This window comes from Parasteatoda tepidariorum, chromosome 9 (genome assembly GCF_982258835.1).
Source record: "Parasteatoda tepidariorum strain Cologne lab strain chromosome 9, Ptep-v5.0, whole genome shotgun sequence".
NCBI classification, from domain to species: domain Eukaryota; kingdom Metazoa; phylum Arthropoda; class Arachnida; order Araneae; family Theridiidae; genus Parasteatoda; species Parasteatoda tepidariorum.
The window spans coordinates 80,986,545-81,274,902 of record NC_141763.1 but is presented as its reverse complement, the minus strand read 5'-3'; the positions used below and the strand labels follow the sequence as shown (position 1 = coordinate 81,274,902).

Genomic DNA, 288,358 nt, shown 5'->3' with positions numbered 1-288,358 from the left:
TCTTACCCAAAAGCAACAGCCACGAAAAAGTTTAAAATTTTTATTTTTTGACATTTTTTTTCCTCAATCGAGACAGAAAAAGTAAAAGGAAAAAGTTGTACCATCATTAGTAATGCAGATGAAATTTGCGATATATTTCAGCTGGAAAGATTAAATGTTTCACGATCGTTATAAAAAAAACTCAACTCATTATTACCTTAAGCTTCGTGAAAGTTAAAGTATTTCTTATTTTAATCCTTAAAAGGAAATTACTTTTTAAAAGACGAAGAAATGAACATTTTTTGTTAGATTGCTAGCTTTAACGAATATGGAACATATGGAGTTTAATAAATATTTTATCTTCCAAAATAAGGCTGATAGCAGAAGGTAAGTTTAATCATTATCTTCAAAGTATTTCACAAACTATTCCTATAATTTAAAATATTTTTATTTAAAAATGCATTTGTAGCAGTTATTTTTACATTTTAATTGTGAAGATTAAAAAATACTACAAAAAAATATTATGTTAATATTGATATTTTCCAAGATTATGTATTTTACGCTTTGTACGTAATTGCATATTTAATAACAAACATTAGTTCAGAAAATAAATTATGCATGTAAGGTTAATTATCAAGCTAAATAATTACTTCTTTTAATTGTTTTATTATAGTGGAAAAGAAATTAGTTTAGAAAATGTATTTAAGATGTCGTGCGAAGAAATTGACAATTTTTAAAGCAAAACACTTTTTGTTTGTGCGAAAATTTTGAAATTGTATGTTTCCAAATGAGCAAAATATATAAATATCTTTAACTTGCGAAATTTCAATGCTAAAATAAAAAGCATACTAAATCATTGACAATGAGTAAAACTTTTCGATACTTTTGTTCTTTAGCTATTTTATTTTTAGATTTTTAGCACAAATTTATAAAGTTCGAAAGTAGATTAAAGACTAAAAATTAAAAATCCTGTTAATACAAAAGAGGAAATTATTCAACAGAAATAAAACTCAGACTTCTGGTACTGGCAGCGTTTTCTCCTTTTGGGATCTTATTAGCCCAAACTTTTAAATGTAGCTTACATTTCTTCCGTTTAGTTTTAAAATTCCTAAACTCCGATTTATAAGGATTATTTTTCTTCAAATATATTTATATATTATTATTGTTGTTCTTATTCATTATTAATCTTGTTGTTATTCATTAATTATCGTGCTGTTATTCATTATTAATCGTGTTGTTATTCATTATTAGTATTGTTAATTATTAATCTTGTTTTTATTCACTAGTAATAGCAACAAGAGCAAGTTATATGGTGATAACCAACAGCCGAAAGTTTCATCATAGGTACTTTCAACGTTCTCCAATTCATTTCGATCCCGCTGAGGATTGATCGTAAGGACACAGTTCCCAGTAGACCATCGAAGTCAAGCATTACTGGCTGCGGTCAGGAAGCGGGTGGGTGACCACTTTATTCAGCCAGCGTAGGGACCGAGGGTGAGCGGTATCCGTTCTCGTTAAACTGTTCTACCGTAAAGTATTGACTTCGCACTCAGGTAGTAGGCTTACCGAAGCAGGAAGACACCAGAGTATCAAAATTGCGATGGCATGTCTTCTGATCACCCTCAGGGATATTTCCCAGACCGTCGCCAATAGCCCATTTTGCAGCTCTAGATCGTGACGTAAGTAAGTAAAGTACCTACCCACCAAATCACTTCGTGCGATTAAAACAGTGAAGTCTTTCGCCTCTTTTTTAAACTGGTACTACATCAAACACTGTTAGAAATGTGAGATCGCATTGACCAATGATAAGGTTCAAATTAGCTATTTCCTTATTATTGTGAACCATATTCCGTACTATAGTGGAATTCCAGTTTTATGATGGAAATATTAAGTTTTTTTAGAAGGCTTTGGCTATAGTAGTAATGAATTGTGATACATTTGCGCTTCTTGCGGAAAAATTTAATCCGGAAAATAAGAACAAAAATATTTAAGAAAAGGAATTGTTGCCATTTTTTTAAGAAATAATTTCAGAAGATACTTATATGTTGCCAGATGTAGAAGATAAAAAAAAATTAATAATGATAAGTAGAAAAAAAATAAAATTTCCTTATAGAGAGGAACACATCCATTTTTTTTTTAAATAATATGTTTATAATTAATTAAGAATTGGTTTCAGGGACCCTCGGGCATCCAAAACGACCCAGTCCTATTGCCCAGAATTTTAAATTGAAATAGTCTGAATTGTTCTCAACGGACAGTTAGAAGCAGGGGAATAGCTCCATAGTTGGCGATTTATCAAAAGATGAAACAGCCAAAAATAAAGTCAACCCGGCGCGATAAATATCAAATAATAAATAATTTGACTATAACAAAGAGACAGTGAGAATTAATATAACCTTGTAGCTGAAACATTTCGGTGGTAAACAAAAATAAAGTAGCTTAAGGAATAAAAAGTTAAAAATTGATCTTGATATTCAATTTAGAATTAATTATACATTTGTCTTGAATTAAAAGTAATTCGTTGCATTAAATTTATGAACAGATTAAAATATTTATGTTTGCTTTTTATAAAATGAAATAAAAATTTTAAAAAAAATTATTCTAATTAAAATTGGATCAAGAATGATTAAAAAATCATTAAATTTATGAAATTAAAGAAATTTTAAAAGCTAGGAAATGTGTAATGTCTATAATGGCATCACGCGTACTTATACTTCTGTAATACTGTGCGTACTTCTTAAACTTAAATAAATGATATGTTTAAACCGAGACGGCAATTGAACATTTTTTTTAAGGTTGCAGCAAATTTGCACCATGTTATGGTTCAAGGTATGGGTGCTAAAGCTAAACTTTGAATTTTTTTTCTGAGAACATAGGGTTGCCTGTATAAGCGCCCTTTATCTATACAAACTTTGCACCTTAGACATTTTTAGAACAAACATTTTTGATTTGTTACAACGTTTCTTTTTTTTTAAATAAATATTTGGGTAAAAAGCAGTTTTATGTTTTATAATAAATTATAGTTACCGTAAACCGGGAAAAGTCTACCCATTTTTTCGGTTTGCCAACTTTCAAGTGGTCAAACTTTTGTAAATATTAAAGAAAAAAGGCTTTTAATAGGTGTTTCGGAATTGCTATTTATCGCTCTTTAAAGCTGTGAAATCGATTTTAAAAAAAATTACAGTTACGCTGTTACTGTACATTTTTATAGAACTGCTGACAAATCTCTCGTATGAGGCGAGTCTACCCATTCTACTGAAATGAATGCTAACATTGTAAATAATCAAATTTTACTATTAAATTGTAATTTTAGTTACTATATAGGATATTTATGAAGTAAAACATAACTCATACGAAATTCATAACTTTATTATATATTCCATTTTTTTATTCATAAAATAACACAAATTGAGTATTTGATCGATTATCACATTTTGATCACAGTTTTGTTTTTATAATCATTAACATTATAAAATAACATTTTTTTATGATTATTGTTGATAAAAATAAATTTAAATTAATATAAATTTACAATTAAAAAATTACTAAATAATAATAATTAAAGATTATTAACAAAATCGAAATTCAAACATTGGGAATCACGAAAAATCCTTTTTCCATTCTTTTGGGAGGTAATAATAATTTATAAATAATAATTTATTTAACTTGCATTAAATAAAAAAAGTTAATTTTGTAATATAAAAATTGAAAAAATAAGTGAAATAAACATATTTTATATTTACATTTATATTTAACCTATAAATTTTCATATTAATGATAAATTTATCAATGCAGAATTAAAATAATATACTCAAATTCATTTAAAATGACTTAATTTTAATATAAACAAAGTTCTAAATTATATTATTATGCTTTATTAAAACTAAATACGAATGGGTAGACTCGCCTCGCGAATTCTGGTTTTTTGTTTACAACAACAAAACTTTCATTCTTTTTGTCTTTTTTTCATATAAAATTAATGTAATCTTAGTCTTAGATAAGTTTATCACTTAACCAAAGTGAAAATAGTAATAATAATAATAATATACTTACGGAGCACCAACTAAAAGTTTACTGATTTTCAATACAAATCTCTCAAAAGACGTTTGAACAGGTCGGTTAAAAAGACACCAAATAAATAAAAACGGATCAAACTACTACAGCGCCATCTTCCTTAGAGTCTGAACTGAGTCTCCGTCGGTAAAAAATCGGTTATTTGCAATTTAAAATAGTGAAAATGAAATAAAACTAAAATGGGTAGACTCGCCCCTGGATGGGTAGACTCGTCCCGGTTTACGGTACTTTATAAGTGTCAATTTCTTTTATTTAATGATCCTAGAAGGGAATTATTTTATTTCTATTTGCATCTTTGACGTTTTAATTAATTAATGAACACTTTTCTAAAAATGAATTCTTTATCAATCATTTAACTTTTCTCTAAAAAAGATTTTAATTTCGAAAATTGAAACAAGAAAGTTTTCTGAAGGAAAAAAAGAGAGAATTCATGGAAGAAATGAAGATTTTAAAGCTAAAATTCTGAGAGATACAGAGATATTCTGGAAATTGAACATCCGTAATCAGGGAATTTCTTCACTTATTTATTGATTTTGTATTATATCAGTAACTGATAACTTTAAACTTATAGTTTGTAAAAAGGGAAATCAAAAATATGTAGCTGTCATAAAAAAACAGCTGCAAGTAGCTGTTATTTTTTTAATCAAAAAAACAGCTATTATTTTTTTTATATAGAGCGTCAATATTTCAAATTCAATTCTACATTTGATTGGAAAATTTATAAAATGTAATGCCAAAATGTTAATGTAATAAACAACGGCTATTTAATTTTAATACATCCATTGCTTTTCAGTTTTTCCTAGAAACGCATAAAATTTTAAACTCTCGAACTTGTTAAACTAAAGCAAAAAACATCGTGAATAAAGCACAGAAATTTAACCATTTCTGTACTTTATTTGTTCTTTATTCACGCTATTTTTCTTTCACTTTAACCTTATGTAGCTTTTTGATATCCACTTCTGGATACTGTGGTATCACACATTCTGAGAAATAAATCTCTCACTTTCAAAGATTCAGCAACCTTTTAGCTATACTTTGTTATTTTTGAGAATTATTTCGTCTTTAAATCATGTGACTTGTGACAAAACGAAAACTCTCAAATATATGATGAAAGATTTTCATCAATTCAGAAAATAATATTTTTTTGCGGGAGATTGTTAACTAAAATGAATACTAGACGATCACGAATAAAGTGACGAAACTAGTCAACCGTACTGGTTTCGAGGAGAACAAGTGGTTGGTTTCGAGCCGAAAAGAATTCCGCTGAGGGCATGTATGCAATTTATCTCACTCAGCAACCCTAATAAATAAAGATGATGATTCAGCAACCCTTGAGCTATAATTAGTTAATTATGAGAATAATTTCATTTTGAAATCATGTGATTTGTGACAAAACGAAAACTCTCAAATATATTACAAAACTGTTTCATCAACTCGAAACCTTATCACAGTACATTGCGGGAGATTGTCAACTAGAATGGCGAAACTAGAATGATGACTAGACGATCAAAAATAAAGTGACGAAACGAGTCAACCGGCTGTGTGGTGGTCACGGGGTTGGCATCGAGCCAAGAAGATTTGGGGTTCGAATTCCGCTTAAGGCATGCCTGCAATTTATCACGCTCTGTTTTGTATGTATTTTTTTGTGTTGTTTAGGCAACATTGATAATTCTATATGGTGTCCGTTATAAAGTGATTATTAGAAAAGTTGGTTACATTAGGGTGCTACGAGGTTTTATTTTTGGTTAAAAATAAAATGACAAAATATTTCTTTAATTTTGACGAAATTTGTTTGTTCGAAGAAGTAACAGTAGTTATTTCGTTACTTTAACGAAATTTTTGCACGGAGCACATACCAGGAAACGGTTTCATCAAAAACGGAGAAAGTATGGCAGAATTTGAGCATCCAATTTTTACCGTGAAAGTATAATCTTTTATTTATTATTTTTAAAAATGTAGCACTCCTGACTTGCCTGTTGGTACATGGAATAGGTGCATACTCTATAAAGGAGGAACACTTAATTTAATTGCGATGTGTTTGAGAATATGGATATATTGTGTCTTACATTAAATATCATTAAATGCCAATCGTTGGCAGATCATAGCCTCTGATATAATCCGTTAAATGAAGCTTGTTAAATGAATTTCCTTCGCTGCCGAGTGCATTTGAAGAAAATAAAAGGAGAAACAATGAATTTTACTTTTTCATATAATGGTTTGAAATCATTTCCATTATTGCCGACGCATTCTGATTGGATAGAAAAATCAGATGAAGAAATTCTTTTTAGCAAAGAACACACGAAAATCTTTGACTTACTTGCCATGGATATAAAGTAATCATCATCAAAAACATTACAACTCATATATACTATTATGAGTTGTAATGTTTGTTCTCTGTATCAATTATTCAGTACTTAAAATTGTATTTTTATGTCATTCTATTTTGATTACAGAGATATTTGATACATATTTGTTGGAATTATTCCATTATACGATTTATATTTAACTTATTTGTCCTCTCTGATAATCTTGTTACATTTTTGCTAAACTGAAAAGTAAAAATCTTGTCTATCTAATTTAAAGTAATAAAAACAAAAGCTTAAGACCAAACACGTCGTTACTTATTATATTATAAAGTATTTCTATGATTTTGCTTTTATAGAAACTAAATAAATTACATTTATTTCTTAATAAGTTTTAATTATTTTTTGAGAAGTCATATTCAATTTTATGATGTATTCTAGTAATTATGTATTTAAGCATAAATAGAAAAATTTTATCGAAAATCATCCTATCACCAGGGTAACTTATTTATTAATGCTTTCAGTCAGGTCATTTTATTGGTTAGTTTGTACGCATTTTTGTATTCAATGTTATTCTGATTTCATTGAATCCCCGTTCTTCAATCGAATCCCAGATTGTCAATGCCTACATCTTTGTTGTTCTTGCCCAACTTATTCAGCAAAAACCATGTTTATTTTGCATAATATTATGCAATTGAAAAACTTGCTCTACAATTTTATATTTTAACAAAACTATAGTTACGTCATCGAAAATTAATCCTTAAAAAATATATATCTATATTGCTTTATTTGACCAATGTTTGATTCAAACTATTAATATAGAATTGAATTAAAAGCAACAACACTGCAGAAGTTTCATTGAAATACCCTTAATTTGCATACTTTTGATGAAAAAATATAAGACTTAAGTGCAATGAAATAATTAAATGGTACTGTAGCTAATAATAAATGAATACTTAAATTTGTGTGACATAGAATTTAAAAACATTAAATATTCTTTGATAAACTACCTTTTTACGTCATTTTAAATGCAAATATTAGTACGAAATTCAATGATTCATTTTTTTTTCTTTTTATACTTCATATATAATTTCCACTTGAAAAACTAATTTTGAACTGGTGTGGAAATTAATTAAATCTATAAAATTTTATTGGATTACCTAGAGACCAAAAATAATATTTGTTTTAATTAATTTGGGTTTAGATAAAGTTTCTTGTCGAGAAAAATTCTTATGAAAATAGTTTAATTCTCTTTCATTATTCACTTTTAGTTAACTGCATAGTTTCTGTTAGTTGTATTACGCAAAATATTGTTAGCATTTGATAAGGTTAGATGGTTTTAATAAGCAGTTAACTATTACAATATTTGTTTTTTGTTTTCTTGTCGTTCTTAATGTACTTTTCTTAATATACAACGTTAACCCTTTGATGCAGATGGAAGACAGGTATCCCTTTTATATATTTCTTTCTAACGCCCTAATTATATGCAAAAAAATATTTTGGTTTTTAACAACGATAAAATATTTCCTAATAAAAATCTGTTAGATTATTGGAATTATATTTATTAAAAAATAAAAATATTAAAATATAAAATCCCAAAAGAGTAGTTTGAGATAAATATAATCAAAAAGTTATTGATAAGTGATTTTATAAATTAAGGAAATTTCATTGATGTATAACTTTTTCTCTTAGATCTAAATAACTGCAACTAAGTGCGAATTTGAAAAAGTATTGTTTGGAATTGAACCGTGCTTGGAAGATTTTACTTTCAACGCAGAAAAAAAACTGTATCTTGTAATGTTAAATATAATATTTTTCATTTATTTCGATCTAAGATAATACAAAATGCTGAATGATGAAAAAATTATAAAAAATAGATTTATTAAAATTCTACGCTAAAGAGTTAATATGAAGCTAAGTTGAAGTGTAAATTATCGTACTTCTTGAGCTTGATGCACTGCAATATGGTTCTGTTTAACACTTGTAAATGTGAATAAATTTAGCAAGATACTGAAAATATGCAGCAAATCTTAACCGCATAAGGAATTGAGGAAGAATTATGGTAGTTGAACAAAGTTGATTTTCGTGTGAGTTTAGGAAAACAGTATTTATTTTTACAACTTACTTATGCTCGAATTTGATTATTTTTTTCCACAAATGACGTCTTTTACCTCAGTGACTTTCTGTTTTTGTAAATATTAAGAATTATTCAAAACTGTTAGTTAATTTTGCTTACTTCTATCCGGAGAAAAAAAATCTGGCAAAATTATTTACCAAAATTATTAGGGGAGAGTGGGGTCAATTGTAACAGGGTACGATTGTAACAGAGCAAAAATTTCGAGTGTCGGGTTCAAGATTTGATTCCTAGGAGACGCACAAGGTGTATTTAATAAATCTACATGCACACCCCTGCTGGCAACCATTTTTATGTACTTTTGAAAGAGTTACATCACAAAAGATATTTTCACGCTACGTAAGTACTTTTTTTGGTATTAGAATATTATATTGTAACAAAGTAATTTTGTTTAAGCAAATAAAAATTATTAACCGAATATGTAAGTGGACACTTTAATTAGCATTTCAAAACAAAAGATTAGTTTCGTTAATTAACTAGCATTGTTTTTAACAAATGAAGCTGAAATGGCGGCTTGGGGACGATTGTAACAATAAATATTACGTTGCATGTGCATTATTTTATTTGTGACCTTTCACAGCATAAATTAAAATTTTTAACCCCTTAAAGTTACGAGTTTAACCCTTTAGTTCTCTGCTCATTATTATTTTTACTCCTAAAATATCACTATTATTTTGTTCAATAAAAAAATATATCACAACTATGATAATATGTATAATTAACTATACTTTAGTTGAATTTATGAACTGTTACAATTGTAACAAGTGCACGACTGTCAAAAATTGTTAATAACTAGTATAATAACATTTAAAATAAGGTATTTATTTTTTTTCTAGTAGAGGATAGTCTACTTTACTCGTCAGCCAATTAATACTTATAATATATTGGATTTTTTGTTAGTTAAGTAAAATATTTTACAATTGACCCCCCTCTCCCCTATTGTATGGTAATGACATATTTGGTAACACAACCTATAATTCTGGTTAATAAATCCAAAAATTATGGTATTTAAACCATTCATTCGGTAATTGTTGCTCTCATATGCTAACGGTTTATTGGAAATTCTGATTACTGTTCTTGTTACAAACATTTAGTAAAAAAAAGCACCTTTAACCGAATAAGTGATTTTTATGCCATAATCTTAGGTATTACAATAAAAATTACCAAATTTGACCACAGTCAACAAATTTTTACCGCACATTATGAGACCTTATTTACTGTTAATCTTACCATAATCATTACCAAAGAGCTTCGTTAAGAATTGCCGAGTTTTTTGGTTTTTCCATAAAACCAGATACATGGTAAATTTTACCGTATTCTGATAGTTTTTATCCTACTTTTCTTATCAATTCAGCAAATGCTCTCTATGATAATAATTAACAAACGGCACATAAAACTTTGAATGTGAAGAAAATTCCCACACTGTAAAAAAATTCCGGATCAAACTACGGTTAAAATGCTGAGTGCAGCATCAGTGAAATCAAATTTACCTTGAAATCCATTTTTATCGTTTAATTTTATCCTGCAAGTCTTGCGGTAATATTTACTTAATTACAGTGATTCAGTAAATATTTCTGTAAGAATTATGGTACATCAAATTTTTTGTTCCGTAAAATTTTACGGAAAAAATAGTCTTGACAATGAAACATACTGGCACGACCCTGAGTGCTGGTACTTTCTACCATAATTTTTTGCAGTGCAGTTTTTCATGTTTAAAAGGAGTTAGTTGTTTTTTACATTATGTTTATGAAGCACACAGTTTTTATGTATTTATCTAATTAAAGCCACAGTGATTTTTCTAGATATTAAGGTACAAAAGACTAGTATTACGGTACAAAGCTGAAAAAAGAAAATTTGTCGATAATTATGCTTTTCATCCACCTTTGAATGTAACGTAATTAACATTTTTAATTTTTTTCGTTTATTATTGTAATTTGTATAGATCAATTTAATCTACCAACATAATGAGTGACATTCTATTGGTAAATACGATTTCTGTGTAACTTTCATTTCCTTTCTTATGCTATAAATGCTTACTGTGATAAATATTCGCTTAAATCAAGCAAGTTTCAAAATATTGTTGTATGAAAATATTAGTAATGTTTTGTATATGTGTGTATGCGCTTGTATGTATATGCGTTTGTGTTTAGGATTTACATGAAAAATTTTCTTTTCAAATTCACTTTAATTTAAGCTTTGTTTAATTTTAATTTTTAAAGTTGGATGACAGCCTTTAACAATCTTTTCAACGCATCCAAACAACCCAAAAGATTTAAAATTCAGTTTGGATGTTGAGTAAAATATAAAAATTGTGCTTAGTAACGATATTTTTAAGGTAAAAATCAATAATACTTTAAGTATATATTTTTCTTTCCGTATGCATAAACACTGCACCATTAAAACTTACAGTACCAAATTGAATCATATTATCTGGTTTCTTTTACTTGTCTTTCTTATAACTTGACAACTAGATGCTAAAATTCACCTTGAACTAAAATATGGTTCATTTTACCTCTTTAATAAGATTGTCGCAACTTGTCATAATAATAAGAATCATGGTGCCAATATTATGATCCTCCAGGGAATTGATTTTCGAAGAGAACACATAAATTGATATTTCATTACCTTTTAATTAAGAAAAAGGTTCTAATGAAATACTAACCAAAAATATCGGTCTCTTCAACATTCTCAGAAAAATCAGTTTGATGATGGACCATAATATTGCTACCTTGAAGCATAATATGGTGTAAATTACCTGTAATCACAATAAAGTAATTATTGGGTTGTATTTCGGTTCAATTTGAACCATAGTATAGGGTAAATATGTTTAAAAGGTACAATAATGTCTTTCAAATGTACAATAGATTAAGGTTGCAATAAGTTTAAAAGGTATTATGGTTCATCATCTTTCGAAATTCCTAACAATATATTTGCAACATATTAAGGTTATAACAAATTTAAAAGATATTATGGTTCAAGACGCTTCGAAATTCTTAACAATATGTGTGCCACAAATTAAGGTTGAAACAAATTTAAGTATTATTAAAGCTCAACTCGCTTAAAAATTCCTAACAATATATTTGTTTTAAAAGGAAATCGTTAACTATCACTCTTTCTTTAAGAACAATTGAATTTCAATTTCTTTTCAGAGAAAGGAAAGATATCACGTCCATAATATCTGTTGGAAAACTTCTATAAAAAAATCACGTATTTTGTTGTTGAAAAGAGTATTTTGTATTCTTAAAAGGAAGATGTTGAAATAAAAATGGTTTTGAAATGGGAAAAAAATAGAAAGCTAAAGCTTTGAAAACCTTTCAAGACAAGCTTATTTCTTGAAATATGTAACGCTTACTGTAACATTCAGAATTCTTACTTTTCAGTACTTCCTTGGTTCAATTAGATCTTTTGGAAGCTTATTTTTGTTTTCTGACATTTGTTATCGGAAAAGTTATTAAATATTTTAAAAAAGAGAATTTCAAATAAGATTTTTGAAGCTCAAAAAGCATGTTTTCTTTCTATTTTCTTTAAGCATCATCTTTTGTTTCGTTACTAGAAACTTCATTTTTCAAAGCTTCTAAATAATGTTTCTAAGAATCCTATTGTGCAAAATAAATCCAGCTATATTTAACTATTCTGCAAACTTCGTTCATATTATTATATATTTTCTTTTGATTGTTATCTGCGCATTATTTTTCTAACTTACAACTTTATTTCAATGAACTGCGTGAAAAAAGGCATAAGTTCTTTGACTATTCCAAATTTATAATTTATTCATAAAATAATATAATATATATACATATATATATATATATATATATATATATATATATATATATATATATATATATATATATATATATATATATATATATATATATACATATATATATATACATATATATATATACATATATATATATACATATATATATATATATATATATATATATATATATATATATATATATATATATATATATATATATATATATATATATATATATATATATATATATATATATATATATATATATATATACCACTAAACAACAACTACTCATACTACTTATAACCGTAGTTGAACAGAGGACCCAATTTAGGGTTTACGATTACCAATAGTCAAGTCCGTAGCCTTGCAATTTTGCAACCAATCCAGAAGACAAAGGTACTCCTGGATCAAGTGTTAGGAGAAATTTGGCTTCGTCGTGGACTTTTTGATTTAACTAACCCGAATTCGCGCTGCATGGAGAAGAAAAATACGAAAATTCCCCACAGTTAGTCTGAAGGCGAGGAAACTCTAACCCATGATCTGTCTACCACTGAGGATATTTTACGTCAGCACTGCGGTCGGTGCGAGCAGGGTGCTGATTTCATATTGATTCAAAGCTAGTTGAACCTCAATGAAAGGCAAACTCTCTATCCCCAAAGACACCACGGGTCAGGGGCAATGTTTCTTTTTTTTTCTTTCTTTAAACTGTCGTTGAACAGCGGACCCAATTTTATGGGTTAACGACTGTTCAACTCCGTAGCCTTGTAATTTTGAACCCAATCCAGAAGACAAGGGAACTCCTGTATCGAGTATTGGGAGAAATTTTCCTTCGTGGAGGACTTTTTGATGGAGCTAACCCGCATTTGCGTTGTATGATGGGGAAGACCACGAGAACCTCCCACGGTTACCCTGACGGCAAGGGGGCTCTAACGCATATTCCGTCGACCACTGAGGATATTTCCCGTCAGCACTGTGGTCGGTGCAAGCCGGATGCGGAATTCGTATTGACTGGGATTCGAACCCGGTTCGCCTCATTGGAAGGCGAACACTTTATCTCCTGAACCATCGAGGCTCAGGGGTAATTTTTTTTTGTTATTAAACATCAAGGACAGTGCTTTGAATCACAATACTACAGGAATGTGTCCTTACACTACTTTTGGAGGAAAGTAATTTCCCCCATTTCGTTGTTCATTAAGACTTAAGTTTAAAATAACAATAACATAACAAGTGGTAAATGAATAAAAATGGTTGAATAACAATTTATTTAATTGATATTTTTCCATATTCAAGCAAAACAGTCAAATAAACCCTTAATAAGATGGTATTCAAATTGTTAACCGTGAAAAAATCTGTTTATTATTACGGTTAAGCAACCAGACTTTTATTACACCAACTAGGCTCACCTAATGAAGCCACTTATTTTCTAGAAACAGGGTAAATATTACAGCAGAAAAGGCTAATCTCTCAATTTCATGACACACCGAGTGGGTGTTCAAATCCCAACGTAGACACCACAATATTTTCTTCATTCTGTTCAGCACATAAAAATTTCCTTTCTTTCCCCAATTTGTGACCCGGAATTGTTTGAATATGAAGCTCTAAATTACGCATAGATCGCAACATCAAATTTTGTGTTTTGCATGAAAGTTGACAGGCCTTAAAGTAATGTACAAAATTACATACCGTACAACTCAACTTGTTCTCGAATATTATTAAATAAAATAAAAAAATATTTACTAAAATTTATTTTTTGCATGGAATTTTCTGTTGATAAACAAATTTTATAGTTGTGTCCAAAAATTTTACATTTTGGATAAAAAAAATTCTTGAAATAGGACGAAATTCACGAAAATTAAAATTAACATTAAGGGGTGTGTGGATCGCTCTTCTGACCAAACTATGGTAACCATATATCTTGCGACTAACCCCTATGTTTGGGGGGGGGGGACAGAAATCCGAATCTGTCAAAAAAAGAAAAAAAAAAGATATGCTCCTATTTAAAGAAAATATGTTTTTGTGTCTGATTTCTTAACATAAATTATCGTCTGCACTAATTAATTAGCATATTTGAGGTCAGCTCCTCAAACAATTCAGATTGAGTCCTAAAATGTGAAGATCCAATCATTAGATCAAGAGTTATTCAGATGTTCTATAGTTCTTTTTTTAGCGCACTGTTCATAGGATAAATCTATGTTCCATTAGACGGAAATTAAATCAAAAATAAATTTAAATTACGCAAGTAATGTAAATTTAAATTTCGATGCATATGCCACATTACAAATCTTATTTGTTTTTTAGGAACTTAACATAGAAGAGTAACTTCAAATGTTTTCATCTGCATGCTAAGAATTCAAACTGTGTAACAAAAATATTAAATTATTTTGAAAGAAACAGGATTTATATTGAGAAAAAAGGACATATGTTATATCTTCAAGAACGATATATGATACAACACTGCTTTTTTTATTGACAAAAAAAGAAAAGAAATTTTTCTGCCTTGTAGAACTCAAGATTTCTCTGAAAAAGCCCACATAATCGCAATAAAAGAAAAGATTTTAAGACTGTAGCATTCCAGTCGCTGAATAAATAAAATTTTTCAGGACGTTTTCAGCATTTTAAACAGAGTTTTTGACTCTTCTACTTTGTTATTTATAGAAAATGTTGGATTATAGAAAAATGAATGTTATATTTTTATACATTTATAAAATATCTTACATTTTTGAATGTATAAGTATGGTGGATGAAAATAAAACTTCAAAATATTGGATCATAAAATTACGTTTTCGCTGTTGCATGATCCGTGGAAATTATAATGATGTAATTGTTAGTAATGAAAATGAAAAGTCATATTTTATTTTTAAGACTCTAAATCAATTAGGAAAAGAATTAATTTTGTCACTTTTCATGAGTATGTTAAGGACAAGTGAATTAGCAAAAAAAAAAGTAATCAAAAGCACGAAAACCAAGGAATACGCCACCCAATAAAAGTTAGATCAACCAGAATGTGGTTATTAGGAATTTAAAATCCTCTAGAACCATAATATTATTCACATTTGTAGCAACTAAAAATAGCGATAAGGTCAATCTTGCCCGGAGAAAATAATTGTGAAGAAATTATCGTTCTTTATAATAATGACTTTTCCAATTTTTTAAAAAAAGGAGAAAAAAGAACATTATTCGCGCTAATAAAACCAAGGTATACCATTCGTTTTTATGTCATTTATTTACCCGGTATTTTTTCCGTTCATTTATTAAAAGTTTACCGGAAATTCTGGTTTTATAATTATAGATTTTATTATCTAACATTTAGTAAAAAATGCAAATTAATATATAAATTTATCCGAATAAATAGTTTTTATGCCATGCTCTAAGTTATCCTGATAAAATTATCAAATATTACCCCGTTAACCAAATTTGATCATGTATTGTATAAAACGTATTTTACTTGCTAATTTTACCTAAATAATTGTCAAAGCTCATCGGTAAAAATTAATAAGCTTTTTGGTCTTTCCATACAGTCGGAAACATGGTAAATTTTTGCCATATTCTGATATTTTTCATCATACTCTCTCCTCAGAGCAAATTAGTCTTTCTTAAACTTTATTTCACTGAACTATTTTCATTTACTGATAAAATAATGTCTAATTTACTAATATATTAATTTTAGTTGATAGTATAAAAAGCATAATACATAGCAAAAAATTTTATGTTTTTTTTTGTTCATTTGTTACGACATGGTAACTATAACTCTGGGATATTACGTGGAGAAAAAGATTTTAGTAAAATTACTTTACTGCATGGTAATGACATTTCTAGTAAAAAACAACATAAACCAGGTAATGAAACAAAAATGCATGGTATTTATAAACTATTCATTTAATATTTTTTTTCTATTCATATAATAACGGTTTGCTGGAAATTCAGATTTTAAAAATTATAATTCTTTTTACCAAACATTTAGCCAAAAATATAAAACTGAGCATTAAATTTTACCGAATAAATGGCTTTCATAACATACTTTCATACAAAAGTATCGAATTTTGCAACATTTGTCAAATTTTATCACAAATTATAACACTATGTTTTATGGTAAATTAAACCAAAAGTGCTTCGGTGAAAATTACTGAGCTCTTAGGTGCTCCCATTGAGTCAGAAACACGGTAAGTTTAACCATAATCTGGATATTCTGTCCATGCTTTTGTTCTCAGTGTGAATGGAAACTCTACCATCATTTGGCTAGGTATTCATCATGATGAAGTAATCAGGACTGTAAAGGTAAAACTGTTGTGAATAATGTTTTTTCTGACACCAAAATAGATATAGATAAATGCAAAAACTAGAGCCTATCGTGGCACAAAAGGACTTTAAAACGTGTGCTTTGTTGTTCTTCAATAATGTACTCTTGAATTTTGTTTGTAGACTTAATGAAAATGGATGGGACAGAATTTTCTGCTGTGGACGAAGTAACGCATGGTTGGAACACCTTATATTTTCTAATACAATACACATTTTTTCCTAAAACTATTTTGATTTTAATTTTTTATTGAAGTTTAATAAAAGTACGCAGTATCTGTTAAAGATAAATTATTTAAATAATTTAGTATTATGTTTCTTTAAATAATTTAGTATTATGTTTCTTTTAATAAACCCATTTAAAACTAAGTTTGATTAATAGAATAAAACCAATGAAATAAATTAAAACAATTTTTTTCGCTCTTTAAAATAAATCGGTATCGTTCTAGAATGCCACTAAAAGTCGGAAAGAGATAATTTATAAAAAATAAAGTAAATTGAATTTCAAATTTAGAGCCTCAATTTACCAAGATTAAAAACAGACTCATAAATTTTATGAATTTCATTTCAGGTTTAACTAAAAAAGTATTTTATTAATATTTCGTTATTTTTTGCTAAAATTAAAGAAAGATGCACTAAATATTTTTGTGAAAATTACAGTGAACTGAACGGTGTAAAAACTGTAACAAATTTTTTTCTCTTGTCATTTAATTGTCTTTTAAAACAATAAAGAAATAGTTTTTATATAATTTTGACTGTATAAGGACTTATTAAAAGAGATAAGAATTAAGTTTAAAAATTTGCTTTTACAAACACTAGCCTAAAAACTTAGAAGACTAGAGGACGTCTTACTTAATAATTTTTTAAATGTTTAAATGTCCACGCTTTTTAAATGTCCACATTATTTGAAAAGTTAATATCTGTGATAGAATGATGATAAAAATATATCTATTTCTATGTCATCGATCTCGCACACATTTTTAAAATTTTGAATAAAAAACTTTTTGTTTGTTTTAATATTGTTTTTAATTAATAGTCTTACAATCATAAAAGAAAATTTAAAATAGTTTACAACTTATACTTTAATACACTGAAAATAATTCACTTAAATCGTAAGTTAACTTAATAACAATTTAATACGTTTAAAAAAGATATGAAAGCCTTTATTGAAATTTTAATTTTATTACCTATAATATCTCATTTTATTATATCCTAAAGTTCCTTCCTTTAATGCCGTCAAATTTTTGAATAAATTAAAAGTTAATAAGGAAATAAAATTAATTCATATTAATTTAGGCTATTTACATTTATATTTTAAAAGGATTTGTAAAGAAAACACTTTTAATACTTAAATAAATAAAAGAAAACTGAAAAAATAATTTACTTTCCCTAATTTTTCGATATTATTTCATAAAGTATTATTAAAAGAAAAGTATTACAAATCAGTTAAATGATAATTTTGAAAATAATATTAATAAGTTGCAACAGTTAAATTCAACGAATTGTTTTTTTCATGAAAGAAAATATTCTTATTCTTAATTAATTTCTTAAATAAAATATGAAAATTATATTGCAAGACGAAAATAAATTTTGTTTACTGTTCAATATTCTTTATTTACTGATTTATTCAGTTTTTGTTTAAAAAATAACTAATGTAATTAAGAAAAATTAATTGAAAAATAACGTGGATAATTATGCTCATAAAAACTATTATTCAGTGTAATATCAGTTATACATTTCAAGAATAATTTATATATTCATTCATAAGCATTTTTAACAAATTATTACTTATAATACTGGAAAATAGCAAAACTTACTTATTGTTCTGCAATTAAAAAAAGTGCTTGAAAAAGTAATTATCGAAAAACTTGGTTAAATAAAAATTTCTTTCATTGTTATTTTACCATATTCAAACAAAACAGTCAAATAACCGTAAATAAGAGAGTAACCGCACTGTTAACTGTGAGAAAATCGTTCATTAATTGCTTTCACCTGTTGTGGTTAAACAGCCAGAATTTTAAAGCACCAACTAAAGCAACCTAATAAAGCTAATTAGTTCCTTGCTGATGTATATGTTACGGCGAATGACCGAAATCGGTGGTTGTTGACTTTCACCGGTGAATGTCGACGAACACCAAATACGTCGATCGAATATTTCATTACATTCTTGTACATTCGGACCCTCACCGGTGCATGTCAACAATCACATAGTCGCTTTGGTGAATGTCCGAAATATTTGTTATATCCAATTTTATATTAATTTATTCGTTGATATTATTATATTTATTTGATATATTTATATTTATTCTATAATTTAATACTTATTGACGATAGATTAGAAGAAACATCAGTGCTTGGAGTATCGGGAAAATATATACCGGGCAATGGTACTTGACCTTAAAAAAACATCAGTGTAAGATATACCGGGCAAATGTATACCGGGCAGTGGCACTTAACCTTAAAAAAAACATCAGTGTAGGGTATACCGGGCAAATGTATACCGGGCAGTGGCACTTAACCTTAAAAAAAACATCAGTGTAGGGTATACCGGACAAATGTATACCGGGCAGTGGCACTTAACCTTAAAAAAACCATCAGTGTAGAGTATACCGAGCAAATGTATTCCGGGCAAATGTAAATGTATGACCCGACACTCCAAACACTGATGTTTCTTCTGATCTATCGTCAGTTAAGTATTAAAATATCGAATAAATGTAATTATATCTACGAATAAATTCATATCAAATCGAATGTAATAAATATTTCGGACATTCACCAAAGCGACTACGTGAATGTTGACATTCACCGGTGAATGTCGACATTCTTCAGATTTCGGTGTTTCACAGTAACATATACATGTCATAGACGAGAGGGCTATTCTGTCAATCTCATAACCAACGGAACGGGGGTTCGAGTCTCAGCGCTGACACCACAATATTTCATCCATTCACTTCAACGTATGAAGAGTTTCCAGCCTTGCGCTTTGCAAACATAATAAAGCAATATTACATTTTTAATCAGTCAAAAATACGCATTTACTTTCGAAAAAATGTTTAGATTATATACACTAATACACTGGATAAGTTTTCATAAATGATCTAATGCAAAATTTGACTTAAGAAATTTAAATTTTTAATGATAAATATTTTTCTATACTTCAACATATTTTACTTATCAATATTTAAAATTAAAAAAACAGGGTATTTAAATTTTCATCAGAAGATTTAAAATTATTTTTTCCTATAATTATTACTTGAAGATCCTTTGCTTAATTGTAAATTTAAAGTAAAAGACCATTCAAAAATAAATATTTTCGTTAATAAAAAGGGGTCTTTATACAAATTAATACAATGTACACTTTGTAATCCGATTAAAACAATTGCTGTATGGAAATTTTAATTTTTTTACTTGAATATTTTTTTCAATTACTCTTTAGTATTTTTCCTTAGTGAAAAGAAAATTCAATGAAATTCTATGATGGCAAAGCAGTTTGAAAGTTTTTCAATGGAAGATTTGAACTTTTCTACACAGATATCAATCCGTGTCATTAAAATAATAACTTGATGTCTCCTTTAGTTTGAAAATTTAAATAAATGAGGCCATCAAAACTAAGTTTCCTTTAGTGAAAATGTGACTTAATATACGAAATGAGGGGAAGGGTATTTAGTTAACATATTAAAAAAGTATTAAAATCTGAACTTTTAATTTTTTGACATAAATATTCTGTATTCATGCTAATAATTAAAAGAATAGTTTAAAATCTCTTTGTGGATTGTAAATTTTGAGTATAAGTTCAGGCAGAAATTAGTGCCGTAAAAATTAGTGCCAAGCGTGAAAACGTAGTTTCGTATAAATTTATACAAAGGACCCTTGATAAATTCTAGTATCACTGCTGAACTTATTCATTTTAGTAAATTTATTTTATCCACGTCACTTATTAGAATAATGACTTAAAATGTCTTTTTGAATTGTAAATTTTTTGTAAAACGTTAAATCTGAAATAAATATTTTCTTCAATACAAACGTTATGTGAAATAAATGGACGCTTCCTAAACCAATTTAAAAAATCCCACCACGCAAATTATAATTTTAAAAAAAATATATTCTATATTTATCTCTAAATTCAGCATCACGAACTTTTAATCTGTAGTAAAATCAATCATTAAAATAATATTTTAGACTCTCTTTCTTAGTTTCAAATTTTAATAAAAATTGCAGTCAAACATATTAAGTTACTTTAGTAAAAACATGGCTTAAAATATGCCGTTAGAAGCAAACTTTCACTTAATTTAATATAAATCTATATAGATATTAGAAAAAGTTTTGACACGAGGATCTAATCATTTTGAGAGGTGCATAAAGACTACTCGTACCTTCCTTTAAAATTTAAACGTACACTTTGCTTCTTAGTCGTACATTTTAATTAAAAAAGGAAACCAAAATAAGTGTTTACTTATTTTAGAAGAAAAAAGCAGCCAATGGAAAGAGGTTTTTTAAGGTCTCTCGAAAGAGCTACATTGAAAAAATGGGCTCTCAAATATCATGAAACTTTAATCGCTTTTGACGAAACCGTTTCCTAGTATATACTGCGAACAGAAAAAATCGTCAAGTTGATGAAATAACTATCGTCACTTCTTTAAAGAAACGAATTTCGTCAAAATTGGAGAGTTATTTCGTCATTTTTTTCAAAAAATAAAAACTTTATTGATTTGAACCACACGCCTAGTCTTCATTCTAATTTCGTTGTTCTAGTTAACAATCTCTCACAGCGCACTACGATGAGGTTTCGAGTTGAGGAAACATTTTCATTTATTTGAGAGTTAGCATTTCATCATGGTTTCGCGACGAAATGATACTCAAAATAAGCGAAATACAGCTCAAGGATTGTTGAACGGTCAAAAGTGATAGTTTCATTTCTGAGAGCGTACGCAACTGAAAAAATTGCATGATTGTGATAAATTCATGAGTTGACCTCGAGTAACAGCTTCATGCCACAGGAAATCAGTTAATATTTATTTTGATGGGATTAACTTCTAAAAACATGTTTTGATTAATCTAATAACGTGACATCACTGAGAAGCTATAAACATCCCATTAAATAAAAAAATTGAATCGTTTTTGTTTTATTAATTCTATTGGTATATGACTTTCAATTTTGTGCATGATTTCTTAGTGCTGTTCAGTCATTGCTTATTGATTTTTTTTCACCCTTTTCTGAAAACGGGTATTCAGCTAGTGCTTTTTAAATATATTATAACAATTTCGATTTAATTAAACTTCTAAAATAAACATTTTTATTTCGGCTTTTGAATATTAAATATTCAGCTCTAAAAATATTTATCCACAAGATATTTCAAAGACACAGCCAGAATTATTATTCTTTTTTCCTTTGCGAAATATTATCATTTTGGATTTTTTACGGGTGACAGTTAAATCAGCAAAATTACTTAACCAGTTAACGCAAAACTCGTAGTCTAATACACACAAGTCTTAAAGTGAATCCAATTTTATATTTTCCAAGCAAACACGGGCATAATGATAACTTTACTGATGAGAGATTTTTAATAGAGATAAGATAATATGAGAGATTTTTAATAGAGATGATAATATAAGATAAATCTCTAATATGAACAGAAAAACAAACGTCTAATATAAGATAAATTTCTAATATGAACAGAAAAACAAACGGCTTGTCATTGGTTTGTAATATGCTCATCACATTTTTAATACTTGGTATTTTATCTAGAAATATTTAGTCCCAAAATATTTCTATATGTTAAAACTAATTTTTTGTTTCCTTCCTTAAAAGAATTTTCTAACTTTGACTTCATAAATGTGACAGTTAAGAAATCAGTTAAGTTACTTTATCGGGTAACATTAAATTCTTAGTTAATACATCAGCAGACAGGTTTTAACGTGAATCCGACTATATCTTCGGGGCAAACACGGATATAACGATAATTTACACTTAACTAACTTTCAGAAACTTCATCCAGTGTATCAGGTAAGCTGCGAAAATTTTTTCTTTATTTACCTTTACACGAATCTTCACTTCAAACATGAAGGTAAAAAATCAAAATAAATTACTTTTAGATTAACTTTGATGCAATTTGTTACGAGTGCAGTGATTAATGAGATATAAAAAAAGTTTCAAAACTCATTTCCGAGGGAGCAAACATTTTCAATCAATGTTCAAGAGATGAAAGTTGAGCGTTTCAGCTTTTATTTTTTATTGAACACATAAGAGCTGATATTTTTAGTTGCATTTAAATTTCTATTTTGAAATCATAGGTATTTTTACATTTGAGAAAAAGAAGTTCTATGTTCTCTTCACAAAAAGATATATTTCAGTAATTATAAATACAAAACGTTAATAAGAATAATCTAATTCTTATACATAATAAAATACCATTATGCGGATAGAATATTCAGCAAAATAAAAAATTCAATTATTCTGAATAACTTTCGATTTCATCATTTCATGCTAAATATAAATAAAAATCTCAATGTTTTTTTTATTTCTCTTTGTTATATGCGTTAATTTTTTGTTGTAAATAAAAATTTTAGTTATTAAATGCCCCAAAAAAGAGGAAAATAGTTTTTGATTTTAATGAATCAAAAAAATAACCAAGAAAGTGGGCAAATAAAAATACATATTATTCGAAAACAATTTAAGATCTTAATATATTCGGATATTAGGAAGTGGTTCCTTCAAGTTCTTTAATTGTCTTTTAATTTAAAATTTACTATCAAAGACAAAATTGAAACTACGTGATTAAAAACTTACATTTCATTAAAATCTAACTTTTAATACACTCTAACACACATTACTTACGATTGAGCTTGTGCAAAGCACGTAAGCAGTATTCCATACGTCATTGAAATTATAAACAAGTTGTATTGTAACGTCAAGACGAGAAGAAAAAAATAAAAAAGCTTGAAAACAAACTTATTGCAAGCTGATATATACATTTTCAAGTCAGTTCAGTTCATGAAAAATTTCGGAATCATCAAAGAGAATTGAATACTTGCAACTCGAGAAGAAGCAAAATGATTATTATGCCTTACCATGCAATTTAAATTAGATTTAATTGGATATCTGTAGGTGACGTCACACGTGTGTGTTGAATCTGATTAGCTTCTGCATCGACAAATGCCATTACTTAGAGAGGCCGACTCGTTTGCCATTTCGGAGCAAAAACTTTCGCAATGCGGAAGAGCTATAAGATTTGGCAACTTATCGCTACATACGGCGCTAACCTCAATTGGCATTATTCGTAAAGAAAAGCGTGTTTGCGTACATAAATTTATTATTGTTGTTATTTAAAATAAAAATATTATTAACTATTAGATAGAAACAGTTTATACATATATTTGGTTCTTTATAATTTGGTTCTTTCAATGAAATTATAAAAAAAAAAAAAAAAACAATGAGCAAATGGAGAAGAATCATTAAATTTATATTTGCATTAGATTTAAGCTCATCTAAAATTGATCCTGGTTTTGGAAAACTTATCTATTTCAGTTTTTTTGTAGGAAATTTGAAACGATTTGGAATAGCATCAAACCTTAATTTTTTGTTACGATCTTTCATATTTACATTAAGTTGAAATTCTTCAAAATGAACCTGCAAGAAAATATAAAATACTTTTTTATATTTTTATACTTAAATTAAATCAAATTAAAATGTTCAGAATTTAAATTTTGTAATCAGATTGGCTTCTGAATCGTCAAATGCTATGATTTACCGACGATAACGTTACTTGCAGGCATCTAATTGCAGGTTCGAGTCAATTTGTTCCGACTTTCACGAAACTTAAACTCCGTAAAAAGCACACTGAGAACTATTGAAGGTTCGAGGATATATTAGATTATTCATAACATAAATAACATGACTAATGGCTGTTACTTTTCCAACAAACACTTGGAGTATCATTTTGTTGATTAATTTTTCTAATTCTCCACAATGTGTGGTTTTTTTTTTAAACTATGTAACAAAGTAATAAATTACACTACATTAAATACAAAAAATATAATTAAACGTAGAATAAAAAATAAAATATAAAACTAATAAATCGATTAAAAACTCACAAAAATATAAAATTTGCTAAACAAAAAGAAACAAAAGGAAAAACAAAGCAGCAAAACTGACAGACCAATAGGTAATAACGTATCACACACAAGAAATATAATAAACTGAAGAACTAATAATACATAATTTAAAACTAATTGATAATGTAGTAATAAAATTACTAACAACTCAAGCATTTAAAATAATTAAAACAAAAAAGAAATTAAAGGGAGTGATGCAGAAAAAGTGCGTTATAAATTTAGAATACAAAATTTTATTTTTTATATAACATTGAAAAAAAAAAGTGTTATTACATTTTTAAACTGCTTTTAGTTTTTTTTTATATTTTAGGATTTTTTTAGAGTACTCCACATAAAATATTATAAAAATTCTTAAGCAATCATAACCGATATTAAATATTGTTTGGAACAAACAATGCGTTTAGGTAAAATTAAGGGCTATATATTACACATATGCCCTTAAGCAAAACAATTTCACTCTTTCTTTCGAAGAAATATTACACTTCGGTGAAAAAAGGTATTGTTATTTTGCCTTTACAAGAAGCAACCTGTAATTTAATTCTTTTCTTCCGAAATCTGAAGTTTTTTATTTGACAGAATAAGTCATGATTGAGCATTTATGATCACCATTAACGAAATCCCCAAAAGAAACTGCAGATTTTGTGAGTTAGAAAGGATTCAATTTTCTTTCTTGGAATCGTAAGTTTAAAAGATAAGATGCTTCTGGGGAAATAAAAGGTTAAATATTACTTACGCTTTCTTGTATGCTAGATTTTATTTTCTGTAGTAAAACATTTTAGATAATTAAATTTTTATTTTATAATGGTTTTAAAAGTTAACTACTTTTTTTCAATAAAATAATTTCTTATGAAATTACCTTTACAAAATTACAAAAAAAGGTGCCTATGAGTTTGTTTTGAGGTTGACAGATGTAAAAAATACACCTGTGGTAGACAATGAGGTTATGTTTTGTCCCAAAAATAACCTCATTAATAAACCTCAATTTCAACCTCATTTGCACATATGTACTTGAACTGTAGAAAAAATAATCTCTACACTTCAAAAACAACCTCCCTAAGCTGGTTGCTCTAAAGCAGATTTTTATCAACTTCTAAACAACCTCAAATGTGAATAAAAACAACTATGTACAACTTGATTATTTAATCTTGGGAGGTTAACTTTTTAAATTTGTTTTTGAATTGAATTTCAAATAGACCTCAAATCAACTTTGACAACTCAAAAAAAACCTCATATAAACCTAAAACTTTTGTAAGCGTATGCTAAACTAAATAAAAATGTGTTTCTATTAGCACAATTAATCTTATTTAATATTCTTACAGAAGCAAATACACAAAGCAGGCTCTTTTTGTTCGTTTTTTTAAAAAGACAATAATCCGCAACAGCAAAAAGAAATATGAATCTGAAGACAATTTTTCATAGACGCATATTTTTCACACACAAAAGTAAGTAACAGTAAAAAAGAAGAAGGAAAATGTAGATAGCAACTTTCTTTCTGCAATTTTATAGCCAATAGCATAGCATCTTGATGTAATGTTATAGTCAGCGATATCTTACTATTATGATGTAACTGATGCAATGCTTTATCATTACTATTATATAGTAATTCTAAAGTCATTATCATTGCAACTTGGTATAATGATGTAGTCAATATAATAGCATCTTGAGAGGCGTAATAAACAACAAATTGAAAACAACAAAATACACTATTCAGTTAAAATATTTGATCCTAAATAAAATAAACATTAAAATTTTAGCAAATTTCTGTTATCACAAAAACAACGCATGGTCCAAATTAATGAATAAGCGGTGAAATGCAATGAATGCGGTGAAATTCCATTTGCCACAATATAATACAATGTAAAAAATTCTAAATCAAATTGCTGCAAAGAGGCACTCAGGGTGTACTTTTTCTCCTGAAATTCATTTTTATCGGAACATGAAACCGAAAAAAAATCTTATATACCGTATTTTTTACAATAATATTTACATTAAAATTACTGAATCATTCTGATTAAATATTACTATAAAATTTGGGATATAATATTTTTACAGTAAAAATGCATTTTACGATTGATGTACCCAAAGTGCTAAAGTATACATTTTATTACTTTGTACAATAATAAAATGCGTAATTTTTAACAGTGTCACAAATATCGAAGACATTTAGATATATATTGGCCATCTATTACTCTATGGCTATCTAACCTAGACTACTTACCCAATATTAATAAAAAAATAAATAAAAATCATATATACACCAAAGAGCCATTACATTATGACCACGCTCCATCTATAACAGTGGGCTCGCCCTGGAACAATGTTTTCATGGGGCACATTAGGACCCATAATCCTCATAGAACAATCCCTGACGTCTGTAAGCTACGTGAACATAGTTGCAGACCAGGTTCTTCCATTCATGGCAACAGTTTCTCCTGCGGGGGATGGTGTTTACCAACAAGATAATGCACCATTCCATAAGGGTCGAATCGTCGAGGAACATTCCAGTGACTTTCAAGTCATGTCTTGGCCCCCAAATTAACCTGACCTGAATCAAATAGAGCAATTGTGGTCCTACTTGAAAAACCATATTCGTGCTGCCACGTTACCCCCTCACAATGTGAGGGAATTGCAGGACCAGTTGGTGAGCACTTTGTACCAGATACCTCAGACTACCTATCAGCACCCTGTGCAATCACTGCCATGGCGAGTGCTGGCAGTGTTGAGGGCTAAAGGTGATCCTACATGTTATTAGCAGGGTGGTCATAATGTAATGGCTTTTCGGTATATATATATATATATATGTATATAAGTTCAAAAAGAAGAATAAAACAAAGAAAAATTATAGACATATGAAAAAAAGGGGGTGGGAAATAATAAGTAAAAAAAACAACAAACAATATTTTATTTAAAAAAAAAAAAAAAAAAAAAAAGTGAAATGTTAATTAAAAAACCGGAAAAAAAGCCGGAAAAAAAAGATATAATCTTTTCTTCAGCCCACACGATTATATCCGCAAAACAGAGTGCTTTCTGATATTGTATCAATAAAGCCAAAGCAAAATATATTAATACAATAGTGTGAGGAGCACTCAAAAAAATTTTTTTTATAAAATAACAACATAAAAATAGATCATAAAAAGTAAATATAACATGTAAAAACAGATAATAAAATAAAATAAAAAGAAAAAACATTAAAAAGGGGGGACTATAAAGCGAGTAGCAAAATCATAACAACTTACATGGACTGATATTTTTCAAAAATGATTTAAAAATGTTTTCGCAGAAAGATTGCCAGATTACAAAATATGAAAACAAAAGATGAAAGCAAAAGCGCAAATTGAGTGTAACAAGAGGGTTTTAAAGTGTCGTTCTTACTGCACTGCTGAAGTGATTTGTTATTCTGAGTTTTGATTTGTTAGTTACCAAGGATGGTCCCGAAATGGATGTGCGCAAGGTAATAATATACTGGATAATTTTAAAAATTGATCATAAATAGTTTTAGAAGATAGATGTTTATTTAAGAAAAAATATAAAATAGAAAAGAGAAACATAAATTGCCTGCTTTGCAAATAATTTTAGCCGCGGATTTGCACGATATGGATTAGCACATAGAAAAATTATTTAAATAATCAAAGAAAGAATTTTAATAAATAATTTTAACACGGATTTGCTCGAAATGGATTTGCACATGGAAAAATTAACAAAGAAAAAATTTTAGCAGATAATTTTAACCACGGATTTGCCCGAAATGGATTTGCACATGGAATTGTATAAATTAATAAAGAAATTTTTAGCAAACAATTTATCCACGGATTTGCCCGAAATGGATTTGCACATGGAGAAACTGTATAGATTAACAAGGGAAATTATTCAGCAAAGGAATTTTTAGTAAATAATTCTAACCACGGATTTGCCCGAAATGGATTTGCACATGGAAAGATTAACAAAGAAAAAATTTTAGTACATAATTATAGCCACGGATTTGCCCGAAATGGATTTGCACATGGAAAAATTACTTAAATTAACAAAGAAATTATTTAGTAAATAATTTTGGCAATGAATTTTGGCCTGAAATGGATTTGCACATGGGAAAATCATAAAAATTAACAAAAAAAATGTTTAGAAAATATATCCACCAAAATATACGATTAATTCAATGATTTTATATAAAATTTTATTACATTAGTTGGGTATCCATTGTTTTTTATCAGATTTTGAAAGAGTTTATCGATTTGTATTTTGGATAAATAAATATTACTACATATTCTTTTAATTCTGTTCATTTCATTAAAAGTGGTATTTAAATAGATGCTCCTAGAAACATTAGAATTCCAAGTAACTAGTTTATTAATATTAAAATTAAAATCATTTCTTTTATCGTATAAATCAACAAAGCAGATATTTTCAACTTTCATAATACCCAAATCCAAAAAATTGAAATTAATATTATCATCATGATTACGAAGTAAGATTAATTCCTCAGGGTATATATCACTCAATAAAACAGTAAAATCTTGGAAATATATATATATATATATATATATATATATATATATATATATAAAATAAATAGTAAAATTTAATTTATTCATTGATTCTCGGGGTTCCGCTAAATTTAAGTCGATTTTTTAGGATTCCACAGTCGAAAAAAATGAGGAACTACTGCTCAAGTACACTATGTAGCTATCATTTATAAATCCCAAAGGCTTTGCTTCAAGAAAGAAGTTAAGCTGAGATAAGAATTCCATGATATTTTTCGAGAACCACCTACGAGTTTTATTGAAAAGAAAGGCATATATATTCATTCTAAAGTCGAAACTTCTCTGGAAAAACACATTTGTAAGAAATAGAAAAAGGGCTTCAGCAACAATAAGATTCCAATCATTGAATAAATAAAGATGAGAAAAGTTAGATTCTTTTGGAATAGAATTGCTTTTACTTACTAAATCATTGAGCTGTTGAGATTTTGAGGTATAAAAGTTTTTACTATTCTTATAATAAAAATAATTGAAGCTAGGAAACTTATAATAATTGATAAAATAATGAAAAATAACTGATACTACTTCTACTCGATCAGCTCACCAATCCCAGTGATTGTTTTGAAATCATTTTTGCTTTTTGACGATATACATATTTGTTTCATCAAACTTCAAAATCATTTAATTAAAAGTTTCTAACTTTTTTATCGTATTAACATAGATTTGGTTCCAGTTTCAATTTCTATGGGATTAAAATTTAAGCTAACAATTTTGCATTGATATAATTTTAATTTCTTGCAATAACCTGATTTTGTTTTTTTAATTCTGGTTTAAATTTTGATTTAACTCATAAATTAATTAACTATTTTTCTCCAGAAAGATAACTTTTGCTCAATGAAAAAGTTAATTACAAATATGGTTTAAGAGTTTGAAATAGGTAATTATTAAATGAATACATTTAATTGCATTAATTTAATTGCATACATTTATTTGCTTTACGTTGATATAACAAAAATTTTCCGAACTATCAGAAAAGTAAAGAGCGATTATTAAAGAGTAAAAATATTTTCTTTAGAGTTTAATTAATATAAAATAAAAAATAAATATCTATGTCATAAAATGTCGTAAAAAGGCAATACCATGTGATTAGTTAATAAGGTAATAAAAAAACATTTAATTAGAAGTCCTTAATTCTGATTAGTAATCAAAATTATATAAGTATTATTATAAAACAAGAAGAAAAGATGAATAAAAAAATGCTGCTGAAAAATGCCGCTAACTACTAAACAATAAAAAAATTGGGTAAATACCATTATAGCTTTAATTAGTTTTATAAATATTACAGCTAGAAACAACTTGATTTTCTTCATTTTCTTAATAAGCATATCACGTGTTTTTCTTTTCTTTGAAGACTACTAGTAGCGATGAGAGGGTAATTATTTTTGTGCACAGATAGAGATTTCACTGAAAAAATGGTTAAATAACAATTTGTTTAATTGGTTTTCGTATTTTTACTATATTCAAACAAAACAGCAAAATAACAATTTAAAAGATGGTGTTACAACTGCTAACTGTGAGAAATAACGTTTATTAACTGCTTTCACCCATAAAGGTTAAGCAACCAGAATTTTATCGCATCGAATAGGCCAACATAATGAAGCCACTTAGTTTCTTGCAGCTGGGTATACCTTATATCCGAGAAAGCTATTCTGCCAATGTCGTAACGGCAGAGTGGGAGTTTGAGTTCCAACGTTCACACTACATTACCTCTTGATAAACCACAATCTAACTCCAATACCCAAAACCAGTTAAGTTCCTTTTTCACGGTTTTGAAACTATGCTAGTTGTAAATGGTTAAATAATCGTACAGTTTCGTATTCATGGTTTTATAAACATACTTGTTAAAATCGTACACCTGATGAAATTAAACAATCAGAAATTTATCCCACCAACTAGGCACACGTAATGGAGCTTAGTGAGTTCCTTGATGATGTGTATAGATCTACGAGGTCTATTCTGTCAGTCGCATGACCGATAGAAGGGGAATTCGAATACCAGCGTAGATACCACAATATTTCTTCCATTCCCTTCACTTCCAGTGTCCTGCACTCCCCGATTTGTGATCCTGTGTTGCTAGAATAAGATACTCTCATTCACACATAGGTGGCAGCTCTATAAAGCTGCTATAAAGTTCCAATACCCAGTAAAATTTCTTTTTACTGTTTTGAAACCCTGCTAGTTGCAAATGGTTAAAAAAACGTAAACTTTTGTACTCATGGTTTTTTTAACCATGAATGCAAACTGTTTCAAAACCGTTTAGGTAAAAAATGTTGTTTACCGTAAGCTTAACGATTAATTGGATAGACAGACAGCTGCCAGTTATTTTACCATAATTTTGGAGAAAGTTCTAACAGTGTATAGTAATATTAAAAAATACTAAAAAAATATTGGTAGCAAAGTTCTATAATGGAAATAAACCATCGATAATTCTTAAAAAAATTTATTTAGGAAAAAACGTAGAAATATTAACAATATTTCAAATTTAAATATTTTCTTGAAAGAAAATATAGTTTCGTTTACGTAGTTTCATTATCAGTACAATATTAGAGATTAGCAGAAAAATCTCATTGTCTTCAAGTATTACAAACTCCATCAATTTTTTCATCAATAGATTCTGAATTACATCCGAAAATTCACTTCAACACTATGCAGCTATTATTTATAAATCCCTAAAGCTTCACATGACAAAAAAACGTCCAAGCACACTGAAGAAAAAAGTATGGTTAAAAATTTACCGACTCGATACCTGAAGGCTCGATTATTGTGATGATTGAAATGAATCTGTAATGATTTTGGAATGATAACAATAAAATATGGTTTTACTGTTTGGGTAAAAATTTGAATAAATGTTGTAATTTTATCATAATAAAGCAGTGGTACCCAAATGGTGTTCCGCGAATTCTTAGGGTTCCTTAAAAGAATCACAGAAGTTACGAGAGCGAAGAAATTTTTTCAACCGGTAACAATTATATATATACATCCAATCAAAAGCCCATAATTAATTAATTAATTCTGTTATTTGAATGAAATTATTTATATAAAAATAGCAAACGAAAAAATAGCTCATAATAGCTAAAAATAGCTAAAAGTTGCTAATGAAAATAATAGCAAAATTTAAAATAAATTACCTAATCACTTAGAAAAATAAGGAGTTAAGATGTATTTATTTGTAATATTATTAATACCAGCTCAGTTCTTAGTGTGAATTGCTTCTCAAAAGCTACTCACTAAGTAGTACTCTTACCTGATCACTTAAAAAAAACAGAGTTAAGATATATTTGTTTACAATATTATTAATAACTGTTCATTAATTATGGTGAATTGCTTCAAAAGATTTTCGCAAAATACCACTCCTACCTAATAACTTAAAAAAGCAGAGTTAATATTTGATTGTAGTATTATTAACTCCTGTTCAGTAGTCATTGTGAATTGCTTCTCGAAAGCTACTCACTAAGTAGTACTCTTACCTGATCACTTAAAAAAAACAGAGTTAAGATATATTTGTTTACAATATTATTAATAACTGTTCATTAATTATGGTGAATTGCTTCAAAAGCTTTTCACAAAATACCACTCCTACCTAATAACTTAAAAAAGCAGAGTTAATATTTGATTGTAGTATTATTAACTCCTGTTCAGTAGTCATTGTGAATTGCTTCTCGAAAGCTACTGACAAAGTACCAATCTTACCGAGTCACTTAAAAAATAGAGTTAAGATATATTTCCTTGTAATAATATAATTAGCTCCTGCTCGGTACTTAAATTGAAGTTAATACTAGTCTTGTAATGAAGCAAGGAAATACATACAGTTTTTATTAAAGAAAACATAATTTTTGCTTAAAAAAGTTTTACACACATGATGTAAAATTTTTTACACCCTCTTAAAAGGAGCTAAGAAAATATTTCTCGTGATAAAAATAAGAAATTTCTTATTCTTATAAATTTAATAAAAGTACCTCGTAGATTAGAAGAGATTACAAAATTTGTCGAACCATTTACTTTTGCTGAAGATAACCTTGATTAATGATTATATCATGCTCGAAATAGACTGTTCTGCGTTACACTAAATAAAAGGATTTTCCCCCCGTCTTTTTTTAGATAGAACAATTTTAAGAAGGCTTTAGATTTAGAAGCTAGTACTTTGGGAAGATTTTGAATAATTTTTGAATAAACATATTTCTTAAGCATTAAGTCACTAGACTTAGAGAATATTAGTTAGAGAATATTACGAATAATTGCGAGGCACAGTCAGTTTTCGGTTGAACCACTGGCTACATACAGACTCCAGCATGTTAACAGGGCTCTGCGTCCCCTGAAGAAGTACTATTTTTGCTGACATGCTTATTATTTTTAAAATTTCCTTTGGTTTTTATTTAAGTTCTCCCATATTAATTTAAATTGAATAATTACGACTCACACAAAACATATAATCGTGGTTTTATTATTAGTCAGCCTTCCACTTGCCCCAAGAAGAAAATGTATTTGTTACGTGTATCAGTGAGCTGTTGATAATGTCTTCTTAAAGCCATTCTTGACTAACAGCAACTCACTATATCAAAATTTAATTAAAAATTACTCTTACGAGCTGAAGAACACGTATTCAACCCTGATTTGCATGCTCACAGTGACGCAACTAACGCCAAACGTATGCGCCAAGCGCGAAATTTGAATGGACATCATTTTTCAGTTGTATAAATAAGGCTACCAAATTTAGTTTATCTAGCACAACTTCTTCTTCGTGTTAGGTTTTCTTTTAGTCAGTGTAATATAAAAGTTATTAAAAAAGTTTAAAAATCGCCAATTTGGCGACATTTTTCTTCCTAGATAAAAATTATAAAAATTAATGCTTTATTCTCGTTTTTTGCAATTTCTTATGAATCCAGATAATAGTACATTAGAGTTAGTTTTTAAAAATTAAAAAATGAAAACTCAAGCTGTTTTCCTTTTGAGGAAACTGGTTTTTCTCGATATTGGCGTCTTCCCACCATTTTCAGAATAAACAGAGGGCGCTGGCTTAAGAAAGGCTCAACTTGAGTCAGTGAGAAAGATAGGCTAAAATTGAACAGTCATGACTAACTGTTGCAATCTCACAGCAGTTATAAAAATAGCATTTTTTTCGCAAAAAAGCATCATTTCATGTGACTTTAGAGCCTTCGGCAAAAGCCTTAAAATTAATTCTTCCTTTGAAACTGTTAACTAGAAAAGCTGTTGGAAAACTGACTTTTTCTCCTGGATATTAGCCTTAAATTTAATGGAGAGAATTTTATTTAATCGTACAAAATTAAGAATATTATTTTATTATAAAATCAAAAATACTTTATATATTCTAACAAAACCAGATATTTAGTGACAGCCAATGCCCATTTCAAAACAAAAAAGTTCAAAAATTAAGAAAAAATGTATAATATTAAAAATTTATAGTCTATTCCAAAGATAATACGTAAAAAGTATTTAATATAATTTTTAAAAAAACTTAGTCAGTTCATATCAAAACTACTTTTAAAATTCTGATTCAAAATTTTTATTCCAATCTTTATTTTATTTTATAATTACAATTTTTTATTTTATAAACGACTAGAATATGTTTTCTAATTTTATATATTAATACATTTGAAAATAGAATTTTCGTTTGAATATTAAACAGTTTATAATGTCAAATTAAAAACTACATAATGAAATGCTTAATATTAGAAGAACTACACAGAAAAGTTATTAAAACTTCCCTTCAGTTTCAGAAAATACATTTTCTTCTTATATTTCAATAAAACCTGATCTCTTAAAGTAGTTTTTGAAGACTTTTTAGACAATTCCTTTAGATAAAATTTTCTAATCCAAACTTTCTTCAAGAAACATAAACCAAGAAGAAATATAGGATGAATGCTATCTGTTGGAAAAAGTTATAAACTAGCTTTGTCGAAACTAGCTTAGAAAAGTGGCTATCCACATTCTTTTTTAAATAAAGAATAAGATAGAGAAAAGTATTTAATGGAAAATAAAAGATCCATATAAAGAAATAATACTTTCAAAAACTAATTTAAAGTATTATAAAAATAAAAAAAAAATTACTGTCATTTTGATAGGTTTAATATATAAATTTTAATAAGAATAAACTTTTGTTACACTTGCCATTATCTGAAATAGTGTTTCTATAAAGTAAGTAAAATTTAATTATCTAATTAAAAATTAAAATTATTAAAAAATTATTAATAATTTTTCAATTATTTTTTTCAATTATTAAAAAATAAGTAAAGAGTAATAATTCATTGCTAAGAGATACTTTTCATTTATTTTTTTATTACCAAGGGATGATTTACGCCTAATTAAGGAAACTATTTTTGTGTTAATTAAATATTATATTCTAAATTCGGTGATAATTGTCTTAAATAAAACGAAATTTAAAAAAAATGCTAACTGAAGAAACATACATGAGGGAAAAATTATGAATATGACGAACTGTATATAAAATCTAGGCAAAAGAAATATTACAAAAAGTAGTTTACTAATTTTTGGAAAACAATCACTTGTCAATCTTTTAGATTAAACAATTTTAGAATAGTTTTACTCATAAGAATTATTTAATCTGATTCCTTATTTATTTATTAATTTTTTGTATATTTATTATTTTCCTGGAGCTTGAAATTTCTAACTTCACGTGCTGATATTTATCGTCTGCCACGCACGAGTCGAGACGCATATAGCACGCATCATGAATGGATCTAAATATCGATCCAGTTTACGAAACCTGGAAGACAATAGACCACCATATACTAATAATGTTTCTCTTCCTTATTTAGAAAACTTTTTAGTTGGATCTATACAATAAAATAACATTTAAATACGAAAATAATAAGAAGAAAATGCAGAAAAATGCTTATATTAAAACAAAGTAATAACGAAGTCCAATAATTGGTGCTGATGCACAGTTACAAATTTCTCAGAAAAAATGGTTTAATAATTATTTATTTCAATGTTATTTTACCATATTCGTACAAAAAAATGAAATAACCAGAAATAAGATGGTATTCAAACTGTAAACTGTTGCAAAAACCGTATACTAATTGCTTTTACCTAATACGGTTAAATAACCAGAATCTTATTGCACCAACCAGGCCCTGCTAATAAATCTAATTAATTCCTTGCAGATGTTTACATATCACAGCCGAGAGGGCAAATCTGTCAATATCATGGCTGATAGAACGGGAATTAGAGTACCAGGGTTGACACCACAATTTCTCCTCCATTCCCTTCTACACTTCCCAATTTGTAAACCTAGACTGTCAGAATAAGATACACTCATTTACACATAAGTGGTATCGCTAAAAAACTGCTAAATTATCTCCGATGACCATTTAAATTTCTTCTTTTTTTTACTGTTTTGAAACCATGTTTGTTGTAAATGGTTGCGTATATTTTTTGTATCGATGGTTTTTTTAACTGTATTAGCTGCAAATGGTTTCAAACCCGTAAAAGTGAAAAATATTCTTCACCGTTAATTTTACAGTTAAGTGGATGAACACGCGGTTATTTTACCATAATTTTAGAAGGAAAATTCTAACAGTGAGTAACTACTTAGGAGTTTGATACTTCTGAGAAAGTGAGACTTGTGCTCACTTTTGACGACATTCATTTTTTACAACAGAACCAATTACATTTTAAAAACAGATGCAAATCAGTCGATTAGGTCGTGACGTTTGAGCATGTGCTTAAATCATACGTTTTGAAATGAACCTTACCGTCGTCATCCAGTGTAAACCCACAGTTAATGGGAGGCTCGAAAATGAAACTTTTGTAAATTACAGTACATTTTTTTGCGGTAAGAATGGATTTCATGGTAAAATGGATTTTACTGGTGATCCACCCAAAGTGCTGGTACTTTATACTGTAATTTGACCAGAATTTTTTGCAGTGCTGTCTCTAGAGTAAATGAAGTCTCGCTAACTGTTTTTTGAGAAAGATGAGAACTAAAATATTTTCTGCCTTTCCTATAAATGCTAAAATGCTGAAAGCATATTATGTTTATAGTGCCTGGACCCTAAACATGACTTTTTTAAAGATTTTTCACACTGATAGAATATACCAAAAAGTTTTTTTTTCCTAGCTTTCTCTAAAGGTAATTAGACTGAAGACCTCTCTGCAAGCAGAGATTCAACTGTATTTGAAATGGCAGGTGTCTAAAATTTACGTGACATGAAATGACAGCATAAACTGAGATATTCCTTAATTAAGTCTAAATTCCATATCTATATTCTATACATATCTTCCAAGCAAATTGATTAAGCTAAAAAGTATAAAATAATGTAAGATATAGTTTCCTTAAATTGAACTGAATCATATTGAATGGTTTATTTAATAATAGAAATAAAACTAATAGTTTATTCATTAAAAATTTACATTTAATTTACGTAATTAAATTCAATACAATAAATGATACTTAATCTTATAGGAAAATAAATATGACATTAAAAAGTTAAAACCTTAATTTTTTTTCCTGAATATGTGATTTCACGATTAAAAGATTATATTGCATTATTCGCATTTATTGGAGTTTACCTTTTGTGAACAACTTTTTTTCTTACATTACAGAACAGAATAATAATTTAGATTAATTTCTTTTTCAAAAGGAAAGAAAACATCTTCAAAGCCTTTAAATCCGTAGTTTTGAAATGCGTTTCTATCTTCATGAATAATTGGTTGTCTATAAAAAAAAAGTTTGTTTTTTAAAGAAATATAATTGGCGTGTGGCTACCTTAGGCGCGTGATGTCGTAGAATGGCAGAACGACAGGATAAGTCTGGTCCGTGTAAAAATGTAACAATACTATGTTGTCTTCTGAATCACTTATATTTTTATTTCAGGAACTTCACAATTCAAAGGCACAGAGCACTGGAAAACTTCTATCTCATAAGGATGAAGCACAGGACACGTGTCTCCTTCTCTGCATGCTCAACTGTTTAAATTTCAAAAAATCAATGTGAAAAAAAAGGAAATCAATTCGAATTTCCAAATTTGCATAAATGCACAATTTCAGAAAAACCAGAATAATACTAATATGTAGAATAAACTTATCTCCTGAGCATGCAGAGAAGGAAGGCGAATGATAGCTCCCATCCGGGCAACCGGCTTAGCCAAACTCTCGATTGCAGTTAAAACAAACTAGGTGCTAGGCACCGTTACAAAAGTAGCATTTTAAATTTAAATGAAAGCTAAACTGTTGAAATTTGGGTGTGTTGTGATAGTATCATCACAATAATTAATCCGAAATGAATTATAGCTCATATTTTAAATTTGTACTTTTCAAAGTATGCAATATTTAAAATGTAATTATAGTTTTTTTTATATATATATATATATATATATATATATATATATATATATATATATATATATATATATATATATATATATATATATATATATATATATATATATATATATATATATATATATATATATATATATATATATATATATATATATATATATAGATAGATAGATAGATATATATATGGGTCATTCTCACAAAAACAGTCATTTTCATGTCCCCAGTATATTTTATGTTTTTATGTTTGTTTTACAGCTTACGAAAAAAAATAATTCAAGGAAAGTGTCCTTCAGAATGCAAGCTAACAAAAGAATAAAAATAAAATTATCAAATTTTATTTTTTATTTATTTTAGGTAATTAAAATATACCAATATGTCATTCCCTCACTTGTCCCCACTGCTGATTTAAAAAAAGAAAAAAATTGTTTCTGAAATAAATTTTTTTTTTTTACAAATTCGTGTTTTTTATTTCAGAATACTGAAATATAGAATTCAGAAAATCAATTTTAAATTTAATTTCTGATAAAAATATTAACACAGCACTATTTTAAACTTTGTCCCCAGTGTTTCGCGTCATTCCCTCACAACAATGTTCTTATCACCTGCAATCTTCTTAGAATAAAAATATTTTAATAAAAACTTCAGAAGTTAACAACTGGCATCATAGAACAAAATTGCAATATGTTTCCATCTTCAACTTAAAGAAGCTTTGCTGTGGAATAAATTTGAATGAATCAAACCAGGTAAAATTTTTTACATATGTCATTCCCTCATATCATTTTTTAGAGTAAAATAAAATACAACTTCATCGAGAAAGTGGATAATTATATGTTGCTTTCTTGTATGAATATAATTGTATGTGATTAACTTCAGAAATTAATTAGGCCTAACTGTTATTTTTAAATTTTATTGAATTCGTCATTCCCCCCTCACTAGTGTATAAAGTGAGGGAATGACGCTGAAATGAGGGAATGATTCAAGATGAGTATATTTAAAAAAATTTTTTGTTCAATCGTGCCAGCCAATTTTATCTCCCAAACCTGTAAAAACTATTAAATATATAAGACTAAATTATAATAAATATTAGATATACTTAGTATGTTATCATTTTCAAACTTTAGGTAGATGTAACTTGAATAAAAACATGTATTAAAATAAATTATCATTCCGTCACTATTAGTGTCATTCCCTCACTTTTTAAATAGTGAAAATAATTAATTTACTTATTAATTAATTTAAAAAATAAATTAAAAAATTAATAAATAAATTTATTAGATTAATTAATTTATTTATTAAACTAATTAATTAATTATTAATTATTATAAACTAATTAATTATTAATTATTATAAATTAATTAATTATAAATTAATTATTTAAAAAATTAATTAATTTAAATATTAAGTATAATTTATAGGATATATACTTTCTTTATAATGCCATTACATATTTCTATTAATATAAAAAGTTTCAGAGCTTTTTATTCACTTTACTTTTATGGGATTTTATGAACTGAAAAATAACAGTTTTCGTGAGAATGACCCATACAGAGAGAGAGAGAGATAGAAAATTATAGTTATATTGTTATTTAGTCATATTTTAATTCATAGAGATGCATGACAAATTATTGTTTATGTATTGTCCAAAAAATGTGCGTTTAAGCATTTTAGAAGCCATTTACGCTTTCTTGTCAGTGATTTTATTCAAATTAAAACTAATTCTTTACAGTTTAGTAATTAAAAAACAAAGAATAAACTTATGGGTACAACTGAAGTTTTTAGGATTATATTCATATGAAATAGTTTTATTTAACGACACTCTTTATTAATGCTGCGTAACATTTTAAAACCAACAGTTTCAGTGTTCAGAGCATAGATTTAATTCTCATTATTATGCGGCATATTACCCTCACAAGTGCAGCAGTATACTACACTCTGAAAATTTCCCCGCTACATTACAGTAAGTGACAAAAAGTGTTTTAGTCACTGACTGTAAAAATAGATTTATAACCATATAGCTATCATGACCATAAAAATACAGATCATCCCGTAAATTTTTCTTGTAAGATGCATGGTCACTGACCTTAATTTAAAGATATTCTCTTAAAAATTATCTCTTAAAAAGGACTGGACGTTGTTTGAAATTCAGGAGATTTGCTTGCCGAATTAAGGCAAATCATGAAACTAGGATAAATTTTGTAATGCTACCATCTGTTAGGAAGCAAGAGAGTTGCATGTTCACTAATGAAGAGAGAACTTGTGAGAAATGTTCATAGAAGCCGCCTGGGTTCGAGCCTGAAATTTTCTTGATCGTAGCCTTATCTGTAATCGTGTAATCAACCTGGAAATGGTGTATACAATCCCGAATTGAGTTAAGAAGCTTCATATAATTACCGCATAAATTAGTGGTAAACTCCACTAATTTTTCTGAAGTTCGTTACAGTTACGATCATTGAGCTTTCTCTCAAAGAAGGAAACTGGCTGTATAAATTAACGATGAACTTACCGATTGTGCAGTAGTTTTTAAATTTCGATCTTTTCCAAAACATTCAAACTTGCTAACCTAATTTATAGTGTGATCACTGTGCAATGCAACCAGTTAGGATCTTGCCAGTGTCATCTGTGTCATCTGTGTGTGTAGTTGCATTTGGAGTCGCCGAAAAACTCTCCCGTTCTTAATCTCATAAGAAATCTATGACTGTCTGCAAGCAAAGAGTCACAAAATTTGATTTCGTTTCGAAACAAAAACTAACTTTATTTGTTCATTGATTCAAATAAGAAATGGAAACGAGAAAATAGTCGAAAACTGTATAAGTTTGGTAGAATTTATGACAAACCCAATAAAATTGATTTCAAATGCCAAGTTAAAACATATTAAGTATTAATTTGTTTTAATATTTATGTTCCAAATAAATGATCGTTTTGGAGAATATGTGCTTAGAAAATAATGGATAATAGACTCGCTTCTGCAGTGAGAAAAATTCCGGATCAAATTACAGTAAAAATTACCTGCAGGACATGTTACGGAATAAAAAATCTGATATACCTTACTTTTTACAGTAATTATTGAAAAATCTCCAAATTTCTCTAATTAATTAAATACTTCTGTAAAATATACGGTATAATATTTTACGGTTAAAATGAATTCTACTGTAAAAGGGCTTTTACAGATGATGCACCTAAAGTTGCAGTACTTTATACCATAATTTGATCCTGAATTTTTTACTGTGTAATCTCCAGAATAAATGAATCAAAATATGTAAAAAGGATTTTAGTCTTGCTAACCTACTTTTTGAAAAAGCTAAAAACAAAAATATTTTCAGTTTTCCCTAAAAGTGCTAAAATGCTGAAAGAATGTTATATTATAATATTCATCCTGAATTTTTTACAGAGTATATAATTAATAAAATTTATGAAATTGCAAAATTATCATCCAAAAAACTTTGGATATATTTTATTACGTTGAAAATGTATATAAATAAACGAGTTATTTGAAAATAATGAAAAATGTTTGTGTAAAATGTCTTTTTTAAGCAACTTAAGAATAAAAAGATGTATTTATATTTTTAATTTTCAAAGTCATCAGACAAAGTTTTGTTCAAGTTCTACTTCTGATCAAATTTTATGCCTTTTTTCTCTTATAGTGTAAGTAAATCGCATTAAACCAACATGAAAGATACAACATAAAGTATATTTAATCCCATTATGTAACAAAGCAAAAAAAATATCAGAAAATTTGAAAATGTTACGAACGTAAATATTGTAAAAAAGGAAAGAAAGAAAATACCTAGAATAGCTTTTCTTTTTTCTTTTTTTTCTATTTATAAGGCCAGGAGAAAGGCTTTTAATTTTCGAGGATGCTTTAGTTCTAATATATCTTGACTTCATTCAAAATGAAGAGTAAGGAAAATACTTCATTTTTAGGTAATCCAATCAACTAAGCCATGTGTGGGCTTTTCAAAGAAAGAATAAAAAAAACTGCATTTGATTGTTTTCTTCAAACTTAGAAAAAATTTAAAGGCTTTGGAAATGACAAAAGAGAATTAATAAATATAAAATTTGCAAAACAAAATTTCTCTTTTTTCATTCAACTAAGTTTTATTTAATTATTATTAGATGCAACCTTTCAAGTTGTCAGAAAAGACAAAGAAAAAAGTTTCAGACTGTTTTCGAAAATAAGAAAAACATTAAAATTTGTTTTAAAAAAAAATGAACAGATGGTGGAGTGATAAATATACACGGAAAAAAAATCATTGCAAAATTACCGTATTTTATGGTGAAGATGCATGTAATAATAATAGCAATAATAATAACATAATTCTGATGATGAAAACCAAAATATACGAAATTTAAACCATTTATTATGTAGTGTATCTACCACTACAATTATTCAACTCAAATTCAATACTATATAAGACATGTTAACTCGAATCTAGGGTGAGGTACCTTTTTATAGATAAAGGTTGACATTGTCGATCACAGTCCCCACAAGTAATTTAACCCGTTCATAAGGAAACTGTTTACCAGATATACTGATTTTCAAAATTTTAGTTCTTATTACCATACATTTAATGAAAATGCAAAACTGGAAAGTATATTTAACCGAATAAAAGTTCTTTTATACCATGCTCTGAGTTATCAGGATTCAAATATCACATATTATAAAATTACTAGTGGACTGCGCCCCCTGCTCGCTAACGCTCGTCAACCCCCGAAAATTGCTACGCAATCTTATATGGTTTGATTCGCAAACTAAGCTCGCTTCGCTCGCTACTAACTTAGGTACATTGCATATGCACAAAATTCTAAGAATTCAAAACAGCCATATAACAACTTTTTCAAAAAAAAAATTACATCTTTTTAGTAAATACTAAGCTTATAAAATAAATTTGAATTCAAATAAATGACATGTAATTCGTTAAACCTATTAGAAATGTGCTATAGTATAAAATCTTAAGAAAAAATTTCTAAAACTGATATCTCTTTAAAAAGGTTAAAATTTTGGCTATAATTAAGCCTATTAAAAATTGAAATAAGTGAATTGCAATGGAAAAACCTGCATAAACAAATAAATTCTAGTAAAACAAATAAACTCGCGATATAAATCAAAAATCGTCAAATAAATTCGTAATATATAAATTCGTGAAAAAAAGCGCTTTCGACAAAATACTAAAATAGAGATCTATCGACAAAGACTACTCACTTCTGCCTAGCTTATGCTCTCTCTGGTTATTTCAGTTTCCGTTTTTAAAAGAGCTATATGTTGAGCCATCTCAGCTAGATTTGGCATGTGACATTTATAGCGGCAATCCTAGGTCGATTTTCTAGCGTTGCCATTCGGGGAGTTGTAATGAGGCTTTTTTTGTCGCCGTGTAAGAGAAATATATATATAGATATTATATCATAATTTTTACAGAAATCATTACAATAGCGTTTCGATAAAATTACCAAGCTTTTTTGGTGTTCCCATAGAGCTCGAAACACGGTAAATTTTACCATATTCCGGTAGTTTTGACAATATTTTTTTTTCTCAGTGCATGATTCATATCCTAAATATGGCTTAATGAAATAGAATAGTAATTAAACAATTATTTTAATAAAAATTGGTAAAAAAATTCTGGAAACTGTAAATATTTATAAATTGTATTTAGTAAAATTTTAAATAGTAACAATAGAAACAACACGATTCAAATATATAACATGGACTGCATATGAAATATTCAATATTCGAATTTAGAAAGGAAAGAGAGGAAAAGTTTGCAGTCTCCTATTTCATGAAGAAGTACCTTTCCAGACATAAAAAAAAGGATATATCTCAAATTCACAATGACACTAGCGGAAGGATACAATTCGTTCTTCTTCAAAAGAGCAGTCATAAAAACTCTCAAAAAAGGGAAAAGAGTTCCTATTTTTAGGATCTTCTTTCAATTTTCTCAGACACAACTTTCTTCCTGTAAGAGTTTTATCCTAAGTGCATCGAATAATAGAATCTGTCAAAGATAACAGCTATTCATCTTTTCCATTTCATGAATATGGTTTTCTTTTTTCTTCTTTTCAGAATGGAAATTTTTAAGTTGGGATTTTCATTTACAGTATTTAAGTTTTGAATTAAAAACTATTCATTAACCAGAAATTATTTCCGTGTCTTATATTTCAGAAAATAAGAGACTTTATACATGCTGTTGAAACAACGGCATGTAAAGTTTATGTGTTTAATGACAATAAAAATGCATGTGTTTCATACACTTTTATTTTTGACATAGAACATTTAAAAATAAAAAACCGAATATGTTTCATACATATTTATTTATTTTTTCATACATATTTATTTTTATACATATTTATAGTATATGTCTCAATAAATAAATAAATAATATCATAACATATGTTTGTTATGGTCAATGTAAATAGTCGATTATAATTAATACTAACCGGTAAATATTAATTTGACTGATCAATATATAGGCTGATATTAATAGGCTGATCAATAAGCCTGTTAAAGTGAATAATTTAAGCGAATTTATCGCATTAACCTGTTATTATTAAAAATAACGAATGAAGTTTGGTCAATGTCATTCTTTCGCATTTCTACTTCGTACTTTCACCGAAAGAAGCTATTATTATTAATTTTGACCGGTTCAACCGTTTAATCACATTGACCAATTGGTAATATTATAATAATGTAAAACCATTTTAACTAATAAAAACCTCAAAGTCAAAAAAATACAGTTTTGCAAAAGAACTATAATTACGCAGAATAATAAATAATCACTATCACAGGCATAACAGCTTAAGCAAAAGATTTGAACTAGCTATAACAGTATTGTTAAGTTAATATTCTAGTCAATTCATATCCATAGCATTCTATATAATCAGCTATAGAAATATACTTCAATTTAGCTTCCCCTACGTCTAACATTAGAATTTATAACAAGCATTTAATCGGGACAAATGTCTCGACATATCGGACAAATGTCTCAAAATACTGCGATTTGAGGCAAATTTTCATTAAATATATTTGACTAAAAAAGTAATACATGATTTCTTTTTCAGAAAGGAATGTTATTAATTTATACAACTTCAAAATTTAATTCTTAAGTTCTAATTAAAAACATTTAAGTTGCTGTAGTTAAGTTAAGTAGTTAAAAAAATAAAATATCCATTACAAGATTTAAATTTACTATGCTAAGTAATCAAAAATTTAAATTTAGAATTATGTGTTGAAAATCTAATATACTAAATTTTAATTATTAAATATTGAAATAGCGTAATCAATTTGCATTTTATGAGTGAAATAATTTTTGAAAGATGATTACATTGATACATTTAAATAATTATTGAATCACAAATTAATAATTTATTAAAGTGATCTTTAATTTTAGAACTTATTAAATTGAGAGGATTTAAAGATTTGTTAATTTATTTAAACCATATTAAAAATTCCATTAAGATTCATCCAGTCAAAGAGGAATCAAAACTATTTTATATCTCTGTAAAAATGGAGGCTTTGACTGTGTTTACATAATTTAAATTAATTTTTATAATACTTTTTGCGAAAACAGTACAGAGATAAACGCGACCCTAGTAGTGAATTTAATATCTAAAATTACCACTATAAGAATATTATTAAAATAGAGTACAATTTAGCTCATTTTATTATCACTCTAATTGTTTTTAGCTTATTTCAGTTAAAGTTCATCACTTAAGTATTTTTAGAACAGGTATAAACTTCTTTGTAGATACAAGTCAGAAATTCAGAGAATGCAATCACCGATTTCACGAAATTTGGCTATTCAATTATTTTAAACAAATATCCACAAAAATCTGGAATAAAAGTATTTAACATTTTATTGCAGAAATGATAGTTTTTAGAGTAATTTACATGAGTAGCTACCCAATCTTTTTCTTTTAAGTAAATAATTTTTAAACTAAAAATTTTGATGATTAAATAAATTACTTGAAAGTAGTCGAAATAACATTTCAACTTTATTTATTCATTTTATTAACATATGTCATATATTTTCCAATTTATCGTTCATTATGGCCAATTTCCTTGGGAACTAACATTTGGAATGGTAATCAGGCGTGATAACAATTCCAAATTTTGCTTTTAGGAATAAAACAATGTTTTACACGCCAGTGTTGTCCATGACGCGCTGATTTCTGCTGTCAAAATGTGGTTGCTAATTTTCATTACCACGTTAGCAATTGGCTACTCAAGTGCTGACGGTAATTATTCTTTTTTTTTTTCATTTCAAACACGGTATTGTTTTTTTTTTTAATTTCATATCAACCTGTGATTTTTTTTAAAAATCTTGAATTAATAAATTAATTAATTAAATTCTTTAAAAATGCCTGTTTATAATACTTAATGTAAAAGGTCATATATACAGTATCTATCATATATACAGTGTCCAAGGTATACAGTACATATGACATGGGTGCTATTTATGTAGACAGTATAATAAACAGTATCTGTCTAGATTCTATACACGGGTATATATCTGGAAAAATCTTGATAATATCCGTATACCGTAATTAAAGTCAGAAAAATTCCAGATCAAATTCTGGAGAAAAAAACGGGCATTTAGGGTGCCAGTACTTTTTAATGTAAACTCCATTTTAACTGGAATATGTTATGGAACAATCAATCTGTTATACCATTATTTTAGCAGTAACAATTACATAAAGTCACTGAATCACTCTAATTAAATAAATATTACTGCAAATTTTACTATATTTCACGATACAAATAAATTTTACAGTAAAATGGATTTTATGGATGATACACTCAAAGTGCAGATACTTTATGTCGTAATATGATCCGGAATTTTTTACAGTGTATGAGCCATTTATTATTAATGTATATGACTAGGAGTTAGGTTTTGGTATGCATAGATTAATGCAACATACAGAAAGGCAAAGCATACAGAACTAGGCAAAGTATCGCGAATTTGACAATAATTAGATTTCACGATACAAGAATAATTCATATTTATATCTCTCTGGAGGCGCTGATATGTATACATAACAAGGTGGACGTCAAAAAGGAGAAAATAAGACGCAGCTCTCCCCCTTTAAAAACGTATATAAAACTTAAAACGAGCTTACCTTCTCCTAGTGATGCTGCTATCTAGTGACAATGATAAAAAATAAAAGAGTTTCATTATTTGATTTCAATGAGTTAAAAACTTTATGGAATTGTTTACTATAGTAACTGGTGCCGCCATCTAGTGATGCTTGTAAAAAGTAAATGTTCGTCAGTTACTTTCATTACAAAAAAAATTTTGGTAATTTTAGAACTGCACGCTTTTGAGAATAGATATTTAAGAGTATTCAGCCCAAATATTGTTTACTAATATTTCAAATAAACGGTGCGAGTCTTTAATTGCTATGATAAGAATGAGAAAATGTCACAAAAACTATCGTGGGCATTAGTAGTAGGAAAAGGCGATAAGACCTAAGTGTATAGCAATGGCACATCGCTTCTTTTCAAGCTATTTTGGCTGGAGTAGTTTATCTCTTATAATTTGTCTCTGATTATGTGCTAGTTGCGGAAACGGAATGATCGGCATGATTGCTATTTAGTTATCCTTTTATCACTGTTTACATAAGTACTGCGAGGGTACCTAATGAGAGAAAAGAAAACTAACCCTTTTCTGTCCCATTATCAATTGTATTTCAAACTTCCTGAATTTTCCTAACTAATATAATCTCTGACTCATAATTAATTGATTGTGCATGATAAGAATCATTTTTAGGCACTGTTCTTAAAAGAGTCATAGATTGGGAATTATTTTAAGTTACTGTAACTTGTACTGAGTAAAATGTAATCTAACATAACTGATTTAAAATTAAAAAAATAATTGTTCTATTTTGAGTAGAAAAAAAAAATTTCTCCACATTTTATAGATTTGAGAGAAGCATGCATAAACAGGCTCACGGGTGGAGAAGAAAAAGTTAAAGTTATAGACGTTCGTCGACCAGGAATTTTATACAGTCCTGGATTTGAAAAGAATTCTAATTACCCAAATAATGTTCACTGTGCATACCAACTTACAGCACCAGAAGGAATGGTAAGATTCCCTTTTTAGGAATTATTTTAAAATTGTTGTTTCCCCTAATTACTACGATTAGATTCAGGTCACATTAGAGTTTTTTTTTTCAGTAACATAGGAATTTGAAGTAACATATGAATTTCAAAAAAATTAGTTACATTTATTGAAATTATTAAAAGTACAGTTTAATAATTTGCCAAAACATATTTAGATTTCATAACCACCTGAATACTATTAAGTATATAATAGGATTAGGTATGATGATTAAGGCTCTTTACTAACTGTTCCAACATATCTCGCCCATCTTCTATGCGGATCAGGTCAGGTGATTTCGCACACCAATTGAAATGTAATTGAGGGTGTGAGTATTGCTAAAATGAGTAGCATATTTTTCTAGCTCAATAAAGATTGCTGATGTAATCATTGAAAATGAGGGTATAGACAATATCATGAGACATTGACTGATATGAACCTCATGAAGATATTGACTAAGAGACAACCACATGAATTAGCAGATTTTTTCCGTGCATGGATAAGCATGCTGGTTCATATTAGTGGTCAGAGATCGCTTCTGTTTCTGACCTTCATAAGACCTCCTAAACACCTAAAACCTACTATCATGTTGTTAATCATATTTATTTTAAGAGTGAGTAATGTTCAACTTTGTGAGCTAATAAAATATTCTAATACTTATTCAGATCCAAATAAGTAAATTTTAGAAATTTGATTCAAAAATTCCTCATTTATGATGCGATTAGGAGAAAATTTTTGACTAAGCGGTATAGGCTGTTGAGTTGAGAAAGATCGCAAGCAGAAAAGTTAAACATATAAGGTTAATCATTAAGAAATATATTTCAAACGTAAGTTCTAGAAATTGTGGAATAATTTAACAGGCATTAAAGCTTTGCCACGAATACTCTAAATTAGACTGGCAGTTTGAAAAAAAAAATTTGAAAGCTAAAAAATTAAGAAAAAAAAGAGCTTGTGTTAGAATATATACATTTGTGTAAAAATATATAAATTTGTGTAAGAAGATATTAAATTTTAGCACCAAAAATGCTGGTTTTAGTTCAGCAAAACATAATTTTCATTCTTTAATAGAATTATGATAACAATTATATGATCCTTGATTTACTATTTCATTACTTGCAGCGCCATCTATTGAAATATTTTAAACTAAAACGAAGCATTTCAAAAGGAAAAATTTGTGCCTAATCACATGCTTTTGCTGCAATAATTATTTTATTTTAATGGTTAAGTAATTCTAATTATTTTTATTCATTTAGTTTAATATTAAATTTGGAGGTATTAAATTTTTAAGCAATTTAAACTGGAGATTTTTCTAGATAATTTGATGTTGCAGTAAATGTTATGCTTCATTATTTCAGCTTTGATTTCATAAATTTGATTTACAATGATTTTACCCACCGCTGTTTGTAAATAATATTTAAACAAACTATGAGGCTTTGCTACCTGCTAGCTTTGCTCACCAACTAAATTGCTACTCATCCAAAAAAAAAATTTCTTAGAAGCCAATATTTTACATAAAACAAAGAACATTTTGCTTTCAGGGTTTTGCCCTCGATTCATTAAGGTTTAGTCAAAGAACGTTAAAAAGTTAAACAAATGTTACTCTATTTTGCACACTTACCGACTAATGAAAACTTTATCTAAAAAAAATTAAACTACGGAAAGTTGCTTAGTCATTGTTGTTGTTACACATCCCCCTGGTGAAGTAAAGCCTAGACCAGGTCCAGAAGGCCCCGTTCTACAGTTCCCCATATATCTGCAGAAAGTTCCGATCAACCAGCAGCTGCTTAAAAGAAGCGCTAAGGCAAAAAAGAAGGTGATTAGGACTAGAAGGTTGTGAGCAGGAACAAGGAGGGAAAGTCTTCTCCCCATTTTGAAACCTTAAACACTTAAGATGGCCACTACCAAATCTGGTCATGGCCGATTGGAAAGGCCGAGGGCCGCAGCATGTTAATGATAGGCCAGCGCGGTTGCCAGCACACCACTGATGGGATGGAGTACGGCGCCACACTGGAAGCAAAAGATGTTTTCCCAGGGAGTGGATCTCAGTGGGAGTAAGACGGTTCAAACAGTCCATAGGGGAACTGATCACAGTCATTCTTATCGAGCACATCGGCTGTCTCATTGCCATGTACCCCGACATGCGTTTGGATCCATTGGAGGCTTATTGGTGTCTTCAGGCCTATCACAGATGGAAGTTTCATAATCTCCCGGACAGGAATATCAAATATTTCTGGCCAGTTCTTGAAATACTGAATAGCACTCCTACTATCGGTCAACATCCAAATTATTATCAGTTGTCTGGGCATAATTAAGGGCAGTTCCAATAGCTATGATCTCAGTTCTAAAGACTGAGCGTGACAGGGTTTCGGATACTGATCCTGACATTCCTGATACTGATCCTTAGTCATTAAAATTACTAACGTATTGTTTTAATTTTTTTAAAAATACAATGTTTTACTTAAATTAATAAGTTTCTCAAGGCATTTTTTAATTATCTGGCCAATGTAACATAATCAATTTAAATTACCATCAGATTTAGTTCTTATTCTCTTAAAAAATTATTAAAATTTTTTATTAACATTGATAAGTTTTTTAAAACGTTTTTTTTTTAAACTAGTAACCAGTCAGATTTACACATTGAGAATATTTCCCTTGCAGCACGTTCGAATTCATTTTAATACCCTTGATGTAGACATCACAGATGGTTGCGGGGGTGATTCCGTGAGTATCCATGATTTTGATTCAAATGACGCTAGTGTTTTAGTGAAGATGCATTGTGGAAACAATTTGCCAAACGACTACGTATCCAATTCATTCGCGTTCCTACTTATATTGAAAACTGATGACTTTGGCGCTAAAAGAGGATTCAATATCACCTATTCTGTTCAGACAAGCATCGGTAAGTTTAATTTATGCATTATAATTTTTTCTTAATTTCAAATCTGAAATGACCAAAGGTTTTATTATTGTATCCATTTGCTTTCCTTTTTCACTACAATCTGAAGAAACTGCAGTGAAAATTTTGTACAAACACCAGCTTAATACCCGTTCTGATTAATAGTGTACAGTGTTGTAGAGTACAGTGTTGATTAATTGCTAATTTATAGAAAAATTTAGCAATTAATCACCATTCCCACAGTCTTTAACAAAACTAAAAGACACCAACACAGTTAACTGAATTAAAATTATTTCATTTTCATTTTAATCCTTTCTCGGTGGTTCTACGTTATTAGTAAAAGCATAGCACGTTCATAGAACTTCATCTCATAATATTTATTTTAATTTATTTATTTTAATTTATTCATTTCATAATACTTATTTTAATAATAAATATTAGGGAAATTTCGCACTTTTCCGTTAATTTAGGGTTCCGTTTAATTTAATTCCGATAGGGAAATTTCGTTTCCGGCTGCTCCCGTACGCAAGAAACTGCGCATGCTCGCTAATATTTTAGATTTAGTATCTTTACGTTAAGTTGGCGTGATTTACGCTGCTGCTTATAGCTGTGAAATGTTGTTTTCTGTTTAAGCCTACCTTCGAACTAAAAACATGGACATAGAATGGGAATTTGGAGGAATGTATCAATGAAATTTAGAAATGAATCGTATGATCTCACAACAATTGATTAATTCAAAAAATAAATAATTATATTGGTTTTTGTTTAACATTATAGTTGTCTAATTGCACTATTTCCATACGAAACATGATATATTTTTCGCAATTTTGAAATTATGAATTATCTTTTGTTAACTACACAATTTATTTAATAGAAATTAAATAATCAATAGAAGTTCTATAATATTTTTTTAATATTCATAATAACAGCCACAGTTTTAAAGAGATAATCTACGTCCGTTATTAATGTTTGGTTTGATTCTGCGGTCCAAGTTAAAATGATATTCCACTAAGTTAGCGCTTTTTACTAACGGAATCTCTAATTTTCTCTTACCTCATATTTTCCCTTATGTAAATTTCATATTTTTTTACCAGAATTGATTCATGCGCACTTCCATTGCGCATGCGCAATTCTTGAAATCTTACGTACGGGAGCGTACAGAAGCTAACACAAATTTACAAAATCTCTCTATTAACTATACTAAAATAATCATATTTGAAAATGATGCTCAAGCAATATTCTTGATAAATCTCTTTTCAGAGTAAATAGCTTTTTTTTTATTTTAGTTATTATTCAGCCATGAAAAGCAGGTGGGTGGAGGGAAAATTTAGCAAAGAGTTCACTTTTCATAGGCGGGGAAAATTAAATCGCGCGAAATGTGAGTGCATTGCTTTAGGCGTGATTTCCAAACTGACATACAATTTTGATTCCTTGATTTATTATGAAAGAAAACTCTTTAAATAAGTTACATTTCATTTATTTCTTTTCTACAATACCCCAAATAAGGAATGTGTGCCTGGATAGCCTGGTTGGTAGGGCACTGAGCCCATGTCCAAGAGGTCGTGGGTTCGATCTCTGCCGGCCGAAGACTCTCCGTGTCGTAAATGGTGACTGATGCACGTTAAACCTGTAAAGCCTCCATGTTCCGTGTTCCCATAACAAATCAATACCTCTAGGGGTACTGATCCAGTAGTTTCCTTGTCTTCTGGATTGGTTCAAACTTGCAAGGCTACGAAGTTGAACATTAGTAGTCGTAAACCCAAAAATTGGGTCGGCTGTTCAACGACGTTTATTAAAAAAAAAAAAAAAAAAAAAAAAAAAAAAAAAAAAAATAGGAGTATATATTTACTTTCTTCCGATTCTCCGTTTCTCCTTCGCTTTCTTATTTTCTTAACCTGAATTAGAGTTCCTTATATCTAACTTTAAGTTAGAGAATAACGATAATGGCTTCAAAATTGTCCAAAACAGTGGGGTTGCAAAAGAAAAAGATAATGGAATAGTTACCACACTCGGCAACGTTTTTCCTTAATCTCACTTTCTTCGTCTGAATTGGGATTTTTAGTGGTATTTTAATTTTTAGTATCATGCTATGCTTGAGTAAAAAATTCATTAAAAATTAAACTGAAATGAATAGCATTTTAATGAAATTGGTAAATTATTAATAACTTCGTAAAAAATTAATCGTTTAATTATTGTTTTTGTCAAAAAAAATTTTATTACTTGAATAAATATTTTTATCTTAATATAAATAATCATTTATATATATATTTCTCTTACACGGCGACAAAAAAAAGCCTCATTACAACTACCCGAATGGCAACGCTAGAAAATCGACCAATGATTGCGCTAAAAATGTCATATGCCAAATCTAGATTGGGTGGCTCAATATATAGCGCTTCTAAAAACGGAAACTGAAATAACCAGAGTGTAAAATATTATGTGCTTATGCGCATCGTATTTTTTGTTAAATAATTTATTTATTATATATCAGTTTATAGATGGTAACGAGAAGAGTTTTGTGGTTGCTATGGTGACTAATTAGAAGGTAAATTGTTTTTGGTTCAAAATATAGCACAATGGCTCAAATGGCTCAAAATATAGCACTTTTAAAAACGAAAACTTAAATAACCAGAGAGAGCATAAGCTAGGCAGAAGTGAGTGAGTAGTCTTTGTCGATAGATCTCTATTTTTGTATTTTGTCGAAAGCGGTTTTTTTCACGAATTTATATATTACGAATTTATTTGACAATTTTTGATTTATATCACGAATTTATTTGTTTTACTAGAATTTATTAGTAACATTGCAAAAATATTAGTAACTTTGCAAAAAATTAGTCGGTAAAAGTTTTTTTTATTGTTTTTATCAACATATTTTTTATCAACATATTTTTATCAACATATTTTTTCAATATATACTTAAATAAATATTTTTATCTTAATACAAATAACTATTTTATTTTATTAATTTTTCGTTAACTTAATCAAATCTTTCCGATGGAATCTCGATGGATGAATGTCGATGGATTCTTGCTGTCAAAATTTAAATGACTTTCAAATTAGCTAGAGCACTCAAAACAGAATTAAAATTAGCGACCACGTACAAAACTGTGTTCCTAATACAGCTCTCACGACCAACACTCAAATGACGGTGATCTAAATACAGCCCACCGGACTTTTCTCAAAACAGCAATGAATCAGCAATGACAGCTAATGGAATTCATTCATCGAATTCTATTACAGGTAAAATTCTGGTGGGGGAGCAATTTAGCGTAGCTACCACGCTACCACTACAACTACAAAATTCATATTCACTAGTATATAAGACATGTTAACTCAATTTTATCTTGAGGTTCCTTTCGACAGATGACGGTTTACATTTTTGGTAACCTAGTCCCACATGGGTTTCCGAAATATTAAGAAACATTTTTGAAAATTAGACATATAGTTTATGACGTAGTAAAGATAAAAATAAGATAAATGATGAAAAATTGACGTTATTTGCTTGACAGAATATTTTTATTTCTGTTAATAATAATAATACTTTTGCAAAAATACTTTCTTATATAAAAAAATACGACATTCCTAAAAAACTAACTAAGCAGTTTACAGAACTAAAAAAAACGATTACAAAGAACTTCATTAATTCAATTAAAAATAATTAAAGAAAATTATAAACTCATTGATATATCAATCTAGTAGTTGAGCGTTTTGCCGTAGCATGGCGTTAAAAACATGCATCGATTGAAAAACGCGTCTTTTTATTTTTTCTAATATTAGTAGGAAAACTCTTGAAATATTTTTCTGTGTTGCATACACACCTACGTATAAACATTCCGCTCTTTAGATCAATTAGCTGCATAAATTTAATTAAATTAGTTAACTTGTTAGTTAAAAATGACAAGCTTTAACAGAAATGGAAACTATTTTAAGAGGTTAGAAGCATGCAGTTATAAGCTTAAATTTGCCGAGAAAATATTTGCACTTCAAATAATGGCATTTATTTTTCTCCAGAGAAAAAACCTTTAAAAGCAATTGATACACAAGAGGTTAAATATCTGTTAAGAATGTCAGAAACGTTCTCGTCCCTTATCATTATACATTTTCCAGGTACAGATCTATTATGTTGTCTGATTCATATATATATTTCGGACGTATTCTGGTAAAATAAAGTAACATATAATTGAGAACCTAGTGAAGAAAATTGGCTTTCAAAACAAATAATTTTTTTTAAAGATCAGACAACTATTTTTAGAATCATTTAAGAAAATCTAATTTAAATGTACAGAAAAGTAATATTGTGATTTACAGCTCATTTAATTCCTCCTTGAAATGTTAAGAGATAATTATCAAAAAAGAAGACAAAATTTAGGCGTTTAATAGTGTTAACAGTTTAACTAGTTTGTGAATTTAAGATTTAATTACATTAAAGAATTAAATAATACAAATTATTTAAGTTTAATAGTATTTATCTTTTAGTTTCATTAAAAAATCATTCATTTAGAAAATAATATCAAGCCCCTTACATTCATTGTAAATAAAAAGTCGATAGCAAAACTTATGGCAGTTTTATTATCACTAACAAAGACACAATAACTTTCACAAATGAGTGCATGAAAAAGGGAATTAAACCAGTGGAAACTTTGTGAATGAAAACACATTATTCACAAATAAGAAAACTTCAACTGCAAAAAAAGTGAAATGAAAACCATGAAATCACTATTATAGAAAGCACAAAATGTTTCACAAATAAAAAAGTGATATTGCGAAAAATGGAATGAAAACCATCAAACCCTTATAAGTGAAAATACAAGTATCTTTCACAAATAAAAAAGACGAAAATCACGAGAAATGGAATTAAACCAATGAAAACTTCATTTGTAAAAACGCAAGATCTTTCACCCAGGAAAAAAAAAGACGAAAATTGCGAAAAATGGAATAAAATTAATCGAATCGTCATTTGTAAAATTACAAGATTCACAGTTGACAAAAAAAATGATACTATGAAAAATTAAATAAAAACCAAGAAAACTTTATTATTGAAAATGCAAGATCTTCCCTACATGAAAAAAAAAGAAAATTCTGAAAAATGGAATAAAACCAATGAAACTTTCATTCGTAAAAAGACAAGATCTTTCAAAATTGAAAAAAAAAACATTGATACTACTAAAAAGGAAATAAAAAACTGAGAAACCTTTATTATTGAAAATACTAGATCTTTCACCAAAGAAAAGAAAAATGATACTACGAAAAATGGAATAAATTCTTTATGCAAGAAAACACAAGATCTCTCACAAAGAAAAAAATATGAAAGTTGAGTAAAATAGAACAAAAGCGAAAACTTCATTTGTAAAAACTCTAGTGAAAGATAAAATGAAATTGTGTTATATTTTTTCATAATCTCAATCAATCATTCCTGTACAAGCAAATAAGTACTTGTGAGCTGGTAGGGTAAAAACTAAGAGATTACAAGCTTTTTCTTTATTCGTAGCAACATAGACCATTAGGGGGGAAAAAGTTAACATGTTTGTCTTCTTAATATAGTTTTAAAGGAATTTCTGTCGATAAAAACATGCCAGAATAATTTATCCATTCTAAGTTATTAATAAACATCTTTCGTTTTCACAACTCATGATTAGGACTGGGCTATAAATCGATGTATCGAGACTATCGATTTGTCGCATATATCGGCAAGACGATACAGTGACTTTCATTCAAGGCGATACATCAGATATCTGATTTAAGCCGTCGAGTAAAGACAACGAGCACGAAACGATATAGCGATATAAGACACGCAAGGATATAAGAAAACGATATAGCGATATAAGACTCCTCTCAACATCGGAACGTAAGATCCTCTTACGTTCCGATGTCGACTCGCGCAGTGGAAGACGATGTTCGTTTCGTTATGTTGAAATGGCCTTGATTGGTGAGAGGTAGAATCAGACCTGGGTAGAATCAGACCTGGGTAGAATCAGAATCAGAGTTTTGAGAACATATATCGTAATCTCGCATGTTCGTTTTCGCACCTCTTGGTTTTTTTTTTTTTTTTTTTTTTTTTTTTTTTTTTTTTTGTAGCGACTTGATATTGTTTCTTGTAGATTATTTTCAGTGGGACTAACTTCGTGATCGCCGATGTTACCTTGTTCTGAAGACAATCTATTATTGAAAAGAATATATAAAGAGGAGTTTCTTCATTAATTAGATAAGTTTTTTTTTAACAAAACTTTTTTTTATTTTTAATTGTGAAAATTATCGGAAATCTAATTTAAGGCGCCCATAAAGAATTAAATTTGTTATGTTATTTTTTTACTTTCTTTTCATTTATTAAAAACTTTTTGGATAAAACTCCTAATAGTTTAATAGGTTTTTATTACTGATTTTAAATTTATAAATCTTGTTGTTTTTATTTTTAGAAATAAAGTTAAAACAAAACTTATTTTTTATCATTTGGATTTGGACATAAATCACTCAACTTTGTTTGTTCAAAAAAATTTTAAAGGTTTGCGCATTTTATTCTTTTTTTTAAATCATTTAGCACTTCGCTTTATTAAAGAGGACAAGATTTTTTTTTAAAAATATTCTTTTGATATTATTTGTTAATTAGCTAAATATATTATCGAATATCACAATTCTTTTGTTTTTATTTTTAAGAAATTAAACCTTACTTTGTTTTTCGTTCATAATTAGGTCATTGTTCAATTTAATTTAATTATTTATCTGAAATAATAACAATAAAAAATACTGTTCTAAAAGCGTTTTTTTTTCTAAAATTTATTTAGCACGTTGTTTTAAACATACAAATAATTTTTAACGAACTTATTTTTTAAATTTTCTTTCTATACTGTTAGGTAAATATATTGATAAATTTCAATTTTATTTATTTTTAAATTAAGAAATGTTTCATTTATTTGCGTGATCACTTTTAGAAAATGTAACAAAACTTGCATTTACTTTTTCATTTAGAAATTGAACATTAAGATCGAACTTAATAATTATGTAATTATTTATGCATAATAGTACAAGAAAATATTAATTTGTAAAAAACGCTTTAAAAAAAGCTTTTGACACTTTGTTTTAAGCGTATTATGAATTTCTAAACAAACATTTCAATAAATATTTTAAGTAAGATTTGTACATTGTAGTCAATTTATTTAATATCTTTCCTAAGCAAAACATACATATCTTCAAATTTATAAATTGATTTAAATCAATCTGAGTATGGAGTTTTGATAGAAATCTGACTTTCTGTGCCTTACAAATAAATGAAATTCAAAAATACTATATCGCGATACATCACTATATCGCGATGCAAAACTGACGATGCATCACGATACATAATTTCAAATATCGCCCAGTCCTACTCATGATATTATGAACATTTCAGAAAAACATTTCATCGCATCCTACTTGCTGAGAAAGAGAACATCTGTTTCCTATTTTATTCAATCGATTTATCTCAAGTTTTAAATTTGAGCATAAAATATAAGACTATAACATTTTACTTCTTATATCATCATTCGGGGTTACTTTAGGCCATCAGGATAACTTTTTTTTAGTTTTACTAGTAAATGTTAGACATTGATTTCGCTACGAGTTTGATTGTAAATTTTTATACTATGAATTCCTTCTTTTAGAGAAATTTTGATTAACCTATTTCAATACGGCGTGTGTTTTAAAGGTAAGATTATGAACTGTTACTTATGCACTGGTGTAGAAATTAAGAGAATTTGCAGTCTTGGTTGCTTATCTCTAGAACTACTGAGCCGATTTTAATGAAATTTGATATGTACATGCATTGATACAATACAAAACAAATAACCGTTCAACAATTTTAATACGCATGCATGATTGTGCATAACACTCGCTGGAGTTGGAAGGTATGAAACTGCCGTTACAGAATAAACGAAAAAGGGATTAAGCTAGCAACTGTTCTTTCTATTCTAATTCGAATAAGCCAAGCCCGTCAAGTATCAATTCTCTTAAAATGATACATTTTAAATTCTTACACAAAAAGAGTTTTTCACAAAGGTTTCAATTCCTTCATTATAAATTTATTACTTAACACAAAGATGATCTCTGCGCAGGCATGACGCCATGACATAAACTAATTATGCATCGAAGTTGCCAGGCACAAAAAGCAAAAATATATCACGGTTATAATAAAATGCATAAGCAAATAATAAGTCTAAGTTAACTAGACGTAGACTAGAAATAATTATATTTCAATAAATTCGATGAGAGACACGGTACTGTATTTAATTAACTTTACCTTAACTAACATTAAAATTTATGTACGGAACTTCGCTCAACTTTGACACGCAGTTTTGCTTATAAACATTCAACTGAAGCTGTCGTCATATTTCACATGTGTGGGTATCTGTGATCCTTTTCTACTTCAAGTACCCAACTCAAGGCTTTTAGATAAGATAAAAAGGTCTTTGTTTCTTACTGACAACGTATAATTGGCATAGCTAATTTACTTGAATTCACTAAAAAGTAACTTTGAAACTTTATAACGATTCAGGTTTTCAATTAATACGTAACTAATGGCACAAATTTAACCTTCCTGAAAGCAACTCTTTTAAGCAGTGAAAAGCTAACTCAGATTTTGCACAAGGAATTGGATTGATGCAAATATGTCTTTCTCCCACTAGCGATCATTTTATTTCACAATCGTCGTTGAACAGCCGACCCAAATTTGAGTTTACGACTACCAATGTTCAATTCCGAAGCCATGTAATTTTGAACATGATCCAGAAGACAAGGAAACTACGATATCAAGTATTGAGAGAAACTTTGCCTTCGTGGAGGACTTTTTTGATAAAACTACGATCTGAACTACGTTCACGAAGACCTACCACGCTTAGACTGGCGACAAGAGGACTCTAGCCCATGATCAGTCTACCACTGAGGATATTTAGCGTCAGCACTGCGGTCGGCGCGAGCAGGGTGCGGAATTCGAATCGACCAACCATCGCTGGGTTTCGAAGCAGGTTCCCCTCATTGAAAGGTGAACTCTCTATCTCCTGGGCCACAACTGCTTACGAGCAATCATTTCAAAATATTTCCGTTGTACTTAATTATATAGAAACTTCATTTACTTCCAAAAGTATGAAGATATCAATGAAAAACATGCTTCGAGTCCTCCAAAATAGATGCCCATTCGGAAATCTTGCAAAATGTGAATAAGAAAATAAAAATCTTCTGAAACCAAAAACTTGAAGTTAACTGTAGCTGCAGAATAGCGTTAGGTGTAAATGAAACGAACGAAAACAAGCGTAGAAAAAAAACTTAAGAAACCACAGTGGCGTGGAAGAGAAAATCAGAGCACAATGTATTTCCACGCACTATGGAGAGAAAATGCATTACGGAGGAAATGTGTGAAAAAGAATTTTGCTCTGACTCGCCTTTCGCGGTCACTACGGTTCTTCTACTTTTCTTTTTGCCCTACTTTTTGCACTACTTTTCTTTCTGTTTCAACACCGTTTTTCTGGTTTTGATTTTAATCTTTATTTTCAAGTTTTTTCTTTTTTTTCAAATTGTTTTTGTTTTCCTCGTGAACGTCTAGCGGACCTTGAGGATGGACGCCTATTTATGAGCGCTTGAAACTTGTCAATATTTATAACCATCTTCATATTTTTGAAAGCAAATCAACGAATGTGTCTTTCTACTTCTGTTTCTTGGGATTATACATTTACCATTGTCCCCAAATATTAAGTTGCTACACAATTCTTATGCTACGTTTCCAATAATATGCTTTTTTTATTGTTGTTAGACTTTGTTCTCAGCGATGTTTTGGGGGAATAAAAACTGCAGTAAGCTAACTTTCTATATTTGAATTTCAGAGATTTTTTTTTAATATTAGGATTTAATAAATTTATAGCTCCTATTTATATAAATCCGCAGTGAATTGATTGTAAAGACACAGTTCCTAGTAAACACAGTCGAGCATCACTGACTGCTGTCAATAAGAGGGTGGGTGACCACCTTGATCAGCCAGCGTAGGGACCGAGGGTGCAGGGTATCATTAAACTGTTCTACCGTAAAGTGCTCGACTTCGCACATAGGTCGTCGGGTTACGAAAGCAGTGGAGCCACTCTCTCTCTCTCTCTCTCTGCAGAGGATTAAAATTGCGATGGCTTGTCTTCGAATCATCCTCAAGGATGTTTCCAAGATAGTCGCCAATAGTCAAGATAGTCGCCAATTGTGCAGCGTTCCAAGCTATCCCGTCATAACTATAATGGATACAATAAATAATGATGAGCCGTGATGACTCAGGGTATAGAGAGTTCGCATTCCAATGAAGTAAACCGGGTTCGAATCCCAGAGATGGCTGGTAAGTACGAATTCCGCACCTGACTCGCACTGACCACAGTGCTGACCTAAAATATGTTCAGTGGTAGTCGGATTATGTGTTAGAGTCAAATTACCGTCAGACTAACCGTGGGAGGTTCTTATGGTCTTCCACTCCATGTACAGCAAATGCGAGTTAGTTCCAACCTAAAGTCCTCCATGAGGGCAAATTTCTAACAATACTTGATCCAGAAGTTTTCTTGTTTTCTGGATTGGGTTCAAAATTACTAGGCTATTGAGTTGAATATTAGTAGTCATACTCCCAAAATTGAGTCTGCTGTTCAACAACGGTTGTAAAATAAAATAGCCAATTTATAGTGAAGTAGTCACAATAGCATCTGTAGTATGAGTCGTAGATGAACGAGAAAATTCGGCTCTTTTCCCTTTGACCTACTTAGGAGGCTTTTTTAATGCGCCAAGCTAATTGCAAAAGTCTTCGTTTTTTTCCGTTCAGCCTGAAATTTCTTGGGCCTATTCCAATAATCCTAGGACCTTTAGAGTAATTAGAAAACCTGTCATTCACTGCTTAATTAGCCTAGATTTTTCAGTCCGCTTGTGATTAGCTTAAAATAGTGAATGCAGGATCCTAAAATAAATTCAGGCTGATTAAGTATTAGCAAAGCGTCTTAGGTGTTAACCGTTTTAGCTTATTGAGCAGCCTCTAAGCTGTTTTGAAAATTCTTCAGGAGTTTTCTAATCAGCTTGAAGACACCTAAAGACACCAGGGTAAGTTGTAATAAGTCTACAAAATCGGACTAACTCGAAAATGCTGAGATATTTCCGATTAACCTGGTACATTGCAAATCGCCAACAACAGGATTTCAAATGAATTTTTAAAACGCTTAGATTTTCCAGATTCAGCTTAATATTTAATTTTATAAATATCAAGCTGAATGAATTTAGAACCATAAAAGTACTAAGTTCATTAATTTTAATAGTTACTGTTAAGAGTGGAGGGTCATCAGTTCAACCTTAAGTTCAATAAGGAAATCAAAACGCGCAAATGCATACTAACAATGATCGATAAAACTATTTTTCGAATATTTAAAGAACACTTTTAGCGTTTCTTACAAAAGAAAAAGACAAACATTTTGTTATAGTATATAAATGTATTACACTTAGAAACTGATAATTTTAATCCTTTGTGTAACAGAGAATTGTTCCTTGCAGATATATGCGAAAAGGGACAGAAACAATGCAGAAACAGAAACTGTGTGAGTTCCAAATCTTTGTGCGACGGCAAGGATAACTGCGGAGATGGAACAGATGAAGAAAAATGTAACAGTAAGAAGTCCCGCGGTGGACTGATCGTTAAGACACGGTTCCCAGCAGATCACCGAAGTCAAGCATCACTGGCTGCGGTCAGTGTGCGGGTGGGTGACCACTTGGATCAGCCTGCGTAGGGACCGAGGGTGTGCGGTATTGGTCCTCGTTAAACTGTTCTACCGTAAAGTGCTCGACTTCGCGTGCAGGTCGTCGGGCTACCGAAGCGGGGGTGCCATCCCCTCCGCAGAGGATCAAAATTGTGATGGCATGTCTTCGGATCATCCTCAGGGATGTTTCCCAGACCGTCGCCAATAGCCCATTGTGCAGCTCTAGTGCGACGTAAATTAACTACAACTACAACAACTACAGTAACAGTAAGAAAATTAGTTTTAATCAACTTTTTTCCTCTTCCTTTCTTATTTCTTTAGGCTATAGCATATGAAAACACAACCCAGTTTTACGTTTTTACAAGAAATGCGACCAAATTAGTTTCCAAATTTCTAACAGGTTGACAATCCAATTATTATGCACACATTCAATAACACGCAGAATAAAAACAATTCACTGTTAAAGAGATTACCTAACTTTTTTATATTTAATCTTTTTTAAAAAATAAAGAAAAAAAACTAAAATTGGAGAATAATTCCTTAAATTTATTATTTATGGATTCGCATCTTAAAAACTATGTTCGTTCATTCAGTTTTGGTTACGGATTTTTTTTAATTAAGTAAACTAAAATAATTTAAGATAAAATAAAATAAAATAACTTAAGTAAAATGAGTTCACTAATAATTATGTTTTTAAAGTTAAAAATTATTTTCCAAGTACTTTAGGGGAACCAGACATCAATTTTGTTTTTGCGACTTTTGATTTCCGTCTGCCACAATTTATCTCATTGAGTACTTCAAAGTCATGACAACAAGCTTTTAAATTTAAAAAAATACGATGTGAGGTATTTCCTTATCCACCATACTCACCTGATTGCGTTACCAGATTTCCAGAGACCCTATCGTTACAATACTTTCTGAAAGACCGAAAATTTTGATGCTGTCCAAAATGCCATCTCCAAATAATTAACTTAAAATCCATTTATTTTCTATCAATTGAAAGTTTGACCACTAGATGGCACAAAGTTATTGATCGCGATAATAACAAAGCATCATTGATTAAAAATAAAAGTGTGTTGAAAATTTAACTTTTTAAATTTAATTAAAAGCACTTTTTTCCAGTCCTTCTAATACTTTATACAAAATTTAATTTCAAGTAACATTATTATAGTAACAGGTATTATTTCAAGTAACATTGCTCATTTGTCAACTGAGTTTCATAGCAATCTTCTACTTTACTGTATACATCAATCTAATTAACCATGAGAACTGACGATCATGCCTATAAAACCTTTAAACTCATATAGGCTTCTTAAATCTTTCAAATTAAGTTTTTTTTTCATTAATTGTTAACTAGAATTCTGAATTAAGAAAAATTGAAAGAAATCATCATCATATTTGGCTAGACAGTCCAAAGTGAGTCAATGCCTTCTTCTGAATTCTGCTACAATGCAGTCTATTTTTGACACTTGTGCGGCAGTTTCCTTTACGGATAGCAAGAAAGACAGTTTCCACCAATTCCATTAATTTCAATCTGCGTTTGCCCTTTCTTTCTGTTAACTGTCTATGAAAGAGCATTTTTTTAAAATGTAGATGTCGGGAGGTGTGGTTGCTGGAAGGGCCATGTGGTGAAGATCATTCGCCATCTGCTTGTGCTGGAAGTTGTATGTCTCCATTCAAATGAAAAACACAGATTTTTGTAGACGAAGGCATTTTATTCAAAATTTCTATTTCCTTTCGGTTTTGAGAAACATGTTCATTTCATTAAACGGCTCATCAATGCACAAGAGCCTAACTGCACCACGTGCATGCTGGATCCTCCCTGTGTGCTCCAGGGAGTAGATAGTAATTTAATTTAAGTCATTTGAATAATAATTGTTTTCTTGCTGAATTTACCTGATGCATCAAATAATAAGGAGATAAGGAAAAACTTATTATGGTAAAAATCAATGATTAAACTCTAGAGCACACAGGGGGTAAAAAACAAAAATTATCCTGCTGCTTAAGAAAGCAACCAACTATTCGAGATCCACGGGGAATACCGGTCTATCTCCAAAAGATAGCGTCCCCTCCCTAGCGGTTGCAAGAATCTCTAAAGACGAGCTATGAGTCGAGCCCTAGAGATCCTGCAAAGGCAATGAAGAGGGCGCTCCTGTTGGAGACAGCCCAGTAGGAAGAGTAAACATTGTGGTGATCCCATGATCACACCACAAATTCCCCCTTTGAATGGGAAAAAATTAATAGCCACCCCTTTAATGAAAAAAATTAAGTTTAAATTACCCCATTAAAATGTAAAAGTTAAAATCAAAAAACTTAAGTTACCGTTAACATAAAATGTGAATCATAAAGATAAAAAAATCATACATACATATCATGTTCAACATAAAAAAATCTTGAGTAAACATATGCATTAAATAAAATGTTGAGCTACATAAGTGTCCTCAGTAAAAGACAATTTGACTGGTGCCCTGAAAACAGAGTTCAATTGTCCTGATGGCCAATTATAAAATAATTGCTTTTTTTCTTGAAATTCAAACCATAGTTGTTGAGGTGGGATGACAAGGTGAGGTTAAACCTTTGACGAAAAGTAAAATGGCATTTACAAGTATGAGTAAATATCACATATAATAACAACCTTGACACATTAAATGCACTTTTCACTATAAAAGCATTCGCTGCACTTGGAATAACATCAAAAACTCTCACTATAAGTAATTCAATCATATTAAAGCAAATAGGAATTACCCTTAAAAACTCTCATTGGAAGTCATTCAAATATATTTTTGTCACATTATGGAATAACTTTAAAAAACTCTCATTGGAAGTCATTCAAATATATTTCTGTCACATTATGGAATAACTTTAAAAAAACTCTCGTTGGAAGTCATTCAAATATATTTTTGTCACATTACGGAATAACTTTAAAAAACCTAGGAAAATGTTAATTCCACAAAAGAAAATAATTTTTTTTTTTTTTTTTGAATGTTAATTTCGATAAAGAAATCCTAAGACGCATGACAATAAAGTCAACTATAAAATGCTTAAGCATTAGTAATTATGACCACCATTATTAAATGTTTATAATTATGTAGCAAAAATAAATGAGAAAAAACTTGGATAAATAAATATAACCAAAAAGATGAATACGTGTGAGTATTCAGTGTGATAATCAAAATTCAATCGTGATATTCAATTTTCTCTTAAAAGAACCTAAAATTTTAATTTGTTTGTAAAATACAAACATTTTTCTTCATAATTGTAAAAATTACCAATTCTAAGAGAAATATCACTCGTAAAAATAAGAATGACCGTATTAATTATGTACACGTACAGCATTTTCATTCCTTATAAAACAAGTATAATCATTTCAATAAATGATCAAAAAATCATATTTAATATGATTTTCATATATAATCATACATAAAAATCATATATAAAAATCATGGTACACATATCATTAACATATGACATGCAGTAAAAGTAAAATATGCAATTATATCAACATTTAATAGTTTTGATGCATTTGTCATTTGAAAAACCTTGTAAAAATATACTCAATTGTTAAATTGAGAAAAATCGACTCAGTGGAATAAATCAGTATCCAGTAATTGTAAACAAAATAATTTACATTTTTTTTTTTTGAAAGTTAGAGTTAAAGTTAAATTTAATCCCTTATTAAATACTGTTAAATGAAATAGTTATATAATGTTAATTGAGTTTGATTAAGTCCAGAGTTTGATAATGTCCACACAGCCGCGCCCAAGAAAGTATTGCTGTCACCCATAATAATTTTTTTTTTTTTTTGATTACATATAAACATATCATTTTCAAGATAAAATATTGTTATGTAAAGAACAGTTGCGCACCTGTTCACCATTGCCAGCAATAGAAACTAACAATATTTCACAAGAAAATAATCCTTAATTACTTATTTATTTACTTAGCTAATTAACCAAGATATGGAATCTCATGTATGACAGCAATATCTATTAAAATTATATTCATCTTATCGTGCTCGAAGGTTATATCCATGAAATGGATTATTAATTGGTGGGCTCGTAGAATAATTAAGATCTAAATGAGAGAGTCGGCGGGGTGCAAGTCTTAACCTGTCACTATGTATTACAAAACCTTTATGAGAAGGTGTGTCTAAAGGTCTAATTTTAAAATTAACATCACTTTGCTTGTTTACTATAATATAAGAACCCAAGAATTTTGGTTTAAAAGTATCATTTGATCTCATGTACACAATATCGTTTGCATTAAAGTTTCGAAGTTTAGCCTTTTGCAGTTGTTTTTGATTTTGTAAGATCTGCTGTTCTTTCAGTTTATTAAATGCTATATCATAAGTTATCCTTAAATCTGATATGAAATTTTGAATAAAGGAAGCCTTGTCAAGTTGTTGTGGCTCTATATTTGGATCAAAAGTATCAAACATAGTGGGAGGGCATCTACCAAAATGTAAATATACAGGTTCAAAACTAGTGCTGGGATGAACAGCATTATTGTACAAATTTTGATGCATAAGTAATGAATTCTTAAACGATACACCTGCTTCGTGCAAAGTCAAAATAGATGATTTAATGGCACGATTCAAAGATTCAGTGGCACCATTAGCTTGTGGGTGTTTAGAAGAAGTATGGGTCAAAAATATACCTAAAGTTTTATTGATGCAATGAAATACCTCTGAATTAAACTGAGTGCCTAAATCTGTCAAAATCATGGCTGGTCTACCATGTATCGAGATATATTCAATTAGATGTTGTGATACAGTTTCGGTAGTTAAATTTCTTAAAGGGTATAAAGTCAAAAATTTGGAAAAATGATCCAAAACGGTTAATGCATAACCACAATTTTTAATGGGGCCCACTATATCAATTGAAATAAATTCTCCTGGGACTTTAGGGATGGGAACATTCTGTAAAGGTGCTTTGGGAATGTTGTAGGATTTGTTGCGTATGCATGAGTCACAAGATAAAACAAAGTTTCTTGTATCATTATACATATTTTTCCAAAAGAAATTTTTTTGAACAATTTCATATGTTTTCTTTAACCCAAAATGTGAGATATGACTAATATTTAATACCTTACTCTGTAATGATTTTGGAACAACAATTAACTTAACTAATCTTTTTTTGTTTGTAATAAACATTAATAGTTTAGTATCAGGATCAACAATAAAATTTTTAACTTTATGTGCATTAATTAAAGAAGGTGACTCAAGCAGATCAATAATTTCATTTATATTCGGATCTTTCCTTTGCTCTTCATAAAAGGTGTTGTTAGATATTTCATTTTGAGGGTCTTGTTTTTGAATAATATTTACAGCTTCCAATTCTATATCTTGGTCAACAAAAGGAAGTATTAGCTCATTATCTTGGGACTGTAAAGCAGGAGCACAATTACTAGGATTTTCTCTTCGAGAAAAGTAATCAGATAGAAAATTAATTTTTCTAGGAATATATTTCATTTCAAAGGAATATTCGGACAGTTCTAGTAGCCAACGAGTAATTAAATTTGCAGGTGAAGTAATTTTCTTATAATGGAGTAGGGGCTTGGAGTCTGTTAAAATTGTAAATTTTCGGTTGTAAAGATAATCCTTAAAAGATGTTACAGATTTATAAATGGCATAGAGTTCTAATTTAATGGCCGGATAATTTTGTTCAGCCTTAGAAAGTGCTCTACTATAATATGAGATGGGATGAAGGACACCATCAAAGTCTTGTAAAAGAACACCTGAAATTGCCTGTTTACTGGCATCAGTGTTCAAGAGGAAAGGTTTATCCCATTGAGGGAAATTGACAAAAGGTTCGGAAAAAAATATTTGCTGAAGAGATTCAAAAGCATCTTTATGTTCTTTCGTCCATACAAATTTTGATTTACTAGCACTGAGTTTACATAAAATATCAGTTATCTCTGCATATTTGGGAATTAGGTGGCGGTAGAAGCCGCAGACTCCTAAAAATGATTTAACTTGGTCATGATTTTTAGGTGGTTCAAATTTCACTATTTTTGCAATGTTAGTGGAAATAGGTGTAACGATTTTATGGGAAATATTAAATCCTAAATAATTAGTATCAGTTTTAAAGAATTCAGATTTACTAGGGGATAAAGTTAAGTTATACTTAATAAAAATATCTAACACTGCTTGAATTTTTTCCAACATATCTTCAAATGAATTAGCTCCAATAATTATATCATCCTGATACGAAAATATGCCAGTGATTCCTGTATTCTTTAATTCATCTATGATAGTGTCTATCATAGCTTGAAATATACTGGCAGCTGTTTTTAAGCCATAAACCAGTCTTTTGCTACCAAAAGTTCCGAAAGGTGTGGTAAATGTGAGAATATCTTTAAGATCCTCTGAAATTTTTAATTGTTGATATGCATGGGGCATGTCCATGGTAGAGAAAAATTGAAATTGTGATACTTCATTAATTATAGTAGAAATGCGGGGTAAGGGGTAAGTTGCCGAATCTATTATAGTATTTATTAAACGCAGGTCAAGGGCTAGTCTAAATTTAGTAGGTGCATTAGGGTCTTTAGGATTAGGTCTTTTCTTAACTACAATTAAAGGGCAAGACCAAGAAGAAATATTTCGTTCTATTATGCCTGCTTCTACTAATTCCATTAAGTCTGTTCTTACTTGATCTTGTATGGCATAGGGAATTGTAAATGGTTGGCACTTCATAGGATTTTTTGATTTAAACTTAATTTGAGGTTTAATAATATCTGAGTGCCCTAAAGTTTTAAGGGATTTTGAAAAAGCAGCATATCTTGAAGTAAACAATTGCAATAATTTTTCTTGCCTATCAGATGGTAAATGGGCAAGGTCAAAATCTTCTTTAGTTAATTCAATTTTCCTCAAATCCAAAATCTCTTGTGTGGCAGATATCTAAAACTAACTAAACTCAGTGGCGCGACAGCCCATAGAGGGCCAAGGCCTACTGTGCCCATCTCAGTTTTCTTGACCTTGGGCTCTGGGGTGCAGGAGCAGATGTTCCGGTCAGGTGGTCTGCCGAACGCGGAACCCCCAGTGTTTAGTTCCCAAGCATGCTTGGTACTCATTTATCGACCCACTGAAGGGATGAAAGGCTGAGTCAACCCTGCCCGGCCCGAGGATCGAACCAGGGACCTGTGGCACGACAGCGCGAAGCGCTACCGCTCAGCCACCGGGCGTCGTGGCAGATATCAAATTACAAAATTCCATATCTTCTTCTAAATTATGAATAATTTCCTGAGAAGAATTCTCTTCAAATTCAGGATTAAAGAAAATATTGCCTAAGTTAGTGTCTTTGTTTATATGAATAGTTTGTTCGCCAATATTTTTAACAACAGTAATAAATTTAGATTTGTCACAATTATGTAAAGAGGGAAAAATTTCAATATTTGGATTTTTAAAGGTGGGTTCAAACAAGAAGGTTTTGTCTTTATCATTAAAATTTTTAATTTTTAAAGTTATTTGAGCTGATTGTTTTGGTTCAATTACTAATTTTCTATTTACAACTGCCTTAGAGTCAACAATTGAATTACAAAGTGTTTCACATTTTTCAGTTAATTTAACTTTAAAATTTTGAAAAACAGCAACATTATCATGGGGGAAAATTTTAATATCATGTTTGGAAATGAAGTCATAGCCCAGTATAGCATCAAAATTGCCATGTGCAAATTCAGAAATATAAAAAGGGTTTTTAAAATGTTGTTTATCAATTTTAAAAGAAATTTCAGAACAAAACAAAAATTTTAACTCTGAATTTACAGTTCTAATTTGAACATTGCTCGAAAGAAGTCTAGTTTTGTTATAGTTCTTTATTGCTGAGTATACATCCTTAGCCATGAGTGAAACACTTGAACCGGAATCCAATAAAAATTTAAAATATTGATTGCCAAACTTAATATCTATTATGGGTAAATTCTTACTGGTATAAACATTGTTGATATAAATTAATTTAGATTCTGCATTAAAACTATTAAAATAATCTCTAATCGTATCAAATTGTTCAGAATTCATCTTAGAATTTAAGTATTGATTAAGTTTTTGCTTGGGTGAACTTGTACGTGGGAGTGAGGACATTATGTCACCCTTTAATGGCCTCGTCTTAAGTTTAAATGACTCTTGTAGGTAGATTTTGGCATAGTTTGTTCAGAATTATATCTTGTTTGACTGTTAAATTGCCTTGCATTATACCTTTGTGAATTAGGATTTTGAAACCTATCATATCTATTGGGATAATTGTAATGAGGGAAACGAGGGGTCACATATCGTGGACCCTGAAACCTAGGATAATTAGTGGGACGAACAGTTGCCAAATATAGTCGACAGTGGGCCATAATGTGACCTCTTTTATTACAAAAATGACAAATTATTGGCTGCTGTGGTTTTTGATGGGTGTTATCTACATAGTTTAAACTTTCCTGTCTGGGCATATTTGAAGCCTCTCTTGATGGTGTTATAGATAATTTAAACTCTTCACAATTGGCCAATGTATGTGGCTTTGAGCAATATTGGCAAGAAATTTCCTGTACTTTTAATGTTAGGGTTTGTATTTGGCTTTCCAGCCTCTTTAAAGTATCATTATCTGATTTATTTGAAATAGAATGTGAATTTAGTACCTGAACGGTGGCTTTCGCCATAGCTAACTTATTGGCTTTAATCACTAGTGATTCAAAATCACACGAGTCCTCTAAAATTAATGACTCCTTCAACTCATTGGGCAGGCCATTGATCAGCTGGAGGGCTTTGATCTGGTTTAGGGCTTTGTTATCATTTACTGAAGTAAATGTTTTTGCAACCAGGGACTCGATTCTATGTGCGAAACTTCGAATCGATTCACCTGGCAGCAAAAACATACTATTGAGTGATATCAGATTACTGGTAGGGTTCACATCATTTTGGAAAAAATCTTTGAGCAACTTACACGTTGTCTCAAAATTAGCATTTACAAATTTGGGATTATTGGCTACGAAATCCTGAGCAACCCCTTGCAATTTCCCTTTCAAAAAAAGTAAGGCAACCTCCTCCGACCAGCCGAACAATGCTTTCATCTGGCAAATCTGCTCCAGAAACCAAGCAATGGATTCATCACCAGAAAAGGCTTGAATATTTAGGTTAAAATTTTTAACGTCGGCCATTGCTTGAGCTCTAGTGCGCATTAAAATGAAATACAATTAGAAAATACAGTTATATAATTAGGTTTTGCCAAATGAAAATGCCTTAAAACAAAATAGTTACTTATATAAAATTTATAATGAGGCACATTGAATAAGGAATAAATTTTAAAAATATAAAAATTGAATACAACATATTAATTTGTTTAAAATTAATGAACTGTTTACTATATTAATTTAATTCTTATGAGACAAATTAAATAACAATACTCATATATTATATTTAAACTTAAATGGTTGAAAAAATTTTTTGTAATCAATAAAATGCATTAAATATTAAATGCAAAAAATATATATAAATATATAAGATATAACGGTGAGCTTGACACATACAAACAAAACACCTCCGGATATCAACAAGTAAAAATTTTCAAAAACATTATATCGTTATCTTGACATTTTATACTCACAGGTGGAATTTTCCAAAAGCACAACGTCAATTAGCACACGCGAAGCACAACCCTCACAGGTGGAATTTTCCAAAAGCACAACGTCAACGTCAATTAGCACATGCGGAGCACAACACTACTAAAAATGCGGAACATCTTTCTACGATCTTCATCCTTGGTTCCTTTTTCATCATAAAATTTGGAACCCCTGCACTTCGAATGGAAGACGATCTCACTAGACGATTTCACTAGAAGGCGCGCACAGAAAAAAATTTTTCTTTCCGGTATTTCTCTAGATAAGCATCCATAACCATCAGCTGTACTAGGATCCTGGTCATGCGGCTCCATATATATATTGTCGGGAGGTGTGGTTGCTGGAAGGGCCATGTGGTGAAGATCATTCGCCATCTGCTTGTGCTGGAAGTTGTATGTCTCCATTCAAATGAAAAACACAGATTTTTGTAGACGAAGGCATTTTATTCAAAATTTCTATTTCCTTTCGGTTTTGAGAAACATGTTCATTTCATTAAACGGCTCATCAATGCACAAGAGCCTAACTGCACCACGTGCATGCTGGATCCTCCCTGTGTGCTCCAGGGAGTAGATAGTAATTTAATTTAAGTCATTTGAATAATAATTGTTTTCTTGCTGAATTTACCTGATGCATCAAATAATAAGGAGATAAGGAAAAACTTATTATGGTAAAAATCAATGATTAAACTCTAGAGCACACAGGGGGTAAAAAACAAAAATTATCCTGCTGCTTAAGAAAGCAACCAACTATTCGAGATCCACGGGGAATACCGGTCTATCTCCAAAAGATAGCGTCCCCTCCCTAGCGGTTGAAAGAATCTCTAAAGACGAGCTATGAGTCGAGCCCTAGAGATCCTGCAAAGGCAATGAAGAGGGCGCTCCTGTTGGAGACAGCCCAGTAGGAAGAGTAAACATTGTGGTGATCCCATGATCACACCACAGTAGAATCATCAGCTACCCAGTTCAGAATGAGCTACCCAATTCATCTGGTTCATTTTTATGAAATTTGCAATAAATATAAATTTAATAACTATAAACTTAATAAAGTGAAGTAAATACAAAGTGAAATAACTTATGTTCTTAAAATAAAAGTTATTTTATTCTTAGAATAAAAGTTATTCTTATTTATAATTTAAATTAACTTAGAATAAACTTGTATTCTTTTGATGCATCATAATTCCATATTTTTTAAATTACTCAAAGCTATTTTGTATAGAAAAAAAAACAAAATGTACATTTGATTTAAAATTACATATGCAGAGGATTTACCTTTATTTCTGTGTTGACAGTCCTTGGAATTCTTAATCAAGATCTGTGCATGATACACAATTACCAATTTTGCAATATTATTTGAGCCTTTATCTTAACTCACTTACATCGGCATACTAATTTAATGTATACATTTTAATGCGTTATTGTTAAGAGAATGTTAAGAACATGTGGGAACGGATCTTGCTTAAGCATTTAATCTCAACTCACTTCCAACTGTATGCTAATCCAAAGTATACATTTTAATGTGTTACTGATAACAGAACTAATAGTTCACGGAACGTGCAGAAACGGATAGTATTCAAGCATTTAATCTTTACTCACTTCCAACTGAATGCTAATCCAAAGTATACATTTTAATGCGTTACTGTTAACAGAACCAATAGTTTACGGAACGTGTAGAAACTGATAGTACTTAAGCATTTTATCACAACTCTCTTCCTACTGAATGCTAATCCAAAGTATACATTTTAAGTGTTACTGTTAACAGAACCAATAGTTTACGGAACGTGTAGAAATGGATAGTATTCAAGCATTTAATCTCAACTCACTTCCAACTGAATGCTAATCCAAAGTATACATTTTAATATGTTACTGTTAACATAACCAATAGTTTACGGAACGTGTAGAAACGGATGGTATTCAAGCATTTAATCTCTACTCACTTCCAACTGTATGCTATTACAAAGTATACATTTTAAAGCATTATTGTTAACAGAACCAATAGTTTGCGGAGCATGTGGAAACTGATAGTACTTAAGCATTTTATCACAACTTTCTTCCAACTGAATGCTAATTTAATGTATACATTTTATTGTGTTATTGTTAACAGAACCCATAGTTTACGGAACATGTGGCAAACCAGAAATACAACCAGAAGGCGCTCCAGATTTTGACAGAATTGTCGGTGGTCGCGAAGCTGTGCCTGGAAGTTGGCCCTACATGGCTGAGTTGCAGATGGATATAATTGAACCAAATGGTCACGTTTGTGGTGGTACTCTGATCAATAGCCAGTGGGTGCTTGCAGCCGCTCATTGTTTTAGTGATCCACCATTGTAAGTTCTCTTCTTGCATAAACAATCTTTCTTTTAAAACCAGAATCATAGGTTTAATTTATTAAATACGAGGAAATACTACATTAAAAAAGACTTCCATTAATGGGAAAAGTTAGGTTATTTAAATAATAGGTTTTGGAGGTTTGATAGTGTTATAACATCTTAATTCTCGAGTAACATCAAAAGCATTGAAGTGTGGAGGTAAACTGACACTCATGTGCAAAATATATTTTTAAATATAATTTTAGTTTTTAAAATTATTGTAGTAAAAGACATGCATAGATTTTTGCTCGGTATCAATCCGAAAGCTCTCACTTATAGATAATAGATATAGATAATAATGAAGAAGTAATGCAACTCTTATAGCTCCAAAACCGTTTATGAACAGTTAACATATTGAAACTTAGATAGTGGATGCCAGGGGGAATTATGACGCCCAATCCTGAAAATCGTTCAAAATTTTGAAATTTTAAAGTTTTGACAAATGAATTTTTTTGATTAACTGTAGACAATCTGGCAGACAAATAATCTGCACGCTATTCTGTTTTCTCAAATATTTAGAAGATTTACGTTTGCTAACCTACTGCTCTATTTAATGAGGAAAAAATAGTTTTTATCTATACTCCTTAATACTTAATTATCAGTGAATTAGTATTCCTTAAGCTATATGAAACCATGTGTTTATTTTGTTTAGAGTTCCGCTTTTAAAAGGCATTTCTGTAAAACTGAATAATTTAAAACAAGGGGAAAAAAATAAGCTAAAAAATGTGCTAAACAGAAAAGTAGCTAGTTATTCGTTATCTGGATCGGCAAATAAAAATTATTGCGCATACGCTGCAAGTAAATAGAACTCATAAAATAAGTTACAAATGTTGATTAAACAAAGGAAAATTACAGAACAATGAAAATCGAAAAATAATAATAAAAATTAAAATAACGAAAAACTGGAAGAAAAAAAATCTGATAAAAAGGAGAAAAATTTTTTTAAAAAGTCCGGAAAATAAAATATATAATCTTTTCATCAGCCCACACGATTATATCCGCAAAACAGAGTGCTTTCTAATATTGTATAAATATAACCAAAGCAAAATATATCAATACAATAGAGTGAGGAGCACTCAAAAAATTTTACAAAAAATTACAAGAAATAAAATAGAGCACAATAAGTAAAAATAACACGTAAAAACAGAAAATAAAATATAAAGAAAAAACAGAATAAAACATAACACATAATCTATAAAGCGAGTGGCGAATTCAAATGAACTTAAATGAACGGAAATTTTTCAAGAATGATTTAAAATGTTTTCATCATAAGATAAAAAATTTATGTTGCACCGTAATTTCTTAGTTCAACATAGAAAAAAAATTATGTGTTGAATTTTATAAGACAATAATAATATTTGTTTCTTCTCTTTCAGCATGAGAGGACCACACTTTTGGCGAATTCATTTGGGAAAACACAGAAAATATTTTAAAGATGAGTACGAACAAGTTCGACGTGCAGAGCGGATCGTCATTCACAACAATATACCTCCAAGCAAAGTAAGTAACTTCTAGCTTATGCAGGGTGTTCCCTAATCACCACTCGTAATATTTTTATTCATATTTTTAAAGTGCCTGAAATCGAAATAAAAAAAATCTACACAATTTGAAAAACATAAATCTATTTGAACAAGCGAAGTAAAAGCTCAATTAAAATCTTATGACTGACTATTGAGGAAAGCATAGAGATTAAAAAGATTATCAGTTTTATCACTCAGTAAAATTTAACGCTGTTTGTAGTATCTATCGCTTCTCAATTTCCTTGAGAAATCAAACAAGTTTTGATGTTATTAATAAGTCCTTCCTCGCTAATGATTCGGCAGGTTTCGATATTTTTTTTTTCGTGGTTGCGAGAACAGTTCAGAAACTGACCTTCGATCCACTGTAATAAAAAAAAATCCATCATAACTTCCCTTTTTATTTACAAATAAGAACTAAATCTAATATTAAATGAAATACTATTAAATAAAATAATATTAAATTGAAATCTACATAATACTTACATTATGAGAATGCATAAGCGATCTTGTACTCTGCGAACGCTGTGAGGGTGCGCGTTATCATGCAGCAACAAGAGCATTTACGAAACATAATTCATGTTAATGTCGGTGGCTTATTTTATTTATTTTGCACAATGGAATTCGATTATTCTTTATATCTCGCATTAAGCGAGATTTTTAATAGTAGCACACATTATATGACGTCATTACAAGCAAATTATTTACAATGCGCTACTATTACAACGAAATTTTGACTAGCATTAGAATGGTTAGAAACTTTGCAGTAACAGACCGTTTGTGACGTGGCTGTGCACCCCCCCCCTACTACTTCTGGCGTTAGGGCACAACAGAAGTTAGTTTCCGAATTGTTTTAATGCGTTTATTTGAAATCCCTAAATGAGCATTATGAATTTGACAAAATACTATTATTATAATTTATGTCATTAGTACTTGATATACGGACAGCTTGTATAAAGTTAAGTTCAATGGCAAAAAAAAGACAATTTACAATTTGGCAATAACAGTTAATATACAGTAAAAATTTTCCTTTTGATCATTTGGAAAGTTTTTATCTTTTATTTTTGGTTAAAACGGAAAAGAAACAGACTATTCGGTAGAAGCAGTTAATATTAGGTTGTCAAGAAAGTTCTTGAATACCCTTGCAGCATCCCTACCTGAAAGACCTCCTTTCAAGCAATAGCAAATCAAAACCTGAAATTCGGTTTTATCTAAAGTCATTTCGAGCTTATATATATACCAGCGGGTGACCGAGCTCCGCTCGGAGAAAACAGGTATCGAAGCTAACTCGAAGATTTAAATTTTCAATTGTGATTTATCAAAACAATACATGCCATAAGAAAATTTGTGAAACCATTGGTGAAAAGATAACCGGTTAAAGTGCACACCATTGTAAACTATCTAAACAAAGTTTGGAAAGGGAACTATTCTATACAAAGGTAAAGTTTGAAAAGTCATAGGAAATAAAATGTAATTGATAACAAAAAATTATACAATTAAAGAAATGGTACAAAGTGAGCAGTGTAAAGATTGAAGTGTGTTGAAGTTCAATATTTTTGACAAATTTATTAAGAAAAACCAAACATATATACATACATAAGAAACATATTATAAGCCTATAACAGCATAAACATAATAAACATTAATCATCGATTGCGAAGTCTTCCATCTTGTCGGAGAGGCAGGTGCGGCTGGTGAGTTTCTCTTGTTCAGGACTTCCTTCCATACGACGTTTCGGGTGTGGGTTGGATTCTCAGGAGGCAGCAGGACCTTCAACGCACTTTGACGCTTGACTCTTGAAAACGCGACGTAGAGCATTCCGTGCACGAAGACCGTCGTGAGGAGAAGCACGCCGACGAGTTCGAATGTTTGGCCTTGTGACTTGTGTATCGTAATGGTGAATGCTGGAGTAACTGGGAATTGGTGCCGTTGCATAGTTGCGCCAAGCTGTGATTTGCTGAAGTCGAGCGTGATCCTTGGAAGGTGTACTTGTCGGCCTGCGTGTTCACCGGTGATGATCTTAGCCTTGATGATGTTGTTGCAAAGTTCGGTGACAATCAATCGTGTTCCGTTGCACATTCCTTCAGAGACGTCCAAGTTTCGGAAAAGCATGATGATGGCGTTCTTCTTGAGCTTCAGATTGTGTGGAGGCAAGTCGGCGATGTTGATCGAGTTCAGGAATTCAGGCGCGAATTGAATTCCCCCTTCATGCTGATCCTTTACCGAGTCGAAACTTGTGTATGTCTTCTCTTCGCCTGGAAGCATAGCGATAATCTGCTCGTTGATCTTGTCCTTATCGTCGTTCAATGGTGCAAGAATAGCGCGATTCTTCATTGCTTCGTAGTTCCCACTTCTGAGGCATGGTTCGAAGATTTCATCGATGAGGTTACCACCAGAGCGAATTTCTTCTGGGACTTCCAATTCGCCGAGTTCATTCACTTCGAGTTCCCCATCGCCGAGCTTTAGCAGGTATTTCGCGAATTCTTCTTCTTCGGGATCAACGCGCATGTTCTTTTCGAGCCAATAAGTCTTGAAGTGTTGCCACAGATGGCTTCTCTTGATCAAAAGGTCGAGTATTTCGCTTTTGTTGGCACGTTGTTGAACTGAACAGCACTGTCGGAAGTCGCCACCAAGCTCCATGATTTTGCCTCCAAACGGAATGTTGTTGCAAATCGCGCGTAGGAGTTCGTCGATGTTGTGCAAGCCGTATTTTGACATCATCGGAGCTTCGTCCATCAGACACATGTGGGCTCCTTTGAGTGCGTTCGCCTTGGGTGATCCTGGTTTGATGGATGATCTTGAGTTGGATGTAAGCGGGACTTTCAAGCCAAAGGTTCGGTGCGTTGTTTGACCACTCGGTAGAAGAATCGCTGCTATCCCGGTGCAAGCCATGCATTTCACTTTTTTAAGCCTTCCGGTAACGATGCGATACAGCGTGCTGTAGACGAATGTCTTCCCGGTTCCTCCTGGTCCATCTATGAAGAAGCATTTCGTAGCAGGAGTCGGGTCTTCAAGTGCTTGGATTATGGTGTCGACGATTTCACGCTGCTTTTCGTTGAGTTGCTGGTAGATGCGGTCTCCGATTGCTGTTGATTCGTCGACGTCGATCATATCGTGTTTCAGATCTTGCTCATAGTTGTCGATGTCTTCCATGCCATGTGTCTGCACCCAGTATCGGAAGTTGCGGCCTTCGGTAGCTTCGGTGTTCAGCTTATGCCCGATGATTCGGTAGGCACGCTTAATCGCTTCTTATATGGAACCACCAGTGCGTCTTGCTTCTCGAATGAAATCTTCCGCGAGGTCCTCTTTGAACAGTTCCCATAATCGCTTCGGGTTTTCTGGCGCACCAAGTATCAGGATTTGAGCGAAGAGTATGCGCATAACACTTGGCATTTTCGATGAAGCAGATTCGCGGAGTCCTTCTACGTACTGTTGGTCGTCGTATGTGAGGCCTCTGGCTAGACAGGCTTGCTTGTAGGTTGCGTGCTGGACACCGTCGACAATGTAGAGGTCTCTGAAGTTCGTTGATTCTTTGACGTGGAACAAAAGCGTGCGCAGGAAGAAAAGTTCTGGCTGGGAAACGAAGTTGACTGGATGTACGCGACCAATTCTGCTGCAAGCATTCACGTTCTTCTGCCAAGTGCTCGTCTGGCCATTCCATCGGTAGTGCTCCGGCATTTCAGGGTAATAGTGGTAGGTGACTGCCTTTCCGTTCGCTTCGTCTTCTTTCAGCGCGGTGTTATGGCGAAAGTAAGCCCTTAAGGTCGATCCCTTCTGTCCAATATCGGAAAGGTCAACTGGCGTTTGGTCCAAGTTAACGCCATCTTGTCCGGGTAGGTGAATGTCAAGTCAAACGACGGTGTGGCTTTTCGCTTGGATCTCGAAATCCTTGAATAGGCGCCAACATGCTTCAACTGGTGAGATATAGCGAGCTTCCACGTACTTCTACGGCTCGTTGTAGATGATCGTCTGCTGGTTTTCAACGGCCTTTATCGTAGCACAATCATGGCCCTTGTAGATGTACTTGTAGAGGTATTTCACCGGTCCGATGCTGCCGACGAATTCGACATTGATGTGGCATTGATACTTCTTGAGCAGGTAGGCGTTGTACGGGACGACGTGGCGGTTGTCTGTGGTGACGCGCTGGCCGTTGCAGTCTTTCCTGTAGATGGCTTGCTCATGCGAGAATTCTGGGTTCATTGGATCCAACAACGGATTGTAGCGTCGGCGATACCTCGGCTTTTCATCGTCCACCAGCGATGTCATGTCTTGATGTTCCATAGGAAATCCCCATCTGCACTGGTCTCTTCCATGTTTGCTGACCATGCACGGAGCGCTTGGGTTCATATCACCACACGGATTATGAATCATCCATTTCGAGATCAGTTCCTTGAGTTCCGGATCATCTTCTGGAATTTCCGCCGAGATAAAATCGCAAAGTTGATCAGCGCTGAGAATCTTGTCCGCTGGCGACATAATCACTAATAGGTGCATGTGCGGTAAACCTCGCTTTTGGAACTCGATGGTGAAGACATACGCGGATGCTCTTCCAAAGATTTGATGCGTCATGATGTCTTCGACGATTTGGCGCAACTTGAGACGTGCGACTCTTGCAACGATGTCTGGACGGGTTAGAGCCAACAGGCTTTCCGGAATTGCGGCGTTGAATTCATTGCGTATCGCTGACAGGAGTTCTGGCCACTGCGGATTGCAGGTAACGGTGATAAAAAATTCGGGCGATCAAAATCTTCGCACTAATGCCATGGAGTCTTCGAAATTCTCGGTGTGCCAGCGCGTTGATCCGGGAAAAGATGACGGTAAGATGGTTGTTTCGCCAATTGCAGCATCTTTTTGCGCAGCTAATCTTCTGAGCATGTTGTGAACTCCGGCGTATTTCTCGGCTTGAATTTCACGCTGATGACTCTTTATCCACTTTATGCGATCTCTTTCGACGCGAATGTAGGTGTCGACCACGTATTGCTGGAGTAAGCATCCGCCAAAGTGAAGTGCATTAAACTCGACCAATCGCTGATCTATTCCTACATTCGTGCAATCGATCGGGAGTGACTTGGCATAATTCGGACGGTAGGCGAGTCAGTAACAGGCTAATTCTGCGCGTGTAACATGATTTCTTGATGGATAAGGCGTGTGCAGTCGCATTCCAGCATAGAATCCAAAAGTTCCTCTCGGGTAGAAAAACGGGTAGGTAAAAGGCTCGACGCGACCATCGATGTTGCTTAGCTGCGTGATTTTTTTTCCGCGTTCTCGCATGACCATTTCATTCTCTGGGATGCTTTGATCGGAGTTGAGAGTCAAGACTGCGGCTATTTCGTTTACAACTGGTGTGTTGAATCGTCGAGGATCGTCGCCTTCACGGTTTGTAAAGACGAGGTGGACATTGGGCGGTTGTACCCCGGCTGCGATTGCGCGTTGGTTAGTTTCTTCGATCACTTCTATCATCATCATAAACGATTGGGCGAACGGGTTGTTAAAGCGCATGATCTCCTCGAGTAGTTGCAATAGTTCTTGGCTTAACTCTCGGTTGAGCTCAGATCGTGCAGCTGTAGCCTCGTCCGGGTTCATGAAGTACATTTGGGCAAACTTCGGCTGTTCAAATCCACCTTGCGGGTCTTGAGTCGGGCGCGTTGCCAGGTTGATCTTGTGATGGACTTGACCGCCGGCGATAAACGCGTAGATTCCATGTTGATTGACGGTTCTGTCGTCGTCGACTTTGAATGAGGCAAGTGCAAAGCAGGCGTCGATGTTGCGGATCCTTCTGTAGAATTCTTCCGATAGGCGGTGTTGTCGTGCAAATAGAAGCGCTAATTCGTTTGGAAATTCGGGCATTGGTAGTTTGATTCTTCCATGTAAGCAGCAGTCTCCAAATGAATCTACGTGTATTTTGTTCTTCACTCTTTCTTCTGGGAAATGCAAAGTGCCATCATGGATGCAAACGACGTTAAATGGACCAAGACTTTGATATTCCACGTCGGAAGTTGCAGCATTTTTGTAGGTTGACGCAGGCCGAGATTTCGCAGCTCTACAGAGTCTTTCATTACGACGGCGTTGTTCCTCTAGGCGAATGTTGCGGCCCCTCATTGTTTCGTTTTTTCGTCTGCGTCTTTCATAATCGCGGTATTTTTCTCGTTGAGATGCATTAAGTTCCATCAATATATCCGAGATTCGTTCCTTGCTACGCTGCTTGACTGCTCTTGTCGGGCGCAACGGCGTTATCATCGAGTCTTGGATATTCAAAGCGTGCATATTGGTCGAAGATGTGAAAGATGCGGCTTCAGATGGTCCCGACATGTTCAATTGGTCACTGTTCACAACGAATTCGTAAATTTGCTTCCGTTCATTCGCTTCTTGAAAATTCTTGTCCAGGAAAAGGCGTCGATGAGAGAGGTATTGTCGAGCATAAAAGACGATGTAAACTCCGCAGGAAGACGCGTCATCTTGGTGGTTGTAAGCGTTGCGAGGTTTCACGATGCATCCTTTCAGCTTTTCATTCGTAACAACGGTATTCAAAACGTGTCGCAGTATTTTTCTCAAAACAGCATAGATGGGCAGCGGGTTGTCGACTGGATTGCAGACTAATAGTTGCCGTTCTCCATAGCTTGCTTCGTAAATTCCTAGCATCCAGTGCTCGCCTCTATCCATTTGAGCTCTCTTGTGAATGGGAATGAGTAGCACGTCGAAACCTTGTTGAACGCCGTATAGATAGTTGGAAGCCTTGTTCTGGTCGCTGATATCGTTGAGAAGAGCCATTCCTTCATAAGCGCCATCCGTTGTTGTAACGTAGAAGCGTGCGACAAATTCAGGGTGAAGTACGGCAACTTTGATGGTCGGGTAAGCTTGTTCGGCGTAATGAAGAAGCATTCTGACAATGACGGTATCTTCTAGTTGTCCATTTGCGGGTAAAATTGAGTTGATCGCTTGTTGTTCCAAAATTCCGGATCCTTGAAGAATTTCATGTAGAGGTGCGTTCTGCATGTTGAAAATGTAGCTTGAAATCTGATGAATGTTGAAATGTCGGACTTAGTTGACGGTGATTTGAAATCGAAATCAGTTCCTTAAATGCTTTTTTGGAAATTCGAATGTTTGGAAATTGGAATTTTGAACGAATCAAAAAGAACGAATCTTTTTAGTTAACGAACGAGCGCTAAATTCAAAATTTCATTAACAATTGGAATTTTGAACGAATCAAAAAGAACGAATCTTTTTAGTTAACGAACGAGCACTAAATTCAAAATTTCATTAACAAATTTCCCTTAATAAAAAGCAGTGGAATTAGAATCGCACTTTTTCAGAAGAAAATTTAGTAAAAATATCAAAGTTATCCTTATTTTTTTCTTTTATATTTGTTTTACCTTAATTTTGTGACTTAAAAATAATCGTGTGGTCATCAAACTTTATTAGTTTGCAATATTGGCTATAGATGGCAGCACGATACCGCCTTTCTGTAACTCCGAACTGCTCGACCGTAGCGCTTCAAAACCGGCGCCAATCGATTCCTCGTGCCCAAAAACCCCAGACCCCCAAGTTTACCGGAGTTTATTAATTCTGGGGCGATTTTCGACTTGGCAACCATTCCTCGAACTATAGTTTAAGACCAGCGGGTGACCGAGCTCCGCTCGGAGAAAACAGGTATCGAAGCTAACTCGAAGATTTAAATTTTCAATTATGATTTATCAAAACAATACATGCCATAAGAAAATTTGTGAAACCATTGGTGAAAAGATAACCGGTTAAAGTGCACCAATTGTAAACTATCTAAACAAAGTTTGGAAAGGGAACTATTCTATACAAAGGTAAAGTTTGAAAAGTCATAGGAAATAAAATGTAATTGATAACAAAAAATTATACAATTAAAGACACTGTTCACAACGAATTCGTAAATTTGCTTCCGTTCATCCGCTTCTTGAAAATTCTTGTCCAGGAAAAGGCGTCGATGAGAGAGGTATTGTCGAGCATAAAAGACGATGTAAACTCCGCAGGAAGACGCGTCATCTAGGTGGTTGTAAGCGTTGCGAGGTTTCACGATGCATCCTTTCAGCTTTTCATTCGTAACAACGGTATTCAAAACATGTCGCAGTATTTTTCTCAAAACAGCATCGATGGGCAGCGGGTTGTCGACTGGATCGCAGACTAATAATTTACGAAGCAAGCTATGGAGAACGTCAACTATAGTTGACGTTCTCCATAGCTTGCTTCGTAAATTCCTAGCATCCAGTGCTCGCCTCTATCCATTTGAGCTCTCTTGTGAATGGGAATGAGTAGCACGTCAAATCCTTGTTGAACGCCGTTTAGATAGTTGGAAGCCTTGTTCTGGTCGCTGATATCTTCGAGAAAAGCCATTCCTTCATAAGCGGCCATCCGCTGTTGTAACGTAGAAGCGTGCGACAAATTCAGGGTGAAGTACGGCAACTTTGACTGTCGGGTAAGCTTGTTCGGCGTAATGGAGAAGCATTCTGACAATGACGGTATCTTCTAGTTGTCCATTTGCGGGTAGAATTGAGTTGATCGCTTGTTGTTCCAAAATTCCGGCTCCTTGCAGAATTTCATGTAGAGGTGCGTTCTGCATGTTGAAAATGTAGCTTGAAATCTGACGAATGTTGAAATGTCGGACTTTGTTGACGGTGATTTTAACACAAAAGTTAAACTTTTCTCCACTTTGATAAATGTAAACTAATGCGAACCTTACAATTAAATTATTAATTCCTTCGTATATTATTGGTTTAAGTTGTCGAAAATTAATATTACAATTGTAAGGTTCGCATTAGCATACATTTATAAGAGTGGAGAAAAGTATCTATGGCGAACTAATAAAGTTTGAAAATATCCTATCTGTAACTCCGAACTGCTCGACCGTAGCGCTTCAAAACCGGCGCCAATCGATTCCTCGTGGCCAAAAACCCCAGACCCCCAAGTTTACCGGAGTTTATTAATTCCGGGGCGATTTTCGACTTGGCAACCATTCCTCGTATTATAGTATAAGACCAGCGGGTGACCGAGCTCCACTCGGAGAAAACAGGTATCGAAGCTAACTCGAAGATTTAAATTTTCAATTGTGATTTATCAAAACAATACATGCCATAAGAAAATTTGTGAAACCATTGGTGAAAAGATATCCGGTTAAAGTGCACCATTGTAAACTATCTAAACAAAGTTAGAGTTTGGAAAGGGAACTATTCTATACAAAGGTAAAGTTTGAAAAGTCATAGGAAATAAAATGTAATTGATAACAAAAAATTATACAATTAAAGAAATGGTACAAAGTGAGCAGTGTAAAGATTGAAGTTCAATATTTTTGACAAATTTATTTAGAAAAACCAAACATATATAACATAATAACATAAGAAACATATATAACATAAGAAACATATTATAAACCTATAACAACATAAACATTAATCATCGATTGCGAAGTCTTCCATGTTGTCCAGGTAGTTTCTTGTCGGAGAGGCAGGTGCGGCTGGTGAGTTTCTCTTGTTCAGGACTTCCTTCCATACGACGTTTCGGGTGTGGGTTGGATTCTCAGGAGGCAGCAGGACCTTCAACGCACTTTGACGCTTGACTCTTGAAAACGCGACGTAGAGCATTCCGTGCACGAAGACCGTCGTGAGGAGAAGCACGCCGACGAATTCGAATGTTTGGCCTTGTGACTTGTGTATCGTAATGGCGAATGCGGGAGTAACTGGGAATTGGTGCCGTTGCATAGTTGCGCCAAGCTGTGATTTGCTGGAGTCGAGCGTGGTCCTTGGAAGGTGTACTTGTCGGCCTGCGTGTTCACCGGTGATGATCTTAGCCTTGATGATGTTGTTGCAAAGTTCGGTGACAATCAATCGTGTTCCGTTGCACATTCCTTCAGAGACGTCCAAGTTTCGGAGAAGCATGATGATGGCGTTCTTCTTGAGCTTCATATTGTGTGGAGGCAAGTCGGCGATGTTGATCGAGTTCAGGAATTCAGGCGCGAATTGAATTCCCCCTTCATGTTGATCCTTTACCGAGTCGAAACTTGTGTATGTCTTCTCTTCGCCTGGAAGCATAGTGATAATCTGCTCGTTGATCTTGTCCTTATCGTCGTTCAATGGTGCAAGAATAGCGCGATTCTTCATTGCTTCGTAGTTCCTACTTCTTAGGCATGGTTCGAAGATTTCATCGATGAGGTTACCACCAGAGCGAATTTCTTCTGGGACTTCTATTTCGCCGAGTTCATTCACTTCGAGTTCCCCGTCGCCGACCTTTAGCAGGTATTTCGCGAATTCTTCTTCTTCGGGATCAACGCGCATGTTCAATGTTCCTCGTGTTATCAGCTCTACGGAGTCTTTCATTTCGGCGGCGTTGTTCCTCTAGGCGAATGTTGCGGCCCCTCATTCTTTCGTATTTTCGTCTGCGTTTTTCATGATCGCGGTATTTTTCTCGTTGAGATGCATTAAGTTCCATCAATATATCCGAGATTCGTTCCTTGCTACGCTGCTTGACTGATCTTGTCGGGCGCAACGGCGTTATCATCTGGTCTTGGATATTCAAAGCGTGCATATTGGTCGAAGATGTGAAAGATGCGGCTTCAGATGGTCCCGACATGTTCAATTGGTCACTGTTCACAACGAATTCGTAAATTTGCTTCCGTTCATCCGCTTCTTGAAAATTCTTGTCCAGGAAAAGGCGTCGATGAGAGAGGTATTGTCGAGCATAAAAGACGATGTAAACTCCGCAGGAAGACGCGTCATCTTGGTGGTTGTAAGCGCTGTGAGGTTTCACGATGCATCCTTTCAGCTTTTCATTCGTAACAACGGTATTCAAAACGTGTCGCAGTATTTTTCTTAAAACAGCATCGATGGGCAGCGGGTTGTCGACTTGATCGCACACTAATAGTTGACGTTCTCCATAGCTTGCTTCGTAAATTGCTAGCATCCAGTGCTCGCCTCTATCCATTTGAGCTCTCTTGTGAATGGGAATGAGTAGCACGTCGAATCCTTGTTGAACGCCGTATAGATAGTTGGAAGCCTTGTTCTGGTCGCTGATATCGTTGAGAAGAGCCATTCTTTCATAAGCGCCATCCGCTGTTGTAACGTAGAAGCGTGCGACAAATTCAGGGTGAAGTACGGCAACTTTGACGGTCGGGTAAGCTTGTTCGGCGTAATGGAGAAGCATTCTGACAATGACGGTATCTTCTAGTTGTCCATTTGCGGGTAGAATTGAGTTGATCGCTTGTTGTTCCAAAATTCCGGCTCCTTGAAGAATTTCATATAGAAGTGCGTTCTGCATGTTGAAAATGTAGCTTGAAATCTGATGAATGTTGAAATGTCGGACTTTGTTGACGATGATTTTAATACAAAAGTTAAACTTTTCTCCACTTTGATAAATGTAAACTAATGCGAACCTTACAATTAAATTATTAATTCCTTCGTATATTATTGGTTTAAGTTGTCGAAAATTAATATTTCAATTGTAAGGTTCGCATTAGCATACATTTATAAGACTGGAGAAAAGTATCTATGGCGAACTAATAAAGTTTGAAAATATCCTATCTGTAACTCCGAACTGCTCGACCGTAGCGCTTCAAAACCGGTGCCAATCGATTCCTCGTGGCCAAAAACCCCAGACCCCCAAGTTTACCGGAGTTTATTAATTCTGGGGCGATTTTCGACTTGGCAACCATTCCTCGTATTATAGTATAAGATATAGGGGAGAGTCGGGTAGCCCCGCCCAGCGGGTACCCCCGCCCACAGTCAATTTCATATGTATAGAATTTTTTTTCAAGTCAATGGGCCATCGGACATTAATTGTTGTATTAAAAAAAGATTATTTTCAAAGTTTCAAGTATTTATGCAGCTGTTAACATGGTAAACAATAGTTTTGAAAATATGTTGAATACAGTAGTCATGAAATTAAGAAAAATTGGTTGAATGTTTCGATTAAACTTCATTTTAATACTAAAAAAATAATTTTTTCTATGCATACAGCATTAAAGTATGTAGTCTTAAGTTTTATTTGCACAAAAAAAGAAGTTTGTATGTAAAAAATTGTTCGAGTAATTACAAATTTACAAAAAAATTGGATTTCGGGTAGCCCCGCTCACATGAATGTCGGGTATCACCGCCCAATTTTATTTTGTCGATAAATGTACGGTTGCAAAGATTATTATTTTATGGCTTCAAATTTGAATGTTATGTGCATTTTTAACAACAAATATATGTTTTAATATTATATGAAACATAAATTTATATATTTAAAAATGAAAAATTAAATATTTTTAAAATTTAATTGATATATCCAAATTAAATTTAATATCAAGAAATCATAAATATTATGCTAAGCTATTTGCTTACATATTTATTTTCACTTATTTGTGAACGAATCAATCTACAGAAGCATTTGAATGCAATCAAAATACAAAGTGAAATTTGTAATTTTATAAGAGTATTTTATATTAAGTTTATAAGAAGAGATCAACCAAATAACCAATATTGAAAAACAACTATTGTTATTAATTATTGTTACTTAAATGAAATTATTTTCGTTAAATATTTAATATAAATATATATTAATATTATAATATATTAATATACATTAATAATGATAAAAAGTATGTCATTTGTTGTTATTAAATAATAGAATTCACTAAAAGTATATAAATATGTAATAAATAAAATAATTTTGCGATAAAAATGATAAATGAGGTTTATCTATTGTCAATGCATTGGTCATTCTCATTTACACCTGAAAAAATAGCCTAAAAACACAATTTTTAAAACTGGGCGGGGCTACCCGACACATTTTGAACAGAGCTGAAAAACATGTTTTTTTAAGTTTCTATTTTTTTAAGTTTAACTATTCTTTTTTTGGTTTATTCCTTTTGCATTATTTAATTAGATGATAAAACAATAGAAACATACAAAAATGCTGATTATTACTCAGTATTATACAGAAATATAAGCAATAATCCTTAAGTGAGCGGGGCTACCCGACTCTCCCCTATAGCTTATATATCCTAATATGTATGTCAAAAATGTAAAGGTAGGTAAAGGGGACCTAAATAAGCATATTTCGTATAGGATAGTGTGTGCGGTAATGCCGCCTTGAGCCGGTAGGGAATCGAATTTATTTTCGTCTTTACTTGTCTTTTCAGTTTCCTTTGATTCATAGTGCTTTACAAGACAATACTTTAAATTGCCATTACCGTACACACATTCCTGTCCGAAATATGCTTATTTATATCTCCTCTACCTGCCTTTACATTTTCGACATATATTTTAGGACCACCGTGTATATATATATATATATATATATATATATATATATATATATATATATATATATATATATATATATATATATATATATATATATATATATATATATATATATATATATATATATATATATATATATATATATATATATATATATAATATGTGTGTGTGTGTGTGTGTGTGTGTGTGTGTGTGTGTGTGTGTGTGTGTGTGTGTGTCTGTGTGTCATAGTGCAAACTAAGTACACCAAAAAACAACAACACAAAATAAAAACTTGTAAAAGTAGAAATTTTTGCAAGTGTTGCACAACTCTTTGAATAACCTAATATACAATAAAAATATCCTTTGTTATTGATAAGAATACATAAAAATGTTTTTCTTTTCTATCTTTAGTTCGAAATAGTGGGAAAAAAATAGAAAATCTGCCAAAGGCAGTTAATATACAGCAAAAGTTTCTTTTTGAAGAAAGCATAAAATTATTTTTTTTCTATCTTTAGTTCGAAAGAGGAAAAAAAATAGAAAATCTGCCAAAGGCACTTAATATACAGCAAAAGTTTCTTTTTGAAGAAAGCATAAAATTATTTTTTTTCTATATTTAGTTCGAAGGAGGAAAAAATTAGACATTTCAGCAACGGCAGTTAATATACAGTATAAAGTTTCTTTGCGATCTTTAGGAAAAGAAATTTGTTTCTATTTTTAATTAAGAGAAAATAAATCGACAATTCGGCAAAGACAGTTGATATACAGTAAAAATTTTCCTTTTTATCAATAATAAAGTTTTTGTTTTTGTTTTTCTGGTCAAAAGAGGGAAAAAATCGACAATTCAGCAAAAACAGTAAAAATACAGTAAAAATGCCATTTTGAAGAGAGCATAAAAAAAAAGTTTCTATTTTTAATTCCTAAGAGGAAAAAAATAGACAATTCAGAAATGGAGGTTAATATACAGTTTTAAGTTTCTTTGTCATCAATAAAAAAGTTTTTTTCTGTTTTTATTTCGAAAGTGAAAAAATGATAGACAATGTGAAAAAAGCAGTTAATATACAGAAAAAAAAATTTTTGTGATCAATAAAAAAGCCTAAAATTATTCTCTTTCTATTTTTAGTTCCAAAAAGATGGTCGATTTGACCTTACCCATGATATAGCTTTAATAAAATTGAATGCTCCAGTTAAATTTACTAAGTACGTGCAGCCAGCTTGTCTTCCAAAACTGAATACAAAACTTAATATTAGGAGCAACTGTTTCGGAGTTGGTTGGGGTGCAACTAGAGGTAAGAAGCATATTAATTTATTCTGCTATGTTTATCTTTCATTCAATTATTAATTTCTCTGTCGAATACAAATTGCATTAAACTTTGCTTCTTTTCAATGAATCTATCTTAAAAACTCATATTAATCTAATAAACTAGTATTTAATGCGTTAATCTTTATTAATTTTTAATGGATTAATATTTTTTGTATTGATCTTAAGAACTTAAACAGTATTTTCTTTTAAATTTATAGTTTAAATGACAATTGGTTTCCATACATTAGTTAACAAAATGCTGTTTCAGTTTCAATGGTTTAATGAATGTTTAAGATAAATATGCTAACAAATCGCATGCTTAAATAGTCAAAACTTGATACACCCATTTATTTACTTAATACTAAAGGGATGGGATAGCTTGGATGGTAGTGCGTTGGACCATGTCCAAGAGGTCCTGAGTTCGATCCCCGCCTGCCGAATATGCCCCTCGTAGTAAATAGTGACTGAAAGTTAAATCTGTCAAGTCACAAAGTCCCTCATTCTCCCATAGCAAATTATACCTCTGGGGTACTAAATTGGAGATTGATCGTTCTCTGGTTCAGGTCAAAATTACGATCTGTAAATGAATGAATGGATATATAAATAGGATCCACCCTATAAGGCCTGTGACGTGTGTATGGTGGAAGTCGTATTCTTGGACAAAGACAGCACCTTAAATTCGCTTAGTTTCATTAAACAGGCTTGCTTATTGGCAAATGGCATTAGAAACAACAACAACAACTTAATACTGAAAACTTCATAGGAATCACTGGCGTGGATTCCAAAAGGTTGAAGTTCGCCTCAAGGAATATAATCCCCTCCAACAACTTGCAACGCTTTAACGATTTTCTTCAAAAAATATTGCTAGTGAAATTGTTGTACGTGGATTTTGAAACAAGTAAAAAGTAACTAAGATATTTCATAACCCACTAAAGGAACTCCGAAATCATGGCTTTAATAGGATTCCGAGCCTACAAGCATTTTGCGGGGTTTAAACTATCTACGGTAAGAAAATTCATGATATGTGTGTTTATGAGCGATGAAGTTTCGAAAATGACATCACTAAGGGAGGAAAGAGAGATTATGTGTATTGACTTGCGTTTACTTAAAACTTCGGCTACTAATTTCGTTTTCACGAAAGCTGTGGAACTTATTTCATTCTTGAAAATGTTTACACAGTATCACTATTAAGTTTGATTTCCATGACTTTTGACTCTTATAAAAACTATCACAAAATTGGGCAAATTGTAAATAGCATTTCTTCAGCACAATTTTAATGATTCAAACTTTATTTGGTCGAAAACATTTTGCATTCTGCACATATGTAACAGAAATAAAGCAAAATACTGTCTATACTCGGAGTATTTTTATTAGTTACCTATCAGGTCTTATAAGAGCTTAACCCTGGTAATATTGTTTTTTTTATCAGTGCCTTTATAAAATTCAGTAAATTGCATTATTGTTTTATATTAAAAAGCCATTTTTTTTTTGCTTAAATAAATTTTTTGAAAAATATTAAGCCAAGAAACGCACTTGAAAATTAACGACTTAAAAAAAATTCTATTTTTCGTTAGTCTTGATACAGCGAATGTAATCGAATCTAATCGTAAGTATGATTCTGAAAGAAAAAAAATTTTGTTTCAATGTTTATGATTTACCACGTAAATATATTATAACGATATCTTTATTTTTTCTTTTAGCAGTATAGAGTTATAATGCTTATGAATATAATCCTTCTCTACCCACCCCCACCCCAACTTTGAAACAAAGTCTGCGCCTATAATATGAATTAATAACTTGAAATGTTGCACAATGTTTAATGATTGCACAATGTTTCACATTGTCTAATGATTGTCTTATTTGACTACAGATGGAATTATTGATGGTCAACCTAAAATCAGTTGAAATACAGTATATTTTAAATTTCAATAATTTAATGAAGAATGCGTGAGTAAAAAATAAAAAATAATTGCTTGTATTCTTTTTGAAAAGTATTAAGAGTTAGTTTTAAATCGTATGGGAAAAAAAACTCTACAATGAAAAAAAGATAAATGGTGTTTTCGTCTGATAATTATAGTGAGAACTAGCAGACTTTTCACCTGTTTTCATTTTAATGAAATCGCATCTATCATCATTTATCAAATGAGAAATGTAAATCCGTTAAGAACAGAACAACAATGACACGCATTTTGGTAAATTAAGCTTAATAAATGATTCAATTACACATTGCAATTTGTGTGTTGATAAGTGATATCATTATCATCATTAAAGATATTCTGATTAAATATTGGACAGATAACAAACATTCTATAAAAAATTTAAAAAAAACTGAAGCTTTAAGAAAAAGAAAGAAAATCAGCTGACTTAAACGAAATGTGGCATTCCGTATCATCATAGATCTTTAAATTTTGTCAAAATACTATACTGGCGTGAAATTGAAAAATCAACGCAAGCGACAAGAAATTCAAAATTGAGATTTTTACATATTTGGCATCTTTGTCTGGTAAGCTACATATTTCAACAAAAAAGTTTAAAAATTAAATTTTGTTTTATCAGTTTTTTTTGAAATTCTATTTTAGCTTTCATTATACACACATTTATACACACATTATTAGCAATAGAAGGAAAAAAGTTGTCGAACCACTTTTCTCGGAATCAATCGTGAAGTACTTGCGTTGTTTTTGCAATTGCATGGCAATATAGTACAGGGGTAATCAACTAAAGCAATGCCAAACAGATTGAGTGACTGAATTTACTTTTTTGTGAACTTTTTTTGAGTAGTGAGGACTTTTATTCGATACAATTAGATAATAAATACTTAAATTTTGTGTGATAATCACAATAAGAGAATGATATCGAAAAATGATGACAAATTAATATATATCATTAAATAAGAGGAAATAAATAAGTAAATATCATCAAATAAGAGGAAATAAATATTTACAGGTAAATACTAATAAATCATTAACCGATTTTAGGCAATTTTATGTAATTTTTCCGTTAAATGAGAATAAGGGAAATGGTAAAACAATTAAAGTTTTTATTATATATTAAAATAAATATACTTAAAATAAAGCATAAAATAATTACTAAATAATAAACAGAGAATAATCAATCTCTTGATCTTATTATTTCCATAGGTACTGGTGGGAGTGATGTACTGAAACAAGCTTATCATCCAGTACAGAATGACATTGTGTGCAGGAGACTCGTAGGTAGAAATTTCATTCCGCAAACAATGATATGCGCAGGAAGCGTGGCAGCAGGAAACGGTGTTTGTCATGTAAGTATGGGTGGATATAAACTCGTTAAAATATTTTAATTCAATAATACCAAAGCAGAAATAGGTTCTAAAAAGTTATTAAAATAATTATTAGCAGCTGAGGATTAATCCCAGTAGTACATTCGTTTCATTGCAACTAAGAAGGTCTGTTTTGAAAGTTGTGACACTTGAAAAATGAGCGAAAGCAAAAATAAGCATAGTCATGAGCTGATAATGATTCGGAGAAAACAAACATACGTCACAAACCATTTTACAGGAAGGACACATTCACACACCATCCATCCACAGATTGTAACATTTGACCAGAACCAGAGCACGATCAATCTCCATTCCAGTATCCAAAGAGGTATTGATTTGTTACGGGAAATTGGAGGACTTTGACACCCTAACAGATTTATAACAGCATCACTCACCAATTAGATTAGAACAGCATCGCTCACCATTTTGTACATGGGGACTCTTCAGCTGGCCGTGATCGAAATCACGACTTCTCGGACATGGGCCCAACGCCCTAAAAGCCGGGTATTCCAGCTTGAAATTTTTCAGATAAAGAAATTTAAATTTTTGGCAGACAAAGTTTTTATTAATAATTTATTAATTTATTTAGTCTTAGATTTCCACTCATTAAAACCATTTTAGGATTTCTGCATTTTAATCCACAACGAAACCATGGTCAGACATACAAATGGACAACGCGTGATCTTTTCATTTCACGATGTAGTGAAGTTAGCTGCTAACTGAGCTTAATGACAAACGTAAAAATTTGTTCCAGATCTAAACAAACTTTGGATCTGAAGTGTTACTTGTCGAGTTTTAGATCTTGCACTTTCACAAACAAGCAGTGTTTTTTTATTTAACAGAAACGTTTCAACATCTTCCCTCGTTTTGGAAATCAATAAAACTTAAAGCAAGGCATAGAAAACGAATAGCGTCGAAATTAATTTTACGAATGTGCACCGTTTAACCTGTGATTTCGGCTCATAAATGGTTCTCTATGACCATAAAAAGGAGGGCCTTATAGGTGTTAAAAGATTGCTTTATTGCAAATTTCTACGACACAGTTCCTTGCTGGTGCAGGTGCAACTCTGAAACGCTGGTGACAGACGTAACAAAGGCTCCTAAAATAGTCATTTGTTTTAAATGTTCTACTTTGAAAGTTTGACACGAAACCCATAACCATATGATTCGCCTACCATAGAGACAATTTAGATTTGAATCCCAGCAGTGGCTGTTTGATACGAATTCTGCTCCTGGCTCACATCACTGATCACATCAACCACAGTGCTAATATAAAATACCCTCAGTGTTAGACAGATCATGGATTAAAATCCCGCTGCCGTCGAGCTATCTGCGAGAGGTTTTCTTCTCCATGTAACGCAAATGCGTGTCAGTTTGATCAAAACCTTTTCCACAAAAGCTGTTCTAATGCTTGATTTGGGAGTTTAATTGTCTTTGGGGCTGGGTTCAAAATTACAAAGCTAAGGTGTTGAACATAGATAGTTGTAAATTCAGAATTAAGTCGGCTGCTCAACGCCGGTAAAGAAAAAAAATGTATAAAAGATATTAAATTATTAATTTTTTTTTTTGAAAATAAGGCAATCAATAGAATTATTACCGTTATTAAAGGGAATTTAGAAATCAATTTTACGAAATTGACCAAGAAATCGATTTTTAATGGATACATGGTTAGAAGGTTGTGTAAAATGACTCTTGATGGTTTGAAATGAGTTTTCAAATTTTGTGCTTTTTAAACAATTATCATTCAACGAATATTTCAGAGATCCTTGTGATTCTATTTTTGATTTATTAGGAAATATCGCTTAGCATGCTCTTTTACAACAGTAATTCTACATTCAATTACTTTTCTTTCACCAAATCTAAGTGACATAACTAAGCGAATTAGCTAACCTTATTCTAGAGGTTTTGGTGGATCCAGTTTAGATAATATTGCTTCGAGAGCAATCTTTTTTTTTATAGATTAACCTATTTCACTCTGATAATTAAATAAGATGAAAAAGAAGAAAAAAACATAGATACATAGACAAAATACTCATAAAATGTTTTATATTACAGGGAGACAGTGGCGGTCCATTAATGTGTGAAATAAACAAGGAATGGACTGTTATGGGGGTAACTAGCTTTCTGACAGACGGAAATATGGAACATGGATTATGTGGTCTGAAAAGTACACCCAGCATCTTCAATAAAGTTTCTGCAAAAGTAGCATACATAAACAGAATGATTAACCTCTATAGTTAATACTGAAATGTTAAAACAATTGAAAATTTCTGAGATGCTTAAGAAATTAAATAAGTTTTCACGGAAGTGTATTGTGTTATTTTAAAAAATAAAAATAATTTTGCACTGCTATTCTGTAAAAATAAATTACCCACCGTGAAATTTTAAAGGTCGTAATAAATTTTATTTTGTTAAATGAAATCAAACCTACCAGATTTACTGGCGCAATTACAGCAAAGAAGTGACAATCCGTGAGCGGACTTATATGAAGGAAATTGCCTTCAAATTGCAGATGTTGTATCAGATTGATGCAGACTTTTGATTACATTTAAAATTATTTCCTGTCCATGACACGACACCAACCAACAATAAAAATACATGTGTTTCATACACATTTATTTTTGACATAGAACATTTAAAAATAAAAACCCAAATATGCTTGACACATATTTAATTTTAACACATAGTATACGTTTCAATAAATAAAAAATATCATAACATATGCATGTTGGGATCAATATGAATAGTCGATTAGCATTAATACTAACCGGTCAATACTAATAATAATCAAAAAGCCGGTTAAAGTGAATAATTTAAGCGAATTTATCACATTAACCGGTTATTATTAATAATAACCAATGAAGTTTGGCCAAAGTGCTTTTGCATTTTTATTTCTCACTTTGACCAAAGGAACACAATTTTTATTATATTGGACCGGTTAAACTGTCTAATCACATTAACCAAACTTCATTAGTTAATATTAATAATAACCAGGTTTATAACTTTAACCGTAACATATACATATATATATGTAACATAAAAAGCTTCAATTAATCTTTTTATGTTATTCCTTTTCTGTAAATCCTTTCCTTAAATTATTATTCTAATCGAAACACTTTTTCACACTTTTAAATTCATATCCCGTCCTTTAATCTATTTCTGGCTCAAGTATGCATTAATTAAAAGCAAGACATTTTTCCCTTTGCTTCTGGTTGGAATCGCGCGACCTATTTAATAAACCAATTATAATTGCTAAGATTTCCCCTAACTTACATCGCGGAGCACAACTTTTCGTGATCACTTTTATAGTACTTTTCTGTGTATTAATTGATAAATAACTTCTGTAACCTCCTTCCCAGCCTAAGACCTGTTTTAATCCTTCCCCTCGGCAACGAAGTTATAATTAAAAGTTTCCCCTATTCCCTGGTCGGAGTCCAAAATTTCATTTCACCGTGAACGTAGCTGCGAGTTACCCTAACCCAGAGTTAAGTAACTTTAACCTGAAGATATTCCCGGTTAGAGTAACCGCGCATGCGCAGTAAACGAGTGTTTGTTTATTTACTTCGTTTTCTTCGTCGGTATTTTTTACATTTCTGCTCTCTTTCGTTTGATAATTTTAATTGTTTTGAATTTCGATTCTTTTTTTGTATTTTTAACCTGCAGATTTCCCCGGTTTGATTAAACGCGGATACGAAGAAGGAGATATTTTTATTTATTTATGTTTTCAAAAATAACACTTTTGATGTTCGGTTGCTTATGTTCAATGAGGTCAATTTTTTCACTTGATGCAACTACAATTCATTTATATCTTTGCCTTGCCTTCAAAAAAATATAGCATACCACAATATTAATAAAATGAAAATTAAATAACACTTAATTTTAATGTTCGGTTGCTTTTTTTATGTTTAATAAGATCATTTTTTCTTTACTAGATGTAACTGTAATTAATCTATTTCAAATAAGTCCTTATTAATAAAGTCAAAATTAAATAACACCTTTTATGGTCGGTTGCTTACTTTATGTTCAATGAGATCAATTATTTTACTACATGCTTGCTTTTTTTATGTTCAATGAGATCAATTTTTTTTCTAGATGTAACTGTAATTAATTTATATCAAATAAATGCTTTTTAATAAAATGAAAATTAAATTTTCTTGTGTTAATATCTTCTATAGAAGATACTATATATATTTCTCAAATTATTATTAGCAGTCGTTACAGCACTTAAATAACTTTTCAATCGAAAAAAAAAATCGTGGATAATAAAGATTGCGGGTACAATAATTCAAATGAATAGTGTAATAAGAAGATCGTAAATAATTTAACTAACTTTTATTTATTTTTTTAAAGAAAGAAAACAATCGATACTTGAAAGAAATATAAAATTAAAAAAAGAATATAATTCATTAAATGTTTTCAGATTTTGATGATATACACTGGTTATCATAAATTAAGGAAAATTCACAAAAATCGCGATAACTCAAGAAATTACACATGGAATTTTATGAAACTTACCCACAATATACAACACATAGTAAGGTATTAAACAACATAAAAAGAAATTATCAGACATTAATAGTAGTATAGAAATTAGCACATGTATAAAATAAACAAATTGGAAGTATCGGTTTGCAATAGAAAAAGTACCTTTAATATGGAATATGATTGCCTCTAGAAGCAATACAGCACAAACAGCGATGTGTGATGCTTTCAATTATGCGGTCTATCAGTTCAATAGGAAGTGAGAGCCATTGCTCTTGTAAAGCAGTTGCAAGCGTGGCAAGGGTCTGAGGGGGCGGATTGATGGCAGATACACGCCTCCCTAGAGCATCCCAAACGTGCTCGATAGGATTCAAGTCCGGGGATCGAGCTGGCCACTCCATGCGAGTAATTGTTTCCTGTTGAAGATAATCATCAACAATGCGAGCTCTGTGTGGTCTTGCATTATCGTCCTGTAACAGGAAGCAATCACCAATTGCCCCGGCATATGGGCGCACATAAGCATCAAGGATGTTGTCTCGATAAACCTGAGCATTCACGGTTCCCCTTGGAAAGACATGGAGGTATGTGCGCCCTCCTAAGGATATGCCTCCCCAAACACAGACACTGCCTCTTCCGTATGCATCTCTTTCACGGATGTTTGATGGATGATAACGGGTCCCAGGTTCTCTCCATATCAAATAACGTCTACTGTCACTTTCTAGACTAAACCTGGACTCATCCGTAAAGAGAACAGGCCTCCATTGATCTGACGTCCAGTGGACATGTTGTCGGGCCCACTGCAAACGGTCTCTCCTATGGCGTGATGTGAGCGGCACGCAAATGGCTGGTCGTCTCGCATACAGACCACCTTCGTGGAGCCTTCTGCGCACAGTTGACGTTGACACCAACCTTCCGGTGGCTGCAGCAAGAGAGGATCTAAGATGTGTCGGAGTAGCGGTTCTATTCCTGCGTGCACTTAATGTCAAATATCGGTCATCGGCACTGGTCGTAACAGTTGGCCGTCCTTGACTGAACCTCCTAGATGCCGAATCTGTGGTTTGAAATTGCCTCCAAAGTCTATGAACCACAGATGGACTCACATTTAGCCATCTGGCCACTTCTGATTGACTCTGCCCTGCCTCTAGTCTCCCGATGGCTCTCCATCGTAGTTCTTCAGGCAAATGATGCCTAGAGGTCATTATTACGAATTGGCTATCTCAGATTTTCAATGTCGCAATCACAGTAAAATTTGTGTGCTTTCTCTCAAACTTGGACTTTTATGCTCCAGGCAGATGACGTAAGCCGAGTGCAGCGCCACTAATTTGCATATTGCAATTTTACTCAGCTACTCTTAGTGGACAACATATGCAAATTTTGCACGGTTTGGCTTACTTTTGAAAGAGTTATCGCTATTTTTGTGATTTTTCCTTAATTTATGATAACCAGTGTATATCGAGATGATAGATCTTGAACAAAAATGAAAATAATTTAGAGATGAACTGGCAAAATAATGTGCAATATTTAGATATGAAGATTCCGAAAAGAATTTAAAAAAATTTTAATCCATAAAATAAAGCTATTAATTAAATTAAAAACATATACATAATTTTAAATATATATTAGAAATTATGCTGAAATAAATATTACGTTATCAATGCAAATTTTGATCCGAGGTGACATTTCAACTACACAATAATCTGCATAAAATAATTTCGCAAATCAGGAAATTTAGAATTTTATAAGCATAAAATAATCTGCTGAATATTTGGAAAAAATAGGATCATTTGGAAGAGATTTATTGCTTAAAACTATATGTAATTTAAATGCCCGTCTTTAGTTATAATTCTTAATATATAGCCTGATTACTTTATGACATATGGGGCATTTATACAACTGATATATTCCCACGTACAATTATCTAAATAATTAAATTTTTAAAGGCATGATTTCTTTTTAAATTTTAAAGTTTCGGAATATTTGTTCCGATTATGAAATTTTCCTTTAAAAAAATTGTTGTCTTATTCACCATATCACCGACATCGATTTTCTCTTATCATCGGCAGATGGCTGCACAATAGTAGTCATTCATAATTTCTGAATAATATGAATGTGTTGATTTATGCTTATCTGAACTAAGAAGTTTATTTTATACAATTTCATTCAAAATTTTTTTAAAAAAATTCTTCTCAATGGTTTAAGTTATCGATAATATGTTATGAAGGGGAAGGGGAAAAAAAGATTAAAAATACGCGAATAAGGATGATAATGATGTTAGCATAATCCCCTTGATCATAGTGAAAAATAAAAGTATTAAATAATTGTGTGAAATAAAAGTATTTTTAATTGAATTTCAGTTACATTTCTGTGGTTGCTTGCGGCTTTATGATATTCATAATAATAGAATATCTAAATTCATAATAATAAAGCTCGGATCATTTGCTCTTCAATACAAGTCAGTTAGGAGAACGAAACTAAACATATTTTTTATTTGACCAGTAAAAGAGAGATTCAAATTTAATAACTCGATGCAATAATTTTTCCATCTTCTTTTAATAGAAATTTTTTTAAAAAACAGCAACGAAAATTGAAAACAAACACTGTTAATTACAGCTATAAATCTACCACCGGGATGCAAGTTATTATCCAATAGGAAAATGCCTGTAACTGCCGGTCAAGTAACCCGCAGTTAAGAAACCGACGGTCAAAAAATAATGGTGGAATCGCTTTTGAACTCTCGGTCAAAGTTTCCAAACCGGGGGTTTCGGAACTTTGAGTTACGCGTTAGGTCGGAGACAACGGTGAATAAGGGGGTAGGTCAGAGTCCAAAATTTCATTTCACCGTGAACGTAACTGCGAGTTACTCTAACCCAGAGTTAAGTAACTTTAACCTGAAGATATTCCTGGTTAGAGTAACCGCGCATGCGCAGTAAACGAGTGTTTGCTCATTTACTTCGTTTTCTTCGTCGGTATTTTTTACATTTCTGCTCTCTTTCGTTTGATAATTTTAAGAGTTTTGAATTTCGATTCTTTTCTTGTATTTTTAACCTACAGATTTCCTTGGTTTGATTAAACGCGGATGCGAAGAAGGAGATTTTTTTATTTATTTATGTTTTCAAAAGTAACACTTTTGATGTTCGGTTGCTTATGTTCAATGAGGTCAATTTTTTCACTTGATGCAACTACAATTTATTTATATCTTTGCCTTGCCTTCAAAAAAATATAGCATACCATAATATTAATAAAATGAAAATATATTAATAAAATGAAAATTAAATAACACTTAATTTTAATGTTCGGTTGCTTTTTTTATGTTTAATAAGATCATTTTTTTTACTAGATGTAACTGTAATTAATTTATTTAAAATAAGTCCTTATTAATAAAGTCAAAATTAAATAACACCTTTTATGGTCGGTTGCTTATTTTATGTTCAATGAGATCAATTATTTTACTACATGCTTGCTTTTTTTATGTTCAATGAGATCAATTTTTTTTCTAGATGTAACTATAATTTATATCAAATAAAAGCTCATTAATAAAATGAAAATTAAATTTTCTTGTGTTAATATCTTCTATAGAAGATACTATATATATTTCTCAAATTATTATTAGCAGTCGTTACAGCACTTAAATAATTGTTCAATCGAAAAAAAAAAATCGCGGATAATAAAGATTGCGGGTACAATAATTCAAATGAATAGTGCAAGTAAGAAGATTGTAAAAAATTTAACTAACTTTTATTTATTTTTTTAAAGAAAGAAAACAATCGATACTTGAAAGAAATTTAAAACTAAAAAAATAATACAATTTATTAAATGTTTTCAGATTTTGATGATATATATCGAGAGGATAGATCTTGAACAAAAATGAAAATAATTTAGAGATGAACTGGCAAAATAATGTGCAATATTTAGATAAGAAGATTACGAAAGGAATTAAAAAAATTTTTAATCCATTAAATAAAGCTATTAATTAAATTAAAAACATATACATAATTTTAAAATATATATTAGAAATTATGCTGAAATAAATATTATGTTATCAATGCAAATTTTGATCCGAGGTGACATTTCAACTACACAATAATCTGCATAAAATAATTTCGCAAATCAGGAAATTTCGAATTTTATAAGCATAAAATAATCTGCTGAATATTTGGAAAAAATAGGATCATTTGGAAGAGATTTATTGCTTAAAACTATATGTAATTTAAATGCCCGTCTTTAGTTACAATTCTTAATATATAGCCAGATTACTTTATGACATATGGGGCATTTATACATCTGATATATTCCCATGTACAATTATCTAAATAATTAAATTTCTGAAGGCATGATTTTTTTTTAATTTTTAAGTTTCGGAATATTTGTTCCGATTATGAAATTTTCCTTTAAAAAAATTGTTGTCTTATTCACCATATCACCGACATCGATTTTCTCTTATCATCGGCAGATGGCTGCACAATAGTAGTCATTCATAATTTCTGAATAATATGAATGTGTTGATTTATGCTTATCTGAACTAAGAAGTTTATTTTATACAATTTCATTCAAAATTTTTTAAAAAAAATTCTTCCCAATGGTCTATGTTATCGATAATATGTTATGAAGGGGAAGGAAAAAATATAGATAAAAAATACGCGAATAAGGATGATAATGATGTTAGCATAATCCCCTTGATCATAGTGAAAAATAAAAGTATTAAATAATTGCGTGAAATAAAAGTATTTTTAATTGAATTTCAGTTACATTTCTGTGGTTGCTTGCGGCTTTGTGATATTCATAATAATAAAATATCTAAATTCATAATAATAAAGCTCGGATCCTTTTGCTCTTCAATGGATGGTGTTTTCAATAGAAATGTAAACAATAACAATCTCGAGCTCGGGACCTACTCTAGTTCCGGTTAAAAAGTTTGCAGCAGCTTACTACATGTTATTCTGATAGGCGATGTTTTCAAACGCATAATTTTGTTTTCAATAAAAGAAATAAACTAGATAATTTCTGAGCTCAAATCTGCCGTATTTCATAAGATATTAATGTTATTATGTAATTCTGGGGAGTTTGGAGTGAAAATTTGTTTTAGTTATTTTGTTATTTATTATTAAAAAAGGTGACATGGTTGCCAGATTTTGAATAACTCGCTTTTTGGCAGTCTTGATTTGGCCTCTTTCCATTTGTTTATTACTGTTTGTTCGTGTTGCAAGCTGTGCACCATCTTACGTTAGTGTTAACACTTTTAGTATTGTAAACAGTATTGTTAGCATTGTAAACATAAGTAATAAGTAATCAAATGCATTGTTTGCAAGAATCTCAAAACACAATGATGCCAAATGGCTTTAAAATACAACTGAAACAGTAACCCGGAAATTTAGGCAGTCCCGAGCTTGCAGCGCTCCCTAGTGTGGAAAACACCATCCATACAAGTCAGTTAGGAAAACGAAACTAAACATATTTTTTATCTGACCGGTAAAAGAGAGATTCGAATTTAATTACTCGATGCAATAATTTTTTCATCTTCTTTTAATAGAAATTTAAAAAAAAAAAAAATTTTTTTTTAAAAAAATAGCAACGAAAATTGAAAACAAACACTGTTAATTTCGGCTATAAATCTACCACCGGGATGCAAGTTATTATCCTATAAGAAAATGCCTGTAACTGCCGGTCAAGTAACCCGCTGTTAAGAAACCGACGGTCAAAAAATAATGGTGGAATCGCTTTTGAACTCTCGGTCAAAGTTTCCAAACCAGGGGCTTCGGAGCTGAGAGTTACGCGTTAGGCCAGAGTCAACGGTGAATACGGGGGAAGCATTTTACGGATTTACTTTGCAAGATTTTCCCTAACTTATATCGAGAAGCAAAACTTTTCGTAATCACTTTTATAGCACTTTTCTGTGTATTAATAATTAAATAAATTTTGTATTAATAAATAAATTTTGTTAATAAATAAATTTTGTAATAAATAAATTCAGATTCATAATTAATCCTTTCCTGCCTAAGACCTGTCAATTTAGATTCCCTTACATCTAACTTTAGAATTTATAACAAAAATTTAAATATCTGACAAATGTCTCGAAATACTGCGATTTGATGCAAATTTTTATTAAATATAATTGTCGAAAAAAGTAATGTATGATTTCTTATTCAGAATTAATTATTAATTTATGCAACTTCAAACCACAATTCTTAAGTTCTAATTAAAAACATTTAAGTTGAATAATTAAAGAAATAAAATATCCATTACAATATTTGAAACAACTATTCTAAGTAATCAAAAATTCAAATTTTGTATTATGTGCTAAAAATCTAATATGCTAAATTTTAATTACTAAATATTGTAATAGCGTACACAATTTGCATTTTATAAGTGAAGTAATTTTAGGAAGATGATTACATTGATACAGTTTAATAATAATTAAATCTCAGATTAATAATTAATTAAAAGGAATTTTTAATGTTAGAACTAATTAAATTGAGAGGATTTAACGATTTGTTAATTTATTTAATCGATATTAAAAATTCCATTAAGTTTCATCTAGTCAAAGACGAATGAAGACGATAAAACTTTTTAATATCTCTATATAAAGGAAGGCTTTGACTGCGTTTGTATTATTTAAATTAATTTTTATAATATTTTTCGTGAAAGCAGTACAGAGATAAACTTGACCTTAGTAGTGAATTTAAAATCTAAAATTACCCCGATAAGATTTTTATTAAAATAGAATACAATTTATCTCATTTTATTGTCACTCTAATACCATATTTCAGTTATTAAAGTTCATCACTTCAGTATTTTCTGAACAGGTATAAAATTCTTTGTAGATACAAGTCAGAAATTCAGAGAATGCAATCACCGATTTCACGAAAGTTGGTTATTCAATTATTTTAAACAAGTATCCACAAAAATTAGGAAAAAAAGTTTTAAACATTTCATTGCGAAAATGATAGTTTTTAGAGTAATTTACGCGAGTAACTACCCAATCTTTTTTTTGAGAAAATACTTTTTAAACTAACAATTTTGATGATTAAATAAATTCCGTGAAAGTAGTCGAAATAACATTTCAATTTTATTTATTCATTTTATTAACATATGTCATATATTTTCCAAATTATCATTCATTATGGCCAATTTCCTTGAGAACTAACATTTGGAATGGTAATCAGGCATGATAACAATTCCAAATTCTGCTTTCAGGAATAAAACAATGTTTCACACGCCAGTCTTGTCCATGACACGCTGATTTCTGCTGTCAAAATGTGGTTGCTAATTTTCATTACAACGTTGGTCATTGGCTACTCAAGCACTGACGGTAATTATTCTTTTTTTTTTTTCATTTCAAACACCGAATTATATCAACCTGTGATTTCCTTAAAAATCTTGAATTAATATTTTTATAAGGTTAATTAAATTCTTTTAAAATGCGTGTTTATAATACATAATGTAAAAGGTCATATATACAGTATCCAAGGAATACAGTACATATGACATGGGTGCGAGGTATAACAGTATCTGTCTGGATTCTTCACGGGAAAAATATCTGGAAAAATCTGGATAATATCCGTATACCGTAATTATAGTCAGAAAAATTCCAGATCCAATTCCAGTGAAAAATACGGCCATTCAAGATGCCAGTACTTCTTAATGTAAACTCAATTTTAACTGGAACATGTTATGGAACAAACAATCTGGTACACTATTATTTTTGTAGTAATAATTTCGTAAAGTCACTGAATCACTCTAATTAAATATATATTACTGTAATTTTTACTATATTTTACGATACAAATAAATTTTACTGTAAAATGGATTTTATGGATGGTACACCCAAAGTGCCGGTATTTTATACCGTAACTTGATCCGGAATTTTTTACAGTGCATGAGCCACTTATTATTAACGTATATGACTAAGATTTAGTTTTTGGTATGCATGGATTAATGCAACATACAGTAAGGCAAAGCATACAGAACTAGGCACGAATTTGACAATAATTTGACATAGTTATATCTCTCCGGTGGCGCTGATATGTATACATAACAAGGTGCACGTCAAAAAGGAGAAAATAAGAGGCAACACTCCCCTTAAAAAATGCATACAAAATTTAAAACGAGCTTGTCTTCTCGTAGTGATGCTGCTATCTAGTGACAATGATAAAAAAATAAAAGATTTTCATTATTTGATTTCAATGAGTTAAAAACTTTATGGAATTGTTAACTATAGTAACTGGTACCGCCATCTAGTGATGCTTATAAAAAGTAAATGTTCATCATTTACATTCGTCACAAAAAAAAATAGAACTTATTTTGGTAGTTTTAGAAAATGCACGCTTTTGAGAATAGATATTTAAGAGTATTCAGCCCAAATATTGTTTACTTATATTTCAAATAAACCGTGCGAGTCTTTAACAGCTATGATATGAATGAGAAAATGTCGCAAAAACTATCGTGGGCATTGGTAGTAGGAAAAGGCCCAAGTGTATAGCAATGGCATATCGCTTTTTTTTAAGCTATTTTGGCTGAAGTGGCTTTTCTCTTATAATCTGTCTCTGATTATGTGTTACTCCCAGAAATGAAATGATCGGGATGATTGCTATTTGGTTATCTTTTTATCACTGTTTACATAAGTACTGCAAGAGCACCGAACAAAAGAAAACTAACTCTTTTTGTCCCATTATCAACTGTATTTCAAACTTCCTGAATTTTCCTAATTGATATAATCTGACTCGTTATTAATTGATTGTGCATGATAAGAATTATTTTTAGGTACTGTTCGTAAAAGAATCACGGATTGAGAATTATTTTAAGTTACTGTAACTTAGCATGAAATGCAATCTAACTTAACTGATTTAAAATCAAAAAAATAATTTTTCCATTTTGAGAAGAATTTTTTCTTCTTCACATTTTATAGATTTGAACGAAGCATGTATAAGCACGCTCACAGGTGGAGAAGAAAAAGTTAAAGTTATAGACGTTCGTCGACCAGGAATTTTATACAGTCCAGGATTTGAAAAGAATTCTAATTATCCAAATAATGTTCACTGTGTATACCAACTTACAGCACCACAAGGAATGGTAAGATTCCCTTTTCACGAATTATTTTAAAATTGTTGTTTCCCCTAATTTCTACGATTAGAATCAGGTCACATTAGGGTTTTTTTTCCAGTAGAATAAGAATTTGAAGGTCACTGAAAAACAATTTTAAAAAAATTAGTTACATTTATTGAAATCATTAAAAGTATAGTTTAATATTTTGCCACAACATATTTGGATTTCATAACCACCTGAATATTATTAAGTATGAATGGATTAGTTATGATGATTAAGGCTCTTTAATAACTGTTCCAGCATATCTCACCCATCTTCCGTGCGGATCAGGTCAGGTGATTTTGCAAACCAATTGAAATGTAATTGAGTGTGTGAGTATAGTCGCTTATTTTTCCAACTCAATAAAGGTTGCTGATGTCATCATTAAAAAAGAGGGTATGGACAATATCATGAGACATTGACTGATATTTCCGTCATGGAGATATTGGCTGATATTTTTGTCATGAAGTTATTGACTGATATGAACCTGATGAAGATATTTACTGAGAGGCAACCACCTGATTATGCAGAATTTTGCCGTGCGTGGATAAACATGCTGGTTCATATTAGTGGTCAGTGATCGCTTCAGTTTTGGATCTTCATAAGAAAACCATGATCTCTCTGATTATAAGACCTCCAAGACACCCAAAACTGACTTCTATTATGTTGTTGGTTATATTTATTTTAAGAGTGAGTAATGTTTAATTCTGTGAGCTAATTAAGTATTCTAATACTTATTTAGACCTAAATAAACAAATTTTGGAAATTTGATTCAAAAATTCCTTATTTATGATGCGATTAGGAGAAAATTTCTTGCTAAGTAGACATGAGCTGAATAGTCTGCTGAGCTGAGAAAGATCACAAGCAAGGAAGTTAAACATATAAGGTTAATCATTGAAAAATATATTTGAAGCGTAAATTCTAGAAATTGTGGAATAATTTAACAAATATTAAAGCTTTGCCAAGAAAACTCAAAATTAGACTGGCAGTTAGAAAAAAAATTTAAAAGCTGAAAAATAAAAAATAAATAGAAAAAAGAGCTTGTCTAAGAATATATAAATTTGAGTAAGAAGATTTAAATTTTTAGATCCAAAAATCTTGGTTTTAGTTCAGCAAAAGGTAAAAAAATTCTCTACCACAGATTATTCCGTTGCATTTTATTGCCAGTTAACTACTTAGTGAAATGGGAAAGCCTGGTAATCTCACTGAGAGCTCAACTCCTACTTTCCTAACAGCTGAGTTGTTTTTAAGTATTTATGATAGTGTGTTTGAATATTGATGAAATGATTGAGTTTTCGGATTTTCTTATATCCCTGAAGATGAACATTTCCGAATCTGGTTAAAAAATGTCATTCTTTAAAAAAATTATGATAACAATTATATGATTTTTGCATTTTTACACTTGATTTACTAGTTCATTACTTGCAGCGAAATCTATTGAAACATTTTAAACTAAAACCAGACATTTCAGAAGGAAAAACATGTGCCCAATCACATGCTTTTGCTGCAATAATTATTTGATTTTAACGGTTAAGTAATCCTAATTATTTTTATTTTAATAATCCTAATTATTTTTATTAGTAATCCTAATTATTTTTATTCAGTTTAATATTAACCTTTAGAGGTATTAATTTTTTAAGCAATTTAAACTGGGGATTTTTCTTGATAATTTGATGTTGCAGTAAATGTTATGCTTCATTATTTTAGGTTTGATTTAATAAATTTGATTTATAATGATTTTACTTAACGCTGTTTGTAAATAATATTTAAACAAACTATGAGGCTCTGCTACTTGTCAGCTTTGCTCACCAACTAAATTGCTACTCATCCATAAGACATTTCTTTGAAGTCAATATTTTACACAAAACAAAGAACATTTTGCTTTAAGGTTTTGCACTCGAACCATTAAGGTTTAGTCAAAGAACGTAAAAAAGTTAAACAAATGTTATTCTATTTTGCACACTTACCGTCTAATGAAAACTTTATCTAATAAAAATCAAACTACGCAAAGTTGCTTAGTCATTAAAATTACTAACGTATTGTTTTTATTTTTCTTAAATACAATATTTTACTTAAATTAAAAAGTTTCTCAAGGCATTTTTTAATCATCTGGCCAATGGAATATAATCCTTTTAAATTACCAGCAAATTTAGTTTTTATTCTTAAAAAAAATTGTTAAAACTTTTTATTGACATTGATAAGCTTTATAGAAGTTTTTTTTAATTAATAATCAGCCAGATTTACATATTCAGAATATTTCACTTGCAGCACGTACGAATTCATTTTAATACCCTCGATGTAGACATCACAGATGCCTGCGGGGGTGATTCCGTGAGTATCCACGATTTTGATTCAAATGACGCCAGTGTTTTAGTGAAGATGCATTGTGGAAACAGTTTGCCAAGCGACTACGTATCCAATTCATACGCGTTTCTAGTTATATTGAAAACTGATGAGTTTGGGGCTAAAAGAGGATTCAATATCACTTATTCTATGCAGACAAACACCAGTAAGTTTAATTTATGCATTAGAATTTTTTTTTTTTTCAAATCTGAAATGACCAAAGGTTTTATTATTGTATCCATTTGCTTTCCTTTTTCACTGCTATCTGAAAAAAACTCCAGTGAAAATTTTGTACACACACCAGTTTAATACCCGTTCATCGTATGGGTAAAATTAAGTCAATAATTAATAAATCGTTTAATAAATAATTATTAAAATAGAGTATTGTTGACAATATAAAGTGTTTAGTTTCGATTAATAGTGTATAGTGTTGTAGAGTATAGTGTTGTAGAGTACAGTGTTGAATAATTGCTAATTTATAGATAAATTTAGTAATTAATCAATATTCCCACTGTCTTGAACAAAACTAAAAGTCACCAACACAGTTAACTCAATTAAAATTATTTCACTTTCATTTTAATCCCTTCTCGGGTGGTTCTACGTTATTAGTTAAAGCATGACACGTTCATAGAAGTTCATCTCATAATAAAAGTCACCAACACAGTTGACTCAATTAAAATTATTTCACTTTCATTTTAATCCCTTCTCGGTGGTTCTACGTTATTAGTTAAAGCATGACACGTTCATAGAAGTTCATCTCATAATAAAAGTCACCAACACAGTTAACTCAATTAAAATTATTTCACTTTCATTTTAATCCCTTCTCGGTGGTTCTACGTTATTAGTTAAAGCATGACACGTTCATAGAAGTTCATCTCATAATATTTATTTTAATTTATTCCTTTTATAATACTTATTTTAATAATAAATATTAGGGAAATTTCGCATTATTACGTTAGTTTCCGGACGCAAGATTGAAGCAACTGCGCATGCCCCCTTATATTTTAGATGCTAAGCATCTTTACATTATGCTGGCGAGATTTACTCCACAAAGACAAAACTACAAGCATACTGTTCATAGCTGTGAAATGTTGTTTTCTATTTAAGCCTACTTTCGAACTAAAAGCATGGACATGGAATGCGAATTTAGAGAAATGTATTAATGAAATTTAGAAATGAATCGTGTGATCTCACAACCATTGGTTCATTCAATAAATAAATAATTTTATTGTTTTTTGTTTAACATTATAGTTGTCTAATTGCACTGTTTCCTTACAAAACTAGATATATTTTCGCAATTTTGCGCTACAAATACAAAGCTACAAGCATGCTATTTATAGCTGTGAAATGTTTCTTTCTGTTTAAGCCTACCTTCAAACCATAGATATAATGGCAAAAAGATCAACAGACAGGGTTAGTACTACGTCATCAACGACGTCACTAGCTCTCCTCGTTCCAAACAAAGTTTTGAACGGAGCAAACAATATGGCGTTTCTCATGTAGTTAAAAGTGGGTCAACTAAATCTTTGAATATATTAATATAGAGTCGAATTTAACCACTGACATGGCAAAGAAAAGTGTTGCATATATTAATATTACGTTAATCTCTTTTTATGATATTAATTGGAATAGCTTATTAATTGCAAATGATTATGAAAACTTTTTGTATATATGATTGAGAGAATTTGCATTTAATATTTACCATATAAATTGTATTTATAATCTGGAAATCGGAAATTTGTGAATTTTATTATTTGGAAAAAGTTATTTCTAATTTATGTTTAATTTTTTTAAAATATTTATATTATATTAAATCAATTTTTTTTTTATAATATTGAGACAACTTATTAATTGTAAATAATTATGAGAATTTTAAAACAAATTAAAAAGTTATGTAAGAAGCATGAATAAAGTCAGATAAATTAGTGAAAATTATAAAGCATTTTAGATACACGTTTTTAAAATAGTTCAAATTAATTGGTAAATTTACTAAAATGATAGGAAGTAAAAAAAAAATTATATAAACAAAAGAGTTGACAGGTCTTAAAACATATTTACAACCAAATTATGAAATAAATATGGATGACTTGAATGTTACGTTCACTGCAACAAATAGAATATTACTATGAAGGTAATTTAAAAAATTTTGATTTGGATTGTCAAATGCAAATTTTATTCTATAAAAAGTGATAACAGTAACATTTGCCAAAATAAAAGCTGTATAACTAAATATGCATACATACATTAAAGAATTAAGTTTCTAAATTAAAAAATTTCTTAAAAATTTGAATTATATTTATTTGAAATGCATGCGAAATTAATATTATTAAATAAGTAAAATTTAAACATCTATGTGAATACATAGGTTAATAAATATGAATGTTAAATAAAAGTTTATGTATGGGATAAGTATGTTTTAAAGAATTCTAAAAAATTCATGTTGCACTTTCTTATCGAATAAAATAGGAATCTGAGATTTTAAGATAAATTCATATATAACACCTAAAAAAAATTGTTCCTCTCACATTTTAAAATGAAAATTAGAAATTTAAAATTCTAAAATAATTTAGCTATTCTATATATTAAAATTCTGGAAACTAAACATAATATTGACCCTTTTAACATACCACTACACTGTACTATGATAACACTACACATTAATATAGCACTACACTACTAACGTTAAGAAATAATCTAATATTATTGTTAGATAATAGATACCTTATTATCTAATAATAAGGTAACTTAATTTTTACAAATAATTAATGCATACAACTATAGTTAAAAACTAATTAATGATGATGTTGACAAATATAAACAAGATAAAATCTCAAGTCAAAATAAATCTGAGTTTAAACTAAAACTCTGTGCAGATTTAAAATTAAATAAGTTAGTTGCATAATTTATTCCTATTTAGTAGTTAAAAACTAAAGCTTATGAGAATTAGCATCATTAATCAGAAAAACTTAAGCAAACAAAGTTTACAATAACTACAAATTTTATCATCAGACATAATTAAATAAACAGACATATTAGTATTGATAAATACAATCTAATTATAGATTAAAAATTAATTACAAAACGTTTTAAAACAATGCATGCCTATCCATAACTAAAGAAAAAAATTAGATGTAGGTCAAGAATCTGTAACAAATTCTAAATAAAATAAGACATTATTTTAAACATGAAACAAGAGTTAAAAATATTGACGCTTAGATTTTTATGCATCAAAATTAAAGATAACTTGACCATTTTGAAACTTTTTTTATAGCATTTAATGCGCTTAACTCGTAAAATCTACTGATACTCCGTATAAAGAAAACTACTTAAATTAGGAATAAGTCCCTTAGAAGCGCTATATAATTTTATTTATTTCAATAATAAACTAAAAATCTTGCCGTCTTAAATTCACATAGGAAATGCCATTGAAATGGTTCGTTCGAAAAATTGTTTGGAACGCGTTTGAAAGGAGGCGGGGTTTGACGTCATAAAATACGTCATCACTGTCCCTGTCTATTACTCGACCAAACGGACGTCACGATGAACTTTTGCATCACCGGTCTAGTAACTAGTTCTACTCTATATCCACGCCCTCTAGTGAGCTGCTTCGAACTTAAAACATGGACGTGAAACGAGAATTTAGAGAAATGTATTGATGAAATTTAGAAATGAATCGTGTGATCTCACAACAAATGGTTCATTCAATAAATAAATAATTTTATTGTTTTTTGTTTAACATTATAATACAATTTTGATTCCTTGATTTATTATGAAAGAAAACTCTTTAAAAAAAGTTATATTTTTATTTTACTTACTACAATACGCCAAATAAGGAGTGTGGGCCGGGATAGCCTGGTTGGTGGGGCACTGGGCCCATGTCCAAGAGTTTGTGGGTTCGATCCCCGCCGGCCGAAGACTCCCCGTGTAATAAATGGTGACTGATGCACGTTAAATCTATCGAGTCACAAAGTCCTCCATGTTCCCATAACAAATCAGTACCTCTGGGGGTACTTATCCAGGAGTTTCCTTGTGTTCTGGATTGGTTCAAAATTGCAAGGCTACGGAGTTGAACATTAGTAGTCGTAAACCCAAATAATTGGGTCGGCTGTTCAACGACGTTTATAAAAAAAGAAAATAAATAAGGAGTGTATATTTACTTTCTTCCGATTCTCCGTTTCTCTTTCGCTTTCTTATTTTCTTAACCTGAATTAGAATTCCTTATATCTAACTATTAGAAAATAACGATAATGTCTTCAAAATTGTCCGAAATAGTGGGGTTGCATAAGAGAAAGATAATGAAATGGTTACCACGCTTGGCAACGTTTCATTCTCCATGTTGGGATTTTTAGTGGTATTTTAATTTTTAGTATCATGCAATGCTTGAGCAAAAAATGCATTAAAAACTAAAATGAATTTTCTAGCATTTTAATGAAATTGGTAAATTATTAATAACTTTGCAAAAAATTAATCGTTAAAAGTTTTTTATTGTTTTTATCAACATATTTTTATTACTTAAAAAAATATTTTTATCTTAATACAAATAACTATTTCATTTTATTAATTTTTCGTTAAATTAATCAAATCTTTATCTTTCCGATGGAATCTCGATAGATGAATGTCGATGGATTCTTGCTGTCAAAATTTAAATGACTTTCAATTTAGCTAGAGCACTCAAAACAGAATTAAAATTAGCGACCACGCCCAAAACTGTCTTTCAAACATAGCTCTCACGACCAACACTCAAAGCACGGTAATCTAAGTACAGCCCTCCGGACTTTTCTCTCAAAACAGCAATGAATCAGCAATGACAGCTAGTGGAATTCATTCATCGAATTCTATCACAGATAAAATTCTGGTGGGAGAGTAATTTAATGCAGTTACCACTACAACAATAAATTTCATATTCACTAGTATATAACACATGTTAACTCTATTCATTCTTGAGGTACCTGTTGATAGATGACGGTTTACATTTTTGGTAACCTAGTCCCACAGAGGGCTAAAGAGAATAGAAGTTCACTCCGCTCTTAGAGCTGAAGCTACGATTTCTCTCCTCATGACGTCACTGTGTCCACAGATCTCGGAGATCGCAAGCAAAGATATTATGATAACTTTGCTTCTTTCTCTTTGTAAAAATAAGTTAGACTTTTTCTGGTTATTAGCCTTCACACTTTACGTGATTAACACATTATTTCCGTTCATAAACATAGTTTAAAAAAAACTTTCTTGGTTATTATATTAAAAAAAATACCATTTTAAACTTATAAAAATGTTTTGCTAGTTGGTGAAAATGACACGATAAATACTTTATTTTAGAAAGTTCAGTTTTAACTTTAACTATTAAGAAAAATGAAGGCATATATCGACACTTTTTTTATCTACATATTCTTTTATAACGATAAGTTAAGTTAAATTTAGAATCCCTGATTTTAAAATATGTCGTTAATAGCAATTTGTTCATACTTAATCATTAGGAAACATCAACCTTAAACGCTAATTACTGAAACAAAATAATAATTTAGGTTCATAATGACATTAGAAATTTTACAATTGTTTATAGACATTTAAATTTACGATGATATAATTTATAGATATTTAAATTGAAGAGAATATAATTTTTAAAAAAAATGATAAATATTTAGAATAACTACATTAAAAAAATATGTTATGAAATTAGGAGAATTTCAACTATATACTATATATTTTATTTATACTTTTTATTTACGTTTTAATTTTCTTTGACTTTATCCATTTTTTAATTCTTTTCACCTGCCTTTCTTTATGAAGTAACGAGGCGGTTTCTAATTATTTAGATAATGAATTTTTATAAAAGATCTTTGCGACAGAATAAACGTATTGCAGTTTTATATTAACTGTGTCATTTCGGAATCCATTCTTTACATAGTTGTTCATTTACTTTAAGGCACACGCGAAAAATTATACTTTTTTCTTTTGTTTTTGTATCAGAATTTTTGCAAGTTGCAATCGCGCAAACTGGCATTTCGATAATAGTTTTAAATTCTTGTAAATTCACTGCAAAAACTGAGGAAAGTCATTATAGAAAATAACAAATGTCTTAGAATATCTCACAAAAAGAAATGATCCAATAATTGTTAGAGCTAGTAAGGCCAAACGCTCCGTTCTTGAAGTAAAAGTGCGAGCTTTGCGCCAAAGTGACGTCACTAGAGTGACGTCGGAGGATCGGCGCGGCGAGAGATACTTCAAAGGAGTGAACCAGCCCTTCTATTCTCTTTAGCCCTGAGTCCCACAAGGGATTTTCGATATATTAACAAACGTTTTTGATAATGAGACATATAGTTCATGACGTAGTAATGATAAGAATTAGAAAAATGATGAGAAATTGGCGTAATTTCCTTAACAGAATTTTTGCCATTTTGACACACATTGATTGAGGAACACGTCTTTTATTTTTTATAATATTAGAGGGGAAACTCTTGAAAGATTTCTCTGTGGTACATACACACATAGATATAAACATTCTGCTTTACGGATTAATTAGCTGTATAAATTTAATTTATTTAATTAACTTGTTAGTTAAAAATGAAAAACTTTTATAGAAATGGAAGCCATTTTAAGAGGTTAAAAACATTTGCAGTTTATAATTTAAACTTTTGCTACTTGTAAACTTAAGTTTGCTGTGAAAGCACTTGCGCTTAAAATAATGGCAGTTATTTTTCTCCAGAGAAGACCTTTAAAAGCAATTGATACACTAGAGGTTAAGTATATGTTAAGAATGTCAGACACGTTCTCGTCCTTATCATTATCCATTTTCCAAGCTTAGATTGCACAGATCTATTATCTTGTCTAATTCATATATATATTTCGAACGTATTCTGGTAAAATAAAGTGACATATAATTGAGAACCTAGTGAGAAAAATTGACTTTTAAAACAAAGGAAATATTTTTTAATGATCAGACAAGTATTTTTAGAATCATTTAAGAAAATATAATTTAAATGTACAGAAACATAACATTGCGATTTAGAGTTTATTTAATTCCTCTTTGAAATGTTAAGCGATAATTATCAAAAAAAGAAGACAAAATTTAGGCGTTTAATAGCGTTAACAGTTTAATTAGTTTGTGAAATTAAGGTTTACTTACATTAAGGAATTAAATAATACAAATTATTTCAGTTCAACAGTATCTTTATCTTTTAGTTTCATTAAAAAATCATTCATTTAGAAAATATTATTAAGCCCCTTACATTTACTGTAAATGAAAAGTCGATAGCCAAACTTATGGCAGTTTTATTATCACTAACAAAGACACAATAACTTTCACAAATGAGTGCATGAAAAAGTGAAAAAGGGAATTAAACCAGTGGAAACTTTGTGAATGAAAACACATTATTCACAAATGAAAAACTTCAACTGCAAAAAAAGTGAAATGAAAACTATGAAATCACTATTATAGAAAGCACAAAATGTTTCACAAATAAAGAAGTGATATTGCGAAAAATGGAATAAAGACTATGAAACCCTTATGAGTGAAAATACAAGTATCTTTCACAAATAAGAAAGACGAAAATCACGAAAAATGGAATCACACCAATGAAAACTTCATTTGTAAAGCCCAAGATCTTTCACACAGGAAAAAAGGACAAAAATAGCGAAAAATGGAATTAAACCAATGAAAATTTCATTCGTAATAACACAAGGTTTTTCAGACAGGAAAAAAAGATGAAAATCGCGAAAAATGGAATTGAACCAAAGAAAACTTCATTTGTAAAAACCCATGATCTTTCACACTGGAAAAAAAAGACAAAAATAGCGAAAAATGGAATTAAACCAATGAAAACTTTATTTGTAAAGACGCAAGATTTTTCAAACAGGAAAACAAAGCGGAAATCACGAAAAATGGAATTAAACCTATGAAAACTTCATTTGTAAAAACAAAAGATCTCACCATTGAATAATGATGCTGTGAAAAATGAAATAATAACCAAGAAACCATTATTATTGAAAATGCAAGATCTTCCCCACATGACTCAAAACGAAAAATTCCAAAAAAATGAAATAAAACAAATGAAAATTTCATTCGTAAAAACACAAGATCTTTCACGACTGAAAATAAAAAAGAATGATGCTACTAAAAAGGAAATAAAAACCAAGAAACGTTTATTATTTAAAAAAAAATCCTTTACCAAAGAAAAATGATACTACGAAAAATGAAATGAAATCTTTATGTAAGAAAACACAAGATCTCTCACAAAGAAAAAAATATGAAAGTTGTGAAAAATAGAATAAAACCGATGAAAACTTCATTTGTAAAAACACAAGATCTTTCACACTGGAAAAAAAAGACGAAAATTGAGAAAAATTGAATAAAATTTATAGAATCGCCATTTGTAAAAATACAAGATCTTTCACAGTTGACAAAAAAATTATACAATGAAAAATGAAATAAAAACCAGGAAAACTTTATTATTGAAAATGCAAGATCATCCCTACATGAAAAAAAAAGAAAATTACGAAAAATGGAATAAAACCAATGAAACTTTCCTTCGTAAAAAGACAAGATCTTTCAAAATTGAAAAAAAAAGAATGATACTAATAGAAAGGAAATTAAAACCGAGAAACCATTATTATTGAAAATACTAGATCCTTCCCAAAAGAAAAGAAAAATGATACTAAAATCTTTATGTAAGTAAACACAAAATCTTTCACAAAGAAAAAAAAATTAAAGTTGTGTAAAATAGAATAAAACTGATGAAAACTTCATTTGTAAAAACACTAGTGAAAGATAAAATGAATCTGTGTTATATTTTTTGATAATCTCAATCAATCATTCCTGTACAAGCAAATAAGTACTTGTGAGCTGGTAGGGTAAAAACTAAGGGATTACAAGCTTTTTCTTTATTAGTAGACTACAAGGGGAAAAAGTTAACATGTTTGTCTTCTTAATCTAGTTTTAAAGGAAATTCTTTCGATATAAAAACATGTCAGAATAACTTATGCATTCTAAGTTATTAATAAACATTTTTCGTTTTCACAACTCATGATATTATGAACATTTCAGAAAAACGTTTCATCGCATCCTACTTGCTGAGAAAGGGAACATCTGTTTCTTATTTTATTCAATCGATTTATCTCAAGTTTTAAATTTGAGCATGAAATATAAGACGATAACATTTTACTTCTTATATCATCATTCGGGGTTACTTGAGACCAACAGGAAAACTTTTTGACTTTTACTAGTAAATTTTGGACATTGATTTCGTTTCGAGTTTGATTGTAAATTTTCATACTATGAATTCCTTCTTTTAGAGAAGTTTTGAATCGCTTATTTCAATACGGCGTGTGTTTTAAAGGTAAGATTATGAACTGTTACTTATACACTGGTGTAGAAATTAAGAGAATTTGCAGTCTTGGTTGCTTATCTCTAGAGCTATGGAGCCGATTTTAATGAAATTTGATATGTACATGCATTGATACAATACAAAACAAATAACCATTCACCAATTTTAATACGCACGCATGATCGTGCGTAACACTCCCTGGAGTTGGAAGGTATGAAACTGCCGTTACAGAATAAACGAAAAAATGGATTAATAAAGGGTACTGTCCCTTCGTACAAGTATACATGCTTTGCAGCGTAATTTCATACTTGAAATAAAGCAGTTCATCATTTCCTGTGGCAATTGGTCCATCTCATTCAGCAATTCTGTTTTCATTCGCTGGATGGTTCGCGGTGGAGGAGAGCGAGTTACATTTTCCCGCCCCAGAGCATCCCAGACATGCTCTATAAGGTTGAGGTCTGGAGATCTGGATGGCCAATCCATCCGGCGAAAGTCCTCACTCTCTAGAAATTCGTCGTCCAGCACAGTTCTCGGGAGCCTCGCGTTATCGTCACTAAAATGAACTCAGGGCCAACCGCACCCCTGAAAAAGCAAGTATAGGGCTCCATGACCTCATCCCTATATCTCACACCAGTCACAGAGCCTCTTTCAAAGACATGGAGAGTTGTGCGGCCAGCCAATAAGATACCTGCCCAAACCATTAAACCTGCTGCGTCTTAATGGTCGATTTGGCCGACATTGGAGGGTAGGTAGTGAAGTTTTTTCAAGGTTATATTTTCTTTTGAGTTCATCGTATTTTTTTCACAATCTGAGTATTTTTAAAGTCGAAGCAAGTTCCAAGTGCACTCAAACAGTCCATAAGTAATCTTAGAAAGTCTCTATTGATAACAAAATTAACACCTCAAAGATTATGAATGCCATGACGCCTAAAGTTTAAATGAATTTTCGGGATTTTTAGATTTCAACATGGGATATCTGCAATTGGCGTAATGTGGGTATCTCGACCCTGATTGGTAGTAGAAACGGAGCATCTGTTTACGCTAGCAACTGTTCTTTCTATTCTATTTCGAATAAGCCAAGCCCGTCAAGTATCAATTCTCTTAAAATGATACATTTTATAGCCTTACACAAAGATTTTTTCACAAAGATTTTAATTCTATCATTATTTATTTCTTACTTAACACAAAGATGATCTCTACGTAGGCAAGAAGCCATGTTGGACATAAACAAACTAATTATGCATCGAAGTTGCCAGGTACGAAAATCAAAAATATATCATGGTTATAATAAAATGCATAAGAAAATAATAAGTCTAAGTTGAATAGGCGTAGACTAGAAAGAATTATATTTCAAGAAATTCGATGAGAGATGCGGTACTGTATTTTATTAACTTTACCTTAACTAACATTAAAATTTATGTACAGAACTTCGCTCAACTTTGACACGCAGTTTTGATATAAACAATCAACTGCGCAGCTGTCGTCATAGGTCACATGTGTGGGTATCAGTGATCTTTTTCTTCTTCTTTAAGTGGAAGTACCCAATTCAAAGCTTTTAGATTAGATAAAAAGGTCTTAATAATTTATTTGAGTTGCTAATTTTCTTGAGTTCACTAAAAAGTAACTTAGGAACATTATAGCGATTCAGATTTTCAAATAATACATAACTAATGGCACAAATTTAACCTTCCTGAAAGCAGCACTTTTAAACCGTGAAAAGCTAACTCAGATTTTGCACATTGAAATTTTGACAAGAAATTGGATAGATGCAATTATGCCTTTCTCACATTAGCGATCATTTTATTTCATAATCGTCGTTGAACAGCCGACCCAAATTTGAGTTTACGACAACCAATGTTCAATTCCGTAGACATGTAACTTTGAACATAATCGAGAAGACAAGGAAACTACGATATCAAGTATTGAGAGAAACTATGTCTTCGTGGAGGACTTTTTTGATAAAACTACGATCTGAACTACCTTCACGAAAACCTCCCACGTCTAGCCTAGCGGCAAGTGGACTCTAACCCATAATCAATCTACCACTGAGGATATTTAGCGTCAGCACTGCTGTCGGTGCTAGCAGGGTACGGAATTCGCATCGACAAACTTTCGCTGGGTTTCGAAGCTGGTTCACCTCATTGAAAGGTGAACTCTCTATCTCCTGGGCCACAACTGCTTACCAGCAATCATTTCAAAATATTTCCGTTGTACTTAATTCTATAGAAACTTCATTTACTTCCAAAAGTATGAAGATATCAATGAAAAACATGCTTCGAGCCCTCCAAAATAGATACCCATTCGGAAATCTTGCAAGATCTGACTAAGAAAAATAAAAATCTTTTGAAACCAAAAACTTAAAGTTAGCTGTAAATGAAGAATCGCGTTAGGTGTAAATGAAACACACGAAAACAAACGTGGAAAAAAAACTTAAGAAACCACAGTGGCCTGGAAGAGACAATCAAAGCACAATGTATTTCCACGCACTACGGAGAGAAAATGCATTACGGAGGAAATGTGTGAAAAAGAATTTTGCTCTGACTCGCCTCCCACGGTCACTACGGTTTTTCTACTTTTCTTTTTGCACTTTAATTTTTTTTTCTGTTTCAGCCTCGGCTAACACCATTTTTCTGGTTTTGATTTTCATCTTTATTTTCACGTTTTTTTTTCTTTTCAAATTGTTTTTGTTTTCCTCATGAACGTCTACGGACCTTGAGTATGGGCGCCTATTTATGAGCGCTTGAAACTTGTCGATATTTATAACCATCTTCATATTTTTGGAAGCAAATCATCGAATGTATCTTTCCGCTTCTGTTTCTTGGGATTATTCATTTACAATTGCCGTGGTGCTCAGACATTAAATTGCTACATACTTCTTTCTTTTGTCGTATGCCTGTTTAGGCAGTGGTGGTGCGATTGTTCCTGTTTTTCAGTGGCGCCATCTATGGCCAGGAATTCGACTTCTGCCACGCCATTCACACAACCACAACCCGTTTATAGGGCAGGTGACATTCACACCCAAAGAAAAAAGGACATAGAACACACACAGAGAGAAAGAAACATCCATGCCTTGTCCGGGATTCGAACCCAGGACCTTTCTGATGCAAGGACAGTTCCCTGCCCCCTACACAAGCTGGTCGGCTACATACTTCTTATGCTATGTTTTTACTAATGTGCCTTTTTATTGCTATTAGACTTTGTTTTAGGCGAATAAAAACTGAGATAAGCTAACTTTCCAAATTAGAACTTCAAAGATTTTTTTTAATATTCGAATTTAATAAATTTATAGTTCCTATTTATATAAGTCCAGCAGTGGACTGATCGTAAAGTCACAGTTCCTAATAAAACACAGTCGAGCATCGCTGATTGCTGTCAGTAAACGGGTGGGTGACCATTTTGATCAGTCAGGGATCGAGGGGCGGGGTATCGGTCCTCATTAAATTATTATACCGTAAAGTGTTTGACTTCGCGCGAGTCGTCGGGCTACCAAAGCCGGGGAGCCACCTCCTCTGCAGAGGATCAAAATTGCGATGGCTTGTCTTCGGATCATCCTCAGGGATGTTTCCCAGACCATCGCCAATAGCCCATTGAGCAGCTCTCTTGCGACGTAAATAAGGTACCAACAACTACTTACATAAAAAAATCCCCAAACTGTAACAAAAATTAATTGAATGTTTGCTTTTAATTTGCCTTCTAGTTCTAAACCTTTTTTTGCTCTTTTTATAACAGAAAGAAAAAATTATAATTCTTCGTCAGATATTTCTTTCAAATTTCTTACAAATGAAACTTAAAAAGAGAAACAATATATTTTTGTAACTCAAACATTTGATGTAGTTATTTAGTAAGAAAAAATTTTATTTTTTCGATGCAAGATTCTTGTTGAAAAAATAATCCCTTTTAGCAAATTGTTTTTGACATCTTGTTTGAGTTATATACAGTTCAACAAGTTCTTGGTAAACTGCAGCTCAACCGTGAAATAAAGTATGTCGGCTACTTGTTGATTTTTTGTTTCTTATATTAGCTTGGCATTTGAGCTTGGTGATAATACATCTGGAAAGACGATGGAGGTAATAACAAGGATAAATCAATTATAAAAGAATTCAGAGTGAAGAAAAAATATTTTTTATCGTTTAATAATTGGACATTTAATAGTATAACTGTGCAGAACATTCGTTTTAAAAAGTAAAGCTGCTTAAGAAAGTTATTTTTCCTCGTCGTAATTTTTAAAAGCTTTGCAAGAACTGAATTTCGAAACAAATTTTTTAAAAATGTAAGTATTAATATGGTATAAACTTAGGATATACACGTTAATTAATACGTAGTAGGTAAAATATATGTTTCAGAAATTTATTCTCTAATTGATGTTGTTATTGTCGTAAACCATTAAGGCATAGGGGGTACGATTATTTCTTGCTTCCAGTGGCGCCATCTGTAGCTAAGAATTCGACTTCTGCCACACCCATTTATAGGGCGGACTCAACTATAGATCAATTCATTTATCCACAGATCATAGTTTTGCCCTGAACCAGAGAACAATCAGTCTCCAATCCTGAGATATAATTTGTTATGGGAACATTAAAGATTTTGTGACCCGACAGATTTAGCGTGCACCAGTAACCATTTACGACACGGAGAGTCTTCGGGATTCGAACTCCCACACTCACGAACATCTGTCCAGAGCCCTACCAACCAAGCTATCCCAGCATTACTTTTATTGATACAATAACTAAGTGATAGGTCGAGATAGCCCTGTTGGTAGGGTTCTGGGCCCATGTCCAAGAGTTCATGGGTTTTAACCTCGCTGGCCGAAGACTCCTTTTGTAGTAAATGGTGACAGATGCACGTTAAATTTATCGAGGTGCGAAGTCCTCCGTGTTCCCATAACAAATCAATAACTCTGGGGGTACTGATCCAGGAGTTTCCTTGTCTTCTGGATCGGTTCAAAATTACAAGGGTACGAAGTTGAGCATTTGGAATCGTAAGCCCAAAATTGTGTCGGCTGTTCAATGACGGATATAAAAAAAGAAATAACTAAGTGATGAACTATGATGGCTCAAGTCCAATGAGGTGAACCAAATTCGAATACCAGCGATGGCTGTTCGATACGAATTCCGCAGTTGGCTAGCACCGACCACACTGCTGACATGAAATATCCGAAGAAGTAGTCGGATCATGGGTTAGAGTCCCATTGCCATCAAGCAAACCGTAAGAGGTTCTCATGGTCTTCATCTCTATGTAAAGCAAATGCGGGTTAGTTATCTCGAAAAGTCCTCCATAAGGTCAAATTTCTCCCAATATTTGATCCAGAAGTCCCCTTGTCTTCTGGATTGGGTTCAAAACTACTGAGCTATGGTGTTGAACATTAGTAGTCATAATCCCAAAATTGGGTCTGCTGTTCCACGCCGGTTATAAAGTAAAATAGCTAATTGGTAGTAAAGTAGTTGTTGTTTCTAATGTCACTTGCCACACGAACAAGCCTGCTTGGTGAAACCGTAAGGCAGAGTGTGCGCCATCTTTTTCAGTGGCACCATCTATGGCCGAGAATTCGACTTCTGCCACACCATACGTCTCACCCGTTTATAGGGCGGACCCATCCATACATCCATTCATCCACAGATCGTAATTTTGACCTGAATCAGAAAGCGATCGATCTCCTATCCAGTACCCCCAGAGGTTTTGATTTGTTATGGGAACATGGAGGACTTTTGCGACTCGACAGATTTAACGTGCATCAGTCACTTTACTACACGTGGAGTCTTCGGCCTTCGGGGTTCGAACCCACGAACTCTCGGACATGGGCCAGCGCCCTACCGACCAGGCTATCCAGGCATTAATGAAACAGTTACAATAACATGTGTAGTATGAGTCGTAGATGAACGGGAAATTCCGGCACTTTTTCCCATCCATGTACTTAGGAGACTTTTTCAATGCTCCAAGCTAATTGAAAAAATCTCCCGTATTTTCTTCCGTGTTCCTTATTTCAGCCAGAAATTGACTGGGCCTATTGCAATGAGTCTTTAGACTAATTTGAAAATATTGCATTCACTGCTTAATTTACCTAAATTTCTCAGTCCGTTTGTGATTAGCTTGAAATAGTGAGTGCATTATCCTAGAATAAATTCATGCTGATTAAGTATTAGCAATGCGTTTTAGCTGTTAACCGTTTTGGCTTATTGAGCAGCCTCTAAGCTGTTTAAAAAATTCTTCATGAAATTTCTAATCAGCTTAAAGACACCTAAAGATAGCAGGGGAGTAGCGATATGTCTAAAAAATTGGACTAACTATAAAATGCTGAGATATTTCCAATTAACATGGTACATTGCAAAACGCCAGCGACAGGATTTCAAATGGATTTTCAAAACGCCTAATGGTTCTAGATTCTGCTTAATATTTAGTTTTATCAAGCTGAATTTAGAACCATAAAAGTATTAAGTTCATTAATTATAGTTACTGTTATGAGCGGAGGTTCACCAATTCAAACTTAGGTTGCATAAGAAAATCAAAATGTGCAAATGCATACTAACAATGATCGATAAAATTATTTTTCGAATATTTAAAGAATACTTTTAGCGTTTCTTACAACATTACTAAAAAGATGAAGACAAACATTTTGTTACACTATATAATTGTATTATACTGAGAAACTAATAATTTTAATCCTTTGTGTAACAGAGAATTATTTCTTGCAGATATATGCGAAAAGGGTCAGAAACAATGCAGAAACAGAAACTGTGTGAGTTCCAAATCTTTGTGCGACGGCAAGGATGACTGCGGAGATGGAACAGATGAAGAAAAATGTAACAGTAAGAAAATTAGTTTTAATCAATTTTTTTCTTCCTATCTTATTTCATTAGGCTATGGCTGCAGTGTATGGAAACACAACCCAGTTGTACTTTTTTACAGGAAATGCGGCCAAATTAGTTTCCAAGTTTCTAACAGATTGAAAACCCAATTATTCTGCACACATTCAATTACACGCAGCTTGAAAATAATTTGCGGTTGAAGAGATTACCTAAATTTGCTGTATTTAATCTTTTTCGAAAACAATAAAGAAAAAACGAAAATTGGAGAATCATTTCCTAAATTTATTATTTATAGATTCGCTATTTAAAATCTATGTTCGTTCATTCAGTTTTAGCTATTTTTTTTAAGTAAGTAAAATAAAATAAGGTGAAATAAAATAAAATAAAATAACTTAAGTAAAATAAGTTCACCAATAATTATGTTTTTAAAGTTAAAAATTATTTTTAAAAAATTTTAGGGGAACCAGACATCAATTTTGTTTTTGTGACTTTTGATTTCCGTCTGTCACAATTTATCTCATTGAATACTTCAAAGTCATGACAAGAAGCTTTTAAATTAAAAAAAATATGATGTGAGGTATTTCCTCATCCACCATACTTACCTGACTGCGTTACCAGATTTCCAGAGATCCTATCATTACAATACTTTCTGAATGACCGAAAATTTGGATGCTGTCCAAAATGCCATCTCTAAATATTTAACTTAAAATCCATTTATTTTCTATCGATCAATTGAAAGTTTGCCCACTATATGGCACGAAGTTACCGATGACGATAATATCAATATCATTGATTAAAAATAAAAGTTTGTTGAAAATTTAACTATTTAAATTTAATAAAAAACGCTTTTTTCCAGTCCTTCTAATACTTAATACATTATGCAGAAATTTAATTTCATGTAACATTATTATAGTTACAGTATTATTTCAAGTAACATTGCTCATTTGTCAACTGAGTTTCATAGCAATTTTCTACTTTACTGTATACATCAATCTAATTAACCATGAGAACTGACGATCATGCCTGTAAAACTTTTAAACTCATAAAGGCCTCTTAAATTTTTCAAATTAATTTTTTTTCTTTAATTAATTGTTAGCTAGAATTCTGAATTAAGAAAAATTGAAAGAAATCATCATCATATTTGGCTAGACAGTTCAAAGTGAGTCAATGCCTTTTTCTGAATTCTGCCTCAATGCATTCTATTTTTGACACTTGCGCGGCAGTTTCTTTTACTAATAACAAGAAAGACAGTTTCCACCAATTTCATTTATTTAAATCTGCTCCTGCCCTTTCTTCTTGTTAGCGGTTTATGAAGAGGCATTTATTTTAAAAATGAAATCATCAGCTACCCAGTTCAGAATGAGCTACCCAATTCCTCCGGTTTATTTTTGCCAAATTTACAATAAATATAATGTGAAATAGCTTATATTCTTAGAATAAAGGTTGTTGTTTTGAAGGACACAGAAGCAATGCCGGCAAATAAAGAGTTTATTAAAATACAGCTTGAGGAAATAACATCTCGCACACGCAGTGCTATGCCAAAGAAAATACATCTTAATCAGTCATCATAGCTTATGATGAGACCGAACAAACCACCTCTCAGGCAGCTGCTTCAACTGCTTTATACGGTTTTCCCCTATCGGGAAGTCGTTTCACTAACTTACGCAACTCGCGCAACTTACTTGAGAGAGAGAGGGGAAAAAATGGGCTTTGTTCGCATATTAACAACAAAAGTTATTATTATTTATAATTTAAACTAACTTAGAATAAACTTATATTCTTTTGATACATCATAATTCCATATTTTTTAAATTATTCAAAGACATTTTGTATAAAAAACAAGATGTATATTTTGTTTAAAATTGCATGCAAAGGATTTACCTATATTTCTGTGTTGACAGCCCGTGGACTTATTAATCAGGCTCTGTCCGTAGTACATAATTAACAATTTAACAATATTACTTAAGCATTCAATCTCAAATCACTTCCAACTGTGTGCTAATCCAAAGCATAAATTTTAATGCATTATTGTTAACAGAACGATAGTTTACGGAACACGTGGAAACTGATAGTACTTAAGCATTTAATCTTGACTCACTTCCAACTGTATGCTAATCCAAAGTATACATTATAATTTGTTATTGCTAACAGAACCAATAGTTTACGGAACGTGTGGCAAACCAGAAATACAACCAGAAGACGCTCCAGATTTTGACAGAATTGTCGGTGGTCGCGAAGCTGTGCCTGGAAGTTGGCCCTACATGGCAGAGTTGCAGATGGATATAATTGAACCAAATGGTCACGTTTGTGGTGGTACTCTGATTAACAGCCAGTGGGTGCTTGCAGCCGCTCATTGTTTTGGTAATCCAAAATTGTAAGTTCTCTTCTTGCATAAACAATCTTTCTTTTAAAACCAGAATCATAGGTTTAATTTATTAAATACGAGGAAATACTACATTAAAAAAGACTTCCATTAATGGGAAAAGTTAGGTTATTTAAATAATAGGTTTTGGAGGTCTGATAGTGTTATAACATCTTAATTCTCGAGTAACATCAAAAACATTTAAGTGTAGAGTTAAAATGATGCCCACGTGCAAAATATATTTTTAAATGAGATTTTAGTTTTTAAAATTATTGTAGTAAAAGACGTACATAGATTTTTGCTCACTATCAATCCGAAAGCTCTCTCTTGTAAATAATACATATAGATAATAATGAAGAAGTTATGTGACTCTTATAGGTCCGGAACTACATTTATGCTATCATACTAGTGGATGCCAGGGAGAATTATAAAGCCCAATCCTAAAAATCCTTCAAAATTTTGACAAATGAATTTTTTTGATTAACTGTAGGCAATCCGGCAGGCAAACTAAACAGCTGGAAATTCTGTTTTCTCAAATATTTAAAAGATAATATCATTTATCTTGGCTAACTTACAGCTTTTTTGGGGATAGTTTTTATTTATACTCTTTAATATTTAATTATCACTGAATCAGTATTCCTAAAGTTATATGAAACCATGTGTTTATTTTGTTTAGAGCTCCGCTTTTAAAAGGTATTTCTGCAAAACTGAATAATTTAAAATAAAAGGGGAAAAATAAAACATGTGCTAAACAGCAAGGTAGATAGTTTTTCGTTATCTATTACTTATCCCAATGGCTATTATAAAATATATATATATATATATATATATATATATATATATATATATATATATATATATATATATATATATATATATATATATATATATATATATATATATATATATATAAAATATGCAGCATAAGATAAAATAACGACAATAATTTAACATTCAAACATAACATTTAATACAAAGAAAAGGAAATACGTTTAAATTTAGAAGTGACATGGTTGGTGAGAGCTGCCTTCTCGCAATATCTCCAAAATGCATGTGAATAAGAAATTAAATTGTTCTATAGAAGAAGTTCACAGTTAATTATAAATTAGGGAGTTCCCCATCGGGATTGGCTAGCGCCTCTTAATGACGAAGAGGATGATGAAATATTTCTGAAGTATTACATGATGGTTGATGACGCAATGTGCCGAGATATTACACCATAATACTGTAACAACAGCTCCACTCACACGCATATATATATGTATATATATATATGTATGTCTATATGTATATATATATATATATATATATATATATATATATATATATATATATATATATATATATATAATTCGAAAGGGGTGCAAATTTTTAAAAAAATTAATTTTTTTAAATATCTAGATAAAATTACTGTATTATTTGCATTTTATTTTAAATTTAAATCAGGTATAATTTAGAATATTTTCAGTTTTGTTGACTCTGACTAACGACCCTTTATAGTTTTTTTTCGCACAAAAAGAAGGGGGTGATAATTGACAATAGTTGAATCACTGAAAACACTTCTAAACTTACAAAATAGTCTTCTAAGTGTTATCCGAGAAATGCGAGAAAAAATATCAAAAACAGAAAGTGTCTCTTTCTTTACTGTAGGGAAGGGTACATATATTCAATAATTTTAAAAATTGTATTTTTAAAGAACATTCAAAAAACGATTAAATACCCTTCATTTGGAATTCAAAAGCAACACGTAGAATAACAGTTTAATACTAGCAAATTTTTCCTCCTAGTTCGTGTTAAAATTATCGAATTCGATGTACCTTTTCTCAAGAAATACTGAATCGGTATTCAAAAACTATATTTTTGTTTCTGCCACTTTATTAAAATCAAAGTGCAGGTTGAATCAGCACAACAGTTACTAACTTATAGTGAAGGTAAGGAAAATCAAATGGATTAAGAATCGCAAAGCAATCCGTTATTGTGCTCTGCTTGGAGCGATAATGAATTTACTGCTCGTCCGCATTTCAAACGGTTCTTTCATTTATCCAAATTTCCTTAGTTTTAAGTTGATTTTACATTTTTCTAGCATTTATTGTCCAATATTATATTAAAATAAACCCGGAAATAGGTTTTTTACGTAATTCAAGGATTAAGCAACTAACTTGGGGGCTTATAAAGTTTGTCATACTCCATACATTCATACTCCATTTATTATGTGGATGTCAGTTTTAAGTTGATTTTACATTTTTCTTGCAATTATTGTCCAATATTATATTAAAATAAACCCGGAAATAGATTTTTATCAATAGAATAGTCCTTTTCTCAAGAAATACTGAATCGGTATTCAAAAACTATATTTTTGTTTCTGCCACTTTATTAAAATCAAAGTGCAGGTTGAATCAGCACAACAGTTACTAACTTATAGTGAAGGTAAGGAAAATCAAATGGATTAAGAATCGCAAAGCAATCCGTTATTGTGCTCTGCTTGGAGCGATAATGAATTTGCTGCTCGTCCGCATTTCAAACGGTTCTTTCATTTATCCAAATTTCCTTAGTTTTAAGTTGATTTTACATTTTTCTAGCATTTATTGTCCAATATTATATTAAAATAAACCCGGAAATAGGTTTTTTACGTAATTCAAGGATTAAGCAACTAACTTGGGGGCTTATAAAGTTTGTCATACTCCATACATTCATACTCCATTTATTATGTGGATGTCAGTTTTAAGTTGATTTTACATTTTTCTTGCAATTATTGTCCAATATTATATTAAAATAAACCCGGAAATAGATTTTTATCAATAGAATAGTCCTTTTCTCAAGAAATACTGAATCGGTATTCAAAAACTATATTTTTGTTTCTGCCACTTTATTAAAATCAAAGTGCAGGTTGAATCAGCACAACAGTTACTAACTTATAGTGAAGGTAAGGAAAATCAAATGGATTAAGAATCGCAAAGCAATCCGTTATTGTGCTCTGCTTGGAGCGATAATGAATTTGCTGCTCGTCCGCATTTCAAACGGTTCTTTCATTTATCCAAATTTCCTTAGTTTTAAGTTGATTTTACATTTTTCTAGCATTTATTGTCCAATATTATATTAAAATAAACCCGGAAATAGGTTTTTTACGTAATTCAAGGATTAAGCAACTAACTTGGGGGCTTATAAAGTTTGTCATACTCCATACATTCATACTCCATTTATTATGTGGATGTCAGTTTTAAGTTGATTTTACATTTTTCTTGCAATTATTGTCCAATATTATATTAAAATAAACCCGGAAATAGATTTTTATCAATAGAATAGTCCTTTTCTCAAGAAATACTGAATCGGTATTCAAAAACTATATTTTTGTTTCTGCCACTTTATTAAAATCAAAGTGCAGGTTGAATCAGCACAACAGTTACTAACTTATAGTGAAGGTAAGGAAAATCAAATGGATTAAGAATCGCAAAGCAATCCGTTATTGTGCTCTGCTTGGAGCGATAATGAATTTGCTGCTCGTCCGCATTTCAAACGGTTCTTTCATTTATCCAAATTTCCTTAGTTTTAAGTTGATTTTACATTTTTCTAGCATTTATTGTCCAATATTATATTAAAATAAACCCGGAAATAGGTTTTTTACGTAATTCAAGGATTAAGCAACTAACTTGGGGGCTTATAAAGTTTGTCATACTCCATACATTCATACTCCATTTATTATGTGGATGTCAGTTTTAAGTTGATTTTACATTTTTCTTGCAATTATTGTCCAATATTATATTAAAATAAACCCGGAAATAGATTTTTATCAATAGAATAGTCCTTTTCTCAAGAAATACTGAATCGGTATTCAAAAACTATATTTTTGTTTCTGCTAACTATACTATAACTATAACTATAACTAAAACTATATTCAAAAACTATATTTTATTGTAGGAACATCATATGTCACATGACTATTCATATTACTTTTATGAGAGTTGCGAATGGCAACAGATCAAAAAATAATAAAAAAAATGAGTGTTCTAAAAAATGTCTGCTGATCATTTTTATCCTGTAACTCTGTTGCGTACAACTGGTGACCCGGACGTGATTGCCGACCTGAGAAATGTTATTCACCATGTGCTTGGCGAGAAAAGTCGGAAAACTCCATGATGCAACAGGATTAGCGGCTACAACTGTTGCTGATGTTAATGAAAGCCGCAAGTTCAGATTATTTGTAAAGGATAAAAATTCAGGATTACGATTTTTAGTTGATTCAGGAGCTGATGTTAGTCTAATACCTGCAACTCATCGAAATAAAACAGTAGAAGATTTTAAACTATATGCAGCAAATGGATACGAGATTACAACCTATGGAATCAAAATATTAACTGTTGATTTAGGACTTCGCCGCTCATTTAATTTCCCATTTATTATCGCCAAAATTAATAAAGGAATAATAGGGGCCGATTTCCTTAATAAGTTTAATTTATTAATTGACATTAAAGAAAAAAGATTAATTGATGGAGTAACCAATTTAATAGTTAAAGGAGAAATTTCTCCAATATGCATGACGGAAACAATTTCCACTATGGATAAAAATTCTAAGTTTTCTGAATTATTCTCTTCATATCCAAATTTAACTAAGCCAAACTTATTAATTAGTGATGCTAAACATGAAATTCGACATTTTATCGCCACAACGGGAAAACCTGTGTTTTCTAAGGCACGACAATTAGATCCAAAAAAATTGAAAATAGCCAAAGAAGAATTTCAATTCATGCTAGACAACGGGATTATTAGACCTTCAAAATCGCCCTGGGCAAGTCCCTTACATATGGTTAAAAAGAAGGATGGGTCTTACAGACCATGTGGAGATTATAGAAGACTAAACGACCAAACAATACCAGACCGATATCCAATACCAAGAATCGCAGATTTCCATCATATTTTAAAAGACACCAAAGTATTTTCTAAATTCGATTTATTTAAAGCTTATTATCAACTTCCTATAAATGAAGAGGACAAACAAAAAACCGCAATAATTACCCCTTTCGGACTCTTTGAATTCAACGTTATGAGTTTCGGCCTCAGAAATGCACCTTCAACGTTTCAACGCTTCATAAATGAAGTTCTGTGTGGACTTGATTTCGTTTTTCCTTATCTAGACGATATATTAGTGGCATCTCGAAACAAAGAAGAGCATCAATCTCATTTAAAACAACTTTTTGATAAATTAGATAAATATGGCCTCAGAATCAATATTACCAAGTCAGTCATTGCTGTGGAGAAATTGGAGTTTTTGGGATATGAAATCAGTTCGGAAGGATCCAAGCCCCTTTCCCAAAAAGTAGAAGCAATCCATAATTACAAGTTGCCAGAAACCATACGTGAACTGAAAACCTTTCTTGGTCTAATAAACTATTATAGACGATACATCAAAGACGCTGCTAAAACGCAAGCAATTCTCCACGAATATTTGAAAGGAGCTCATAAAAATGACAAAAGAAAAATAATGTGGACTGAACAAGCTATTAACATGTTTGAAAAATGCAAACAAGACTTATCCAATGTAGCCTTGCTAACATATCCGAAGTTTGAATTACCTCTATGCCTTTGCTCAGATGCTTCAGATTTCGCAATCGGATCTGTATTGGAACAATACGAAAATGGTGCTTGGAAACCGATAGCTTTCTATTCAAAAAAATTAAATGATGCACAGAAATCATATAGTACCTACGACAGAGAATTATTAGGGATATATCTTTCTGTAAAGCATTTCAAACATCTATTAGAAGGTCGAGAATTTACTATATTTACAGACCATAAGCCACTGGTTTTTGCCTTCAAACAAAAAAATGAAAAAGCATCTCCAAGACAAAATAGACATCTCCAGTACATATCCCAGTTTTCGACTAACCTTCAACACATTATTGGCAAAAATAATATCGTCGCAGACGCGTTATCCCGAATTCAAGAAGTAACTAGTGTAGATTATGAGAAAATTGCTGATGATCAAAGTAGTGATGAAGAATTAAAACAACTAATGCAATCAGACACAACCTTAAAATTTAAACAACAACCACTACAGTCTGGTAAATTTCTATGGTGTGATATCTCTGCTAATAAAATTAGACCATATATACCTAAAAATTCAAGAATGATTATTTTCAAACTGATACATGGTTTATCTCATCCAGGAATCAGATCAACTATCAAACAGATAGCGTCAAGATTTATTTGGCCTGGAATTCGAAAAGATGTTCGAATTTGGGCACAATCCTGTATTGATTGCCAAAAAAACAAAATTTCAAAACATACTAAATCCCAGTTTGGAGAATATCGACAACCCGATGAAAGATTTAACGAGATACATATTGACCTAATTGGACCGTTACCCCCATCCAATGGAAACAGATACTGTTTGACTTGTATTGACCGTTTTACAAGCTGGATAGAAGTAGTTCCTATACCTGATATCAAAGCTGAAACAGTCGCCAGATGTTTCTATGAAAATTGGATAGTTAGATTTGGAGTGCCATACAGAGTAATTACCGATAGAGGATCACAGTTTGATTCTGAAACGTTTAAATCTCTTACCAACTTATGTGGAGTAAAAATCAACAGAACAACTGCATATCATCCTCAGTGCAATGGCAAAATTGAGCGTCAACATCGTACATTGAAAACTGCAATAAAGGCACACAACTCTATTAAATGGTCTGAAACTCTTCCTACTATCTTACTTGGTCTCAGAGCTGCTCTACGCGATGACACCAACTATTCAATATCTCAGATGGTTTATGGTAAATGCATTAAACTTCCTGGTGAATTTTTTGATAACTCAAAAGTGACAACATCCACGGAAAACTTTATTAGCAATCTTCAAAATCAAATGGAAACATTAAAACCTTTAGAGTCAAAATATTTCAAAAGGAACAAAGTATTTGTGCACAAAGATTTAAGTTCATGTTCACATGTTTTTATGCGGATTGATAGAGTCAGGAAGCCATTAGAGTCTCCTTATCAAGGACCCTATAAAGTGATGGATAAGTCAGAAAAGTATTTTGTAATTAGTTATAAAGGAAAAAACGTAAGCATTTCAATAGACAGGCTTAAACCAGCTTATCTACTGAATTCTGAAAATGAGAATCCAGATTACGATGAAAACCTAAAAGCTGCAAAACCTAACGAATGTTTAACATCAAATAAATTACAAGAAAATGCAGCCAATTCCGAGCAAAATGTTAAAATGTCTAGATTTGGCAGAAAAATAAAAAAGCCTGTTCGCTTTTTAGAACAAAACTGTATTAATTAGATACATATACATTTATTTTATATATATATTTTTTATTGCATTGAAACTAGAATGGTATAATTTGTATATATGTTATATTAATATCTTGTATATACGTTTTCGTATTATGATGAGTCATTATGTAGTATAATTTTTGAACTGTATATATGCTGTTATATTATCATTATATGACAAATTTGACATACTTGCCAAGCATCGTAACTTAGTTACTGGTGAGGGAGTATTGTAGGAACATCATATGTCACATGACTATTCATATTACTTTTATGAGAGTTGCGAATGGCAACAGATCAAAAAATAATAAAAAAAATGAGTGTTCTAAAAAATGTCTGCTGATCATTTTTATCCTGTAACTCTGTTGCGTACACTGCCACTTTATTAAAATCAAAGTGCAGGTTGAATCAGCACAACAGTTACTAACTTATAGTGAAGGTAAGGAAAATCAAATGGATTAAGAATCGCAAAGCAATCCGTTATTGTGCTCTGCTTGGAGCGATAATGAATTTGCTGCTCGTCCGCATTTCAAACGGTTCTTTCATTTATCCAAATTTCCTTAGTTTTAAGTTGATTTTACATTTTTCTAGCATTTATTGTCCAATATTATATTAAAATAAACCCGGAAATAGGTTTTTTACGTAATTCAAGGATTAAGCAACTAACTTGGGGGCTTATAAAGTTTGTCATACTCCATACATTCATACTCCATTTATTATGTGGATGTCAGTTTTAAGTTGATTTTACATTTTTCTTGCAATTATTGTCCAATATTATATTAAAATAAACCCGGAAATAGATTTTTATCAATAGAATAGTCCTTTTCTCAAGAAATACTGAATCGGTATTCAAAAACTATATTTTTGTTTCTGCCACTTTATTAAAATCAAAGTGCAGGTTGAATCAGCACAACAGTTACTAACTTATAGTGAAGGTAAGGAAAATCAAATGGATTAAGAATCGCAAAGCAATCCGTTATTGTGCTCTGCTTGGAGCGATAATGAATTTGCTGCTCGTCCGCATTTCAAACGGTTCTTTCATTTATCCAAATTTCCATAGTTTTAAGTTGATTTTACATTTTTCTAGCATTTATTGTCCAATATTATATTAAAATAAACCCGGAAATAGGTTTTTTACGTAATTCAAGGATTAAGCAACTAACTTGGGGGCTTATAAAGTTTGTCATACTCCATACATTCATACTCCATTTATTATGTGGATGAATGGTGCATGATTGGGTCCTCTCTGTAAAACGGGCTGAGACGTGTGTATGGCTGAAGCCATATTCTTGCCATAGATGGCGACACTGAAATAAAAACAAGAAACGCACCCTCTGCCTTAAAAAAAATTGCTTGATTTCAATCAGGCTTGCTGGTATCAGCAAGTGGCATAAATAACAACAACTACGATAAAACAGCTATTTCTTGTCGCATTTGAATGTAAATTAACATAAAATTAAGATGAATAAAACTTAAAATTAACGTAAAATTAAAATTATTTAGATTAATAAAAGTACAATTTCCAATGCATAAGCATAAACAGTGCATAATTTATAAAGTGCCCCTTGCGGCGTACGATAACATTTCCGACCATGAGTTTGCTATGTAGTTTTCAATCCTTATGATGTATCCTCCCTTCTACCCTAGTTTGTAACGGCTTTACTCAATCATCCTTTATACACGTTTGTTTTGAAATTTTCAGTCATTGGTTTTAAATTTACTTTGAAAAAAAAAATTCTTAAAAAAAAATTCTGAACTTTTAAAATCAATCAATTATGAAATTTTACAAATTAAACCCTCCACAAAAGGATTAAACCCTCCACAAAAGTATTAAACCCTCCACAAAAGGATTAAATCCTCTACAAAAGGATAAAAGGATCCACATTAAAACCCTCCACAAAAATATTAAAGAAATATAGAGTATTGAAACAAATAAGTTTTTGAAATTTAATTCAGTATTTTCAGATAAAAAGTACACTGAAGTTGATCATTATCATGTGACGAGATAGAAAATCCATCTTCCTTTTTAAAAAATGGGAGAAATTTCAAATATTTATAAAAATCTACTGATGTCATTTTTTTAAATGCTGCTTTAAAATAATACTCGCTGTTCAGTTAGCTCTCAGAACGTCTTGTACACAGGGTGCTCCGAAATTCGTCTGGCAAACTCAGAGGGGTGATAAAAGCCACCAAGAGGATGAAAAATTACCATAAAACATAAGGTTGCAAACCACTCTAAGAGATAAAAAAAAAAATAGTTAGCTCTTAGAACATCTCATATACAGATTATATTATATACAGAATTTCAAGCATGAAATATTTCAATGAATTAGAAGATACATATCCTGCATATAACATTTCAAGTAATTGTTTGCATAAATAGTTTACTATGTAACAGCATTTTGAGCACATAATTAATCATAAACCATTGTTTTGATATTAGAAGTGTTTTGGCATTTTTTCAGCATTTTAACAATCAACTATTGTGTTCAGAACTCTAATTTCATTAAAATAAATAAAAATTTTATGTTAAACCGTAATTTCTTAGATCATCATAGAAAAAAAAATTATGTATTGAATTTTATAAGACAATAATAATATTTGTTTCTTCTATTTTAGCATGAGAGGACCACACTTTTGGCGAATTCATTTGGGAAAACACAGAAAATATTTTAAAGATGAGTACGAACAAGTTCGACGCGCAGAGCGGATCGTCATTCACAACAATATACCTCCAAGCAAAGTAAGTAACTTCTAGCTTATGCAGGGTGTTCCCTAATCACCACTCTTAATATTTTTATTTTTATTTATATTTTTAAAATCCCTGAAAGGGAAAAAAAGTATACACAATTGGAACGACGTAATTCTACTTAAACAAGAGAAGTAAAAACGTAATTCAAATCTGATGAATCACTATTGAGGAAAGTAATAAGATTATCAGTTTTATAACTCAATAAAATTTAACGGTATTTCTAGGAATCGCTTCTCATTTTCTTTGAGAGATCAAACAAGTTTTGATATTATTAATAAGATCTTCCTTGTTAATGATTCGGCAAGTTTCGATAATGTTTTTTTTTCTGTTACGTGAACAGTTTAGAAGCTAACCTTCGATCCACTGTAATAAAAAAAATCACATATAACTTTCCTTTTTATTTGCAAATAAAAACTTAATCTAATATTAAATGAAATAATATTAAATAAAATAATATTAAATTGAAATTTGCATAATACTAACATTATGAGAATGCATAAACGATCTTGTGTTTTCCGAGAGCTGTGAGGGTGCGCGTTACCATACAGCAACAAAACCATTTACAAAATACAATTCATATTAATGTCGGTGGCTTATTATACAGTTGGGAACCGATTATCCGGAACGATCGGGACCATCGCTATTCCGGATAACTGATTTTTCCGGTTTTCTGAATCGCTACAAAAAGCCGTTTTTTTATTGTTAAACTCAACTAAAAATAAATTATATTTGGAAATAATCTTAAAAAGAAGAAAAAACGATGAAGTAATACAGTGTAATGATTATTTCTAAAATGATGGTATGGTAAACATCTTTCAAAAAAGAAAGAAAAATCCTAAAATCTTATGAGGAAAAAAATTTATTTTTTAAAAAATGGTGAAAATTTATCGAATTTCGTTCCGGTTTTTTGGTTTTCCGGTTTTCTGATTTCCGGATAACTGGTTCTGCACTGTATTTGTTTTGCACCATGACATTCGATTACTCTTTATATCTCACACTAAGATTTTTAATAGTAGCACATATTATATGACGTCATTACAAGCCGTCATTTACGTCATTACATGACGTCATTTACAATGCTCTACTCTTACAACGATACTTTGGCTAGCATTCAAGAAACTTTGCAGTAACAGACAGTTTGTGACATGGCTGTGCACCGCCCACTACTTCTGGCGTTAGAGCACAACAGAAGTTAGTTTCCAGTCTGTTTTAATACATTTATTTGAAATCCCAAAGTGAACATTATTAACTTAACATAACATATTATATTTTATATCATTAGTGCTTGATATGATACGGACAAGCTGTATAACCTAAAGTTCAATGGCAGTAAAAAATGACAATTCGGCAATAGCAGTTAATGTATAGTAAAAATTTTGTTTTTTTTCTATTTTTGGTTTAAAATAGGTTAAAATTGCCAATTCAACGAAAGTAGTAAACATTAGGTTGTCAAAACAGTTCTTGAATACCCTTGAAGAAAGATCCCTTCCCGAAAGATCTCGTTTATAGCCAGGGCTAAAGAGAATAGAAGGGCTGGTTCACTCCTTTGAAGTAGCTCTCGCCGCGCCAATCCTCCCATTTTCTCTAGTGACGTCACTTTGGCGCAAAGCTCGCACTTTTACTTCAAGAACTGAGCTTTCGGCCTTACCAGCTCTAACTAATATTGGGGCATTTCTTTTTGCGACATATTCTAAGACATTTGTTATTTTCTATAATGACTTTCCTCAGTTTTTGCAGCGAATTTACAAGAATTTAAATCTATTATCGAAATGCCAGTTTGCGCGATTGCAACTTGAAAAAATTTTGATAGAAAAACAAAAGGAAAAAATATAATTTTCCGCGTGTTCCCTAAAGTAAATGAACAACTATGTAAAGAAAGGATTCCGAAATGACACAGTTAATATAAAACAGCTATACGTTTATTCTGTCGTTAAGAACTTTTATAAAAATTCATTATCTAAATAGAAACCACCTCGTTACTTCAAAAAGAAAGGCAGGTGAAAAAAATGGATAAAGTCAAAGAAAATTAAAATGTAAATAAAAAGTATAAATAAAATACATAGTATATAGTTGGAGTTCTCCTAATTTCATAACATATTTTTTAATGTAGTTATTCTTAATATTTATAATTTTTTTTTAAAAATTATACTGTCTTAAATTTAAATATCTATAAATTATACCATCGTAAATTTAAATATCTATAAACAATTGTAAAACTTCTAATGGCATTATGAATCTAAATTATTATTTTGTTTCAGTAATTATCGTTTAAGGTTGATGCTTCTTAATGATAAGGTATGAACAAATTGCTATTAACGGCATATTTTAAAATCGGGGATTCTAAATTTAACTCAACTTATTGTTATAAAAGAATATGTAGATAAAAAAATGTCGATATATACTTTCATTTTTTTTAATAATTAAAGTTAAAACTGAACTTTCTAAAATAAAGTATTTATAGTGTCATTTTCGCCAACTAGTAAAATATTTTTATAAGTTTAAAATGGTATTTTTTTAGTATACTGGCCAAGAAAGTTTTTTTAAACTATGTTTATGAATGGAAATAATGTATTAATTACGTAAAGTTTGAAGGCTAATAACCAGAAAAAGTCTAAATTATTTTTACAAAGAGAAATCTGCAAAGTTATCATAATATCTTTGCATGCGATCTTCCGAGATCTGTGGACACAGTGACGTCATGAGGAGGGAAATCGTAGCTTCAGTTCTAAGAGCGGAGTGAACTAGCCCTTCTATTCTCTTTTGCCCTGGTTTATAGCAATAACGAATCAAAACCCAAAGTTCAGTTTTGCAACGCAAAATGAAAACTCGTAAAAGCTGAAATTTTCGCAATTGTTGCACAACTTTTTGAACTACCTAATATGCAGTAAAAATATCCTTTCTGATTAATAAGAATACATAAAATTATTTTTCTTTTTCTATCTTTAGTTCGAAAGAGGAAAAAAATGGAAAACCTGCCAAAACAGTTGATATACAATAATAGTTTCTTTTCGAAGAAAGCATAAAATTATTTTTTTTTCTATCTTCAGTTCGAACGAGGAACAAAAATTGAAAATCTGCCAAAGGCAGTTAATATACAGCAAAAGTTTCTTTTTGAAGAAAGCATAAAATTATTTTTTTTCTATTTTTAGTACAGAAGAGAAAAAAACAGACATTTCTGCAATAGCAGTTAATATACAGTATAAAGTTTCTTTGCAATCAATAAGAAAAGAAATTTTTTTTCTATTTTTAATTAGGTGAAAATAAATAGACAATTCGGCAAAGGCAGTTGATACACAATAAAAATTTTCCTCTTTATCAATAATAAAGTTTTTTTTCTCTTTCTTCTGGTCAAAAGAGGAAAAAAATCGACAATTCGGCGAAAGCAGTAAAAATTTATTTTTGAAGAAAGCATAAAATTAATTTTTTTTTCTATTTTTAGTTCCTAAGGGGAAAAAAATAGACAGTTCAGCAATGGCGGTTAATAATATACAGTATAAAGTTTCTTTGCGATCAATAAGAAAAGAAATTTGTTTCTATTTCTAATTAAGAGAAAATAAATAGACAATTCGGCAAAGACAGTTGATACACAATAAAAATTTTGTTTTTTATCAATAATAAAGTTTTTTTTCTTCTCTTTTTTCTGGTCAAAAGAGGAAAAAAATCGACAATTCGGCGAAAGCAGTAAAAATTTATTTTTGAAGAAAGCATAAAATAATTTTTTTTTTTTATCTTTTTAGTTCCTAAGGGGGAAAAAATAGACAGTTCAGCAATGGCGGTAAATAATATACAGTATAAAGTTTCTTTGCGATCAATAAGAAAAGAAATTTGTTTCTATTTTTAATTAAGAGAAAATAAATAGACAATTCGGCAAAGGCAGTTGATACACAATAAAAATTTTCCTCTTTATCAATAATAAAGTTTTTTTCTTCTTTTTTCTGGTCAAAAGAGGGAAAAAATCGACAATTCGGCGAAAGCAGCAAAAATTTATTTTTGAAGAAAGCATAAAATTAATTTTTATCTATTCCTAAGAGGAAAAAAAATAGACAGTTCAGCAATGGCGGTTAATATACAGTTTTAAGTTTCTTTGTCATCAATAAAAAAGTTGTTTCTGTTTTTGGTTCGAAAGAGAGAAAAAAGATAGACAATTTGAGAAAAGCAGTTAATATACAGAAAACTTTTGTTTTGCTATCAATAAAAAAGCTCCAAATAATTTTTTTTCTGTTTTTAGTTCGAAAGAGATGGTCAGTATGACCTTACCCATGATATAGCTTTAATAAAATTGAATGCTCCTGTTAAATTCACTAAGTATGTGCAACCAGCTTGTCTTCCAAAACTGTATACAAAACTTGATATTACAAACAACTGTTTCGCAGTTGGTTGGGGCGCAACTAGAGGTAAGAAGTATATTAATTTGATCTGGTATAAAATGCATTACATTTTATTCAATTAATAAGTTAACTATCGAATACAAATTTAATAAAACGTTTTTCATTTTCAATGAATCTATCTTAAAAACTCATATTGATCTAATAAACTAGTATTTAATGCTTTAATCTTTATTAATTTTTAATGGATTAATATTTTTTGCATCGGTCTTAAGATTTTATATAGTATTTTTTTTAAATTTATAGTTTTAATGACAATTGGTTCCCATATATTAGTTAACATATGTTGTTTCAGTTTCAATGGTTAAATGAATGTTTAGGATAAATATGCTAGCAAATCACATGCTTAAATAGTTAAACTTGATACGCTGATACACCCATTTATTTACTTAATACTGAAGGGCCGGGATAGCTTGGATAGTTGAGCGCTGGACCATGTCCAAGAGGTCCTGAGTTCGATCCCCATCTGCCGAAGATTCCCCACTTAGTAAATGGTGACTGCAAGTTAAATCTGTCAGGTCACAAAGTCCTCCTTGTTCCCATAACAAATCATATCTCTGGGGTACTAAATCGGAGATTGATCGTTCTCTGGTTCAGGTCAAAATTACGATCTGTGGTTGAATGAATGGATATATAAATGGGCTCACCTTATAAGGGGCTGTGACGTGTGTACGGTGGAAGTCGTATTCTTGGATAAAGGTGGCACCTTAAATTCGCGTAGCTTCATCAAACAGGATTGTTAATCGGCAAGTGGCATTAGAAACAACAACAACAACTTAATACTGAAAAAATTCATAGGAATCACGGGCGTGGATTGCAAGGGGTAGAAGGGGGCTAGTTCTACTAAAGGAATATAATCCCCTCCAACAATTTGCAACGTTTTAACGATTTCCTTTAAAAATATTGCTAGTAAAACTGTTTTACGTGGATTTTGAAAGGAGTTAAAAGTAACTGAGATATTTCATTACCTACTAAAGGAATTCCGAAATCATTGTTTGAATAGGATTCCTAGCCTACAAGCATTTTGCGTGGTTTAAACTATCTACGTTAAGAAAGTTCATATTATGCTATTTGTATTCATATATTCATATATGCTATTTGTGTTTACGAGCGATAAAGTTTCAAAGTGGCCGGATCAAGCTATTGGTCGAAAATGACATCACTACGGGAGGAAAGAGAGATTATATGTATTGGCTTGCAATTACTTAACTTCGGCAACTAATTTCGATTTCACGAGTGCTCTGGAGTTATTTCCTTCTTGAAAATGCTTACACAGTATCACTATATTAAGTTTGATTTCCTTAACTTTTGACTCTTGTAGAAACTATCACAAAATTGGGCGAATTGTAAATAGCATTTCTTTTACACAGTTTTAATAATTAAAACTTTATTTGGTCAAATACATTTTGCATTCTATACATATGTAACAGAAATAACGCAAAATACTGTCTATACTCGCAGTATTTATATTGTTGTGTCACAACAACCAGAAATAAGACGTGAGTTGTACCAAACAATTTATTTAAACATTCACACGAAAAATCACAAAATATTACCCAAACGAAATATCTCTTCTCAGAAAAAAACTCTTCTCAACAACACAAAAAAGAACATCACTTCTCGTGTGTGTCTCTCAAGCAACATCATTTTAGCATTACTTCTCGAGGAATTGATGCTTTTAGCTCAGTTGTCACACACTGTTACGTTACAGTCTAACTCCTCCCTTCCACAGAGTTTTCTTTGCAAAAGTAGGAAATGGCAAAAAAAACATACACAAAATTTTGTCAAAACTGATCTATATAGGTTGACATAAAACTGTTTTGTTTATCGGTATATAGGAAAATAAAACAGTAAAGGAAAATAAACAGTAAAATTGGAGTCACGAATCTTTTCAGTGAGTAAGTCATCGCTTTTTGCCGTTTGATCAGAAGTAACGCTGTGTTCATTGGAATCCACTATACCGAGCTGTACGCTGTACATTATCTTTAGTTTCTACTTCCCTCCTTTCATTTATTTTTTCTTGTTTTCGAGTCATTGCCGCACTTATCATTGGGACTTCAAACGAATTTTCCAATAGAGTAGCCGTTTTGTTACCCAATAAATAATACCCTTGATCAAGAGAATCACCTAATACAGCTGCCTTAGTAACCACTTTTCCTAACTTACAGTTTAATTCAACTACGGCTAATGGAAAACAAAATGATTCTTCCTGTATTGGAGTTTTTATCCAAACAGATTCTCTCGTGTACATTTCAGGTTTTACAAATCTTCTAGGAATTAAATCCAAGGTTGCGCCAGTGTCTCGTAGTATTGAAATGCCAACGCCATTTACCATGCCAATGCTCGTATATGGTGTCATTATATCAGGAAACCTTGATTCCGAAACGTGAAGCGAAGCCACAGTTTCTGAATTTGTTTTCGCCTTGGGACATTGAGGGCGTAGATGATCATAAGAACCACATTCATAGCATCTAAGCTGTCTTCTTCTTTCAAATTCTCTTTCGCGAACATTTTCTTTAACATTATTTTTCTGCCAAGTCAACTTTTCTTTAGTTCTGGTATCACTTTGGTTCAGAGATCGCCAAGAATCATCTTGGTTACTTCGATTATAAGACGCAGACTTTTCCTTGAAAAACTGTTTTTTAAACTTTCATAGTTGTCCCATTTTCCGGCTAATTTGGAATAAGAATTCAATTCCATCCAATCTTCAAGAAAATGATCTCTCATGTCATTTGTTACATGACGTTTCATTTGCTCGGTAACCATCAAACTCTTAAGATCATCGAAAGTGGTAATTTTTACTTCAGAAACCCATTCGCTAAAATAGCAATTTAATTCTTATGCAAAATTTCGCCAAGATTTTTCAGGTGATTTAAAATGTCGATAAAAATTTTGTTTGAGTTCCTCTGCATTAAGCTTTAAGCTTATATTGTTTAAGAATCAATTCTTTTACAAAGTCGTAGTTATTGGCATCATTAGGAGACTCTCTCGCCATCATATTTGAAATGTCGGGTGGTACTACGCTCAATAGGTAAGGCACCCATTCATCTTTAGGAATTTGTGCAATTTCTGCTCGACGTTCAAAATTTATCAGATACAACGACATTTCATCTTTACCTTCATTAAATTTTGGAGTTATTTGTAAAATCTGTATTTTATGATTTGTTTCTCCTGATACCGGTCTGTTTTGGTGCTGGACTTGAGAATTTGCTTCTAATTCGAGTCTACGCATTTCCAATTGATGTTGCCGCTCAAGTTCTTCTCGCCGTTCTTGTCTTTCAAGCTCTTCTCGCCGTTCTTGTTTTTCAAGTTCTTCTCGCCTAATTCTCTCCTCCGTTATACGAGTCAAACACATCTTTACATCCTCAACCTCATAATGTTTACTAGTTTGAATTATTTTTTTAATTTCACAAACATTTGCTTGAGATGGAACAGATTCACCTAATTCGTCGGCCAATTCTATCAAATCCATTTTTTTCGCTTTATTAAGAAAAGCCATAATTTACAACTGATAAAAAACTACATATACAATCACTGACTACCTTAAATCAACTACTCTTACTATATCCCGCCGCTGCCACCAGTAAAATTCTGTTGTGTCACAACAACCAGAAATAAGACGTGAGTTGTACCAAACAATTTATTTAAACATTCACACGAAAAATCACAAAATATTACCCAATCGAAATATCTCTTCTCAGAAAAAAACTCTCTTTCTCAACAACACAAAAAAGAACATCACTTCTCGTGTGTGTCTCTCAAGCAACATCATTTTAGCATTACTTCTCGAGGAATTGATTTTTTTAGCTCAGTTGTCACACACTGTTACGTTACAATATTAATTACCTATCAGGTCTTATAAGAACTTAACACTGGTAATATTGCTTTTTTTTATCAGTGCCTTTTCAAAATTCAGAAGATTGCATTATTGCTTTATACTGAACAACCATTTCTTTTATTTAAATTAATTTTTTGAAAAATATTAAACCAAGAACGTACTTGAAAATTAACGAATTAAAAAAAATATATTTTTAATTAGTCTTGATATACAGCGAATCTAATCGAATCTAATTGTAAATATGGTTTTTTTAAAAATTATTTACTTCAATGTTTATGATTTACCACGTAAATACATTATAACGATATCTTTATTTTTCTTTTTAGCAGTATAGAGTTATAATGCTCATGAATATAATCCTTCTCTACCCACCCCCACCCCAACTTTGAAACAAAGTCTGCGCCTATAATATGAATTAATAACTTGAAATGTTGCGCAAAGTTTAATGATTGCACTATGATGTTTCACAATGATTAATCATTGCACAATGTTGTTTCGCAATGTTTAATGATTGTCATATTTAACTACAGATGGAATTACTGATGGGCATCCTAAAATCAGTTGAAAAACAATATATTTTAAATTTCGATAATTTAATGAAGAATGCGAGAGTAAAAAAAAATAAAAGATACAAAAAATATTTGCTTGTATTCTTTTTGTAAAGCATGAAGAGTTAGTTTTAAATCGTATGGGTAAAAAAACTCTACAAAGAAAAAAAGATAAATGGTGTTTTCGTCTGATAATTATAGTGAGAACTAGCAGACTTTTCACCTGTTTTCATTTTAATGAAATCACATCTATCATCATTTATCAAATGAGAAATGTAATTCCATAAAGAACAGAACAACAATGACAATTAACGCATTTTGGTAAATTAAGATTAATGAATGATTCAATTCTGCATTGCAATCTGTGTGTTGATAAGTGATATTATCATCACATATGAGATTCTGATTAAGCATTGGACAGATAACAAACATTCTAAAGCAATTTTTTGAAAAAACTGAAGCTTTAAGAAAAAGAAAGAAAATTAGCAGACTTAAACGAAATATGGCATTCAGTATCATCACAGATCTTTAAATTTTGTCAAAATGCTTTACAGGCATGTAATTAAAAAATCAACGTACGCGACAAAAAATTCAAAATTAAGATTTTTATACATTTGGCATCTTCTGGTAAGCTACATATTTCAACAAAAAATTTTAAAAAAATAAATTTTATTTTATCAGTTTTTTTGAAATTTTATTTTAGCTTTCATGGCAATAGAAGGAGAAAAGTTGTAGAGCCACTTTTCTCGGAATCAATCGCGAAGCACTTGCGTTGTTTTTGCTACTGCATGGCAGTATAGTATAGGGGTAATCTACTGAAGCAATGCCACACAGATTGAGCGACTGAATTTACTTTTTTGAGGACTTTTTTTGAGGATTGAGGACTTTTATTCGATACAATTTGATAATAAATACTTAAATTTCGAGTGATAATCACAATAAGAGAATAATATTAAAAAAAGGAAGACAAATTAATATTACAAGTAAATATCATTAAATAAGAGGAAATAAATAATTTCATGTAAACACTATTAAATCATTAACCGATTTTAGGCAATTTTATGTAATTTTTCCGTTAAATGAGAATGAAGGAAATGGTAAGACAATTACCATTTTTATTATATATTTAAACACATACACTTAAAATAAAGCATAAAATAATCACTTAATAATCTTATTATTTCCATAGGTTCTGGTGGAAGTGATGTACTGAAACAAGCTTATCATCCAGTACAGAATGACATTGTGTGCAGGAGACTCGTAGGGGGAAATTTCATCCCGCAAACAATGATATGCGCTGGAAGCCTGGCAGCAGGAAACGGTGTTTGTCATGTAAGTATGGATGGTTTTAAACGTTTTAAAATACTTTAATTTAATAACACCAATGCAGAAATAGGTTATAAAAAGTAATTAAAAAAATTATTAGCAGCTGAGGATTAATCCAAGTAGTACGTTCGTTTCATTGCAACTAAGATGGTCTGTTTTAAAAGTTGTGCCATATAAAAGATGCGCAGTAAAGTAAAATTAAGCAGAGTCAATAATTACTAGCTTTTTCGATCCAGTCCACTATTCAAAATCACTTTGAAATTTTTCAGGTACAGTACTTTTATTTACGTCACACTAGGATCCATAATGGGCTCTTGGAGACGGTCTCGGAAACATCCCTGAGAATGATTTGGTGAAAACATACATACGTCACAAACCGTTTTACAGGGAGGACACATTCACACACCATTCATCCGCAGATTGTAATATTTGACCTGAACCAGAGCACTATCAATTTCCAATCCAATATCCAAAGAGGTACTGATTAGGTATGGGAAATTGGAGGACTTTGACACCCTAACAGATTTAGCTTGCATTACTCACCATTTTGTACACGGAGAGTCATCAGCTGGTGGTGATCGAAATCACGACCTCTCCGACATGGGCCCAACTCCCTATCAGCCAGGCTATTCCAGCTTGAAATTTTCAAATAAGGAAATTTAAAATTTTGGCAGATTAAGTTTTGATTCATACATATTTCATCTTTAGTCTTAGATCATATTTCGGTCTTTAGTCTTAGATTCATATTTCATCTTTAGTCTTAGATCTCCACCTATTTAAACCATTTCAAGATTTCTGCATTTTAATCCACAACGAAACCATGGTCAGACATACAAATGGACATCGCGTGATCTTTTCATTACACGATGTAGTAAAGTTAAACTGAGCCTAATGACAAGCGCAAAAATTTGTTCTAGATGTAAACAAACTTTGGTTCTGAAGCGTGTTTGTTACTTGTCGAGTTTTCGATTGTACACTTACACAAACACGCAGAGTTTGCTATTTAACAGAAACGGTTCAACATCTTTCCTCGTTTCCGAAATCAATAAAACTGAAGTCAAAGCATAGAAAACGAATAGCGTAGAAATTAATTTTACGAATGTGCACCGTTAAACCTGTGATTTCTGCTCATAAATGGTTCTGTATGACCAAAAAAGGGGGGCCCTATAGGTGTTAAAAGATTGCTTTATTGCAAATTTCTACAACACAGTTCCTTGTTGGTGCAGGTGCAACTCTGAAATGATGGTGACAAACATAATAAAGGCTCCTAAAATAGTTATTTGTTTTAAGTGTTCTACCTTGCAAATTTGCAACGAAATCCATAATTTACGGTTCGCCTTCCATAGAGACAATTTAGATTTGAATCCCAGCAGTGGCTGGTTGATACGAATTCTCTTCCTGGATCACATCACATCGACCACAGCGCTAATGTGAAATTCCCTCAGTGTTAGACAGATCATGGGTTAATATCCCGTTGCCGTCAAGCTATCTGTGGGAGGTTTTCTTCTTCGTGTAACGCAAATGCGTGTCAGTTTGATCAAAAATATTTCGGCGAAAGCTGTTCTAATGCTTGATCCAGGAGTTCTCCTGTCTTTGGGTCTGGGCTCAAAATTTCGAGGCTGCGAAGTTGAACATAGATAGTTGTAAACTCAGAATTAAGTCAGTTGCTCAATGCCGGTTATGAAACAAAATGTATAAAAGATAGTACATTCTATTTATTTTTTGAAGATAAGGCAATCAATAGAATTCTTACCGTTAGAAAAGGGAATTTAGAAATCAATTTTACGAAATTGACCAAGAAATCTATATTTTATGAATACATGGTTAGGGGGTTGTGTAAAATGACTCTTGATGGTTTGAAATGTGTTTTCGAATTTTGTGCTTTTTAAACAATTATCATTCAACCAATATTTCAGAGATCCCAATGATTCTATTTTCGATTTATTAGGAACTAGCCGCCTAAGTCGGCCAGCTGTCCGCCACGTAATTAATTTTTTATGGTATCAATTTCTATTTCTATATAATTTTTTATGGTATCAATTTCTATTTCTATATCGCTACAAAAATTATCGTCTTCGCTTAAGAAAAAAAAATAGAGCGTGGAAAGAAGAAGAAAAACTTATTATAACAATTATGAACAGCGACAAACATATCAAAGCGAAGCGTTCTATATACGTATCGAATATGTTGCCACATTTTTAATACAAAATTTAAACTTTTCCCCACTTTGATAAATGTAAACTAATGCGAACCTTACAATTAAATTATTAATTCCTTCGTATATTATTGGTTTAAGTTGTCGAAAATTAATATTTCAATTGTAAGGTTCGCATTAGCATACATTTATAAGAGTGGTGAAAAATATATGGCTCTTTGAAGACGAAAAAGCATAGATCTTCTTACAAAATGACTGATAACTAAAAAACTAATCCAAATTTTTGAAAAAAAAATAAAATACTTCTTCATTATGTCAAAACACAATTATGTGCCGAGTTTCGTGCCTGGGCGAGGCTTCTGGGCCGATATATTGTGATTACAGACACACACGCAGCCGCGTTTATTATTATGTATAGAATACCACTTGGCATGCTCTCATACAACAACAATTCTACATTCAGTTACTTTCCTTTCACCAAATCTAAGTGACATAACCAAGCGAATTAGCTAACCTTATTCTAGAGGTGCTGAAGGATCCATTTTAGACAATATTGCTTCGAGAGCAACCTGTTTTTTATAGGTTAACCTATTTCACTCTGTTCTACTCTGATATTAAAACAAGATGAAAAAGAACATAGATACATAGACAAAATACTCATAAAATATTTTATATTACAGGGAGACAGTGGCGGTCCATTAATGTGTGAAATAAACAAGGAATGGACAGTTATGGGGGTAGCTAGCTACGTGACAGACACAAATATGGAACATGGACTATGTGGTCTGAGAGGTAGACCCAGCGTCTTCAATAAAGTTTCTGCCAAAGTAGCATATATAAACAGAATGATTAACCTCTATAGTTAATACTGAAATGTTAAAACAATTGAAAATTTCTGAGATGCTTAAGAAATTAAATAAGTTTTCACGGAAGTGTATTGTGTTATTTTAAAAAATAAAAAAAAATTTTGCACTGCTATTCTGTAAAAATAAATTACCCACCGTGAAATTTTAAAGGTCGTAATAAATTTTATTTTGTTAAATGAAATCAAACCTACCAGATTTACTGGCGCAATTACAGCAAATAAGTGACAATCTTTGAGCGGACTTATATGAAGGAAATTGCCTTCAAATTGCAGATGTTGTATATAGAACCTTTGATCACATTGAAAATTATTTCCTGTCCATGACACGACACCAACCAACAATAAAAATACATGTGTTTCATACACATTTATTTTTGACATAGAACATTTAAAAATAAAAACCCGAATATGCTTGACACATATTTAATTTTAACACATAGTATACGTTTCAATAAATAAAAAATATCATAACATATGCATGTTGGGATCAATATGAATAGTCGATTAGCATTAATACTAACCGGTCAATACTAATAATAATCAAAAAGCCGGTTAAAGTGAATAATTTAAGCGAATTTATCACATTAACCGGTTATTATTAATAATAACCAATGAAGTTTGGCCAAAGTGCTTTTGCATTTTTATTTCTCACTTTGACCAAAGGAACACAATTTTTATTAATTTTGACCGGTTAAACTGTCTAATCACAATAACCAAACTTCATTAGTTAATATTAATAATAACAAGGTTTATAACTTTAACCGTAACATATACATATATATATGTAACATAAAAAGCTTCAATTAATCTTTTTATGTTATTCCTTTTCTGTAAATCCTTTCCTTAAATTATTATTCTAATCGAAACACTTTTTCACACTTTTAAATTCATATCCCGTCCTTTAATCTATTTCTGGCTCAAGTATGCATTAATTAAAAGCAAGACATTTTTCCCTTTGCTTTTTCTGGGAATCGCGCGACCTATTTAATATACCAATTATAGTTTGCAAGATTTTCCCTAACTTATATCGAGAAGCACAACTTTTCGTAATCACTTTTATAGCACTTTTCTGTGTATTAATTAATAAATAAATTTTGTATTAATAAATAAATTTTGTTAATAAATAAATTTTGTAATAAATAAATTCAGATTAATAATTAATCCTTCCCTGCCTAAGACCTGTTAATTCAGATTTCCTTACGTCTAACTTTAGAATTTATAACAAAAATTTAAATATCGGACAAATGTCTCGAAATACTGCGATTTGATGCAAATTTTCAATAAATAATAATTGTCGAAAAAAGTAATATATGATTTCTTTTTCAGGAAGAAATGTTATTAATTTATACAACTTCAAATCGCAATTTTTAAGTTTTAATTCAAAACATTTAAGTTGAATAATTAAAAAAATAAAATATCCCTTACAAGATTTAAATTAACTATACTAAGTAATCAAAAATTCAAATTTAGTATTATGTGTTGAAAATCTAATATACTAAATTTTAATTATTAAATATTGAAATAAGGTAATCAATTTGCATTTTATAAGTGAAATAATTTTTGAAAGATGATTACATTGATACATTTAAATAATTTTTAAATCTCAAATTAATAATTTATTAAAGTGATTTTTAATTTTAGAATTTATTAAATTGAGAGGATTTAACGATTTGTTAATTTATTTAAACGATATTAAAATTTCCATTAAGTTTCATCCAATCAAATACGAATCAAAACTATTTTATATCTCTATAGGTAGGCTTTGACTATCTTTAGATAATTTAAATAAATTTTTATAATATTTTTTGTGAAAACAGTACAGAGATAAACTTGACGCTATTAGTGAGTTTAATATCTAAAATTGCCACAATAAGATTATTATTAAAATAGAATACAATTTAGCTCATTTTATGACTCGAATTGTTTTTAGCATAATTTAGTTATTAAAGTTCATCACTTAAGTATTTTTAGAACAGGTATAAAGTTCTGTGCAGATACAAGTCAGAAATTCAGAGAATGCAATCACCCTTTAATAAAAATTTAGTTATTCAAATATTTAAAAAAAATGTCCACAAAAATTAGGAAAAAAAAGTTTTAAACATTTTATTGTAACAATGATAATTTTGAGAGTAATTTAAGCAAGTAACTGCCCAATTTTTTTTTAGAGAAAATACTTTTCAAACTAATAATTTTAATGATTAAATAAATTATTTGAGAGTAGTCGAAAGAATATTTCAGTTTTATTAATTTATTTTCATTTACATATGTCATATAATTTCCAATTTATCGTTCATTATCAGTCATTTCCTTGGGAACTAACATTTGGAATGGTAATCAAGCGTGATAACAATTCCAGATTTTGCCTTCAGGAAAGAAACAATGTTTCAGACGCCAGTGTTGTCCATGACACGATGATGTCTACTGTCAAAATGTGGGTACTAATATTCATTACTACGTTGATTATTGGCTACTCCAGCGCCGACGGTAATTATTCTATTTTTTATTTTTATTATTTTTTTTATGATTTCAAAGACGGGATTATATCAACCTGTGATTTTTTTAAAAGTCTTGAATTAATATTTTTATAAGGCGAATTAAATTCCATTAAAATACGTGCTTATAATTCTTATTGTAAAAGGTCATATTTGCAGTATCTGTCATATATATAGTATCCAAGGTATACAGTGCATATGACATGGGTACGAGGTATATAGACAGTATAATAAACAGTATCTGTCTAGATTCTATACACGGGTATATATCTGGAAAAATCTGGATAATATCCGTATACCGTAATTATAGTCAGAAAAATTCCGGTAAAAAATACGGGCATTCAGGATGCCAGTACTTTTTAATGTAAACTCCATTTTAACTGGAACATGTTATGGAACAAACAATCTGTCATAACATTATTTTTGCAGTAACAATTACGTAAAGTCACTGAATCACTCTAATTAAATAAATATTACTGTAATTTTTACTACATTTTACGATATACAAATAAGTTTTACTGTAAAATGGATTTTATGGATGATACACCCAGAGTGCCGGTACTTTATACCGTAATATGATCCAGAATTTTTTACAGTGTATGAGCCATTTATTATTAACGTATATGACTAGGATTTAGTTTTTGGTATGCATGGATCAAGACAACATACAGAACGGCAAAGCATACAGAACTACGCAAAGTATCACGAATTTAACAATAACCAGATTTCACAATGCAAGAATAATTCATAGCTATATCTCTTTGGTAGAGCGGATATGCATACATAACAAGGTGGACGTCAAAGAGGAGAAAAATAAGAGGCAACACTCCACCCTTAAAAACGTATATAAAATTTAAAACGAGCTTGCCTTCTCGTAGTGATGCTGCTATCTAGTGACAATGATAAAAATAAAAGATTTTCATTATTCCTTACAAGAATAAAATATACAAAACTAGCTTTTCATGCTATTCACAAGTCATTGAAATAATATTTACCTTTTTTCATGAAGGAAGGCAGGAAATGGAGTTCACTTTATAAAAAAGAAAATTTAATAGTATAGTAAATCGATATCTTTGATTTCAATTAGTTAAAAATTTTATGGAATTATTAACTACAGTGACTGGTGCCGCCATCTAGTGATGCTTATAAAAAGTAAATGTTCATTATTTGCTTTTATTACAAAAAACAGAACTTATTTTGGTATTTTAAGAAAATTCACGCTTTTGAGAATAGACATTTAAGAGTATTCCGCTCAAATATTGTTTACTTATATTTCAAATAAACTTGTCGCAAAAACTATCGTGGACATTAGTAGCAGGAAAAGGAGAAAAGGCCCAAGTGTATAGCAATAGCACATCGCTTTTTTAGCTATTTTGGCTTATTATATTTCAGGAGTGGTTTATCTCTTATATTAATCTGTCTCTGATTACGTGTTACTCGCAGAAACGGAATGATCGGGATGATTGCTTTTTGGTAATACTTTTATCACTGTTTACATAAGTACTGCGAGAGCACCTAGCGAGAGAAAAGAAAACTAACCCTTTTTATCAAATCATGAGCTGCATTTCTGAATTTTCCTAATTAATATAATCTCTGACTTGTTATTAATTGATTGTACATGATAAGAATTATTTTAAGATTCTGTTCTTAAAAGAATCATAGATTGAGAATTACTTTAAGTTACTGTAACTTAACATAAAATGTAATCTAACTTAACTGATTTAAAATTGAAAAAATAATTTTTCCAATTTGAGAAGAAAAAACATTTCACATTTTATAGATTTGAATGAAGCATGCGTAAACACGCTCACGGGTGGACAACCAAAAGTTAAAGTAATCAACGTGCGTCAACCAGGAATTTTATACAGTCCAGGATTTGAAAAGAATTCTAATTACCCAAATAATGTTCAATGTGCATACCAACTTCAAGCACCACAAGGAATGGTAAGATTCTCTTTTTACGAATTATTTTAAAATTGTTGTTTCCCCTAATTTCTACGATTAGAGTCAGGACACATTATAGTTTTTTTTTTTTTCAGTAGAATAGTGCTTTTTGAAGATCACTGAAAAACAACGGGAAAAAAATTTGTTACCTTTATTGAAATTATTAAAAGTATAGTTTAATATTCTGCTACAACATATTTGGATTTCATTACCGCCTGAATATTATTAAGTATAATAGGATTAGGTATGATGATTAAGGCTCTTTACTAGCTGTTCCATCATCTCTCACCCATCTTCTATGCGGATCAGGTCAGGTGATTTTGCGAACTAATTGAAATGTAACTGAGTGTGTGAGTATTGCTAAAATAAGTCGCATATTTTTCCAGCTCAATTAAGGTTGCTGATGTCATCATTAAAAAAGAGGGTATAGACAATATCATGAGACATTGACTGATATTTCCGTCATGGAGATATTGGCTGATATTTTTGTCATGAAGTTATTGACTGATATGAACCTCATGAAAATATTTACTGAGAGGCAACCACCTGATTATGCAGAATTTTGCCGTATATGGATTAACATGCTGGTTCATATTAGTGGTCAGTGATCGCTTCAGTTTTTGATCTTCATAAGAAAACCATGATCTCTCTGATTATAAGACCTCCAAAACACCTAAAACCGACTTCTATCATGTTTTTATTCATATTTATTTTATTAATGAGTAATGTTTAGTTCAGTGAGCTAATAAAATATTCTAATACTTATTTAGATCCAAATAAATAAATTTTAGAAATTGGATTAAAAAGTTCCTCACTTATGATGCGATCAGGAGAAAATTTCTCGCTAAGTAGACATGAGCTGTATAGGCTGCTGAGCTGAGAAAGATTGCAAGCGGAAAAGTTAAACATATAAGGTTAATCATTAAAAAATATATTTGAAACGTAAATTCTAGAAATTAAGGAATAATTTAACAAGTATTAAAGCTTTGCCAAGAATGCTCTAAATTAGACTGGCAATTTGAAAAAAAAAATTTAAATCTAAATAATAAAAAATAAATAGAAAAAAGAGCGTGTCTAAAAATTTATAAATATGTGTAAGAAGATATAAATTTTTAGCTCCGAAAATCTTGGTTTTAGTTCAGCAAAAAGTTAAAAAAATCTCGACCACAAATTATTCCGTTGCATTTTAATGCCAGTTAACTACTCAGTGAAATGGGAAATCCTGGTAATCTCACTGACAAGGGAAGCTAGGGAAGTGTGACTCGCCAATTTTGAAATAAACTAGTGGGATGTATGCCTTATGAGGAATAATTTTAGGGGGCAACATTCGTTTCGGCCCATAGAAGGTTCTGTGAGAGATAAAAAATAATTCAATATATAGAAAAATCGGTATTTTATTACTTCAATGCAGACTATTAGTTATTATAATTGTCTCATACTCCAATTAATTTTGTGGTACTGTACTATATAATGCATGTTTATTGTCAAAGTTGATTTCGAAAGTTTTATATATCTGTAGTTTTTCATAAAAACCTGTTAGGTTAATTTAAAAATATAATTGACATCAAATTTTTTAAATTTTTTTTCTCGAAAAACTTTCCAAATTAATTGGAGTATGTAATTGCAAATCAATTAATTAATTAACAATCAATGAATAATTAATCAACAATTAATTACTAATTGATTAATTTTTGATTAATTTATTAATTAACAAATTAATTTCAAATTAATTGGATTATGAGACAATTACAATAACTAATAGTCTGCATTGAAGTAATAAAACACCGATTTTTCTATATTTTGAATTATTTTTTTATCTCTCACAGGACCTTCTATGGGCCGAAACGAATGTTAATTAATTTATTAATTAGCAAATTAATTAATTATCCAATTAATTATAAATTAATTGGATTATGAGACTATTACAATAACTAATAGTCTGCATTGAAGTAATAAAATACCAATTTTTCTATATATTGAATTATTTTTTATCTCTCACAGAACCTTCTATGGGCCGAAACGAATGTTGCCCCCTAAAATTATTCCTCATAAGGCATACATCCCACTAGTTTATTTCAAAATTGGCGAGTCACACTTCCCTAGTTTCCCTTGTGAGAGCTTAACTCCTACTTGCCTAACAGCTGAGTTGTTTTTAAGTATTTATGATAGTGTGTTCGAATATTGACGAAATGATTGATGTTTCGAGTTTTCTTATATCCATGAAGATGAACATTTCCGATGGTTGAATCTGGTCTGGTCAAAGCGTGATTTTCACTCCTTAAAAGAATTATAAAAATTATATGATTTTTGCATTTCTGCACTTGATTTACTAGTTCATTACTTGCAGAGCCATCTATTGAAACATTTTAAACTAAAACCAAACATTTCAGAAAAACGTGTGCCCACTCACATGATTTTGCTGCAATAATTATTTAATTTTAACGGTTAAGTAATTCTAATTATTTTTATTTATTTAGTTTAATAATAACCTTTAGAGATATTAATTTTTAAGCAATTTAAACTGGAGATTTTTCTGGATAATTTGATGTTGCAGTGCTTCATTATTTTAGTTTTGATTTCATAAATTTTATTTACCATGATTTTACCCGCTGCTGTTTGTAAATAATATTTAAACAAACTATGAGGTTCTGTTACCTGCTAGCTTTGCTCGCCAACGTTCTGCTACTCATCCAAAAGAAAATTTCTTCTTGGAAGTCAATATTTTACACAAAGCAAAAAACATTTTTCTTTAATGTTTTGTACTCGAACCATTAAGGTTTAGTCAAAGAACGTAAAAAATTAATCAAATGTTATTTTATATTGCACACGTACCTTCTAATGAAAACTTTATCTAATAAAAACTACTCAAAGTTTCTTCAAATTACCAACAAATTGTTTTAATTTTACAAAAATACAATATTTTACTTACATTAATAAGATTCTTAAAGCATTTTTTAATCATCTGGCCAATGTAATATAATCATTTTAAATTACCAGCAGATTTAGTATTTATTCTCTTAAAAAATTGTTAAAACTTTTTACTGACTTTGATAAGCTTTATAAAAGTTTTTTTTAAATTAATAATCAGGCAGATTTACATATTGAGAATATTTCACTTGCAGCATGTTCGAATTCATTTTAATACCCTCGATGTAGACATCACAGATGGCTGCGGGGGTGATTCCGTGAGTGTCCATGATTTTGAATCAAATGGAGCTGGTGTTTTGGTGAAGATGCACTGTGGAAACAGTTTGCCAAACGACTACGTATCCAATTCACACGCGTTTCAAGTCATATTGAAAACTGATGAGTTTGGTGCTAAAAGAGGATTCAATATCACTTATTCTATGCAGGCGAACACCAGTAAGTTTAATTTATGCATAAGATTTTTTTTAATAAATCTAATAAATCTGAAATAACCAAAAGTTTTATTATTGTATCCATTTGCCTTCCTTTTTCACTACCGTCTGAAGAAAACTCAAGTGAAAATTTTGTACATACACCAGCTTAATACCTGTTTTTCGTATGGGTAAAATTAAGTCAATAATTAACAAATCGTTCAATTAATAATTAATAGAATAGAATATATATTGTTGACGATATGTTAGTGTTGATTAACAGTGTATAGTGTTGTAGAGTACAGTGTTGATTAATTGCTAATTTATAGAAAAATTTAGTAATAATTCAATATTCCCACACTCTTGAAAAAAACTAAAAGACATTAACACAGTTAACTCAATTAAAATATTTCATTTTCATTCTAATCCCTTTTCGGTGGTTCTGCGTTATTAGTAAAAGCATAACATTGTAGTTCATAGAAGTTCAACTCATTAAAATAAATATTAGGGAGATTTCGCACTTTCATGTTAGCTTCCGTACGTAAGGATGAAGCAACTGCGCATGCTCGCCTTTATTTTAGATGCTACGTATCTTTACGTTATGTTAGCGTAATTTACGCTGTAGATACAAAGCTACAAGCATGCTGTTTATAGCTGTGAAATGTGGTTTTCTGTTTAAGCCTACCTTCAAACCATCACTCGACCAAACGGACGTCACGGTGCACTTTTGCATCACCGGTCTAGTAACTACTCTATATCCACGCCCTCTAGTGAGCTGCTTCGAACTTAAAACATGGAAGTGAAACGCGAATTTCGAGAAATGTATTGATGAAATTTAGAAATGAAACGTGTGATGATCTCACAACAAATGGTTCATTCAATAAATAAATAACTTTATTAGTTTTTGTTTAACATTATAGTTGTCTAACTAAGCATAAGTTGCACTAGTTTCATAAGAAACTAGATATATTTTCGCAATTTCAAAATTATAAATTATATTTTTTTAACTACACAATTTAGTTAAAAGAAATTAAATAATCAATAGAAGTTCAATAATATTTTTTAAATATTAATAATAAAAGTCACAGTTTTAAAAAGATAGTCTACGTCCGTTGTTAATGTTTTGATTTTGTGGTCCAAGTTAAAATGATATTCCACTAAGTTAGCGCTTTTTACTCATACTCACGGAATCTCTAAGTTTCACTTATCTCTTATTTCCTCTTATGTAAGTTTCATATTTTTTCCCTGGTGCATTTCACCAGTACTGACGCATGCGCATTAGAAGTGCGCATGCGTAACTATACTAAGATAATCGTATTTAAATATGATGCTCAAGCAATATTCGCTATAAATCTCTTTTTAGTAAATAACTTATATTTTTGATTTCAGTTATTATTCAGTCGTGGGTGGGTGGAGGGAAAGTTTAGCAAAGAGTTCACTTTTTCATAGGTGGAGAAAATTAAAGCGCGCGAAATATGCGAGCATTTCCTTAGGCGAGAATTCCAAACAGGCATACAGTTTCGATTCCTTGATTTATTATGAAAGAAAACTCTTTAAATAAGATATATTTTTATTGATTTCTTTTCTACAATACGCTAAATAAAGGAGTGTATATTTATTTTTCTCCGATTCTCTTTCGCCTTCTTATCTTCTTAATCTGAGTTAGAGTTCCTTTTATCTAATTCTTACTTAGAGAATAACTATAATGGCTTCAAAAATGTCCGAAACAGTGGGGTTGCAAAAGAAAAAGATAATGGAATGGTTACCACACTTGGCAACGTATCTCCTTAATCTCACTTTCTTCCTCTGTGTTGGGATTTTTTGTGGTATTTTAATTTTTAGTATCATGCTGTGTTTGAGTAAAAAATACATTAGAAATTAAACTAAAATGATTAGCATTTTAATAAAATTGGTAAATTATTAATAACTTTGCAAAAAATTAATCGTTAAAAGTTTTTTTTATTGTTTTTATCAACATATTTTTTATTACTTAAATAAATATTTTTATCTTAAAATAAAAAACCATTTTATTTATTACTTTTTTGTTAATTTAATTAAATCCTTATCTTTTCGAAGGAATTTCGATAGATGAATGTTTGTGTCGATAGATTTTTGCAGTCAAAATTTAGATGACTTTCCGATTAGCTAGAGCACTCAAAAACAGTCTTTGAAATAGCGATCACGACCGAAACTGTGTTCTTCACACAGCTCTCACGACCAACACTCAAAGCACGGTGACCTTAATGCATCCCCCCCCGCACCTTTCGCAAAACAGCAATGAAGCATCAATGACAGCATTCATTCTTCAATGACGGAATTCATTCTACAAATTCTATCATAGATAAAATTCTGCTGGAGGAGTAATTTAGCGTAGCTACCACTACAACTATAAATTAATAATCACTAGTATATAAGATATATCAACTCAATTATCTCGAGGTACCTTTTAGTAGATGACGGTTTAAATTGTTGGTGGTCTAGTCCAACAAGAGGTTTCCGAAATATTAAGAAACGTTATTGAAAACTGTTCCATGTATTCATTTCCATGTAATCTTACAATTAATTTTTTACAATTTTCAAACTAACTAGAGCACTCAGATCTCTACTTGAGTGCCCTATACTCCGACAATATATTTTTCAATTATTTCCTGACCTCAACAGAAAATTTGCAGCAATCGAAATTCTGACCAATGTTCGACTACTCGTAAAAGTTACATTTTAGGTGTGCTGGTTAGCAATAAAAGGATCACAATTCCCCAATCTTTTTTTTTTTTTTTTTTTTTGTCAAACACCTTATTTTTTTATATTTTCATATCTAGGAGTTTGTCGTCAATCCATATTTTGAGTGCGTTAAAGTGTTCAAAACTGAACTAGAGTTCTTTAATGGGAAACAGTGTAAGTCTTAGTCCTTTTCAAGTCACTACAAACATATTTTGTCTTCATCATCACTCCCAATTTCTTCCATTTTTCGACTAGAAAGCGTGCCCGAATTTCAACTCTGTATCTGATGCCACTGCAAGTTACAATTGTTTTTAAAATGCTGCAAAATCCTCTTTCTAGTCCACTTGTAAAATATATAGTTATAAGTATTTATTTATTAGCTGAATACCCGTTCTAAGGCGGAAGGGGGTGCGATTGCGATTGTTCTTGTTTTCCTGTGGTGCCATCTATGGCCAAGAATTTGACTTCTGCCACACCCATACGTCACACCAGTTTATAGGGTGGACCCATTCATTCATCCACAGATCATAATTTTGACTTGAACCGGAGAACGATCAATCTCCAATTCAGTACCCCCAGTGGTATTGATTTGCTATAGGAACATGGAGGACTCTGTGACACAACAAATTTAAAGTGCACCAGTTACCATTTACTACAGCGGGGAGTATTCGCCGGGTGGATTCGAACTCTCGCTCTCACAAACTTGAGTACAGCTAACTAGGCCACACACAGAACTGAGAGATTTATACCGACGCAATTAATCAAGATACAATATAGTGAATAGACTCACCATTCCACAGTAAAATGGTGGTTAATGGAGTTTGGTCGTTCTTAGAGTTTACCTCCATTCACTTCAAAATTATTATCGAAGGTATATGATTGTTCGCAAGCGATTTTAATTGTAATTACTTTCATTTTCTTGGTGCGGAAATGCCACTTCTGTTGTCGTCATGAAAAGACGGATCGAGGAATAAAATTCAGCGTTAATTAAAATGATCCCAACTGATGCAATTATATGTAAAAAAAAAATTACCAATTATGACTGATAAAGCTATTTTAAATAAATAAGCAATTACGTTTTTTGTTTAAGTTTGCAGTTAATTTTATATCGGAAAAATCAGTTAGCTTTAAGAGATAAGAGGTTTTTTTGTTTGATATGCTTGTTTTTTCTAAAATATTTTTTTAAATTAACTTTAACTTTCTTAACTAAACTTTAACTAAATTTAACTTTCAATTCTAAAAGTAAATCATTGATAGCATCATCTCTAGCGCACTCTGAATGCAACATGAAGAAAAAGAGCTCTCTAAATAAGTGCCTCAAACAAATATTTTGAATACCCTTTAACCAATTTTTTGTTTTGTTAAATTTTTTGTTTTGCTATTTTTTCGTCTTTCCTTATTTGACCTTTTCCGCATTTGGTTCAGATATTTCGCCGGGTCACTGGGAGAGGTTTTAAAAGTCTCTCTTAAAGGTTTTCTTCAACGCAAAGTCTATGGACAAAATTCCATATCTCCCAAAAGTGGCCGCAAATAGAGGAGGTCGCTACGTAGAGGTGGTTTTTCCTGGATGCTTCACTGTACAACTCATTTTCAGTTCATTTATTAATAATTGTTGCCCTTCCCGTAACTTTACGTTGTTTTATTTTTAAAAAAATTTAAAAATTTAAAAAAAAAAAACGGTTTTAGAATTTAATTTTATTGAAATAAAGATTAAATGTTTTTTTCAGTATCATCTGGCATGCCAGCTCGAAGCAATCAAAATTTACCAAACTCAATTTTCTCCTGCATTTACCTTATTTATGGCGGGTCGCTTGAAAAAACAATCGCCACAGTACCCATTATTTCCTGAATAATAAAGAATAAAGCCCCAAAACAACGAATTTTATTAAAAAAAAAACTTGTAGTAGATAGGGATTCAAAAAAAATTTACATTTATTCATCTCATTTTCCAATTTTTCGTTCTATGTAGCTAACTAGTGCAGTGATATATTATCGATTCGGCTTAATTGGCGTTTAGAACATTTTACATTTAATATTTTTGTTTTTACAATACTTTCATGAAAGTCAAGATTTAATGGTCCACTGAGAAAAAAAGTCGGTCAAAACTACCATAATATAGAGTAAAATTTACCGAGTTTATGTCTTTATAGGAAAATCAATATCAAATCCAATAGTTTCAATAAAAATTATAGATTAAATAATGCACTATCTGGAGTTATATTAGAGCTTTTAAATTTTTCCCATTGCGCATTTTTGTGGAAGCATAAAATTTTCCAAGCAATTCAAACAAAATTTCCAAAAAAATTTTCTTTTTACTCATGTCTTCCTTATTTCATTCTGTGGCATGATGAATTCTACTTTAAACAGAGAAAAGAAGAGGTCTACATTCTTAACATTTTTCTGCATATATTTTCCTATTTGTTTAAAAAGATTAATAGTGCATGCCATCTATATAAATATTCATTTTATTCAAAATGAAGATAAGAACAAGAAAAATGATGAGAAATTAAACTGGACGTAATTTGCTAAACAGAATCTTTTTACTTCTGTTAATAATAACAATAATTTGTAAAAATACTTCTTTTTAATTTTTTTAAAAAAAAGAGAGATTTTTTTAAAAGACTAACTTTTAAGCTGTTAATATAGCTAAAAAAACGACTATAAAGGACTTCATTAATTCAATTACAAATAACAAAATTAAATGATAAACTCAATCTAAGTGGTAGTTGAGCGTTTTGCCGTAACAGGGAGCTAAAAACGTTATGACTGAAATTTTGCCATTTTGGCAGGCATCGATTGAAAAACACGTCTTTTTATTTTTTCTAATATTAGAGGGGAAACTCTTGAAATATTTCTCTGTGGTACATACAGACATATACATAAACATTCTGCTTTACAGATTAATTAGCTGTGTAAGTTTAATTTAATTAGTTAACTTGTTAGTTAAAAATGACAAGCTTTTATGGAAATGGAAGATATTTTAAGATGTTAGAAACATGCAGTTATAAGCTTAACTTTTGATGTTTATGAACTTAAATTAGCTGAGAAAATACTTGCACTTAAAATAATGGCATTTATTTTTCTCTAGAGAAAACCTTTAAAAGCAATTGATACACTAGAGGTTAAATATCTGTTAAGAATGTCAGAAACGTTCTCATCTCTTATCATTATCCATTTTCCAGACTGGATTGTACAGATCTATTATCTTGTCTGAAACATATATATATTTCGGAAGTATTCTGGTAAAATAAAGTAATATATAATTGAGAACCTAGCGAAGAAAATTGACTTTTAAAACAAATGAAATATTTTTTAATGATGAGACAACTATTTTTAGAATCATTTAGAAAAATCTAATTTAAATCTACAGAAACGTAATATTGTGATTTACAGTTAACTTAATTCCTCCTCAAAACGTTAAGAGATAATTATCAAAAAAGAAGACAATTTACAACAATTCACAACAAAAAATTTAGTCGTTTAATAGTGTAAGCAGTTTAATTAGTTTGTGAAAGTAAGGTTTAATTATATTAATGAATTAAATAATGCAAATTATTTAAGTCATATAGTTTCTTTTAGTTTCATTAAAAATCATTCACTGAGAAAATAATATCAAGCCCCTTACATTCATTGTACATGAAAAGGCGATAGCAAATCTTATGGCAGTTCTATTGTCACTAACAAAGTCACAATAGCTTTCACAAATGAATGCATGAAAGTGTGAAAAAGAGAATAAAATCAGTGAAAAACTTTATGCATGAAAACACAATATTGTTCACAAATGAAAAACTAAAACTGCAAAACAAATGAAATAAAAACCATGAAATCACTGTTATTCAAAACACAAACTCTTTCACAAATAAAAAGTGATATTAAAACTTTGGAGGAAAAAAAAAACGAAAATTCCGAAAAATTTTAGAAAATTAACGGAAACATGATTTGCGAAATTACAAGATCTTTCCCAACTGAAAAAAAATTATACTATGAATAATGAAATAAAAACCAAGAAACCTGTATTATTGAAAATGCAAGATCTTTCCCACATGAAAAAAAAGGAAAATTACGAAAAAATGGAATAAAACCAATGAAAATTTCTTTTGTAAAAACACAAGATCTTTCACAATTGAAAAAAAAATGAAAGTTGCGTAAAATAGAATAAAACCAATGGGAAAAAAAAGTTTATGCATTTGTAAATACAATTGTAAATGAAAGTTGATACATTTGTAAAAACACAAGATTTTTCCCAATTAAAAAAAAAAGAATGATGCTACTAAAAAGGAAATAAAAACCAAGAAACCTTTATTATTGAAAATACAAGATCCTTTACCAAAGAACAGAAAAGTGATACTACGAAAAATGGAATAAAATCTTTACGTATGAAAACAAAATATCTTTCACAAAAAAAAACGAAAATTGCGTAAAATAGTGTAAAACCAATGAAAACTTCATTTGTAAAAACACTAGTGAAAGATAAAATGAAACAATGTTATATTTTTTGATAATCTCAATCAATCATTCCTTTACAAGCAAATAAGTACTTTTGAGCGGGTAGCGTAAAAACTGAGAAATTATAAGCTTTTTCTTTGTCGCAGTAACATAGAACAAAAAAAATTAACACGTTTGTCTTCTTAATCTAGTTTTAAAGGAATTTCTGTCGATATAAAAACTTGTCAGAATAATTTATTCATTCTTATTAATAAACATTTTTCGTTTTCACAACTCATGATGCTATAAACATTTCAGAAAAATATTTCATCGTATCCTACTTGCTGAGAAAGGGAACATCTGTTTCCTATTTTATTCAATCGATTTATCTCAAGTTTTAAATTTGACATTGAATATAAATGAATATTTGAGCATGAAATATAAGACGATAACATTTTACTTCTTGTATCATCATTCGGGGTTACTTTAGGCCACCATGATAACTTTTTGACTTTTACTAGTAAATTTTGAACATTGATTTCGTTTCGAGTTTGACTGTAAATTTTCATGCTATAAATTCCCTCTTAGTTTTGAAGCACTCAATTTAATACTGCATGCGTTTTAAAGGTAGGATTACGAACATTGAAATTTGACATTGAATATAAATGAATATTTGAACATTGAATATTTGAGCATGAAATATAAGACGGTAACATTTTACTTCTTGTATCATCATTCGGGGTTACTTTAGGCCACCAGGATAACTTTTTGACTTTTACTAGTAAATTTTGAACATTGATTTCGTTTCGAGTTTGACTGTAAATTTTCATGCTATAAATTCCCTCTTAGTTTTGAAGCACTCAATTTAATACTGCATGCGTTTTAAAGGTAGGATTACGAACATTGAAATTTGACATTGAATATAAATGAATATTTGAACATTGAATATTTGAGCATGAAATATAAGACGGTAACATTTTACTTCTTGTATCATCATTCGGGGTTACTTTAGGCCACCAGGATAACTTTTTGACTTTTACTAGTAAATTTTGAACATTGATTTCGTTTCGAGTTTGACTGTAAATTTTCATGCTATAAATTCCCTCTTAGTTTTGAAGCACTCAATTTAATACTGCATGCGTTTTAAAGGTAGGATTACGAACATTGAAATTTGACATTGAATATAAATGAATATTTGAGCATTGAATATTTGAGCATGAAATATAAGACGGTAACATTTTACTTCTTGTATCATCATTCGGGGTTACTTTAGGCCACCAGGATAACTTTTTGACTTTTACTAGTAAATTTTGAACATTGATTTCGTTTCGAGTTTGACTGTAAATTTTCATGCTATAAATTCCCTCTTAGTTTTGAAGCACTCAATTTAATACTGCATGCGTTTTAAAGGTAGGATTACGAACATTGAAATTTGACATTGAATATAAATGAATATTTGAACATTGAATATTTGAGCATGAAATATAAGACGGTAACATTTTACTTCTTGTATCATCATTCGGGGTTACTTTAGGCCACCAGGATAACTTTTTGACTTTTACTAGTAAATTTTGAACATTGATTTCGTTTCGAGTTTGACTGTAAATTTTCATGCTATAAATTCCCTCTTAGTTTTGAAGCACTCAATTTAATACTGCATGCGTTTTAAAGGTAGGATTACGAACATTGAAATTTGACATTGAATATAAATGAATATTTGAGCATTGAATATTTGAGCATGAAATATAAGACGGTAACATTTTACTTCTTGTATCATCATTCGGGGTTACTTTAGGCCACCAGGATAACTTTTTGACTTTTACTAGTAAATTTTGAACATTGATTTCGTTTCGAGTTTGACTGTAAATTTTCATGCTATAAATTCCCTCTTAGTTTTGAAGCACTCAATTTAATACTGCATGCGTTTTAAAGGTAGGATTACGAACATTGAAATTTGACATTGAATATAAATGAATATTTGAACATTGAATATTTGAGCATGAAATATAAGACGGTAACATTTTACTTCTTGTATCATCATTCGGGGTTACTTTAGGCCACCAGGATAACTTTTTGACTTTTACTAGTAAATTTTGAACATTGATTTCGTTTCGAGTTTGACTGTAAATTTTCATGCTATAAATTCCCTCTTAGTTTTGAAGCACTCAATTTAATACTGCATGCGTTTTAAAGGTAGGATTACGAACATTGAAATTTGACATTGAATATAAATGAATATTTGAGCATTGAATATTTGAGCATGAAATATAAGACGGTAACATTTTACTTCTTGTATCATCATTCGGGGTTACTTTAGGCCACCAGGATAACTTTTTGACTTTTACTAGTAAATTTTGAACATTGATTTCGTTTCGAGTTTGACTGTAAATTTTCATGCTATAAATTCCCTCTTAGTTTTGAAGCACTCAATTTAATACTGCATGCGTTTTAAAGGTAGGATTACGAACATTGAAATTTGACATTGAATATAAATGAATATTTGAACATTGAATATTTGAGCATGAAATATAAGACGGTAACATTTTACTTCTTGTATCATCATTCGGGGTTACTTTAGGCCACCAGGATAACTTTTTGACTTTTACTAGTAAATTTTGAACATTGATTTCGTTTCGAGTTTGACTGTAAATTTTCATGCTATAAATTCCCTCTTAGTTTTGAAGCACTCAATTTAATACTGCATGCGTTTTAAAGGTAGGATTACGAACATTGAAATTTGACATTGAATATAAATGAATATTTGAACATTGAATATTTGAGCATGAAATATAAGACGGTAACATTTTACTTCTTGTATCATCATTCGGGGTTACTTTAGGCCACCAGGATAACTTTTTGACTTTTACTAGTAAATTTTGAACATTGATTTCGTTTCGAGTTTGACTGTAAATTTTCATGCTATAAATTCCCTCTTAGTTTTGAAGCACTCAATTTAATACTGCATGCGTTTTAAAGGTAGGATTACGAACATTGAAATTTGACATTGAATATAAATGAATATTTGAGCATTGAATATTTGAGCATGAAATATAAGACGGTAACATTTTACTTCTTGTATCATCATTCGGGGTTACTTTAGGCCACCATGATAACTTTTTGACTTTTACTAGTAAATTTTGAACATTGATTTCGTTTCGAGTTTGACTGTAAATTTTCATGCTATAAATTCCCTCTTAGTTTTGAAGCACTCAATTTAATACTGCATGCGTTTTAAAGGTAGGATTACGAACATTGAAATTTGACATTGAATATAAATGAATATTTGAACATTGAATATTTGAGCATGAAATATAAGACGGTAACATTTTACTTCTTGTATCATCATTCGGGGTTACTTTAGGCCACCATGATAACTTTTTGACTTTTACTAGTAAATTTTGAACATTGATTTCGTTTCGAGTTTGACTGTAAATTTTCATGCTATAAATTCCCTCTTAGTTTTGAAGCACTCAATTTAATACTGCATGCGTTTTAAAGGTAGGATTACGAACATTGAAATTTGACATTGAATATAAATGAATATTTGAACATTGAATATTTGAGCATGAAATATAAGACGGTAACATTTTACTTCTTGTATCATCATTCGGGGTTACTTTAGGCCACCAGGATAACTTTTTGACTTTTACTAGTAAATTTTGAACATTGATTTCGTTTCGAGTTTGACTGTAAATTTTCATGCTATAAATTCCCTCTTAGTTTTGAAGCACTCAATTTAATACTGCATGCGTTTTAAAGGTAGGATTACGAACATTGAAATTTGACATTGAATATAAATGAATATTTGAGCATTGAATATTTGAGCATGAAATATAAGACGGTAACATTTTACTTCTTGTATCATCATTCGGGGTTACTTTAGGCCACCAGGATAACTTTTTGACTTTTACTAGTAAATTTTGAACATTGATTTCGTTTCGAGTTTGACTGTAAATTTTCATGCTATAAATTCCCTCTTAGTTTTGAAGCACTCAATTTAATACTGCATGCGTTTTAAAGGTAGGATTACGAACATTGAAATTTGACATTGAATATAAATGAATATTTGAACATTGAATATTTGAGCATGAAATATAAGACGGTAACATTTTACTTCTTGTATCATCATTCGGGGTTACTTTAGGCCACCAGGATAACTTTTTGACTTTTACTAGTAAATTTTGAACATTGATTTCGTTTCGAGTTTGACTGTAAATTTTCATGCTATAAATTCCCTCTTAGTTTTGAAGCACTCAATTTAATACTGCATGCGTTTTAAAGGTAGGATTACGAACATTGAAATTTGACATTGAATATAAATGAATATTTGAGCATTGAATATTTGAGCATGAAATATAAGACGGTAACATTTTACTTCTTGTATCATCATTCGGGGTTACTTTAGGCCACCATGATAACTTTTTGACTTTTACTAGTAAATTTTGAACATTGATTTCGTTTCGAGTTTGACTGTAAATTTTCATGCTATAAATTCCCTCTTAGTTTTGAAGCACTCAATTTAATACTGCATGCGTTTTAAAGGTAGGATTACGAACATTGAAATTTGACATTGAATATAAATGAATATTTGAACATTGAATATTTGAGCATGAAATATAAGACGGTAACATTTTACTTCTTGTATCATCATTCGGGGTTACTTTAGGCCACCAGGATAACTTTTTGACTTTTACTAGTAAATTTTGAACATTGATTTCGTTTCGAGTTTGACTGTAAATTTTCATGCTATAAATTCCCTCTTAGTTTTGAAGCACTCAATTTAATACTGCATGCGTTTTAAAGGTAGGATTACGAACATTGAAATTTGACATTGAATATAAATGAATATTTGAGCATTGAATATTTGAGCATGAAATATAAGACGGTAACATTTTACTTCTTGTATCATCATTCGGGGTTACTTTAGGCCACCAGGATAACTTTTTGACTTTTACTAGTAAATTTTGAACATTGATTTCGTTTCGAGTTCGATTGTAAATTTTCATGCTATAAATTCCCTCTTAGTTTTGATGCACTCAATTTAATACTGCGTGCGTTTTAAATGTAGGATTACGAACATTGAAATTTGACATTGAATATAAATGAATATTTGAACATTGAATATTTGAGCATGAAATATAAGACGATAACATTTTACTCCTTGTATCATCATTCGGGGTTACTTTAGGCCACCAGGATAACTTTTTGACTTTTACTAGTAAATTTTGAACATTGATTTCGTTCCGAGTTTGAATGTAAATTTTCATACTATAAATTCCCTCTTTGAGAAAAGTTTTGAAGCACTCAATTTAATACTGCATGCGCTTTAAAGGTAGGATTGCGAACTTTTATTTATACACTGTTTAACACAGAATTGATCGCGTATCTCTAGAACAACTGAATCGATTTAATGAAATTTGATATGTACATGCATTGATACAATACAAAACAAATAACCGTTCAACAATTGTAATACGCACTCATGATAGTGCGTAACACTGGCTGGAGTCAAAAGGTATGAAACAGCCGCTGCAGAATAAACAAAATACATGGGTTAATTGGGAGTATGGTCCTCTCTTACAGATATACGGGCCTTGAAGCGTGATTTCATACTAGAAAAAGTCTTCACTATTTCCCGTTAACTTTAGACCTAGGTACCTTTAGACTGTTTAAAAAATATGTCATTCACTGCACTGCTTAATTAGCCCAAATTTCTCAGGTCGCTTGTGATTAGCTCAAAATAGTGAGTGCAGGATCCTAGGATAAATTTAGGCCTATTAAGTATTAGCAATACGTTTTTGCTGTTAGCCATTTTAGCTGTAGCCAAGCTTTGGGCTGTATGATAAAGTGTCCATAATGACCTAGGCACATGTCCAAAGCTTGGAGAAAAGAAAAGAAAAAAAAAGCCGTTTTGGCTCATTGAGAAACCTCTAAGCTGTTTAGAAAATTCTTCAGGTATTTTCTAATCAGTTTAAATACACCTAAGGACACCAGGGCAAGTTGCAATATGTCTACAAAATCGGACAAACTACAAAATGCTGAGTTATTTCCAATTAATCTGGTACATTGCAAAACGCCAGCGACAGGATTTCAAATGGATTTTCAAAGCGCCTAATGGTTCTAGATTCTGTCTAATATTTAATTTTATAAATATCAGGCTGAATTTAGAACCATAAAAGTACTAAGTTCATTAATTTTAATAGTTACTATTAAGAGTGGAGGGTCACCAGTTCAACCTTAAGTTCCATAAAGAAATCGAAACGTGCAAACACAAACTAACAATGATCGATGAAATCATTTTTCGAGTATTTAAAGAACACTTTTAGCGTTTCCTATAACATTATTAAACAGAAGACGAGAAACATTTTGTTATAGTACATAAATGTATTACACTTAGAAACGGTTAATTTTAATCCTTTCTGTAACAGAGAATTGTTTCTTGCAGATATATGCGAAAAGGGAAAGAAACAATGCAGAAACAGAAACTGTGTGGATTATTTATCTTTGTGTGACGGCAAGGATGACTGCGGAGATGGAACAGATGAAGAAAGATGTAGCAGTAAGAAAATTAGTTTTAATAATTTTTTTTCTTCCTTTCTTATTTCTTGAGGCTATGGCTACAGCTTATGAAAACACAACCCAGTTGAGCTTTTTTACAGGAAATGCGACCAAATTAGTTTCCAAATTTCGAATATGTTGGAACCCAATTATTCTGCGCACATTCAATGACACGCAGCTTGAAAACAATTTACAGTTAAAGAGATTACCTAAATTTGTTATATTTAATCTTTTTCAAAAACAATATAGAAAAAAAAACTAAAAATTGGAAAATCATTCCCCAAATTAATTATTTAGGGATTCGTTTCTTAAAAATTATGTTCGTTCATTCAGTTTTAGTTACTTCTTTTTTTCTGAAGTAAAATAAGTTCATCAATAATTAAAGTTAAAAATTATTTTCCAGAAATATTAGAAGACCAGGCAGCAATTTCGATTTTGGGACTTTTGATTTTCGTCGGCCACAGTTTATCTCATTGAGTACTGCAAAGTCATGACAAAGAGCTTTTAAATTACGGAATTACGATGTGAAGTGTTTCCTCATCCACCATACTCACCTGATTGCGTCACCAGATTTCCAGAGATCCGATTGTTCCATCTCTAAATATTTAACTTAAAATCCATTTAATTTCTATCGATCGATTGAAAGTTTGCCCACTAGATGGCACAAAGTTATTGAGAACGATACTGACAATGTATCATTGATTAAAAATAAAAAAAAATTAACGATTTAAATTTAGTTAAAAGAACTTATTTTCCTTTCCTTCTAATACTTAATGAATTATACAAAAGTTTAATGTCAAGTTACATTATTATAGCTTGCTCATTTGTCAACTGAGTTTCATAGCAATTTGTTATTTTACTGTATAGGGTAAACTCACCAGTGAAGGAACATTTAAGCTTCGCTTGCCTTTTAAAAAATCATATTAATTTCAAAATTCGTAATTTAGTTAAATGACAGTGTCAACATGTTTGTTATTAATTGCAAATTATGTAAAAAAATTGTAGAGAACTTACATAATATTGTTTTAAAGTTTTGGAGGTTCAAATAACAAGTAGTAAGAAAACCAAGTGAAGGAACAGCTCTTACCAGTGGATGAACACCAAGTAAAGGAACACCTAATTTTGGTTATTTTTTAATGCTCTTTATGAATTTATAAGCCATACAAATATTTAAAAACAAGCCTATTCTTGAAATTATAACATATAAATACTTGGAAAATGTTAACCTTTTTTTATAATCATGAATTGAAAATTAAAGTGTCAACACATTAACACATACTGTTCATTCACTGGGAAATCTATGCCCAGTAAAGGATCATGCCTGTTCCCTCACTGGTTAGAAGTTGTTTTTCGTATTTTTAACATACTTTTGATGCGGAACATCACTAAAGGTGCAAGAAAATTAAAGTTTATCTTTTATTTTCATTAACTTAGAGAAAAAAAACAGTAAAGGAACACTTGTTCTTTCACTGGTTTTTCATCGTTTGGTGATCCAGTGAATAAACACCCCCTTATCTCAGTTTATTATTATGCTATGATGCTTAAAAAAATAAAGCGTAACTTCATTAACTATACTTTGAATTCTCTTTTTCACAGTGAGAAAAATAAAACTATTACATGCAATTAATTCCACTTCAAACATATAAATACAAACACTCACCTAATAATTTTTTCAAAGAAACAAGGTGTTGCAGAGATAATAACAAATTCAAAATTTTTTCCAGAGAAGTCTATTTGACCAGGTAATCCAAAACATTGCTAGATGACTTCCTATTGTTTGGCAGTAGGCTATTGTTACCAATCAATCTAAAGAGAAACTTTCAAATTCTTATATTTAATCAATATATATGAAATGTTCCTTCACTGATTGGTTTACCCTACATCAATCTAATTAATCATGAGAACTGAGGAACTCATAAAAGCCTCCTAAATTTTTCAAATTGAGTTTTTTTTCTTTAATTGTTAACATGAATTAACAAAAATTGAAAGAAATCATCATATTGGGCTAGACAGTCCAAAGTGAGGTAGTGCCTTCTTCTGAATTCTGCTACAATGCAGTCTATTTTTGACACTTGTGCGGCAGTTTCCTTTATGGATAACAAGAAAGACAGTTAACGGTTTATGAAAGAGCATTTTTTTAAATGTGGAATCATCAGCTACCCAGCTCAGAATGTGCTACCCACTTCATCCTGTTTATTTTTATGAACTTTACACTAAATATAAATCTAAATAACTATAAACTTAATAAAGAGAAATAAATATAAAGTGAAATAACTTATATTCTTAGAATGGAAGTTATTTTATTCTTAGAATAAAAGTTTTTATTATTTATAATTTAAATTAACTTAGAATAAACTTATATTCTTTTGATGCATCATAATTCCAAATTTTTTAAAGTATTCAAAGCTATTTTGTATAAAAAAAAATCAAGATTTACATTTGGTTTAAAATTACATGCAGAGGATTTATCTTTATCTCTGTGTAGACAGTCCTTGGAATTCGGAATCAAGCTCTGTGCTTAATACACAATTACCAATTTTACAATATTACTTGAGTCTCTAATCTTAACTCACTTACATCGGCATACTAATTTAATGTATACATTTTAATGCGTTATTGTTAAGAGAACGTTAGGAACATGTAGAAACGGATCTTACTTAAGCATTTAATCTCATCTCACTTCCAACTGTATTCTAATCCAATATATACATTTTAATGTGTTATTGTTAGCAGAACCAATAGTTTACGGAACGTGTAGAAACGGATAGTACCTAAGCATTTAATCTTAACTCACTTCCAAGTGTATGCTAATCCAATGTATACATTTTAATGCGTTATTGTTAACAGAATCAATAGTTTACGGAACATGTGGAAACTGAGAGTACTGAAACATTTTATCTCAACTCACTTCCAAGTGTATGCCAATCAATATATACATTTCAAATTGTTATTGTTAACAGAACCAATAGCTTACGAAACATGTGGAAACGGCTATTACTTAAGTATTTAATCTCATCTCACTTCCAACTGTATGCTAATTCAATGTATACATTTAAATGCGTTATTGTTAAGAGAACGTTAGGAACATGTAGAAACGGATCTTACTTAAGCATTTAATCTCATCTCACTTCCAACTGTATTCTAATCCAATATATACATTTTAATGTGTTATTGTTAGCAGAACCAATAGTTTACGGAACGTGTAGAAACGGATAGTACTTAAGCATTTAATCTTAACTCACTTCCAAGTGTATGCTAATCCAATGTATACATTTTAATGCGTTATTGTTAACAGAATCAATAGTTTACGGAACATGTGGAAACTGAGAGTACTGAAACATTTTATCTCAACTCACTTCCAAGTGTATGCCAATCAATATATACATTTCAAATTGTTATTGTTAACAGAACCAATAGCTTACGAAACATGTGGAAACGGCTATTACTTAAGTATTTAATCTCAACTCACTTCCAACTGTATGCTAATTCAATGTATACATTTTAATGTGTTATTGTTAACAGAATCAATAGTTTACGGAACCGGTAGAAACGGATATTACTGAAACATTTTATCTCAACTCACTTCCAACTGTATGCTAATCAATATATACATTTTAATTTGTTATTGTTAACAGAACCCATAGTTTACGGAACGTGTGGCAAACCAGAAATAGAACCAGAAGATGCTCCAGATTTTGACAGAATTGTCGGTGGTCGTGAGGCTGTGCCTGGAAGTTGGCCCTACATGGCTGAGTTGCAGATGGATTTAATTGAACCAAATGGTCACGTTTGCGGTGGTACTCTGATCAATAGCCAGTGGGTGCTTGCAGCCGCTCATTGTTTTAGTGATCCACCATTGTAAGTTCTCTTCTTTTATAAACATACTTCATCTGAAAGCAAAATCATAGGGTCGGCTAGCAGTGATGATTGTCATTTTTTTTTAGATTTTAATTTATTCGATACACGAAAATGCTACATTAAAAAAGACTTCCATTAGTGTGAAAAGTTAGGTTATTAAAATAATAGGTTTGGGAGGTCTGTCAGGGTTATAACGGCTTAATTCTCGAGTAACTCCAAAAACATTAAAGTGCAGAGATAAAATGATGATCAGTGCAAAATATATTCTTAAATTGAATTTTTGTTTCTAAAATTATTGCATTAAAAGGCATATACATAGATTTTCACTCTATATCAATCCGAAGGCTCTCACTCATGGATAATAACAAGTGGAAGAAGCTATGCGAGTCTTATAGTTCCGGAGCCGTTTATGCTAGCAAACAGAAACTTAGATAGCGGTTGCCAGGAGTAATTATAACGGCCAATACTGAAAATCGTTAAAAGTTTATAAATGAATTTTTTATTTTTTTTTATTTTGATTAACTGTAGGCAAATTAAACTGAAGGTAATTCTGTTTCCTCAAATATTTAAAAGATAATATCAATAATGTTTGCTAACTTACAGCTTCACGTAATGAGAAAATAGATTTTATCTATACTCTTTACTAAAGTTATATGAAACTAAGTGATTATTTTGTTTAGAGTTTCACTTTTAAAAGGTGTTTCGGTAAAACTAAATAATTTTAAATCACCGTTAAAAAATAAGATATGTACTATACAAAGGATTTAATAAGTAAAGGAACTTATTCGCTCACTGGGGGTTCCGCGTTCGACTGACCACCTAACCGAAGCATCTGCTCCTGCACCCCAGAGCCCGAGGTCAAGAAAACTGAGATGGGCACAGTAGGCCTTGGCCCTCTATGGGCTGTCTCTCCGCTGAGCTTAGTGTACTTAATAATACATGAATCAGCATTATACTACTCTACTTAATTAATGGAGGAAGCAGTCTCAGTTTCTGAGATTTTAATGAATTTTTGAATTTCTCAAGATAAAGTTCAAAGCTTTTAGGGGTTTGAGGGACTGACAATTAGTTAAGAAAGAAAACAAATATTTTTGAACACCCTATACCCAAAAATCAAGCAGCAAACTTGTAGCTTGTATCGATTACTTTGGTTTTTATTTGAAATAACAGCATAAAATTTCATAAATTCTGTTTAAGTATTTATAGAGATATTAACATTTTTATAATAAATTAATTTATTTGTCCTATGTTTTTTTTTTTTATTTTACTATAACCTGATTAAATACTTGAATATTGAGTAAAATTAAACAAAATTTTTAGAGCAATTTAAAATTAATTACAAAATTATTTTTTTTAAAATGGGAAAAAATTGTTAATAATGCGCAAGTCATGAGCATTTAAAGTAGTTCTTTTATACTGCTCATATACGGAAAAAATTTTAAATTATTTCTTCTTAATTTTGTAGTGAATCGTATTTAGCAACTGATAGAAAAAAAATCTTATTTAAATATATAAAAAGCGTAAAAAGTTTCAAGCAAATTTCTAAGTAGTTTTTGTACTTTTTAAAAGAAAAAGAAATGATACGCTGAAAATGATACGGGGTTTTCCACATATTTAATTTTGCTCTTGCTGTCTGGTCATTATCGAGTAATGTAATTTGCAATGCTACATAATAAAATTTGTGGAAATAATTTGTAATTTTTTCCGCGCATGTGTACGATAGAAGAACTAATTTAAATACTTAAATCTTGTGCATTTTCAACAATTGTTTTTTCAAATTTTAAAACGCTAATTTTGAATTAAATTGCTTCGAAAAATTTGTTTTATTTTACAGAATATTTTTAAAATTATAGCAAAAAATAAAGAGAAAAGAATTAAGTTTTTTGCTTCCAATCTGGGGGTGATCGCTCTAAAAAGGGGAAATAGGGCTCCTCAGAGGGACGATAATCCATAGGATGATGATGAATATTCAATAGAAAGAAATTGTAAAGAATAATAAAAGTCAGCGAACAGCTCTTCATCTCGTTTCCTTCAACATATTTAGCAGAAAGAGGATTTAAATCTTTCGTCTAGTTTCTCACAAGACAAAGAAATAGGTTGGATATTTGCTTAAAACGAGGCCTGTGCTTAACTCTGAGAAACAAAGCTTTACCTTCAAGATTTAACTGAAATTCACTAAGCGCAAGGCAATCCAAGTACCCTTGAACATAATTAATCCTAAAACATTGTCTTGATTATAGAAATGTTTTAGCATTTTTCCATCATTTTAAACAATCAATCATTGCATTTAAAACTCTTATTTCATTAAAATAAATAAAAATTTGACATTAAACCACAATTTCCACGACTTATAAATAAAAACTTATTTATTGAATTTTATAACACAATAATAATTTTTGTTTCTTCTATTTCAGCATGAGAGGTCCAAGCCAATGGCGAATTCATCTGGGAAAACACAGAAAATATTTTAAAGACGAGTACGAACAAGTTCGACGCGCAGAGCGCATCATCATTCACGACAATATCCCTCCATCCATAGTAAGTATAATTTCTAGCTTATGCAGGGTGTTCCCTAATCACCACCCTTATTAATATTTCTATTTATATTTTGAAAGTTCTTAAAAATGAAAAAAAAATTATACACAATTGGAAAGTCATAATTCTATTTAAGCAAGAGAAGTAAAAACTGAATTAAAATCTGATAAATCACTATTTAGGAAGGTAAAATTAACAAGATTATTAGTTTTATTACTCGATAAAATTTAACGGTGTTCCTAATAATCAATTCTCAATTTCCTCAGGGAGTCAAACAAGTTTTGATGTTATTAATAAGACCTTCCTCGTTAATGATTCAGCAGATTTCGATAACTTTTAGGGTTTTATTTTTTAATTTTTTTTTTTTTTTTTTTTTTTTTTTTGCTGTTACAAGAACAGTTTAGAAACTAACCTTCGATGCCCTGTAACAAAAACATCCCACATAATTTCACTTTTTATTTACAAATAAAAAATAAAAATTTAATCTAATATTAAATTAAATAATATTAAATAAATAATATTAAATAAGAATTGAAATATTCATGATACTAACATTATAAGTATGCATATACGATCTTGTGTTTTCTGAACTCTGTGAGGGTGCGCGTTAACACTCAGCAACACAACCATTAACAAAACACAATTCATATTAATATCGGTGGCTTATTTTATTTATTTTGCACCATGGAATTCAGCAAATGATTTACAATGCACTACTCTTACAACGATACTTTGGTTAGCATTAGGATGGCTAGAAACTTTGCAGTAACAGATAGTTTGAGATGTGGCTGTACACCACCCACTACTTCTGGCGTTAGGGCAAAACAGAAGTTAGTTTCCGAACTGTTTTAATACATTTCTTTGTTTTAATACATTTAAAAGTTTCTTTGTGATCAATAAAAAGGTTTTTTTTTCTACTTTTAGTTTGAAAGAAAGAAAAAAATAGACAATTTGACAAAAGCAGTTAATATATGGAAAAAAATTCCTTTTGTGATCAATAAAAAAGCATAATTTTTTTTTCTTCTATTTTTAGTTCGAAAGAGATGGTCAGTTTGACATTACCCATGATATAGCTTTAATAAAATTGAATGCTCCTGTTAAATTCACAAAGTACGTGCAGCCAGCTTGTCTTCCAGAACTGTATACAAAACTTGATATTACAAGCAACTGCTTTGGAGTTGGTTGGGGAGCAACTAGAGGTAAAAAGCATATTAATTTATTCTGGTATAAAATGCATTACATTTCATTCAATTAAAAATTTCACTGTCGTATACAAACTCACCCTTTCAATACAATTTCCTTCATTTTCAATGAAATAAAGGATTGGATAAAGTAATCACTAAATAATAAACAGAGAATAATCTATCTCTTAATCTTATTATTTCCATAGGTACTGGTGGAAGTGATGTACTGAAACAAGCTTATCATCCAGTACAGAATGACATTATGTGCAAGAGACTCGTAGGTGATAGTTTCATTCCCCAAACAATGATATGCGCTGGAAGCATGGCACCAGGAAACGGTGTTTGTCATGTAAGTATGGGTGGCTTAAAACTTGATAAAATATTTTAATTCAATAATACCAATGCAGAATTAGGTTCTAAAAAGTAATTAAAATAAATATTTGTAGTTGAGGATAAATCCCAGTAGTACGTTCGTTTCATTGCAACTAAGATGGTCTGTTTTAAAAGTTGTGACGTATAAAAGATGCGCAGTAAAGAAAAAAATCAGCAGAATTTTGATTGAGAATTTATTTCCCATCATTAGTCCTAGATCTCTACCTTTTTTATCCATTTGTAGATTTCTGCATTTTAATCCACCACGAAGCCATGGTCAGACATACAAACAGACAACACATAATCTTTTCATTTCGCGATGTAGTAAAGTAAACTGTTAACCGAACTCAATGCCAAACGTAAACATTTATTCCAGATCTAAACAAACTATGGTTCTGAAGTGTGCTTGTTACTTGTCGAGATTTCGACCCTACACGTCCGGAAGCAAGTCGAGTTTGTTATTTAACAGAAACGGTTCAACATCTTTCCTCCTTAAGGAAATCTGTAAAACTTAAGGCAGGGCATAGAAAACGAATAGCGTAGAAATTCATTTTATGAATTTGCACTGTTGAACCTGTGATTTCTGCTCATAAATGGTTCTCTATGACCAAAAAAAGGGGTCTTAGTGGTGTTAAAATATTGCCTTATAGTAAATTTCTGCAACACAGTTACTTGCTGAAGTAACTCTGAAACACGGGGAGCAAACATAATAAACGAACCTAAAATAATCCTTTGCTTTAAGTGTCCGACTTCGCAAATTTGCAATGAAAACCCATAATTTAGTAACATGAAGTAGAGCGTTCGCCTACCATAGAGGCAACCTAGGTTTGAATCCCAGAGGTGCTGGTTGATGCGAATTCTGCTCCCGGCTCGCACCGACCACAGTGCTAACGTATAATGTCCTCAGTGGTAGACAGATCATAAGTTAAAATCCCGTTGCCGTCGAGTTATCCATGAAAGGTGTTTTCTTCTCCGTGCAACGCAAATGCGTGTCAGTGCCATCAAAAAAAATTTCCACGAAAGCTGTTCCAATACTTGATATGGGAGTTTCCTTGTTTTGGGGGCTGGGTTCAAAATTACAAAGCTGAGGTGTTGAACATTGATAGTTGTAAACTGAGAATTAGGTCGGCTGCTCAATGCTGGTTTTAAAATAAAATGTATAAAATATAGTACAGTATTTTTTAGAAAATAATGCAATCATTAGAATCCTCACCATTAGAAAAAGCAATTTAAAAATCAATTTTATGAAATTATGCGAGACATCTACATTTTACGGATTTATGGTTTCTTAGAGGGTTGTGCAAAATGACACTTGATTGTTTTGAAATGAGTATTTGAATTTCGTGATTTTTAAGCAATTATCATTCAACCAATATTTCAGAGATCTTTATGATTCTATTTTCGATTTATTAGGAAATTCCACTTGGCATGCTCTTTTACAACAATAATTCTACATTCAGTTACTTTTATTTCACCAAATCTAAGTGACATAACTAAGCGAATTAACCAACCTTATTCTAAAGGACCTGACGAATCCATTTTCGATTATATTGTTTCGAGAGCAACCTGTTTTCTATATATTAACCGGTTTAACTCCGATCTATTAAAATAAGATGAAAAAGAAAAGAAAAGAAAAACATGATACATAGACAAAATACTCATAAAATGTTTTACATTGCAGGGAGACAGTGGCGGTCCATTAATGTGTGAAATAGACAATGAATGGACAGTTGTGGGGGTAGCTAGCTACGTGACAGACACAAATATGGAACATGGACTATGTGGTCTGAAAGGTAGACCCAGCGTCTTCAATAAAGTTGCTCCCAAAGTAGCATATATAAACAGAATGATTAACCGCTATAGTTAATACAGAAATGTTATAACAATTGAAAATTTCTGAGATGCTTAAGAAATTAAATAAATTTTGACGCAATTGTATTGTGTTATTTTTAAAAATAAAAAAATTTGCATGAGCATTGCACGGTGGGTAGTTTGCATTCTGTAAAAATAAGCTACCCACCGTGAAATTTTATAAGTCATAAAAATTTTTTTTTGTTAAATGAAATCAAACCTGCCAACGTTAGCAGAAATATGTAAACTATAGATTTTTAACTACAGTATACTCTCGATATCTCGAAAACCTTGTTATGTCAAAAAAATATATATTTTTCTCCTTGGCATTACATATCCACCTAATGTTAATTTGAATTCCTATGTCAAAGAGTTTCTTCTCAAAACCTTGTTACGTCGAATAGTTTTCGTTATAGAAAATGAATTTTTTCTGAAAGATCACAATGTTGTCAACCAACTCTTTTTTATTTAATGCATAATTATTTTTGCCTTACTTTTAGAAATTATCATTTGCTGTATTTAAGATTTATAGTCAACTATCATTACATACATAATAATTAGTGTTATTATGTTTCATAACTCTACTTTTTAGAGTACTATTTTAGAATATATTTAGCTCTAAACTTGTTATCTTGAAATTTTCTTAGCGTCCCTTCAACTTAGAGATATCTAGAATATACTATAGAACTATAATATAGTGTTTACCTTCAGCTATAAGAGAACAAGATTTACAGCAGAAGTTAAATCTAAATTGTTTTATGAAAAAGTATTCTTAAGCTTTTTAAGCACAACAGAAGTGCTATATATATATATAGAACAGATAATAGTTCTAATATTATGTATAGTAGTGCTATATATAATATTAGAACAGGGACAAAAATGTGTAATTATTCGAAGTTATATGATGATTAAATAAAAATATTAGGAGTACTATTATAAGTTATGTTCTACGATGAAGAATTAATTAAGCTTTTTTAAAAATGTAATTGATTTTCGGTAAATCTGAAAAATTGAATAGACTTTTAAGAATGTGCCCGTTCTAAAATATTGAAATTTATATTCAATCTAGAAACTGCCTGAAAAGAATTTCCGTCTCTTTACTTATTGTGTTTTGATTAAGTTCAATTGATTAAAAAAGAGAAATCTTTTTCGATTAAAAAAAAAAAGAACTTTCCAAAAATAAATATCTAATGGTTTACTTATGACATCAAAACAAAATATTTTGGATTTCAATTTCAATAAAAGCTAGTTTAACTTAAAAGAAATTACTAGCGACAGTTGTTAAAAGCGATGAACTAGATCATTTAGAAAACGACTATAAATTAAAAGAGATGAACTAGATCATTTATTTGAAAACGACAATAAATTAAAAAGTGATCTAGTTACGCTACTGATGTTTTTGTTCTTTGGTTTTGGTATGATGCTCTTTTTTGTTAGAATTGTATGTTTAAAATAATAAAAAGGTTAAAATAATAAAAACGGTTAATAAATAATAAAAGGTTAAAATAAAGGTTAAAATAATTTTGCCGTTGGTATCGGCAGTTTTTTTAAAAATAGAGTTGTGTTTCAATCAGTTATAGTTTCATGTTTTAACAACAGTAAATAAAACTGTCACTAAAACACTCAATTTAACAAATAAAGAAAATTATACACATATTTTCAAATAAAATTTAAATATTTGTGGTAAAGCAGCCCGAAATATTGAATATTCATGAGAGCTAAGTTAACCGTGTATGAAGCTAAACAATATAAAACGAGAAAAAAATAAATTAATAAAATAAAAGCCACATAAAAAAGTATACTCTAGTTTGTTCTTAACTAAAGAACTTTTTCAATGTCGAAAAAATATGAGTTCTTCACATTTGTACTGAAACTATGTCTGCTAAAGTGATATTGAGTTTTTTTTCAGGTCGTTTAGCTTTATATAAGTTTAACACAAAGTAAACCTTTTTTTTCCTTGAAGGTTATAAGTGCCTAAAAACATAATTTGCTTGCAACCTTGCAGTATTTTATAGTTACTTAGTTCCAAAATATATATATATATATATATATATACGAACACGATAATAAGAGCGTGATTTATATATGTTACAGTGAACGACCGAAATTGTTGGTTGTTGACAATCACAGTCGCTTTCGTTAATGTCCTAAATATACACTAGGCAGGGGTAATTGTGAGCCCAAGTCAAAATTCCGGAAAATTTCTTGAGTTAAAAACAAAACAAAAAACAGTTTAAATTGAAAAAAAATTTAAACAAGGTTTTTTTCCTATATTTCTTAGTTTACTTAAAATATATTTAAAATTTTACACATACCTATACCATTTACACATAGCTATGATGACCTGGAGAGGTAATTAAAATTTACAAATATGTCTTTCTTTCTTGAGTTTATGATTATAACAACTATCTACTGATAAAAAATGAATATTAATCATGAATATAAGCTTATAAAGTATCTCTCTGGCTCTCCCTTACAAACAAATAAAATAAACTGTGTTTTTAAGTTCCATCTTTGAAAATTTGATTTCCGGAAACTTCTGTGATAAATGATATTTTGAAACGTCCTTCGATCTCCGGAAACTTCCCGATCACTGTTAGCGAAAATTCCGGAAATCCGGATTTTTTCCGGAGCACAATCACCCCTGACTAGGTCTAGTTAAGTACCACTGTCCGGTATGCCCTATAGCCTATACCAATGTTTTTTTAAGATCAAGTGCGACATTATGCATTTAACCGGTACTCCATACACTGATGTTTCTCCTAATTCCTCAGCAGATATTAAAATATTGAATAAATATAATATTAACGAATAAATTAATATTAAATTTGAATAAATATTTCGGTCATTCACCAAATCGACTATGTGACTGTTGACATTCACCAGTGAAAGTCGACATTCTCTTGATTTCAATCATTCATGGTAACATACATGAAATATGAGTGTGGTTTTTCATTTTTGTGGTGTTTCATGCTTTTTAAATATTTATATATTAAATGAAAATCTACCGCTAACTTGTTCAACAAATGAAATACTTTATTGACGAGCACATGCATAAATACAGTTTTCAATTAATCAGCTTTGAAAAATTCAACCACTCATACAAATTTAACGATATAACACTTTAGGTCACAACATATCATATTACACAACTATAGCCAAAAGACATCTAACATAGATGAAACTAGTCAACAAGTAATAATTAAGTATGGCACTTTTATGCAAACAGTAATAATTCTGAATGCCATACAAGCAGATTCTGATTTTTTTTTTGTTTATTTAAACATTTAGACAAACTATTCTGAGATCAATTTAAAATCTGAAATGCACAAGACAACATAAATACTAAAATGATTAAAAAAATTATTGGATTATAAATTAAAATATTTTAATAAAACATTAAACAGTGTTCTCCCTAAGTGTTTTTAGAAGGGCGGCCTGCCCTATTTACCATTTTATCCCAATAAATGCACCCTTTTTTTTTTAAATATAAGCCACCATCCCCTATTCATTCATATTCAATTTTGAAAAAAAAAAATTATTTACAGTTTAAATAATAATTACACGCTGTTAAAATTATTTGTGGTTATAAGTTTAATTCTGATTACTATTACAAACATTTACTTTGTTAGGATTATTCTCAACTGGTCTTTTATAATAAGTAATTCTTTTTCCAGGGGGGAATATTAGTAAATTTTTAAAGTGATTAAATTTTTTTTAATACCTTTTTTTTTTTTTTTTTTAAAAAGCACCCTTAAATATTTATTTTCTTATAATTTTCAGTTTAAATTATAGAAAAACTTTTAAGTTGTTTATCAATTAAAAAAAAATTTTAGTTTAGTTTTTGTTAAAAAAAATTTGCGCTCAGTTTTTGTCTTTTAGGATATCTTTAATTATTTTTTTGTGAACTACAAATTTTTCCCTTAATTTGTTATGAGAGAGAATTACTTTTAGAAATATGCACAGAAAATATTACTTTTGGTTTAGAAATATGCACAGAAAATTAAGAGAATAAATTAAAAACTGTAGAGATAAAATTCAGTTTTTACATAATATTATACATTTTGATAAAATTTTATTGTATGTATTACATGGGTCCCTTTTTTATTCTTAGGGAGAACTCTGCATTAAATGATATAGAAAAATTCCTCCTTTCAAAATTAGCAAATCACTTAATTTCAAGAAGAAATAAAAAGTTCAAATAGAAAAATTGGAATAATTGTTTTACAAAAACCTGTTCTTTTGAATAAAACTTTTATATTTAATGAGAAAACAAGTTTTAATCTTCTTTCTTTTATAGTAATCTCCTTTTTAATATTCTAAATAGACGAAAGCGATATAATGTGTATTTACTACAGTAAAAGAAAGCAAAAACCGCTCCATAAACGAGAAAAAAAAAGGTAAATTATGGTCAATTGGACAACTAAATAAAATTATAAAAATATAATAACTTTCTTATAAAAATAAATATGTTTATAGTTGCCAGAATGAATGGTACAGGGATTACAGTTAAGATGAAAAATTTGAAAAGTATAATACCTTCCTTACAAACTATAAACATTTTTATGACTTCAGTCACAGCTTAATAACTCTTATTAAAAAAAAAAAAAAAAACATATATATTAAGCTTTAAATAAAGAAAGGAGTTCAGCAAACAAATAAAAAGTAAAATTTTGAATAAATCTTTTAAAGAGCAGGAAAAAGATTTTTAGAATTGATATGAATTTTTTTTTCTTTTAATTTTTAAATTTATGAACTATATGGTGGGTAGTTTCAATTTTTAACAAGATGTTTTATATAAAGGGGAAAAAAATTGAGAACAGAGAGTTGGACAGATACACAAGTTAAATCATTTTATAAACTTTTAATTGTGTGAATTATATGGTAAGTAGTTTCAATTTTTAATCAAACAAAAAAAAGTGTCCCAAAAATAATAAATTAACAAATAAATAAATGTAACAAAAGCTGCCCGAATATTTCATTTTAAAGAATAAATAGAACAAATCATTGAATAAATAAATTAAGCCTACATAGGCCTCAACTAAACATAATCAATTGAAATTTAGAAATGCACATTATTACAGAGCCAAACAAACAATTTCATGCAGAAATTACACAGAATATACCTAATACAATAGTGTCGTCCTGTTGATAAACTATTTATTTGAAAAAATAATTAAATGAGAAGGGAGATAAAACAAATAATAATGTATGTAATCATTAATGTATTAATTTTTTAAAAAAAATATTAATAATTAAGATAAAAAAATATACCTGTCGACATGATTTAAATGCTTTGTATGTAAACAAATGTAACATAAAAAATAATTTTCATTGGCATATTTCTCCTCGTATTCAAAAATAATGAGGATGAATTAATAAGGACTTAATACGAGATTTTAGGCTGAAGATAGAGTAGAAGTATTAAAATATCATAAAAATAATTTATCTTAAAAGTAATAATTTACCATGATCTCCTCATATATAATTTTCTATTACATTAATCAATAAAAAAAATAATCCCTTATTAATTAAAAGAGAAATAATAATTGCAAACCATAATTTAAAAAGTTATAAATTCTCCATACTCTCTAAAAATTTGTCTAAATGCTCAATAAATATTACAAAAAGATATGAACTAGATACAAATTACATCAATGCCATAATCAGATACCCATCTAAATAAATAGTTTTTTAAGCAGATTTTAATTTCAGGAAAAACTTTTTTTTTTAAGTTGACCTGTAAGACACAAGATTTTTGTGAGGAAAAAAATGACAGACCCTGTAATACTCAAAAGAAATATCTTATGATCAATATTAGAAATATTACATTTGAATCTCAATTTCCTAATTTCTCCATATATTTATAAAGGAGAGAGAATTGCGATTTCTCGTGTCAAAAACAAGTTTCTTAATCTGAGAGAGTCCAGATAAATATGGTAGTTATAATAGGAATTACTAAAATACATTTCTGCAGTAACTGTTATTCTTTACCCTGTAGGGTGCATGTACATACAATATATGCAACCATTTTTGATTTTCGGAATTTTTTTTAGCTTCGATTTTTTTTTTTTAAAAAGTAAATTTTTAGGTAAAGCTAGCATTTAGGATTATTGATATAGAATGTTGATATTCCACTTAGCAAAGAAAATTTTAAAAAAATATATAGGTCTCTTAAACATTAAAACAGAAATTTATTAAACTTATGCATAATATTAATAAATATTAGTAATTTTTTTTGTAAAATAAATTTTAAAGCAGGAGATGCTAAGGCCAACATCACACTCCAGTTGCATTAAAAATAGTTGGGTGCAACCATATAGTGTAAAATAAGAAATTTAAAAAAAAAAAAATCCCGTGCACAGGCGATGTATACATTTAAACCTTTTTCATGCATTTTTTTAATGCTCTAGCCTGGAAATATCACGGCAATGAGAAATAGGGAACAAATGCTCATTTTGACACGAGCAAGAGGGAAAGGGTTACTCAGAAATATTTTTTACAAGTAATTCAGGGTGACACAATTGTATCTGATATTCTATAGAACAATATTTTAAACGATAAAAAATTTTTAGTCCTTAAAATTTTTTTATATTTTTCTCAATAAAATTAAAGATGTCTTAAAATAACGATAACTTACAACATCAGCACAATTTTTTTTCTCCATAGTTATTTATAAAGCACTGCTAGTGAAAGATGCATTAATTTAAAAGGTGCAACACTGCCAACTACAAAATAAAATAATTCTTATTCTGATTGTGCAATAAAATTTTGTAGCTTAAAAGTTATGACTGAACACCAAAACCAAAACAATGGTTTTCTTCTCATTATATGAGGAATCACAGTTAAGACAGCTTTCACAGAAAGCAATATGTTATAACTTCCTAAACCTGTACAATAAAACTGCACAGCACTATTCAGTTAATGATACAACTGAATTTTGAAATTCTTTTTAAAAAAAAGCTTATTTTTGTTTTAGGAAATAAAAATAAAAAATTAAAAGATGAATGATTTAAATCCTTTTAGACAATTCTGATACATTTATATATATATATTTATATATACAAAACCACAAGTTATTTTAAACATATATTACATACTAAGATAATAGTTTAGCTAAGTATCTGTATTTTCTTTACAAACATCACACATAACAATATGAAATGAATTTTAATTAATAAAAAATACATTTGTGCACAATGAAAACAAAATTTAAATTTAAAAAAAACTATTCTGATGATAGTAGATTTCAAATAAAAATAAGTATACACTATAAAAAGTCATTCTTTTTAATTATTATTAAAAAAAATTACAACTAATAAATTACATTGTTACAAATCTATCTATTGTTAAGTAACAATCGACAATGATACGATTTTTGATGAAATTAAAGTTTAATATTAAGACTTAATATATTGACACTTATTATAATAAAAACAATTGCACAAATGTTTGTTACAATGCTCGACAAAATAACATTCATTAACACTTCCTCTTTAAAAAAATCCTGCCGCAGTTCAGCAATATAAAATTAAGAAAATGTACAACATTGTTTAAAAAGATGCAGAGACAATATGTCATCTCTAATTTAAAGTATCTTTTAGTTTAAAAGTTTGCAATCATGCTCATCAGGCGATTGTCCATAACATGATTGTTTCATAAAACTCAATTTGTACAAAAACCCCTAAAGTATAAATAACACTTATAAGGGGAAAAAAGAAAAAAAAAACTTTTTTTTTAGTTAATCTTAAAATGCAGTTAGTAACAATGCAGCTCATTATAAAAATCACAAATGAGAAATTTTACTCATTAGAAACAGCTCATGGATGCAACAATATCTCATAGTTGTCAAGGATCCATGGGATAATGCAATAATATTTCCAATCTCATAAGAATCCATGGGATGATGCAACAATATTCAGTCACTCTCATAAGTATTCGCGGAATAATGCAACAATGTTCACGCAATCTCGTAAGAATCCAATGGGGATGATAGATTCAGGATCCATGGGATAAATCTTTTTCAAGCCATAAAGGAATGGGTTGTCTGAGTTTTGTGAGCAGCTTAGAAAGTGCAATGTTGTGGGGGAGGTAAAAAGCTTTCAGGAACTTCTCTGTCTGGGGGTCCATAGGAGGATAGAGTCTACCTTTACTTCGTCCCAGGCACTTAGTATTGTTACGCTCCAGGCTTACTTGGCAGAAGAAACCTTTCTTAGGATCGTACCTGAAATCAATTTTTAACAATTTAAATTTAACACAACTATATCAAAATTTTTAACGTAGTTGCACTAAAAATATTTCTCAACAAAGCAACTACTTTTTTCAATTTTATCTTTATAAAAGAAAAAAAAATATCAGAGGTCACAAAGACAATAAGTTCCTTGACTTTACCAAACTAATTATCAAATTGTCCTTATTTTTTTTTAAATCCATGACAAAAATGTTATTAGTTATAACAATTATGCCTAGCCTTGCTTTTATACATAAAATATATTACAACCTATCATATTCATATCATATCGTACCCCCCCCAAACATAACTGGTACCAAAGCACCCGTCCAGGAGGTGCACTCAACATTCGGTGCAACTGGAAGGTCCAGACGGCGCTTACCAGCGGCGACCTTAAGTCTCTTTCCTTCAAGGGTAGTAGTAAAATCTTCCCAAACTGCCCCAGGTGCCACAACATGCAGGCTTCTCCCCAACATATCCTGGACTGTATTGGACTGGACAAGAGGGACATACTAAATAACCCACTTTTGGTGGCAGACTTCCTCCAAGTCATGAACTTCATGGACATTGTTTAGCCCTGCTAATTTTGGGGATAAGGAAGAGAAGAAGAGATATATTACAAAACACTTACAATTGCCATTAAAATTGAATTAATTTTAAAGAAGCTACTACATGACCAACTTTTTAAATAAAAATATACAATAATTGTAAATAAAAATATACAATAATTGTGAGCACCAACTTTAGGTAAACTTATTAACTGAATTTTTAAAATTTTAAACGTTTACAATGTAAGAATTGTAATAACAATCAGAGGTTAAGATATGCCAATTTTACAACCATTTACCAGTACTTTTATAAAATAATTATCAGCACAGTAAAAAAAAAAAAAAAAAAAAAATCACAAAACTGACAATAAAAAAATTTTGTGCCCACTTTTACCGTTCACGCATGTTCTTAAGCTTCTTACCAGTATATAATCTTTTAAAAAAAAAATTCCATCACACAATTTTCAACAAGTTTTTCCTAAAAATTTCAGGTGCACTAAAATTTTTTTAGAAATATAAAATGTCATTGAGATGTTTCACAAAATAGTGATAAAGTTTAAAATCCTGGATTAAAAAAAAAAGAATAATAATAATAAATAATTATCTCAGTTATCTAATCACTTTCAATAATCATAAGTTTTGAATTTATGATTTGAACTTGTTAAAACCAAAATAACATTTTATGCCCCAAATTGAAATTAATATACAATTAAAAATTATAACGCTTTTGTTTAATGAATGTGCTATGTCAAAAAAGAATAACTGAAGATTTTGATTTAGATTTATATTTTACTTAAAATCAATTTAGCATGCAAATAAATAATAAAATTTAATATCTTATTGTTATAATAGTGTTGCATGTAAAAGAGTGAGTTCCCCTTTGCTTGTTAGGAATGTTTGAAAGTGCCACACTTAAGCAACAATTAATGGTATAGTTTAGCAGTATATAATGTATAACATTAGCATCAATTATCTTAATGAAATGAAAATTTCTTTTTCGTAAAATTGAATTAATACACATTTAAAGGAGAGCATGAAACATGGTACATAAATAGAAACATAATGCATAGATACATAAAAAATGTGTTCAACTTATTTTACATATGATTTTGCGGGAGAGCAGTGATACATTAACATTTAAAATCTATTAGGATTTAAGGAAAAATGCAACATTTTTCATGCAATATTTTTAAACTATACGTATTTATATAAATAGAAAATTAAACTATTAAAATGTTTTTTTTTTTCTTTCATAAAAAACCAGGGTTAGTTTTCTTCTAAAAAAAAAAAAATGTTTAGTTTAAACACATTGGTTTAAACAGACAAATTTTGTTGGATACAAAATAAAGTAAAATTAAATATTAAATAGAATTATGAACAATATAAAATATTAAATATAAATATACTCTTAAAAAAATATACTCTAACATTTAAAACAATAGATCGTAAAAATGTTTTACCTTAAATGATCTTTGTAATTAAAAAAAGGTTTAATTTTCAGGAACTGTTGCAACTTGTTCATAACAGCTATAGGATCGGACTTCAATTCTTCACCATCAATGATGAGTAACTATAGATGAAATATTATCAAAAAATTATTACAAATAACATACTAAATAAAATACTTATTTTAAATATATTTAACTTCAGTTCAAACAATCCCGAAAATTAAGAAAAATTTCAACAAATGTTGAATTTGCAATTATATTAGAGAATCAGTAATAATAAAAAATTATGAACTACAGAGAAAAAATAGTGTTCTTAAATTATCTTGATTTTTATAATTGATAGTTACTTGAGAACAGACACACACAGAAAAACAAAAATTCCATATTTAAACAAAGATTTATGAAATTTCCCTTATTTTGGAAACTAATAAAAGTTTATCATTCCTTTATATTAATATATTTAAAATACAGTTAAAGTTGAAAATAAATATGTTAAAAAAAATTTAAAAGAATAAATTTAAAATTCCCATTACATGGGAAAGAGATGGACAACACTCACATTTTATGGTGTTGCACTAGTTATTAACAGATCAAAGGCAACAGCAAAAATATTTTTACTGAATTACTGTTTTTAAAATTATGAAGATAAAAATTTCTGTTGAAAAATATTTTAAGATTGAATCAAAGACTAATCTCAAACAAGACTTTTCATATTAAGTATGAAACAAAATTAATAAATATTTTTGTATTTAGCTTATGCCTTTATTCAGAAAACTACTTCAAAAATAAACATTAATAGACATAAATTAAATTTTTTTTAATTATATACAAATATCAATACAAACACACGCACACACATATATATTCAAAAAGTTTATTTCCTTTTAAAATCATTTGGAAATTACTTTTTTTTCTGAAAATCTAAGCCCTTAAACCTCTAGCTAATGCAAATTAAAAACACCGATTGGAAGCTGAATTCCAAACAGTTAAGATTTAGAAATAATAGTTAGTAGATATTAAAATGCTTAAATATTAATAATTTCTGGTTAATATTACCAAATATTTTATAGGCTAAACATGCATTATTCAGCCAAAATCACAATTTTGAAATTATTAAACAATTTTTTAATTTTTAATCATAAAAACAAGCTACTAATAGTAATTATAACAATCTCAAAAATTATTTTAATAGTATAAAGTGGAAGGGTCGGTGGGGCCCTTCTTGCTTAGTAATTATAAAAGTAATTAATTTGAAGCAGTGCAGTTTTCTGAATATTCATAATATACTATTTATGAGCTTATTAAATTACTAAGATTTAAGCCTCACATGAGCTTTGAAACTTATACCAAGAATGACTGGATGGCCCAGATAGGCCTCTTAGGTATTATTTAATGATAGAGCTTCTATAGCCTTAATTATTTTTTTTATTAAATTTGAAACATATACTTTAAATTGAAAATGCGACAAAAAAGTCGGAAGGGATCACTCTAGCCCTTCTATATTTCTAGATAGCCAGCAATTTTCAAACTTCTTAGTCTGAAGGTTTTGTTACAAAAGAGAGTGAAATCTTACTTGTTGTGGTGAGTAAAATGACAGCCACCTGTCCAAATGCTGGGCATACATTCCAGGCATGAGACAACGACTTCTAAGCTCTCTTAGGGCTTTATGCCCTCTATCACCAGTAGTGACTATCTCTTGGAAACTGTAATTCAGTGCAGTGGGATCCTTGTGACCTCGCATATGCTGTAATAGATCATTACATTAAAAAACTTACTATAAAATAATAAAATTAATTATTGAATAGCTAAAAAATGTTGAATGCTTCTCAACTTCAGAATGCTAGGTCTTATATAAGTCATTATAAATACAGAGTATCGATTTAAAACTATTCATGCAAGTACAGGCAGACTCCATGAAAAAGAGCGAGGAAAAGGGACATGCGTAAGTCTATTAAATATAATATATTACGCATTTAATTACACAACCAAAATCACATTAAAGATCAAATCTTGCTAGAAAACAATTATAACGACTGTTCCTGAAATTTTTTTCTTTCCAAAACCCTACTTCATACACGTAATGTAGATGATCAATGTCTGTTTTATCTTGATTAAATATTTATTTATACTAACAAAGCATCATAAATGTTGTATATTGAACAATTGTTAAAAAAGGGCACAAAATTAAATCATAAACTAAGTCTTTAGATCTTTTACTTTAGTGTAAGTAACAAACAATAAACAGTAATACAATTTTAAATGTGTTTTATGACATTTCGGTGCATTGGTACTTTTAACTTTCAAAATTCAGTTGACCAGAGTTTAAAGAACACGACGATTTAAGAAGCAGATTGCATCATTTTAAATAGGTTTGAAGTACTTCTAAGATCTCACAAAAATATTCAATAACACTAAGAAACAGTACATTGCTCTTAGAGTTTTGAAATTTGATTATGTATTTTTAGAGATTATATTCTAAAATATTTATAAGATCCTTTAAGAATATAATTACATATTTCAACAAAATGTAAAATGGCAATTTGCAAAGATATTACTTCTAAAAAATTATAAAAGGATTTTTGGAATGAATATTTAAAAAATAACTATTGATTATTACTATGAATTTGTCTTTACATTAATCTATGTGTTTGATTATGTCTATAAAAATGTAGGAAAATGTCAATTACTAAAAAGGTTTACAGAATATATAACAACCATTAAAGTACTCACCTGGTACCAAGAATATGCTCGTTTGATGGGACTAATCAATATGGTAATAAGTTTGGCGGAGGGTAATAAAGCATGTGCTCTCATTGGCACTAAGTCTCCATCAAAGTAAGTAGCACTTTTCTCAAATAAGTACTTATCAGTAGAATTTTTAGGAACAGGAAAAAAATTCATATACCTAAAAATTAAAAAAAAAAAAGGATTTTCTTGTTATTTTAGAGTTTTTTAAAAACTGAACAGTTACAAAAAACACATTTTCAGCTTTTCATTTATCTCTCAAAGCCACTTATCAGAGCCATTGAAAAAAATTACTATCTTTGTATATTTAACTCGCAATAACAATTAATGAAAATTTTATTAAGTGTGACACTCTTTAATATTTATTTAGATACGTCGTTTCTAAAAGTTTAGGACAAGTTTTACTTGAGTATGTGGAAAATAAAATATCAAAATTCCTTAAAATTTTAATATAATACAACCACACAATCATTTCTCATCACATCAGAGATAAACTATTGACTATTTAAATAATGGAAATTAAAGGTAGTTAGAATAAAAATACTAGAATAGTACATTAAGAAAAATAACATATGTTTAGAAATAGCATTTCACTCATTCACAGAATTAATTTTAAAGGTTGAATACAATAACTTGGGCATAATTTAATAATTTTAATGATGAAACATATAAAAAGTGATTTATATCAAAATTTCCAATGACATAAAATATGTCATTAAAACTAATAGAATCATATTATAACATTTGTCATTGTAATATCCTATATAATTTATCACACGTCAATAAAGTTTTGAAAATTAGGAAATACATTTAGCAATACTATGATGCATTTTGTGAAAATAACACTGGTGACCACAGATCCTGGAATTGTACCCAAAAATTTGAAAGTCACACCGAAACCAACAGAGTTAGCAAGTTTATTATTGTATTCTATTTTATATACTATGCCATAAGTCAGTAAAGTTATAAAAATCAGATAATATATTCAAAAATACTTCGGCAAGTGACAGTCACAATTTAGAGCAAAGATAATAATTTGATTTGAAAAAATAATTTTTTTTAAATGCATCCAAGGACAGCAAATTTAAGTTTTTCAAAAATTTGTTACATAAGTATTTTTTTTCAAAAGCAATAGAATTTTTCATACAGGTACAACTTAGGAGAAACTGAAAAACTAATACCTTACAGAAAATAAGTATTATGTCCAAAAACTGAAAAGTAGTTTCAGTATCAAAGCTATTACATCAAAGCAATGCTTAAGTCAAAATTTTGAATACTTACCAATCCAAACCCTTATAGTAGTTTCTACCATTGAAAAACTGTACTTCTTCAAATGTTTCAGGACTAGGATAATTACTAACAATGGCAGGATGCATTGACAAAAATGTGTATAATGCAGTGGTACCTGTAATTTTTATTAATAAAAATTATGAAATAAACTTATTTATTATTAGTTATTTCAATTTGATTCAATGAGAGACCTTGACTACAGTGAATCGAATTAATTTTAATCAATAGGTATTGTTTTTTAAGCACATGAAAAATATAACACTGCAACAAAGAATGTTAGTGAATTTCGAAAAATAGCATTTGTCAGAATCAACATAACAAAAATTAAGATTAAAGTAGTCCATTTACAATTACTTAAAAATTTAAGGAAGATTGAACAAGGACAAAATTTATACATTTTCATGGAAAATGACATTAACATTTTAATTTTTCACTGGATATATTAAGATAACAGAGAAAAGTTTGGCAAAATTTTTTTGCTTAAAGATATTACAAACCAACCATTTTTTTAAATTTTGTTTAACATAAGCTATACTTAGTGCAGCATTTTATTTTAAATAACTCCCAAGTGCAGAGCATGGAATTTTCAATCTCTAGCTTGCAATAGACAATTATTTAAAGTTGGTGAGAAGTTTTATAAAATAATGTGTATCAAATCAGCCAACCATATTTTTCCTAGAGTTGAGAGTTTTCAGTTGACAAATATTGAAAATAGAGGGCAATAGTTTATGATTTTAAGAGGGAAATTAATTTAAACATGCAAAGACTAGCATCACAGAAAAACTATAACTAATCTTATTCTTAACATCATTGAGTATTTTTGACACTTTGAGATAAAGAAACTCCATGTATTTAAACCCAAATCTCTTGAATAAACAAGTGGATGTTGTGTTGGCAGAGTGGGCAACATTTAAGTTTACATTCGCCAGGGCACTTTAACTATATTTTTTTTTTATTCTTAATGTCAAATATTAGATTTTGTGAATAAAAACATGTAATAGAATGAGACTGGAAACATGGAAAAGTTTCACTAAAAAGTGGAATTTTATAAAATAATAGTAATAGATGTTGGAATTATTTAACTCAAATCTCAAAAACTGGTTACAGTTACTGACAATGCTAAAGGGCTCTTTTTCATGTATAGTATAAAAAAAATTAGGCTTTTTTGTAAAAAATTGCAACTATCCCTGCTTTCATGAGTTAAAATAAAATTCCTTGACAATTCCAAGTCAGGGTTCCCACTCTATGATGAGATTGAAATTCAAGGACTTTCCAGGACTTTTCAAGGACCTCAACAAAATTTTCAAGGACCTTAATCTAAGACCAATTTTAAAAATTATTCTCTTCTATTTTACTAGAAGCAACAATGCCTGTTGTGGCAATAATTAATTTCAAATATAATACCTAAATGCTTTGCCTATATAGAAAAAAGAGAGTATATGTATTATGGACTAAAATTTATATTTTTTTAAAAACAACCCTACTGGTTTTACATATGAATTCACAAAATCATTTTCAGCACAATCTATAACTAATGGTAATGAGATGTTAATGGTGAAATCCTTTAATCCTGCGTATTTCCATGTGAAGGCTGCATGAAAGACAGAGCTAAATCTTAGGTATTCCATATTCCATAACCCCCTCCTCTCCTCTATTAAACATCGTTTCTGAAATTATTCATCCATAATTTACAAAACCTTCTCTAAATGTTATGCAGCAACAATTCTCTCTGAAAATAAAAATTAGAAGGAACATATCCCATTTTCACCATGTTTAAAAGCATTATTCATTATGTGTAATCCACAACTGCCAATGAATATGACCTGGTGGGAATATTTTTCTTTTAATTCACACTGAAGCTTCTAATAGAATTTCCAATTGACATAGGGTCCATCCATGGATAATTGAAGTATTTTAGAGAGCTTTTAACCATCATCCATGCATTTGTAAAAAGAGGACAAAATATTTTCTGCAGTTCCATGATCCATAAATTGGGAGGTAAGATACTTAGTGCAAACTTTATTATCAATTCCTTACCATAATGTCCATCTGCTTAGATTGTAGAGACTGATTTAACGTCTCATCAAAGAGTACAGTGTAGTAATCAACATTCTTCAGCTCATTTATAAGAATCCCTTTGAAGTATAGTGCCGATCCAAAGGGGCCCAAATAGGCTCACCTTGTGGCACTACAAAAAAATTGTCTCGCTATACAGCTATCAGCAAACATTTTGGAGAACAATTTACTAATCCCTTCACAGGAGTTACATGAATAATTACTAGTGATGCACTTCAGATTCCAGAGAATTTCAGCATCAAGCACATTCCTTTTGACTAGATAAGAAGACAATGTTACCTCGGGCACTAAAGTTTCTGTTTCACATGGGGCACACGATGTTGAAGGAGTATTTACACCAGATGAATTAGATGTTGATGTCTTTGGAAAAAGAGAACTCAGGGCATGAGACTGCTTTTTTGTTTTACCTTTCTTTCATGTGTGATTTCAGAGCAGATTCTTCCATTTTTGCGATATCGATCTCCTTCATGCATAATCGGCACTTGGCTCTGAACTTCTTTTCGGGCATCGATAAAATCCATTCTTTATAAGCTTGATTATCCATCAATTGGGGATTAAAATAGCACTTCCCAGGCATAACTAGTCTAAACTACATAACACAAATACGAAGCCGTGCCTTTGCGAATACGCTTTACAATAAAGTTTTGAAATGACGCAAACGTAAGGACAAGTGCGGATGGTAAAACGGCAAATTTATTGAAAACTACAAGGTATATATTGTTACAAAATTCGAGAGTATTCCAGTTTCGATAAGAAAAAAGAAGATCTAAGCATATGCGACAGAAGATGAAGTGGAGTCTCGCCCCGAACGCATTGATTGTCTGCTGTGGTCCGCGCGCTTGGCAGACCAAGACGCTAGGCCCGGTTAGAAATGGTGGCGTTAAAAACCACGTGAGAGAGCTCGGGAACGAAACAGAAAGAACGAGAAAGATTCGCGGGTGTTTTATAAAAAGGGCCGCTGGCAGTATTGGACAAATTCAAGGACCTATCAAGTTTTTCAAGGACCTAAGACGTTTTTCAAGCACTTTCAAGGACCTAAATTTAGCAAAAAAAAATTCAAGGACTCTCAAGGACCGTGGGAACCCTGCAAGTTTTCCGGACTCCTGGGAGCCCTGATTTGCTTCACTGACACCTCCTCAAATGCTGGAAAATTTTAAAAGTAACAAGTGTTTGGTGAGGTTTTGAAGCATTTTCCAGATATCATTTCTGCTCCATTCTACAGCTGATCATAGCTTCCTGTGAGAGAGGCTTCAACTGTCACAATAGACTGAAGTCAGCTTTCAGAAACTTTTTGAAGATTGAGACACTTCCTGATTTGCTCAGAATTTTTATAAATTGATAGCTTCCCCCAACAGAGCTTGAAGCAAGCTAAGCCTAAATTTGACAAATGGAATTTTAGTGTTGAGAGGAAATACAAATTGGAAGTGTTAAAAGTGTGGGAACATTTAATGTAAATTTTCTGACAGGTTTTGCATTTCAATGACTTTTAATAATATGTGGACAACACTGGAATCATGAAAAAAATTTTAAAACTAATGTCAGCATTTTTTAGCAATACTAGGTGGTTAAGTCCCCTCCCTGGTTGCTACAATTTATCAACTCTGATGTTGCACTATGAAGGTTGCCCTTTGAGCATCCGAAACAGCTGTCTGTATTTTATAAATATTTTTGTGCTCTTTAACATTGTTTGCCTTAGTTTTTGATGATTGGTACCCAATACTTGTTGCTTATTAATATAAAATAATTTTTTCTATGAAATTAGAAATTATTCACCTAAAATATATGTACAATAAAGAATTCTGTTTGTTTACGCTTGTAGCCCCACTTCTCAAGTCCAACATTAATTTTAATAATTTAAAAGCTTGAATAAACTTGATTTTTAAAAAGTATGAAGATCTCATATGATTCCATTAAGATCTATTAGTGAACATAAATAATATTGCTTATAATTGTTTTTTTTAAATAACATTTAAAATTACAGGTACATTGTTGTTTATCTTAAAATGTAGCATAATAAGGAAATATCATAGAATAACATTATGATAAAAAAATAAAAACTCTTATTTATGAACTCTTAAATATGGAAAACAATCAAAATCAAACACATAATAATAAAAGAGTAAAATAAGGAAAATAAATATTACTGGTAAACACCTATAAACTTGGGACATAAAAATATTTTACAGGAAACAATACTTATTACTTTTATAAATTTTATGCTCATGAAAACAAATAAACAAACAAAAAAAAGAAACGGAAATTAATGTGAAAACACTAGATTCTACTATGTGATTCTCAATCCAATAAAAAGGTATCCACAACAATGAAAAACAAAGAACTGTGTTACCATTATTAGGTTTTCATATATAATTAGAAATGTGTCTTTTCTTAGTTTTTAATTTTTTCTACATTATTTATGTGGTTTTGGTCAGCAAAAAGTTCTTCGTACTACATCGTTAAACATTTTGAAAATTGTTTATATATTTCATGGAAACAGCAGCAAACAAAAATTTTAGTCTGGCTAGAAATTTAAAACTGAAATTTCATGCCCTGCCCAAGTAGCAAAAATAAACATATAGAAACAACTTAAATATCACCACTATTAAAAATTAAGGCGTTTATTTTGCATTTTACGAAATATTAAAATCAAATAAAGTTGCCAGTTAGATTATTATTATAAATATACAACTGAATTCTGACCAATGTTAATCATAATAAACTAAATTCAACTTTTTAAGGGAGAATGAATCAAATTTGCTAACCGCAAATTATCTAATTACCAACATCAGCATTCAATAATAATTTAAAAGCAATAAAGCACCACAGACATAAATTATTTAATTAAAATTAGAAAACAAAGAAAAAAGTAAATAAGAACAATTTTTTTTTAAAAAAAATTCATAACTACTTATGGACAATACTCAACAGTTTCTATTCAGGCATAAGAGTGGGTACAAAACAAAAAATCTAAAAATACCTATCAACTCAAACCTTAAAAAGATAAATAAAAAGTATGAGACTTTATTTTGAGCAAAAGGCAGCAAAATAAGGGGGGGTTCTATAAGCTTACGTAAATAGTCCAATAAACTGTTACGCTTTTTCTATGAATAATGATTAAAGAGAATAAAATAACAATAAATCAAAACCAAAAAACAGTGCAGAAAATTAGGAAGTTAGAAATTCCACCAAAAATCAGAAGAATATCATGCCAGAACTCATTAATTAATATTTTATTTAAGCAGTCTATAAAGTTGTAAATAGAAAAAAAAGCAGGTAATTAAATAACAACTGATGCATCAAAAAAACAAATTTATAATACAAATTAAATACTGATACACATAAAATAAAATTGGAAATAGTTATACCTGTTTTTTGAGGGCCAATAACAAGAAACTTTGGTAATTGCTCACAGGATTTAGCAGATGACCATATGGCTTTATGGCGTTTGTCATTGCAAGGGTTCTGCAATTATTTAAACTCAATATTAGTAGAGTGTAGCACTATTTTCTAATAATAAAAATCAATATTTATTAGAGTGATTATGGAATAGAATTACAATGGGAGAATAAAATTTGGATCACTAAATGAGAAACCCTGTGATTTTTCTGAATTCTTAAATATTTGTGAAAATGAATATTTTGGAAACATGCTGCTTATCGCTCAGTATAGAGAAAATAAATTTCACAAAATCTATTCATTCACATTTAATCACGTAAACTATGTCTCAGACATAAAAATAAAATATTACATTTCAATAACATCTTAAATTTCAACAATTTCTGCAGAAATTTCAGAGTGACAAGGAAAAAGACAACCATTATTTGTTTCTTTTTTACTATTACAAACAGGCAAAACTGTTTTGTTAGTGTCTTAATAACACACAATTTGGTCCTTTTCCAAATTTTGGGAAAAAATAGGAAAACACTAGTACATTAAAACTTAATATCATTTGATTTTATTTCTGCAAAACATATAGCTAAAATTGTGCAATACACATTGCAAAAATACACATATATCAAGATCACTATTCACGCATTTCAAAATGTTACATTTAATGAGGGATTTTTTTAGTTTCAACCTTTGTGTTAAGTTTCTTAAAACAGTTTTCAAGCTGACATAAATTCTAGAAAAAAAAATTCCCCTTAATTTTATAAAATGTAACCAAGTATTCTTTTTAACACAACCTACAACACTTAAATGGCTATATAAGAAAATAAGACTACAAAAAACTTTTGAGTAAAGGCTACTAATTTGCAAATTGAAGTAAAATTAATGCGGCCAGAACTAGAATTTTGAACCAAACGCAAAATCCTTCATGCTGTTGTTTTTTCAAGTGACCCAATGATTTTAATGATCTGGACTTATGCAATGAAGCTATGTTTTTTAAACAGTTAGCTTTGAATGATTTGCAGAAGATATTAAAGTTGAAACTTATCGGAAAAAAATAACACTTTAAAATATAACTATGATAGGATTTAAATTGTAAACAAATAGAAAATAAAAGTATATAATTTTCTTTTTAACATAAAAAAATTCTTGAATATATTTTTTTGTTTTTGAGACATACTAACTAAAACAGTGTCCATGCTCAATGGCAAGAAAAAAATTTATTAAGCTCTCATAACATTTTATTGTAAATAACAATTAAGGAAATTTATTTAAAGTTAGATAATTTACAACTAATATTTTATTTTTGCTTATTTATCTATGGTATGCTAAAACTGGATTTAATTTATTCAAAGTTTTCTTTGCCTTTTTAAAGATGTGAAAATCCTGTAGACTTGATACAAAACTTGATGTTTTCTCAACTTTGACTATCAAAATAAAATATTAATTCTGAAATGCAAGTAGCAAACAGCTAAAAACTTTTTTTTTTAAGAAAGAACATTTTTAAAAAAGAAAGGTTTAAACAAAACAAGTAACAAAGTTCAATTTTTTTTTAAATTTAGTTTCAGCACTCCAAATAAAAGGATAATTAAACATGTGTTAATTATTACAAATAATTAACCAGGAAAATGAATTATAATATAAAAAACGGTTGAAGGGAAGAAATAAACAACTATACGCCTTTGTGACTAAAGAAGTTAATTTCCAACATTACTGCCATCATGAGGGAAATCGAATTAAATACAGTCGAATCCCACTGAAGTGAACTGTTCGAGGACCAGCAATAAGTCCACTATAAATGGAGGTTCACTATATCAAAATTCTTGGAAAATTTACGAGTATATTATAAGCATTATATAAAAATTTTATAAGCATATACATAATTTTATAAATTATTAATTGATTAATGAGATAATAAAAGAAAAATAGTTACTTAAATTTCATATCAACAATAAGTAAAAAAAATAGCATAAAACTGAAAATAGAAGGAATAAAGATAAAAGTTGCCGAAATTTCACATTCTTCAAGATTTGGAAGAGAAATAAATAGATTGAGAGGAAGATGGCTGTTAACAATTGTTTGTCACAGTTTAAAGGCGAAGAGCATGTAAGAATAAAATTTGACACAATGTAAAGAAATACTCTCATTTGCAATTACAACTTAGATTTAAAGTTAGAGAAATGAAAAATATCTTAAGTCCACTATAAACAAACTAACAATTTTTCAGCTGCTCCTTATGTGTATAAAATAACATTAAAGTAACGGGAGTTTAGAAGCCACTACTTAAAAAGCTTACAACCACCAAATGTTCACTATATCCCAAGTTTATTATAGTTGGGTTCAACTGTATAACTAAGAATAAATGCATAACTGAAATGGATACATAGATTTTAATTTGCACTCTTATAATGTAAACATAAAATGAATATACAAAATATTAACTCAAATTAATGCAATTTTTTTTCAATTCTAATTTAAGAAAAACAAACAGAAAGATTATTTTAGAACAAAGAATAGAAAAATCAGAATGAATTCTATAAAAAAAAGAATTTATTACTACCGTACTTCTTCATTTATAAGCATTAATTATAACTATAAATATTATTAGAACTATATAATTACCATCCACAGAGGATCTGATTCTTCAGGATAAGTTTGGAAATATTTGTCAGCTAATTGTAGAGGTGGTAGGGTTACTAGTTGAAGGTTAGTCCAGCATTGAACAAACTTTATAACAGATTCAAATGTATACAGAGCAAGACGATCATTACCATAGTTTGAAAGATGGGTCATAAATATATTGACCTGGAATCAAAAAATTTTTTAGAATAATTTGTCTCTCTCGAAGTCACATTTGAAAAATTAAAATCATCAATAAAGAAATAATTTATAATAAATAAAAATAAGAAATGCATTTCGAATTACAAACAAGAAAGATTTATAAGAGGAAAGAATTTGTGTTTAATTATAATTAACGGGAACTTATTTTGTACTAATTTTAATTTATATGTAATTGACAGAATGAAGGATTTAAAATACTGAAATACATTAGATATTTAATATCAAACATATACTTTTTTTTAAAATAAAACATGTATTTTAAATGACAATTAGAAATTAAGTACACTAAAGACACAATTGACACATAAAAAAACACACCAGTAACACCATCAAACCTAATCATTCAACAGTAAATTTATGACAAAATTAGACTTTTAATTATAAAATAATACCAGTCAAATATTTCTGTTATAAATATCTTTAGAAAGTTTATGTTAACTTAAATGTAAGATTATGCTAGATTTTTTATGAAAAGTAAAATTTAGAATACTAACACTTACTTTTAAAAGGTATAGATTGCAATACTTTCAAAATAACAATATTTCAACAACAACAACAACAAAATGTATCAACTCGGATTATTTTTCACCCAGGGAAAAAAAATCAAACATATTTAAATGTATTCTACTTAACTTCTATACAATATACATTATCAAAGTATTATATGCATTTTATATTAAAAATATGCATGCATCTGTATAACGTTTTCTTATTTACCGTTTTACAAATTAATTAGAAACTGCTTACCCAATTTAGAGTTTCAACATTATTTGTGCTAGTTATTTAACAGTGTAAGTCACTTGTTTACTATGTTAAACTTAACTCAAAATCAGATAAATTTGTGAATATTTCATTACCTTTTATGAAAGTTTAAGATGATTTAACAGGGGTCTGTCGAGGCTAAATTTACTACCATTTAACAGTACCTTCACAAATTCAAATTTAGGAAAAACGGCAGTTTCACAAAATACCTTTTCTTAACATTTTATTTTTGTATTCCGTAAGAAACAATAAATCCATACTTTTGTGTTGATTTTTTAATATAATTTTTAATTTTACAAATTATGTCTAATTTTTCACAAATTATGTCTAAATTTTCACAAAATAGGTACCTTTCAGAAAAACCTAGACAGACCCCTGTTTAAGAAAATCAATAAGTTGTCTTGTTATGAAATAGAACCAAAAGGTGCAAATAGTGTAAAAAAATGCAATTTTTAACAAGAGTTTAAACATTCATTATAATCATATAATAAAATTAACTTAGTAATATTTTGATACAAGGTAATCTTTTATATATTATTATAATTCATGAAAATTATAATTATTATTGAAGTAGTAATCATAACAAATTTCAGATGTTATTTTAGAAAGCTTTCTTTTTATATATATATAAGAGTAAACAAATGGAATATTTGCATACAGTTAAATAAGAGCAATGTTTTTTTTCATTTCCTTATAATCCAAAAACTTATTAATATTGTTTAACACATAATTTTTAAATATTTTATTAATAAAAAGTAAAATTAACAACTTACAGGATTGTAAACAAAGAGATGGAAGAGTTCTCCTCCTTTAATACTGAGTTCAAGTTTTTCAGGACCACCTGGGTATTTATCCAGAAATATTGTATGAGTGTAAAGACCACATGTTTGTCTTGGAAGTACCTACACACAGAAATTAATTTACAAAATTAATCCACACAAAAATTAATTTAGAAAATTAATCTACACACAAAAATTAATTTACAAAATAACACAAAAACAAATTAATTGTAAAGGGCAACAATAGGTAATACATTTCAGAAATAGTGCTAAATAAATGTGAAAGAAAATGGAAAAGAAAAATATAACCAAACTATAAATCAACAAATTAAAACATACAGAAAAATAAATTCAAAAAAGTTTGTGATACAAAATTTCGATTCAATCTAGTGTGAAACTCAGTAGAAAGGAACAAATATAAACACATAAACAGATTTTCAAATTCTATTGTCATGTGATTATACAATAAACGAAACTTTCTTTTTTTCGTTTCTACAGTAAGTTAAACCAACAGACACACTTGTTTTATATACATAACAGCTCCACTTAATAATTACTTTAGTCATCAAAATATTATCTTATTCATTCTCTCTTTATGACATATTTCTAAAAATTACTAAATGCAATTAACGCAACATTGTAAAATAAGGTTACATGCAGTGGCAATAACTACATATGCACTGAAAATTAAGTATTATGGATTTAAAGTTTTAACAATGAAAATGAATGACACAAATTACAGTAACACCAGATTAAGCGAAAAATTCTGTATTATCAAACATACTATTTACTGTAAGAATAAAAATTGTCACGTGTTGCACATACAAATTATAAAAATCTTTTTTTTTCAAATATACATACATACTATTCTATTCAGCACTATTTTATTTACACATAGCACTTGTAGTGCAACTTTGAGGAGAACTCCTCCAGACTAGAAGTCGGGAGCTATCTGCTGCTATGGCAACAAGCGAGAGAATATTTCTAATGGGGGTGCAATAGAGGAATGAAGGTGTCGATTGGTTTACTCACGTCGACCTATGCCAAGATCAAGACAAAACTATTCACCCCTATTCTAAGTGACTTTTCCTCGTAACTATGGTACCCGCCACAACGCAAGACGGGTGTCTGGATGAGTTCTCCTGAAAGCCGCACTTTAGTTTCAATTCTGTTTCTATTTTATTTAGCACTCTTTAAAATATAAACATAAATTGGAATTTGAATTTTAGTTACCAATTTTTATTTTTTCCTATTATTCCTATTATTATTTCCTATTATTATTTTCCTATTTTTTTTATTAGATATTAGGAAAAATTAAAAAAAAAAATACTGCCCAAATAATCTATTGTATCATTACTGCATTCAGAATAGGGATTACCATTATATTTCGATGGATAAAGCCTCTTCTCAACCTAGCTGGTCTGAGATGAGGATACTCTTCAGTGCTCGTAACTCTAACATTCCAAACTCTCTTCCATGCTTCATACAATGGCTCATGAACAGGATAAACTCCTGAATGATGTGGGGCAACAGAATAACCTGAATCATGTGGAATGCCATGCTTCTAAAATATAAAAATTACATAACATGAAATGTAACTTTACTATTTTTAAAAAAGAAACAATAAAATAAACTGCTTCATGTAGTAATAAAAAAACACTTCAATCAACGCATGCAAAACATAATAAAAAAATTTAAATGCATAATACTAACAACAATAATGCATAAAGATTATGATGAGCTTTATAATTTTTAGTTTTTAAAAAGTGTAGTTCTTCTTAAAATAAATGAATTAGCAAAATTTATTAACTGCTGATAAATGCCACAAATACAAACTTTTCTGCTTATCTAGTAGTCGGAAATTTCAACTCGAATGAATCATAGAAACAAAATCATTGTCAAATAAAATTACAATAAAATAAGTATCAATGTACATTTCCTGAAATATTTTTATATTTAATCTAAATAAATGTATTGCAAATTTAAAAATAAAAAAGAATATTAACTGTCAGCCACAAATTTAAATATTTTAAAAATAAGTAATTTATTAAATACATTTTACTTTTCTAGGATGTTGCAAAATTATTAACAATACGATATTATACTTTAATAACAATGATAATCAATAATAATTGTAATTGTGACAATTTAAAGAAATAGTTTTCTGGAATAATTGCTACAAGGCCCAAAATTTCAACAGATGTGATCGAATATTTAGTGTTAGTGAGTAAGTTACAGAATGTGACATGTGCGGCAACTGACAGGTAGTATTTCTGATATTTTTTATTTTAATGATATGTGGATGATATTGAAAACATTGAGATCTTATGGGAACCTAATTTTAAGTTAATATTAATTTGCAATAAATGTTGTTTTCATTTGTCAGTTTCTTCATAAATTCTTCCAATGTATCGATCACCAAAAAACTCTTGAAAGTAATCTGGTTATTTTTATAAAAATTCCTATTTATTGTGAAAATAGAGGAAAAATTTTAAGATTGATTGCACATTTAGAACTGAAATTTCAAGATTTGTGCTACTAGCTTCTGATGATACTCCACTATTTGAAAAATCATAAGACCATCTCTTCTTCATGAGTGAGTTGGACAATTTTACAAATTATTAAGTACAGTCATTTACTATTTTTAATATTTGCAACAGAAATACTCATTTCATTTCCCAAAAATTGAGAAAAGATAAAATCAGACTCTAAAGTCTTTGTACATGAACATTATTGGATGACTGAATAAATAGGAGTAAAAGATAATTGAAGATCACACAAACTCTTAGATAATATTCATATTTCCTCATTTGGATATTCAGCCTCCTTCAAAAATATATATTCAAAAATTAAAAAATATATTTAAAAAATAATAAAATTTACTAATTTTAAAATGGACCTCAATTCTAATGCAATGCTAAGTAATGTTGGGTATAACGGAAAAGAAAATATTTTTTAATAGATACCACCCTTGATGCTTTCAGACGGCATTTTTAATATCAAAGCTTCGTTTTCTTAATTTTATTTAATCAAACACATTTCACAATACACACAATTAATTACAATTTAATCAGAACAGTTAGTTAGCAGCTATAAAAGAGAATTTTGTTGATGAAACAAGATATCAGATCCCTAGTTTATTAATAACTAAAATTTCAAGTGAAGCCACCAAAAATAAACAAGCCTTTATAAAAATTAAAATAAACACTTGGAAAATAGTTAAATTTAAATCAAAAGGAATAGTCTTTTGTTTTATAAATTATGCAAGAATTAATTATTCTTAGAAGAAAAAGTGATCTAACTGAGGCATTGTTAAAAAAAATCTATAAAAGTGTTTCACTGCACTAACTTTGGCAAACTCTCTGTTCAACTTCATTTCCATCTCAAGAGCTGTTATATTTTCAAATAAATGTGGCTGGCTATGACTCCACATGTGACAGAACCACCAAAATTCATCTGCGTGCTCTGAAATACAAAGTGAATACAACACATGTCAATAAGCACTAAAATTATGATCAAAATAAAAGATATTAGTATTAAGAGTTATACAAAATTGCTCAAAAATGTTGTGACAAATTTTAAGGGAAGGTAGGCATATTATTAAGATTACGTTTTGCACTGTAACACATTACTGGAAATTGTATCAATCAATCATTGTATGCTGCTAATCAAATCATTGTATGCTGCTAAGAGGTACACTGCTTATAGCCCCCATGATTTATCAATTCTTGATTTCTTACCTTGGGGAACTTCTAATAAGCGTATCGCAAGCATATGAAATCGCAATCACTATTGTGCAGTAATTTTTATATACTGCTACTAAAATCAAATAAATGGAAGTATTGATAATGGAACAACGTTCTGTTTGTGTTAATCACACAACTAAGGTGCCAACTCTGAGTATATGTTGTACCATTATAACCTGTATTCTGCATTCATCTAGTATGCCACTTGTACTCATGTTATTCAACATAGGTTTTCAACAAATTACTACCTTGAGTCCTTTCAGATTACCATTTTCCCTTGCAGATGCTTCTAGACATGGGTTGCTATGCAATTTTGAATCTTTGTCATAATATATGCATTTCTTCCCTTAAAAGTTTGTTGCAGCAATTCTGAGAAATCCTGTATATACTGCTTAGTAAAGGATAAATCACAACAAACCTATATTGTTCTAGCAAGTCTTTTCTAAACTATATGGAAATAAAAATTGATTTTAAAAAAATTGTCTCTGAACAAGTTTTTGTGCCACAATGTACTCTTTCACCATGACAGAGAAGGTTTACCAAGTGGCACCAAAACACATCTAGGTTAGTTGGTTGGATCTAATGCCACTTGCCACACGGGCAAGCCTGCTTGATGAAGACGAGCAAATTTAAGGCAGAGTGTGCGATTCTTGTTTTTCAGTGACGTTATCTATGGCCAAGAATTAGACTTCTGCCACACCACACGTCACACATGTTTATAAGGCGGACCCAGTCATACATCCATTCATCCACAGATCGTAATTTTGACCTGAGAGAACGATCAATCCCCAATCCAGTACCCCCAGAGATATTGCTTTGTTACGGGAACATGGAGGACTCTGTGACTCCACAAAATTTTAACGTGCATCAGTCTCCAACTACACAGGGAGACTTCGGCCGGCGGGGTTCAAACCCACAAACTCTTGGACATGGGCCCAGCGCCCTACCGACCAGACTATCCCGGCCAAAAAATAAAATAAACATCTAGGTTTCAATACATTAATTACGAATTAACTTTTTTATTTTATAACAATCATTACAATCAAGTAACTCTTTTAATTATCAATAAGGAAAATACACTGTATTTTTATTTTAAGATATTTCAATTATTTAGAGAACACACTGTATTTTAAGATTAAATATTTAAAAAAAATAATAAAAATGCAAACTGAAGAATTAGTCAATTGAACAACTACAAAATATTCTGTTCAAAAGCAATAGTTCAAATAATAAAGCAAGACTAATAATAACAAAAAATAAATTGAATTTGGTATTGATACTCATCACTTGTTTACTGATTTAAAGTCAGCATTCAATACTGCGAATAAGAAGGAACTAATGGATGCAATGTATGAATTTAAAATTCTGGACAAACTGATTAGATTTGTTATATGCACAATGATTGCGCAGAATCAAATTTGTGGAAGCTCACTCTAAAAGTGTTAATAACATTCAACAATAATGTTATGAGTTCAACGGGTGACTATTTCATGTCTTCTCTTCAATAATGCACTGGAAAAGGTTATTTGAGATGCATCATATTGACACTTGCGAAAACATCTTTTACTTATAAATTCAGCTCTTGGCATGGATAATGATATTAATAATGTTGCTAGGAGTGTACCAGCACTTGCCTTCTCAATAGAGATGGCTTCAAATTGTATAAGACTGACAGTAAATGACTCCAAAACAAAGTATATGCCAGCACAGAAAACTCGTTACAGTGCTACATTCAGCTATCTAAAAATTGGCTATCATGAGTTTGAAAATGTGCCTCGATTTAATTACCATGGATGTTTAGTTAACACAAAAAACATTGACTATGAAATCCAAAATCGTACCTCAATAGTATACATTAAAAGTTAGAACTGGACTGCTTGCGTTTATAAAATGGATAAAAAGAGATCTAGTAAAGAAAACTTTTGTGTCAAAGCCTATTATTAGTCAAAAAAGGAAAAAATCAAAACAATGATGGCTTGGTTTTGGGGAAGCTGACAAAGTGATTGGGATAAAGGATTGGCAGTCAAGAACAAAAAAAAAAAAGAAGATAGTCCTGAAGGAATCTTCAGCAGAAGGCCCCGGGCTGTTGTGCCAAATATGATGAATAAATGTTGAAAATTACCTATTAACATGTCATCTCCAGTGTTCTCTTCGGATGTACCTTTATGATAAAATTTTCCAGAAAACCCTAGGTTGAATCGAAAACCTGGTACAATTCTCTTTATTCTAGACTGAGCATTCAGAAGAGCCTGAAAAAAATTTCTACAACTTATTTTTCCCAGAAAAAAGATACAAATATATAAAATTAAAATTACATTCACTACTCTATGATACAACAGTAAAATTATTAAAAAACGATTGGAAATCAGATCAGAGAATTATAATCAGATAATATCTTGTCTTAGGACCATGTATAAGTAAGTGCTCTCATGCGAAGAGTTAAGTAAAGGGAAAGAGTAGTAGTTATGAATAGACAAAAGAAGACCAATAGAAACAAACAATTGATTCTGTTTCAAGAAATAATGTGTTTACAATGCTAATAGAACATCAAAAAAACTATCTTGCATTAGTTATATAATTTGAAATTTTTTCAATAACAATTTAACAACATAATATTTAAATAATGCTTCAGTAATTTTAAATAATCATCAACTGGACACTTGGTTAAGCAAATGTGTATAAAAAATATTCTGTGAGCAGTTCCTTTTCACAGAGTTGAGAAAATTCTGTAAAAATTTCTAATAATAAACCGAATAAGTCAATAGGAAAAAGTTATTAATATCTCCATTATTAATCATTCTCGTGTTATAAATTAAATCGGAATTACTTGGAAGGATAAAGAAATAATTAGCAAAAATGCATAAATATGCCATAATATTGCTTTTCTTCTCCTTATTGATAATTAGTTAAATTGAAGTTAAAGAACATTAACAAACATTCTGCATTTTTTAAGATAAAATTATTTGTCATTTCCTTTATTGGACATGCAATAAAGAATTTTTTTTATATTGATTATTTTTTATATAGCTATATTTACATATTGTTACAAAATTTAATTTTGTTGCAGTAACATTCATTAACCATGAAATTTTTTATTTTCAATTTAAAAAACACAAAAAGAATACAAAATTCTTATTATGTCCTTAAATGGCCATTAATTTTTCCTATTATCCCGAATGATATAAGATATACCATACAAGCTGATCAAAACACTATGTAGGTAAACATCATAGTATAGTAAAAAAATTATATACATGTTTTAACATACATAGCATAACTAATGTACATGATGTTAAATTAATTACATTTTACAGACATATTTACAATAAATTTTAAAAATAAAATTTTTTAATAAAAAAACAGAATAAAGCTTGTTCTTTTCATGTGTTTGAGTCAATCTACATTTCAAAATAACAGAACACTCTTCATATTTGTTTTTAAAAAAGTGAATATTTTTCAGATGCATATGTTTTCGCACTTTAATGGTTCTTTAACTTTCAAACATTCCTTATTTCATATTACAAAACAAATGTAGTTAATTCACACATAAAATATAATTTTAATAAAAAAAACATACATTAAGTGAACAAAACTTTACAAAATTTACAATTTAAACAATTTTCATTTCCAATCATTATCCTAAGAGAAAAGGAGGAAATAATTTAAATTCAAAATCATAACTTCCATTGAAGTATAAAATTGATTTATATAAAATTTAAAAAATAAGAATTTTTTTATGAAAAATATTTCTAAAAATATTTAAAACCACAGCTTTAAACTAAAAGTAGTCCATTTGCACTGGTTGCTAAAATCCTAGAACAAAATGAAATTAATTGTCTTCTGGATCAGAAAACAAATACCAAGAATGAAGTATAAAAAAAGAGGATATACTGATTTGATTTTTTCGTGAAGGCGATTTAAATCTCTCTTTCTGTCATGAAATAGCAACATAGTTGCTAAAAAATTTTTTGATTTTTTTAATTTAATTTTACTTTAATAACTTTTCCTTTTACTTAAAATATTTAATACAATGATCTAAATATGGTAAATATGTACATTTAAGCTTTTAAGAAAACAAAACAATGATACATAGTTCATTATAAGCTTCAATCGCAATTATTATTAGTTTACAAAAATTTAAACACAAATGAAGGCTAGAAAAATCTCTTTTTTTTCCTTAAACTAGACATATTATAAGGATCATTGGAATTTCTTCCTCCCGAATTACTTCAATAATAACAATAAAAATTACACTATAAACAAATCATGCTTTTGTTTTTAAAAAGCAATCTTTGAAAGCAAGATCTTTAGATCCACTTACAATGACATCAGCAGGTTTCATTCTTGTAGCTTTTTCACCCACAAAAATGTCATCAATATCAATAAGAATGTATCTCTGAAGAGGAAGACTTAATTTTCCGTGTGACAGAAATGAAATTGCATCTAGAAATAATAATCTGTGAATCCAAAGTTGAAAACCATTCCCAAATAAAACTCTAGATATACCATCGAAAGAACCATGATCCTGTTAAAGACAAAAACAAAAAAAAATCTCAGAAAAAGTTATGAAATTGTACATATTATAATACATATTTTTTTGCAAAAGAGAGCTCATTTTTAACAAATTCTTATGAATATTAATTCATGTATTTATTCTCAATCACCACAAAAAAATATACATATATACATACAAAAAGAATATAAACAAATAAATACAAAAAAGCAGATTTGTGGATTGCTTTTTGGGCAAATTTTTTTCTGATAGTTGAAAAAATTTTAATGCATAATTCTTAGTTTAGTAAATTAAAATTAGGTTATTTTCACCATCACAATATAAAAATAATTTTTAAGTTCATATTAATGTTACTTTGCTCGGTGAACCCTTTAAGAGCATTGGCGAAATGAAGGAAATTGCATAACTTTCAGTTTTTGTTTTCTGACTATTTTTATAAATCTTTTGTTGAAAGTGGAGTAGTTGGTATTTTATTAAATTTGGTTTTTAAGAGAACAGAAAGTTTAAAAGTTTGAGAGCAACTGATATAAAAGTTTGTGACGTGTGGTGCATAGGGGAGAATTAAAACAACGGCTAGCTAACTTTTATTTTATTTTAAACATTACTATAGTTAGCACTCAACACATTCACAAACAAAACATATAAAACATATATGAAGAAGAAAAACATAAGGAGCACTGCATGGCAGGCTTTCTACCGTTCGTTCGCTACCACTCACTCTCTCTCTGAGTTTTTATCTAGTTTCTTGCTAGGGGGCGTTACTAGTTCCAGTTTCTCCACAAGTTTCATTATTTAGTAACATTAAACTTTATTGCCAGGAAATGGCAAAAAAATATGGCCGGTTTTAATGGGTGTTTATAAATAATTACAATTTTAATAATTTACTTGCAATTGTATTTACGAATAGTTGCTTTGTAAATATTTTTATATTAAACCTAAATTTATACCAAGAAAAAATAAATAACAGGCTTAACTCAGAATTATGATTTTGAAGGCAAACCTAAAATTCATGACTGTAAAAATCATGTTTCATCGACAAAAAGAAAAAGAAAAAAAATCGAAACATATATATATATATATATATATATATACACTACCCTACATACTGGAAGAGACACTTTCAGTTGTTAGATACTTTTCGAATTTCTTAAATACATAGAGGATTATTTCGTAAATTTATAAGCATTTAGTTATTGCGATTATTTATACTTAGCATTTGCTATAGGTTTTAAGCTTTCATTGGTTTGAGAGACCGACAATAAATTACAAAAGAAAACAAGTATTTTTTAACATCCTATACTAGCAAATCAAGAAATAAGCTTGTAACTTGCATCGCTTACTTTGGTTGTTATTTGCAAATACCGCATAAAATTTAGTTAATCTAACTAAAATATTTATGCAGACATAAACATTTTTATTAAAAAGAAAAATTATTTTTTTTTGTCTTATCTGTATCTTTAAAATATCTTTATTTAAGTATCTTTATCTTTAAGTTGCTGTATCTTTAAAAATATTCCAATAAAATTTTTTTAAAAATTTGGAGCAATTTAAATTTTTTTTAAAAAAAGTATGCAAAATAGGAGTATTTAAATTAGTTTTTTTGTACTGTGCATGTGAGGAAAAATTTGATTTAAAAATATTAAAAACTTATAAAGTTTCAAGCAGTTTTGTACTTTTCAAAAGAAAGCTCAAAATAATTAGGTTTTTCACAAATTTTATTATGTAGTATTGCAAATTACACTACCCTGTGACTGGGCAGCAAGAACAAGATTAAATATTTGGAAAACCCCTTATCCCTTTAAACTTTCGTTTAAAAAATACAAAAAATACATACAAAATTGCTTGAAACTTTATGGAAATTTGATCCCATCCTGTATTTACAGAAATATATTTCCTTACTTACTACTAAAAATAAAATGCAACAAAAATATTAAGAATAAGATACTTGCATGCACTATTGTTGTTAGCAAGGGATCAATTCCTTGAGAAACAAACGATGACTGATAAGTTTGTGAACGTGCTGATGCAAGAGCTTCATAGGTGGAGTGGTTTGGTTGGAAGACTGTCCAATCAGAGCCTGGAATGTTACCATAGAAGACCTCTCCAGCACGTGTCAATCTTAAAACGGTTGAATCTCCATTCAGATGATAATCTCTTAGAGCCATATTTGTATGAACGTATAAAGGAAAGCCTGAAATATATGAAATATAAAGTAATTACATTTTATACAGGGTTTTTAACCGGTACACTTGTGCATACAAAACAAAGTTATTATTAAGTATCAATAAAATTTAAAACAAAAATGTAATAAAATTAAATTATTAAAAACAGAAATACCTTTGATGTTTAAACAATAGACTTTATTAAAAATACTGTGTATTTTTGAGTTCTTATAATGTTGCAAGTTTAATTGTGAGCTATTCTAAGTGAGGTGATAATTTAAAGTCTGGTCCGAAATGAAAGTCATACAAGGGTCGTCAAAAAGAATGAAAAAAAAAAACTGAAATTATAATTTTGCTTAATCAAGTAAGTAAAATAGTAGCACATCTGGAGTGAACTTTAACCCTCTGACTGCTCGATTTGTGGACCAAAATAGCTTAAAATATTTTTTGTTGCATATTTTAAATATATATATTGGAGAATTGAAATATGTATTTTTTCTTTCTATAAAAGATTTTTTATACCTATACATTTTTATCATGAGAAACTAAGCTGTCAGAAAAACCAATTTCAGAGATTTTATCACAAAAAAAAATTTTTTTTTAATAAATTTCAATTGAATTACATTAAATTTCTATTTATTACACGATATTAAAATATGTATAATGTGTATATATGAAAAATATGTATAGAAAATAGTTAGAAATTATCAAAGAATTAAGAAATTATCACTGTCAAAACTATAATCACTTTCAGAATCTGATAAATCATCGAGAATATATATATTCTGTCTATCACTGAACGTTTTGTTTCTCTAGCAGTCATTTCTGATTAGAAAAAGTTGGCAAACATAGTGAAGTTAGAGCAATAAATACCAAGGCTGCAATTTAGTCGACAACTAAGGACATTTGTTGGTCTAAACCTTAATTAAACGTCTAATACTGTACATAATTTATTTCACAGGTTGAAAGGTGAAAAGGCAGGATGCGCTCCTCAACAAAAGAAGAAAAACACATGCTTGCGAAAATCGTGGGATGAGCAGCCAGAGGATTAATATTTATTAATGGGTGAACCAACTCATATGGTTTTTTACTCTCATACTAAAACTTAACTCTTTTCAATCTAATAAAAGGCAAGAGAGTAAAAATATAACAAAAAGTCGGAAAATACCTATCAACTCAAATCATGAAAACATATGTAAAAAAGCATGCAAAACTATTTTGCACAAAAAAAAAAACATTACTTATTTAAAGTTTTTATTATAATTACATGCATACGTTGGCCATCCAACAAACTATCAAGTTTTATACATAATAATGATTTGAGAGAAAAAAATAATAAATTAAAACAAAATGTAGAAATATTAATAAAAAAATCGACATTAAACATAGCATTTTCTTTTTCTCTCTGGAAAATTTTATTGCAATTTTTAATATTTTATACAAATTTTTTCCTACAGTTTAGAAAGCAGAAAATTCCATCAAGACACAGAAGAATCTCATGTCTGTAATAAGCTGTAAACATTTAGTGGATGACGGTCTCTTTCAAGGGGGATTATTTCAGAATTTTTGTGAAATGTCCTTTTTAATGAAATCGTTTAAATACTACTTAATATCCCGAAAATAATGCCACATTCACTGCGAAAAACAGCATAAACTATGTTTTTCAAGGAGCTTTAGTTTCAAAACTATGACATCATTGACTGTTCTGCAAAAGAAAGGTTTTGTGAAAGGTCATTAATGGATAAATTTCTCATGTGGTTTAAATACCAGGAGCTGCTGGGTAGCATAAGTAACTAAATAAAAACAACAACAAAATAGAGACCATCTGTGCTACCTAATACAAAAAAGGTATAGAAACTTTTACAAATATAAAAAGTTTGTTTGATTACATACTAGTAAGCAAAAAAATTTGCTTTTGAACTTACAATTCATTTTGCTAACAATAAGTTTTAATAATATTAAAATGGACATCTGCAATTAGAGCTAAGAATAAATAAACAAGTGGGCGACCTTTGTGCTAAAATACAAACTAAGGTAAACAACGTTAAAGAGCACAAAAAATATTATTAAATGCAGACAGCTGTTTCGGATGCTCAAGGGGCAACCTTCATCAGTACAACAGAAAGAAATGAGAATCTCATGAGAAAGAAAGAATCAATGAGAAAGAAAGAATCTCATTTCTTTCTGTTGCACTGATGAAGGTTGCCCTTAGAGCATCCGAAACAGCTGTCTGCATTTATTAATATTTTTTGTGCTCTTTAACGTTGTTTACCTTAGTTAGTAGAGCTAAGAATGCTGATTAGTTAGTCAAACTAACTAATTTGTAAACTAACTTAGTTTACAAATTGTAGACTTTTAAGTATTTATTGAAATGTATGGATTTTTAACTGTAAATCTATAATATATCACAACTAATTAGTTTTGATTGAATTTTAAACTTTAAGAACACAAGATAATTAAATACTGGCAGACAAACCTTTTAATTGAGCACCAACATAAGTCTCTTCCTGAGCCTTCATGAAACCAATAATCCCAACATTATATTCTCGGCAATATTTGTCAAGTAGTTCTCTGTTCCATTTATTCATGTGCAAATACTTTTCAAAATTTTCAAAAACTATAACAGCAAACTTCCCTTTATCTAAATTGGTGAGAAGAGGCAAGCTTTTTCCAGCTATTTCCAACTTAAATCTAATAAAAAAAATAAATAGATATTTTAATTTTAAAAATCAGATACACATAAACTAACAATTTATCAAAAGAAAAGGACTAAATAAAAATATTAAGTTTTCTAGAGAAATATTTGATTTTAGAAACATTTCTAAAAATAACCGGGCAATTTGAAAAATCAATGTCAGAAATTTAAAGGAGATAGAAATAAAAAGTTTACAGCATTGTATGTAGGAAACCAGATTATTATTCACACTAAATCTCAAAATTAGTAACATAGTTCATCAATAGATGGCGCTGTTAACTAGGAAAAACTAACCATGTTTTCAAAATTAAATTAATTCGCAGCTACAATGTGAAAGAATCTGACACTCAGCAAAAAACACAGTTTCATAGCTGTTTTTTTCCAAATCATCAGTGCCATCTGCTGATTAACTTTGTTACTAATTATGAAACTTGGTGAGAATAAATTCTCTGGGTTTTTGAACAAAATACACCAAACAGAATCTTTTTATCTTTAACTATTTTTCACAAAATTGATATTTCAAATTGTCAGTCATTTTTTAGACAATAAGCAAAACAGTGTTCTTGCTCCGTTGAATTTTTATTGCAATAATGCAATTATTACAATCAAATTAGGTTTTTCCAAACTAAAGTAAATAAACAGTCAACATATTTATGAAAAAAAATTGTCATTTTGAAAAATATCACCTTACTTACAAGGGAATAAATATGCTGCAAAGATTAGGGAAAAAATTGTCAAAGAATTCACTCTTGAGAGTTAAACTTTTACCAAACTGTTCATAGATGTATAACAATAAAGTTTGATAAAATCTTGTTTTTCCTCATTAATACCAATTTTTTTTTTTTTTTTTCCCCTGATGTTTGCTTAGTTTGTCAGAAGAGAAATTTTCTCTTTAACTCAGATATAGGGAAAATAAGTGTTTACATTATGGAATTAACATATCACTAAATAAAATTTTAAAACATTATATAATGAATAGTGAAGCGAAGCCATAAAATAATTTAACATTCATATGATGCGTTTTCCAATAATCCTCTTTTTTTTGTTGTTAAAAGTAGAAATTGACCCAACAAATGTGACTACTGTTTATTTATTATTATTAATATTTTTGTTATACAACGGATTTTAAAGACTTCTTAGAATACAAAAATGGGTTAGGTTAGATAATTATAATTTTACAAAACTTTTCTGGGTACAAAAAAAATAAATAATAATAAAAAAAAACGAAGATAATTGCATTATGAAATAGGTCTATTTATACCTCAATTTAAAATTTCTTTGACATTGAAATTAACGTTTTTCTAACTTTTTCCTGAAACTAGAAACTTTCTGACTTTCTCCAATTTTCCATTCACTGACGTTTCAAGGTTATATTCTATCAGTTTATGCATAAAGATTATTTTAAAATTTCATCTTTGATCAATAGAAGAAATTGTTTGGAAACATGAATCCAATCAATTAGTTAATTGTTACAGAATCAGATTAATGAAAATGAAAATTAGATAAATGCAAATTTACTATTTTTAACCTCATCTTTCTTTCTTTTTAAATAATCTACTCTTAAACTGTTTAAAGAAGTATTTTGAACAGATATAAATAGGTTAAAGCTATCCAATCCTGCAAGAAACTTAAATTTTACAAATTATTTTTTTATGAAAATATATACAAATTAATTTTTGTAGTAAAACTAATGAAACCTACTTGATTCTAGAAGCTTCTAAAATTTCTGCTATCTGTCTTCCCAAATGGGAATATTGAGTCTCCACAAACACAAGCACTTTGGCATCAAGACGTAGCCTAGCACTGGACACATGGGCATTGGTCGGAGGAAATCCATAGCCTTGCCTTGAATTATCAATTGATCGGTCGAATGAATTTTTGCAGCGAAAAGTTAATTCCTTGGGGGCCTTTATCATGCTAAAAGAGGAAAGTAAAAAACATTAAAATATTATTCAGTTCAATTAGCTAATTAAAAATTTGATAATTATGTTTTTTAAAAAAAAACCTACTAATAAACTTAATGAAGAACAGAAATTATATCAAGCATCAAATCATTAAAAAAAATATTCATGCCATGCCTACATAATATTTTAAATGTGAGACACCAATATTTTAGAGATGTACTGATACTTTTATTTATACACTCATATCAACAAAAGTTAATATATTTAGTGGAGTTTAAATCTAGTATTTAGCAATCACACTAGTAGATAAGAATGTATGAAAATTCAAGTCATGTTTTTTTTTAATTAAATGTACAAAAAACATACTTCATGTACAAAAACATACTTAACATATTAGCAAACACCTGGAATGCTTACTTGGTTGTGATCCAAGCTCAACACTATTTCACTTAAACATTTCAATGTCCAGTTTTTATACTTTGAATTTTTTAATTCTTATTTCAAATATGTTTAGACAGCAGTTCTTAATTTTTTTAAGCTGTGGAACCCTAAATGATTGACTTTCTTTTCGTGGGTCCATGAGATTTAATAAATATATATCTTAAGAACAGATAAATTAACAAGACTTTTAATTATTTTAAAAATATGCAATGATCTAAATTTTATTAATTATTTTTAAAATATTTGGTGAATGAATGAAAAATTAATTTTTTTATCATATTGTGTCATCAATATTAAGTCTTAAAAATGGATTTCACACCAGACAGTTGAATTTACAGGTCTGGAGTGGCATCTAGTCTGATCATCTTTGATATAAATACAGTCAAGCCCCGCTATAGTGAACACGGTTTATAGTGAACTCCCGGATATAGTGAACGAAATGTTCGGTCCCGTGCCTTGCTATACACGTATAATGTTATTTTTTGTGGATATAGTGAACTAAAAAAGTGAGGAAGTTGGATATAATGAACTTTTTTCTGTCCTCGACTGAATTTTTTCTTCATTTTTTAAAAATAATTTTGAAATGTCTACTTCAAAATAAGTACTTATACTGATTTTTAAGACCATCCATAAGAGTGGAACGTAGCGATAAGCATTTTTTCTTGTTTGCTTTTTTTATCTCACTTTCCCTTCCCTAAACTAAGGCCAACCCAGGCAGATGTATGGACAAATTTTTCCCTGCATTAGCTAAAGATCACTAACTTCTTTTGTACGCAAAACGAAGAGTAATAAAAGTAAAAGCAAGTTAACACGTTTTTTGTTACTAGGTATTATTCTTCAGTCATTTTTGTATTTCATTTTGTTGCTCATTTATTTAAATAATGTATAATAAAAAGGAGTTCGGAACCATTAGTTAAAATTGTTTGCGGAACGGATATAGTGAACTCCCGGTTATAGTGAACAGAAATTTCGGTCCCTTGAAGGTTCACTATAGCGGGGTTTGACTGTACTTACACAATGAGTTGAAATATGGTTTCCCTTAAAATAAAAAAATAAGCGTCATGAATGGTTATCATGTACAAAACATACTTCATTGTTACATTTCGCTATTTTTGTTCGTTGCCTAAAACTAATGGAATTTTTCATAAATGCATATCCTTTTCATAATTCATTCATTATATTATTATTAGAAAAATGTTTTGAAATTTCTTTTCTCACAAGAATTTCAATTACATAATTTCATAAAAATAAAGGAAATGTTAAATAAATAATGGAACATTAATTGGATATAAATATCCTAATAACAGTTTTGAAAAATAAGGGGTTAAAAAAAATTCCAAACTCTCAGAACCCTAGTGACCCTTCTACAGAACCCTAGGTTATGCGGAACACCAATTGGGAACCGCTATGTTAAAGGATTCAGCCTGATGCTAACTATAGCTACCTTTCATGTTTTAAGGGTCACAAATGAGAATCTGAAGGAAAAAAGTATGTTTATTAAAAAAATATATGTTCTTTTGTACTACATTTTGTAACTTAAAATATCATCTGTCCTAATTAATTGGCATATTTAATGTCTAAAACTTGAGAACCATTTAGATTAGCCTTTTAATAATAAGAATATTCCAAAAAAATATGCTTGATCAAAAATTAATCGAGGTGTTGATCTTTAAATACAATAATAAAATTCAAAATGTATCAGAAACTTGTAAGTGAAATAACAAATTAATTGGCTATTGTTAAATACTGATTACGATGTAGATTTCCAACTTATAAGTTGAAAAAATATTTTATATTTCTCTTTGTTTAATTATCTATCATTTTACTACTTTCATCTTGTTGTAAGAATTATCTGAGCGCATAATATAATATTATTATATTTTAATTTAATTATTATATTTTAAAGTATAAAATTGCTAATTTGGCGATATTTTTCGTATTAAAAGAAAAATGATAAAAATAAATCTTAATAAGCCCATACAATGCGGCGTTAGAGTGAGTAGTTGTTGTATAATATCAGAAAATGTGAATATATTGCTTTTCATTTTCACAAAAAAGAGGGTTTTTTTACATAGTGACATTTTGCTTCATAATAGGCATAGCAAGCACTGGCTAAAAGATAGGTTAAACTTACTTTAACAATGTTATCAACAAGTGCAAACTTAATTTATAAAACTGCTACAAGCTCAAAACAGTTACAAAAATAGAAAAATTATTAGTTTAAAAAGTGTTACTTAAAATTTGCAAAAAAAAAAAAAAAAGGCACTTCAAAAATAATTTATTAGAAAATAAAAGAATAAGATGAAAAGAAAAAGGCATCATAATGTATCAGAATAATTTTGTTTTTAAAAAAATGTAAATGCATCATACATAAAATATCCTGTAATTAATATCCAATTAGTGTTTAATTTTTTCTTAATTGGAATGCTACTTTATTTAAAATGAAATAAAAAGTTGTATTTTAAAACAAATTAAATGTTCCATCGTCGGGAATTGCAGAAACTATAACTTTAATAAAATAAATCACAAATCAAACGTTTTTTTTAAGCACTCCTTTGCTGACTTATACTACGCAACTACTATAGTAATTAAACGAAATCTGAGAACTAAGGAAAGTGATAGAAAACTCATTCTTTATTTTCATTTTTCAATGACGCATATAATCTTAAACTAAAGAAATACAGCAAAAAGAATTGTTAAAAAATTGTATCTAATTAGTAAAATTAGCATATTGCTGACGATTTGAATAATGAGATACAGTGTGTTTTTTAATTACTTAAGTACCATGCAAAAAAGGGGTTAATAATACAGTTGTAGCAGAAAAGAAAAATGATATTCGATTTCTAAAGACAACCTCTAAATGGATAATCGATATTTAAAGTTCCTATTACAAAATGAAAGTGCAATTTTACACATCATTAGCAAAAACTGCGCATACTTAATTTGAGGTGTTGATTGTGAATCATCATTTACTGAATTTTGAAATTTGTGTTCTCGGACATGTTTCTAGATCGCTCTTTTAAATAGCTAAAACACACACATAAGTAATCTCATTTTTAAATTAAAGCTCTTTTTTATTCTACTATGACGTTTAAAAATATTGTTACTTCCCATTTGAGAAACATAACTTTGATAGATGTTTTTAAATGATTAGGTGTTAATAATGTATCACTACGCATTGCGCCATCGGTGAGAAATATTAACATAATGAAAAATATTATACTATCAATATTCAACCCCATGGCTTTCTAATTTTGAACACAATCCAGATGATAAAGGTGCATGTAAATCAAGCGTTGGGACAAACTAGCTTTCGTGGATGATTTTTTGACTGAACTAACCCATATTTCTGATACAAAGAGAGGAAAACTTTGAAAACCACCCATGGTTAGCCCGACGAGAAGGGGATTCTAATACATAATCCGTCAACTACTGAGGATATTTCACTGTGGTCAGTGCAAGACTGGAGTGGGATTCGTACCAACTAACCACAGCTGGGGTTTGAACCCAGGTCACTTCATTGTGAGGCGAAGGTTCTATCCCCCGAGCCATTGCAGCTGCGTTTTCTTCAGGGTGCGTAGCCAAATTATTCAACAAAAAATAAGCACCTTTTAAGCACTTTTCAAGCACTAAAAAAATATTTTAAGCACTTAAAAAAATATAATAATTAGGCAGGGTTGGAAAGTTTTTGACAATTTACGGTTTTATCTTGTTTTAGTAATCATGTCAAAAAAAAAACATTATGGCATTGTTTTTGACAATTGTCAAAAATCATGAAATTTTGAATCATGTAAAACGAATGGCGTTTTCATACGCTACCGACTGACAATACGCCGAAATAGATTGAGGTTGAATTAATTGAGAAAACGTTAGATAGAACAATGTGAACTGCGGCTTTTTGCAATAATTCGTAGCAAAATCAACACGGTAAAGGAAAAATCTCATTTTGAAAAAGGGAAAAGTAAGCACTTTTTAAAAACACCCAATGAAAAAAAGCACATTTAAGGGCTTTTAAAAAACGAAAATAAGCACCTTTAAGCACTTTTTAAAAACGCTACTCACCCTGTTCTTAGATATCAATCAAAATCGTCAAAAAAATTTTAAAAGAGTGCTGAGAAAATAGTCCGTCATTATTGTTAAGAGCAAAATCTGAGATGGCCTCCCATCCCAAATTAAGGCGTTATATTTATTGAACATATGTACTAAGTTTTATGCGTTTATCAATAGAATCGCGATTAATCTATATATTTCACCAATCCGTCGTACTATAAGGGGAAACAAAGCAGAATTCATTAAAAAAATTGATACAGATGCATATTCATAAAAAAAGTGGGAACGTTAATTTTCGTAGTAACGAAAATTTTAAACACAATATAGTATAACAAAATAAAGATATGACAATCACAATAATTAGACAGTAGTTCCTTTACATCTAGTGCATGGCTTTACGGATAGTCTTTTAAATTAATAGTAAAACTAATAGCTAGAGCAAACATAACTAAGCAGGAATAATTACAGAGAAAAACACAACTGCTTTAAGCTTTCCAAATTAATAGAAGAAATTAATTTCCGCCCGGATACAACAGGCATCAATCGCAAACTTTTCCAATTCATTTTTTCCAAAAGAAAGCCAACTTAAAACTCGAAAAGTAAAATTACGTCTTCATCAGCAAAAACTGCTCTAACGGAAGACAAAATATCCATTTCAAATTCATTAAAAAGCAACCAACCCACACAGAATTTCTATTAACGGTAGAGCCTTAAAGGGCGGCTCATCTTTAAGCCCACTCCACACAGGAAATCATTATCGTTAACAAAGCATTGATCCTGCCACAATCTGGCCGACGTCCCATTTCAGGAAGGGATCCCGTTATGATATCATTATAGGGTGTTGTATTTATGGGCATTGCATTAATAGAGAGACAAAGAGTAATTACTTATAGAACATCGCGTGCCATGGATTTACAGAGGGATCATCTCAAACCCATATGGACGGAAGTTTCAGGTGGCCCCGATCTACTTCATCAATTGGACTTGAATCGCATATAAAATGATAGGTTTCTGATCTACCTGCCAATATTGTGGTTCGCCAATAGTGAAGCCATAGTGAATCATATCATGAAAGGAAATATGCGTTTTCCGTGGTCTTCAATTACAGTTATGTTGAGGCAGCTTGAGTTGAAACACGAATAACGTGCTCGGCTGTCATTTAGAAAGTTTGTGGTTATTAAACAAACTACTCAAGTAGAATTTATAACGGGAAACGGGGATCCGATGAAGTATTTAATGCTCTATTAGAATTAAGGCCATTTAAAATAAAGAAAATCGATAAATCGATCTTACGCATTTCAACAGCAAAATACAGAAAGCTCCCACAGTTTTCTTTTTTTAGTTTTTTTTTAGAGAAGTTCCACTGTTTCAACAAAATTAAATGAAGTCCTTATTTAAAGAGTAAGCAATTCCGCTGATCAGAAAATTGGAGTTCATCTCCTTTTTATACAACTTATTTCTAACTATTTTAATAGACGACAAAGGAAAGCCTTATGAGTGGTCAAACTCTACTAATAAAAGAAATGTCGTTAGTATTATTTTTAAGTAGTTTTTAATTTTTTTAAACTAGTACGCCATCAGACATTTTTCCTGCTGCCAAACAGAGGGCACCACAGTTCGTCGCTTTGAAACTAAACCGTAGTAACTTAAAAAAAATCAAAAATGAGGTATTTGGGCCAATTCGTGTAAAAAAAAATCACCCTTTTAGAGAAACAACGTGTTATCTTCATAAGTTCCGTGAAATTATTTAAAAAAGCAGATAAATCGTTATCGCATTGGCGCGATTCGCCTTCTTGAAAAGTTAGAAATCGCTCTCCTGAAACACTTGCTTTTTTGAGTTACCACGGTTTAGTTTCAAAGTGACGAGTTTTGTCAAACAAGATAGGAAAAACAATACACTTTTGACTTAAAAATCTATGATCTAGGGCTCTTTATTTCACTAATTTTTTTTCTTCAGATTTTTGGCAAAATTCCGCTTTTTTTCTTTCAATATTATAAAAGAAAAGTTCTACGTTGTCGAACTAACTTCCGCTTTTTCGAATTACGGGGAAAAAAAGTTTAAATTTTTTAGGCTACGCGCTTTTCCTACCTATATGAAAGTTATTTAAAATTACTCATCACAATTTGTATTCACGCGATTTAAAATTACACATCGTTAGATGGATTAACGTGGTTCAAAATTACCCATCGTAATTCGTATTCCCGCAACTAAAAATCACACATCGAGATTTGTATTCACACCAATTTAAAAACCAAACATTGAGATTCACCTTTAAACAATTAAAAAAAAAATCGCGCTTTATTTACACATCTCTGTCTGTATTCACGCGATTGAAAATCACACATCGCGATTTATATTCATGCGATTTAAAAATCACACATCATGATCTGTATGCACGCGATTTAAAATTAGACATTGCGATTCTTGATCACGCGATTTAAAAATCTCACATCACTATTTGTATTCCTGGAATTTAAAAATCACATACATATCGAGATTCGTATTCAAACAATTAAAAGAAAAAAATTTGGCATTAGATATTTTGTTATTAAAACGTTTATAATATTCTATATACACTTTTTTCCTAGCTCAAACTTCAGATATTTTTTCAATATTTTAAATGTGTTTTGCGCATAAAAATTTTTTGATTTCTAATTGAAGCTTTTTTGTGGGGAGGGGGGAATTTCAATGCTGCCGGCCCATTATTCAAATTAGAATTCAATCTTCCATTCCTCGTCAATCTTCAAATTTAATTTTTTTCACTAAAGTAGGCACTATGTATATTTAAGTATTACTAATTCATCTAGTGTTTAGTTCCAGCAAAAGCCGGAGGAACTAAACTACTAGTCAGACAGGAACTATTTATATTTCACGAAGGACTATCGTTATGATATAAATATGATGCTTTATAAATAGCATTGAATTAGACGAAAAACAAAGAGCAATTACTAATAGAACACAAAGTAATCACTAATAGATCCACAGAAGGTCATCTCAAACCATCGTGGATGGAAGTTCCAGGTTGACCCGATTTAGTACACGAATTAGACTCGTATAAATCAATAAGTGCTTGATCTAAATGCCAATATAGAATAAATATCGTGATCCGCTAATGAAGCCACTATGAGTCATAAGAGAAAGTGTGCGTTTTTCTTGACCTTTCAAAGTGCAAGTAGAACACAGATTGAGTATTCTGTGGTCAATTGGAAAGTCTATGGTTATTAACAACCTATTCTAGCTGAATTCCAACCCAGAGATTAGGATCCAATGAAGTTCTTTGGAATTAAGTTGCCCTATATAATTTAAAAAGAATCCATACACCGTGGCTTTGAATTCATTTCAATCAAGTTAAATTGGGTGCCACAAATTAAGCGATACTTTGATGTTAGTTAACTTTTTTTTGATGCATTCGATATTTTTGAACAAGCGTAAATTGAGTAAAGATAATGTTTATCTAATAATGTATAAAATCTAATTCTAGACCATAAGAAGCCATGCTTTTAATATTTTTGCTTGCCATGCTAATATGTACTAAAACATTACAGTAATTTCTAAAAGCATTTTCCATAAAACAAAATGTTGATATTCATGCAAATTACCAAGTTACAGAGAATATTCCACTTGCATGTTACGTAATTAGACTAGATATTTCACAAATTTAAACCCACTTTTCTGTAACAAGATTTTTATGACTGTATGACAATCAGATTTTTCATACTTAGAAATTTATCAACCTAATAAGCGATACATTAATAACGAATACACTCGAATTTAAGTGGCGATTTCATGGTATTTAACCTAGACTACTCAGTGTATCCGGATTAGAGCAACATGGGAGGAGGAAAAAACAGATTTAGTAGTTTTAAGGAAGAATACTGAAAGTCTATATATGTTCTGTGCAGCGCAGTTACTACGAAATAAACTTTGTTCTCTTAGTTTTCGAGGAACATACTTACGTAAATGTGCTAGATGTTACGTGAAAATGTTTAATGTCATTACAGTCAATTCCACTTTTTTGAGAGGGGAAGATTATGATAGCTGAAGAACTAATTCTATATTAGAAACATAAGCATAACATCTTTCCCCTTTTGAAAGCTGTTTTGTTTTGCACAGATCTATTTTATTATATTTAGGAGAGGGAAAATTAAATGTTTAAAAAAATCACTTAATGCGTTTTTTCCCAAAGCAACAAAAGTGTACAAATCTTACCTGTTGAGATGGTAATTGGGAATGAAGTAAGCACAGAAAATAAAAGCCACCAATCCCAGAGCACAAGTCGTAAACCAACATCTTCGAATCCTGTGAGTGAGGCAACATTTCTGAACCACACTAGAGCCAAGACGTTTCGCTTTACGGAAGATGACTTCCACGACCATGCCTCTTAAAAAAGGTCATGTATTGGTGACCTCCCCACAGTTACAGACGCACACGGCAAATGTCACCGTTTGTAAACATGGAACAGTTCGTCCTCAATAATGAACAACATTTAAAACACTATAAATACTATGAAATATTTCACGTCCTTTTAACGATCAAACAGTAAAACATTTTGTCTTCCATAAAATTCTGAGATCATGTATAAAAGCAAAACACTTATGGTTGTCCTAAGTTTTGTCTAATAAACTTTCTTTATTTTCTAAACACAAATAATGTTCACTGCAAGATGGTAGGAGGAAATATAGCAAGCCACAAATCTCCTCCATAGTCCAACTGCAGGGGGGCTCAAGAATTTAAAGTTGAACTTCTCGTGAAGTGCGTAACATCCTTCATAGCCATTTTAACCTGCAAAATAAAAGAAATATAATAATTACTGACTCATCAATAACAGTAATAATTAATAATATTGAAATTTGAGTGATGCCACCTGTAATCACCTCACTCTCAATCATTTTCAGAACACCAGTTAAAAATAAATTCGAGAATCTGCATTATATAAAGCGTTGTTAGGGTTAAACATGGTAAGATTTTGCAACCATTTAATTCCGTTTCACTTCTTTCTTTCGCTTAAGTTAGTGGGTTACCACGATGAAATCTCAAAAGTAAAATAATCATCGACTATTGAAACCAGAAATCCGATAAAAGCACCAGCCGGAAGGAAGAAGTTAACTGGTTGCCCAATGAACACAGAAACTTTGCATCCTTCTCCGCCCGGTTAACATTTTCCTTTCACTTCAAATCACCATTCTAGCAGGTTAGTAATTACTTTTATGCTTGCGTAATGTTGATCAAGTCAAGCCGAAGTAAGAATTTAACCGGACGGAAAGATATGTAGAATCTATTTATCCTCGCGTAACAAATAACAATCCGCATACTCACGTAAGTAAGCACTCCGCAGCGCAGTTACCACAAAGCTTACGCAGATCCTATGTACGGAATGCTACGTTAAAATACAAACCAGGGATTCAGGATTTTTAGTGCGTTTAAGGAAGAGATGAACCGAAAGTAAACAAATAGGTTGCCAGAATCTGAATCAGGTTCGCCATTTTTGGTGATTTTTCTCGGCATTTTTGCTTTGATTTTTTCTGACGTTTTTTTTTACAGAACTAAACATTGAACTGTTTTCGTTCCCCATCGTTGAGTCAGACAGAAGTAAACACAGTAAAAAGGTTGCAGAGAGACACAGTAAAAAGGTAACAAATAATCGCCGTCTGTTTAGCGCCAAGATAGGCACCTGCTTAACGCCGACATGCTTTTTTTTTCCTTTTTTTTTTTTTTTTTTTTTTAATTTACATAAAGTCTATCTTTATACCAAGTCTATGAACGGACTATAAATCCATTTATTCGGACGACACACATAAGTCCAATATTTCATTAGACGCGTAAAAAATATATTCATTTAGGCAGATTGATTAGGTATGCAGTTATCGCAATTAATTTTAATATGACTATCATTTCATGAAGAATTAAAACTTAACAGGTCAACATTAAAAATATAATTAAAATCATCTAATCCAGACTATTTGTAAAACGGTAAACATCCCAGAAAACCAGTAAAGCAGGACTTTTTTCTAATTTCAATACGTTTTTTCAGGTAATAGTTGCTCTATCAAATGCAACCACACTTTTTACAAACCCTTTTTTAGCATTGTTCCCAGACATATACTTCAAGATCTTCAGTAATTTCTACTAAATATCAGCATAATATACAAAAACATCATACTTAGAAATCCCACCTCTCTAAAAAACGCTCTTAGAAATCACTCTTAAACACTTTGAGAATGTGACTTGTTATATCACGCCCAAGCTCATCATACTTTAGTAAAATATTCAACTTATGAAATAATACTACTGTTTGTGAAAATTGCAACACCATGGATATATTGGATATCTGCAAATGACGACTCCATAGGTGGCATCTGTCGATTTAGAAGCAATCAGTTCCACACAGAGGCGTAACGTCGGTTACAAGTATCCAATTAAATCCGATTTATATCACATTGTTACACATAATCGTTGTACTTCTCGAGTTGCAAGTATCGAATTGTCAGAAATTAATGAAATGTATTCCTCGTTTTAGTGATAGAGGTACAAATAAACAAGCGAAATCATTTTGCAATTCTAATTATTTGCACGTCTCACCTTTCTTTACATTTCATATAAATTGGGGTCAATTTGCAATTTTCACTAAACATGAGTGAGTGTACCCTCAAGCCTATTTATTTAGAGAATTTTTAAAGAAAAACACAAATTCACTAAATTTGTTTGGAAAAAAAACAAAGTAATTGTGAAGAAAATAAAGACAGGCGACTGTAAAGATAACAAGTAGACAGTCGAACGTCATCAATTAAAATAAATTAGGAAAGTCACAAAAATATGAAGTCATATTTTTTCTACCATAAAACCAAAGGATGATGTGCAGAAACAGAAAGTCATTTCGGAAATATAATTACCCAACAAGTACCATTTTTCGATACATATAAGTCACACCTATAATTCCGATACGACATTAGATAAATGACTAGATAAGGGTTATCCACTTGGGAATCGTGTTTATTTTTGACAGATCTCCTTCAATGACAGATGGCCAAGCAATATCGAAAATAAAAGGTCGATTCACTAAAAGAGATCACCACTATCCAAGTTGTGGAAAGATGATGGGGGGAAAAGAAATGGAAAACAAACAGACTGTCTACATTTGGCAAGAATTCTCCTATCATTCGATAAGAGTGATTTATAACACCTCAAAAGAGAACAGAATTATTATTATGTTTTTCTATACAGTATTGCTTACAAATTTATTTACAACAAGCATCATGACTGTTGAAAAAGCGGAAGGAAGAAAAAGTTAATAAAAGAGGATATGAGTTGTTGTTTTGCATGCGAGAGTGATTACGGAGTAAAAAAAAAAAAATGTGGCATAAACAACGCCCCCGCAAAGCCGCACAGCAAAGGACACGTTGGTAAGATAAAAACTTTAAAAAACAATAGATTTAGGATTTTTAAGGAGGGGGAACTCACAGTGAAAAAAAAGGGGGCGTTAGCCATGGTTTAGCCCAGCCTCATTCATATTATTCGCCAATTTTTTGACAAACGAGTCTAGTTCAGATGCGATATAAAACTCAAGCAAATATTTATTATTGACTATTTGTATTTTAAGTTGCAGTTAAGCAATGAAAAAGTGTCTTCCCGCAATGGACTGAAGTGCCATAAATTATCCACCCATTGATGTTAGTGCATGCGCTACGATTTGGTCAGCGCAGATTTAGTACAGCTTAAGAAAATAAAGTTCTTAATATTAAATATAAATTAAAATTAGCAGAGCAAATTTCATACAAAGATACACTGAAATTGTATAAACAGATAGGTATGTAAGTATAGAGTACCAGCCACTTCTATACGTTACAATCTAAAGGTATTGCTTTCTGTAAATGCAAATGTATGGTATTCGCATTAAGATACATAAAAATACACAACTGAAGGCCTTGTTTGAATTGTAGGTCATCTCGACTTTTCAAAAAAAAAAAAAAAAAGTTAGCTCTATTCTCAAGTTTAAGCAAAGTAATTTCATTTCTATCTAATTTAAAAACAAGTACACCCCCACCAGATAATTTCCGATCTTTAATTCTCCATCAGATAATTTCCGATCTTTAATTCTGCATCAGATAATATCCGATCTTTAATTCTCAATCAGATAACAGAGAGCACCACAAATCGGAATAGAGTGCAAAAATCACTACAGATTTAAACCTCAAAAGATGGAGTTGCCCCATTATTTAAAAAAGTCTTTCATATATTACGATATTTTTGCACTGCGCATGAAAAATACACATGCAATCTTGAAAGAAAAAAAAACTATTCTACTTTTACGATTGAAGACTTTTTATTCTTTTAGAAACAGCATTTCGCCTATAAACTCGCTCGATAAAATATCATAAAATCCGACTACTTCTCGTAGAGAACGTGTCAGATTAGATATAAATATAACTTGATAATAAATAATACCTAATAAAATTTAATTTATTAAATCGAAATAAAATCGATAAAAATTGATCGATGATCGAATAAGAATTTAAAACAAAAAAGTTGTATGAGCATTTTTTATTTGTCGCAATCATTATTGAGAGAAACTTATTAGCAAACTCTTTTATACTGTTATTAAAATAATACTTAATCTTCAAAAAAAAAATATTGATATTTTTCAGAAAATTTAGGACAATACATCAAATATTTGGTGGTAGAGAGCCATGAAAAGCTCGATTTGAAATACAATACCTAAAATACGATAGGAAAAAAATGAAAATCGGAATAAAAATGACCCCCTTTTCAATACATACAATCCCAAATACCAATTTTGAATGACATCAATAACCACTCTATCTAATAACTACTCTATCCCCCCGCTATATCATTCCATTTTTAGGGTACATCTAACGCCCTTTTCCACAATAAAGGTGTTTTTAAAAATGATACGAAAAATATCTGAGTGGGTGGACACGCGTGGTCAACAGTAATATCTCTAATAGACCACCCGTCACATACGAATAAACTCTGGTCTAGCTAAGCTACATTTTTTTCTTCTTTACTTATGCTACTAAAAATCTACTCAGTATTTGAAGATGAAAAAAATGGCAAGGATTCTTTTAGAACGGAATACATCCTGGGCTTGAATAAATCCATCATCAATGAAGAGAATTATGTGGTCGTTCCTATGTTTTATTTGCTTTCAGTGAGCAACAATAGCGGAGGAACGATGGTTTGATGATTTCCGAGGTACCATAACGGATATTTTTCGTCATCCAACAACGAAAATTATGGAGCTAAAAATAGCTTTTGAATACATAGTGCATCTGGAACACAACTGCAAATTCTAAGACAACATTTGAAAAATGAACACTGAAAAAAGACAACTGTGAACTCAATATATATTTATTTACCTAAAACAACTATATTATTCATTTTTTTTTATTATTTTTTTTTTATAACCATCGTTAAACAGTCGACCCAATTTTTGGGTTTAAGACTTCTAATGTTCAACTCTGTAGCCTTGTAACATTGAACCCAATCTCCTAGATCAAGTATTAGGAGAAATTTGCCTTCGTGGAGGACTTTTTTATGGAACTAACCCGTACTTGTATTACATGGAGAGGAAGACCACGAGAACCTTCCACGGTTAGGCTGACGGCAAAGGAACTGTAACCCATGATCCGTCTTATCACTAAGGATATTTGTCAGCACTGTGGTCGGTGCAAGCCGGATGCGGATTCGTATCGACCAGCCATCGCCGGGATTTGAACCCGGTTCACCTCATCGGAAGGCGAATGCTCTATCCCCTGAGTCAGTGTTTCCAAAACTGTGGTACGCGTTCCCTGGGGTACGGGAACAGTTTAGAGGGGGTACGCGTTCTTATGCGAAATATCTTGCAACAAACGAAAATTTCAAAAATTTTTATTTAAAAACAAAGCTAGCCATGAAAATTTACGATTACGTATTTTTCTATTGGCTATTTTTTGCAGAGTTAACAGTTAATAATTAGCGGTGTCAATAGCCAGTTGTGATTTTTAACTTTTGCGCAATTTTTTTACAGTAAAAAATGCATTCATTTTCTTATGAGTGGTACACAGCGTTACGAAAAATTTAGAAAGGGTACACAAAACTCATAAGTTTGGGAAACACTGCCCTGAGTCATTGCGGCTCAATATTCTAATATAAAAAATACTAATTTGTACAATATATATATATATATATATATATATATATATATATATATATATATATATATATATATATATATATATATATATATATATATTCATCAAAAAGTTTGATTTAGAGCTAATGATGAAATGTTAACGTAGCCTAAACACTCTCCACTCGCAATTACTACTTCTTTTTCACCGCCTTGTATCCAATGGAGGTCTTTTCTTGACATACACTTTGTAATGGAGTATTAGTCAACATTTCACTTAGTGAAATAGCGAGTTAATTGTTTACCGAGCTTGTAAAGCCAAAACTTAAATATTTTCGGCATAAAAACTTCATCTTAATTGCCTGATTTATAGTAAAGCCTAAGATATCCAGGCCTTGGTCTTCCTAAATGTTTCAAATAATCTCTTTTTGTGTTTTTCGTTACTCTGAAAAAAAAACCGCACACCGTTATATTTTGACAAAATCTCACATTCTAAAAACTATAGACTAATATTGAAGACTAAAAAAAAAAGGGGGGGAAAGGAAATAAAAGAAAATCAATATTAGGAAAGTTGGCTTCCTAAAATGCAGCCAAAAACCAATGAACTGTGTCCGGGAGGAAAAATACGAAACCTTTCAAGAAAACTATTCATTTGATGCCTACAGCAGTAATAAAGACGAAATAAAAAAAAAGTCAATTGAGCACCGGGGAAACATTTAAAGGAACGAAAAGCTTTTTAAAAAATAAATCATGAACATAAAAACGTGCCTAACTCTTTCCATTGTACTTCAATAATAGTTTCAAAATTCAAAAAAGATTTATTTATCCTGTAAATAGAAAACTAAAGCGCATATATTAATGTTCTATCACTAAAACCTATACTACAAAATGTTGCAATTGCTTTATATTTTAATGAAAAAAAAATTTTTTAATGCATTCAAATGGAATCAGATGCTCCGATTGTGCATGCTTGCGCAAGAATAAAGTAAGCAGTACAGTGCGGAGGGGGGGGGAACGTACTACCTTAATAACTTTTGATCTAATGATCGGAGCTCCACGTTTTAGAGCAGGGGTTTCCAACTGGCGGCCCGCATCCGGCCCTCGAAGCCTTTTCTTCTGGCCCGCGAACTAAAATATATTAGTTTTCTTAGCGGTCAATTTTCGTAAAAAATCTATAGGGGCTTAAAATACCTTTCACGTTAAAAAGAAAAAAAGTTAAAAGAAAAAAACCTAATTTTTTTGTCATTTGTGAAATTTAACATACCAAAGGTGCAAAAAAATTTATTTCTCAGGTTTTGCATCCAAGAAAATATTTATTCAAATACAAAAATAATCGTGTATGTTGCTCTCTTCTTTTATTATTATTATTTTTTTTTTTTTTTTTAATTTTTTTTTTTTTTTTTTTTGTGAATATAATAGCATGTGCGTGTCAGAAATTCTCCAATTTAGCTTTTTGAAACCACTCATTTTGGAAGAAATTATTTACATTTGTAAATTTTAAAGTGCATAAAAGAGAGAATGAATGTCATGTTTATATCTAAATTTCTTGAATTGAATATCGCATGAGCGGAAAAGAAGAAAAAATTAATTTCAGATGCTCGAGAATTTTTTAGTTTTTGCTATGATTCCTAATAAGTCGAAAAAATATTACTTTATAACACAATTAAATTTGAAAGTTAAAAAAAATCTTGTCACTAAGTTTCAGATCAAAAGAAGATTCAAAATGATACGTAACAAGCATTATTTGTAATGCTTGTTACTTTTTTCTTTTTTTTTTTAATATTAAAAAAAACTTTAATAAAAAAATGACAGCAATATTTAATGTTCCTTCAAATATAAAAGAGTTCTATATAAAATTTGATAAAGTTGTGGCCTGCCATTCGACTGGTGTTTTTAATTGCGGCCCCCGGCCTCATGTAAGTTGGAAACCCCTGTTCTAGAGCTCAATCTTAATGGTTCGAGAGGCTAATGCTGGTTAACGCCTATATGTTCATAAATTGGAACAGAAGACATTTTAAGTTACGAAATCAGACACAAAAACGTACTTTCTCCGAATAAACACACCTTTCTTTCGACGGATTCGGATTTCTCAACCCCAAAATACAGGGGGGAAGCCGCAATCTGGGAAAGATGGTCTCCTGGAGTTCGGTCAGGAGAATTCCTAAGTTTGCAAATCCTAATGTTAATTTCATTTTTTTGCATATTTCACTATATTTAGATAATTTTTTAAGCGAATTGAAAAATTTCTTCACGCAATTATAAAATTCGTTTACGCAAAGATAATCCCACGCAAAAAATAAATTTTTATTATTTTATTAAATATTTATTATTTTTGAAAAAAATTTGAATTGTAAGGTATACAATTTTTTTGAGCGAAATCGGTTGAATAGTTTTTGAGAAATCGAGTTTTAAATAGGCAAATTTTTTAAAATTCGTCTACATACATATTTATATAGATCACTACCAGATTGTAATCACTACCGAAAATGTTAGCACATTAGTCAAAAAATACATTAGCAAAAAAATAAAATAAAGAAAATGCGTTAAAATTGGACAAGACGAATCATTAATGAAGAATCGGAAGAAAAAAAAACTTCAAAATTAGTTTAATTAGCGAGTGAAATTTTCTATAAAACGCTTTATACCTCATCTTGTTACCATACGGCAGTGTTTCCCAAAATGTGGTAAGCGTATCCCCAGGGGTACGTTCTTATGCGAAATTTCTTGCAACAAACAAAAATTTACGGTAACGTATTTTTCTATTGGTTATTTTTTGCAGAGTTAACAGTTAATAATTAGTGGCGTCAACAGCATGTTGCGATTTTTAACTTCTGTGCAATTTTTTTTATAGTAAAAAATACATTAATTTTTTTAATTAGTGGTACACAGCGTAACGAAAAATTTAGAAAAGGTACACAAAAGTCATAAGTTTGGGAAACAGCAACCGCAGATATTTTGATGTTTCAAACTCCATATTCCTCGCTAATGATTTACCAGGCTTTAATACATATAAAAGCATTTTAATGCGAACACTTTACAAGGAACCCGTCTCATCTCTGATGCCCTCTTAAAACATTTTATCTGAAAGAAAAATAACTAAAATATTAAAACTGAAGTTTCGTCAGCTTTATGAAAACAATTTATTACATTTACAAAACTGTTAATCATATCGTGATGATACATTCACGTACTTTCTCAACATTTTCATAACAAGGCTTGTCTTGAGAACGTGCCTCATTTAAATACACTTTGAAAACTATTAACAAACGGAGAATAACACAAATTTTATATTCCTCTAAACGAAAATTAAGTCCTCCCTTATCCCATCAACTTGTCCATTAAGAAATTTTTAAATCTTTTCTTTACATCCCCTTCGACACATGGGCGGGTGTCAAAATTGCAGAGATAGTCGCCAAACAAAACTTGTTCCTGTAAGGGTGCATGCAAATCATCATCACGCCCTCCCTCAGCGCTTGAATTTATTCACTAGACAATTTTAATTCAGTATTCGGTAGGGTGCTGATTTGCATTTGGAAAGTAGAAACACTGAAATGCGCCAAATAGAAAGAATAAACAAAATATTAAATAAACAGATAAGAGAAATCCAAAGCCAGCAAAAGTATGGACAAAATTAAGACGTGAAAAGATTTTCAGAATTATTGAGAACCATCGTAATTCTGGGGAGTTTGAAGGGGGGGGGAAATAATCTAAATAAAAAAAAAATTTCTCAATAAAATTGAGTTATGATCGATTAAGAGTTTTAACTGCATATATTTTAACCTGGCAAATCAACGAACGTGAATACAGATTAGTTTAGGAGTCATGTGCTAAAACATCGCAATACATGCGGGAAAAAACTTCAAAATAGCAGTTATTCAAAAAAAAAAAAAAAAAAAAAAAAAAAAAAAACACTAATGTTACTAATAGTACCACTAATACGTTGGTAACATAAAAAAAAAATATCTTAAGTATTATAAATATAATAATTTAAATAATTACCTTAAAAAGTTATATAAAAAAAGGAAGGAGAATAAGACACTCTACCAAGTCAGTGTTAGCATGGTCGGTAGGGCGCTGGGCCCATGACCGAGAGTTCGTGGGTTCGAACCCCGTCGGCCGAAGACTCCCCGTGTAGTAAAGTGACTGATGCAAGTTAAATCTGTCGAGTCGCAACAGTCCTCCATGTTCCCATAACAAATCAATACCTCTGGAGGTACTGGATTGGAGATCGATCGTTCTCTGATTCAGGTCAAAATTACAATCTGTGGATGAATGAATGGATGTATGAATGGGTCCGCCCTACAAACGGGTGCGACGTATGGTGTGGCAGAAGTCGAATTCTTGGTCATATATGGCGCCACTGAAAAACAAGAACAATCGACCCCTTCTGCCTAAACAGGCATACGTCAACAAGTGTTAAATTAAGACTAACGAAATTGTAGATAAACCCAGTTCTACAAGTTAGCATAAAAACTGCGAATAGACAAAAAGAAATGTGGATGAATTTGATCAGACTACCCCGTCAAAAATAGTAATATTTTTTTTCTCCATATTTTTCAATGCAATTTTTGAGATCATATTTATAAACGTTTCATATGCACAAACAAGTAAAATAAATCATGGTAATACTGAAAAATCATTGATTAATTTCAAGAAAATATTGATTTTATCAAAAATTTAAATTATGCACACACCAAAAAATTAAGTTAAATTATAAAAATAAATTCGTGATTACAAAACTCGAAATTTAACCTTCATTTATTTAACAGCGATCTCAGGCTCAGAAACGAACGATTCAACTTTTTATTTCTTCAAAATGAATAAATTAAAAACACACATCCGCTCACTAAACGACTTCTGAACGAAACGCAATTTAAAAACGCCCAGGCCGAAAAAGAACAGACAATTTCAGATAGGGTTTAATAAAATGAACATTTGTAAGAATTTTTATTTTAAAGAAAACCGCATTTACACAAGACAATTGCTTCATGATATGAACTTAAAATAGCAATTTAATAGTTGGGCTTCACACATTCAAGCGATAGTTTTCCCAAAACAAAACCGGTTATACGAAATAGCTTTTAGACTTTAAAAAAGTACCTAATGGTTAAAAGTAACTTATGTTCATAGTTTGATTCCGAGGCAAAATAAATAACCTTAAAAAAGAAAAAGAGGTAAAGGAAAAACAGATTGAGGTAGAAAATAAGACAAATGTTTCTTAAATTCTTATCAACTTCTGAAAAGATTAAATTCTTTTCTTAGAAATCCCATAATGCGAAATAAAGGCAGAAACGCTTTTGAGATATCCCTGGTTCAAATTTGCTCGCGGTCAAAGTTAAAGCCTTAATGGAAATATTTCAGCCCAACATCTCAGGATAATGTTATCATGAGACAAGAAATTTTCGTGTAGACGAAATTTCGCATGCGGATAACATTTCAGTAAGAGCTAAATCTAATCTAATGATTTCAATTGAATGCAAAGTTGCCGAAAACTGCAGAACAAAGCACAGTCAAAATTAAATTGCAATTTTAGAACATAAGTCGCTTTCTTTCTTTTTTTTTTTTTTTTTTTTTTTTTGTTGGTTAAAAACAACCCTGTAAAGACCGGCTAAAACTGTAAAAGACAGATTTTATTTGAAGAAATATTTTTCAAAAACTGTAATAATGTAAAGAGGCAAAAACTTTTTAATTAAACACTAAATTGACAAAAAAAAATTTTTCTTTCTAATAGTAGTTCTAAGTAGTTTAAGAAAAAAGCATATGAAAATAATACAAAATAAACTACAATTACCAATTTTTTATCTTTTGAACGTAACATATTATTTTGAAAGAATTCATATACCAGGGGTCTGTCCAGACATTTTGTGAAAGGTCCGTTTTTCGTGAAATTGTGAAAAAATTACTCGCATTCTTTCAACCAGGGTCCGCTTTTATGAATTTGTGCAAATAGGGTCCGTTATTGCAAAAAAAAAAAAAATTTCTCAAGGAGTTTTTGAATTGTAAAGACATACAAGATTATGCTCAACACTGTAAAATTATAATTAAAAAAATTAAATTTAAAAAAATAAACAACAATTGCTGCTTCTAAATTAGAGATGCAACATACAAATATTTGGTATTTAGCCTATATGGCTGAACGCAGAATATTAATTTCGGACGAATAATGGAAGAATCGTCTGCCGAAGACAAAACTTAATTCGTTTACATCCATCTTTCTTGTTTTTTGCCCTGGGAAGGGTTTATTCGATTAACAAAATAATAATGAAGATAAACAAATTTGTGAAGGATCCGATTAAAAGAAAAATCATTTTGTGAAGGGTCCGTTTTTAAGTTAAAATATTTTGTGAAGAGACCGTTTTTATGAAAAGATATTTTGTGAAGGGTCCGTTAACGGACCCAAATTTCTTCTAAACAGACCCCTGTATACAGTATTCATATGTCTACTTTATAAGAAAGTTCAGCTCAATTAAAAAAAAATTATTCTGTATCAATTTAAAGCACAACTAGGATTAATTAGAACATGTTCAAAACAGGTTTGGAGCAATTTCGGACAAAAATGTCTGATCAATTAAATCAAATAACATTTTACCTATTTATGGAATAAATACCCTTAAGAAAAAAAGTAAAGTAAAGTAAAATAACATGTTTCACTGATATTATTTCATTTAATACACACTGTTAGAAATTTCTCAGAAAGAACGGTTACATAACAATCTATTCAAATTTTATTTTACAATATTCAAACAAAACAGTCAAATAATCATAAATAAGATGATAATAAAACTATTAACTGTGAGAAAAAAACATTTATTAACTCCTAATACGGTTAAACATTTAACGACCAGAATTTAATCGCACCAACTTAGCGTACCTAATGAAGCCACTTAGTTCCTTGCAACTGCATACATATTAGAGCCAAGAGGGCAAATCTGTCAGTCTGTTGACCGACAGAACTGGGGTTCGAATCCCAGCATTGACAACACAATATTTCTTCTTCCATTCCCTGTGTCCTGTTATCTTTAAATGCCCATTAACTAACGAAAACATAGCTCTTATGTCCAGTAATTTCTTTTTTAAGGTTTTGAAACCATGCTAGGCGTAATGGGTTAAAAAAAAATATTTAAAAAAAACAACAAAAAAAAAAAAAAAAAACAGTATAGTTTCTTACTTATGGTTTTATAATCATACTAGTTGTAAATGATTTCAAAACCGTAAGGGTAAAAAATGTTCTCTACCGTAAACTTTGCATTTATGCAGGGGCCTGTCTAGGTCTTTCTGAGAGGTACCTATTTTGTGAAAATTTTGACATAATTTGTGAAAATTTAGGCATAATTTGAAAAACTTAAAATTATATAAAAAAAACAGCACAAGAATATAGTAAAAATATGGATTTATCCTTTCTTACGGGAAACAAAAAAAAATTTTAAGAAGTTTTTTGTGAAACTACCGCTAAACGGTAGTAAATTTGGCCTAGACCGACCCCTGTATGGACAAACGCTGCCAGCTATTTTACCGTAATTTCAGAAAGAAATTTCTAAGTATAGTCATTAATAATATAAATTTAAATATATTAATTTCGTAAAATAAAACATGAAATATTAAAAAAAGCAAAAAAATTTTTTAAAGCAAAGACTGGCTTTTTGGCAACTCTGTTTTTATTACAAAATAAAATTCCGTAGCAATTAGCATTTTTCTGACCTCAAGGGAGTCCTGTTCAAATATTAAAACAATTACAATCACTTCCTGAAATTAAAATATTTAAAGATCGTGATTAATAGAAACTTAGTTGTATATCGAAGCTGGTAAAAGAATCATATGTTAGCAGCTCCAGCCATGCTGTAGTTTCTTATCTTAAATGCGGTACCAAAAAATAAATAAATAAATAAACAAAACAAAAAAGATCAGAGCCACATACAAAAACAAAAAAAAAGTTTGCGGAAGGAAAAAAAAAAAAAAAAAACACGAAGCACGAGCAGATAAAATGTAGTATTTACTGTTCAAAATGAATAAATAAATAGTAGAGCCCGGGGCGCACAAGCTTGGAAGGAATGCTCTTGGTTGGGAAAGCAGATTACTTCGATTTTATCGATCGCGCCCCATCAGTTGACGGTGCAAAAGACGGTGGGGAGGAACCACTATACGCCCATGTGTCGATAGTAAAAGTTCAAAGTGATGGAAAAAGTTAGTTGAGTGAAACTGATATCACAAATAAATGCTTTTTCCTAGTCATCAAGAAATTAAAATGTATGATAAAAGTTTATCGTAAATTAAACGTTTAATTTTTTTCACTCCGAAGCTAAAATCTTAAATTTATTTAAAGATTCTGAACTTTTAACCAAATATGTATTATTTTAAAGAGCTAAACAAGTTTCTTTTAAAAATTTATTTATCTTTTATTTGCGTTTGGATTTCCTAATTTATGTTTCGCTTTGCTGTTCTAAATGGGTCGGTCAGATTTTTATTTGCATTTGCTTATAGATATAAATTTTAGTCTCGCGGCAAACATTTTGTTTTAAACTTAATTAACAACATATGAAAACATTAAATTCTACCCCTAAAATTATTATTGCATAAAATTTAACAATAATTTTACTTATCATAATTAAATTTGACTCAAAAGATTTTAAAAAATATTTAACCAACGCCGTAGAAAATTCAATTATCCGTAAAAACAAGAAGGAAATCTTATGAATAGTTTCTGCGAGTTGCATACTAAAGTTGAAATTTGGTTTTCTGGACAACTTAATGAGAATTCGAAGATTTATATACGTTACGTGTAATAAATTCTGTATTGGGTTGTTGTAAGAATTTCAAAAAATTAATACATTTTTTTGCATAAAATTTAACACTAATTTAACTTATCATAATCAAATGCGACTCAAAAGATTTTAAAAAAATATTTGAACAAATTAAAGAACGCCGCAGAAAATTCAATTATCCGTAGTAAAAACAAGAAGGAAATCTGATTAATAGTTTCTGAGAAATGCATACTAAAGTTGAAAATTGGTTTTCTGGAAAACTTGACGGGAATTCGAAGATTTATAAATGTTACGTGTTATGAATTCTATACTGGTTGCTGTGAGAATTTCAAAAAACTAATACATTTTTTGCATACAATAAGATTTAGAAAATACAAATCTACAGAAAGGTTCAATGCTTGAAAAAGTTCATTATGGTAGTGACGCAACTCATTTAAAAAGTGAAATTTAAAATCACTAAAAACACTAGTTTGTCAACTGAAGAAAACTCAAATTATTTTTTATAAAAAATCAGTGTATGTTCGCTTGCGTTTTATCCAATTGAAAAGCGAGTGAAACATTGCGACGTTTTTAACCATTCCGCTGCATAGTGATGTGTTTTAAAGTCAAATAAAAATTTAAAAAACAAAACTGACTGTAACATCATTGCAGGTGAGAAGAAAGCTATCATGGTGCTGCTCTATTAACATTAATTCTCGACAACAACTTCTCCCGTTTAACTTTATGTATAAGTTGAATAGCAAAGTAGTGACATTTTATTTAGCTCGTAAGTTTTCAGAATTTTTTACAGTGTACTTTAAAAATTCTGAACTCCTTAGTAGCGATTCAGAAATCACGTAGCAAAAATAATCCTTAACTTAATTAAATGAGCACGCCATTTTGGTGTTTCCAGAATTGAGTAATAACTAATCAGCATTCATTCCGAATTGGCGCCAAGAAACACAAATTCAGCATTAATAATGGACAAAGACAACTGTAGCATGCCAATATCAGAAAAAATGTTTCTGATAAAAAAAAAAGGATGTGAGGATGCTATTTTACATGCCATGGAATAAAATAAAAAATTGGATATCTTTCGAATTTCATAAGAAAAAGATCAAAGTGTAAAGGGATCAAAGAGAATGGAATATATCAAAATGAAATTAAAAGAATCACTAGAAGGCACAGACTAAAGTTCTTAAAGAACAATATCCTAAATAAGGAAAATTTAAAGACGGCAAAGAAGGTTGAAAATATAAGAAGTATCCTCCCATTTAGGTGGTTAATGCAGTGTTGTTTAAGGCGGTTAAGTTAAATTCCAACACAAGTGCCTTTTTTTATGCGTTAAAGGTAAAATCATAAAAACTTCCAAACAATTTCTTCAATGAGCACTTATTTAGGCCTAACAAAAAGAGTTATTTACCGTTGAAATTTTTTTAAATTAAAAAATAAATTATTTAAAAATATTTGAATATAATGGGAAACGAATTCTACTTTTTTTTTTTTTTTTTTTTTGATATTATATTTTAGTACGAATACAATTCCTATAATCTAACACATTTTTTAGTTACTATTAAACTGTTTTTCATAATTGAAAAAAACTAAAATATAATCTTGCCTGTAATTAGAAGGTAAAAAAAAATACATAAAAAGGGACACCGTGGACCCATCTGAGACAAAGGGTTAACAACGGAGTCGGCTCATGCCGGATTCAGATCAAAGCTCAACTCTATAGCTTTGTAAATTTCAAACAAACCCAGAAGACACAACATTTCTGCGACAAACTGGTCTTCATGGAATTTCTTTTAATGGGAGCTAAACAGTATTATTGTGTTGCATGGAGGGGAAAACCATGAAAACCTGCGATTAGCCGGACCTCATAGGGATTAACCTACGCTCCCTCAATCAAACTAGCCATAAATATATAGGTGAGGATGAAGGGAAAAAAGGGTTATTTGATAAAAACATTTATTAAGAACCTTTAATAGTATGGTAGAATAATATTTTTTTAATTACAAACAAATATTAAATATTTTATTTTATAGGTGATTTTTAGTTAATTTTGGATACAATAGGTATGCAGGGGTCAGTGATGACATTTTGTGAAAGGTCCGTTTTTGTAAAATTGGGAAAAAATTACTCGTAATTTGTGAATATAAAATAAACGTTAAGCACATTCTTTCAACCAGGGTCCGCTTTTGTGAATTTGTGCAAATAGGGTCCGTTATTGCAAAAAACCTTTTTCAAGGAGTTTTTAAATTGAAAAGACATACAAGATTATGCTCAACACTGTAAAATTATAATTAAAAAAATTTAATTTTAAAAAATAAACAGCAATTGCAGCTACTAAATTAGCGATGCAACATATAAATATTTGGTATTTAGCCTATACTGCTGAACGCAGAATATTCATCTCGGACGAATGAAGGAAGAAGCGTCTGCCGAAGACAAAATTTAGTTCGTTTACATCTGTCTTTCTAACCCCCCCCCCTTCCTGGGGGTGCTTATTCGAATAACAAAACAATAATGAAGATGAACAAATTTGTGAAGGGTCCGATTAAAAGATAAATTATTTTGTGAAGGGTTCGTTTTTATGTAAAGATATCTTGCGAAGGGTCCGTCAGATTTCTTCTAAACAGACCCCTGTTATTGCCTTCTTTTATTCCTTAAAAAAAAAAAAAAAAAAAAAAAAAAAAAAGAATTGAGGGGGTGCAAGAGGGAGAAACAGCACATTTAGACTAGAGTTTCTTTAACTGTGGGTCCAATTGACGACTTCAGAAGAGAGTCAGCAAAAATTTAAGCAATTTTGATATTTTTTAAACTTATAATTTTAAAATTACCAAATATTTTTAACAAATATCTGAAAATAAATAAAAATTAGACCACACAAAGGGAGGGGGGATATTTTATTATACATATTTTTAAGTTCCTTACGTATATAAAATTTTCCCCTTGTACTGTCTCAAAATAAAAAACTAAAGTTAATGACACGAAACATCAATAGTATATTACGGTACAAGTATATAAACTGACAGTTTCACGCGTTTGTCAGATTCGCAAAACGTTAATAAGTTTTTTCGTAAATATTATGGGGTCCCCACACCAAGAAGTTTAAGCCCTGCGTTACAACAACAACAGATTGCACTTTTAAACTTTCCTGCATTGCTCTCGCAAAAGAATATTATAACTAACTTGCATATTCGTCAAATTTTATTTTAAAAAAATAAAATAAAATACATAACAAAGTGGCTGATACAGCAGAAATGATGATCCAGCGATAGTTATCCTCTTCTCCTTTTCATTCATTACAGCTTATAAGAGCAGCAAGCTGTATCTATATACCGGAAGTGATGTCATTTGGAAAGCAATTGGGGGAGAGAGTGAAAGATAAGGAGGAGGTAGAGTGGTATTCCACTTTTCCGCCCCGGCATAGTCTAATGAGCCATTGTAGCATCATTAGGGGAATGTTGTCTATCTCTGGAAAACCCACACAAAATGGGGTTGCAGTGGTGATAGAGATCAGGGAGGGGAATGGTAGGTATGAAATTTTAGGCAGTGACTTCTTTTTCTTCTATTAGAACACGTTACACTTCGACCAAATATGTTAAGTTGTTATTTAATTTTCGAATTGTTTAATGAACTATGAACTCAAAAAGCAACATAGCATCATAGTTGGTTAGTCCACTTGATAAGTGTCAAACTAAGACAATAGGATGGTTAGAATGCAGAGTTGGCAAAAGAATCGGATGCGACTATACTGCGTCTAACTTAGAGTAAAAAAGTGAAACTTAGAATATTGTATAAACACTGTAGAACAAAATTAGCGGTCGATATCGGTTACAGGATGACTTGAATACCTAAATATAACAAATCACGATTAAATATTTGTCTGTCGATTCTCACTTTTTTCATCAAAAATGCACTCAAATGCGCAATTTGTTAAGATTATTAATAACAATGGAATCATTATGAATAAAACAGAACATTCTGAAATGAGTTTTTCCCCCGCTTGTTTCTTAAAATTTTTCTTCATTTAAGAAATGAACTTGGCAATTTTTACCATATTTTGAGAACTGCTTCAAAAGAAATACCTTACATTATTTATTAATAACTGACCACTGTTAAAAATGTTACAATTGGTCACTAGCCAAAAAAAAAATTCTTAATTTTGCCCTATGGTAGTCACGATAACTAAGTTAAACTGTGCTAGAAACTGCGTATAAAGCAAAACAAAAGGGACAGATGAATGCTGAGAAAATGTCACAGACAAACCTCAGGGTTGTGGAACCAGTATTAAGTGTTCAGTTAAACGTTCAATTACCAGGGGTCCATCCAGACATTTTGTGAAAGGTCCGTTTTTGTAAAATTGTGAAAAAATTAATCGTAATTAATGAATATAAAATAAACGTTAAGTCACATTCTTTCAACCAGGGTCCTGCATTTATGAATTTGTGCAAATAGGGTCCGGTTATTGCAAAAAAAAATTTCAAGGAGTTTTTAAATTGTAAAGAGATACGAGATTATACTCAGCACTGTAAAATTATAATTAAAAAAAATTAAATTTTCAAAAATAAACAGCAATTGCTGCTCCTAAATTAGAGATGCAACATGTAAATATTCGGTATTTAGCCTATACTGCTGAACGCAGAATATTCATTTAGTACGAATAATGGAAGAAGCGTCTGCCGGAGACATAACTTAATTCGTTTACATCCATCTTTCTTGTTTTCCCCCCTGGGAAGGGTTTATTCGATTAACAATACAATAATGAAGATAAACAAATTTGCAGACCCCTGATTACACAAATGTTAAATGTTGCGAAAATGTCACTGACGCACCTGGGGGTCGTGGAACCCGTACTTATTAAAGATAAAACGCCTTGAGAGCTTGAAATAGTAATTACAGTTATTGTTAATTCTTCTCAAATAGTTAAATCTCTTTGAAAAAAATAAGACAGTGAGAAGTGTCCAGTTAATGAACTAAACTTTCATCACATCATTTAAACGATTTATATTTCGAACAAAAACAAGCAAATTTTCTCGAACATTCAAGTGTTTGTTTGGTTTATTATTATTTCAGAATTGTCACTAACGCACCTTGAGGTTGTGGAACCCGTAGCTATTTAAAGATACCCCTTGAGAGCTTAATAGAGTAGTTACAGATATGTTAATCCTTCTAAAATAGTTAAATCCCTTGTGAAAAATGAGACACACGGAAGTGTCCAGTTAGTGGATTAAACGTTAATCAATTAAATAACCTAAAATTATAAATAAAAAAAGCAAATATTCTGAGCTTTTTTATTTTGGAGATTTTTGTATTAACGAATACTATCGTGCGAGAAAAACGCTTCTTAAATATTCATTCTTTCACGTGCAGTTAAAGATAAAATAATCGCTACATGCAAAGTATTGCATCTCACGTCTGCAATGGTGTCTTCTACGCCTAAAACCGATGAATTATTTATGCAAACGTCGTGCGGGGGCAGTTAAAACACATGCTTAATTTCAAATCATACACGCATGTTTATATCGATCACACAACTGAAACATTTTCTTCAGATAAATTATAATAAAAAACCTATTAACCTCATAATCAGATCCAAGCCTTTTTATAAATTCTTTTGACACAAACTTTTTTTTTTCTTCTTTCGATTAATTATATGCTCTTTTGTTTGCATGGTTGAAAAGCTTTGGTTTTCTTTTATTGAGAAATACTAAGTGGTAGATAATAACTTAAATAGTGTGCGGTCTGAAGAATTTGATGTGCATTTTTCGAATTATTCATAAGGTAGATATAAATATGGAGATAAATTAATAATTTTGGCTTTCCTGCTAGGATTTCTACGTCAAAGAATGTTGAGTTACTCAAATGTTGCGAGCGTGTTGTAAGAATTTGAAGCATTTCGTCCTTTTTTTGCTTTTTAACGCGAAGGAAATTCCATCTTAATTTACTATTCACAGATAAAGTCCTGATTATTATTTACTTTATTCTGCACTGCTGTAACCTTTCGAAACATAAAATACGAAGCCGTAATCTTCTCAGAATCAAGATAGTATTATGTAATTTCTTTCTTTTTCATTTTTACAATAATAAAAATAAAAATATATATTCTAAATAAAAATAATAAAAATATACATTCAAAAATACAGAATGTAATAAAAAATTACATTTTGTATTTTTGAAAGTAAAATTATAATACGTTTGCCCGTCTTAATCAAAAAAAAATTGTTTTTACTTTAGTTAAAGTTAGAAACAATTTTCAGCATTTCACATCATTTAACAAATTTAAAATAATAATAAAAATAAACGTTTAGTATTAGATAGCCTATTCAAAACTTTCCATCATACTATTTAATAATTTTCTTTACAATGAAAACCATTATTATTTTTTTAATATATTTAGTACGAAGTCGTATTGATTGCTTATTTTTTTACCCACCCGAAAACTCGAAAAAACCCGGGTGGTTTTTTTTAAAACATTATCAAAACATGCCCTTTTTTATATCAGTTGTTATTTCTTCTATGACTTATAAATAATAATGCATAATACACTAACATACGTAACCCTACCTTCAAAACTTAGTGTATTTAAATAAATAAGTATGTACTTTGAATTAATGTAATTTTTTTTTGCTTCAACATACGTCCTATTTAAATAAGTTTTCAAATACGAATAAAATAAGCATTTATAAGTGTTATAACAAAATATTAAAAACAGTATTTTTTAATTTTTTCCAAAAGAATATTTTAATTTTATAAAAAGATCTAAATGGGTAGATTAAAATAATTTTGTTAGTAGTTATATTTTAATGCCACTGCTACAAAATAGTGATTTCAATACAAAAATTATTCAATTTCAAACCATAATAATATATTGAATAATATAAAATTAAAGTTAACTTATATTGCATTATAAATTTTATTTAATAAAAGTTTACATAGTAATTATTGTTTTTGTTTTGATTTATAAAACGTTGGTATTTAACCAGCTTTTTCAAACCTTAGTCTATTCGTCAATTTTAACAAAACCAGACCAAAAGTAGAAAACACCCTTTCCACAGGTGCAGAGCCCGCGCTAAGCATTCGCCACCTCGCATAATGCGATAAAATCCTATATTTGGCGAATAAAATTGTGTTTTGGCGAATGATTTTTTTCCACTGGAAATTAAAATATATATTTAACTCGATCCTCAAAATTACGTCGAAATGAGTTCTTCGAAACTAATCAGTATTTTTTTATTCTATTACAGTAATTTTCGGTAGATGCGCCGCATAACCAATTAGAATTGGGTCTAAATAATATAAGCCTGATACAAAATACCGTAAAATAGTTATTTATGATAAAATAATTAATCATAAAATTGTTAAAGATTTGCTTTTGGCGAAGATTTTTGATATTTGACTAATTAACAGCAAATAATTTGAAATCTTTAGCGCGTCCCCAGCATGTATGCAAGATAATGAAATGGTTTAAGGATTTGCTTCAACCTCGATTCAATTTGTGATTTTTTATGTTAATAGTGTTTCATTTTCCATAACATTTAGCAAAAGTTCAACAAAGCAAGCAATATTAGATTTTTCTGTTCGCATTGTATCGAGGGAATGCAACAACAAACACAATATGATGCACAAAAAAATACAAAATGCAACGTTAAATATATATAATACAAGAAACCATCCTGTATTAGTATCAGTTGTCGCATTTCTTTAGTACTGAGAATTAATCAACAGATAAAATATATCGGGTATAATATTTTTCACAATTGTATGGATTCTGGAATTTTCAAAGCAAAGCTAATTTTAAATACATAGTTTAGAGAGCAATTCAAAAAACTTGCTAAATAAACGGTAGTTCTATAGTTAGTTGGACTAAAAAAGTAAAATTAATTATTTTAATTAAATTTAACTCAAAAAAATTACACTTTAACTTATATATATTTAAAAATAAATAGATAAAACAGAAAACAGTACATTTTTCTGATCCCATGATTTTATTTCTAGTCAAAGAAGGAATTGATTTAAGAGCCTTTTATTAATACCAGCATGAAAAGATGGTAGCATATTAAAATTAAAGCTATTTTTCTATTTCAATTCATTGATTTAATTATTATTTTACTATGAAAGTTTTCTTCTTTACTAAAATTGTTCTCTTTTGAATTAAGAATTAAACCTAAAAAAAGAGTTAAACTAATTAATATATTTTCAATGAAAAGCACAACAAAACCCATCCGCGTTTTGTTTTTTTTTTTCTTTTTTTTAAATTTTAGTATGAAAGTTCAAAAAAGGGAATTTTTTTAAACCATGAAATAAAATATCTGACTTCATTGGTTAAATTACTTTTAAACAGCCGATTAAAATGCATTAAATTTTAAGAAATGTTTTTAAATATATTATAATTACTTGGGAAAAATTCTAATGATCATATTTGCTTTCAACATATTTTGAAAGTTTGGGATTGTAGTTTTTAAATACACCCAACGCTTTTTTCAAAAGCCCTAAAATAAAATTATATAATGCTAAATCCTTTAAGTAGTAAAACTTACAATCTTCAGATGTAAAAAAGAAAAATAATTAATTTTCCAGAAAAGAATCTAAATCTAACATTAACAGCAATACAGGATGGAAATTTTTAAAGAAAAAATTGAAAATAACTTACCGATAAAACTTAAATTTGACAGTAGTAATTAAATCCTTCTTGAAAATAAATTTTCTTCCGTCACAACAGTTTCAATTTTTCTGAAGAAAAAAAGAATAGTTTTAGAGCCAATAGCGTCGATATAAAATATATAACTAATATTATTGTGAAGACCGGAATTCACAAGTAAAAGTATATGTTAAAATATAGTGCAAAATAATTTAATAACAATTGAATTTTTCAAAATAATAAAAATTTTATACGTTTGCAGCACCCACATTTTTTTAAAAATAAATAATTGAATTTCAGGACTTGGGATGAAAGCCACACTTTTTTCCAAAGATGATATTTTGACATGAAACTTTGCCTAGTATTTTCTGCAGTATTCCAAAATTTTCATTTGATAAAATCAAATTACAGAAACAACTTGTAAGCCTAAATAAAAATAGTTTTTTCCCACAAACTCACTTAAAAAAACAAAGATTTTTTTTTTCCCACAACAATTTTAAAATGTGGTTTGTTATATTGACATGATTTAAAGGCTAATGCTTTCCTATGTCGTATTTAAGAATTTTTTCACCTTCAAAACGTAACAAAACATTTGAAAAAATTATTTTTAAATGTTTTGTTGCAAGCATTTTTCTTACAAGGTAACCAAATGTAATATTCAAAGCAATAAAATAACACAGTTATCATACTATAATGCATCAAATGTTTGCATGTAATAGTATACCAAGCTAATAAAATACGCAAGATAGTAGAAACAAAATATTTTCAATTATTACATTAAATGATCAATACTGCAGAATTATGGCTTTTAAAATTTTCGAAAGTATGTTAGAAATTGACTATCACACAAACAAATAGGCAAAATATTATTTTTTAAATTAGCTAAACATTATCAAATGTATTTGATTGCATAACGACGTAAAATTCAATTTTAATTTATAAAACATTCCAAAAATTTTAAGTTAAACTAAAACAGATTTTTTTTTTTTTTTTTTTTTTTAAATAGACACGGAAAGAGAAAATATATAAATAAAAAATTTTACCTCGTGGGAGTTATTATCCGTGCCAACATATTTTCTAAAAAAAAAAAATTTTTAATCTAAAGCTTAGATGGAAAAAAAAAAAAGCGGGGAAGAAAAAAAAAACATTCTTGGAGCTTTCTTGTTATTAATATTGTGTTTACTTTCAACTTGAGCTTGAACAACAAACAAGTTTTACAATAAATAAACGCCAAAAGGGACAAATTTCTGGTAAACTGAGGAGGGGGAGAATGAAGAGGCAGATTTACACAGTTTTTAAACTTATGAATCTACTTTTTATCCTTGCTAGATTTTTCTCATTTTTGTTGCTAATTAATTAGTTAAACAGTAAAATACATGATGGGTAGTTTCATATACCTAAAATTTTTTCATTTCTTCAATAAAACTTTTTTTTTTCTTTCATAATGAAGACATGTTTGCTAACTTGTCCTGTGAGACAAGTAGTTTACACATTATTGAAAATTTAAAAAAAAAACTTACAGTAAACAAAAACGATGAAACTGAAAAAAAAATAAAGGAATTTAATTACTTCATGTAATAGATTTCATATTTTTCTAGCTAATTTGCACGACTTTATATCAAGTAAGATTTGCTAGTTTGCTTTTAAAAAAAGTAATAAATAAATGAAATAAAACGTTGGCAAGTAGGGATCATCGTCGAGCATTGCAATGACTACGCAATGCAAATAACCAGATTATAAAAGATACTACCCCGCTCTCCCTTTGGACAAAAATTGAGAGGCATATGACTCCGAGTTAACACAAAATTTGAAATAAAACACTACAAATTTGCCTGATGTAAAACAACACTTTTATCAAACAATTAAGAACGGTAAATACACAACTTTTGTTTTAACGATTTAAACTTCAAAAATGCCCATCATCTGTTTTGTCCCAATACATTGTAGCAATCTAAACATGAACAATGTCTCAAATTGCTAAAATACATCAATGAATTATAGGGGGAAAAAACAATATGGGGAATATATCACACATTTAAAACAATTTTCCGAAGTTCCTTAACCAATTGCTGTCATTAATTCCCTCGTTTAAATTGCAAGCCAAGTTCCTGATTATACCACAACTTTCTTAAGTATCTCAGATTCCAAGAACATGTAAATTGTGTCGCCAAAAAAGACTTTTTTTTTCTTTTAACGATATCAAAAAGCTTTTGATTCTGCATGTTTGCAAATGGATTCCGTCACGCGAACACACTCTTCGGCATTTTAACTACCAACAAACAAGTGCAGCATATTTTAATAGTCCATTATGCTCTGTCCCTTCACATACTACTAAAGTTAGGCCTCACATTCTCTTATTCATAATGGAATTAAAAGAGCAAATGCGAACCCCTTTTTAGACATTTTCATTCCTTAGAGATATAAGAGTAAGTAAAAGTTTCAATTAAACCAGACATTTCGAGATTCTTACCATGATTTTAGACATCTGTAAGCATTCGCCATTTCGTAAGTATGAAATTCACATTTTTTTAATGTCAGCGAAATTATGTAAATGCGTTTTCATTTTAAGTTTTAATAAAGCTAAGATGGAAATTGACATCGTTCATTGCGCAACTAAATTTATGCTAGTAGCACAGATCAGCGGTTCCCACAGCCTGACTAAGGCAGGAGCATACGGGGCAGTTGCCCAGGGCCCCCCATGTCAGAGGAGGCCCCCAAATCAAATAGAAAATTTATTGTACGTATCCTTCTTTATTGAACTTCTTTAAAACAAAATATCAGTACAGTGTAAAATTTCGAAGCTTTATGTTAGCTTTTTCATTAATCTATCGTATGAACACAAAAAATCTGTATTTCGTAAATCCATGGCTTTCTGGGGTGAAATTCAGCTAGATTTTCGCAATCAAGACGGACATATTTAGCCAATGAAAAGCCTGTATTTTTGCATATCACAAAATTTAAATACCTCCATTAAGTTCTTTTCTTCATCACTGAAATAGTAAAGCAGAGTGGGGCCCCAAAAAGAAGTTTTTGCCTCAGGCCCCAATTAGGCGTTAGGCCCTGGCGGTTACCAGAAAGGTTTTGCCGGTACCCTATGGCAGCTATTCCCTATTTTTTCAAACAAATTAATTTACTTTTTTTACACCAAGTACCTTTACCGCAATATAACGTTTTGAAAATAAAAACTTCCGTTTTTTCCCACCTTACAGTGCAAATCTAAAAAAGGCTTAACTCTCTGAGAGGATTATTTTCGTAAGAGTTTCTGTCTGCTTAAGATTTAGGCCACGCATTTAAAGTCAACCAAGTTTTTATTTTCAAAACGCTATATTGCGGTGAAGGTACCTTGCGCATAAAGAAAAAATTTGCTTTTAAAAAAATTTATCTAAGCAATTATTATTACGATGCAAAATATATTAAGCAAATCGAAAAATTTTTGCACGCTATTATAATACTCGTTTGTCCAAATATAATTCCATGCAAAAAAAAGTATAAAATAAGTATTCATTATTTTTCATTCTATTTAATAATAGTCGAAAAAATAGAATAGCGATATAAGCCATAAGTAAAATTAACATTAAGGGTTCCAAACTTTAGACCGCTTTCCTGATCAAACTATTAAATCCAATCTGTCGAGAAAAAAAAAGGTATGTTTATTTAGAAAAGTACGTTTTTGCGTTTAATTTCGTCACTCAAAATATCATCTACGGAAATTAATCAGCCTATATGAAGTCATCATCCCCGTGAGCCATTTAATTTGAGTCTTGGTACGTGAAAATCTGATCATTAGATCAAAGTTATTCTGGGTGTTTCGCTTCTTGTCTTTCGATATGCTACAGTTTCTATTGCATACTTTTTACTTCAAAAAAAAATGAAATAAGTTAAAATATCAATACAAATTCAATAAATTACAATCACAACTTTTTCTTGGAATCAAAAAATTATAAATTACTTCATTGCATTTAAAATGTTTCTCATTAACCGGTTAACGCCCAGCGTCATATATTTAGGACAATTCCTTTTTTCAAAAACATTCATTGTGGTGGGAAACTTTTTCCAGCATTTTCATTTATCTGGGTGAATTAAAAGATTCTCAGATACCACAATGATTTAGTTATTTCTGATTAGATCTAGAATTATAAGGAGCAAGTACTTTTAGATCTATCAAAGACTTTTTGCATGCCCTAACAGTAGATAAAACAATTAATTTCGAAAATATATTATACCACTTTTTCCTTAAAACCACTTTTTGTATCATTTCAATATATAAATTCGGGACAAAACGGGTTAAAGAAATGATGTAAAAATATAACAAAACTCTAACCCTGAAACTAACTTATCAGAATCGAGAAAATAGTAAAAGGAAAACCAACTTCCGGCCAGTGAAGAAAATTCGTGTAAGTAATTCGTCTGTATTCCAAAATTAATCACAGCAATGCATAATATTAAAAAAAAAAAATTCGAAAGATAAAGTAACAAAAACAGAAATGTTTTCCTTTCATGCGTAGGCGGGAGTCGAAAGGGCTCATTCATCAACTCCGTGTTTCTAAAAATAAAACAGCTGAAACTTTACAGCCTTCATATAAGCAATCGAAGATAAATAATCAATCGGTAAAATAGTCTTCGTCGTATAATTCTTTTTTAAAAAAAAGTCAGATTTCCCACCTTACCATAATAAAATAGAAACGTTTCGTTCAAGACTAATTATTATCCTAACCAGGGGTCTGTTTAGAAGAAATTTGGGTCCGTTAACGGATACTTCACAAAATATCTATTCATGAAAACGGATCCCTCACAAAATATTTTAACTTAAAATCGGATCCTTCACAAAATAATTTATCTTTTAATCGGGCCCTTCACAAATTTGTTTATCTTCATTATTGTTTTGTTAATCGAATAAACCCTTCCCAGGAAGGGGGGGGGGAGAAGACAGAGATGTAAACGAACTAAATTTTGTCTTCGGCAGACGCTTCTTCCTTTATTCGTTCGAAATGAAAATTCTGCGTTCAGCAGTATAGGCTAAATACCGAATATTTATATGTTGCATCGCTAATTTAGTAGCTGCAATCGCTGTTTATTTTTTAAAATTTAATTATAATTTCATAGTGTTGAGCATAATCTTGTATGTCTTTGTAATTTAAAAACTCCTTGAAAAAGTTTTTTTGTAATAACGGACCCTATTAGCACAAATTCACAAAAGCGGACCCTGGTTGTAAGAATGTGACTTAACGTTTATTTTATATTCACAAATTATGAGTAGTTTTTTCACAATTTTACAAAAAACGGACCTTTCACAAAATGTCTGAACAGACCCCTGCTAACTATTAACGTTATATCCACTTTATAACGTTATGTCCACTATATAACGTTACAAAAGCATTTGAAACAAGAGTAGGGGCTCCTCGCCGCTGGACAAAAGTAGCCCGCAAAGACAAATTAATTAAACTTATTTTTCACAGTATTTCCTTTTACACATGCTTTTAAAGCCAATAGTGCTGACGTTAAATATCCCCAGTGGTATACGGATCATGGGTTGGAGCTCCCATGCTGTCGGGTTAACCGTGAGATTTTCGTGGTTTAAAACGCCACGTAATGCAAATGCGAGTTATTTCCATCAAAAAGTCCTCCAGGATGGCAATTTTCTCTTAATACTTGATTTAGGAGTTTCATTGTCTTCTGGATTGGGTTCAAAATTACAAAGCTACGTAGTTAAACATTGGAAGTCATAAACTCAAAAATGGGTCGGTTGTTCAACGACGGTTAAAATATCCTTAAGAATGAATTCCTTGTCGTCGGGGGCTAATAGTGGAAGATTCTCGTGGTTTTCCTCACCATTTAACAAGAATGTGAGTTAATTCCATCAAATGTTAATTCCCAATCTAAGAGTCTCCTTGTTCAAAATTAAAAGGCTAAGGAATTGAACATTGATAGTCGTAAACTCAGAATTGCGTCGGCTGTTCAGAGCCAGTTATAAAATAAAATAAAAAATCCTATAAGGAAAACAAAAGCTATTTAGACCCAACTTTACAATTCGTACAAAAAAGTTTTTTTTTTATCAGTTTATTCCACATTTTTATTTTTATTTACTACACATAGTGTTATTGATATTTCCCGGTTTATTATTTAAGACAGTTACTAACACAAATAGAAAAATCAATTCAAATATTGAGTATATAGATGAAAAAATTGAATTGCACCCCAATGTGCTAGCGTAAAGGAAAATTTGTATATTTCTGTAAAATCGACAATGTAAAAATAGATTTACTTTAAAATGAAAAATTTTCTCTTTTAAATCAATCATATATTGATTTACTACAAAATTTTTATCATCATATAATGATAGAAGTATCAGTCCCTGCAATATTTTAATCAAAACAAATGAAGTTATTTATGAAATCCACTTTGCCATTTGTGTAATGTAAAAAGAAAAAAAAGAAATTAAAAAAAAAAATCGTTAATAAATTTATTTATACGTTTTTCCTTTTTATACTTTATTTTCTTTCTTATACTTTATTAAAAATTAAACACACTTATAGCTAATTTTTAAAAACATTAATAGGGTAAACCAACAAGTGAAGGAACACTACCCAGTGAAGGAACATTTCATATATATTGATTAAAAATAAGAATTCGAAAGATTTTCTTTAGATTGATTGATAACAATAGCTTACTGCCAAACAATAGGAAGTCATCTAGCAATATTTTGGATTACCTGGTCAAATAGACTTCTCTGGAAAAAATTTTGAATTTGTTATTATCTCTGCAACACCTTGTTTCGTTGAAAAAATTATAAGGTGAGTGTTTGTATTTATATGTTTGAAGAGGAATAATGTAATAGTTTTATTTTTCTCACTATGAAAAAGGATAATTCAAAATATAGTTATTGAAGTTACGTTTTATTTTTTTTTTTAAGCATCATAGCATAATAAAGTACTGAGATAAGGGAGTGTTTATTCACTGGATCACCAAACGATGAAAAACCAGTGAAGGAACAAGTGTTCCTTTACTGGTGTTTTTCTAAGTTAATGGAAGTAAAAGATAAACTTTAATTTTCTTGTACCTTTAGTGATGTTCCGCATCAAAAGTATGTTAAAAATACGAAAAACAACTTCTAACCAGTGAGGGAACTGGCATGTTCCTTTACTGGGCATAGATTTCCCAGTGAATGAACAGTATGTGTTAATATGTTGACACGTTAATTTTCAATTCATGATTACAAAAAAAGGTTAACATTTTCCAAGTATTTATATGTTATAATTTCAAGAATATGCTTGTTTTTAAATATTTGTATGGCTTTCAAATTCATAAAGAGCATTAAAAAATAACCAAAATTAAGCGTTCCTTTACTGGGTGTTCATTCACTGGTAAGAGCTGTTCCTTCACATGGTCTTCTTACTACTTGTTATTTGAACCTCCAAAATTTTAAAACAATATTATGTAAGTTCTCTACAATTTTTTTACATAATTTGCAATTAGTAACAAACATGTTGACACTGTCATTTAATTAAAATTACGAATTTTGAAATTAATGTGATTTTTAAAAGGCAAGCGAAGCTTAAGTGTTCCTTCACTGGTTAGTTCACCCCCCTATACCCACTTAAGAGAATCAAAAACACATAACATTTGAGAAAACAAACAGGAATCTGCCCACCTGTTGGTGGATTTCTCGCGTCAAGACATTTAAAAAAATAATCCGATTGATAAATGTTTTCCTCAACTAATCACTCAAGTCAACAATAAATTCTGCGTTCCAAGAAGCACTACGCAAAACAAATAACCATAAAATCCAGTCTTTCTTCTTTCTAACAAGATGAAAATTGACGTTCAGTATTCAAATCAAAAACCGTCCAGTCCGAATTTTCTCAGAAAAACTTGGAACAAAGCCATAAAAAAAAAATGTTCTCGACAGGCTGATGGCCAGTCTCCAAGCCCAATCTCAACATTTTACATCAAAATTGCTCATTGTTATCTTTTCTACCTTCGACATTTACCAGAAAGGCGAAAAAAAGTTTTCGTAAATACACATGGAATCCGGTTTTTAGAATGTTCTTTTATCTGGTTCAGTTCAGCAGGTAAAGGTTCTTTTTGTCTAGTAGTAAATCGTCTGACTATTGTTGGCGCATTCTGTATTAGAAGAATGTTTCCCCCTTGACCTCAGCAAAGGTGGGGTCCATAAACAGGTCGATAGTTTACTGACGAAATCAACAGTGGCATGGAGTAGCAATAAACAAAACATTCCATTCAGGTATTCTGATAAATATTATTCGGAACGATATAAATAAAAAGCTAACACATTTATTAATTACAGATACTGGTTTATTATTCATATTTAACAGAATAAAACTTGTATAAACTTCAACTCATCGCTGCACAGTGGACCAGCACCCAAGGTTTCGTGGCCAAAATTAGTATTTCGATAAAATTTGTTTAAAAATTTGGGGGTGTTTATTTAGGGGTCTTTATGCGCAGGTAAATTGAATTCATAGTTGAAATTTTGAAATACACTAAAAATACCCACAAAAAAAAACAAAATGGCGGCTGAAATATGGCGAGCAAAAGTAAAAAAAATATTATAGTATGTTTAAATAATTAAATATAGCAATGAAAATATAATAATTTTCGTAATTTTATAATAAAAATGAAAATTATTAATTTTAATAGATTTACTAAAGTGTAATCCAAAATTGTATTTTTAACTATTAGAAATAAAGTTCTAAAACTTATTAATTTATGTTCAGCAAGACACTTGGAGAAGCAAAATTTGAAGAATTGAAACTAAATTACTTTATTATACTGAACCATGAGTTTTGTATTATGGATTTTTTCTTTTTTTAATGATATTCAGACAAGTCAATTTCATCGTTTTTCAAATACTTTATGTTTTAAAAACTAATATTTTTTTTTTAATGGCTTGTTACTTGGTTTCTTTTTATCCTAAATATTTCGAATTATTCTAATACCTAACTATCTTTATTATCTTAAACATTTCTATTAAAGTTCTTTTCCCTGTCTGTTCTATTGGTATGGGATATACCAATAATACAGCAAAGTATTGATATTTTGCAATAATAACTAAACTTATTTCTACATAATAAATAATAATTTTAATGATTTTTTTTTCTTCATATTTTTAAAAATTTGCTATTCGGCAGCCGAATTTTCGGTATTCAGCCACATTTTTTTTGGGCGAATGTTCGGTATTCGGCTAAATATTCAATACATCCTTACCCTGTGGCAGAATTTTTTTGGCCTTTCTGCGACAATCTTCTCTAGCACTAATATTTTTCTGCAAGATACTTTTAATAATACCTAATATACATGTTATTAATTAAATTTAAAGTAACAGAAACGTTGTATTTACAAAGAAAAGCCTATTTGGATATAATAAAATTTTATGAATTTTTTTTTTAAATAATGAATATGTAATATTTTTTTATTCTAATATCATGGGCGATATTCTCACATTTTGTACGCGGAAAACACACTAATTATTTCTTTTTTCTCATTTTCTAAATTATCATCACATAGAAAAATAATAATTAAAAATCGTAAAATCAGTGAAAGAAAAGAAAATCGAAATTTTTTATTTTTCCCAAAAGGAAATTAAAAAAAATCACGAGCATTTCTTCCCCTCTGATGAGTGAATAAAGTATCTCTTGAGTATAATTGTGGTGGGAAAAAAATATTTCTAACATTTCTGCAGAAAAGAAATTTTTTACTTCAATATTCTTTATTTTTCATTCTTCTCAAATAAGAATCGAAAAATGAAGAACATTTCTTTCCCCTTCGATGCTTGAAAGAGACATTTTTTAAATATAATTTTAGAGAGAAAAAAATTTCGAAAATTTTTGCAGAAAAGAAAACCAAATTTTTTTACTTTGTAAAGGAAAAATTTTTCTGCAAGAACTCTGTAACGTTCTGCGACAATGTCGCCGTGTCGCCACGATTCTGCCTTTGGGCATCCTTATTTATTATAAGTATTCCCCTTTAACTATGCCCCTTGATTATAAGTGTCTTATTTTTCAGTATTTGTCTGCAATATCCTTTGATCTTTATTAGTTCGTTTTGATTTAAATTATTTAAATTATTAAATTAAAAGTTATGTCCCTTTCTTATAAATAAAGCATTCTTCTGTGTGCCAGAGGGTAATAGAGGTTAAGGCTCCGCAATTTCGTGACCGACGGCTTGTTGTGGAAATGTGGTCAACACTGCGCCCAGGCCGCCTTTACTTCCTAGAACAGGCTGGTACCCATCGATCTGAAGTTAAGTGAGCTTCAAGCCGCCAGTGAGGATCGTACCCAAGTTTTTCACAGTGACATTTCAGCGCCTTAACCATTGAGCTACCGCGGCTCACCGCCTTATAGTAGCTAACTAGGTAAATACTAGTTCGTCGAACGGGGTAAAACGGTAAAGAAGATTAACTTTCATAATAATTTTAGATTTTTAAAAATCGTTCTATGTTAAACATTTCTAAGCAATTAAAAAAATTAAACAATGTTATGAATAAGTTTTTGCAATAACAGGGGTCTGTCCAGACATTTTGTAAAAGGTCCGTTTTTGTAAAATTGTGAAAAAATTGCTCGCAATTTGTGAATATAAAATAAACGCTAAGTCACATTCTTTCAGCCAGGGTCCTGCTTCTGTGAATTTGTGCAAATAGGGTCCTGTTATTGCAAAACACTTTGTCAAGGAGTTTTTAAATTGTATAACAAGACATACCAAGATTATGCTCAACACGGTATAGTAATTAAAAAAATTAAATTTTCAAAAATAAACAGCAATTGCTGCTATTAAATTAGAGATGCAACATACAAATATTTGGTATTTAGCCTATAATGCTGAACGCGGAATATTCATTTCGGACGAATAAAGGAAGACCGTCTTCCTCCCCCCCCCCCTTCTTGGGAAAGATTAACAAAACAATAATGAAGATAAACAAATTTGTGAAGGGTCCGTTTTTAACTTAAAAACGGACCCTTCACAAAATAATTTAAGTTAAAATATTTTGTGAAGGGTCCGTTTTGATGAAAAGATATTTTGTGAAGGGTCCGTTAACGGACCCAAATTTCTTCGAAACAGACCCCTGACTAATAATAATAAAACTACTTTTTGGAGAAAAGAAATCATTCAACAAGTGCTTATGGTAACAAAACAAAAACAAACAAAAAATAAGTACTAGATATAACAATTTGTGTGGGAAATAGTAAAGATAACCGAATAAGATAACTAGGTTTAAAATTTAAGATTCAAAATGTTATGTATGCAACCCAACCTATGTCGATACAATAAAAATGTTGAGATATTTCAATAGAATAATTTTGAAATAATCTGTTTATCTTCGATGTTAGATGACAAATTTTGATAGCTTTGCACCGGAGCACTTTAAAGGCGAAGGGTTCAAATTCATGTTAATCTTAATAGATATCTGCTCGCGATACACAACTGGTAATCTCAAAAACTTCTTATAGTAAATACAAAATTCCTACAGCAATAAAAAAAATGAAACAAAATTAAACAGTAGGAAAGTAAACTAAAAAAAATTTGTTCAACGGGACAAAATTGTGTCAAAACTCCAATCAGAAACGAAATTTTGCAGTCGGGGTTTTATTTTTCAGTGGTTTTTCATAGCCACGGGATTGGGATTTGTAAAACTACGGTGTATATTTAAATTTAGATTGGAACACAGAATCGGCACACCACAAATAACTGATCTCCATACAATAAAATATAGTATTTAAAATCTATTAAGATTGACAATCTGAAATTACAAAAAAAAAATAACCTCGGATAACATTTACCGAAAGAAAAACCAACTAATTTCTAATAAATGGCTTACAAATTTAAAAAAATAATAATTTCTAATAAATGGCTTACAAATTAAAAAAAAAGAAAGAAACAGAAATGTACAAGAAAATGAAAACCCAGAAAAATAACAAAGAAAATGAACTTTTTCTCGCTTAAAAAAAAATTGGAAACATCCGTAATTGGAACTTTTTAAGATCCATAGAAATTACTCAAAACCCGTTGTAATTATTCCCGTATTCATTGAGAGGACAATCATCTTTTAATCTTTCTCAATGTTAATAACAGTTTTAATGATTTCATATTAGTCAAATTCAAATTAAAAAATAAACTATTGCACACTTTTTTTCCCCACCCAGAATCTTCGTTAAAAGCTCTGCTTTTAACATATTAGATATTATGAATAAGACTGTCGAGGGCTCGAAAGAAATAAAAGTTATTTATACGCTACTGAAATATAAAAAAATATTTTAACTCAAATCTTCACTATTTCCGGTCAGCGGTCAGATGTAAACAAACATAAACTTACCTACACGCACGGTGGAGAAACGACAAACTGAAAAACAATTCAACATAATTACGCCTCAAAAGCCTATCTTCCAGAATTTTCGCTCGAAAGAACACTTTTTATCTCGGTCCTAAAACAAAAAAAACTAAAATCGCTTTAAAACGATGCGAAAACGGGAGCAGCGTTTTCGCATTTCTGCTGTACGGCGAAGTGTGTATTCTCTGGAGTTTCAGCGGGAAAAGCAGCCCATTGATTTTCCGGAAAAGTCCGGCCCTAAGAATGTCATCGGAGTTTCCTCTCCTGTTTGTTGCCTCTCCGGGGAGTATAAGCTTTTCCGGATTCGCCGCTTCCACGTTTTCAATAATTCTTCGCCGTCATAGCTCTTCGAAAGCAATTCTACCTCCAAAAGATATTTCAAACCTTCGATCGATTAAGCCAGTCGTATGCATTTTAATGGAAATGTAATCAACTTGGACAAAGAGGTGTAAAACTAGATATGGGACAACGCGGCAATTTTTCACTTTCATCCGTTTGTCATTTAGTTGGAAGTGACTTGATTTCATTTGCTCTGGCGATAATTATTGAAGATACGAGACAGACGCTAACGAAAAAAAAAAAAATAAATAAAGCTTCTACGTATTAGTAATAGATATAAAGAACACAATAATCAATAGCTAACAGTATATAGGCAATGCAATTTGCACGAATTTTGAGTCTTCGATAACCTTAATGATTCATTTACTCCTTCATGTCAGCAATGACATAGAAAAAAACCTTTTGCGAGAAGGGAAAATTTAAACCAAATTATTAATAAAGAGCCATAAAAATTGTGGACATCGTGTATACGTCCAAAATGAACCGATTTCTTTATCGTTAGATATTTCAAAATCTTAAGTGGATGATTGTTTAACGCAGAGGTTCCCAATTTCTCTACGGAACCCTAAATATTCGACCTCCATTCGAAGTCCTACTTAATAAATAAAGAAATTAAGGTAACAGTGAACGCATTAACACACAAAAAGGCTATTTAGTTTTTGAAATATTAATTTAGAGGGACAGAGGTTTTTCATCGTCTAATCATTAATAATCTTAAATTACGTTTTAGTCCATGAGCTTAAGTAAAATTATAAATTTGATTAAAATAAAATAAGCCGAAATAAGATTTACTTTAAAATGAAAACTGAAAAGATCAGATATAAACGTTGAAAATGGTAATTAGGAAAACTTATTTCTTTCTTACAGAATTTAGTTATTTTATTTTGATTTGGAAAACGAGATAGGAAATACTGAATGCAATATCTTATAAAAAATGATCAGTAAGAAATGCTACACCAGAAAAACAACTAGCAGGGAGAGTAACATTCTCAGATTCAGCCGAGCATCATGTGTACGAAGATCCAGCGCATGCGCAAACGAAGCAAAGTGACAGGAGTTATGTCACGTAAACCGGTTGTTGGATAACGTTCTTATTGGGTACGACGTTGCCTACGGCAAACCAACATTTTATGATTTCGTTCTATCTCAAAATGTGTTGGCGGATTTAATCAACACGAGTAATATGAATGAATTCTCAAAGAAATATTTTAATAAATGGCACAGTACTGTTTATAATAAACAGTGCAGAAATTCAACAACATACCATCTATAAATAAAAAGAGATAGAATCTACAGTAGTAGGAGGGGGAAAGGTAGAAATAAACCGATTTCAAGAACCTCTGTTGCTGTACCCCTTAATATTTTTTATTCCTTTATAAGTAAAGACCGTTCCAACCTTTGGGATTATGTCCATGGAACCTAGCCTTCTTCTCCTTTGTCCGCACCTCTCTGGTACAAGGCGGACAGCCTAACCGTTATACACCACGAGTACACATAAGCTGGGAAATCTTATAAGTTTAAAAGTAAATTAATTGCAACTTTAATGGTGCATATTATTCCAGGAGCAGATCAGGCGATTAATCTGTAATCAGGTTTTTCAACCATGCTCTTTAAATTTGTATAAATAGGATTTTTTCAGATGCGTATTTCTTCAGGCCCCCGTGTCTTCGAGGGTCCATTGAGCGTTATGCATAAAGAAAGAAACATCGTTCATACATAAACTGAATTTATTAATTAAAACAAAAACACAATCATCTGATCTGACGGCAGAGAATGAAAAGGTAAAGCTGAAAAAAATGAAAAACCAAATTACAACTACAGCTGTCAACCGAGCGTTGGCAACGGTGTTAAATAAACTTACAGCTTTAAATATAGTTAGGTGAGGCTAGATCTACAGCTCACCATATTTCCTTTGTAACAGGATTAAATGCCTATAGTAGTGAGTTGTGGATAAAATATTAGTCTGTGGGCTAAGACATAAATGCAAAGGAGAACCTCGAGAAGGCTATAAAACCATCGACTTAAATAAAGTAATCCCTTGCTAAAAGTTAGGTTTAAAGTTACCAAGCATTCAATAATAAGTATTCAATAACGTATTCAATAATAATTCGCTAGTCTTCATAGTTCTTCGAAAGCAATTGTACGTACATCCTAAGATCTACATCCATCCGATCAATTAAATCAGCCAGCCGTAAGCATTTTAATGGAAATGTAATCAACACAAAGAACTGTAAAACTAGATACGCGGCAACATTATACTATCTTCCGTTTGCCATTTAGTGAAAGTAACTTGATTTCATTTGCACTGGCGTTAATTATAAAAGATACCAGACAGACAAAACATCCTACAAAAACAAAAAGAATATTTTCTCCCACATGTTATTAATAGATACAATGAACAAACATAATCGATGTGGACAACTAACAGCATTTATGCATAATTAAATTTTCGCTTATTCGTGTTTAATGATTCGTTTACTGCTCCTAGCCAGCATTGACGAAGATTAAATATCCCCAATCATATGAGGTGAGAGTCTTGCAAACGTGACCTTAAACTTGAGAGGTTCTTGGTTTTTCGTCCGCACAATGCAAATCAGATCATTAAAAAGGTCATAAAGATTTCTACTTAACCTTCTGACGCAGATGGTATACCGATGCCTGTTCTATTTTATTTTTTTTTTCTAACGCTAATCATAAGGAAAAGCATTTTGGTATTTTTTTTTAATTTTAAAAAACAGTCTTAATAGTTTTTGGTAACTAATTTTTTTTTTATTTTTATTATCGGAATTATATTTGCATTTAAATATAAAATCAAAAAAAGTAAATACTAGTTTGAAAAAAATCTTTTTTTCTTTTTTACTCATATTCCACAAATTTATCAATAATTGATTTTGTAAATTAAAGAAATTCCAATAATGAAAACTGTTTCTCTTCAATAAATCTAAATAAGAGCAAATGTGAAAAATTATTGATTGGAAGATTTTACTCTTAACGTATAAAGGAACCGATGATTCACGCTGTATTTCATAAAATATAATATTTTTTACTTATTTTGACCTAAATTAATACAAAATAATGAAAAAAAAGTATGTAAACTATGCTTAATAAAAATTCTACGTCTTTAAATCCGAATGTTTTGGTGGACATGGTTTGGTTAAAATTATTAAGTTATGGAAGCGGAAACTAATTATATTTACTTGTTATTTAAGATCAATAATAGAATTAAACATCCAAGCAAACAGCGATAGTTTAATTTTCTAAAAGCTGGTAAAGCTATATCTAGAATAAGTTGCATAAGGAAATAAAGTTTTGCGGTGAGTAACGTAAGCCTGATACTAAACGTAACTTTATTCTGCTAACTTTATTCTTTATAGACACTGCATTCTGGGGCAACATGGAAAAAACTAATCTAATTATTTAAATCTAAACAGATTAAGAAAAATAAGAATATATTCTGCAAGTTATTTTTAAAAAAAATTAATATTGAGAGTAATGGCATTTCAGTAATAATTTGCTATGCTTTGTGCTAATTCCATAATCGAAACTAAAATAAGTATAAATTAAGGAAAATCGGTGGTAATCAACAGCGCCTGGTTTATCATAAGGCCTAAGTGGCCCAAGCATAGGGCCCGCACATTTTTGGGATCTACCTAAATGTTACAAATATATTCTACTTGTGTTTTTATAGTATATTTGAGTATTCTTTTTGTGTCTTAAGAATTGTCTATTAAACTGCTGTTTGTAGAAAATGCAACACCATGAAGGAATCATCAGAATCAAATGAAATTCGCAGCAAATGTCAATTATAGGATATTATGCAAATTAATAAAGTTTCAGAGCCATCGCGCGTGCGTGGCGCGCGCAGCGCCCTCTGAATTGATGCTGAAAGCGTATAAATAAAGTGCTGTAGCGGGACGTTGAAAATAGTCTATGATTATTTGTTAGTGGCAAACGTTTAGTGAGACCTGAGTATGCCTCCACGACGGAAGAATAAGAAATTCAAGCAACTTACGGAGTTTGAACGAGGGAGGATAATCGGCCTTCGAGAAGGAGGATTTTCCTATCGCGCAATAGCAGCTCGTATGCAGCGGAACAGTTCCACAGTGATGCGAGTTTGGAAGCAGTGGACCGACGAGCACCGAACAACTCGAAAAACAGGCACTGGACGACAGAAGGTGACGTCAGAGCGCGATGATCGACACCTGCTCCGCATGGCGGTGAATGATCGCACAGCTTCCTCCAGGCAGCTGGCAGCACATTGGTCTACTGCTACAGGTGTACAATTGTCGGCTTCGTCAATTCGTCGTCGTCTGCTGCGCCGTGGATTGCGTGCAAGGGTGCCATTATACAGGATTCCCCTCACGGCGGATCATCGACGGCTGCGTCGGCAGTGGGCTCTTGAGCACAGAGACTGGCGAGCTGATTGGCACCAAGTTGTCTTTTCAGATGAATCACGCTTCAATTTGTGGACCCATGATGGCCGTGTTCGTGTTAGACGTTATGCCGGTCAACGCTGCCTTCCTGAGTGTATTATTGAACGACATAGTGGTCGAACACCCGGAGTTATGGTCTGGGGTGCGATTTCGTATCATGGACGATCCAATTTGATACGAATTGAGGGTAATCTCAATAGCAACAGATACGACCGTGAAGTGCTACAGCCCGAAGTCGTTCCTTTCCTTCAAGGCATCCCTGGAGCTATCTTTCAGCAGGATAATGCACGCCCACATGTTGCGCGGACTGTTAGAGACTTCTGTTCAGCACAACGCATGCAACTTCTTCCTTGGCCTGCTTATTCGCCGGATATGTCGCCTATTGAGCACGTGTGGGATATGGTTGGTCGGCGTCTCACTCGTGATCCGCGTCCTGCAGTTTCCAAAGACGAACTTTGGTTGCGCATACAAGCGATATGGAATTCTCTTCCTCAAGCAGATATTCAACATCTGTTTGACTCCATGCCACGTCGTATAGCAGCACTTATTGCAGCGCGTGGTGGCTGCACCAAATACTGATTTCGGACGCTTAATTTGTTTCTTTTGTTTTGAAAATTTCATCATTTATTTGTATCAGTACAAGTCGTTTCTGCATTAAATTTCATTTGATTCTGATGATTCTTTCATGGTGTTGCATTTTCTACAAACAGCAGTTTAGAAATAAAAGTTAACAAAAATTGAAATAAGTATAACCTTAAATTTACAAATATATCGTAATTTATTTAAGTTATAAATAACTTATGAACTCTTCATAATTAAACAAGAAGTAAATATGGTTTAAAAAAACAACTATGGGGCTGTTGACAATTCTGTGCCCCTGATTTTCTAGATCAGGCCCCGGAAATCAGTGGCTCTTTTCAATTTGCACTTTTTCTTTCTCCTCTTTCGGTAATAAAGTTTTCTGAAATAATGGTTTGGAATCAATTTGAAAATAAACAGAATGGGTCATTCACAAATTAATAATAATAGTTCGTAATTTTATAATTGGAACTATCACTCGTTGAAATTACCTAAAAAATGGGTGGCTGCTATTTTTTTTTCTGCGAACACAAAGAAATTTCTTTAAAAGTAAAAGAAAAGTGACATTTTGACTGTCACGTCACGAGAAATAACGGCAGAAATCACGTTAAAAATAAAATTTTGAGAAATACTCGTGAAAGAGGGGTTTGCATGTCAATGGAAGCTTTTTAAAATGGAGAATGGCAGCAACGTCTCTCCCGCTCATTTTAAAATTTAGTACAGTAAGTTCCAGCATTTACATTTAGATGACAAAAGCGTTAGAACAATCGAACATCTGGTTACGCCAAAAAGTCCATTTTCTTATTCCGTCTTTCAACTTCGCTTCACTCAAATTCGGTTTTAAATTCAACCATTTGTAATCGACCGAAGTTTTCTAAAGTTTGAAAAATTTTGCCAACCCTTTAGTTGCGGAAGTACAATAATGGTGAAAAGCACGAAAGTTTCCCATTGCATCTTTAATGACTAACAATAATTAAGGCAGATATACTCAAATAATGACGCACGAAAAAAAAAATTTCATACCTATTTAATAACGATAAACTGTCACAAGAGCCGTGGTGGCTCACGGGATAAAGCTTTCGCCCTCCAAACAGGTGAACCGGGTTCGAATCCCAGTAATGGCCATTCGATACGAAATCCGCACCCGGCTCGCACCCACCACAGTGATAGACGGATCATGGGTTGGCAATCCTTCGCTGTCAAGCTAACCGTGAGAGGTTTTCGCGATTTTTTTTTTCTCTATGTAACGCAATTACGGGTTGGTTCTATCAAAAATTCCTCCCCGAAGGCAAATTTCTCCCAGTCCAGGAGTTCCCCTGTCTTCTGGGTTGGGATAAAAATTACAAGGCTAAGGAGTTGAATATTAGTAATAAGAAACATGTCCAGACATTTTGTGAAAGGTCCGCTTTTGTAAAATTGTGAAAAAATTACTCGTAATTTGTGAAGATAGAATAAACGTTAAGTCACATTCTTTCAACCAGGGTCCTGCTTTTGTTAATTTGTGCAAATAGGGTCCTGTTATTGCAAAGAAAAAAAACTTTTTCAAGGAGTTTTTAAATTGTAAAGACATACAAGATTATGCTCAACAATGTAAAATTATAATTTAAAAAATTAAATTTTAAAAAATGAACAGCAATTGCAGCTACTAAATTAGCGATGCAACATACAAATATTTGGTATTTAGATATTTGGTTTTGATGAAAAGATATTTTGTGAAGGGTCCGTTGACAGACCCAAATTTCTTCTAAACAGACCCCTGAATATTCTCATGAAAATTAACAATAAATAAAAGTACAACTAAAATAATAGTCCGAAATTTAGCCAACAAAAGAAGTCCAAGTCCCCTAGCCATAATTACCAGGGATGACAGTTTTGACCGCTTCACTGATCATCCCGAGTTAACTAGGTTATGTATATATTGCAAATATTTATTATCCAGAGAAAACTCGGATGTAGCAAAATTTGTCAGTACGTTTTGTTTTCACGTTTTTACCCAGCCTGAAGCAAATAAAAAATATTTTAAAAAAATGGCGTATTACTTTACTGGCGTTTGGAAAGTATCACTTTGCAGGGTTGCCACAGAAAAAAATGAACAAAATTCTTGCTTTTAGTAGCCTAAAACATGAAAATAGTAGCCAAAAACTTGGAAAATAGTTGCCTAAATACGAACAAAAATTCATCAAAAATATAACTAAAATTTTGTTAATGACTTAATTGTCATTTATCATTCAGTCAAGTTGGTGGCAAATATGATAATTTTTATAGAAGTGTTAATGTTTATTTATATGTATGAAAAGTGATTACTCAAATTCGAAATTCATGCATTGTAATATCGTATTCAAAATTGTTTTTTTTTTTTTAAATCATGCAGAATTTCGCAGCAACAATCTTTGAAAAGGCGATCGAGAAATGAAATAGACTTACAATGGAATCTGTGCAGATTAAACGAATTAAAAAGAGAACACTCAAATTTGCAAATCAAAATTTTCCAAATGTTTAAAAGAAGAAAAAAAGTTCAGTGTGTTCAGAAACTATCTTGTGGGGTGCAGATTTTCCACCCAATTTATGCTTTAAAGAAGAAGAAAAAAGAGCATCGCTAGGAGCACAGAAAAGTCTCCCAATAGTCTCCTTTTCCTGAAAATAGTTGCTTTTTCAGCCTTTTCTGGCAAAAAAAAGTTGCCATAGTCGCCTTATGCCAAATATAATTGCATTTTAGTCACCTGTGCATTTTAGTCATTTTGTTGTCGCTTGTTTTAAAAACTATCATACAAAGACTAATATTTACCTCTTTTCATTTACCCAAGATAACTAGGGATCTGATGGTAAATTAAATGTTTTTTTTACACATGAAAAAAAAAATCAAAATTTCAACTTAAAATTTTAGAATGTTTTGTTTTAATTCCTTGTATTTATCAATGAAATTAAAAAAAAAAAAAATTTCTAGTTTTTTTTCTTTTTGTTATAAAAAATTAGTAAGAGAAGCGATTTAACTAAAAAAAAATTCTTGTCTTTAATAAGAAATGGACTATCCGCTAATAATTTGATAGTCATCGGATCGATGAAAAAAATGGCGATAACGATGGCCAAATGAAAGAATTCTAGAAGAAATATCTGTCTTTTAAAAACAACATACTTACGTATGTACAATATTTTTTTAAATTTACTGCAACTAATTTTGATACAAATACGGAACAAATAGCTACAAATAATATTTGCTGCTCTTCAATTTCATATTGGCATCATTCCAAATATCAGTTTCACAAATCAAGATAACTTTAAAAAAACAACCGCCGTATCTGACGTCAATTTTCAACGAAATAAACAAGATGAATAATTAGTGACTAATTTAATTAACACTGAGAATAAATACGTAAACAACTGAACATACTAACTAATCATCGTGCTTCAGATTAAAAACAAGGTTCTCTTAATTAACGATGTCTGGAGTACCCTGATAAGTAAGCATAAAAAGTTGTTTACAAAAATAAACGCATCAAAATTATTTATTGAGAAATAAAATTCCAATTAATTTAATTGGGACCGAAATAGAAACAAGGAGAATTAAGGGAATAAAATAAGAACATTACACCTAAATCTTATTCGTGAAAAACGCGTCTACGGATGTGAATAATCAGCAATAGATAACAATTATAAGTATAACACAAAACAACGGATTCATTTAATTTTATCCAACTTATCAAAAATTTCACTTTGAACGAAGTAAAAACTCATCGAACTCATCAAAAGTTGCACTTTGAATAATTAAACAATAACATTGTGATAATTTATGTTCAGGGGTCTGTCCACACATTTTGTGAAAGGTCCGTTTTTGTAAAATTGTGAAAAAATTACTCGTAATGATGTTACTCGTGATGAGCAGTATATGCTAAATACTAAATATTTGTATGTTGCATCTCTAATTTAGTAGCAGCAATTGTTGAGTAGAATCTTGTACTTGCAATTCAAAAATTTCTTGAAAAGATTTCTAGAAATTTTTGCAATCTTGTATCTCTTTACAATTTAAAAACTTCTTGAAAACTTATTTTTGCAATAAGAGGACCCTATTTGCACAAATTCACAAATGCAGGACACTGGTTGGAAGAATGCAACTTAACGCTTATTTTATATTCACAAATTATGAATAGTTTTTTCACGATTTTACAGAAACAGGACCTTTCGCAAAATGTCTGGACAGACCCCTGATATTGAGTTGAAACTCTAAATTCAAAAATCGGTGTTTCGCCATAATTTCACAACCAACAACCTCGACATCTGCAGTAAAAGAAAAATCAATAGCAATAACACTGCCAATAACCTAACCCGAAATAATTCCAACACAATGCGCAAATTACTCATTATAATCGATAAACGATTAAAAGTTCCATTAGAACTGTATAAAGTGCCCAACTAAAAACTCCGAAGGAACAGACTCAGCAATAAAACTGCACCGCAAAAGAAAATTAACAGCCGTTATTCCCGCACTAAACTGCTGTTGCACTGTTGAAGCATAAAATTTCGAAGTATACAAACTGAGATAAAAATTCAGTCTCCAAGGGGAGGTTAATCAACATTTTCATCATAAATTTAAGAGCTCAATGAGTTAGTACTCTGTAACGAAGTTTCGTGTGCCTGGCTCGGAAAGAGGGTAAATTACGCACGATTCATTAGCGGCAGAACCAGACCATATAATTAGGCAGCTGTGGCCCGTATTATTGAAAAATATAACGTCCACCCCGGTGCAACACAGCCAGATGATGACCAATTAATCAGAAAATATGGCGTTTGCAGAAATAATAACCTAGACGAGAAGGTATAAAATATTCAAGCGATTGCGGAGAGGAAAAAGTTCGATTTATTAAATGGTTGTACTTGGGTATGCAAATTCAGGAGAGTATATAAGATAATTGCATTATATAATAAAATATTAGAGTATATCAACATAAATATAAGTACATGGGTGCCACTCAAAAAATATTTCAAGACTGAAGTTATTTTTTTGATCAATTAACACAATCATTTACTAGAATTTTATAGCTCACAGACTCCAAAATGTACCTTTCTTTCTCATATATTAAATCAATCATCAATTTCTTTTTCTTCGTTTAATTCATTTATTTTTTACAGCAAACAAGATTAAAATAACAGTTAACCTTGTACATCTTTTTCACACCAACCACTGAAAAATAAACAACTCATTTTCTTCAAGCAAGCAGGCGTTGAAGTTCAATCACATTTTTTCATTAATGAGCTATATCATTACTTGAGAATTGCACAATAATTATGAAAATTAACAACATTTTTTCATTAATGAGCTATATCATTACTTGAGAATTGCACAATAATTATGAAAATTAACAATGTTTACTTTAAAAAGTAATTTTTTTTGTTACATATTTATTTAGATCTAAGAGAAACAATAATTCACCCTTGAAATTTGTTTAATTTAGAAAATCAATTATTGATAAATTTTTTAATATGAATCAAACTATTATTTTTTGTGTGGATCTCATATTTTAATACAAATATAATTCCGACAATCTGACAGGTTTTATTAGTAACTATTGGACAGTATTTTCTTTAAAAAAAAAAAAAAAAAAGAATACAAAATAAAGGATACACGAGGCCTGTCTAAAAAGCATCCGACCTTAATTTTTCTTGCGCAAAGTAGTGATTCTAAGGCGGCGCCGCACTGCGCGGTGGAAGGAGGAACCTTAATGCACATGCTTGAATTTTTTCACCGCGTTCGCTTGTGCAAATCGCTGGCTGGTGGTCGCCAAGTAAGATGCTATTCGTAGTTTTCGTCGGATTTAGTTTTCTCGGAAGATGACTGAACGAATTGAGCAAAGATACAGCATCAAATTCTGTCAAAAGCTTGGTGATTCTCAAAGCCAAACAATTCGTAAGATTCAGCAGGCGTTTGGAGAAGAAGCGATGGGTTTAACACAAATTAAGGAGTAGTTCAACCGATTCAAAGATGGCTGCACATCAGCGGAGGGTGAGCAGCGTTGTGGCAGGCCCCAAACTGCTCTGAGTGCAGCTAATGTTGAGAGGTAGCGAAATTTGGTGATGGCAGATCGTCGTTTGACAGTGCGGGAGATTGCAGAGGAGGTTGGAATGAGTCAAGATTCTGCACATGCAATTTTGCGTGAAGATTTGAACATGAACCGAGTGGCTGCGAAATTCGTAATCAAGTTGTCGCCGGAACATAAATACCTCCCTTTTGACGTTGCACAGGACCTTCTGGACGCCTCCAACACTAATCCTGCGTTTCTGAACACCGTGATAACTGGAGATGAGTCATGGGTGTACGGGTATGACCCAGAAACAAAAAGACAGTCGTCGCAATGGAAGCATCCCGATTCTAAAAGACCGAAGAAAGCGTGGCAGGTGCGAAGCAATATCAAGGTGATGCTGACTGTTTTCTTTGATGTCCGTGGAATTGTGCATCACGAATACGCACCGGAAGGACAAACAGTGACAAAGGAGTACTATCAAGATGTTCTTCGGCGACTCCGTGACGCAGTTCGGCTCAAAAGACCAGACATGTGGACGGCGAACAACTGGCACTTGCATCATGACAACGCCCCTGCACATTCATCCCAATCGATCCACACTTTCTTAGCCAAACATAAAATTACAACCGTTCGCCAACCTCCCTACTATCCAGACCTGGCTCCTTGCGATTTCTGGTTGTTTCCAAAATTGAAGACTCCACTGAAAGGATCCCGTTTTGAGAGTAGAGAAGAGATAATGCGGAGAGCGACGACGGAGCTGAACACCATTCCATAAGAACACTTCCAGAGGTGTTTCCTGCTGTGGAAAATTCGGTGGTCTAAGTGTGTGCAAGCACAAGGGGCCTACTTTAAAGTGGATTAGAGTGCCCACTCCGTGAGGTATTCGAAATATTTTTTCCGGCCAAAGGTCGGATACTTTTTAGACAGGCCTCGTATATACATATATAAATAAATATCGCACACATTAACGTTATTGAACCATTTCATAACAGTTCGAAGAATTTAAGAAGAATTTAACACAAAAGCAGGCATGCGTCATATCACGTTAATTTGTTAACACAAAATAAGTAATCATAGCTTCCGCCTATTAATTATAAACAAAAATATAATACGAAGTCTTAAAAGAATCCTTACACTAAATCAAAGCTTTTCAGCCGCAATATTTCAAAGGCTCGCTTTTCCTCGGACAGTTGTATCCAAATCAATAAACACCTCAAACTAGTATAAGTTAATTGTTATTTTGCGGATCGATGAGAACTTTCCACATGACACGCAAAAAAAGCAATATACATACCGCCCGAACAACAATCGCATGGCTGTTAGCAACATGACTCAATCAAAATAAACATTTCGAACCACGCACACTTAACCTGATTATTAAGATGACACAAACAATAGCGAATGGATTGAACTAACAAAATGAATAATACAAAGTAATATTTTAAAGAAAAACTGATCTCCTCCATTCCTTTCCTATTAGTTTATAGTGATGTTTACCACATAATTTAACAATAATAAAGCTGAAGTTTAACTAAGAATGTTTGTAACTAAAATTGACAAAATTATTAATTATAGATATCACATAGTAATAACTGCTCCATGGTTATATCTTTTTTTTCCTTAGAATTTTTCAAAGCATTTATAAGTATAATTCATTAGGTTTTTCTTGTTTACGCTACTTTTCAAATAAAATTGAGACCATCTTTAATTTTATTCAACATTGCATATGAATACCATATTAAAATAAAATAATGCAAAATGTAAGATAAAACAGTGAATATTTAAAAATTTGTCTTACTTTGCATGAGAATTTGTTTAGAGCTTATTCCAAAAACTTTTTTTTTTAACCGATTATTTTTTCAAATTATATTCAATATTCAATTACTTTAAAAATTTGTCTCCAAAATAATTTATATTAGATAATTATATAATATTTAAACTGCTAAAAATATAAGAACTTAGTGAAATATTCTGAATGCATGCTAGATTTTGGTACACAAATATGAAATCAAAGCCGAATACCTAAATATATGGCCACCATGATGGCTGAATATTCAGTTTTCGGCAAATTCAATATTCCTTGCATCTCTAATAAAGAATAGTTGAGAGTTGGTAGAAAATTCTATCATTAGTTCAACCAAAGCAGTAAATCTATCATGTAAAGCAAGTAACAGAATACAGCAGACTAATGCAAAAATCAGAACAAAAGAAATTGTATAAATAAAGAATAAAACTCAAACAAGGTAATGCAACAGACATGCAATAACCCACAAATCAGATTAAATGTGCTATTTCTCTTGAATTTTCGTTTTATGAATTACATTATGTGAACGTAATGTTAAGCAATAATGATAAACAATTCAGCAAAACAGAATATTTAGGATTGCAAAAGAGTAATATATTTGAAACATCAAAAAGTAAAAATGAATAGACAATTTTCACAGTTACCTATATTCAAATCAAATAAACAAGTATTATTTCCAAGAACAATATGAAAACTAAAGAATTAAACTAAGTATTTTTAACATTCTAGTACCCACAGAAATATACAGATTAGTAAATATACTATACTTCTCAAGAAAATAATATTTCCTCGTACATAAAGACTAAATAATCACTCAAGAAAGTATACGCATATGTTTTCTCGGGGGGAAAAACAGAGAAGTAAGTGTCTTGGTGCAGAACCACTGGAATAAGGGGTAATTGTATTCCGGATGTACTCCGGAATTCCGGGTTTTCGAATCATTCTTCCGGATCTAAAAACTAAAAGCAGTGATTTTCCCGCGAATATTCGCAGAATTTAGCATAAATCAAGACCATGATCTTTCAAATTCACGAGTTTTTAATGAGCGGAAGACCGAGCATTAAAAACATAAATCTTAAAAATGTTGCTAAATCCCGTTAACGAGACGTTTATATACATGTTATTCTTCCACCAATTTGATTCATCTTTTTTCGGTTTGGCGAATTTTTCGATTGCGCCTGAATCTGCTAATAGCGCGATTCTTATTCACGAGATTTTAATATCAAACATCGATTTCCGTATTTACCTGATTTAAAAGTCACGCGTTGCGATTACCATTCACGCGATCTAAAAATTATGCATCGTGATTCCTATTTATGTGATTCAAAAATTCAATATAGCTAATTGTATTTTTGAGGTTTTAAAATCCAATTTTTCGGTTGCGCCAGAATCTGCAAATAGGGCTATTCACATTCACTCGATTTTAAAATTCAATATCGCGATTCTTGTTATAAGCTTTCTCTTGAATTAGTTACTATAAAAGCGTGATATTTTTCATTAGTGGGTAATTTAATTATAAATGCTAGTTCAAAAAATTGTGTTAAATATGAAACATGATTTGGTATATAATTTGATATCGATTTTTCGCACATAGAACTTTCAGGGATTTTCACTTTGTGTTACAATCCCACCTGTGGAGGGATAAAAAAAATATGAAGTGGGGGAATATATAATTTTCAAATAATATTGCAAAAGTCAATTAAACGGGACTAATGGTAATTAGAGTGAAATAGAAATACAGCAAAAAAACTAGGGTGCACTACAGTTTATTGATTAAATGAAATGAAACTGAACAAAGAAATTACTATTCTTGTAGTAAAATTATTCAGCATCCATTTTATTTGATTGATGTCATTATTTGGTTGACAGCAAAAACAACTACAAGCACTAAGTTAAACATTTGACTTGCCTGCTGGCTCAAGTAAAATATGATGTTTGAATGTGTTCGTCGGTGCCGGGTACAAAATTCATATCGACCAGCCATTGCTGGGATTTAAGCCCGGTTATCTTATTGGAAGACAAACGATATATCCCCTGAGCCACCATGACTCTAACATCTATTAATTTAAATAAAATAGGCTTTGTGCTGCAAAGCAAAAGGTAACGGAGAAAATGTTAACAGAAATTTGTTTAGGAAAACCACAGAAAATCGTACTACTGATGTAATATGTACTACTGATGGTGATATGTACTACTGGTAATTGGTGCAGTTTAGACAAGTACAGTAGGTTTTCTACAGTTTCAGGAACTATTTTTCAAGTGGTAGCAAAGATAGTGCATTAATATTGTAATGAATTAATTCCACCACTACTTATAAATATTCTAACAGTAAAGGTCAGATAGAGAAATGGTTATGTTTCAAAATCCTTATCAAAATAAGAATTCTATTTCTTATTTTAATATTCAGATTTAGCTGGCAGTCACTGACACATGTAGGTATTTTGCCCAAAACTCAAATGTTGAGGGTTACATAATAAGTACCAAATATAATAATATAGACATAAAATAATATATTGATATATTTGGGGATTATTAAAACTGCACCCTAACTAAGCAGCTTTAATCTGGTACTTTGGAAAAAAGTGTTTTTTATGGCCCCTCGAAAAAGATGTGCACCGTAGAAAATTACTTGATAGTGGTAAAATTTGACTATCATGAGTTGAGCAATAGCATCATACCCAAGTGATGCTATATACATGTTATTTTTATTCTAATGGGATGAACTACAAAAAACTAGTTTTGCTGACTTCAATAGCCACCAAAAAAGTGGTACAAGTAATATTAAATAATAAAAAAAAGGTATAGTAATCAAAAACTATCTAACCAGGTAAGCGATATATTTAGAACAAAAGAAAAAGTTGCATCCGAAGAATTATATTACCAATTTATTAGAAGGCGGGACTAATAATAATCACTTTATGTTATTTTCTCTGATTCATTAATTCCTCTAAAAATGTCACTTACCTGGTTCTTTAATTGTGTGTCGGTATATGCCGTTCAGTTTTGAGCATGATTTTATAGTGTTTCTCAGTACTGATTTTTTGATTCTCTATTTTTTTTTATTCACCCCATGGTATTTATCTAATATCTTATAAGAAAACGCAACGTGACGGATCCTCATCATGTGAGATATTTTATATTGAATGGTTTACAGTACACAGAAACGTGACCCAACTATAACATAAAAAATACTGAAATGGCATAGCAATGCCAATATGTCAACATTCAATTTAAAAATTTGCACATAATACTGAAAACACCTATCAAAAACTACTGAATACAGTAAAAATACTGAAAATCATGCATCTGCGGTCCAGTAAAATATATATATACACATAAATCATAAAATGAAGCCAAATGTCATGTCAGAAAAATTTGGGTTTGTTAATTGACTGCTCAGAACATTTTCAAAATGAACCATAAATGGACATAATTTCATATACCACAAAACTTAAATAAAATACTTTTTTTTTTCGGCTATTCCCCTATATCAACAGGACCTTATTTTAACGTTGCAGAAAGAACCAGTGTATTTGTTGATTTTGAACTTTTTACAAAAAATCACCAGCGAGTTTTGTTATTTTTTAAAACAAAAATCAGAAGTAACCTTCAGGAAAATCGCAGTGATCCCTACTCCCTATTTTAATAGGGACACATATTTCTAAATCAAGACAGTAGTTATTGTATAGTCAACAGTATTTATTATGAATTTTCAGGTATTAAAAAAAATTGCCATTTCGAATATTAAAAAAGAAAAAACTAATGAAATTAATTTTTTTATCTGTTTATACATTCATGCATTTATATGAATCGTGTATTAGCCAGTTTTTAATGCAGTAATATAGTTGAAAATCTAATGGCAATTAATTTTGAATAATATTTCAATCATAATTATAAAATTTATCAAAATTTTTAACTTAGGTATTTAAAAGTATCTTTAAAAATATCCCATTGAAATCAAATAAAGCATAACTTATTTTAAAAAAATATAATATATAACAATTATTTAAAAAATATATAATGACTACATAAGTATAATAATTATGATTTTTTGGTCTAGATCAGTTTATGCTGAGAAATATTTTGAGTTTAGTATGCTTATCATATTGAAAACATTTGAACACAAAACATTTGTTGATTAAAAGTAACTTATCTGGTAGCATCATGAGAAATAATTAAATTCGAATACTGGGTGCGTAGCTAGATTTTTCAACAAAAAATAAGCACTTTTTAAGCACTCAAAAAATATCTTTAATCACTTTTCAAAAAAAAAAAAATCATAATTAGGCTATGTGAAGTAATAAAAATTATTTTTTTTCTATTGTTTAAAGTTCTTAATTTTTAAACATAAAATCAATAAAATTCAAAACCATTTTCAAAAACTTAACGTAATCATGATAAAATAACCAGTTTCTGATAAATATTACAGAGAAAATTGTGAAAATCAATGCATTTTTTTACAATTACAATTGACACGGCAAATAAATAATCTCTTTTTTAAAGATAGAAAATTTTACAAACCTCGAATAAAAAAGCACCTTTAAGGGATTTTAAAAAACATAAATCAAAAATAAGCATCTTTAAGCACTTTTTAAAAAAGCTACGCACCCTGGAATTATGAAATTAGAATAATTAGAATTAAATCTAACTTAATTTGAATTAAATCCAACTTAATTATTAAAATCTAAATATTCAATGCCATTTGAGCAGTAGCCTTTTTTTTTCCAAATTTCGTGAGGGCAAAATTACTATTAAAAAAAAATAATTTCTAACTGTTCTATAGAAATGATACAGTTCCCAGTTATGTGTAATATCTTATGCAAATGCCGTTTGCAAAAAAACCTTTTCAAAAGAAGTGTCTTTTTTAAACACCCCAGGAATAAAAAGAATTTTACACTTTTTCCTACCAATAAGGGGATATTTCTGTATCCAGATCTGACGCGCCAACTACAATCGCCAAGGTGCCAAATAGATTTTAAACTTGCAAATTTTTTTAAAAAAACATGTAGATGCTCAGGTGTCTGTCCAGATCAAATTTACTACCATTTAGTGGTACCTTCAAATTTTGGAAAAACAGTAGCTTCACAAAATACTTTTTAAAATTTTATTTCTGTATCCCGTAAGAAACGATAAATACACATTTTTACCAGTTTTTTGTGATTTTTTAATATTATTTTTAATTTTCACGAATTATGTTTAAATTTTCACAAAATAGGTACCTCTCAGAAAAACCTAGACAGACCCCTGAGGTTTGCTCGTGGGTGACTACGTTATACATTTCAAGTTGGTCCCTTTCTGTGACATTTTTTTTATATTTTTGATCGAGCTGCTGCTCGGAAGCTTCCAAGACTTAGTGATCATTCTGCCACAGGTCACACTACGGAAATTTCCCCACCAATGCAAGCGTGGTTTAAAATAACATTTACATGTTTTAAAACCACACATTGCAATTCCAATTTACAAAATGAAAGATCGCACATCAATGATAATAATTTTATACCAATAATTTTATTTTTACAAACACCAAAACAAGGACAACTTATTAAGTTTATTTTCAAATTATACATAAACGATAAATGCCTACATAATGAAACACGGCACTAATTATAATAATATAAAACACGTATATAAAATTTCCATCGAGAACTGGGTGTAAATTGTGATACAGAAACTGACAAAAAATAGTTCAGCTCTAAGCATTATTTATGCTGCGATTTAAGTCGCAATATTTAGCACTTTCTACTTCTCGGCATTAGTCATATTCTGAAGCAAATGCTTTTTCATTTCTCTGATATACATTGCCCAAATAATATCTGCAAACTATATTGAATTGTGATTTTTTTTTGGGGGGGGGGGATATTTCAGTATCGTGATCAGTTTCGCCAACTACAATCGCCAAGATGCCAAATAGATTTTAAACTTGCAAAAAATTTTAAAAATAACATGTAGGTGTTAGCTCCGGGGATGGCTACGAGTTATACCTTTCGAATTGGTCCCTTTCTGTGATGTCTTTTTTAGTTTCTCACAGGGCCACTGCCCGGAGTTTCCAAGGCTTGGCAATTATTCTACCGCAGATCATGATACGGAAATCTCCCCATTAATTTAAGAAAATAAAAATCTATATTAATGTGTAAAAGCATTTTTTTGCCTCTACTGTGATGCCTCAAAAAAATCAAATAAACAATAAAGATTCCTTATTAAGGTTTAAAAAAAATTTTGGAAATCAGTATAGAATCTATCCACAAATTTTAACAACAAACGCAATTCAAATGGAAAAATAACTAAAATAAAATCGTGATACACCAGACAAGATAAAAATACTAAGATAATTTTAATCAAACATAATGGTATGCAAGATTTCTCAAGTCAATGGCACTTCAATATATGCATAGGTATGCTTTAGAATGTTGTCCTGAGATCATAAAGTACTTCTAGCAATGTTTTACAGCCGAACTAAACTAAATATAACGTTTACTTTTGAATCTAGAAACACTGATAATATTTAAGCATTATTTAAAAGAATCATATGATTATAGAATAATCAACAATCTATTCATACATACTTTAATCATATACTGATAGATTTTAATACAGCAGGCAAATTATAAAGTAAACGAACGGTATTGCATATTGTTATTGTCCAAAACAAAGCAATATTCTTTTTTAGAGAAAAACGTTTTATAAACCAAGTTAATCCTACAAGGCATTTTTAATTAAAATTAACAAGTCTTAATAAAAACTATTGGTAAAAATCTCATATCATAAACTATATATTTTCAAAACCTACGATAATCATTACTTTGTTTACATAGCGAGCATTTAGGCTTAGCTTTAGCTTGTAAACATTGGCCAAATGTCAAATAATATGCGATCTAATACAATATTTACGACATTTAAAGTAAGAAAACATTACTATTGATAATAATTTTACTTAAGAATCACAATAAAGAATGATTCCAAATATTATTTATCGTAAATAAGGATCTCGGTACTTAGATACTTGGCGATGTTGGCGACTAATCTCTTTTCTAAAAAAATTTATAAATTGAGAACCACTGAAATATGATTATTTCTCGAATACAAATACACAAAAAAACAGATAAGAAGACTTAAAATGTCTCATTTTAACTCAATGGACAGAAATAAAGGAAAAATTTATAAGAATTCTATTAGAAAAAACAGGAAATTCAAAAGCCGGCATTTGTATTGTAGGAAGTAAGCAAATTAGAAGAATTAACACCCTAGTATGGTTTATTGCCTGAAAACCATAATAAAATGCTATTTATTGAATTTTAATATAATCATAATAAAAAAAGAGGGCGGAGATGACTCACCAAAATAATTCTATGCGTGTAATGCACGTGGAAAAATGCCAAGGAATGCAACTTGGCTTCAAGGACAATCGCCAAGGCCAGTATGAAGTTGCTTTATTTGTTTCTTCTAAGAAACCGATATATTAACTACTTTTTTCACACTTTCACATAATCGAAATTCCAGGAACAATAACGATTCTAGTGTATGTTTATTTTGTATCCAACGAATCGTATTAAATCCCTATCGATTCCGCACTTCTTACACAAACACTATCACTCACGTCAGCCGCACATCCAAACAACCACATAACTTCGATTTGAGTGAAACTGCTGGCTGGATTTTGTAAGTCGTGTTTGATGCTTTCTTGGCTGAAAATAGGGTTGCTGTAAGGGCGAGCATTTCATGTTAGTTTTCTGAAGTAAAACGCCAAGTTTTGCCAAATAAAAATTAGACAGCTAAGGATTATTTTGTAAGCTTTCTTGGAGAAAGAGATAAAATAACTTGATAAAAACGATACTGTTGCTTATCAAGTAAAATGTCGTGTCGCAACTTTTTTATTGATTTAGTAACATTTCTAATTGCAATATCAACTCACTCGAATTTTACATTAGTTTTAGGTAACAAGATGAGAGTAAAAAATTATTTGTAAGCGGAGAAAAACAACTTTATTTGCGAAATCACTAAAAAGAAGAAAAATCAATGAATTAATCATCATAATTAGTGGCTCAGCATGAGGGTGAGTCAGAGGAAGGATTCACTTGATAATTAAAAACTATTAAAATGAAATAGTTTACAAGACATTGATAAAAATTAATTATTATTATTATTATTGTGATAACTTCGATTTACTAAAATTATCGGTTAGGTTTAGGCGAAGAGAATAAAAGGTTTTTTTTTTTTTAATGTAATGACGATTTTACTTTCATATAGTATATAAAGATGGATACGGTACTTTTATTTACGTCGCACTAGAACTCACAATGGGCTATTGGCGACGGTCGGTGATCTGGAGACAACATTCATCCGTCCAAAAGATCGTAATTTTACCAATG

The 288,358-nt window shown here is 30.4% G+C and overlaps 4 protein-coding genes across 5 annotated transcripts; 3 read left to right on the top strand and 1 right to left on the bottom strand.

Annotated features, from left to right (window-relative positions):
- Positions 1–46,612: 46,612 nt before the first annotated feature.
- On the top strand, positions 46,613–96,855 carry LOC122268263 (chymotrypsin-like elastase family member 1). Its single transcript, XM_087152238.1, has 9 exons — positions 46,613–46,746; positions 48,430–48,593; positions 51,267–51,507; positions 63,028–63,141; positions 74,925–75,147; positions 76,566–76,689; positions 91,068–91,233; positions 94,388–94,530; positions 96,604–96,855. Exons 1-9 carry the CDS (start codon positions 46,692–46,694, stop codon positions 96,787–96,789), a joined length of 1,416 nt encoding a protein of 471 aa, XP_087008364.1. The 5' UTR covers positions 46,613–46,691; the 3' UTR covers positions 96,790–96,855.
- A 9,365-nt stretch (positions 96,856–106,220) lies between these two features.
- LOC147804277 (chymotrypsin-like elastase family member 1) lies at positions 106,221–152,187 on the top strand. Its single transcript, XM_087152240.1, has 9 exons — positions 106,221–106,336; positions 107,933–108,096; positions 110,377–110,617; positions 126,460–126,573; positions 128,725–128,947; positions 138,827–138,950; positions 143,188–143,353; positions 148,920–149,062; positions 151,892–152,187. The coding sequence occupies exons 1-9, from the start codon at positions 106,282–106,284 to the stop codon at positions 152,075–152,077; spliced, it is 1,416 nt and encodes a 471-aa protein (XP_087008366.1). The 5' UTR covers positions 106,221–106,281; the 3' UTR covers positions 152,078–152,187.
- Positions 152,188–154,379: 2,192 nt separating this feature from the next.
- LOC107436620 (enteropeptidase) lies at positions 154,380–183,436 on the top strand. The gene is made up of 9 exons (XM_021145560.4): positions 154,380–154,560; positions 156,349–156,512; positions 159,635–159,875; positions 173,442–173,555; positions 177,190–177,412; positions 179,827–179,950; positions 180,981–181,146; positions 181,338–181,480; positions 183,185–183,436. Exons 1-9 carry the CDS (start codon positions 154,404–154,406, stop codon positions 183,368–183,370), a joined length of 1,518 nt encoding a protein of 505 aa, XP_021001219.4. The 5' UTR covers positions 154,380–154,403; the 3' UTR covers positions 183,371–183,436.
- A 7,072-nt stretch (positions 183,437–190,508) lies between these two features.
- Positions 190,509–287,693, bottom strand: sfl (N-deacetylase and N-sulfotransferase sfl). 2 transcript variants are annotated; one of them, XM_016048387.5, is made up of 18 exons: positions 287,327–287,693; positions 254,493–254,572; positions 231,182–231,754; positions 222,278–222,493; positions 220,358–220,572; positions 217,669–217,910; positions 215,528–215,731; positions 213,329–213,455; positions 210,810–210,925; positions 208,839–209,024; positions 207,455–207,583; positions 205,701–205,883; positions 203,057–203,153; positions 197,607–197,730; positions 196,311–196,485; positions 195,154–195,324; positions 193,593–193,702; positions 190,509–191,578 (listed from the first exon to the last, which is right to left on the bottom strand). In XM_016048387.5, the coding sequence occupies exons 3-18, from the start codon at positions 231,346–231,348 to the stop codon at positions 191,353–191,355; spliced, it is 2,688 nt and encodes an 895-aa protein (XP_015903873.1). In that variant the 5' UTR covers positions 231,349–231,754; positions 254,493–254,572; positions 287,327–287,693; the 3' UTR covers positions 190,509–191,352. The 2 variants fall into 2 exon arrangements, with proteins under 2 accessions (XP_015903873.1, XP_015903874.1); XM_016048388.5 differs by lacking the exon at positions 254,493–254,572 and having other exon boundaries at positions 287,327–287,637.
- Between the last annotated feature and the right edge of the window lie 665 nt (positions 287,694–288,358).

Excerpts from the sequence above, each read along its gene's own strand:
- sfl (XM_016048387.5), bottom strand. The coding sequence starts at position 231,348 with ATGGTCGTGGAAGTCATCTTCCGTAAAGCGAAACGTCTTGGCTCTAGT. Across the intron at positions 215,732-217,668 it reads TGCTAACAACAATAGTGCAT|GATCATGGTTCTTTCGATGG; the intron begins GCAAGTATCTTA and ends TGTCTTTAACAG. Across the intron at positions 205,884-207,454 it reads ATCTCTTTGTTTACAATCCT|GTCAATATATTTATGACCCA; the intron begins GTAAGTTGTTAA and ends TTTTGATTCCAG.
- LOC147804277 (XM_087152240.1), top strand. The coding sequence starts at position 106,282 with ATGTGGTTGCTAATTTTCATTACAACGTTGGTCATTGGCTACTCAAGC. Across the intron at positions 108,097-110,376 it reads TTACAGCACCACAAGGAATG|CACGTACGAATTCATTTTAA; the intron begins GTAAGATTCCCT and ends TTTCACTTGCAG. Across the intron at positions 128,948-138,826 it reads TGTTTTGGTAATCCAAAATT|CATGAGAGGACCACACTTTT; the intron begins GTAAGTTCTCTT and ends CTTCTATTTTAG.
- LOC122268263 (XM_087152238.1), top strand. The coding sequence starts at position 46,692 with ATGTGGTTGCTAATTTTCATTACCACGTTAGCAATTGGCTACTCAAGT. Across the intron at positions 48,594-51,266 it reads TTACAGCACCAGAAGGAATG|CACGTTCGAATTCATTTTAA; the intron begins GTAAGATTCCCT and ends TTTCCCTTGCAG. Across the intron at positions 51,508-63,027 it reads TTCTGTTCAGACAAGCATCG|ATATATGCGAAAAGGGACAG; the intron begins GTAAGTTTAATT and ends TGTTCCTTGCAG.
- LOC107436620 (XM_021145560.4), top strand. The coding sequence starts at position 154,404 with ATGGTAATCAAGCGTGATAACAATTCCAGATTTTGCCTTCAGGAAAGA. Across the intron at positions 154,561-156,348 it reads TGGCTACTCCAGCGCCGACG|ATTTGAATGAAGCATGCGTA; the intron begins GTAATTATTCTA and ends CACATTTTATAG. Across the intron at positions 181,147-181,337 it reads TGGTTGGGGAGCAACTAGAG|GTACTGGTGGAAGTGATGTA; the intron begins GTAAAAAGCATA and ends TTATTTCCATAG.